The sequence below is a fragment of the Engystomops pustulosus genome, chromosome 7 (genome assembly GCF_040894005.1).
Source record: "Engystomops pustulosus chromosome 7, aEngPut4.maternal, whole genome shotgun sequence".
Lineage (NCBI taxonomy): Eukaryota > Metazoa > Chordata > Amphibia > Anura > Leptodactylidae > Engystomops > Engystomops pustulosus.
This window is the reverse complement of record NC_092417.1, coordinates 46159644-46445034: the sequence shown is the minus strand read 5'-3', so window position 1 is coordinate 46445034 and position 285391 is coordinate 46159644. Positions and strand designations below refer to the sequence as shown.

Genomic DNA, 285391 nt, shown 5'->3' with positions numbered 1-285391 from the left:
AAGACTCACTGTCACAACCTCTTTAATAGATTTTGAGTAATCAGGATGTAGTTTACTCCTTGGCCTTAATACAATCGGTGTGTGGGCCCTCCATCTAACAACCAATGGCCTCTCATGGAAGGATTTATATACGAGTACAGGTGCCATTCTAAAGTCCAACCCTGTAGAGAAATAGGATATCACTGGAGTGTGTTGGGTATCTTGGACATGGATGAATGCCGGCACAAACAGCACTCTCCCTTCACCAAAATCCATCATCAGAGCATAGGTGAGCTTTTGCACTCTTCATCTTCAAATCTTCAATCTTCAAATATGTGCCAGTATCTACCATCAAGGTGGTGGCATGATTAGATAGCCAGCAGTAATAATTTTTAGATAGGTAGTCTAGTTTCTAAATGGACCTGCTGATGAATCTCTGAAAACGCATTGAGACTTTCCGTTTCCATCAACAATAACCATCTTCCTTGTTATTTGTTTATGGGTAGGTTGGTATTTTTTCCACTTTGCTTACCTGGAGGTCATAAGATTAGAGGAAGACAGAGGTCAAATGTTTCCTTCATTCTCAACCAATTTTGCACACGGCAACAGGAAGTTTGGCCCAGTCCTCCACACAGATCTTTTTCAGATCTTTCAGGTTTCGAGACTATTTGTCAGCGCCTGTCCAGCAAACGCGCAACCACAACTAGGCGTGGTGCTAGCTGTCAGACTAGGTAAGTGGTGGCGAACTCACCCTGCGACGTCCCTGCGGGCTAAGGCCCTGTCTACAGCAGATAAACCACCCTGATAAGGGCGAACCCATTATCAAGAACCTAACTGACAGTCCCTAAGCGACCCTACAAGATGACAGGGAAAACTTACTTTGTCTGGCAGCTGCTGGATGGTGGAGCGGACAGGTAACCGGAATACAGGAATAGACCAGTGTTCACACTGGTGCACAGAATACTAACGCAGGTCTGAGACAGGGACAAACAACAGATATATACAGGTCTTCGGGTGGGAAATACACAGGTAAGACTAAAAGAATAACCAGCAAGGTCTGATGGGAATGGGCAGGTATCTAAGGCCGTTCCCGGACACACTTCCAGCAGCACACTGGGGAAACTGTCCATCAGGCTAGTAGCCCTTGCCGGACCAGGCTAAAATGCAAGGAGCAGGGTGTGGCTCAGTTAATCCAAACACAAGCAGTAAGCCACAGTTCACACACAAATGCCATCTAGTCGGCAAACTGCGGATAGTGCAACGCTTAGGCATGGACGTTACACTATTGTTGGGCAACATTGAATTTCTAAGATTTCTGATTGGATTCAGGTCTGGAGTCTGGCTAGACCACTCCAGGGCCTTGAAATGCTTCATATGGAGCCACTCCTTAGTTACCCTGTTTGTTTTGGGTCATTGTCATACTAAAAGACCCAACCATGACCCATCTTTAATGACCTTACCGAGAGAAGATGATTATCCAAAATGTTGTTATACATGGCCCCATCCAGCCTCCCTTCAATACAGTGCAGTCTTCCTGTCTCCTTTACTGAAAACCAGCCCCAAAGTATGATGTTTCCACCCCCATGCATCACGTTTTGGACAGTGTTCTTAGGGCTGTACTCATCTTTCTTCTTCCTCCAAACCCACCAAGTGGAGTTGATACTAAATAGATGCATTTTGGTCTCATCTGACCACATGACCTTCCCCCATGCCTCCTTTGGATCATTCAGACGGTCAGAGGGAGACTTTATATGGGCCTGGACGGGCCTGGACATGTGCTGGCACAACCCGGGGGACCTTACAAGCCCTGCATGATTTTAATCCATGATAGCGTAGTGCGTTAATAATGGTCATCTTTGTGTTCCCAGCTGCTTTCAGGTCACTGACCACCTGTGTAGTTCTGGGCAGGTTTCTGAGCAGGTCTAAAATTTTGTCCATGGTGTCCTCAGTTCTTAGGTCTTGCCCATGACAGGTGTCTTTTATACCGGAAACAAGTTCAAACAGGTGCAATAATACAGGTAATGAGTGCAGAGTAGGAGGAGCTTCTTAAAGAAAAACTAACAGTACTGATAGAACCAGAATTCTTGCTTGTTGGTAGGGAATCAAATACTTATTTTATGCAATAAAATGCAAATGAATGATATAAAAGTCATACAATGTGATGAGGTTTCTGGATTTTTTTTAGGTTGTCTCTCACAGTTAAAGTATACTTACATTTAAAAATTACAGACGGCTCTATTCTCTGTAGGTGGGAAAAGCTGCCAAATCGGCCAATTATTATTTCTTATTTCTCCCACTGTATATTCATACACACATACAGAATCTCTCTCTCTCATAGACATAGACATTAATGAATGTAATATTCTCATTCAATACTTTGTCCTGTAGAAAGCTGAATCTGCTGACAACAAAATCATGAATGGAAATCAAACCAAACATAGAAGCTTTCCATAGAATGACCGCAAGCAGAGATCTAGAAAACTGTAAAGAATTGATACAGAAAGTGTATTGGAAAATTGTATAATTTTTCATCATACAAACAATAACATTAATTTGGCAAAGTGGGAATACCCCTTTAACTCTTTGGCATGGAAATATTATAAATGTAGCAGAAGGCTTATTTGAAATATTTAATATTCATTTAGTATCAGACTTCTAATTGGCTCAGCTGATGGTGATCTTCTTATGGATAAATACACATTACACATCACCTTGGGGATCTGGATGATGGACTCCTAACAATAATATTAGATGGTTTTCCTGGTAGTTATAGGTTTGGTATTCAGAGCTTGTACACGGATGCAATAGCCATCACTTTCTTTCTCTTAGTCTTGTTTGAACTAGAAACAACACTTCTACAATCCCTGGAATAATAGCCACCATTATCACAGGGAAGGTAAAATGACTCAATTGGAACCAATGGAACTTTCTTAGATAAAGCAACAGGGTTTTTTCCCTACCGGTCCTGGAGAGAACCATTTTACTGAACCATTTTACTGAAAAGCCTCTAAGAAGAAAAAAAACTGCGCTGTTAAAATGATAACACTAGGAGGTAATTTGGGGACACACAAAGAAGTGAATGGCAAAAAATGTCTTTTGTGAAGGTATTATATACCTCCCTGTACTGTCCCCGGGTGTCACAAGCTTCATTTCTTATATCTTTGCATGGCCGCATTTCTGTAAAAAATAAAAAAATAAGTTTATAAGATATGGAAATTAGCCCATGGTGCTCTGCAGAGCCCTATCAGGCTCCACTGTAATATGATGCCAGCCGCAGTCTCAGAACAAGGCTAGCACTACCTCGGGTCAGGCATAAATTATTTTACCGTGGTGCCTGATGGGGCTCTGCAGAGCACCACAGGCTAATTTGCATATCTTATATGCTCATGTTTTACAGAAATGTGGCCATGCAAAGATATAATAAATGAAGCTTGGGACACACGGGGCACATTTACTTACCTGGTCCAAGGAGTTCACAGAACGATCATGCAGTGTGCCGTATTTCACTAAGATCGTGTGCCTGATATCCTGCATGTGTTGCTTCCCCGCTCAGGTCCACTGGAGTTCACCTTCTTCTTCCTGGTGTATGTAAGTGCATTGTCTTGCGACACAATTTGAAAGTTAAATCCTGCGCTCAGTCCGAATCAGTCGGATTGTCCGCCACGTAGCTGCGCCACAATCCAATTGTGTGCGACCCAATCCCCTGTTAAATGCTTGTCACAGCGGCACAAATCCAGAAAACGTCGGAAAATCAGACGAAAGTGCGGCCATGGACCCTTAGTAAATTAGCGCCAATATCTCTCATCTGTCCATACCTGTAGAGCTTTATATGTCTGTAGTTGAATATTAGCAGACAGTCCCTTAGTACAAGGAGGCAGAGCAGTGATTTGGAGAGACATGGAGCTGTCAGTCACAATAATGGGGCGTGGTTCACTGGTATCTCTGACTCTTCTCTCTCAGGCAGCCAGAGATGAGTCAGAAAAGCTTATTTGAATATCAGAAAAATGGTTGTAATTGAGGTACAGTGCTAATTTTATGGGGAGAACTTGTAACCTTTTATCAGCAGGCATGGTTAATCAGGGGGGTCAAAACCTGGTGACAGGTCCCCTTTAATACAAAAACAAGACCTGTCTAGAGTAGATAGGGTATGTATTTCTGAAGTCAATTTTATTTTCTACGTGTTTTTTTGTTGGTGGTATTTTTATATGTCACTATCTACTGTATATTTAAAAACACAAATACCGGCGGCCCCCGGGTTACGTACAAGATAGGTTCTGTAGGTTTGTTCTTAAGTTCTTGAGTTTGTATGTAAGTTGGAACTAACTGTATATTTTATCATTGTAATCCTAGACAGAATTGTTTTGGTCTCTGTAACAATTGGATTTGAAAATATGTTGGATTCTCATAAGAACCAAGATTAACAATAAAGCTTAATTGGAGACACCTTTAATAACTGTTATAGCTGTTTATTGTAGCCTAGGGCTGAAGTACAGTAAATTACCAATATCCAAAGGTCAGTTTGTAACTAGGGGTTTTCTGTAAGTCGAGTGTTCTTAAGTAGGTGACGCCTGTACTTTTCACACTGGCCATAGAAGACTTTTCCTGTTTTGTAGAGATACTTTTAGTTGTTATCATCACAGATGGATGGTAAGTGGTAATATCTACTGTATGTATATAATGATAACACGGATCTAGCATTGTGCATCTGGTTTAATGTATATCTGGTTTAGATTTCAACAATGTAACGAAAACTTAGAGCACAATTAATACCTAAAGTTTTGTATAAAATAATTGGCATCCATTGAGTTGCATTCTATACCTGTGATGTACCAGGGTAATACTGGGTCATAGAGAGGGGTCTCAGAGCGTTATAGTATTTTACACCCCAAATATTATTATCCTACCTGCTCAACGTAATAAATGAATAGCAGATACACATTCTATAACCAAGTATTTCCGGTGAAACAATTTCTCCAATTTTTAGACGTTAGGTTTTGGCAACTACACCGAAAATAATTGCAATCATGACTCCTGCTTCTATAAACATAAGAGGAATTTTTAATCCCTCCTTTATGTGACCCGTCTACATTACAACCTGCTTACCTCCCAAGGGTAGGACCAGCGCTGATTACTTTTCCTGACAATAGGACAGCTGATTCTTCTCAAATGTTTGGTGTTGTGACAGAGCATTAACAAGCCATGCCAGAATCAATCCACTGCGTAATGTCTTCTAAATTGAAGAGTTACTTTGTAAGGAGAAAATAAAGGTTGAGATTCAATGTTTGTGACTTTCTATTTATAGTTATCAAGGGATCAAAATTGCTCTGTTGTAAATGTTGAATTTCAGCTGTTTTCTGTGCCAGATGTTTCCCCTCCTTTTACATTTAATGCACTGGTTTCATAAAATGCTCCCAGCAGTTCCTTGGGGTTTTTCCATCCACCTGAATGACTTTCACTACTGGATTCAAATTGGACCTGCATTTCCTGAAGCCTTTGTGAGAGGTCTGCTTCCCAAATATTTTTACACTTGGAGTATATAAAGCTCAAGTATTAGGGGTGTCATGTTCATGTGTGTCACAGAAAATTACTAAGACAATAGTATTTTTATTTTACTCCACTAAATTCGGGGCTACATGGAGGGCTTTGTCGCTGTTTTTCACCCTTTAAGCCTATACAGTATACTGGAAATTCTCTGCAAGGAACCCCCAGATGAGACAGGTTAAGAGACACCCCCAAAGGGACAATGTGATCATAACACTACAAATGACAGGAGTCAGGGCCATCATTCAGTATATAAAAAGAGGCAAGAGTTACAGCTAGTAAAACATATGGGTAAACACCTAGAGGTCAGAAATTGGGCAATCAATTTTACCTTGTACGTCGGAGAATAAAATGGATTGGACTGAATTTCAGTGATCTAACCAGTGGAGGACTAGTGATTATTTGGAAGATGGAAGTCCCATCATTGATGCCTGCAGCCATAACAGTGTAAAAGATGCAAACATACAATGGGGCAGATTTACTTACCCGGTCCTGTCGCGATCCCGCGGTGCGTTGCCCGATGAGGATTCAGGTTTGCCGTGATTCACCGTCTTCTTCCCGGTGCATGTAAGTGCATGTATTGCGACACAATTCTAAATGTTAAATCCTGCGTGTTTTCAGAATCCGTCGGGTTGTCCGAAACCACGCCCCTGATTTCTGTCGCGTGTAAGCTGTCGATGCGCCAAAATCCGAACGCGTGTGCCAAAATTTGGGGTAATTCAGCGCAATAACGGAAATCGTCGTAAACCCCGACAAATATGCATCCGACGGACCCTTAGTAAATGCGCCCCAATGTGTGTAAGGTGGTTAAAAGTTACCAATAGAAAAAGCTTGGAATTCATTTGATTTTTTGGAATGGGTCAAAGCACTCTCTTACAAAGCACTTCATGATAAGGACCTGTCCTCCATCAGTCCATTTGTTAGACTTCACTTTTTCTAAACTCGGTGAGGTCTTCTATTCTGTACGTCCAACATTGACCTAGCTTGGCCCTGACCCAGTCTATAAGTATTCTACCTGTCATGACCGGCCATCTATCCTCTAATATGGACAGAACACCAGAATCTACCGGAGTCCTTTCTGACTAGGTAGGATTCCTGGTTACTGATTTATTACCAAGTACTGATGTCATATGGAGGTTGAAGCCCTGTGCATTGGTAACCAAGACTACTCAAAGCCATCTCGAATTGTCTTGATACCAATTATAAGTACAGGCAGTCCCCGGATTATGTGCAAGAGGTTCTGTAGATTTGTTCTTAAGTTGAATTTGTATGCAAGCCGGAACTGTATATTTTATAATTGTAACCCCAGACAGATTTTTTTTTGGTCTCTGTGACAATTGGATTTTAAAAATGTTGGATTGTCATAAGAACCAGGATTAATAATAAATCTTAATTGCAGAAACTTGTGATAACTGTTACAGCTGTTTATTGTAGCCTGGGACTAAAGTACAGTAAATTACCAACATCCAGAGGTCCGTTTGTAACTAGGGGCCATCTGTAAGTTTTTTTTCAAAATCTATCCTTAGGATATGCCATAAATGTCAGAAGAACCACATTGCGGAATACAGCAGTCTGTAATTTTATTGACATGTGTAAGACCCCAAATAATTTGGTACCTATTCTAAGATAATAACAAATAATAAAAAACAGCAGAGGGGATAAATAAACAAAATCCTGGCATTGCCTAAACAGCGGGTCCACGTCGGCTCCAATGCATCTGGTTACAGAATAATGATTATGGCTCTTTCCATTGCTATTTTTATTGCATTACCCTCCATATAAATCATTGTTTCTCCTTTAAGCGAATTAAATTCAGCTGTCATGGCTTTCACTGTCCAAATCCATTTCTCTTCAGCAGCCTTTTACTGTTTAACCCTCTTCCCACTCGTCAATCACCATAGCTTGGCACAATGGCACAGAATGCAGATATGTAAAATGAATTTTTTTTCTGTAGGATTTCTCCGTTGCGGATTTCTGGGTCATACCCTATTATCAATTCTCAAAGACAATAAACCTTCCTGCGTACTGAAGGAAATAAATCACTCTCTGTCAGCTACTATAACTGTCTAAATGAACCATTTACAACCTATAGTTTTCCCGAACCGCCAATCTAGAGGAACGCTGTCAAGCGGGTGGGTGTTATATAAAGACTTTGCTTTGAGAAGAAAAGTACGAAATCAAGAAAAAGTGGGCAACACACTAACATAACAATGGGACACCTGCTGGGAAAAGTGTATGGGGATTGTTCATTGTTCTAGAATGGGTTACTCATTCCTCATCTCCTAAAATGGAGATTACCATGACAACTGCCAACACAAGGTTTTACAGTGTGGTCAGTGGCAGCTTTACCTTTCAGCATCTTTGTATTGTTAACCCCCAGGATATTACCGATGACGCATTGTAAAACAATTTGCATTTATCTCAAGTTAAATAAAAATGACTCCTACTCTTGGAGGAAATTATGGAGGAAATTATTGATATTTTTTTTGACATTCAAAGCCAAGTCCCAGGTTCGCGAGCCCATTATTTTCCATATAGTGTAGCATTTTGTGCCATGATTGCTCATGAGCTGTTTTATTGTATTATGATCATGTCCATGTATAGTAAGACGAATACTGACTTTTCATGTTCCATGTTCACCACTCTTGAAATATATAATGGCCAGCCTCCTCTTCTTGTCATATAATGGCCAGCCTCCTCTTCTTGTCATATAATGGCCAGCCTCCTCTTCTTGTCATATAATGGCCAGCCTCCTCTTCTTACCATATAATGGCCAACCTGCTCTTCTTACCATATAATGGCCAACCTGCTCTTCTTGTCATATAATGGCCAGCCTCCTCTTCTTGTCATATAATGGCCAATCTGCTCTTCTTACCATATAATGGCCCGCCTCCTCTTCTTACCATATAATGGCCAACCTGCTCTTCTTACCATATAATGGCCAACCTGCTCTTCTTGTCATATAATGGCCAGCCTCCTCTTCTTGTCATATAATGGCCAATCTGCTCTTCTTACCATATAATGGCCCGCCTCCTCTTCTTACCATATAATGGCCAGCCTCCTCTTCTTGTCATATAATGGCCAGCCTCCTCTTCTTACCATATAATGGCCAACCTGCTCTTCTTACCATATAATGGCCAACCTGCTCTTCTTGTCATATAATGGCCAGACTGCTCTTCTTGCCATATAATGGCCAATCTGCTCTTCTTACCATATAATGGCCCGCCTCCTCTTCTTACCATATAATGGCCAACCTGCTCTTCTTGTCATATAATGGCCAGCCTCCTCTTCTTGCCATATAATGGCCAACCTCCTCTTTTTATCATATAATGGCCAGCCTGCTCTCCTTGCAATATAATGGCCAGACTGCTCTCCTTGCAATATAATGGCCAGCCTCCTTATCTTGCCATACAATGGCCAGCCTCCTCTTCTTGCCATACAATGGCCAGCCTCCTCTTCTTGCCATACAATGGCCAGCCTCCTCTTCTTGCCATATAATGGCCAGCCTTCTCTTTTTGACATATAATGGCCAGCCTCCTCTTCTTGACATATAATGGCCAGCCTGCTCTCCTTGCAATATAATGGCCAGACTGCTCTCCTTGCAATATAATGGCCAGCCTCCTCTTCTTGCCATACAATGGCCAGCCTCCTCTTCTTGCCATACAATGGCAAGCCTCCTCTTCTTGCCATACAATGGCCAGCCTCCTCTTCTTGCCATATAATGGCCAGCCTCCTCTTCTTGCCATATAATGGCCAACCTCCTCTTCTTGTCATATAATGGCCAGACTGCTCTTCTTGCCATATAATGGCCAGGATGTTCTCCTTGCAATATAATGGCCAGCCTCCTCTTTTTTATCATATAATGGCCAGCCCCCTCTTCTTACCATATAATGGCCAGCCCCCTCTTCTTACCATATAATGGCCAATCTTCTCTTTTTAACATATAATGGCCAGCCTCCTCTTCTTGCCATATAATGGCCAGCCTCCTCTTTTTGCCATATAATGGCCAGACTGCTCTCCTTGCAATATAATGGCCAGACTGCTCTCCTTGCAATATAATGGCCAGACTGCTCTCCTTGCAATATAATGGCCAGACTGCTCTCCTTGCAATATAATGGCCAGACTGCTCTCCTTGCAATATAGTGGCCAGACTGCTCTCCTTGCAATATAGTGGCCAGACTGCTCTCCTTGCAATATAATGGCCAGACTGCTCTCCTTGCAATATAATGGCCAGACTGCTCTCCTTGCAATATAATGGCCAGCCTGCTCTCCTTGCAATATAATGGCCAGCCTCCTCTTCTTGCCATATAATGGCCAGCCTCCTCTTCTTGCAATATAATGGCCAGCCTCCTCTTCTTGCCATATAATGGCCAGCCTCCTCTTCTTGTCATACAATGGCCAGCCTCCTCTTCTTGCCATACAATGGCCATCCCCCTCTTCTTGCCATAAATTGGCCAGCCTCCTCTTCTTGCCATATAATGGCCAGCCTCCTGTTCTTGCCATATAATGGCCAGACTGCTCTCCTTGCAATATAATGGCCAGACTGCTCTCCTTGCAATATAATGGCCAGACTGCTCTCCTTGCAATATAATGGCCAGACTGCTCTCCTTGCAATATAATGGCCAGCCTCCTCTTCTTGCCATATAATTGCCAGCCTCCTCTTCTTGCCATATAATGGACAGCCTCCTCTTCTTGCCATATAATGGCCAGCCTCCTCTTCTTGCCATATAATGGCCAGCCTCCTCTTCTTGCCATATAATGGCCAGCCTCCTCTTCTTGCCATATAATGGCCAGCCTCTTCTTCTTGCCATATAATGGCCAGCCTCTTCTTCTTGCCATATAATGGCCATCCCCCTCTTCTTGTCATATAATGGCCAGCCTCCTCTTCTTGCCATATAATGGCCAGCCTCCTCTTCTTGCCATATAATGGCCAGCCTCCTCTTCTTGCCATATAATGGCCAGACTGCTCTTCTTGCCATACAATGGCCAGCCTCCTCTTCTTGCCATATAATGGCCAGCCTCCTCTTCTTGCAATATAATGGCCAGCCTCCTCTTCTTGCCATATAATGGCCAGCCTCCTCTTCTTGCCATATAATGGCCAGCCTCCTCTTCTTGCCATACAATGGCCAGCCTTCTCTTTTTAACATATAATGGCCAGCCTCCTCTTCTTGCCATATAATGGCCAGACTGCTCTCCTTGCAATATAATGGCCAGACTGCTCTCCTTGCAATATAATGGCCAGACTGCTCTCCTTGCAATATAATGGCCAGACTGCTCTCCTTGCAATATAATGGCCAGACTGCTCTCCTTGCAATATAATGGCCAGACTGCTCTCCTTGCAATATAATGGCCAGACTGCTCTCCTTGCAATATAATGGCCAGACTGCTCTCCTTGCCATATAATGGCCAGCCTCCTCTTCTTGCCATATAATGGCCAGCCTCCTCTTCTTGCCATATAATGGCCAGCCTCCTCTTCTTGCCATATAATGGCCAGCCTCCTCTTCTTGCCATATAATGGCCAGCCTCCTCTTCTTGCCATATAATGGCCAGCCTCCTCTTCTTGCCATACAATGGCCAGCCTTCTCTTTTTAACATATAATGGCCAGCCTCCTCTTCTTGCCATATAATGGCCAGCCTCCTCTTCTTGCCATATAATGGCCAGACTGCTCTCCTTGCAATATAATGGCCAGACTGCTCTCCTTGCAATATAATGGCCAGCCTCCTCTTCTTGCCATATAATGGCCAGCCTCCTCTTCTTGCAATATAATGGCCAGCCTCCTCTTCTTGCCATATAATGGCCAGCCTCCTCTTCTTGTCATACAATGGCCAGCCCCCTCTTCTTGCCATATAATGGCCAGCCTCCTCTTCTTGCCATATAATGGCCAGCCTCCTCTTCTTGCCATATAATGGGCAGCCTCCTCTTCTTGCCATATAATGGCCAGCCTCCTCTTCTTGCCATATAATGGCCAGCCTCCTCTTCTTGCCATATAATGGCCAGCCTCCTCTTCTTGCCATATAATGGCCAGCCTCCTCTTCTTGCCATATAATGGCCAGCCTCCTCTTCTTGCCATATAATGGCCAGACTGCTCTCCTTGCCATATAATGACCAGCACAGTGACAAGGCTGCTGTATATTGTTGTCTATTGGGTGCCAAAACCCCATAATTAATGACTAATGACGTATTTTATGAATTTGTCATTAGAAGTTTATGGGACTGAAAAACCCCCTTTACAAAACAAGGTGTAAATATAATTATGTCTTTTTTTTACATTATTGTTGTGGTTCACGTTCTAAAAAACAGAACTCTTTTATTCTTTACAGATATTTGACATCACTAAATAAATAAATAAACACATCATTTGGGGTGTGGCTTGTTGTTAGAGGGTGGGGTTTCTGTTAGTTTGTGGGTGAGGTTTATTTTGGGTTCATGAAGTTGCTTATTCTTTGGTTGTTAGTCGGTTTTGGTTAATGCAGTGATTATTGGCAGGTGAAGATGTGGTGTTATTATTATGTTTTTTTTCTATGTATATTGTTATTGTTATTATTTTTATTTTTTAACCCCTTTCTGAATGGGCCTTAAAAAGCATTTCTAACAAATTTTCATTGTTTAAGGACCATAACTTCTTTTTATTTTGAAATACCATAAACATTTTTGCTGCATTTTATTTGTGACACATAGGGGCAGATTTACTTACCCGGTCCATTCGCGATCCAGCGGCGCGTTCTCTGCGGTGGATTCGGGTTCGGCCGGGATTCACTTAGGTAGTTCCTCTGACGTCCACCAGGTGGCGCTGCTGCGCTGAAGTTCCCCGAGGCCCGCCGGAATGCACTGAAGTTCACCGGCCTATACCTAGTGAAGGTAAGCGCGAGTCCTGCGACACTTTTTTTTAAAAAATGCGGCGGTTTTTCCGAATCCATCGGATTTTCGTTCAGCCACGCCCCCCGATTTCCATGGCGTGCATGCCAGCGCCGATGCGCCACAATCCGATCACGTGCGCCAAAATCCCGGGGCAATTCAGGGAAAATCGGCGCAAATCGGAAGTATTCGGGTAACACGTTGGGAAAACGCGATCGGACCCCCAAAGGGATAGTTAAAAATAAAAAAAGTTAAGGGACCATTTTTCATTTTTAGTTTTTTTTTAATTTGGGGGGGGGGGTGTTAATGTTATGTACAGTATTTTTCGGACTACAAGGCTCACCAGAGTATAAGGCGCACCATCAATAAATGCCTGCTAAAACGTCTAGGTTCATATATGAGGCGCACCTGATTATAAAGCACACCTGATTATAAGGATGAATGACCAGCAGGTGGCAGACCTGTGTACAGTTCAAGGCGGCTGTTGTCTGTAAGTGCGGTTCATATATAAGGCGCACTGGACTATAAGGCGCACCTTTGATTTCTGAGAAAATCAAAGGATTTTTAGTGTGCCTTATAGTCCGAAAAATACGGTATATAATGTATATTTGTTTCAGTTGTTAATAAATTAATTCCCTTCTGTGTGATGGTCATTTTGATATATATTATGTATAGCCTGGAGCAAACAGGGCGACCATGGTGATGTTTATTGTAGTGTCACATGGGATTTTTATTTTATTTTAATGGGAATATTAAGGTTTATTTTTGAATATTTATTTAAATGTAATATGTGTATGCAGGGCCAGTTGTAGACAAAGTGGGCCCTGGGCAAAACTAAAAGTGGGGCCCCAAAATAAAACTATTTTATGACCAGTCACAGTTAGTAAGAGGCTCCATTTAGTATGGTAAAACAACCTGTAATATGGGAGAATTTTATAGGAGATAGATAGATAATGATTGATGGGCAGCACAGTGGCTCAGTGGTTAGCACTACAGCCTTGCAGAGCTGGTCAACATCTGCAAAGAGTTTGTATGTTCTCTCTACATTTGCGTGGGTTTCTTACGGCTCCTCCGGTTTCCTCCCACACTCCAAAAATTACTGGTAGGGTGAATAGATTGTGAGCCCCATTGGGGACAGGGACTGATTTGGCAAGCTCTGTGCAGCGCTGCGTAATCTGTGTGCGCTACATAAATAAAGGAATTATTAATTATAATTATTATGATAGAAGATAAATATGAAAGATGATAGAGATTTCTAGATGCAGAACTATAAAGTAGATGATATATACAGTAGATGGATATTAGAGATAAATACGGTAGAAGAGAAATAGAAGATTGATTAATACATAGAGAAAAAGTGAGATATATAAATGGTCAGATTATAGGAGATACATAACTAGACAGATAGATATATAGACAGGAGATGGATGATAACCATCTTCACCCTTTCACTGCCCGGCATTTCTAGATATTTTGTCGCATCCGTGACCAGAGCAATTTTTACAATTTTAACGTTTAAAAATAAAATTACAGCAAAAATAATTAAAGTAAACCCAACAAACCACATATTTTCTGAAAGTAGACATTTGCCCCATTTTCAAAATTGCATTAAAGAGTTTATAGACATAGGCGCCTTCATGCAATTTTGATTCAAACTGAAACATTTTATAAAAAATACTTAAAATTTGACTTTGATGGCAAAAAATGTGCTCCAAACAGAAAATATTTACCTTCATATCTCCTAAATGTAATAGATGGACATGTTTAGAGTTCACAAATGTCACATATTGATATGTTCACATGAATAAATCATCATAATATCACTAAAGCTGTAATAACTAAATATCTACTTTACAGCTAGAAATTTTAAGACAGTCACAACCTTCAAAATACATCAATAAAACAGAATAGAAAGTAAAGGCCCCATAAAACCTATATAATTTTGAAAGCAAAATCAAAATTTCCTCTAAAATATGTACAAATCCAGAATATTTATATAAAGAAAATGTACTTTCCTAAAACAGTAAGATATGAGGAGATCTTATAGACCCCACATGTGTATATTCACCAAAATATGCAGCGAAGGGAACGTTAAATCCACAGGGGACACCAAACAATTTTTGCAGAAAATTGCACTGAGCGTCACATAGCTATATCATTGTTTGCTCCCTTACACAATGGTAACCCAAATAACTATGTATCCATAAACCAAGCTAATGAGATAATAAAAGTCACAATAAATAAAAGTCACAAGTCACAATAACAGAACCCTCCGCGCTTCATAAGAATGAGAGTGAGAACATCATAACATAGGTGTAAATAATGGAGGATGGTGAGAAATAAAAACTTTATTCTAGAACATGTGTGTGTTTTTGGTGTTACATATAACTTTATGGACATGTTCTGGGTTGTGGGGTTACTATATAATAGCGACATTAGGCAAAGAGGATCAAATGTTCATTGTATCAGTCAGTCTTCTTCACAGAGCTCACAGCCTGGTGAACTGACATCAGTGGGGGGAGGGAGGAGCTGTACAGGAGCACAAAGGTGGGGGCTGAGAGCTGAGCAGTCTGCAGCGAAGACAAGTCACATGCTTTTTGAAATGCATCCAAACCAAAGCCCAACCCCCCTCTGTAACCTGTCTTTAGTGAAAATGAGTTCCCTTGTGACAGGTTCCCTTTAAAGGGGTTGTCCGGAGGTTAAAAAAAATTACTGCATTCTTCAAAAAACAGAACCATACCTGATCATGGGTAGTGTGTGGTATTGCTTCTCAGCTATATAGAGATGAATGGAGCTTAGTTGCAAAACCAAGCACTACCCGTGGTCAGCAGAGCAGCTGTTTTTGAAAGAAAGCCACTATATTTTTCAACCTCCGGACCGCACCTTTAAGCTTATTTCATTATACAACTTCTTATTGTACAGATATGTTCCATGGAGACAAGTTTCAGTCCCACACTGTTCCTGTATCTAGCCAGACCTCATGCGGATGACTATAAAGATCTCCATCTTAGTCAAAGCAGCTGTCACCTGGCATTCATCCCTTCTTACGTGTCACTTCATCTCAGGGAAATCGGATCTGCACACTTGCAAAACATTTATGTCTTTACTTTAGGCACCTGCTTGGAAGTTCAAAGCAGGGCACTTGGCATCATGTGATTGGCACATTTTTACATCCTTGTAATTACTAAAAATAAATCTAGGACACAGGAACCCTGAAGCAAACATTTCTCTTTCTTTGTTACCAATTACTGGGAGCCCAAATCCTGTTAGTAGATTAAGTATTTCAGATATTGTTGAATAAATATTGTACTGTGTTTTAAGTAAGGAACACACATATGGTGTCAAGCTCCAGTGTCCGGGTCTAGAAACGTCAGATGGAAAATGTAATCTGTGCTTTATCTCCACCATCAACCCCCTGCTCACTATTATAACACAGTCACATCTCCCTACTGTATAATTCAGCATAATGCAGTATGTTTTAGAATTAATCAATTAAACAGATTAATTATATCATAATTTGCATAATTATGGACCCTATGAGAAACCAGTATCCCCAACCGAGCTGGACCTTCAACTATCAGCCTCTCCTCTGGTTAGAACAAGACTCAATTATGATGTTTTCTGCTCTCTGTTCGACTTTGCATTGCTCCAAGGTAGGGGTGGCGGACCTATGGCACGGGTGCCATAGGCGGCACTCTGAGCCCTTTCTGTGGGCACCCAGACTATCACCCCAGAATGAGGTTTACCTGACAATACTCAAGAATCTGCCTGCAGAATATTCCTACAATGATAGATGAATTTGCCCTCCCCCTTTCAACTGCATTGGTGTCCTTGGGAGGCTGAAGGATTGAAAGTTGTCAATGAACAAAGAGAAATAAATTACTGCTTAAATTTCTTTGCTGGCACTTTGCAATAAATAAGTGGCTTTTGGTTGAAGTTTGGGCACTCAGGCTCTAAAAGGTTCGCCATCACTGCTCTAAGGTCTCCTGCACACGACTGTATAGGGGTCCACACACGGCTGTACAGCCACTATAGAGGTCTATGGCACCTAGTCATGGTGCCATGATCGTGCCAGGCGGCCAATCTAATTTCTATGGAGAGGGGAGGGCTTAGGAGCGCTCACCCTTCCTCCACCAGGCCATGTGGCTCACCCGGGTTACAGTCCGGTTGAGCATACGTCTGTGTGCAAGGGGCCTTAATGCCATAAAACCTCAGTACGACATCACATCACCATTTAGAAACAGAACCATCTCTGCTAGCAGCCATCAATATTCTCCATATCTTATATATACAGGGGCAGATTTACTTACCTGGTCCCTGCGCAATCCTCGAGGTGCGTTGTCCGCCGGAATCCACTTCTGCCAGGATTCATGAAGATCGTGCGCCCGAGCTCCTACATGTGTCACTTCCCCGCTGAGGTCTACCGGAGTTCACCTTCTTCTTCCCAGTGTATGTGAGTGCATGTCTTGCGACACAAATTGCTTTGTTAAATCTCGCGCGTAGTCCTAACGCCCGACGGCCCGCTCCCGATTTGTGTCGTGTGAAAGCTGCCGCCGATGCGCCCAAATCCGAATGCGTGCGTTGTAAATGCGGCGCACATCGAAAATCGCCTGATATTCCGACGATAGTGCGGACCACGGACCCTTAGTAAATGAGCCCCACAGTCTTGGAGCTGAGCCATGAGCTCCTAATATAGAACTGTGTGAGAGGATCCTATGTAATTATCATGAGGAACTATATGTGCAGTGCTAAGGAGTTTATCATACAAGATCTGATGCCTGTAATAGATGACGCACACATCTCAATGGACACATGTATATATGTAGTGTCACCAGAGGCAGGTTCATACTGCGGCTCAGCAACCATCTCATTGTGATGTATGAAATATTATAATGGAGCAGATGGGAAACCTTGTTTTGGGTGGGATGTCTCTTTAAGACTGCTAATGCAGTAAAAAGGTAATTGTAAACCAAAAGCTCCAAAAATTAATTACATTTTTTTTGGTAGTATGTTGAGATGAGAAATAAACAATGGTTTAAACTATCTGACGTAGGGTAAGTATCTGAAGAGCTTTAGAGGGCAGGGCCTGCATGCAGATTTGATTGTTGGGAGTAACAGTCCAGCCCCTTCAATAACATATTTGTCAAGTGGGAGGACTCATCTGCCAGGCAGTAGGAGTGTGGCTTACAAAGTATGCCACTGGACGGGTAACCGTTAAAAATATTAGTATCCCATTTCTTAATCCCCATTTACACCTCTAGAGATGCTGCCCTGGTCTACAGCTATTTTATCCTGTGTTCTTCCTTCCTCTCATATAACAAGTCAACACAACATGTTACTGCTGCAGAGGCAAAAATTCCAGTCTAGCAGATGGGGCAACCAGATACCATTGACTGGATAACCCCATAAAACAAATCTCCAGAATGTGTACCCTACATATACAATCTACTGTATCTTTACTAAACCCTCTAAGTAACATTGGGGTGGCTGGAATCAGCAACATCTGAAACTGAAGATAGAAATAAAACTGCACCTTAAGTGTTTATTTGCTATAAATTATGCAAATAACACAAGTTGTTTCTAAATGTAACTTTAGACGTCCTTTTCAGGATCGATTTAGATGCTTCCTGCGATGTCCAAAATTGTCCCTCATTGTGTTTGTCCTGCATAAAAAATGAAGGCATCTATAGTGAGCAGTAATAAAATCTATTATTAAAAGATTACGTCAGCTGCTTTGCTTTTATAAACACATTTAAGTAAGGGAGGGAGGTTATATTTCCTTACTCTTTATGTCAGTTTGCATTTTCTTTTCTTGAGAGTCTGTAAGTTGGCAGCGACCTTCCTCAGGAGCCTGGTCAATGTCAATACTTTTTAAAGGAGATCTACCACCAGGATGAAGTGTTGTAAACCAAGCACACTGACATACTGGTGTGTGCCCCCTCTGGCAGGATCTGCTCTTCTTAAAGTTTCCTATGCCCTTGATTTTAAGGTTGATTATGCAAGTGAGGCTGAGGGGCTCCAGGTTTCATTAACATCTATGGAGTCTGGAGCCCCCCAGGCTCATTTACAAAATATTATAAGACTTATTTTTTGTTAAAACCAGGATATAAGAAGCTAAAAGAAGAGCAGATCCTGCCAGAGGGGGCACACGGCAGTATGTCAGTGTGCTTGGTTTACAATCCTTCATCCTGATGGTAGATGTCCTTTAATTGTGAACATGGACTTTTCTCTAACAATGGCAAGAACTGGTAGAAGACAAATGAAAAGGGATTTTGACCCCCCCCCAAAAAAAGTATGCCGAAAGCTAATGCAGAAATTGCTAACATCTATAATATGCAACTTATAATATATGTGTCTTTATATAGGGCAAATATGCAGCTGCGTCACTGATTAAATATTGAGCCTGTATATTAATAAAAACATAAAATTCTCAAAGACCTTATGGTCCATTAAGTAGATGATGTTAAGCTTTGGACCAAAGTTTCTGAAGATCTTAAAATCTGTCATTGGGATACTATGGCGTAGATTTTTCCCCTTAAGTAACTTCTACAACCAGGGCATAAGGGACAAATAGTGTGGCTCTGCCTGGAACCGGCGCAGGCTTTAGTGCACATCTACATCAGACAGGACCTGGTATAGAACTACCCTGCCATACGCCTTATGAGCCTCCTGATCAGTGTCGGACTGGCCCACCAGAGTACCAGAGGATCCTCCGGTGGGCCCTGGCTCAACCCAATACTGAACCCCAGAGGTCCTTCAGAAAACAACACAATTTGAAGGCTGCTAGAATATATTTCCTGGGGGATAATGAAGAGTGGGCCCCCAGATTGATTTTCTCTGGTGGGCATAAGGAAACCCAGTTCGACACTGCTCCTGATTCAGCGTATTGAGATATTAAGCGGGAGGGGCATGATTAATATCATAAGCTTGTGCAGCATGCACTCCCCCATATATATTGGAACAACCGGTTAAAGGAAATCAATCACATAGAAAACATAAAAAAACTATTAATATTCAGCTCTGCTCCTCATCATCTTGATCCTGGCGCTGTCTGACGCTAGTCTTGACACGCCGGGATCACCAAGAAAACAAAGTTATAAAAGAAGCATGGATCAGGGGGGCAAGTTAAGTCCGTTGTCATGGGTTGATATCACATGAGAAGCATCACTCAAGGTTAAGAGGAGCACCTCCACTCCTCTTAATGTTAATAGATTTTTTTTAATGTTTTCTATGCGGTTGATTTCCTTTAAAGGGAACCTGTCACCAGGGACCTAATTTTCACTAAAGACAGGTTGTAGAACCCATTACAGCTGCAGTGCACATACGCATTTCTGCTTTCTCTAAGCTTTTGCATTATATTATAATTGTGTATTATAACTTACTTCACATGCTGACAGAATCCTATGTGTAGTCCTAGGGGTTGGGCTTTGGTCTGGATGCATTAAAAAAACAACATGTGACTTGTCTGTACTGCAGACTCATCAGCTCTCAGTCCCACCTTTGTGCTCCTGTACAGCTCCTCCCTCTAGCACTGATTTCAGTTTACCAGGCTGTGACCTCTGCGAAGGAGCACAAAGGTGGGGGCTGAGAGCTCAGGAGGGCACAGACAAGTCACATGTTGTTTTTTTAAATGCATCCAGACCAAAGCCCATCCCCCGGGACTACACAGAGGATTTTGTCAGGGTGCAAGGTAAGGTATAACACACAACTATATTGTAATGCAAATGCTTAGAGAAAGCAGAAAGGCATTTTTGCAATGCAGGTGTAATGGGCTATTGTAACTGGTCTTTAGTGAAAATGGGGTCCCTAGTGACAGGTTCCCTTTAAGTAATTGTGACCATAATTCATAAGGAAATGATGAATAATGTAAATAAGTAATTATGACCATAATTAAGTTATTGTAGTTGTAATTGTGACATTCATTAGGAAATTATTATTTAGTAATAGTTTCATGTTAATAGTACATGAAACTGTTACTAAAGAATAATTTTGTTATGAATTATGGTCACAATTACTTAATTGAGGTGGCTGGCGGCATCACAGCTGCGTCACAGCCAAATCCTGGCCGCCCTGTTTAGTTGCACTCTTAAAATGCTGCTTATATATTAGACATCTTAGCAGCATTGATGCATTAACCTAACATTTATCCAATACATAGGGGGGAATTTCTTAACGGACTTGCGCCACAATTCTGGTGGTTCTGCGCCAAAAAAACTGTGAGAAAAGCCTTACACCACATTATTCAAGGCTATTTAGACCTATTTTTAGCCATTTTCCGACTTGTCCGACTGAGGGGGTGTGGCCTTCGGAAAAGGGCGTAATTTGCTCTAAAGGGGGCGTGCACCAAAAATTCTGACGCACTGTTTAGACTACTTAAAAGTAGGTCTAAACTGGAAACCGACAGTCTTATCCTGCACCAGATTCGTTAACACAGTGATAAATCTGGCGCAGAAAATGACTCAGGTTTTCCTCCACTAAACTGATGGAACCTGGGACACATTGATAAATCCCTCCCACAGGCTTTGTAATGAAAGAGTTGATCTCATTGCTGAGACCCCCACACATCCTAAAAATAAAGAAACTGCAGTGCTAGGTTAGTTTTCCTGCCCCTGGAACATGGCCCTACTGACTTGAGGGAGGCTAGGCTCACTGTAAATTTTAATAAATAAGGAGATGCTCTCCATACCATGTCATTTCTCTGCCAAGTGGGACATTAATAACTGCAAGGATTGTGCCCATTTACATTTTTTATTGGCACATAATTTCTAGCCTTCTGGTCAAAATGACTTATTACTGCTGACAAAGAAGAAATGTGAAAACGAATCTCAACAGTTGTATTTTGAATGTATTAATTTTTTCTAATTTGAATGCACAAGAACCATCAATAAATTAAGGGATGTAAAGTGACATGTGACATACTGCTGCCATAATGACATGCTGAAGTGTTGTGATAAATTATCTGTCATAATGGAGGAGCTTCCTTTAATTTTTTTTTAGCTTTTTAGAATTTTTGTTTTTTTATCATTCCTTGTACTGGTGTAGTCCACCTCCATGTCAAGTCGGTGGGGGGGCCTGAGGTAGGCGGGGTCAGAAAAGCCCCACGCCGGTGCATTAAAAGAAACCTACCACTTCCAATAGGGCTTCTAAGAAGCAAATGACGGGCACCAGCTCGCCGTGCCGGCGCTTATCTTCGTTATGTTCTTAAGCAGTTTTAAGGCATTTAAACACTTTATTAATCTTTATATCCGAAGTAGCTTCACCGCACCGTGGTCCGCTCTCGGCGCACCATGCGCGCAACCACTTCCTATTCCGGTGCACGCACGGTCGCGCACATGATGCGCCGAGCGCAGACCACGGTGCGGTGAAGCTACTTCGGATATAAAGATTAATAAAGCGTTTAAATGCCTTAAAACCGTTTAGGAACATAACAAAGATAAGCGCGGCACCAGCAGACCCTGAGCTGGTGCACGGTATTTGCTGCTTAGAAGCCCTATCCGAAGTGGTAGGTTTCCTTTAACAATAGTTTGCACAAGTTATTTCACAATTCTACACCAGATGGGACAATTGGACCAGATACAATGAGGGGCCAGAGCCTCGTAGTGTATTCAGTGGGACATGTAAGGCAAGGGGCTTGATGCCCCAGTTTTTGATAAATTTCCCCCTTAGAGTTGTATGAGTTAAAAAACCGACAGTGTACACGGAAGAGGTGATAACTGGTAATTTACTAGGAGACAAACTACGGTACAGGGGACTCTAGAAGCTGGAGTTTCTCTAAACATCCTTTAGCGTTGTATGTAAGGGTAGTAGTACTCCCTGGATGCTTGTGACGAAAAACATACATGCTTATATGAAGTCTGAATAATCTAACATTTGTTACTTCTACAGGTTAGTGACATATTTTTAAAGAAAATCAATTGTGGGTTATGATCCACTAAAACAATCGCCAATGCAGTTTAGCTGATAGAATACAGATCACAGATATAAATTTATTTTGTTGGTCCGACTTCTCTAATCTATATGAATCTAGCTTTTTATTATTATGCTAATTAAGCAGAATTGCTTTTCGGGGTGGTGCTAGAGCCCTTCAAGTGTCCAGCTGCATGCCCTTAACCACGCCTTCACTACACTAGTACCCCACCTGCCGCATCTTCCCCAGTGAGATGATATAAAGGAGGGGGCATCAGAGGAAGCGGAAGCAGTGCAGAAGTATTGGTTTAGGTGCTAATACTTGTGATCCTTGTTTCTGGTAAATGACTCCATGTCCATTCATCTTTTATACTGGTCCCATAAACCTTGTATGCTGCCAATTGAAAAGTCCACCTTGGAATTGCTGGTACAAGCTTTTGTTTGCTGACTTTGGAAGTCAATAAAAAATCCCATAAAATATTCATCAAATAATACAATAAAGTGTAACAAATACAGTTTAACATATTGTAGAGCAGCGGATTTTCTGGTATTATTGGTTTACGGCTCCTGACAGATGATAAAGGTTCTCACACAGAGCAGAGAGATGTCTCATTCATATTAATAGTCCGCAGGCAATTTCCACACTAGGTCTGTTTTACAGACAATAAATTGATAAAATAATAATGTGAACATCTTTTACTGCTCATTCTGGAGCTCATATGAGCATAGCCTGCACCTTGTATAGGTCATCACAATCATGACATTAGTAATAGAGGCAAAGCTCCCAGCTTTTTGAGTGGCAAAAGAGGGACAAAAGATATGGTGCATGTAGCATGTGGCAGAATTCTTTTTTACCCTATGCCATGCCTTTTGCCCAGCCCCATACTCCACCTACACACATCATTTCCACATTAGTGCCCCCCTCTCCACCTCACATTGTGTCCCCCCCCCAGATCACTGTCATGTTGGCCCACTCATATTCGGGCCCCTCTGATATTGTCTATCAAGCAGCTCCTCCTCATTCTGTGCCCTCTAACAGCAGATCCCTTTCATACAGTGTCCCCTCCTCCAGTAGCTCCCCTTCATACAGTGCCCTCTCCTCCAGCAGCTCCCATTCATACTGTGCCCCCTCCTCCAGTAGCTCCCCTTCATACTGTGCCCCCTCCCCCAGTAGCTCCCCTTCATACAGTGCCCCCTCCTCCAGCAGCTCCCATTCATACTGTGCCCCCTCCTCCAGCAGCGCCCCTTCATACTGTGCCCCCTCCTCCAGCAGCGCCCCTTCATACTGTGCCCCCTCCCCCAGTAGCTCCCCTTCATACTGTGTCCCCTCCCCCAGCAGCTCCCCTTAAAACTGTGTTCCTCATCAGCTCCCCTTCATACTGTGCCCCCTCCCCCAGCAGCTCCCCTTCATACTGTGCTCCCTCCCAAAGCAGCTCCCCTTCATACTATTTCCCCTCCTCCAGCACCCCCCTTCATACTGTGTGCCCCCTCCCCCAGCAGCTCCCCTTCATACTGTGCCCCCTCCGCCAGCAGCTCCCTCACATACTGTGCTCCCTCCCCCAGCAGCTTCCCTTCATACTGTGCCCATTCCCTAGCAGCTCCCCTTCATACTGTGCCCCCTCCCCCAGCAGCTCCCTCACATACTGTGCTCCCCCCCCCCAGCAGCTTCCCTTCATACTGTGCCCATTCCCTAGCAGCTCCCCTTCATACTGTGCTCCCTCTCCCAGCAGCTCCCCTTCATACTGTGCCCCCTCCCCCAGCAGCTCCCCTTCATACTGTGCCCCCTCCCCCAGCAGCTCCCTCACATACTGTGCTCCCTCCCCCAGCAGCTTCCCTTCATACTAAGCCCCTTCCCTAACAGCTCCCCTTCATACTGTGCCCCCTCCCCCAGCAGCTTCCTTTTATACTGTGCCCCCTCCCCCAGCAGCTCCCCTTCATACTGTGCCCCCTCCCCAAGCAGCTCCCTCATATACTGTGCTCCCTTCCCCAGCAGCTTCCCTTCATACTATGTTAACCAAAAAAAGAACCTCAAAAGAAGGAGGGGTCATCACCCAATGTACCCACTCACTCGGCTCAAGGAGCCACTACTATGCACCAAAAGAAGAGGGCGGGAGTATAATAATCATATAGACAAAATGTAAAATTTCAAATTTTTATTTGATACAATGACATAAAAAATATATGTGAATGTACGAATTACAAAAACAAATTATCGTATGGAGAAACCATATCACAGAAGAGTATGACTGGCTATAGGGTGGGTGGATGTAGAAGCTACCGCAGCGTGTGTGTGCACCTGGTAAGGGACTAATGCCAAAAAAGGCCTATGAGGACAATACCAGTTATAACATGTCCTCATAGATATACTGGTAGTATTGGCAAACACAAGGGATCTAAGTATATGATGGTACTACTAGAGGTGAAGATATAAGTGATCACCAACAAGAATAAAATACAAGGTTAACGGACTGAGAATCAGGCAGTGGAGAGAGCTACATGATAAGAGAATCTCTCCCACTATTAAATGCATTAGTCAAACCCATGTATACCTTGTGTCATCTTGCCAGGGAAAAGCACAGACACGCCGCGGTCCAAGAACCTCGACGTACGTTTCACCCTGCGGCTTCGTCAGGAGGCGTATAATGAAAATGAGGACGGAAGTATATATGCTCTAAATTGATTGACAAATGTATTATACCTGTGTTAGGACTCCGCGGCGCACTTCCGCTGTGATGTCGGGATCCCGTCACGTGACGGCGCACATGATCGGAGCTCAAGCCAGCCCCTGGATGATGTCACCAGGAGTATCCTGGCAACGATGGTGAGTGGCGCGGCCACCAGACGGGATCGCGGAGCGCGCTCATCTTATACTCAGGTAAAATGTTGTCTTAAGGCCGGTATACAACAACTTTCAAAGAATTTATAACACATTACAAAACGCAAACATAGAGAAAAATGGACCAATAACTCTCACAGAAGGAAGTAGACATTATATATACTTAAAAGATTAAACTTTTTGTTCAATATAGTATTCTGAGCAATTGAGTATAAAAAAAAGGAACAAAGAAAAAGAATTAATTAATTAAAGTGCATTGAGTGCGTAACGTGCCAGTATACATAGACCGTTGTGTATACATGTAATGGTACAGTACAATCAAAATATGTGATCAATTTGATACAGTCAGAGCAAGGTGCAATTGTGCATTTATAATAGTGCTGCATTTAAACAACCGTACATTAATTCACAAAGAATAATGGTACATACATTTATCATAAAAAATATCATATAATATATCATCATCATGTGCAAACCATAACAATTTGACTAAAGTGCATGGGTGCAAAAAGTCATAATGAAATAACTAAAGTGCAATAGTGCCATGTAAAAAAAGGGGAAAAGAAGTGACATTAGTGAAATATTACAGTTTGCATCTGCTGCTGTGCAGAGCAAAAAAGAGAATAATATATACCGAAAAGAGCTCAGCTATTGAACATAGTTATTGCTGTAAGGATTTAGTATGATGATATATATTGAGCTTCTTCCAATTGGTGCCGATGGTGTATGTATGTGTATCAATTTCCAGCCCGTTTTGGATTCAATCTAGATTAGTGCATCATTGAAATGGAATTTTTCATTATCCGGCTTGAAAAATAGACAAAAAACCACCTAAAGCAGAAGATTTAGACAACCTGCAAACAGACAAACAAAGATTGTATATACTTCCAAAAAGAACAATACATATATTACATGTTAAAAATTATTATTATAAAACATAACACTATTCAAGGAATGGAGCAATAAGGATGAGTGATCTATGACAGAAACTCACAGAAATGATCTGAAGCTCACGGATTCGTTAAGGCCCGAGGGAGAGTGTGTATTGAGAGTTACTATCCATTTAGTCTCTTTTTGTAGAAGGACCCGTTTGAGATCTCCCCCTCGACAACCCATGTACGCTCTATCAATACCCCGAACCTTGAAACCTTTTGGGTTGCAGGAATGATGTTCACGAAAGTGTCGGGGTATGGTGTCCAGCAAATCTATGCGTTCGGCCTGGGAAGCCCTCGAAATGCGACTGATGTGCTCCAACACTCTCACCTTTAGGGCTCGGGTGGTCATGCCCACATAAAGATAATTACAGGGGCATTCTGCCAAGTAAATGACACCCACCGTATTACATGTGATATTATGTACGATTTTGTATTCTTTATTCCGTGCCGAATTGGGAAAGGTGGTACATATTACGATGTTCTTACACGCTGCACAGTGTCCACATGTGTATGTCCCCCATTTTGGTCCTCGAATACCAAATATGTTTTGTTTGGGAGGTATGTAGTGACTAGCTGTTAGAATGTCACCCAGATTTTTAGATCTCCGCCAGGTCACTGAAGGAGATGGTGGTAAATGGGGGGTCAGGTCGGGATCAGTGAGTAGTACTGGCCAGTGTTTGCGCAGAATATCTTTCACCAGAGTCCTGTCTGAGCTGAATGTGGTAATGAATCTCACTTGTGTATCGTGAGTTCTGGTTGCTTGTGATGCATGCGTTTTACTTACCAGTAGGGAATTTCTTGATGTATTTTGTGCTCTTCTGAGTCCTTTTTTGATTTGTCGGGAATTATAACCCCTCTCATAAAAGCGCTGGGTCAGGTCCATAGATTGTTTTTTAAAAGATCTCTCATCGGAGCAAATACGACGTGCCCTCAGAAATTGACCAACTGGAATTGGTAGCATGCAATATGGAATTAGTGGCTGTAGTTTTCCTAAAAATGTCGGTAGAGACAAAACCAGAGGCGTCAACATTGATCAACAAATCTAAGAATTCCACCTGTAAATGGCTACATTTCCAGGTCAATTTTATATTCAAGTTGTTGCTATTTAGACGGTCTATAAATTGTTCCAAATGCGACGTGGAGCCCTGCCAGATGAATAGCACGTCATCGATATACCTGTACCATTGGAGTACGGCCTCGTGTCCTGGAGTATTAAGTACCACCTCTCTTTCCCACAGCCCGAGGAACAAGTTGGCATAGGATGGGGCACAAGTTGCCCCCATTGCTGTTCCTCGGAGCTGCAGGAAAAGACGATCCTTAAATATAAAGTAATTATGAGTGAGAGCAAATTGTAATAATGACATTACAAAGTCTATCAAATCAGGGTCTAAATTTGACATGTTTAAAAAGAATCTCAAGGCTCGTACTCCATGGTCATGTGCTATAGAGGTGTACAGGGACTCCACGTCACAAGTTACCAGTAGCATATCTTTGTCCAAATGCAGTCCGTTAAGTCGTCTTAACATATCGGTTGTATCTTTAATGTAAGACGGTAATGTTTCAACGCATTGTTGTAAGTAAAAGTCCACAAATCTGCAGATGTTAACACACAGGCCGCCTATGCCGGAGACAATAGGACGGCCTGGTGGCTTCTCTGCATGTTTGTGGACCTTAGGCAGTAAATAAAACGTGGGCTTGACAGGGAATTCAACTGTCAGGCCCTCTGCTAGTTTGGGTGAAATTATTTGTTGTGAAACTGCGTCCATGATTAGTCCGTCTAATTCAATTTTAAAACGTTGTGTTGGGTCTGAATCCAAACGTTTATAACAGTCGGACGTTCGTAATTGGCGAAAGGCCTCCTCCTCATACATGTGCACCGGCCAGATCACAATATTCCCCCCCTTGTCAGCTGGTTTTATCACGATGTCATCCAACTTTTTTAACTGTTGGATGGCTAGTTTCTGGGACCTAGTGAGGTTCGAATGAGATTTATGTTGGGGAATTAATCTCTCGAGATCATTTTTTACCAGCTTAAAGAAAACGTCCACAGAGGGACAAGCTGACAAAGGGGGGAAATACTGCGACCGCCTATACAGATGCTTGGGAATATTAGAACTAGAGGCGCCCTCCTGTTCCTCCAGAAGTGCACACAAATCAGTAAATGCCTGTCTCTCAGTAGGTGAAGTCGGTGTTAATTCATCGTTACCCTGACTGAAATGTTTCTTAAAAGGTAATTTGCGTGAAAAGAGTGCTAAATCTTTAATTGTGTTAAAGATGTCTGACTTATCCGTAGGGGAAAAGGTAAGCCCTTTTTGCAGAACCTCAATCTGGGGTTCTGTCAAGGTGTGTGTGGAAAGATTGATTACCTTTAATTCCTGCTCCTTTTGTCTCTGTCGTTCTGTCGGGTGCCTTTGCGCCTTCCCTCGCAGCTCCCCTTCATACTGTGCCCCCTCCCCCAGCAGCTTCCCTTCATACTGTGCCCCTTCCCTAGCAGCTCCCCTTCATACTGTGCCCCCTCCCCCAGCAGCTTCCCTTCATACTGTGCCCCTTCCCCAGCAGCTCCCTCACATACTGTTCCCCATCCCCCAGCAGCTCTTTTTCATATTGTTTCCCCCCAGCAGCCCCCTTTCTTACCCAACAGTCGAACTCCCATTAATCAGATTGTTATCCCTTTCCAGTGGCTCAAACTCGGAACAACTCCTTCAAACAACACCAGATTTATTTGTCTCTCATTTGGCTGCAGATGAACATTGGACTCACGGAGACCGACCTATGCGCTACAAAAATGTGCCCAAATTTTAGTTCATTTGCACAACTGTTGATACGCACCTTTCCCACAAATACACTCCCCCTTTCATTTGGCCACAACCCTTTTGATACTACACAAAATAATGGCCTAAAACCCTTGTATAATGTTTTTTGGCACAAATTCAGTCAGGGCTGTTAACAAATTGATACATCTACCCCGGAGTCTCTTGGGCAGCGTCCAAATCCAGGGCAGAACACTAAACGTAGGAAGTACACTAGTCTTCTCTTTAAAAACGCAGATACAGGCAGTCCCCGGGTTATGTACAAGATACATATACAAGAGGTTTTGTAAGTTTGTTCTTAAGTTGAATTTGTATGTTAGTAGGAGCTGTATATTCTATAATTGTAACCTCAGACAAGATTTTTTTGGTCTCTGTGACAATTGGATTTTAAAAATGTTGCATTGTCATAAGAACCAGGATTAACAATAAAGCTACATTGTAGACACCAGTGATAACTGTTATAGCTGATTATTGTAACCTAAGGCCAAAATACAGTTAATAACAAACATCCAGAGGGCCGTTTGTAACTAGTGGTTGTCTGTAAGTCGGGTGTTCTTAAGTAGGGAACGCCTGTATAGGCAAGTTTAAGAGACATGAAAACACCATTCTAAACTGCAGGCAACAGGTTTCCTTTAAGTTGTTTATGTGTTTCCCTTTAACTTGCAAATCTCTTTCCTCTAGAGTCTATAAATTATGGGTTATTGATGGTCTGCCATGAGTATGCTGGATAACTGGGAATATACTATACTAATGCAGCCCATTATACAATAAAATGTAAAGCTGCCTTTACTTTGTGTTTTGAAAAGCATAACCACAGCTGAGGGGATTTGCCTAATGAAATTGCAGTTAACGCTTGCGTTTACAAAATGCAAAGTTAGGCTACATGCACACTGCCGTTGCCCACCGCACCGTAGCACGGCGGGCACACGGCAGTGCGGGGAGAGGAGGAGGAGGTGAGCGCTGCTCAACCCCGCCCCTCTCCATAGCGATGTGTGGCCATGTCCTATCTTTTCCCGGGCTACGGAGCCGTACGTGTGCTGCACCGTACCGCTCCCGTAGGGTGCCGCGAGCCCATAGAAGTGTATGGGGGACGTATATCGGCCGCATATACGTCGGCCGTATATACGTCCCCCATACATGTGTGTGAATGCAGCCTTAACGCCACGTGTTATTACTTATTGTATTCTATAAGGGGTGGAAGAAATTGCTCATTGTATTAGCTCTAAGGGTTTACTGAGATGGTAATACAACTTCCAGCTTCCATTGCCTCCTAAAGAATATTTTGTTTGAAGGAGACGCCTTTTTCTGCGTTGAAACATGTTGCCTAAATAAAGCAGTTCCTTGATCCTATACATTAGCCTTTTTTTTCTTATCTGTCTTCATATCTTCATATCTTTTCTTATCTGTGCACATATCTTCATTAGGCTTGGCTCGCCACTATTCCTGTCTTGTAAGGTTATGTGTGTTTATGTGTTTTTTATCCTCTTGTTGGTTCTCTTACATATATACAGTAACCACACTAGGGTGCTTATTTCTACCCTGGAGAGAGCCCAGTACCTTGGCATGAAGATCATGAATGTCTCTGGGGTAGTGGCGTGGCATACTCCATGGATATGCTGTTATGAATTGTAATTTATGAGTGTGTACTTCATTATATTATATTATATTATAGGGTAAAAACTGCTTGGTAGTTTCTGGATGGAGTGGGATGAGATGAATTTCTTATAAATACATTTAGCCATGTTTAGCTTAGAGGAAATCTACCATTTGTTTTTATGCATTGTGAACCAAACATACCTTGAGAATGCTGTAGCTACACTAATGCAGAAACATATCTTGTATAATCCCTTATCCTAGTGGTTTTGCTAAAAAAACTATTATAAAATTTTGGATCTTGGGAAAGCTAGGTGCATACTGGCTGCTGTGTTTCACAGAGCTTTCTGAACTGTCCAGGCAGGACTTATCAACCAGCAGGAGCTGCATGACTCATATACAGCAGCTGGGGAATGGTGCAGCGATTGATTACTTCTGCCAGGGACAACACGGTGATAACAGCGTTCTCTGGAGCAATGCATAATTAGGGTATATTAGGGTAAGTGCCATGGCAGCCACAAGAGAAACAGAGCCTCATTATCATAATTAAATAATTGTTTTTTTCAGCATAACCATTGAAAAACAAGATATGTTTCTGCATCAGTGTAGCTACAGCATTCTCAAGGTACATTTGGTCCACAATGCATAAAAACAAATGGTAGATTTCTTTTAAGTGTGTCATAAATTGAAGCCTATGTCAGCTCAGTTAAAATGAGACTTTTTGACACCATAAAACTGATATACTCCCAAATATTATTTTTTTTTTTTACAACCAATTCCATAAATGTAAATAAAAGACCTTCCAAATGTGACAAATCTACCTCTATATCATGCATCATTGGTTAGAATATGGAACAACTATACCATTTTTTTTTACTGCCACTTTTTTTGTATTTTTAATATGGTTGTAATATGTTTGTGTAAAGGCAACCAAATGCCTTTTGTACCCCTAGTTCTCACAATCTGTGTATTATTATAGGATTATTCTAATCATCAAGAAAGTTGCAGCAAAATTGCACTCGAGAATGGCCTTGCAACTCCAAGGAGGACACATTTTTTGGGTGTACGACTTATATGAGGTTGGGCGACCCTAGACTGAAAAGTGGATAGAAGAAAAAAAGATGTTAATGGATTGTCTCACATTAGAAAATATACAAAAACAAAAAGATTCCTATGGTTATACAGGACAGCAGAACTTTAAGGCGGGCGCCACACGTAGCGCTTTGTCTGCGCTTGCAAACGCAAACAAAGTTGCGCCCACCGGGGCCCTCGGCCCGATCGCATCGGCGTTTCTATGGAAACGCCTGCGATCGGGAACGAGCCGCCGGTGTTTCGCGTTAAATTAACGCAAAACACCGGCGGCTCGTTCCCGATCGCAGGCGTTTCCATAGAAACGCTGATGCGATCGGGCCGAGGCCCGCCCCGGTGGGCGCGACTTTGTCTGCGTTTGCAAGCGCAGACAAAGCTCTACGTGTGGCGCCGGCCTTAGGGCTCTTCACGTTGGTGCTCAGCTTCAGTTGCGCATCGGTTGCATTTTGTCTCCATTGTCTCTGTTTTTCTTCCGTTTTGTCTCCGGGTCCACAAAAAAAGAAGGTGTAAAATTGCTTTGAAAACATAACACCTGGTTTTTCAGCCTGATCAGTGAAAATAAATCAGTGAAAATCAGTTTTAAGCTACATTCACACACAGGTGTGCCCGCCGTACCGTAGCACGGTGAGCACATGTCGGCGCATGGGAGAGGAAGAGGTGGTGAGAGCTTCTCACCCCGCCCCTCTCCATAGAGAGATATGGCACACAGCGTCGTAATACGGGAAAAAAAGGACATGTCCTATCTTTCCCTGGGCACGGAACGGTATGGTGCCGCACGTATGCCGCATTGTACTGCTCCGTACCGTGTTGTGCACTCATTGCTGTCTATGGGGGACATATATACATCCCCCAATGGCCGTGTGAATGTAGCTTTATTTGCGGACCCATTTGTGGACTTCTATTGCCTTCTGTGATCCCCATCCGGGAAAAAAATAGGACATTTCATAATTTTTCCCACGGACAGCGGATCAGTGAAAATACAAGCCAATGTAAAAACACCCATAGAAATCAATGGCTTTGTGAGGCATCTGTGGAAATCACTGAACCACAGATGTGAAATACAACCGAAAGTAAAGGAGCCCTAAGGTGTACAGCCAGGCCATAGCAAAGACAGTGAGATTAGTCCATATTCACTGTTTGACATAAAACAAAGGGAAAGATGCAGGGGAAATTTATCATGAGTTGCACGCCAGGACTCGTAAAAGTCGCCATCTCAGGTTGCAACTTTTTGCTTATTTTAGGGCGCTGTCACACGTTGCGTTTGCAGACGCAGACGCAGACCAAACCGCGCCCACCGGGCGGTCCGCGGTCCAATCGCATCGGCGTTTCTCTATGTTTCTATTGAAAACGCCGATGCGATTGGACCGCGGACCGCCCGGTGGGCGCGGTTTGGTCTGCGTCTGCGTTTGCAAACGCAACGTGTGACAGCGCCCTTACAACTGGGTCACCACTTTTTTCAAAGTGGACAGGAAAGAAGGCGGGCTAAATTTTCTACAGTGTGAATACTGGCGCAGGTTACAGCTGAAATCTACGCCACACCTGATTCCCGGCTATGTAAACCAGACCTGAGTGTATGTTACTAGTAGGCCTGATCTCTACAGATTTTCTGAATTTAACCTTTGTGGTGCAGAGTGTAAAATCTTTAGCAAATGAAATGCAACAAAAAAGAAAATTCTAAATCTCAGTCCTGTCAGAACGCAGCCGCAGAAAAACTATACTAATAAGATTTACAGTCCTTCCATCTTTATGTTCCACTCCTGGGTTTGGCATTCCAATACGGATCACAAATAGTGAGCAGAAGACTGCAGTCTGATTGGGGCCTTAGACAGAATTAGGGCTTATTGACATAAACCATATTTCTGCAGACTGAAAACTGGATTATGGTCCTGTTCAGCTGCTATATGACAAGTTGACAGCTCATACAGAGTAAAGTCTAAGCCTGACTTTTCTTAACACATTTAAGCATGTCATGATTTTAATACATGTACTTTACTAAGTGTATTATAAGCCATACTTGTAGTTTCATAGGATCTTCACACACCTTGGAGCGAGGCCGCAGCAGACCTTATGTATAAATGCAGGTATGTGGACACATGTCTCCAGGTTTGTAGCCATTCTTTCCTTTCTGAAATTGAATTTACCACAGGTCTTCCTGAATGATCCACTCCAGATCTTATGAAAGTTAGAATCTAGTTAATTGCTACATGGAGTAATCTCTCTGGCTTTAGTCTCACCTCAGATCACTTGGTGAATAGTTCACCTTGATTTTTACCTAGACCCAAATAGGTTATTCAGTCGGCAGTATGGTGAGCCACCGACCTCTCTTCTTCCTCCTGCTCATGCTCAGTTATGTCATGTACTTAGTCATTGGAGCCTATATTTTTTCCAACCTGGAACAACCCCAAGAGGTTAACTTGAGGGAGAAGGTGGAAAATCTGTGGAGTAAATTTTTAGCAAGTCACCGATGTCTTTCTGAGGAACTTCTGGAAGACTTCCTCCGGAGTGCTTTGTTGGTCAGGAGCTCTGGTGTGTCAGTAATGCGGAATATATCTGGTTTAGAGGTCAAGTGGGATTTTATATCTTCTCTGTTTTTCACAGGTACTACGCTGACTACTATAGGTAGGTAACAAGATAAGTAAGATATTGGAGTAGAGATATTAAAGTACCTAGGTTTTTTGACATAAATGATTTTTTGGTGCAAAAGTCACATGTGGGTATTACCAATTCACATCTCCGGAAGGTCTTCAGTTATTTCCATCAGTTATTGTGAGCTGAAACCTGGAGAGGTTGAACACACAGAAGAGGTGAAAGTCTTCTCATTGTAACTTACGTCTGTATAGTCACTGGAAATACTTAGGCCTCTTTCACACTTGCAGATCAGTTCAGTCTGATCAGAATGCCATCATTTTTCATCAGATTCCAATCAGTTTTCAGTCAGGTTGTTCAGTGTCTTAGTTTTTCACGTGCATTTTTTTAGTGTTTTCAATGCTTTTTTTCACACGCATACAACGCCCATGAAAAAGACTCAGTACTGTGGTCTATCTTTTCTATGGTAATTGATCGGTGAAAAAAGCATTTCACTTGCATGTGTCTCAGAGTGCAATGCATTTTTGATGCATCTCCATTGAGTTGCATGTGGAATTTTTCATGCATGTGACTTGCAAAAGTAGAGAAAGCTGAGATTTTAACCCCTGATTTGTTATGCATGAAAGTTGGCGCTTGCGGCAAAATCCGATCACAGTTAAATGTGCCGCAAAAAGGAAAAAGTCTGGAAACCCGACGTAAATGCGGTGTGCGGACCCTTAGATGGTAATCTAAGGGTCAGAGTGTAATGTAATTTCTGCATTTCATATACACATGCGTGAAAGGGTCCTTGCACCTGTTCTGTGTGAAGGTTTGACTCCAAATAACTGACAGAAATGACAGAGGTGTGAACTGGGCCTTAGTTGGAAAGAGGTTGCGGCTTCACAACAAATACAACTATTTGGCACAAATTACAATCCAAAAGATGGTGTAAAATTTAAGGATCTATACACATAGGGCATATTACTGTATGTGCAGATTTTCCACATGGATTTTCAGTCATGTAATACATTAGATATTTTAAAAATATCATCCACATCATATTAATTTTCTGCTGCAGATTTTATTTGGATTTTCATTAAGTCAATTACTATTTTCTGCTATTTCTACTATTTTGTGTACTTTTCTGATAGATTGTAAGGCAGTTTTTGTTACGCCACTTTCACACTGTCAGTATTTTGTATTAGTGTTTTTAAGTCAAGCTTTGAGTGGGCTCAAAACACTGAAGAAATACAGAGCTTTCCATTTCTCTTTGAAGCCAAAACCAGATGTTGAACCTATAAACACTGATCAAATGCTCACAGAAACCCAAAAGAAATTCAACAAGCATCAAACATTATCCAAAGGCAGGACTCATCGCCTAAAACGTGCCCTCCTATAATAACTTCAAAACCCACTGACAAAAGGAGTTAAGTTAGGTTCTAAAACAAAGGGTTGCCCTAAAAACAAAAAATTTATGAAAATACAATAACACTAATATATAATGGATGACCATGATGAAACCATATAACACCTCAAAAATTCAAGTCTCTACCAGTCTTTATATGTACACCAGAAATGACCCCGGCAAAAACACCTCAAATAAAGTGCAAAATGCATATATCAAGTGCCAGCGCATGAGATTATGATCCAAAGTATATATATATATCAAAAGGTACATATCTGATCCTGCCCATAGTGTGGGTGCAGGGACAGAGGAAAAGAGACAAGCTTTCCATTTCTCTTTATAGGTTCCACCTTTTGGTTTTGGCTTCAAATACTGATCAATACTGCACGGGGCCAGGGATATGGGTGCACAATTTGTGGCTGCATTACTGCATTACTGCTCCAATACCTGTCTATGGCTCCCAGTCATAGTGCTGTGAGATCCATGGCTGCACCGCAAAATATAGGACATGTACTATATTTTGCCGCTTTTACAGTGCAGCCAATCAGATTTCAATAGAGAGGGTAGGGGTGAGGAGCGCTCACACCTCCCCCCACTTGAATCTGGCTGTATGCTGCCTGGGCTACGGTCCGGGGAAGCATACGTTCATGTACTTGAGGCCTTGGTTAGTATTTTACTTTGAACAGGACTTGTAGCCCATGAAGTATAGAACCTGTAAGGATTCTTATGCAGTTGTGGCGCATATGCACTTTTGTGACTTTTTGTTGTGCCTGAAAAAAAACTCCTATCAAAGTTTGCCAAATTTTCTCTTGTGACTTTTGTTCAAAAAGTTGCAAAATCACTCAACCCCTTCAAGACAAGCTTTTTGGCATTACTGTTTTTCACTCGTCCCCTTCGACAAGCAGTAACTTTTATATATTTTTTTTTTAGCTTACAAAGCTATATGTTGACTTGTTATAGGCAAGACAAATTTTATTTTCTAATGGTACCATTTAATTTTCTGTGCCAAGTACCAGGAAGCTGGAAAAAAATGCGGCTTTATTTATACAGCTTTCAATTTGTGGTTCAGATAACACCTTTCAGTTATTCTATCGATCAGTATGATTGCAGTGACACCAAATTTATATTATTTATTAATATCAGTTTTCATTGATACCATTTTGAAAACCGCCTTTTGATCACTTTTCAGTAGAGGCAAAATGGCATAAATGTGGCAATTTAGACGCTTAGGTGGAATTGTCCATTGGGAGTTCATTGCCGGAAATAATCGTATTTCTATTTGCATGTGTATGATTTTTATTTTATTTTATTTTTAGATGTGTTCTAGGGAAAGGGGAGTGATGTTGTTTATTTATTTTTTTAAATGTCATGTTCTTTAAAGCTTATTATTATTATTTTTTTACCATTATTTCAGCCCACTAGGGTACTTGAACCATAGGGGGTCTGATCACTTATACAACTGTATTGCAGCATATAGTAGATTTACTGCTTTTATATTAGTCTGTCTCAGACAGAATGTAAAAGGGTGCTAGGGTGGTAAAACATCCGGGGCACGGGCCCCAACGTGTATACATAACACTTTCAGTAATTCCCACTCCCGTACACAACATATACAGCTACATAAAACACAGGATAAATCCCTACCTGTTACCTCCAGTGCCAGGGGGCCATAAAGCCATAAAACCTATATACAGGTGGTCCCCTACTCAAGAACACCCGACTTACAGACGACCCCTAGTTACAAAGAGACCTGGACTTTGGTAATTTAATGTACTTTAGTCCTAGGCTACAATAAACAGTTGTAACAGTTATCACGGGTATCTACAATGAAGCTTTATTGTTATTCCTGGTTCTTATGACAAGCCAATATTTTCAAAATCCATTTGCCACAGAGACCAGAAAAATTCTGTCTGGGGTTACAATTATAAAATATACAGTTCCGACTTACATACAAGTTCAACTTAAGAACAAACCTACAGAACCTATTTTGTACGTCACCCTGTATATATTTTACACATATATTCTGGTTTACACACAATAAAGCTGACAATTACTGCCCCACCACAGTATAAGGCCCCATAATTTGCATTACACCCCCTCAGTTTTCCACCTGCTTAATAATGTTCCCTAATCTTGAACTAACAAGTAAGAAGGAGCGGTCACCTTTTGCATGTTCTCCTCTACCTGGTGAACAAATTTTGTACCTTCTCTTGTGTGTTTTTTTTCTACTTGAAGGATAATGGTCTGAACGTGTTGGACTTGCTTATATTACTATTATTGTAACAAATTCATTAACCAGTTAATAGTACAATATATTTACTTGAATTACACTGTGTTCATGTTGAGGACGATGCACTTGTAGGCAGTTGCTCATTCAGACTTCCATCAGGGAGGAGGACCTGATTGAAGGCTATGTAAGATTGCTTAGTAAGTCATCTGTGATGGACAAGGAAAGATTTATTTGTACCGCATTATAATATTGCTGTACAAAAGACCTATGTGTCCTTTATTTCCAATCAATGAAACGTAAGTAACATAAAGTGCCGGTGATGAGTAAGCGGCGGGGGTTTATAAAGGCATAACTTACTCTAAATATATAGAAAATACATCACAACAAAATCAGAAATAAGACATAATCTTACAGAATAATCTCATTGTTTAGGATAAAATTGGGCACAATTACTGTTGAAAGCAATTGAGATCATCAGCCAAACATCTACATAACAATAGTAAATTTCGCTGCTTTTTATCGATGGTCAACTCTCCTTAGAAGTCACAAAATGTAGACACCAAAGTAGTCTGCTGAGGAAGAGTGAACATTATAGGACTCTAGAAAAACCAAAAAGTTGTTCTCTGTAACAGTTTATTTAATTCCATAATGATAAAAAAATGGGGTCTCTGCTCCCAAATTTATGGGGTTCTCCATCCCTGATGGCAGATGAAGATTGTAGAGTACAGTTATTAGTCCACATCTAAGTGTTTCTCGATTTGTGCTAATAGGTCGAGGAAACTTGACTGTTCATATTGCATACTCTCGTCTGGCAGTGTGGACTATGTTCTAGTGGCAGTGAATTGTAGTCACCACATCCATCTCTCTGCATCCAGGCTCTGAGCCGGCAAGAGTTATCACTATGTGACTGTAAATGCCTGCTCTACCTTACAACAGTTGTCTTCTTTAGCCAATAGACTTAAGCAATTGGGATGTATTTTGGGAAATATGCAAAGTTTTCCATAAGGAAAACCACACCTCTTTTAGCTGCCTTGTAAGGCAGCTCCCTTGACATCAAGCATGACCTACAAGAGGCCTTATGACATGATGCAGGATTAAAATCAAACCAGTATATCTATTCCAGAAGGAACAGACTCCCAACTGTAGACAGAACTGTTTCAACCTGATTAGGCCTCATCAGTACAGAGTAGGGAACCGGTTTGGCTGTGTGAGAGGCTTGTGACTAGGGTCAGGAAGTAAGAGTTCTCCTTGTAGGCGTGTGGAGTCTTATAGACGATGGGATGTATTTCATCAGTCAATTCATCAGTGGACACAGGCCCCTCATCTCATATGGTCAGTGGGAGGACCATTGGGCAAGCACTTAAAGGACATCTGCCACCAGGATGAAAGACTGTATGCAAATGAGCCTGAGGGGCTCCAGGCTCCATTAACATCCTTAGCCTCATTTGCATAGAATCCTTCATCCTAGTGGTAGATGCCCTTTAACCCACTATCCAGTGGCTATGGAATAAAGTGTGTTTGTAGACCAACCGTTTTATAGTTTTTGGATCTTGGTTTTAACAAATTCTTAAAGCTTTTTTAAAATTAAATATTAGTGGCCACTCTACTTAAAATTTTTGTTATTATATTCTCATTTATATTCTTATTTTTTCATCCTAGGTTACGGTCATCCTTTTCCCATTTCAATGAGTGGCAAGATATTTTGCCTGTTCTATTCAATCATTGGAATTCCCTTCACTTTGTCCTTCTTGACTATTGCTGCCCGGAACCTACTGTTCCTACTTCGTGACAAGCCTGTCCATGTCCTTCATCTGAAGTGTAACTTTGCTCGCAACAAGTTGGAGTGGATCCATGCTGGTGTCTTAATCTCCGTTCTTGCACTCTTGTTTTTTTTCATTCCTGCCGTTATTTTCTATTTTCTTGAAGAAAATTGGGACTATGTAGATGCTCTGTATTTTTGTTTCATTTCTTTGAGTACTATTGGCCTTGGAGATTATGTCCCTGGAGATCAAGGTGGTCAACGTATGACAGCTCTGTACAAGATTCTGGTTATTTGTAAGTATAATTTTTAGATTTATATCAAATCACTTTTTTATTCTGTTGGCATAAGAACATTGTTGAGCCCATGGACTTGTTTCAGATCTTTAAATTCTTTGTATATATTATGGTAGAGGAGGGGGGTTGGAGAGTAAAGATACAAACATACAGGCAAGGTTGGCTAAGACTGAATGAAAAACTTTTGTTTGGACACAATGGGAAAAAACTGATCCTTGGTTCTTAGGGGAATGAACCTGATGCAGAAGATGTCTAGAAGTGGTCTTTTACTATTCTAATTTGGTTGAATAACTGCATGTGTTTGTAAGAGGGTGTGGATGTTATGAACTTCATGTGAGGTCTTTGTAGGAAACACACATCTAAACACCAACATTAATTGGAAGACATTGATGAAAATACTAGAAATGTATCAGTTCAAGTAGCAAACAAAAATTAAACATTCTAGCTAACAAATATGGATATAAAGATGATGTGGCAGAGCTTCTGTGGCCAGAGGGAATTGGAGATTGAGGGAACACACTAACTAGGACCTGTACTCTACTTGATCCACCTCTGCCAGAAACGACCCTTCATTTTTGGTATACTTTCAAAAAAAAAAATATTGTATATAAATGTTGTCTAAGAAGTCACAATAAAACTTCGAAACTGTACTGGAGGCTCGGCTGGAGTCTAACATTCAAATTCTACACAAAATAGTATTTTTCTTTAGTGTAATAATGGGTACAATTTATTAAATGTAACACTAGTAAGTGCTTCAAAAGTAATGTCTATGTCTTAAATTTGGTAATGTAAATTTGCAAAAATGTTTGCAATATATCTATGGTGTTAAAGGAAGTCTACCATTTGATTTCATGCATTATGAACCAAACACACGTTGAGGATGCTGTAGCTATACTGATGCAGAAACATATATTGTTTAATCCCTCATCCGAGTGGTTTTGCTGAAAAAAACCATTATAAAATTATGATAATGAGGCTCTGATGCTCCTGTGGATACCCCGGTGCGCTTCTCCTCTTACCCTTATTACCCTTATTATACACTGCTCCAACCTTGTCCTGCCGAGCATAAGCCGAGAAAAGGTCATCACTGTGCTGTCCAGGATAGGCAGAAGTAATCAATCGCTGCACAATCGCCAAGCTGCTGTGTATGAGTCAACTAGCTCTGGTTGCTACGTCCTGTCTAGATAGTTCAGGCAGCTCCTGTGTAATGTGTTTATGTAGACACCCAGCTTTTTCAAGGTCCTAAATTTTTTAATTGTTTTTTGAGCAGAACCACCTGGTTCAGGGATTAAACAAGATATGTTTCTGCATCAGTGTAGCTACAGCATTCTCAAGGTATGTTTGGTTTACAATGAATAAAAATAAATGGTAGGTTTCCTTTAAGTAGATTAACCATACATACTTTTCCACCCACTTTACAAAAGGAGTAAATGTCATAAAATATTTCTGCAACTAATTTTGGCAAAAGCCACAAAGCTGTTTTGCTCCTTTTTATTACCTGATAGGTTGGACATTGGAGTGAATGTGAATCCTGCCTTAGCTTATTCTTTGAGACCAAATGATAAGAAATCAAGGATTATTCTGAATTTACTTTGGTTTACATACAGGAATATGGTGTCAACACTCTCTTCTTATATCTCAGAGTTAGGATTTTGCTAATGGAATTCAGAGATGGTGCATTGTATATTTTCTATTTTTAGTAAAGGTCGGCGGGATGCGATGGCAGGTTCTACAGATGGGAGGCGGTAATGGAAGGTTCTTAGGGGCTCCTGTAGTGCCATCAATATTCAATTCTTTACTGGAAGGTCATAGAATGATTATAGCCCTTGTTGCTTTCAGGTTCATACACTAGACGTTTTATTCATTTCTACAGAAGGGGCACAATGAGGAAAGGGATTAGACTAAAATGGCAAGTACTCTACAATTACCACTGAGGTACACCATAATGCATAAAAGGTCATGGTACAGCTTTCTGTTAGCGTTACGACTATACAGACAAATGCATTTAATATACATTTATCAGAGCCAGGTAGTCTTCTATACAGTTCCTGGTACGTTTTAGTTAGAGACACAATGGGGGTGTTGTATTAATCTGTCTATGCCAGAAGACAGAGGCCAGGAGGAGGCGATGGGAGGGGTGAGCGCTATTCACCCCTCCTCCCTCCATAGACAGAGGAGCGTCCACCAGACTCGGGTCACGGTGCGGTCATGCGACCAGATTACGGCCCCCAGTACGTCCATGCGAATGTGTCCCAATTGCAACATAAAATGAAACCAACTAATAGGATAGATGCAAAGTACAACGCGGCAGTGTTATACAGCATCACACACAGGGATTAATCTGGCGAAGCAGAGATCTGTCTGGTTCCATGAAACGCAACGTCTTTGACGGAACACAGTGTGGGGACCTGCACCGTAGTCACTTATGATACTGTATGTCATTGCCCACCTGCAGGACTACCCTGACATATGGAAGATAAGATAACAGTCCTGGGGAATAGTCATACAGAGGCAGTGACTCCCATCATCATACATGACTTCAGTGCTGTTTATCTGGTTCCCTGCAGGACTACTGCCCCATACTGAAGATAAGATTACAGTATAGAGGAGAAATCCTACATGGAGTCAGCGACTCCCAGCATCCTACATGACTTCAGTGCTGTGGGTCCAGTTCCCTGCAGGACTACTGTCCCATACTGAAGATAAGATTACAGTATAGAGGAGAAATCCTACATGGAGGCAGCGACTCCCAGCATCCTACATGACTTCAGTGCTGTGGGTCCAGTTCCCTGCAGGACTACTGTCCCATACTGAAGATAAGATTACAGTATAGAGGAGAAATCCTACATGGAGGCAGCGACTCCCAGCATCCTACATGACTTCAGTGCTGTGGGTCCAGTTCCCTGCAGGACTACTGTCCCATACTGAAGATAAGATTACAGTATAGAGGAGAAATCCTACATGGAGGCAGCGACTCCCAGCATCCTACATGACTTCAGTGCTGTGGGTCCAGTTCCCTGCAGGACTACTGTCCCATACTGAAGATAAGATTACAGTATAGAGTAGAAATCCTTCATGGAGGCAGTGACTCCCAGCATCATCCCAGACAGTCAGGGAAATGACATGCAGTTTGTATTCCACAAAATGACCAGGAGCATCTGAAACTGGCCTCATTGTGTTACCATTTAATGTGTATAAAACCTTGCAATTTACTTTTAATAATACTGTGTTGATAAAAGGCACAAAATCATTAAATATAATTTTAGAAATCAACTTTTATTATTTTTCTTATTCATGTTCTTGCTTTTGAAATTCATTCTGAATAAGGATAATAGAAATCTCATCCGGCAAACACTATTTTCATATAATACCAAATGGATCTCCTAGCGTGACCTCACTGACGTCTCAACTTTATTGTCCCAATCTGTCAGCTTGAATGCATAATGACCGGCGCTTTATTTCTCTCTTTTGTAGCAATTAGTATTTTCTGCTGGCGGATGCAATATGTTCTCTATACTAATTACTTTTTTAGAGTTTTGGTTGCATAAAGACTAGAGATGAGCGAACACTAAAATGCTCGGGTACTCGTTATTCGAGACGAACTTTTCCCGATGCTCGAGTGCTCGTCTCGAATAACGAACCCCATTGAAGTCAATGGGAGACTCGAGCATTTTTCAAGGGGACCAAGGCTCTGCACAGGGAAGCTTGGCCAAACACCTGGGAACCTCAGAAAAGGATGGAAACACCACGGAAATGGACAGGAAACAGCAGGGGCAGCATGCATGGATGCCTCTGAGGCTGCTTAATCGCACCATTATGCCAAAATTATGGGCAACAGCATGGCCATGACAGAGTGACAGAATGAAGCTAGATAGCATCTAAAACATCCAATAATTGACCCTGACACTATAGGGGACGGCATGCAGAGGCAGCGGCAGCAGGCTAGAGAGTGTCATGGCGACATACCCTAAATGGACTCAGGCTTCAAACCAATGGGTGGCAGAGAGGAACCAAAGGAGGTGAGCAAGAAGCGCTCAAATAATATCGGTACATGATAAAAGTTTGCCAGTATATTTTGTGGATTACACAGCAGGGTGGCGACAAAGTTAACATGGAAGCCATGAAAACAACCCAAAATTCTGCCTGACACAGCTCGTTTGATAAGGGGACCATGTATGGAGGCAGTGAACTAGTAGTAGATTAAAGGTGCTGCAGTTAAAACTATGTTAGTTGGATCTTGGCATGGAGCTGGCGCTCCGCTGCCAGGCGAGCTTTCGCCAATCCAAGCCCCTGTCTATAGGCTACTCCCCAAACAGCACTTCTAAGAACCTTTTGTATAAGATCAAGTGTAGTAGCGTTCTTATAAGTTTGGGATATGGCGGGTGAGGGGAATGTAAACAGATGCGCAAGAAGCGCTGAAATAATATCCCTAAATGGTAAAAGTTTGCAAGTATATTTTGTGGATTACACAGCAGGGTGGCGACAAAGTTAACAACTTTGATGTGGAATGCCCTGTAATAGCTCTTGGGCGGTGTGCCTTTTATCGCCTAGGCTCAGCAGTTTCAGCACCGCCTGCTGTCGCTTAGCGACGGCACTGCTGCTGTGCCTAGAGCTACCGACTGATGGCGCCATGCCCACGGATGGTAATTCGGAGGAGGAGGAGGTGGAGGAGGGGTGGGAGGAGGTATAGTAGGCCTTTGAGACCTGGACCGAGGTAGGCCCCGCAATTCTCTGCGTCGGCAGTATATGACCAGCCCCAGGGTCAGACTCGGTCCCAGCCTGCACCAAGTTAAGTGTAGTAGCGTTCTTATAAGTTTGGGATATGGCGGGTGAGGGGAATGTAAACAGATGCGCAAGAAGCGCATGATGCGCATGGAGCTGGCGTTCCGCTGCCAGGCGAGCTTTCGCCAATCCAAGCCCCTGTCTCTAGGCTACTCCCCAAACAGCACTTCTAAAAACCTTTTGTATAAGAACGCTACTACACTTGATCTTATAAGTTTAGGATATGCCGGGTGAGGGGAATGTAAACAGATGCGCAAGAAGCGCTGAAATAATATCCCTAAATGGTAAAAGTTTGCCAGTATATTTTGTGGATAACACAGCAGGGTGGCGACAAAGTTAACAACTTTGATGTGGAATCCATGAAAACAACCCAAATTTCTGCCTGACACACCTCGTTTGATAAAGGGACGATGTATGGAGGCAGCTATATGGACGACTTTTGGAGGTAGCAATGGAGACAACGTGTGGAGGCTGCTATGGAGACAATTTAATTTGGATAGTGCCTGTATGTGGCAGTCCCAAACATTTTTCAAACCAGAGGAGCAGGTAGGTGGCCCTCCAGTAAAATGGGATAGATTGAGTGCCTGTATGTGGCAGTCCCAAAAATGTTTCAAACCAGAGGAGCAGGTAGGTGGCCCTCCAGTAAAATGGAATAGATTGAGTGCCTGTATGTGGCAGTCCCAAAAATGTTTCAAACCAGAGGAGCAGGTAGGTGGCCCTCCAGTAAAATGGAATAGATTGAGTGCCTGTATGTGGCAGTCCCAAAAATTGTTCAAACCAGAGGAGCAGGTAGGTGGCCCTGCAGTAAAATGGAATAGATTGAGTGCCTGTATGTGGCAGTCCCAAAAATGTTTCAAACCAGAGGAGCAGGTAGGTGGCCCTGCAGTAAAATGGAATAGATTGAGTGCCTGTATGTGGCAGTCCCAAAAATGTTTCAAACAGAGGACCGGGTAGGTGGCCCTCCAGAAAAATGGAATAGATTGAGTGCCTGTATGTGGCACTCACAAAAATTGTTTCAAACAGAGGACCGGGTAGGTGGCCCTCCAGAAAAATTAAATGCATGAAGTACTATAGCAAGAGCCAGTGGGCCCTGTCAAAAAATAGCCATTTTCCTCTGCTTTACTGTACAAAGAGGAGGAGAAGGAGGAAAATGAGGAGGAGGAGGAGGAGTGGATCAATTATTCAGGTTGAGCTTCCTTCACCTGGTGGAGATTGGAAATTCTGAGAAATCCAGCCTTTATTCATTTTAATAAGCGTCAGCCTGTCAGCGCTGTCAGTCGACAGGCGTGTACGCTTATCGGTGATGATGCCACCAGCTGCACTGAAAACCCGCTCGGACAAGACGCTAGCGGCAGGGCAGGCAAGAACCTCCAAGGCGTACAGCGCCAGTTCGTGCCACATGTCCAGCTTTGAAACCCAGTAGTTGTAGGGAGCTGTGTGATCATTTAGGACGATGGTATGGTCAGCTACGTACTCCCTCACCATCTTTCTGTAAAGATCAGCCCTACTCTGCCGAGACTGGGGACAGGTGACAGTGTCTTGCTGGGGTGACATAAAGCTGGCAAAAGCCTTGTAAAGCGTACCCTTGCCAGTGCTGGACAAGCTGCCTGCTCGCCTACTCTCCCTCGCTACTTGTCCCGCAGAACTACGCACTCTGCCGCTAGCGCTGTCAGAAGGGAAATACTGTTTCAGCTTGTGCACCAGGGCCTGCTGGTATTCATGCATTCTCACACTCCTTTCCTCTGCAGGGATGAGAGTGGAAAGATTTTGCTTGTACCGTGGGTCCAGGAGAGTGAACACCCAGTAATCGGTGCTGGAATAAATTCTTTGAACGCGAGGGTCACGGGATAGGCAGCCTAGCATGAAATCTGCCATATGCGCCAGAGTACCAACGCGTAAGAATTCACTCCCCTCACTGGCCTGACTGTCCATTTCCTCCTCCTCCAACTCCTCCAACTCCTCTTCTTCTGCCCATACACGCTGAACAGTGAAGGACTCAACAATGGTCCCCTCTTGTGTCTCGCCAACATTCTCCTCCTCTTCCTCCTCATCCTCCTCCACCTCCACCTCCTCCGATATGCGCTGAGAAACAGACCTCAGGGTGCTTTGGCTATCAACAAGGGAATATTCTTCCCCCGTCTCTTGTGACGAGCGCAAAGCTTCCGACTTCATGCTGACCAGAGAGTTTTTCAACAGGCCAAGCAGCGGGATGGTGAGGCTGATGATGGCGGCATCGCCACTGACCATCTGTGTTGACTCCTCAAAGTTACTCAGCACCTGACAGATATCAGACATCCACGTCCACTCCTCATTGTAGACTTGAGGAAGCTGACTGACCTGACTACCAGTTCTGGTGGAAGTTGACATCTGGCAGTCTACAATCGCTCTGCGCTGCTGGTAAACTCTGGATAACATGGTCAGTGTTGAATTCCACCTCGTGGGCACGTCGCACAACAGTCGGTGAGCGGGCAGTTGGAGGCGGCGCTGCGCTGCCCTGAGAGTGGCAGCATCTGGGCTGGACTTCCTGAAATGCGCACAGATGCGGCGCACCTTCGTGAGCAAATCAGACAGATTGGGGTATGTCTTGAGGAAACGCTGCACTATCAGATTTAACACATGGGCCCGGCATGGCACATGTGTCAGTCTGCCGAGTTGCAGAGCCGCCACCAGGTTACGGCCGTTGTCACACACAACCATTCCCGGCTTGAGGTTCAGCGGTGCCAGCCACAGATCAGTCTGCGCCGTGATGCCCTGTAATAGCTCTTGGGCGGTGTGCCTTTTGTCGCCTAGGCTCAGCAGTTTGAGCACCGCCTGCTGTCGCTTAGCGACGGCACTGCTGCTGTGCCTAGAGCTACCGACTGATGGCGCCGTGCCCACGGATGGTAGTTCGGAGGAGGAGGTGGAGGAGGGGTGGGAGGAGGAGGAGGCATAGTAGGCCTGAAACACCTGGACCGAGGTAGGCCCCGCAATCCTCGGCGTCGGCAGTATATGAGCAGCCCCAGGGTCAGACTCGGTCCCAGCCTCCACCAAGTTAACCCAATGTGCCGTCAGCGATATATAGTGGCCCTGCCCGGCAGCACTCGTCCACGTGTCCGTGGTCAGGTGGACCTTGTCAGAAACGGCGTTGGTCAGGGCACGGATGATGTTGTCTGACACGTGCTGGTGCAGGGCTGGGACGGCACATCGGGAAAAGTAGTGGCGGCTGGGGACCGAATACCGAGGGGCGGCCGCCGCCATGAGGTTGCGAAAGGCCTCGGTCTCTACTAGCCTATAGGGCAGCATCTCCAGGCTAAGCAATCTGGAGATGTGCACATTAAGGGCTTGGGCGTGCGGGTGGGTTGCACTATATTTGCGTTTCCGCTCCAGCGTCTGGGGTATGGAGAGCTGAACGCTGGTGGATGCTGTGGAGGATCGTGGAGGCGACGATGGGGTTTTTGTGCCAGGGTCCTGGGCAGGGGGCTGACTAGCAGCTGACACAGGGGAAGGAGCAGTGGTGTGCACGGCCGGAGGTGAACGGGCTTGTTGCCACTGAGTGGGGTGCTTAGCATTCATATGCCTGCGCATACTGGTGGTAGTTAAGCTAGTAGTGGTGGAACCCCTGCTGAGCCTGGTTTGGCAAATGTTGCACACCACAGTCCGTCGGTCATCCGGTGTTTCCTTAAAGAACCTCCACACTTCTGAAGATCTAGCCCTCGCCGCAAGAGCCCTCACCACGGGAGCTTCACTAGTTGACAGTGGCGCTGATGCACCAGCTCTGGCCCTGCCTCTCCGTCTGGCCCCACCACTGCCTCTTCCAACCTGTTCAGGTCGAGGACTCTCCTCCGTCTCAGAAGCACTGTGTTCACCCGGCCTCTCAACCCAGCTTGGGTCTGTCACCTCATCATCCTCCGATCCCTCAGTCTGCTCCCCCCCTCGGACTTCCTGCCCTGACAACAACTTCCCCACTGTCTGACAACCGTGTCTCCTCATCGTCGGACACCTCTTTACACACTTCCACTACGTCAAGAAGGTCATCATCACCCACAGACTGTGACTGGTGGAAAACCTGGGCATCGGAAAATTGCTCAGCAGCAACCGGACAAGTGGTTTGTGACTGTGGGAAGGGTCCAGAAAACAGTTCCTCAGAGTATGCCGGTTCAAATGGCAAATTTTCCTGGGAGGGGGCAGACTGGGGGGAGGAGGCTGAGGTGCAGGAGCTGGAGGAGTGGGGATTTCGGTGACATGGGTGGACTGCGTGGAAGACTGACTGGTGGTGGACAAATTGCTCGAAGCATTGTCAGCAATCCACGACATCACCTGTTCGCACTGTTCTGGCCTCAACAGTGCTCTACCACGAGTCCCAGTAACTTCAGACATGAACCTAGGGAGTGTAGCTCTGCGGCGTTCCCCTGCTCCCTCATCAGCAGGTGGTGTCTCACCCCGCCCAGGACCACGGCCTCTGACCCCTGCAGTAGTTGGACGCCCACGTCCCCGCCCTCGTCCTCTACCCCTAGCCCTCGGGTTAAACATTTTTTAAAATGAGAGTTATAACTTTTTTTTTTTTTTTTACTTCTTTTTGTTTTTTTTTGTGTTTTTTGTTTTTTTTTGAGTTTTTAAAACCAAACAATCCTATCCTATTGCTATGGCTATTTTCTAGCCAAGTATCAAAGGAAGCACACTACTATGCCAGATGAGATGACACTGAGTTATTGCCTAATAGAAATCCAACCCCTACTGAATTTTGCCACTTCGGCCTTTGCTATGGATATGTGCGCCACTAAGCGCAGAACACAGCGGTCGCAAGTCTCACTACAAATTGCTCAGAATTGGCAAGTACATGCACTGCAGAAACTACAGCCACCAGCAGATCAACCAGAAATCAAATATATAGAACGCTACTGTAGGCTTCAAGAAGCTGTTTGTATTCTCCTATGGCTATTTTCTAGCCAAGTATCAAAGGAAGCACACTACTATGCCAGATGAGATGACACTGAGTTATTGCCTAATAGAAATCCAACCCCTACTGAATTTTCCCACTTCGGTCTTTGCTATGGATATGTGTGCCACTAAGAGCTAAACACAACGGTAGCAAGTCCCCCTGCTAATTCCTCACAAAATGGTAAAAGATGCAAATTAAAATAAAAAAAGTAGAACGTTATTGTAGCCCTAAGAAGGGCTGTTGGGTTCTTTGAGAATCACTCCTGCCTAACAGTAAGCTAATAGAACACCCTAACGCTTTCCCTGACCAGCAGCAGCTCTCTCCCTAGCGGCATCCAGAGACAGAATGATCCGAGCAGCGCGGCCAGCGGCTAGTCTATCCCAGGGTCACCTGATCTGGCCAGCCAACCACTGCTATCGACGTGTAAGGGTACCACGTCATGCTGGGTGGAGTGCAGAGTCTCCTGGCTTGTGATTGGCTCTGTTTCTGGCCGCCAAAAAGCAAAACGGCGGGAGCTGCCATTTTCTCGAGCGGGCGAAGTATTCGTCCGAGTAACGAGCAGTTTCGAGTACCCTAATGCTCGACCGAGCATCAAGCTCGGACGAGCATGTTCGCTCATCTCTAATAAAGACCATTCATGCATTTTAATTAACATTTATACATGAGTATATAGCATGAGTTCTCGCTTACACTATGGCAGCTATATTCACATACTCTTTTGTAAAAGAACACTACACTTGGGAGTGAAGGTAGTTAACTATTCACATTTCTTATAAAATGCCAATATTTTTTGCAGTGATATACCTAGAGGTTGCATAAAGAAGTTGTGCAGCATTAAAGGGCATCAACCACTAGGATGTAGGGCAGTATGCAAATGAGCCTGAGGGGCTCCAAGCTCAATAGATGTTAATGGAGCCTGGCGCGGCTCCGGCTCATTTGCATACAGTCTTTCATCCTGGTGATAGATTTCCTTTAAAATAAGTTGATAAGTAAGCATGATGGTTACCCCAGATCCTGCCTGGCGAAGAGTTGTGTGATAGTCTGCAGGTGCAGGGCACAAAGGCTCTATGTCGGTCTTAGGAGACAGCCCATTCGGAGGTAGCTCTAGCTCTAGCTAAGGAGAAATTTATTTTACAGTTTATACACTAATTTTCTAGCATACAGACTCTGAACCCCCCCCCCCCCCCCTCCAAATGGAGTCCAATAGAAAACTAACTTCTGTACGTCTCCATTTAAGAATTGGGGGCATAAAGATGAATGGTAACTTGTTGGTGCCAAGACCCAGTGTAAAATCTTGGGCTTGGAATGGTAACTGATTGGTGCCTAGCCTGAGTGTAAAGTTTTGGGCTACTATATTTACTTATATTTTGGATTTGTTCATCTAGAGAAAAGACACTTTATTGGTCCATTAAGACATTTTTTTAATGGAATTGGAATTGCTTTATCAGTGGCTTGAGGCCAGTTTGGGGAAGCTGTGATGCGAGTATGTTTCTGAAATTGGATCACAGTTCTGTAGTCATCTGAGATCAGATCATTAAATTCCTCTGCTGTACATTGGTCATACCAAACCATTCCTTCATTTAAAATTTTGTGACTTATTTTTATTAATCGAATTGTTACACCTATTCTGGTTCATAGTGTTCTAATAATGTCCGCATTGAAAGTTTACATATGCAAATAAATTTTACAACTTAATTTTTTAAGTTGAATTTGTATGTAAGTCGGAGCTGTATATTTTATCATTGTAATCCCAGCCAGAACTTTTTTGGTCTCTGTGACAATTTGATTTTAAAAATGTTGGGTTGTCATAAGAATCAATATTAACACTAAAGCTTCATTACAGACACCTGTGATAACTGTTACAGCTGATTATTGTAGCCTAGGACTAAAGCACAATAAATTACCAACATCCAAAGGTCCGTTTGTAACTAGAGGTCGTATGTAAGTTGAGTGTTCTTAAGTAGGGGGCCTGTACCAGCAGCCCTACATCTACGCAAAATGTTGCTCTCCCACTGCACTTTGTTCACACCCTTAGTAATTAAGAAAGATTATTGCACCATTGGCTAGTATGAGGTTTCATAACTTCTCAACAAGAAGATAGATGTCCCTAGGATCAGAAGTAAACTATGGTGCAAAAAGTATTGTACAATCCTCTATTCATCTGGCGTTTTAAAGGGGTTTTCCAATTATTAAGAAACTCTCTTAGGGAACAGGTTTTGTCACACACATCAAGCTGGAGTTGTTCAGGATCTAGGAAGACTTTTGTGTGTTTTGTTTTTGTTTTGTTTTTTGTTTTTTTACCTTAAACAAAATGTCATATTATATCCCCCCATTTTTAAGAGTCTCTATGAAAAAGAGGAATAATTGGTTTTGTACAAATCCAATTGTCACAGAGACCAAAAAAATTCTGGCTGGGGTTACAATTTTATAATATATACAGTTCCAACTTAAATACAAATTCAGCTTAAGAACAAACCTACAGAACCTATCCTGTACGTAGACCTGTAATCTGTTTCTAATATTAACTGTTCAAAAAAAAAAATCAACAGGATTTAAAAATGATCTAAAATAAAGCTTTATATATAAAAAAAACACTAAACGCATAAACAATCCCACCAATAAAAAAAAAAAAGACTTCTAAGCAGTTTCATTAAAAAAATGAACCCTGCACTACTTTGTGCTTTATCTTTTACCTGCATTTTTAAAAAACTCTGTAAATGAAAAGCGATTGGTTTTTTAGACATCCCTCATATCACAACGTCGGGGATCAGAAAAACAAATTGGTGCCATTTAGCCAATGTAGGTGAACACTGAAATATATGTTCCTGCTATCATTAGCAAAGTGCCTGGAGGTAAATCTATATAAATGTTTGTGTCTGGAGAATGCTTAGCTCACTCGTGGCCGGCGGCGGCCATAGAAATTGTTCAATGGCAGAAGTCATTAAATTACCTGACTCATTTATTTTTGGACCTTTTAAAACCTTTCTGTGTGTTTTTTTTTTTTCCAGGTTATTTATTAATTGGACTGGTTGCTGTGTTTCTTGGGGTTGAAATATTAAAGAGTCTTCTGAACTACAACCAATTCCTCAATCTGTTCTTATTTGGGTGTGACGACAGCCGGAGAGCTGAGGAGATGGAGTGTGATCCAACATATGACTCCGAGCTTCCCTTTGTGCCAAAACATGACGAGAAGACAAGGAGGAGGCTTCCGCATTCGGCATCTCCCACTGAGAAGTCATATGGGAGCATCAACCCATCATTTAGCTAATAATCTAATTCTAATGATTTGTTTTACAATGAAGAACATTTACTATTGGGAGAACTATGCTGAATTGCTCTTGGTTTGTATATTATGGTGTTTTCACATTGGCGGTTTTTTTCCACATCAATGATTTTTCACTGAACCCTTTTGGCTTATGGACACAAACAGATTTTTTTTTTACTTCCCTGATGGCTTTACTTCCCCAGGCTTTTTCATTGATCAGTTGTTGTAAAAAATAACAGGATCTAAACTCGCTGAAAAAAAAACTGAAGTGTGAAAAAGACCATTGCATGTAATGGTTCCATAAGACATCAGTGACAAATCACTGAAGCCAGGAAGAGAAAACCAATATGTATGTGTCCATAAGCCAAAATGGGTTCAGTGATAAATCACTAATGTGAAAAAATACCATCCTTAGACTGATGTAATAGTGAAGATTATATCATAAATTAACACATGTTGGATAGTGTATGTGTACCATACCCTATCCTATATACTACACTATAGATAATGTTTGGGTAGGTTGCCACAATTGTAATTACTACACATAGGTTGTTGCCACTATTTAAATTACTGCATATTAGAGAGGGTATGGGTAAGGTCTTCTTACTTGTTGTTATTACCCACTAGTGGGGTATGGGTTGTTGCCACTATTAAAATTAGTACACATTGCATAGGGTATAGGTAGGTTGCCATTGCTGTAATTTCTAAGTATTACAAACTCTTCGAAGTTACATTGTCACTTAAAGGGAACCTGTCATCAGTAACTGGCCTAATAAACCACTAGCTGTATACTGTCAAACTGCGTAATACCTTATAGTTTGTTTATCTTTCATGGCCCAGCGTGATGGCATCAACTAGAAGATCAACTTTGAAGTGAGATGTAAACTGGTTGTATAAAGTCAAGGAGGCGGAGATTTTAACATTGTAGTCAAAGTGAGGAGCTCTGAACGCCTCCTCTGTGGTTGACAAATGCATTGGACTTCAGGAGATCTGGTTAGTGATGTCTCTGGATGAAGGACCATTAATTACAGTGAAGAGAGCTTTATGAGAAAGAGAGAGCTTGACTTTAGTGTTATAATCCCTGTCTTGTTGTCTTTATACAACCAATTTTCGTCTCTCTTCAAAGTAGATTTTCTCAAGGATTCCACCTTACTGCTTCATGAAAGAAACACAATCTGGAAGGTGTTTAGCTGCTTGACAACATACTAGTAGTAGGTTATAAGGCCAATTTCTGCTGACAGGTTCCCTTTAATATGTGGTTCATAATATTAATATGAAGAATTTATAGATTTTAGTAACACATGGTTAAATCTACTGCATACATTGATATGTTTGTAGGAGACAAGTCACAAGTTTACTGGTTCATCCAAACACTAAAGCATTACAGAAGTTGTCTGGGATAAGGCTCTAGAAAAGATACATAGCACTCTTATGTGGCTTCCTCTATCACATTTTCTTTAACAAGCCATTTAAAGCAATTTTTTTTACATTTTCATTCATAGTCTTCTGTTATGACATTACATTACGATCATGGTGGTCTGTCCCTTCAGTGCTTTCCTTTCATGCATTGCATGCGCAGCAGTGATCATGGCCAACCGGCTGTGCAGGAAACTCATAGACATGAAAGGGGATATGCTGCAATCTCCTGGGCAAGGAAAACATGTGAAGTAGGAACATATGAATTGTCCCCGCAATTAAAAAGTGATAATATATGCAAGTGAAATACCATCTCTTTATTAGATTGGAAGAGGGCAGAGGATTGTTTATAGCACAATGTTAATGGATCTGATTTGAACCTAGGTTTGTCATTTATATGTAACATTAAAATATACCGTAATTTTGGCCATCCTGTTTTATTCTTATGTTTCGGTTTTAGTCTGTCCAAAATTCTCAATATTAGTAAATGTGCTGCTACTTAATATAAAAGATAAGGAGTACCTATTATCATACAGGTTTGGACTAGACCTATACTCAGTACTATATAACATTACATATTTTATGGAAGTTTTATATATGCCCCTGCTGCCTGAAAATATTTCCCTAATACCGAACAACCTATGTCTACTCTGTTTGCAAGGTATTAGTAGATATGTGCCAGTTACTTTATTGCTTCCATTCTCAGGTTGATGGAGGAATTTTCTGTGTAAGGGCTCATCCAGATGGCAGCACTTGAGATTATATTGCACAAATTCCAAAAACAACGCTGATGTATGTCAGTGGGGTTATGCATACTGGCATATATAAATGCACCAGTGTACAAAGCTACTGTATTTTGTGTTGATGCTACAAAAAAAAAATCACCATCTGTTCCTTGGCTTCTGATATAATGGACCATCTTCTCCCATAGAAGCTTCGGTGTGTTGCCACTCAGGGAATTATATAGGCTGTCGTTGATAATAAATTAAAAAAAAAAAAAAAAAGCCCTCTTGGCTTGAGAATGCACTAAATGGTACAAAACGGCCCGTCGCCAGGCCCCACACTGTTCCTGTACAGCATCTTTTGACTAAAGAAATTTCTTGCTTGGAACCATACAGACTGTCATTGTGGTAACTTTTGCATTCGAATCTAGATTGTATATTGTACTTTTACACAATGGGGCTGATGTATTATCGTCTCTGCGTCTAAAACATGCTGGGATCTTTCGTTTGTTTGGGCGCAGAATTGTTGCGGATCATTTATGACTTTGCACCAGAAAGAACAGATGTTTCCGACTATCCCGACTCTTCCTTCTTTTATGGACGCAAGTGGGTGTGCTCTAACTTTTCCACATTATTCATCACATTTATGTGTATTTTGTCGCCATTTTTAGGCACAATTTTTGGCGTGGTTGCGCCAGAATTAGTTAATTCCCCCCCCCCCATGTGTGTAATGATGTTTCCAGTGGTTCATGGCATAAAAAGATTCAGAGCACAAATGCTGTATATACTTATAGTTCTGCCCAGAGTAATTTTAGTGATCCTTTGACTTCAAGTAATTTAAGTATTGTGAAACCTTCAACTTTACTCTGTGCACTATACTCTTGATGGCTAGTTGAGTCCTTCCTCGAGTATATAATAAAGTAACTAAAGCTATGGAGAAATATGCAGCTGCATGGGTCACAGTATTCTCCTTTGACTCAATTCTTACTTCATGTAGCAAAGACATCACTAGTAGAGTATTTCGCCAGCTCGAGAAAATGGCATCTCCTGCCGTTGTGATTTTTGGCGGCCAGAAACAGAGCCAATCACAAGCCTGGAGACTCTGCACTCCACCCAGCATGACGTGGTACCCTTACACGTCGATAGCAGTGGTTGGCTGGCCTGATCAGGTGACCCTGGAATAGAATATCCCCTGCCTGCGCTGCTCGGATCAGTCTTTGTCTGGATGCTGCTAGGGAGAGAGCTGCTGCTGGTCAGGGAAAGCGTTAGGCTGTTCTATTAGAATAGTGTTAGGCAGGAGTGATTCTACAAGAACCCAACAGCCCTTCTTAGGGCTACAATAACGTTATATATTTACTTTTTTTTGGTTTGCTTGTGGCTGGGCTTGCTGCCACTAGTAGTGCAGCTAGTACCATATTGTGAGGAATTTGCAGGGAGACTTGCGACCGTTGTGTTTAGCTCTTAGTGACACACATATCCACCTCAAACACCGAAGTGGGACAATTTATTAGGGGTTTGATTAGAATTAGGCACAGTCTGCTGATTTTATTTTTTTTATGTATATTTACGTTTATAACTCAAAGTCATCAGGCACAGCACAAAATCCAGTTGTGTGCTGTCAGTGTAGGTTAGAAACTAGCTATAGCAGTAGGATAGCATCGTTTTGTTTAAGAAAAAAAAAATGTTTTAAAGTTTACACATTTTGAAAATGTTTAACCCGAGAGCTAGGGGTAGAGGACGAGGGCGTGGATGTGGGCGTCCAACTACTGCAGGGGTCAGAGGCCGTGGTCCTGGGCGGGGTGAGACACCACCTGCTGATGAGGGAGCAGGGGAACGCCGCAGAGCTACACTCCCTAGGTTCATCATGTCTCAAGTTACTGGGACTCGTGGTGGAGCACTGTTGAGGCCAGAACAGTGCGAAGAGGTGATGTCGTGGATTGCAGACAATGCTTCTGGCCATTTGTCCACCAGTCAGTCTTCCACGCAGTCCACCCATGTCACCGAAATCAGCACTCCTACAGCTCAGCCTCCTTCCCCCCAGCCTGCCCCCTCCCAGCAAAATTTGGCATTTGAACCAGCATACTCTGAGGAACTGTTTTCTGGACCCTACCCACAGTCACAAACCACTTGTCCGATTGCTGCTGAGCTATTTTCCGATGCCCAGGTTTTCCACCGGTCGCAGTCTGTGGGTGATGATGACATCATTGACGTAGTGGAAGAAGTGTGTAAAGAGGTGTCGGACGATGAGGAGACACGGTTGTCAGACAGTGGTGAAGTTGTTGTCAGGGCAGGAAGTCCGAGACCCAAGCTGGGTTGATAGGCCGGGTGAACACAGTGAGACGGAGGCGAGTCCTATAGCAGAACAGGTTGGAAGAGGCAGTGGTGGGGCCAGACGGAGAGGCCGGGCAGAGCTGGTGCATCAGTGCCAAATGTTTCACGTAGTCAAGCTCCCGTGGCGAGGGCTAGATTTTCAGAAGTCTGGAGGTTCTTTAAAGAAACACCGGATGACCGACAGACTGTGGTGTGCAACCTGTGCCAAACCAGGATAAGCAGGGGTTCCACCACTACTAGCTTAACTACCACCAGTATGTGCAGGCATATGAATGCTAAACACCCCACTCAATGGCACCAAGCCCATTCACCTCCAGCCGGGCACACCACTGCTCCTTCCCCTGTGTCATCTGCTAGTCAGCCCCCTGCCCAGGACCCCGGACCAAACACCTCCCGTGCGAAAACCCCATCTTCGCCTCCACAGCATCCACCAGCGTTCAGCTCTCCATACCCCAGACGCTGGAGCGCAAAAGGAAGTATAGTGCAACCCACCCACACGCCCAAGCCCTCAACGTCCACATCTCCAAACTGCTTAGGCTAAAGATGCTGCCCTATAGGCTGGTAGAGACCGAGGCCTTTCGAAACCTCATGGCGGCGGCCGCCCCTCGGTATTCGGTCCCCAGCCGCCACTACTTTTCCCGATGTGCCTTCCCAGCCCTGCACAAGCACGTGTCAAACAACATCATCCGTGTCCGGACCAACGCCGTTTCTGACAAGGTCCACCTGACCATGGACACGTGGACGAGTGCTGCCGGGCAGAGCCACTATATATCGCTGACGGCACATTGGGTTAACCTGGTGGAGGCTGGGACCGAGTCTGACCCTGGGGCTGGTCATATACTGCCGACGCCGAGGATTGCGGGGCCTACCTCGGTCCAGGTCTCAAAGGCCTACTATGCCTCCTCCTCCTCCCACCCACAGCACATCATCCCCTTATCAAACGAGCTGTGTCAGGCAGAATTTTCAGGTGTTTCACCAGATACATAGTGGAACTCGGCCCATCTGTCGCCGCCATGCTGGAGACCTGAAGTTGCAATCATAGCAGCGCAATATGGATGCCCCATACTGTCGCTCTTTATCATGGAAGTCGTCTCCATGGCTGCCTCCACATGTCGTCCCCTTATCAAAAGAGCTGTGTCAGGCTCATTTTTCGGGTGTTTCACCAGATACGTTATGGAACTTGGTCACTATGTCGCCACCATGCTGTGTTATCGAATAAATATACCGTCAACCTTTTGTTCACATAGGAAATCATTTCAGCGCTTCTTGCTCACCTCCTTTAGTGAAGCCTGAGTCCATTTAGGGTATATAATTATGCCCATAATTTTGGCATAATGATGCGATTAAGCAGCCTCAGAGGCATCCATGCATGCTGCCCCTGCTGTTTCCTGTCCATTTCCGTGGTGTTTCCATCATTTTCTGAGGTTTCTAGGAGTTTGGCCAAGCTTCCCTGTGCAGACCCTTGGTCCCCTTGAAAAATGCTTGAGTCTCCCATTGACTTCAATGGGGCTCATTATTCGAGACGAGCACTCGAGCATCGGGAAAAGTTCGTCTCGAATAACGAGCACCCGAGCATTTTAGTGCTCGCTCATCTCTAATCACTAGATATAACTGGAGAATAAGTTTACAGCTACAGCTGCTATAGCTGTGTCTAACATAAACAGAGCTGAGGTGCTATGTTTAACCGGTTCGCGACCGCCCGCCGTGTATTCACGGCGGCGGTCGCGTCGCGCTGCATGGAGAGGGCTCACGGGCTGAGCCCTCTCCATAGCCGGTAAGTCTTTGCTGCATATTGCAGCAAAGGCTTACCGGTAACATCCGCGATCGGTGCTAGCACCGATCGCGGGTGTTTTTACAGCGTGGGCTGCCGGCAAAGCTGCCGGCAGCCTCAAACAGATAGCGGCGCATGGGCGCCGCCATCTTACCTGAGATCGCCGCTCCCCGTGACGTCATCGGGGGGCGGCCATCCGTCTCCATGGTAGCCTCGGGTCTTCCGAAGACCCGAGGCTATTTCGTTTTAACCCCTTCATTACAATGTGCTGATAGCACATTGTAATGAATGAGGAAGAAAATCCCCATATACTGCCATACTGTAGTATGGCAGTATATGATAGGATCGATCTGACAACCTAGGGTTAAAGTACCCTAGGGAGTCTGAAAAATAGTATAAATAAAAATAAAAAAAAGTTTAAAAAAAAAAATTATAATAAAAAAACCTAAAATTTCAAATCACCCCCCTTTCCCTAGAACTGACATAAATATAAATAAACAGTAAAAATCATAAACACATCAGGTATCGACGCGTCCGAAAATGCCCGATCTATCAAAATATGATAACGGTTTTTCAATGCGTTTAACCCCGTAACGGAAAATAGCGCCCAAAGTCGAAAATGGCACTTTTTTGCCATTTTGAAAAATCTAAAAAAATCTATAAAAAGTGATCAAAAGGTCGTACAGTCCTAAAAATGATATCACTGAAAATATTATCAAATTTCGCAAAAAATGACACCATGCACAGCTCCGTACACCAAAGTATAAAAAAGTTATTAGCGCCAGAAGTTGGCAAAATCAAAAAAAATTTTTTTGTACAGGAGGTTTTAATTTTTGTAAATGTATGAAAACATTATAAAACCTATACAAATTTGGTATCCCCTTAATCGTACCGACCCAAAGAATAAAGTAGACATGTCATTTGGGGCGCTCAATGAAAGACGTAATATCCAAGCCCACAAGAAAATGGCGCAAATGCGTTTTTTCACCATTTTTTCATTGCATTTGGAATTTTTTTCCCGCTTCCGAGTACATGGCATGAAATATTTAATACCATCATTATGAAGTGCAATTTGTTACGCAGAAAACAAGCCGTCACACAGCTCTTTACGTGTAAAAATAAAAAAGTTATAGATTTTTGAAGGTGGGGAGTGAAAAATGGACATGAAAAAACAGGAAAGGGCCCGGTCCTTAACCGGTTAAAGACACATAGATACACAGATGTATGATTGATATGTATGCTGTTTCCAAATTAATGTAGATTTTCCAGGTGGGGCTGGATGATTTGGACCTGTGTTCCTAATATTTGCTGATACTGCATTATTGGTTCATGTCAGATACTAAAAGGTACTGCTGGCCATGTAGAAAGTTGTGTGGGTGCCTTAAAGGACATCTACCACCAGGGTGAAAGACTGTATGCAAATGCTCTATTAACACCATTATAGCCTGGAGCCCCTCAGGCTCATTTGCATACAGTCCTTCATCTTGGTGGTAGGTGTCCTTTAACCTAAACTTTTGCCTAGTACTTGTAAAGTAAGCCCCTGTAAGGATATGACTGCCTCTGTCATGCCGCCACAAAAGAGAAGCCAAATACAGTTCACCTGTGCTGATCTTTGTGGTAAAAATCGGTTATTTATGATCTTCCTCCTAATACTGAATACATATGAAGGAGGTTGGCAACGCTTGTATTATACACCATTCACTTTATTCCTAATAGATGTATTTCCTACATTATTAAGTAGCAGATGTCAGTTGATGTGGACAGATGACCTGTTTGCTTTGCTGTTAGGTCTGAAGTTATTGGGGCTTATTTACGAAGGGTCACGCTGCTCACTTTTGTCGGACTGTCCAACATTTTCAGGATTTGCGCGGCTTGGACAGGTATTTAACTGGGTTCTGCTCTGGGATTGTGTCACGCGCAATCGAATGTTGGCGCAGCTGCGCTGCTTCCATGCGACACAAATGGGGGGTGGGGGGGGGCGTTCCATCAGACGATCCGACTGATTCGGACTGAGCGTGGGATTTAACTTTCAAATTGTGTCGTCAATACTTACAAGCACCAGGATGAAGAAGGTGAACTCCGACGGACTTGAGCGGGGAAGCGACGCATGCAGGATATCGGGCGCACGATCTTAGTTCATTATTGTCGGACAATGCACTTTCTGTGAACTCCAGCGGCCGGGTAAGTGAAGGTGCCCTATTGTCTCAGCCAGCTGTGGACAATGTACCTTAGTCTTAGCTTTCTGAAAAAACAGAACTGGGAGAAGATTGAAAAAGAAACCTATCCTCTGACTTATCCAACTCTCTCTTCATTATCAGCACTGATTAGGGATGTAAAATACTGCCTAAGAACCATAGATGTTGAAACACCGTTATGTCTTTTGTTTATTGACAACTTCTGTTTGCTTCCTATAACTATCACCAATTCTGTAAGATTGTGTTGCTTTGACTGAATACTGTATTCAAAAGCATAAGACATGTAATCCATTTCCGCAACCATGATTTATGTTCTAGAATCCATGCTAAAATCTTTAATGTAGTCACGCAAGTCTAGGCTGGAAGCACATATGCCTTTATACTTGCAATTTTCGAGCCAAAGCCACAAGTGAATCCAGCAATGCAGAATTTACTTCTGGTTTTGACTTGAAAATGTGATTAAAACATTGGGGCACATTTAATTACCCGCGGAGTCCACCGAAAGTGCATTGTCCGATGATAATGCACTGTGCTGTGATCCACTTAGATTGTGCGTCCAATAACCTGCATGTGTTGCTTCCCCACTCAGGTCCAATGGGGTTCACCTTCTTCTTCCTGCTGCATGTAAGTGCATTGTCTTGTGATACAATTTGAAACTTAAATCCCGCACTCAGTCTGAATCAGTCAGATCGCACGACGGCACAACCCCCAATTTGTGTCGCATGGAAGCCAGCGTAACTGCAACAGAAAATGATTGCGTGCGACAAAATCCCATATCCGTTGAATACCTATCAAAGCTGCACATTCCCAGAAAAAGACGCACAGTCCACCGAAAGTGCGATGCATAGTAAATAAGCCCCATTGTGTGATTTTAACCATATAAAGATGTTGACTCAAGCTCCTCTAGAGGCTCCATTTAATTCTTAATTTGTGGGTTACTTTAACAATCAGAAGACCTTACTGATACATGAAGACAGAAGAAGTTAACAACATGTTACTGCATGTGACAGCGTGGGAGCCAGGGCTAGCATTGGAGCTTCTGCCCCAATACAAACTACCGGCCAACTCCTATCTTTTGAAATAACCATTTAGAATTCTAGGGTCAGCAAAATGCTTCTTTTTGAGAAGATTTCTGCAATTAGAGTGGATAAAATGTAGCAATTTCTTAAAACATGGCAACCTTGGCTACCTGATATAGTCTAGCCAAGCTGTATTGAGGCCATGATCCCCTATCATGATCTGGTTCACTGTGTCCCCATTGCATCTAAGAAGCTCGGTCCTCTTTTAGTCCCTTTTGCTCAGAGAGTTGTGCCTATCCTGACCTTATCTCTTCTTTCTCCTGTAGTTAGTTTCTCTGCTATTGGGTGGTTCCTCAACCACAACTATATATAAAAACTGAAGTGTAAAAATAATAAAAATAATTTATCCTGCAGAGGTAGTCCCAGTTCACATTTCCAATAGGTCTTCAGTTTTTTCTTTCAGTTATTCTGAGCCTTGGAAAACACGGAACAGGTGCAAGTCTTTCCAATGAGATGTAAGGTATAATGGAAAGACTTGTACAGGTGGTCCCCGACTTAAGGACACCTGTTTAACAGATGACCCCTAGTTAAAGATGGATCACTCTTCCCACTGTGACCTCTGGTGAAGTTCTCTGGATACTTTACTTTAGTAAGTAACGAAGCTTTATTGATAATCCTTGGTCCTATTATAGTAAGATTTTTTGAAAATCCAAAAGTCACAGGGACAAAAAAAATTTTGTCTGGAGCTACAATTATAAAATATACAGATCCGACTCACATACAAAATCAACTTAAGAACAAACCTAAAGAACCCATCTTGCACGTAATCCTGTACTGGTTCTGTGTTTTTCACAAGCTGTTTTTGGCTCAAAATAACTGAAGAAAATTACTAATGGAGAACTGAACCGGCCCTAAGATGAGTTTACTGTGTAATGCTGCTGTAGACAATCGGCAGTGTTTCTGGACTGTTATAAAAGGAACTTTGTATCCCATAAAACCAATCCTAGCAGCGTTTTTATATTTCATAAATCTGCTACGTTCTAAACAAAAAGTGTGGATATAGCAGGATTAATGTGTCCTCTTTATTTCCCGTTCTGTCTGAATCCACTTCTCTGCCACAAAGGCTGCAGAATTATTTCATCTTATTATATCATTTTCCTACAGACTTACACATAGGAAAAAGACTATCCAAAAAGAAAATGCAGGCAAACCCATAAAATGATTATACTTTAACCTATTTGTGTCTTTTGTGCGTTATTCCAATATTCCGGATAATATAATAGATCACCTTTCTCTTTTGGGCGCCATAATATAAATGGAAGCTTTTTAGCTCTTATGTTATTCAGACTCCATTATGTGGGAATTTATAGCGGTTATCCTTGCCCAGGGCTTATACTTCATCTACCCATTTATTAAAACTGCCCTAAATAATGTGCCTGTAGACCGGGAATGCTCAATGGTTTAGTATTTTTACTGCCGAGAGGAATACGTAATTGGTCAGGGATTCTTGGATGGATCTATAGGATGTTTTCCCATATGGCATTAAGCGTCACATTTTACCCTTGTTAATAGATTTCTGTAGATCCCTCTCCATGTAATATTTACTTTGCATTCCTATGGTGTCACTTATTAATGATAGCATAATGCCATTGCCTTTCTGTATTTTGGACTTTATTCAATGTCTTTGCAATCCATCACACTGGCAGTTTAATAAGATTGTGCTGTTGGCAGATGCTGATGGGATGTCCTTTTTCCAGTTAAAAACTGCATTACCCTTTTTCTTTGTCATCTTGCCCAAATCAACATCGTCACCACAAAAGCTGCGCAACCATTTTAATGTAGGGTCTGGATAATTGTAAGGGAAAGGTTTGTTATACATCTTATCCATGTTGTGTACAGGCAGTCCCTGGGTTACGTACAAGATAAGCTCCATAGGTTTGTTCTTAAGTTGAATTTGTAAGTAAGTCGAACTGTATATTTTATAATTGTAGTTCCAGACAAAAAACTTTTTTGCTCTAGTGACAATTGGAGTTTTAAAATTTTTTACTCCAATGGGACCAAGGATTATTAATAAAGCTTCATTATAGACACCTTACAGCTGATTATTGTAGCCTGGGACTAAAGTAAATCATCCAGGGAACTTTACCAGAGGTCACAGTGGGAAGAGGGGCTCGTCTGTAAGTTGGGTGTCCTTAAAAGGGTATTCCCATCTTGGCATTTGCATTTAATTGAATTAATTTGCCATAAATAAACATTTCTTCAATTGGATGTTATTAAAAAAAAATTTCCTGTGTTAAGATAATTTCTCATAAATGTAGTCATGTTGTCCCTTAGAAACCAGATAGCTTCCTCGGATACGACCACTTCACATTTAGGCAGCGGTGGCCAGACATGCGCTATAGAGTCCTGCCGGACTACCAGGATTCAGCAATCATTGCTACAGGACGGCTGTGGGACATGCAGTAACTCCCGGACATTTTATATACAATAACCTTTTGTTTCTTTATGCAATTCCCTCCAGCAGAGGTGGCCGTGTCCGGGGGACTATATCACTACATTTATGAGAAATTATCTTCACACAGGAGCATTTTTTTTTAATAACATCCATTTGAAGAAATGTTTATATATGGCATATAAATTCAATTAAATGTAAATGCCCAGATGGGAATACCCCTTTAAGTATAAACCTAATATAATATAAACATAAAACTAAACTTATAGTACAAAGAAATAATAGGTGTAAGGGCGGCTTTGCTTGGGTAAAACTGGTAAAAGTCACGGTTCTCATTCAGTGTTGAATGATTAATACAGAGTCAGAGGTAATTACCAACCATATTTCTAATATTTCTACATTGATATCATGGGTATCGGGTATAAGATGAAAGTTTCCATAGACTTATGCTGGCAGATGTAGGCATCCTTTTTACCTGCGTCTGCACCGTATACTTTGCATGAAAATACAGCAATCCTCTCTATATTATCCTGCTGCCAGCTGAAGAGCTCATTATACGTTCAGCGGAGGCCAAAATCGTCTATTGGGGACGGAAGCAACCGTATTGCCTCACACCTGACACATTGACACCAGCGAATCACTGGCCAGTGTTCATTTCTCTTCCCGCTTTCAAGTAGTGGGGTGGGAACTGGAGGCTGTATACCACAGTATGAGCGTACAGTGGGGTAAGTCCTAGGTCTGGCACACCTTGATTTGCAACAGAGACAAATAATAACAACTTACCCTGAACCTGTTGGATTCGTAAACCAAAAGATTAATCAAAACTGTGGAAATAATAAAAAAATGTCTCTTAGTATCTTCAACTATCAGACACTTTTAAGGGGGTACATTCATTATAGTGGGACAATTAAATGCTGGGAATTCAGCAATGAAAGAATACATGGATGGATCATGTCTCTTAAAGAAAATAGCTTTTCTTTTTAATCGCAATAAAAGGGTCTTTGTACAACCACTTTACAGATTTTTTTAATCTGGTCATTTAAATATGTAATCTAAACCAAACAAATTTACATGCTGGTGTATGCCCCCTTGAGAGATGCTCTACTTATGCCCTTGTTTTCCTAAAAAAAAAAATAGTTTTAAAATTATGCAAATTAGCCTGAGGGGCTCCAGGGGGTCATCTATTATTTACTCCTCCTATGCAGGCTTACTGCCCACTAACTTTACCCGCTAACAGCTATTCCTGTGCACACTTGGTTGTCTATGTAGTGCATAGCCAGCATTTCGCAAATCAAGCTGTGCACTGCAAATGCGACCATATGATATGCCCTAAAATGCTCTTCAGGCTGATTTGCATAATTTTTACACTTGTTTTTTAGAAGAAATAGGCCATAAAGAACTATCAGACAAAGGGGGCAAACACAAGCATGTAAGTGTATTTGGTTTCGATTTCTGGATCCTGATGGTAGATTCCTTTAAATCTACAGTTGAAACCAAAAGTTTACATACACTATATAAAGGACACATATGATGTTTTTCTAACTATCTGACATGAAATCAAAATAAACATTTCCCATTTAGGGCAATTAGGATTTCCAACAGTATTAATATTTCCCAAATGCCAGAATTATGAGACAAAGAGAATTTTATGACTTTTTCCAAAGTCAAAAGATTATATACAGATTACTATTACCTTTTAAACAATTTGTGATAGCCCACATGATGCTGTCATGTCTTAGAAATGTATTGGCAACATCTGAGTTAGAGAAACACCTGTAGATGTATGTTAAGTCACACCTGAATCACACTGCTTCTTTGTGTAGCATCATAGGAAAGTCTAAAAAAAAATCTGCCAAGATATCAGGAAGAGAAATGTGGACTTGCACAAGTCTGGTTCATCCTTGGGTGCAATTCCTGAAACCTGAAGCTACCTTTGTTAATCTGTACAAACAATTATGCATAAGTACAAACAAGATGGGAAATTTCTAACCATCATACTGCTCAGGAAGGAGACTGGTTTGTGTCCATGAGATGAATGTGCTTTGGTCCAAAAAAGTGCATATGGATCCAAGAACAAAAGCAAAGGGCCTTGTGAAGATGCTGGCAGAAGCTGGTAAGTCATCTCACCTGGGATATGCAGCCATAAACACCTGTGAATTGAGTGAGTACAAGATTCTACAGCTTCTATGGAGTGAAATATCTAACAACAGGTAAGTCCAGCTCCAAAAGCTGTCTTCATAATCAAAAAATCTAATATTTTTTTTATCTATCTCATGCATTAAAAACAAACATTTAGGAGTGATATGATATATATAAAACATAAACTTCCCCTATGTTTATGTGTATATGTATATATATTTAATTGAAAAAATGGCAGCACTCCAAGATTCAATCCAAACACGATTGTTGCAGTGGTCGTTTAAATAAAGGTACACAATCGTGTTTGGATTGAATCTTGGAGTGCTGCCATTTTTTCAAGACCTATTTAGTCTTGAAAAAATGTTTCCCGCTTTTTAGTTACCCACTTTTTTTTGTAACTTAAACCTGAAATTAAAACATGTAAACTTTGTATACATGAATTTGTGTCACAAGAAAAGCATTATTAAACCATCATGTCCCCTAAAACTCTAAATAGTGTCAATGCCTCTTCAGTACTGGTTATTTCAGGGTTAATTATAAAATTTGCTTGTGTCATAGCATGGGTGAGCACACAGCAGGGTGCAGTAGAGAGGAGGGTTGGGTGCTCCTCACTCCTCCCCTCTCCATTGAAAGCTGGACATGTCCTATAAGTTTCCATGCAGCCACCTGATGCGGTCACAGTATGTTGAGACAAGATGTGCTCACCGCACCATAACTGGTTGCCATAGATGTCTATGGGTGCCGTGATCATGGCTCCCCTTACGTTTGTCTGCATGAGGCCTAAGGGATCCAAAAGATCCAAAGTCTGATCACTGATAAACACTGCAATCCATTTGCCAAATTGCTTCTGATGGATGAAATTTCCAGGGTTGAAGTTTGCATATCTCTCTAATGATGAGCAATGAAGAGAAGCAGCTGCTGCAGCTGGAATGGGACCCTATGGTTAGGTGGCCTTAAAGGGATTGTCTGGTGGATGAAATACATGGCTGCTTTTATCCAAACAGACAATGGTTGGTTCAGGTATAGTAGGTGAACTGCAATACCACACACTGCCCATGATCAGGGGTGGAGCTGTTTTTAGAATAAAGAAGCCATTTTTTCAACCCCTTTAACTTAAGAGTCACAATGGAACCTCATACCAAATTTTAATCCAATTTGTGGAAGGAGATGATGAAGGTATCTTGTATATACAACCTTTTCATCTGTTTATTAAATCATCTTAAGTCTTATGAGAGGAAATCAGATTCTGTATTCCATTGCTCTTGCCTATAATTCAAACAATCATCCATTTATTACAATTTTTGTGATATCATTCGATGTCAGAATGTGAGATTGTAACATTTTAATATCTCTATAATATGTTTTAGTCATTATGAAGAAAATGTAAACTGGAGTTCAATATCTTGATGCAATAAATGCTGAACTAGTCCTATTCGCAGGCAATGGCTCAGTGCATGCAGTTCTCTGATTCTGCAGCAGCGCCCCCTAGTCGTCGTGTCGCACACCTGCAGGCGGTAGAAGTTGTGTGCTCCTGGATAGCACAGAGGCCGGCTTGTGCTGATGAGAAGCCGTCCTACACCTATAGCTATAACACTGCAGGAGCAGGCAGCCGCGGGGATAGCACTGACAGCAGCAGGGGCAGGCAGCCGCGGGGATAGCACTGACAGCAGCAGGGGCAGGCAGCCGCGGGGATAGCACTGACAGCAGCAGGGGCAGGCAGCCGCGGGGATAGCACTGACAGTAGCAGGGGCGCCTCAGTGATGCAGCAGAGCTGATCCTGCACGGAGCTGCCCGGGGACACATGTGAGAGGAGCCGGTGCCGCAGCTCAGCAGAGGCCGGGGACTGCCTGGCGAGCAGCTGCTAGACCGGACCCTTCTGCTCCAGCACCATAGCTAGACCGGACCCTTCTCCACCAGCACCACAGCTAGACCGGACCCTTCTGCTCCAGAACCAAAGCTGGACCGGACCCTTCTCCTCCAGCTCTATAGCTAGACCGGACCCTATCCTCCAGAACCATAGCTAGACCGGACCCTATCCTCCAGCACCATAGCTAGACCGGACCCTTCTGCTCCAGCACCACTGCTGGTCCGGACCCTTCTGCTCCAGCACCACAGCTAGACCGGACCCTTCTGCTCCAGTACCACAGCTGATCCGGACCCTTCTGCTCCAGCACCATAGCTACACCGGACCATTCTGCTTCAGCACCACAGTTTGTCCGGACCCTTCTGCTCCAGCACGGAGGAGCACGACGGTAAATGGGAGTCTGGACCGAAGTGCTACATCAACCATAGCCTGGGTTACTAGTGGACTAATTGTGGATCAGCACCTGGCACAGCAGCACTAGTGTTCAGGACACGCGTGAAGCAGCATCTAGGACAACAGCACTAGTGTGAATCAACTGTTATTTAGTATAAGAGTGGATCAGCACCATGAACTAGTCATTACATAGTTGTGGATCAGCAATACTAGGATAAGTGTGGAGAAGCTTCTTGCACAGCAGCATAAGTGTTCGGTATAAGTGTGGATCAGTACTTGGGACAGCAGAAGTGCCAGTATCAGTAGCACTGGTGCGCAGTGTAATTGTGGATCAGCACCTAAGACAGCAACCCTTTGTGTGTAACTCAGCACCTAGGACAGCAGCACTCCTGTGTGTGGATCAGTACTTCACACAGTAGCACTAGTTTGTGGACCGGTACTTTGCACAGCAGCACTAGTGTGTGGATCAGCACTCAGCATAAGTTTGGATCAACATTGTGGACAGTTGCATTAGACTTGGAATACACGGCAGCTGTTTAGTCCTAGTATTAGTGTGGACACTGCTGGATCAGCACCTTTGAAGAACCTACAATTTCCATCAGCGAAGTTTAATGCACAACAGTGAAGCATCTGTGAATTTGGGACACTAGCAGTGTTGTCAGTCATCACTGTGAGCCCTGCTACTACTACTACTACCACTACTACTACTACTCCTACTACTACTACAGTGCAGCAGACTGTGACACTAATGAGGCTTACAACAGGCTCACTATCTTAGTACCTTGCAGCACAAGTATTAGTCAAGACTCTGGGTAGCACTTGGGACTACCCCATACAAGCCTTGCAGAGCAGCAGAGACTAAAGCAGACAGAACCTTGTAAGGAACATTTCGGTCAACACATTACTCCAATTCCTTCCATCTTTATGGATGTCAAAGCAGCCCCCAACGGTGTGGCCACCATAGAAGACAGGATCTTGAGGATCACTGGATATTATGGGTATTACCCAGGTTACTCCAGCCAGAAACGTAAGATTTAGCAGATTCCTTAATGTGTGTGGCATCAGCCTTGAGCTATTGCTGTAATGCATGTGAGAAGCAAACACAAGATCTTTCTGTATTCTTTGTGTACAGGTGATATATACACTTCTGTGACATACAATCAGACATTGCATGGTACATGCTTCTTCTTGTTATATGATTAATGTGGGCAAAGTGTGATGTTTGGGCTATATAAGACCAGCTAATGTGGTTGTGTATTGTATGATGTATTACAGACAGCTCAGCATTGGAATGGATGGAGAATTGCAGCATTGCTCATAGTAAAGGTCCTTGGTTGTTCCTTATCTGGCAGGTCCATGAGCATTGCACATATTAAACAGCTTCCTGACAAATAGCAGATACAATGCTGCTCCTCACTTCAGGAAGTAGGAAGGGAATTGTGGAATTTGTAGAAGGGGAGGCCAGATTAATGTATTACTCTGTTGTTGTTGTTGTATTATTGTATATCTTATTATTTTTATAGAAGCTCTGCAGGGCCATCTATCTATAGAATGCACATTGCTCCATTATGTTTAGAGATTTATATTAAATTTTTTATACTTATATGGACAACTTTTTGGTGTTCTTTGCTCCTTCGTTAGCTCCTAATATTCATGCTTAGATCCAGAGGCTAAAGGAAATGCAGCTCAGACCTAATCATTCTTAAAGCTAATAGTTTGGTTCACTTAAATTGTAAGAAGCACAATCTGAACTCCTCACTCATACATTTACATTAGTTGGATAGGAGATTGTCTGGCTGGACTGAAGTGTAGCAAGTTGTAAAAGTTTATGAGTAATCTACGTAAAATGCTAAAAAAAATACAAGAAAACGTGACCTAACCTGTTTACGTATAAAAAAAATCTTCTCCAAAGTCATGTGAAAATGAACAAAGAAGAGTCATTTTTGCCTAAAAGGAGTCACTTTTGAAGTGACTTATAAAAATACATTTAGGGACAAGCTGGAAGGAGACTTCAGCCTCTGGATGTACTGTGTGTTTTGTACATGTAAACAAGAATGTACATATTCACTGACAGGAGATAGAGATATTGACCATAAAGAAATATAATACATTTTTTACAAGATTGTAGGGCATGTTATTAGCTGGGCCGCATAAAAATATTAAAACAAGTGCAGTAGTATTCATGGCCACAGCCCTGGTGCACCAAGAAGCCAAATTACATTATGCTAAGAATCACATTTTCTCTAAAATGACAGATCTCTGGGGAATAGGATATTTATTTCTAGTAAAAAAGACACCAACACCAGCTCTTACTTTACTAAACTATTATCTCCCTCATGTCGGCTTGGATATGTCCTCTCAAGAATTTCCTCTTTTCTGTGAAACCTGGCCTGTTTACATATAAAAAAAAATCTTCTCCAAAGTCATGTGAAAATGAGCAGAGAAGAGTCATGTTTGTCTGATATGAGTCACTTTTGGAGGCTGCAGAGGAAGTGCCACAGACGCCCTTAATTCTAGTCTGAAAATCAATGACATCTTAGATTTGGAGTTGATTTCCGTTCTTACGCGTGGGCAGCTAAGCCCCTCCCCCATCTATCGGCTGACAAATTGATGATTGTTGTGCAAAAGTGACACAATTTACTTGTTTAGGGGTTTAGGTATTTGCTGATTAGAGTTCTCCTCTGAGTCCTAATCATATTCCTCACTAATACTCTGGAAAAGGATGACTAATGAAATGATATAGTTTACTAAGGCCCAGGGCCTGAGGAGGAGTGCACTAAAGTGAAATAGGGAATGTACAATCATGTTTCATTGTTATCTATTTATAATAAACAAATAAATAACTTTTTTCTAATGTTTTTTTCTGACTGAAGAAAAATCCCCCTGCCATGTTGCTTCAGCTTCTCTGCACTTTTTACAGCATTTAGAGATGTGCTTTACAGCAGCCTCCCAGCCATGGATGATAATAGACTAGGTCTGACTCATTAAGGGCTATTATAGAGATTTCCATCCTGTACATAAGTTGAGACATTATCTTTTGTCAGTAATGATGTAATGATGGGTCAGTGTTATCTATATAGAGGTCATTGTACAGGGAGTGGGAGGAGATAAGCTGTGACATCATCTATTGTCAGTAATGAAATGATGTAATGATGGGTCAGTGCTATCTATATAGAGGTCATTGTACAGGGAGGGGGAGGAGATAAGCTGTGACATCATCTATTGTCAGTAGTGGTGTAATGATGGGTCAGTGTTATCTATATAGAGGTCATTGTACAGGGAGGGGGAGGAGATAAGCTGTGACATCATCTATTGTCAGTAGTGATGTAATGATGGGTCAGTGTTATCTATATAGATGTAATTGTACAGGGAGGGGGAGGAGATAAGCTGTGACATCATCTATTGTCAGAAGTGATGTATTGATAAGTCAGTGTTATCTATATAGATGTAATTGTACAGGGAGGAGGAGGAGATAAGCTGTGACATCATCTATTGTCAGTAGTGATGTAATGATGGGTCAGTGTTATCTATATAGAGGTCATTGTACAGGGAGGGGCAGGAGATAAGTTGTGATGTTTTCTATTGTCAGTAGTGATGTAATGATGGATCAGTGTTATCTATATAGAGGTCATTGTACAGGGAGGGGAGGAGATAAGCTGTGACATCATCTATTGTCAGTAGTGATGTAATGATGGGTCAGTGTTATCTATATAGATGTCATTGTACAGGGAGGGGGAAGTGATAAGCTGTGACATCATCTATTGCTAGTAGTGATGTAATGATGGGTCAGTGTTATCTATATAGATGTAATTGTACAGGGAGGGGAGGAGATAAGCTGTGACATCATCTATTGCCAGTAGTGATGTAATGATGGGTCAGTGTTATCTATATAGAGGTCATTGTACAGGAAAGAGGAGGAGATAAGCTGTGACATCATCTATAGTCAGTAGTGAGGTAATGATGGGTCAGTGTTATCTATAGAGAGGTCATTGTACAGGGAGGGGGAGGAGATAAGCTGTGACATCATCTATTGTCATCAGTGATGTAATGATGGGTCAGTGTTCTCTATATAGAGGTCATTGTACAGGGAGGGAAGGAGATAAGCTGTGACATCATCTATTGTCAGTAGTGATGTAATGATGGGTCAGTGTTATCTATATAGATGTAATTGTACAGGGAGGGGGAGGAGATAAGCTGTGACATCATCTATTGTCATCAGTGATGTAATGATGGGTCAGTGTTATCTATATAGATGTAATTGTACAGGGAGGGGGTGGAGATAAGCTGTGACATCATCTATTGTCAGTAGTGATGTAATGATGTGTCAGTGTTATCTATATAGAGGTCATTGTATAGGGAGGGGCAGGAGATAAGCTGTGACATCATCTATTGTCAGTAGTGATGTAATGATGGATCAGTGTTATCTATATAGAGGACATTGTACAGGGAGTGGGAGGAGATAAGCTGTGACATCATCTATTGTCAGTAGTGGTGTAATGATGGGTCAGTGTTATCTATATAGAGGTCATTGTACAGGGAGGGGCAGGAGATAAGTTGTGATGTTTTCTATTGTCAGTAGTGATGTAATGATGGATCAGTGTTATCTATATAGAGGTCATTGTACAGGGAGGGGAGGAGATAAGCTGTGACATCATCTATTGTCAGTAGTGATGTAATGATGGGTCAGTGTTATCTATATAGATGTCATTGTACAGGGAGGGGGAAGTGATAAGCTGTGACATCATCTATTGCCAGTAGTGATGTAATGATGGGTCAGTGTTATCTATATAGATGTAATTGTACAGGGAGGGGAGGAGATAAGCTGTGACATCATCTATTGCCAGTAGTGATGTAATGATGGGTCAGTGTTATCTATATAGAGGCCATTGTACAGGGAGGAGGAGGAGATAAGCTGTGACATCATCTATAGTCAGTAGTGAGGTAATGATGGGTCAGTGTTATCTATAGAGAGGTCATTGTACAGGGAGGGGGAGGAGATAAGCTGTGACATCATCTATTGTCATCAGTGATGTAATGATGGGTCAGTGTTCACTATATAGAGGTCATTGTACTGGGAGGGAAGGAGATAAGCTGTGACATCATCTATTATCAGTAGTGATGTAATGATGGGTCAGTGTTATCTATATAGATGTAATTGTACAGGGAGGAGGAGGAGATAAGCTGTGACATCATCTATTGTTAGTAGTGATGTAATGATGGGTCAGTGTTATCTATATAGAGGTCATTGTACAGGGAGGGGAGGAGATAAGCTGTGACATCATCTATTGTCAGTAGTGATGTAATGATGGGTCAGTGTTATCTATATAGATGTAATTGTACAGGGAGGAGGAGATAAGCTCTGACATCATCTATTATCATCAGTGATGTAATGATGGGTCAGTGTTATCTATATAGATGTAATTGTACAGGGAGGGGGTGGAGATAAGCTGTGACATCATCTATTGTCAGTAGTGATGTAATGATGTGTCAGTGTTGTCTATATAGAGGTCATTGTACAGGGAGGGGGAGGAGATAAGCTGTGACATCATCTATTGTCAGTAGTGATGTAATGATGTGTCAGTGTTATCTATATAGAGGTCATTGTACAGGGAGGGGGAGGAGATAAGCTGTGACATCATCTATTGTCAGTAGTGATGTAATGATGTGTCAGTGTTATCTATATAGAGGTCATTGTATAGGGAGGGGCAGGAGATAAGCTGTGACATCATCTATTGTCAGTAGTGATGTAATGATGGATCAGTGTTCTCTATATAGAGGACATTTTACAGGGAGGCGGAGGAGATAAGCTGTGACATCATCTATTGTCAGTAGTGATGTAATGATGGGTCAGTGTTATCTATATAGAGGTCATTGTACAGGGAGGGGCAGGAGATAAGCTGTGACATCATCTATTGTCAGTAGTGATGTAATGATGTGTCAGTGTTATCTATATAGAGGTCATTGTATAGGGAGGGGCAGGAGATAAGCTGTGACATCATCTATTGTCAGTAGTGATGTAATGATGGGTCAGTGTTATCTATATAGAGGTCATTGTACAGGGAGGAGGAGGAGATAAGCTGTGACATCATCTATTGTCAGTAGTGATGTAATGATGGGTCAGTGTTATCTATATAGAGGTCATTGTACAGGGAGGAGGAGGAGATAAGCTGTGACATCATCTATTGTCAGTAGTGATGTAATGATGGGTCAGTGTTATCTATATAGAGGTCATTGTACAGGGAGGAGGAGGAGACAAGCTGTGACATCATCTATTGTCAGTAGTGATGTAATGATGGGTCAGTGTTACCTATATAGAGGTCATTGTATAGGGAGGGGCAGGAGATAAGCTGTGACATCATCTATTGTCAGTAGTGATGTAATGATGGGTCAGTGTTATCTATATAGAGGTCATTGTACAGGGAGGGGGTGGAGATAAGCTGTGACATCATCTATTGTCAGTAGTGATGTAATGATGTGTCAGTGTTATCTATATAGAGGTCATTGTACAGGGAGGGGAGGAGATAAGCTGTGACATCATCTATTGTCAGTAGTGATGCAATGATGGGTCAGTGTTATCTGTATAGAGGTCATTGTACAGGGAGGGGAGGAGATAAGCTGTGACATCATCTATTGTCAGTAGTGATGTAATGATGGGTCAGTGTTATCTATATAGAGGTCATTGTACAGGGAGGGGAGGAGATAAGCTGTGACATCATCTATTGTCAGTAGTGATGTAATGATGGGTCAGTGTTACCTATATAGAGGTCATTGTATAGGGAGGGGCAGGAGATAAGTTGTGATGTTTTCTATTGTCAGTAGTGAAAGTCCCCAGTGAAAGTTTCAGGATGTTGTTTTTATTGTTATGACGTGTAGATAGTAGTGAAAAGGTCCTAAAAATAACCTAAAAGCTTGGTGACACATTCCCTTTAAGAGTCATACAGCAGTATTCGGTAGCAGTGGGTAAGTCAGACATTTCTGGGAGTTCCTGGTCTAGATAATGACACATCACAAGTATTTATAGCAGCCTCTTCCGGGGAGCACATCCTTCCTTACTTTTGCTAATTGAGATGGAAATTGTTTGCCTATCTGAACAGAGTGTCTCGGTGTATGTGAAGTATATTTAATTAATTGTGGGTTCTTGATAATTAGCAAGTCATGTCATTAAACATTTGTGCAGGTGTTAATTACTTTCTTTTAATTATCCTTATCAGTGTGTATACTGTAGATAAAGTGAAGGTTGATCCAAAGGCATAAACATTCATAAGTTGATAAATGTAGGGGCTTGTTATGAGATATTATTAATGTGGAACTAAATGGGGGCTCAATTCAGGTAAATATTTATAAATACTATAACAATGCATTGTTAAGGGGATCCTATTCAATAATGCAGCAGCTCCATCACTTCATACTATAAAAGACACTCTATAACTACAGCAAGAACCTGTACATCTTAGGCTATATTCACACGAACGTATGGGGGACGTATATACGGCCGCCGTATATACGGCCGATATACGTCCCCCATACACTCCTATGGGCGCACGGCACCCTACGGGAGCGGTACGGTGCAGCACACGTGCGGCACCGTACCGTTCCGTACCCGGGAAAAAGATAGGACATGTCCTATCTTTTCCCGTAATACGGCGCCGTGCACCATATGTTGCTATGGAGAGGGGCGGGGGTGAGCTGCGCTCACCTCCTCCTCCTCTCCCCGTACACTGCCGTTGCCCGCTACGGTACGGTACGGGCGGGCAACGGCAGTGTGAATATAGCCTTAATCTGACACATAACGCATTAAAGATAACCTTTTAGTTAAATGGAATAATTTAGGTTCATTTAACACCCAAAACTTATCACTCCGTCATATGGAGCTCATTACAAGCTTTATTTCTTGTGAAAATGCTTTTTCTTCATATGTATATCAGCCCACAAGGGCTTTAGTGGGCTTCTATGGAGCACCCCAAGGCTCCTGCTACACTGCTGTAATCAGAGTTGGACTGGTCCACCAGAATAACAGAGAATACTCTAGGGCAGTGATGGCAAACCTTTTAGAGGCCGAGTGCCCAAACTATAACCCAGGTGCCAACCAAAAATTAAAGTAGTAACTTATTGCTCCCTTTTCAACAACTTTCAATCATATTGGCCTCCTGAGGACAGCAACACAATAGAAAGATGGAACATTTTCATCATTTTAGCTTCTTTCCAGTTTCCCTCTGTACACAGATAATTCTGCCCTGTCTAATTCTCCCTCTTCCTACAGTCCCAAGTAGCAAAGTCAGTATCAAAATATGACTGAAAGCAGCATCTTTTAAGTTGCTTAGAACTGCAGGAACATTCTTTGAGTCTTGTCTGGTACGCTGGGGTGATGGCCCGGGTGCCCACAAAAAGGGCTCTGAGTGCCGCTTCTGGTACCTGTGCCATAGATTCGCCATCACTGCTCTAGGGTGTCCAGACTCTTATACAAGACACCATAGATACAGCAGAATACAAACTAATTAGGAAGACTGTCACCTAGGGAAGATTGACTGAAAGGTCTCCAACATAATTTTATCTGCCTATAATCCTTCCCAGAGTCACTTTGTCTCTCATCACTTCAAGCTCTTAACCCCTTCTCAAGCTATTCGGATGGCCTCAGCATATTGCGCATGCACAAAAGAGCACTAAACTACAATGAATTAACTGGCGCATGTGCCATGATACAAGCCATTGTGTGATCATCTACATTGTGCAAGTGCAGGCTCACAGCACATGCTCCTGAGTCCGGCTTCAGTCTCCAGTTTCCCATCTATCCCCTTCTTTCTTTAGCTTCCTCTAAAACCAATCTGGGGAACATGCTGTACAGATGTAGTGGGCACTAGACTGATGTAGAGTAGGAGGAGAGTAAGAGTTGGCGTTGAGGGGTGTGAGGGATTACAGGAAAGAAGAAAGGAGCCTTGGGGCGCTCCAGAGATGCCTCTAAAGACTTCTGGGTTAATTTGCATATGGGTACAACATTTTTTGTGGAGGAATTAAGCTGTATTAAGGGTTATGAGATGTATTAGTGGCCCTACAAGAAAGTATGATGAATTTGCAGCCGGGGGAGGTTGGCTAGGGGCATATTTCCTTTTAATTAAGGAGAACCTGTCATCAACAATACCCATAATAAACCACTAACAGAATATTGTCAAGCAGAGTAGTTTTTCAGAGTAGTTGACATCATTCATTGGACTTCAGGAGTTCTGGTTAGTGATGTCTATGTATGCAGGACCATCAATAATGGTGAAGGGGGCTTTCTGAGGAAGAGAGAGCTTGACTTTAGTGTTAAAATCTCTGCCTCCTTGACTTTATGCAACCAACTTTATACATTTCACTTCACTTTCCCTTCTGTATGATGCCACCACACTGGGTCATGAAAGAAATATGATCTGGAAGGTTTTTGGCTGATTGGCAACATATTAGGTCAGTTTCTGCTGACAGGTTCCCTTTAAAGTAGGTACATTAAAATGGTACGCATGAATTCAGTCCTGTGGATAGCAGCACCGGAGGGTAATGTATCAATAAATGGAAGCAGCTTTGTTTTGTTCTGGTTTCAAAGACAGAAAATCGTAAAAATACGTAATACATGGTAAAAAATATAATGTTCTGAACTTCTATCACTCTTTTCATTGGTTGCTGATTGCTGTTTTTTGGTAGTCTGGGATACTTCTCCTGCTCTTAGTTGTTACATTCAAGGATGGGGAGGACATTTTCAGCCTGTCGAGGCACAGTAGTCATGAAGTAGTCTGAGAAGCTGGTAACCATTTATATTAGTGTACAAGGGACTAGGAATCAAAAGAAATACATGAGGAATACTAAAATAAGGGTACCAGGTATCTTAACTTTGCATAATGGTGAGATTTTCATCATGTCAACTTCAGATACTGCTCACATCAGTAAGGGGCATCCTGTACCGAGGTGTCTATGAGTAATTCTATGCTACCCTGCTGGCAAAGAAGTCAGTGGAGACAAAGATTTGTGGCTGCCTTCCAAATGTATCACGCAGGTTATATAAACTCACTTTCTTTTTTTCTGCTGTATGTTTTTAAGGCTGTGATCTATCCTTTTTTATGTTTCCGGAGCCCTTACCAAGACGTAGTCATAGGAAAACATAAGAGAACTTTTTGGGAGCAATGGTCTTAACCAGACATGCCTATGATTAAAGGGATATTCCCACGAATGATACTCAGGGCTCTAGATACACTTGGATGCAGGATCTGATGTTGCAATTTTCTGTCTGTACCATCTGGAATATTCTTAAGTGGGTAAAATATGGTGGGGTAATATATTGTTGTCATTTATTACAAATAAATCAATGCCATTAGGAGTTATAGCACCCGCCTGGGAGCCTCCTGGCATTAGAAGGTCAAGAAGATGATGATTTATGGGTTGTATTATTAGGAATAGACCTACGCTTAATGTATGGTGTCAATACACAAAGTAGCCCCAGCTCAATACTAAATCTGCAACTCATGAATGGTTCCACTTGGATCATTATGTATTTCATTGAAAAATGTATAAAGTCACCAGAAACCACTGTGATAACGAGATTTTATAAGGTCCTTCTCCAAATGATTGATGAGACCCCCATCCTGACAGTGAGGGAGTATGTTACTATGATCACCTTAAACTTGAGCAGAAATTGATAATAATGTCATATATTACATCAGAGGTATGAGCTGATGTTCTTGAGTTATCATGGCTGTAGCTAAGGAGTTCCAGGCCCTAGTTTAAATTTCAGGTTGGGCTCCCTGCACAAGTGCTCCTCATGCCAACCAGTTGTATCTCATCTGTGCCGTTCCACAGCATAATGGCAGCATAATGGCATGTGCGTTGGTAGGGTCCTACAAATTAGGGTCACAGTAACCTTGTAATATATATGTATATATTACAGAGGGAGCAATATATATATATATATATATATATATATATATATATATATATATATATATATATACACTCACCGGCCAGTTTATTAGGTACACAATGCTAGCAATGGGTTGGACCTCCTTTTGCCTTCAGAACTGCCTCAATTCTTCGTGGCATAGATACAACAAGGCGCTGGAAGCATTCCTCAGAGATTTTGGTCCATATTGACATGATGGCATCACACAGTTGCCGCAGATTTGTCGGCTGCACATCCATGATGCGAATCTCCCGTTCCACCACATCCCAAAGATGCTCTATTGGAGTGAGATCTGGTGACTGTGGAGGCCATTTGAGTACAGTGAACTCATTGCCATGTTCAAGAAACCAGTCTGAGATGATTCCAGCTTTATGACATGGCGCATTATCCTGCTGAAAGTAGCCATCAGATGTTGGGTACATTGTGGTCATAAAGGGATGGACATGGTCAGTAACAATACTCAGGTAGGCTGTGGCGTTGCAATGATGCTCAATTGGTACCAAGGGGCCCAAAGAGTGCCAAGGAAATATTCCCCACACCATGACACCACCACCACCAGCCTGAACCGTTGATACAAGGCAGGATGGATCCATGCTTTCATGTTGTTGACGCCAAATTCTGACCCTACCATCCGAATGTCGCAGCAGAAATCGAGACTCATCAGACCAGGCAACGTTTTTCTAATCTTCTACTGTCCAATTTTGATGAGCTTGTGCAAATTGTAGCCTCAGTTTCCTGTTCTTAGCTGAAAGGAGTGGCACCCGGTGTGGTCTTCTGCTGCTGTAGCCCATCTGCCTCAAAGTTGGACGTACTGTGCGTTCAGAGATGCTCTTCTGCCTACCTTGGTTGTAACGGGTGGCGATTTGAGTCACTGTTGCCTTTCTATCAGCTCGAACCAGTCTGCCCATTCTCCTCTGACCTCTGGCATCAACAAGGCATTTCCGCCCACAGAACTGCCGCTCACTGGATGTTTTTTCTTTTTCGGACCATTCTGTGTAAACCCTAGAGATGGTTGTGCATGAAAATCCCAGTAGATCAGCAGTTTCTGAAATACTCAGACCAGCCCTTCTGGCACCAACAACCATGCCACGTTCAAAGGCATCAAATCACCTTTCTTCCCCATACTGATGCTCGGTTTGAACTGCAGGAGATTGTCTTGACCATGTGTACATGCCTAAATGCACTGAGTTGCTGCCATGTGATTGGCTGATTAGAAATTAAGTGTTAACGAGCAGTTGGACAGGTGTACCTAATAAAGTGGCCGGTGAGTGTATATATATTGCTCCCTCTGTGTAAGGAAGATACCTGTATAATGGTTTAGATAACAGTTATATGCAGTGAGATGTAATTCCATCCAGTGATGTCTTCTCTACATGGCCATAAAATCTTCTCTAAGGCTCAGCAGTCTCTTTGATAGAAGTCTCTTTTACATAGTCTCTTGCAGATACATTTAATTTAATATCCTTCCATTACTATATATTGACCTACTGCTACTAATCCCATGATAGAAGACGACATGTCTGGCAGCTTGTCTACAATGGATCTCTACAATCTCTACAATGGGTACTCCTAGCTTATGGCCCCAGTTGCAACTGCTACAACCCCAAGGCCACTGACTCCAGTGTGACATTTGTGACATTCAAACAAAAGGGCCATACCTGCGTCTATAGCATCCATAGTGGCTATGTGGGAACCTGCTGTCTTCAGTGCACCCTTTATGAGAAATTTATGAGAAATTATCTTTAAACGGGTAATTCTTTTTTTAATAGCATCCATTTGAAGAAATGTATATAATTGACAGATGAATTAAACTGCCAATACCCAGGGAAGAATAAACCTTAGATCAGGGGTCTCAAACTCGCGACCAGGGGACAATATTTTGTGGCCCCCCACCTGGTCGCGCTGCATGGAGAGGGCTCAGCCGGTAAGTGGCGTACCGATCGCGGTCGCAGGGGTCGCGACTGAGACCGGGCCCATGGTCAGTCAGAGGCCCGCACCTGACCCCTGCGCTGCGCTGATAACTCGGCGCAGCCCAGCGGGCAGATGTTTTAAATTGTGACAGCCGCGGGCCTTCCCGTTACAGCGCACGGACTGTTCTGTATCTGGTCCGTGCGCTGGATCAGGGAGGGCCCGGAGCTGTCCCAATTCAAAATAAGAACGGGCCCCCGATCCGCCCACCGTCCCACCCACCTCAGCGGCCGTTCCCACCCATCGCATCCATAGACGCCGACACGTCTGCCTGCGCCGGGTCTGCTGAGGTCCATGACCCGGCACCTGACCTGGCAGACGCGTCATCAGCCGTCGCCTGCGCCGATCTGCAGAAGAGAGAGCGCGAAGAGGAGCGGGATAACTAGGTAAGAGTTTTATTTTTTATCTTGCTTAAGTATATGGGGCCCTGTTTCTATTTGGGGGGGCATAGGTGAAAGTTAGGAAATGGCTATTTGGGGGGATATTACCTATGGGGGACATTAATCACGGCTACTGCTGGGGGGATATTAATTATGGCTACTGGAGGGGGGGGGGCATTAATCATGGCTACTGCTGGGGGGGACATTAATTATGGCTACTGGAGGGGGGACATTAATTATAGCTACTGCTGGGGGGGATATTAATTATGGCTACTGGTGGGGGGGACATTAATCACGGCTACTGCTGGGGGGATATTAATTATGGCTACTGGAGGGGGGGGGGCATTAATCATGGCTACTGCTGGGGGGGACATTAATTATGGCTACTGGAGGGGGGACATTAATTATAGCTACTGCTGGGGGGGATATTAATTATGGCTACTGGTGGGGGGGACATTAATTATGGCTACTGGTGGGGGGGACATTAATTATGGCTACTGGTGGGGGGGGGGACATTAATTATAGCTACTGCTGGGGGGGACATTAATTATGGCTACTGGTGGGGGGGACATACTGTAGTATGGCAGTATATGATAGGATCGATCAGACAACCTAGGGTTAAAGTACCCTAGGGAGTCTGAAAAATAGTATAAATAAAAATAAAAAAAAGTTAAAAAAAAAATAATAATAATAAAAAAACCTAAAATTTCAAATCACCCCCCTTTCCCTAGAACTAACATAAATATAAATAAACAGTAAAAATCATAAACATATCAGGTATCGACGCGTCCGAAAATTCCCGATCTATCAAAATATGATAACGGTTTTTCAGTGTGTTTAACCCCGTTACGGAAAATAGCGCCCAAATTCGAAAATGGCACTATTTTGCCATTTTGAAAAATATAAAAAAATGGAGTGTCCCTGACTGGGCTCAGTGCGGTAGGAGCTTGGGACCCCTCGGTACACAGGACGCATTCATAGAGAAAACACGTCTCCCAGCTTGGGGCTTTCCTTGCACTGGGAGACGCCATGACATTTGAATCTGAATAATGATATTTTGTAAGCGCATTTTGTGTGGAAAACTTGATGCGGCCCAGCCTTACCCAGAATCTACCTCCAACGGCCCCCAGGTAAATTGAGTTTGAGACCCCTGCCTTAGATGCTGGCGTTTAACCTCTTATATAGGGCGGCATGGTGGCTTATTGGTTAGCATTACAGCCTTGCAGCACTGGGCATCTGTGTTCAAGTCCCAGGGTCAACTGAGTTTGTATGTTTTCTCCATGTTTGCATGGGTTTCCTCTGGGTCCTCTGGTTTCCTCTCACACTACAAAACATACTGGTTGATTGATTAGATTGGGAGCTCCATGGGGACAGGAACTGACTAGACAAGCTCTGTGCAGTGCTGCGTAATCTGTGTGCGCTATATAAATAAAGGAACTATTATTATTAATTATTATTATATATTATAAGTACAGACAGGTCCTTTTCAAAAAATCTTTCTTCCTCTATGGCATTGCGCATTGAAGATTTGCGCTTAGTGAAGACAAACCCAAAATGGACACTTTTTAATAAGTTAAAGGGTTTGTCCCGCCAAAGCCACTAGGGAATATCAGATTGCCGAGGTTTCAACAACTGGGACCCCTGCAGAACAGGAGAACAAGGGACCATCCCTAATGGCTTTTATGTATAAGCTATTAAAAGAATGTTGATTTTAGCAATTTTGTTTCTTTAACAAAAGTAGTCAAATATCCACATATATAAATAACAACACATATCAGATGTTTACCTTCAGGCATAGGCAGCCTGAGGCTTTAGGAACAGAATTGTATCTCTCTAGAGTGCTCCATATTAACAGAACAGGCCCAAATTCTGGATGCGGAATCATTGCCGATTTGCTTTGTCAAGCTTTATTTAGAACTAGCATGTGTGGATACATATATAATTCAATTCATGAATAATTTGTTATGTGATCAAAATACTTATATTTTATGATAGCCTTACAATATTTTGTTATATGTTCAATAAACAGTTACCATATGGTTATCACAACTGAGCCTGTTACACCAGTGATTGAGAGATAGAAGAGGATTTGTCTGTCCTATCAAGAGTCATACAAAGGCCAGACACTTACCAGGTTGAATCCTCAAAAGTACCTGCAAGGAATAACAAAGGTACAGCTAGTTGTATAGGGTGTTCTTAAAACTAAACTAAAGACCACATTTCTCCACTGTAGTGGTCCGGAACTACACCCCCTGTCACTTTCAGTCTCTATTTGTACACAGAGGTGGCACCAGCAAACAATATGTAATGGCTGCAGCGCAGGGTCGGCTCCAAGTTTCCGTAGGCTCTTTGGGCCCCTTTGCAGTGAACTCCCATGGCGACATTAAAAATTAGGAAACTAAAACAGTCCATGTTCCCTAAAATATTCCTATGATAAATACCAAACAAGCCCCTTCATGGTTATCTTATAAACAGCCCGCTTATGGTTATTTTATATAAAGCTCCCCTCACCCCCTATGGATTCATTAGATACAGCTCCCCTCATTCCCATGGATTCATTATGGGCCCCCCCAGCAGCTCTGGGCCCCAGCAACTTGTGCAAGTATGCCCAAGTATGCCCAAGGGAAAAAAGTGTGGTTTTTTTTTTGAGCACTTGCCATTAGATATAAATGATCGTGAACAATCCCTTTAATTATAGAGAGGTGGTGACCGTCAGGTCAGTGCTTTACTGTTTTTAGTTTCCTGGATTCTCTCTTTTAGGGCAATGCCCTTCTATTTTAAGTGTCCACCAAATGTAAAGTTGGGAGCCCCAAATATTCATCTGTTGTCTATGGGAAAAGCCTAAAATGATTGTACAATAAATCAAAAATGCCAGAGAAAAAAACTATGGAACTTTACAGATGTTTTGGGTCCAATTAGAAAAAAAATAGTCAAAGTTAAAATTAAACGTGAGAGAATTTATTTGTTGATTATAGTCCTGGAAATGTATATATACCCCCTTCTGGTCCTGTGCAGGGGCAGGGGGTTACAAAGGTTTTGTTTTGTAAATTTTTGTAGGAATCATTTTTTAATAGGGTTAGGATTAGCATTAGGGTCAACGTTAGCAGTTCTAGTTCTAACTCTTACATTAACCTAGAGCCTAATGATAACCCTAACCACCATGAAAATATGTTTAAAAAGTTAATGAAACAAAATAGGACCTTCATATCAGTGCTTTTTGAAGACGGGAACAATATCTGTTTGCAGAGATTAGATTCAGAAGTGAATCTTTTGAAAAATGTCACTGTTTATTCTAAACTAGATGCCCCCTTAAAAGACATCTACCACCAGTATAAAGGATTGTAAACCAAGCACAGTAACATGCTGATACGTGCCCCCTCTGGCAGGATCTGCTCTTCTTTTATCTTCTTATGCCCCTTTAAAATTTATAGATGTTGATTTGGTGCAGAGTCCCTCAGGCTCATTTGCATAATTTTAAAAAACTTTTTCATAAAAAGGTATGAGAAGCTATAAGAAGTGCAGATCATGCCACATGTAGGTGTGCTTGGTCATGATCATTGGTGTTGGATTAGAGTAAATCTCTCTATATATAGTGTCGTCTGGGAAAATTCAGGCTTAGTAGTGGAAAATAATGACATTTTTCTTATATTAGTAATAATTGGTGTGTTTACAGACTTTCTTCCCAATTATAATACCTATAGTGAGACAAGTAGTCTGCCCGCTTTCACATATGACTGATCTTCAAGATTTGGCCCGTAAATGAGCGGCTTAAATTGAGTGCAATATCCACTCCTAACTTCATTGATTCTTCTAACAATGTCTCTCTTTTTTTAATCTGTGCTACTTGCGGTACATTTTCAGGCAAATTCAAGCAATGCTAGTTTGTATCTGAAGCGGCACTTGCATCTTGCTCCTTTGTTACCGCTATGTAAGATTGTAATTGATTTTTGCCTTGTTCGGTAATTGCTTCAGTAGATTCTCATTTGTAAATTATCCAGGAAACCAGTCAGGAGAATCTATTAGATGACTAATATAGTCAAGTGGTATTTGGTTAGCAGCTCTTAAGTTAATTCTAGAAAACCAATCAAGTTGGCGACCTTATTAGGGAAGAGCGAGAAATGTCGCCTGCGTAGTCAGTGCCGTAAGTCAGTCCGGAAAGGGTTAGATGCAGGGTAGGATTTATAGTACAGGCCGGATGTTTCCTCCTAACAAAAAATAAATGTACTGTAATTATAAATCTTTGGTTTGTCAGGTTGTAAAAAATTCTGTTCGTCTGTTCATACGTTGTGGACTTTCCTGGGAAATCTAGGTAACATTCAATATGTCTACGGTTACAGCTCCCGTATGGGTTGTCACTCAACTTACCCAGACATTGAAATAGGAATCCTGCCCAGTGATGCATTAACCACTCCAGCACTGCTACACAAATGCTCACATGTCACATTTGCCCCGCAACCTTGTTTGATAGCTGAGTGACCATATGTAAATAGTAGCCAAAAAGGGAGGGGACTGCTCTGTAAATGCCAAAAGATGGCAAATTAAAAAAAAAAAATCTACATTTTTGTAAATGTATGAAACATTAAAAAACCTATACAAATTTGGTATCCCCGTAATTGTACCGACCCAAAGAATAAAGTAGCATTTGGGGCGCACAGTGAAAGCCGTAAAATCCAAGCCCACAAGAAAACGGCGCAAATGCATTTTTTCACCATTTCCACTGCATTTTTATTTTTTTTCCCGCTTCCCAGTACACGGCATGGAATATTCAATACCGTCTATATGAAGTGCAATTTGTTACGCAGAAAACAAGCCGTCACACAGCTCTGTACGTGGAAAAATAAAAAAGTTATAGATTTTTGAAGGTGGGGAGTGAATAATGAAAAAACAAAAAATGGCGAGGTCCTGAAAGGGTTAAAGCACACAGTGATGTCATAATAGTTATACAATGATGTCACATTACCTAAATAATGCATACTTATTGAAAAGTAAGGCCCCACTTGGTTTGTAATGCTCACATATGTTAAGTAATGTTGACTATTGCTGCTATATAGTGAAAGTCCTATTTTATCATAGTATCATAGTTTATACGATTGAAAAAAGAGTTCAAATACATCAAGTTCAACCAAGGAAGGAAAGGGATTGGATGAGGAAGGGATTTAGGGGAAACAATTCTATACATAACCATCAATGTTATTTAGGTGTAAATAACATTTTCTAGCTAAATATATTGATATATCCCTTAGGATATATCATAAGTATCATTGGTGGGAGTCTGATATCCAGAGCCCACACAGATCACCTGTGTCAAAGAATGGAACAGTAAGCAGGCAGCTCTAGTGGCCAAGTCTAGTAATTGCAACTCATCTTCCATACAAGTGAATGGGAGCTGATCTGCAGTAACCAGTTCTGTCCACTGCACAGAGAATGGAGCAATCTGCTTCCTGATGCTTTCTCTATGCATTGACTGCTGAGAACAGCTGAATGGTGGGGGTACCAGATGTTTGCCTCAACATCTGATATTAATGATCTTTTTCATGAATATATAAAACTCCATATGATAGTTATCCATCATGAGGGACACTGATCTATGAGAGAATGTGCCTAATAATTTAAATAAAGATTGTGTAACACTTCATTTCACCTGTGGAGGCGCTGTAGGAAAACAATGCACTTGCCACCAGCTGAACCTATCTATCCTACTTGTTAACCTGTAATCCCCTTAAGCTCAATGGAGCTTTCTTACCAATTGAGATTGTTGAAAGCACATAATCCCTGTCATTTAACCCCTTAACGACTTGGCCTTTTTTAGTTTTTTCACTTCCATTTTTCACTCACCAACTTCAAAAATCTATACCTTTTTTTATTTTTCCACATAAAGAGCTGTGTTATGGCTTATTTTCTGCGTAACAAATTGCACTTCATAGTGACGGTATTTAATATTCCATGGCGTGTACTGGGAAGCGGGAAAAAAATCCAAATGCAGTGAAAATGGTGAAAAACCACATTTGTGACGTTTTCTTGTGGGCTTGGATTTTACGGATTTCATTGTGCACCCCAAATGACATGTCTACTTTATTCTTTGGGTCGGTACGATCATGTGGATACCAAATTTGTATAGGTTTTATAATGTTTTCATACATTTAAAAAAATTAAAACCTCCTGTACAAAATATTTTTTTTTTTATTTTGCCATCTTCTGGGGCCAATAACTTTTTCATACTTTGGTGTACGGAGCTGTGGATAGTGTAATTTTTTGTGAATTTTGATGGCGTTTTCATTACTATAATTTTTGGGACTGTGTGACCTTTTGATCACTTTTTATTAATTTTTTTATATTTTTCAATATGGCAAAAAAATGGCATTTTCGACTTTGGACGCTATTTTCCGTAGCGAAAAAACATTATCATATTTTGATAGACCGGCATTTTTGGACGCGGCGATACCTAATGTGTTTATGATTTTTACTGTTTATTTATTTTTATATCAGTTCTAGGGAAAGGGGGGTGATTTGAATTTTTAGGTTTTTTTATTATAATTTTTTTTTTTTAAACTTTTTTTTATTTTTACTTTTACTATTTTTCAGACTCCCTAGGGTACTCTAACCCTAGGTAGTCTGATCGATCCTATCATATACTGCCATACTACAGTATGGCAGTATATGTGGATTTTACACCCCATGCATTACAATGTGCAATTAGCACATTGTAATGCATGGGTTAAAACGAAGTAGCCTCGGGTATTCGGAACGTCATCGGGGAGCAGCGATCCACGACAAGATGGCGGCGCCCATGCGGCGCCATCTCTTTGAAGCCGCCGGCAGCATTGCCGGCGGCGATCGAGGTGAGAACACCCGCGATCGGTGCTAGCACCGATCGCGGGTGTTACCGGTAAGCAGCAAAGACTGCAGCATAGACTTACCGGCTATGGAGAGGGCTCGGCCCGCGAGCCCTCTCCATGCACCGGGACCCGGCGCGCACCGCACTAGTACGGCGCGCGTCGGGAAGGGGTTAAGGATTAGATTACAATGTAGGTGCTCAATGACATTGACTAAGAAATGATGAGACTTATGAAGTCTGTACATGGCATGCATGGTAAAAAAAAGTAAAAAGCCATGGACATAAAACAGTTAACATCAATCGACATCTAAGAAGAAACACATAAAAGAAAGTAAAAAAAGGCTGAGACATTTAAGTATGAAAGGTGACACTGACGCTAGGGACAATTATCGCTTCTGTATGTTCCAGGGATCACTCCAGTCAGTCATTGTGAGTGTGACGGACACAAGTGTCAGGTCCGGAGGGACTTGGGAGTAGGACACAACGATGAGAGTCATATAGGAAACAATCAATGTTTTATCTTTTGTTTTATCTTGTTCATGTGCAACATCCCCCACCGGGCGTTGCCTTTTCTTGGGACCTGGAGGCGGCCGGGGCCCAGAATACCAGAGTGACTGGCGGTTGCAGCCTAGAGCACGCTGATGCCACGGTGCTTGGTATGGGGACCGGAGGGCTGTCCTACAGCCTGGCATGTCTACAGCAGGTGGTATGTGCAAGAAAATGTAGAGAGGGAGAGGCTGAAGTACTGAATCTCCCTGGGGCAACCCCTTAGTGTCCGTAACATATGTCCCTGGGTAATGGATGGGGAGCCCGTGGTGGTACAGCTGTATTCAGGGACCAGACTTCTGGTTCTATTTTGGAACAACTGTAGGCAACAGGCCAAACTATTTCAGAACAGATGCCGGATTACTGGAGAGATTACGGATTACTGTAGTGGTCATGGAGAGTGATCCTCAGGAGTAGATTCACCAGCCTGGTTATAGGTGCAGGCTGGGAGGTAGCTGTGCAGCTTTATCCAGGGTGTTCTGGGTGTCTGTTCTAGTGGTGCACTGACACTGTGGGGCATATTTATCAGGACCTCTGCGCACCGCCACTGGCGCAGAGGCCCTGAAATAATCGCAAATGCTAGCTTATTGCTAGCTTTTGCGATTATTTTCCCCAATCCGCCACCTTCACGCCAGTGGGGCGTGAAGGGGCGTGAAGGGGGGGCGCGGCCGGACGAGCGGGGGGCGCGGCCGGACGGTAGTGGGCCGGCGCGGGGCGTTACTGTCCCCGCGCCTGCGCACTCGCTGCTGCCGGCGACTTTTCATACGTGAAAAGTCGCCGGGTGCGGTTTTTTCTACGCCAGGCAGGGCCTGGCGTAGGATAAACGCTGCGCAACTGGCAGCCCGATACATGAAGAGGCAAAAGTGAGTTGATCAGACTCCTCTAGAGGGATACTACAGATGGAGAGCCTTATTCACAAGAACTCCCTTGCCTACATGTTGGCAGGGGTGTTGCACATGTAAATCCTGATTTTTTTATAATATAGTCCAATCTACATGCAGAAAGTGATTGATAGCAATTAGGCCTGTAATATTCACAAAGTGTGCAATCTTGTTATGGACACATGTGCACTTATCCCTGGAAAATCTCACAAATGGCCTGCTATGTGTTGAAGCTGTCCCAGTCATCTAAATAACGGTTGCAGAAAATATCAATTTTATATTAATTATTGGCTTTGCACCAGTTCTTTTGGCGGCCGCATTTCTTTTTGTTGCTGCACCATGTGCTCCATACTTATTATGTGTCCCTACACTTTTCCTGCAATTCTAGTTTTCCGACACTTTTTTGGCACAATTTATGGCACATAATTAGACCAACAAAAAGCAAGTCTACTACTTTCTAAACCCTTCACAAATGCGGTGTGTCCTTTCTGAAGCTCTTTTGTTTTTCTTATGGTGCAACAGATACATTAAGGCCATGCGCCACTGCTAAAATTGGGCACCAAAAAACACCTTGTGCCAAAAATAATACATGCCCCCCGTTATGCTTGCTGCCAAAACTACCCAAATTTGATGAATGGAACTGATTTTCACTTGCAGAAGGTTGAGTAAGAATTCAGTCCTCCCTATGTGGGTTTTACGGTGGCTAAGACCTGGTCAATAGTATAGTCTAGGAATAATAGGCTCAGTTATTAGCAAAGATTTACAAAGATTGGGTTGTAGAGATCTTCTACAATAGGAAGCTCTGAGCACCATAAATTGACATAAAGATCCTAAAGCCTAATGCGCACAACCGTATGGTGTTTACTGTTCTGTAAATTCAGCTGTATTCTGGCCGTAAATACAGGACGTATTGCAACAGTATGGCACCGTATCCATATGAAATACGGTGGGCTGGACTGGGCTGGGCTGGACTATTGGCTGACTGACAGAATGCACCTCCCATTGATTTTGGATACTGCACATATATATAGAGCAGCATACGGTGTACAGTCATATGCATCACGTATTTAGACCCTATTTTATATGTTCCCATTGACTTCTATGGGCCGTACAGAACAGAAATACGGTGGAAAATAGGACATGCTCTATATTTTGGTACGGCTCGCTTACGGTACGGTAAGGTGGACAATACAGGCATGTACATGGATGGCCGTATTGACCACTGGAATGCATGGGGCCGTATTACGGCTGTATATACTCTATGACTTTGCAACCATTTCGTCACATCTTTTTTATTTGGCTAATAATGCAGGTCCTCCTGTTTCAGGGAGATCACTATCACTTGATAAGTATTGATATTTTGGATGAGTATTACATGGACAGTCGATTGCTTATGATGACCACTTTATGGTGATGCTGTGTATTGAAATGGAACTCTTGCTTCCAAGTTTAGAGCTATTCTCTGGAGGTTTCAGCAGCAGGACTAAGATGCATCAGAAGGAGGACCCTCCCCACTAACCAAAGCAAAAAAAAAAAAAAAGAAACACATTTCCAAAGTAAAAATAATAAACAAAATTATAATTCAATTTATTAGTAATACAAACATATCCTAGCAAAAGATCAACAAAGAAGCTACACAGGATCCATACTCGCTATGATCATCATTAAAGGGAACCTGTCATCAGCAATGGGCCTAATAAACCACTAACAGTATATAGTTGAACAGCATAATACCGTACAGTTTAGTATCTTTCATGGTACAGGGTGATGGTATCATCTAGAAAATCACCTTTGAAGTGAGTATAAATTGGTTGTATAAAGTCAAGGAGGAGGAGAGTTTAACACTGAAGTCAAGGTGAGGAGCTCTGAACACCTCGTCCTCTGTGATTGACATCATGCATAGGACTTCAGGAGATCTCGTGATGTCTCTGGATGCAGGTCCATCAATTACAGTGAATGGGCTTTCTGAGGAAGAGAGAGCTTGACGTGTCAAAATCTCTTGACTCTATACAACCAATATCTATCTCACTTCAAATTTGATTTTCTGGATGATGCCACCGCACTGGGTGATAATAAAACATGTTCCGGAAGGTGTTCAGCTGCTTGATAACATATTGGTAGTGGTTCATTAGGTCAATTGCTGCTGACAGGTTCCCTTTATGTAATATTAAAGTAAAACACCCAAATCGAGAATCTCAATATTAAAGTAAAGTAACAAAGTGTTCCGGTGACATGAGATGGCATGAAGAAGTCTTGAAGTTTAATCTGTGGAGCAAATATTTCACATCTGTAAATGGCAGCTGAAGCAATACAGCACTGTACATATATGAAACAGCAATCTGTATTACATCAAAAATGAATAATAAGCTCAGAGCTACACTGGGCTTTCTAGCACGTTTTCATCTCTGAGCTATTCATCACCTTGTACTTACACATGAGATGTAAATGTGTGTGATGAGGAGGATCGCGCTAGTAACACCTTTCTTGGTTGCAGTTCTATGAATCTGCCAAGTTTCTTCTTGTCAGCAATCAATTTCCATTTGTGAGACGGATGGCGCTGACAGAAACATTATGTTATCATGTGACTGTGCCTCCTGCTCGGTGTATGGGTACGTACACCTACCACTTGTACCTGCAGTGTTTATTAGGGACTGCACCAACATCTATAGGATTTACATCTTATTTTGCACTTATTCATTTTGTCTATATATTGTCTTATTCATTTGAAAAAACGTGTCCTCCCGGAACCACATTGGGGATGATTTATCATGTACTGGCACATGGTGCACCAGCCTCCTGATATATATGGCAGCTGATGTGTGACCGACTGGCACAGGTTTAGCAAGTGTCATCCCTTAAGTGGGCATAACAGGGGAAATGCACAAAAAAATGTACATTGTGTATAATGGACTAGCTGCCCACACCCTGATTCCTTGTGATTTATCCCCCCCCCCCCCCCTCCACAGTGTGGCTACTGAATTTTGAGGATCCTTTATCGTGACAGCACCCCTAAACATATGCTACCCAGATTGTTTCAAATAGTTTGCACAAGCCTATCTGATCTGAGCATTATAAGTTATCCCCTTGCCCTATGAGCGGTTTTTCTCTTTGTCTTGATTATAGTGACATTTTCTAGTTACTTCATTGTGTTACATTAAGTCAGCACTGCCTATGGGTTGAAAAAAATCCTTTTATACGGGGGTGTGAGGGATTTTTACATAAATACCCCAGGAGGTGAGAGAGTATGTAAATATCATATTCTCACCCCTGGTTCTGTTTATATGCATTGGATCAGCAGTGACATTGCGTTAGAACCTGTGCACCCGCTACAGCAGCAGTTGCAGTCTGTAGCGGTAACCGCCTGTCCACATTATATCACCGCTGAGGCTCTGTATACAAGATGCCTGTGGTTATGGCTGATGCTGCACTGAGAGGTGATAGGGGCCTCTGATTTTTTTTTTTATATCCGCTCCCACCAGACATTATATGTAAAAACTATTGACCCAGACTCTCAAATCATCAAACAAGAAAAAAAAAATAATAATTATATATTTATTTACATTTTCCATTTCCAATCTGTGATTCTCTAATAAAATCCACTCTTTATTGTTATGCAGATTAGATTCTTAATGCACCAGGGGTGTGGCTATATCTATAGTACTTTATTTTAGACATAAAATAGGTGCTGAAAAATACACCAGAATCCCCACCCCCTTTGCATAAAAATAAAGACAGAAAATTCTCTAAAATTACATATTGCTGGGAAACTGCAAATCTGTGTATGGAAATTTTATACTGGGCCATACCCAATGCGGCTTGTGCTTATGAGGTTATTTGAGGGCTGGAAGGTTCCCATTTATTTAGCTTATTGGTTTTTCACGTTTTGTACTGTTTAGCTGATTCTTTATACACGTTTGGATTGCAAAGTTCTAATCTGTGTAGGTGAATGCATTTTGATATTTGTGTGAGAAAACTACTTCAATGATCAGTGAAATGACCGTAATCGCATTCTGAATAAATCTGTTCATTTTAACAGGATTAAATGTATTATTTTGCACCCTGTGCAGCAGTTCTGCCACGGGTCTGTTCATAGAACATTTCCACCCCCTCAAACATTTCCAAGCAGGTTACTGTGGTCTGGCAACCATGGGGAAGGGGACATTGGCCCCATACTAAATCACCACATGGATCTTTAATGTTTTTAATTGGAAAGTTCACAGTGGGACATATTCAGCATGGTTTTTTTATATGATTAACCCGTTTTATGCCTTTTTGTATTGTTTTGCTTGCTCCTCCTTGTATCACGTGATAATGAAAGTTACTAGAATATCTTTGATAATAAATGTTCCCACAAAATACTAACATATATTTTATATTCAACTACCATACAGTGTTGTAAATTATTACAAATACACATTGTACGACTGTATTGCCTGAATAATACTGCCTTACCATGTACCACTTGATAAAGTTACTCTTTAAAGATACATCCATATCAGTACTCATCGTTCCAGTCATACTGCCCATATGACAGTATGCATATGCATGTCATGTACAGTTGTATTCATAGTGCTTCTTTGATACTGCCTATATGATCCTTAGAGTATTTATAGGCAGCATTCCCTGGAAATAGTCTTATTAGTCTTATACTGCCATTAAACTACTAGGTATGAAATGTCCTTTCAATAATTCCCTCTTTTGTGTGAAATCTTGGCCATTTAAAAATCTCCTCAAAAGGCATGTGAAAATGTGATGAAAAGAGTCATATTTTGCCTTAGATGAGTCATGAGACTGTAGCAAGAGTGTCACATCAGGCTCATCTATCTTCTGTTCTATAGTACCTGGAAACATGGTTTTAGTGTCATGTTAAAGATAATAATCTGCTTATTTGCAGACTGGAAATGTGCAATGCAGATAAAGATCCAGACAAATTTCCCACTTATTTCTTTATTTGCCTGCACCTTGGTTTCTAATGCGACCAGAAAGACAAGGTTCTTATTTTTAATCTGACACTAAAACATGTTTCTAGATGCTACAGAACTGAGGACTCTGAAGCTACATTCATTCTGCAGCCTCTGTCTTGACTCATCTCATATTGTAAATTATTATACTGGTTTTATATAGATATGTTCACATGTGGTTTTTGTACTGTTATGTCCATTTACCTTATATACTCGAGTATAAGCCTAGTTTTTCAGCACAAAAAATGTGCTGAAAAACCCTAACTCGGCTTATACTCGAGTCAAAAAAATAAATATATCTAAACTCACCTTTCCGGCAACCCCTGTATATCTTCTGTGCGATCTGTCCGGCAGTGGCGGCAGGCTATATACACTGGGGCAGGGGCTGGCAGGCTATATACACTGGGGCAGGGGCTGGCAGGCTATATACACTGGGGCAGGGGCGGGCTGGCTGGCTGGCTATATACACTGGGGCAGGGGCTGGCTGGCTATATACACTGGGGTGGCTGTGACCAATGCATTTCCCACCCTCGGCTTATACTCGAGTCAATAGGTTTTCCCAGTATTTTGTGGTAAAATTAGGGGCCTCGGCTTATACTCGGGTCGGCTTATACTCGAGTATATACGGTATGTCTTTTATGTTTTTATGTGCATTTATCTGTGCTGTTGCAAAAAATAATTCCCCACTTGTGGGATTATTAACGTTTTATTGTACTGCATTGTATTGTATCTTTGATTTTAAAGATTTTTAAGATTTTTCTGTAGGTAAAATTCTTGAAGACATTTCATATCTTAGCTGAGGGGGGTGGTGGTTTGATAGGGTAAAATCTGGTGATCTGAGTCCCTTTAAAGGGGTTATCCGGGTTTAAAATTTTTTTTATGGCCGGCTGGGGAGGGCTAGTTAAACATAATAAACATGTACTTACCTCCTCCGGCGCCGCCGATGTCCCGCGCCGCGGTCCCTTCGATCCGTGCCCCTGTTTGTTTACAGGGGCACGGAAGCCGCGCACAGGGAGCTTCCGGTCCGCGATGTGGACAGCTCCTCCCATCCGTCCCTATCTCTCAGCGTTGCAAGCGCTGGGAGATGGTGCGCATGGGAGCATCCGGCCGGCCGGAAGCTCCCTTTGCGCCCTTGTACTGAAACCGGCGCACGGAGAAGACGGGCCGCGGCGCGGGACATCGGCAGCACCGGAGGAGGTAAGTACATGTTTATTGTGTTTAAATAGCCCTCCCCAGCCCGGCCAGAAGAAATTTTTTAAACCCGGATAACCCCTTTAAGTGAATGGCTGAAATACCCTCTACCATCTGTAACTTGACAGCTAGATCAGCTTCTAGGCATTTTTTGCAGGATACTTATGGTATTCAGGATGGCTTTTTGGTATGATGAGTGGAAACAAATACTGCACATCAAGTAGTCAGTACCACTATACAATGCCCAATACCAATGGCAAATGGCACACCTCTGAAACTGCCATACCGTAGCCACATGACATTACCATATAGCGCTCAACTTATAGTGAAAAATAATAAAAATGTTACATATAATACCATAGTTGGAGTCGTGATGAAAATTTCATCTGTAAAGGTTGTGAGGTGGTAGAAACCCTATAACGGAGGGAGGCTCGGGATCATTGTCAAAGTCTCAGCAAATAGTTAACAAATTCAATGAAAAGCAAAAATCTCTGAATAATGACTAGTAAAAATCCATCCGTGCCCTAACTGCATCTGATTTCCTTTCCTTCCCCCTAACGGAGCAACATTTGCTGTAGGACTTTTACGTATACCCAGCAGTGGAGATGATCTGATCTTAGAATAATGGCACAGAAAGTACCACATTTTAAATCCTCAAAATTGAAATCTTAAAACATGTCAAAATGTTGACAGACCAGAGATAAGTTTTGTAGAAAGGAACAAGAAATGTTTTAGTGTCACTTCAGTTCTGAGATGGCACTGGCTCAGAAATGCATGGAAAATCTATTGGACCATATTTCCAGGAGACTTGTATCCAACTCCATTAAAATTCTCTACATTATTCCCGATTGTGATTGTTTTTTTTGTTCATTGTTAAAATCCGAAATTCTAAATTTTGGTAAATCTACTTTACTCTGTGTTAGAATCCTGCTCAACCCCTTTAAGTAGTGTAAATACGCCCTTAATATATATGAGGATGTTATTGTAATATAGATGGTCTTTAAGTGGACCGTGTACCGTATATATTCGAGTATAAGCCGACCCGAGTATAAGCCGAGACCCCTAATTTTACCATCAAAAACTGGGAAAACCTATTGACTCGAGTATAAGCCGAGGTAGGGAAATGCATTGGTCACAGACCCCCCCCCCCCAGTATGTAGCCAGCCTGCCCCCAGTAGTATACAGCACAGCCCCCAGTAGTATACAGCACAGCCCCCAGTAGTATACAGCTTGCCCACAGTAGTATACAGCCTGCCCAGCATTAAAAAAAAACAAAAACTTATATACTCACCCTCCAGTGGCCCTGACGTGCAGCGCTGCTCCACCGATGTCCGCGCGGGTCCTCTTCTGGCTTCCGCGCCCATCTTCTTGCTTCTCTAACTTCGTGCTGGGCGCCACCATTGCTCTCCCCCGGACAGCGCCTAGTATGACGCGCCGCTGCTGACGTCATACTAGGCGCCGCCTGGAAGAACAACATGGCGGCGCCCAGCACGAAGTTAGAGAAGCAAGAAGACGGCCGCGGAAGCCAGAAGAGGACCCGCGCGGACATCGGGGGAGCAGCGCTGCACATCGGGGCCACCGGAGGGTGAGTATATAAGTTTATTATTTTTAAAATAATTTTTAAGTATATATATTAAGTATTGACTCGTGTATAAGCCGAGGGGACGTTTTTCAGCACATTTTTTGTGCTGAAAAACTCGGCTTATACACGAGTATATACGGTAAGAATAATTGATTTATTTATACAGCGCACACAGATTACGCAGCGCTGCACAGAACTTGCCCATCCTTGTCCCCAATCAGGGTTCACAATCTAACCAACCTACCAGTATGTTTTTGGAGTGTGGGAGGAAACCGGGGGACCTGGAGGAAACCCACACAAACACAGTGTGCGGTGTCTCAGCAGAGTTCTAGCTGAACTGGTTGTTGTAGCTTTATCCAATTCCAGTAACTGTGGTCACATCTGAAGGCAGTGGCAGGACAAGAATGTTCACTATATCCATCATGGGCTCGCCGGAGGTGCCTATCCCTGGCACTCCAATATGCAGTAACAGTGTAGATGTTTGATCTATTGCTTCATTTAGCCTGGAACTGCCAGATCTTCAATTCATAATTATCATCAATGCTATTATTATACACAATTACATATTATAATCTCAATCACTGATAGAATTGTCTCTTCTTAACTACTGTTTCTTAGAAGACAAAAAGACGAGATAATTAAGTGATAAGTTATATCTAATATTCTCTTGCTAAACTATTCATCATCCTATTCAGCTGCTCATGTTGTATAACATGCTACCAATGGGACACTAGATTACATTCTGCTCAGCTTCTCCTCCTCTATGCAGCCTGCAGATAGGAAAATATGTATAATCAACTCCGCCGCCTTCTCTAAAACATAGTGGGGCACATTTACTTAACCGTCTGGAGGAGTTTCCCGAAAGTGCATTGTCTGACGATTCACTTATTGCTGCGATTCACTAAGATCATGCACCCGATATCCTGCATGTGTCGCTTCCCCGCTCAGGTCCGCTGGAGTTCACCTTCTTCTCTCGGTGCATGTAAGTGCATTGGCTTGACACAATTTAAATGTTAAAGGGAACCCGTCACCACTATTTTCACAATTACAGGTAGTGACAGGTTCCTATAGAGCTCTAGTAACTATTTGACACCCTACTTGTAGCTAAAAATTATGCCCCTGAGATTCCCATATATTCAACTTTATAGTTTTATCTGGTAACTAAGCATGGCTACATGGAGTCCAGGTGGGCGTGGCCTCCTCGGGCTGAATCCAGCAGCTCCTCCCCATCCCTATCTCTGTATGCTGCTATAATGTCATGTGACCAGGGTGACATCATCGCAGGTCCTATAGCTTTTGTAGCATTAGAAACTGTACACTAAGCATATATCTCATGAAATCACAGCATATTTTATCACATGAAATCACAGCAGCCTGCATGCAGAGGAGTAGAAGTCCATGGAGGCTGCTGTGATGGTTTTATGTGGTCAGATATGTACATGGGGTATAGTTTTCATATTAAGTAGCTCAAGGACCTTTGATGATGTCACCCTGGTCACATGACATTAGGCCACGCCCCCCCGTGGACTCGCTCCAAAGCTGCATAGATACCAGGCAAGATTATAACTCTGATTTTATGGGGATCTGAGGGGAACAATTTTTAGCTAAAAGCAGGGTGTCAGATAGTTACTAGAGCTCTATAGGAACCTGCCACTACTTGTATTTGTGAAAATAGTGGTGACGGGTTCCCTTTAAATCCCTTGCTCAGTCCCAATCAGTCGGATTGTCCAATGACACGCCCCCCGATTTCTGTCCCATGAAAGCCGGCGCAGCAAAATCCGATCGCGTGTGACACAATCCCCTTGTCACAGCCGTGCGAAACCCAAAAATGTTGGGAAGTCTGACCCGCGGACCTTTAGTAAATAAGCCCTATTGCCTGCATATAAAACACTGCTTACAATGTGTACAGCTACTCCTGCTCCTGCCTGCAGATAGGACACTATGTACAATCTGCTGAGGTCCCCCTGCTCTATAATGTGCAACCTGCAGATATGACACTGTGTACCAGCACACTTCGCCACCTGGTGCACCTCCCTTCACACCCCTCCACAACCACTTTGCGTGGAGGTGGTGTAAAGTGGGAAATAATTACAATTCCTACTTTGCAACAGGAGTCTCAATTATTTCAGTGCTTGTTTGCCACAAAAGCCCTAATAAATATCCCCCAATATGTACAATCTGTTCAGTGCCTCATTCTCTATAACACGCTGCCTGCAGAAAGGATCCTGGGGCACATTTACATAACCGGCCCTGCACGATCCCCAATCCGGAATGTCAGCCTGCATGCACATCTTCCGCAATTCGAGAAGATTGTGCGCCCGATTTCCTGCATGTGTCGCTTCCCTGATCAGATCCGCTGGAGTTCACCATCTTCCTCCCAGTGCATGTAAGTGTATTGTCCTGCGACACAAATTTAAAAGTAAAATCCCTTGCTTAGTCTGAATCTCTCGGATTGTCCTACGACCCGCCCCCCGATGTCTGTCGCATGAAAGGCGCCGCTGAGCCAAAATTCAATTGCGCGCGACACAATCGAACCCCGGTGCGAACCCAACGAAAATGTGGTAGCGGGACCCTTAGAAAATAACCCCCACTATGTTCAATCTGCTCAGTTCCTCTTGCTCTATAACATGCTGCCTGCAGATAGCACACTATGTACAATCTGCTCAGCTCCTCCTGCTCTATAACATGCTGCCTGCAGATAGGACACTATGGGCCACATGTATCACTCGTTTTTTCTGTTGTTTTTGCGCCTTTTCATTCATTGCCTTTTCATTTTTGCGCCATTTTTGCGATTAAACGCCAAACTAGCCGCGCAGCAAAAATAACCAGCTTTCCCTCATCTATCTTACCAATCCAGATGTTTTGCTGCGCCTAATGATATTCATCACTTGCTACGTTTTCATTTAGGCGCAAAAACGGGCGCAAAAACACTCCAGCCCGAAGGTGGCGTTATCTGAGAAGAAAGCACTGAGCCCCTTTGCAGAACAGCTCATTTCTAGCAGCAGAGCTCAGCCAGACACTAGAACAGTGATGGCGAACCTTTTGGGGACTGAGTGCTGAAACTACAAGAAAAAGACACACATTTTTCACAAAGTGCCAAATGCCAATTTAAAGTAACGAAACAAGTTTCAAACATATTTGCGCGCTGAGAACACCATTACAGTAGAAAGAAGGATAAATTAAGATTAATATTGTAATTTCCCTCTAAGGTCTCTCAACAGGATGAATCACAGATCCGGTGAAGGGTCTACAATGATAATCCAGCTCTGTCAGCACCTCTTTGCTCCTCCTACACTTCTAGTCACTTTCAAATAGCGCTGAACATGGCACGTACTGGGGTGCCTCTGACTGCAGGAGAAGGTATTGAGTCCTAAATGGTAACCTGGGTGATGGTCTGGGTGCCCACAGAGAGGGCTCCGAGTGCCACCTCTGGCACCCGTGCCATAGGTTCGCCACCACTGCACTAGAACATATAATAGATACATTACAGACAGGAGCTGCAGACTCTATTTACAGTTCATCACCTTCTATTTACAAAACATTCTGCAAAACGCTGAGCTCACAGCAAGAGAGAAGAGAACTTTGCACAAGTTTGCAGAAGCTTGCAGATACTACATACAAGTGTCCCCCATGTAATTCTGCACAGTATCTGAGGGGGATACTGTGCAGAATTACAGGGGTGCAGCAGGACACCAGCACTGGGGGATACCCTCCAGGAGAAGCCCCTGCTGAGGAGGTCACTGGGTGCTGGGTGTCACACACCTGGGTGCTGCTGTGAGTGTTATCTTCATTATGGGCTGTGGGAGAAGCAGAGAGGAGCTTGTAGCAGGATCACATGTAAGTGCCAAAATTGCGCCTAAACTGCGCCTAAACTGCGCCTAAACTGTGTTAAAGTTAAGTGATTAATGAGAGGCAGAAAATTAACTTATCACAGATGGTTGTAACTTGTGATAATTCTGCCAAAACAGTGCACCAGAATTTAGGCGCAAATACTACACTAAGGCGCACAAAAGTAATAAATGTGGCCCAATATATTTCTACCAGATCCACTCTATTATCAATAATTTTAATATCTAATTATCCAATTTGTAAAGAATTCCATATGAATGCAATGGTAATAGCCCATCATACGGACCAGTGAGTGCCAAGCGTCCTATAATATATTACTTTATAAATGTATACAGTGTGAAAGAGCTTGCCCATGATAACAGCCCTTTAATCTGGGTGAACACAACAATTTTCTTCATAACTTTAAAGACGCAGTCAATATATAATTCATGTTATCTAATAATAGCTTTCTTATTACTCCCAAGTACCTGTCCTCTGCCCGGCCTGAAAATTACTTTTATGTATCATCAGTCAACACGTATAAATCAGTTATATTGATAATGGGTGTATATTTAATAGAATTCTGTGTCCCTACTAGATTCTCAATAGCTTAGCTGAAATCTGTGTGGAAAAACCATAACACTATATACTATACTACTATAAGCCAGACTCAGTCTGTATAGAAGAAAAACAAATGTTGATATTCCCATGTATGGAGCAAACGTGGTAAGAACAACCAAGAAGCGTTTTGTGATTCCTCTGAAGCCAAGCTTATCTTGGAGGAATCCTACCTTTAAAATCTATTTTTACAGCGTAACTAAATCTTTGGAACAACATTTTTTTTTTTTCAGGAAATAATAACACTGGTGATAATAGTAAACTTTGTGATATACTTCATTAAGGCAAGTAGTTTCTCTGTGCCATTTTCTGCTTCTTTCTCCTGCAGTGAGCAGTGTATCTGAAAACCTGCTGAGACCTTTCTACTTCAGATAGATAAGAAGGCTAATAATTCATTCTTTCCATACATAGAGAATATATGTACAGTATTTATGTATATATGTACAGGCAGTCCCCGACTTGAGGACAGACAACCCCAGTTATGGAAGGACTTCTCTGCCCATTGTGACCTCTGGTGAAGCTACATCTGGATATTTTACTTTAGTAAAATTTTAGGGGGTACAATGATCAACTGTAAAGTTTCTGTAATGAAGCTTTATTGAGTATCAATTCTTGGGTATCAATGGCCGACCATTGGTTGGTGATCTTGGGGGGCCATCCGTCATCCGAAAAATCCCCATTTTATATGAGATCTTATTAGCCATAATATTTGTGGATCATCCAATAAGAAAAATATCTTAGTTACAGGTGATTGCCCCAGTCATCTGATTATTGCCCATTATTCTGTGCCAAAACCTGGGCCCAAAGAAGAATTCTCTGGTTCTCTGGTGCGCCAATTTATAACATTAAAGCTGAGCTCTGATTGGTTTCCATTGGCAATTAGCGCAGTTTTAGAAACTTGATGATAAATCATTCCCTGTGTATCTATGTATGATAGATAGATAGATAGATAGATAGATAGATAGATAGATATGAGATGGATAGATAGATAAATAGATAGATAGATAAATATGAGATAGATAGATATGAGATGGATATATGATAGATAGATAGATAGATAGATAGATAGATAGATAGATAGATAGATAGATAGATAGATAGATATTACATAACAGTAGCACTACCTCCTCCTTCCTATGAGTGCTCATATTGATGTTGTATGTTTTTTCCCCTTTTTTAATCGTTAGGGGAGAAAGCGCTCAGCTTTGCAGTTATAGACAAAAATGTCAGCATATTGCTGGGGCAGCCTGGCTGTGCCGCTAGTAAATCACTCTGATGTTTTTCATTGTCAGGGCAAGTTCTGCCATGGGAAACTAAAAATAAAGTGTTTACGACTCTTTACATGCAGGCAATACATCAATTTCAGTTAAATAGATGGATTAACTGTGCTGTTTAAGTATACTCAGCAGGGCCGCTGCCACATGGCCGCCTTCCTGTGTGGGGGGCCGTACACTTACTATAAAGGAGCGTGCTCAATGCTATCTGGGGATCAGACAGCAGGACAAGAGGAAAACTCCACATCAAGCTTTCTGCTGTCAGGGAGCAATGTGAAAATATAAACCTGTGCATCCATAATAATGGCTGTATCGTCCAATGGCTTGGAACATTAGATTCCTATGCGGAAAATATCAGTGTTGAGAATCTCACTACAGCTGACAGCAGACGGATAATGTATCCAGATAATTCTAAGCACCCTAAGGACAGGGGGATAGATTTTTGATTGGTGGGAGTAAGAGTGTATAACTGGAAAAGCTCGAGTCCCATAGCAAACTTATGGCTATCCCCCTCCGTCTATAACCTATACCAGCTCCCTGGGGTGTAACTACAGTGGTAGCAGCCATAGCATCTGCTATGGGGCCCGCAGTGTCAGGAGGGCATCCGATCATCCGATCTAAAGAATGGAGGATGTGCACCATTATATACATATTGGTGCACATATCTGTAATGTATATATGCAGTATCTGTGATTTGTATATACTGTAAGTGTGTAAATGGCACTGTATGTGTGTGTATATGCTCTATATTTGCGCATGAGTGTATAAATGTGTGATTGTAACTTGCATGTGTAAGTATACGGATATGTATGTTTTTTAAGTGGGAAGGGGGTCCCCATTCAGGAGTCTGCTATGGGGCTCTGCCTCTCCTTGTTACGCCCCTGCCAGCTCCCATGATGTACAGTTACCCCTTTTTTTACAATTGATTTAGGGCCCTAACACCACCCAGTAGAACACCCACATAGTATAATGCCCCACCACCTGGACCCAAACTAAGCACCACATAAATAGGTACCAGCAGGGCCGGCACCAGCACAGAGCTGCTGGGGGGGCACATAAAACTGTACATAAGGAATCCATGGGGATGAGAGGGTCTATATCTAATGAATCCATAAGTGGTGATGGGGTCTTTATATAAAATAACCATGCAGGGGCTGTGTATAAAATAACCATGAGGGGGCTGTTTGGGATGATAAACTTGGGAATATTTTATATAAATATTATTTATATCATGATAATATTAGGTCTAATGAGGGAGTATATGAGAGTGAAGAATATTATTTTTTTTTTTTCTTTAACATAAATTTTTATTGAATTTTCCACAATATAACATAGGTAAGACAAACCGAGTCAAGACCCAGTGGGCCACTATACATTCGTAACAACAAGTGAACACGATCATAATATATCTAGATATGAGAGTGAGTGAAGAATATTATTAATTGCACTAAGGTACCAATAATGAATCATTTGCTTGCAAGTCATCCCCAACTTCACGCCAATCCCCTAAAAACCTGTCCTGTTCTCCAGTGACTTCTATGGAACTTGTGGTTTGGCTTAAAGGTGATTCAATGGCAGAAGAGAAGGGCAGCCAAGGAGGCTGTGGATAGAGGATACATGTATATTGTAAAACCCCTTTAAAGATTGATGGAACTAAGTTAAGAGTTAAAAGTTATAATTTGCCATATCTGCACAACATCTCCACAAAAAAATAAATGCAGTATATTTTGAGAAAACAATACAGGACATATAATGTTCATATTTATAGGTACGTCCTGTGCCATGTGCTTGGCAAAGCCTTGAGAAAATGTACAGATAAGCAGAACATCTACTGTATAGGCCGGCTATTTCTATCTTTCCATTATTGTTAATTTTAAATAGGCTGTAGTAAGGATTTGTCAAGTGTGGCAATCTGATATTGTGTCCTGCATATTGCAGAAAACACCCACTGGTAACACCCCGATCGGGGGTGTTAACCCATTGATCGCCTCTGGTGGCGCGTGGGCACAGCCATGTTGGTTGAGATTGTTACTCCCATTGACGTCATTAGGGACCAGCAAACTGTTGCTATGGCAGCCTCGGGTCACACAAAGACCTGAGGCTGTCTCTTTCTACACAATGGGGCACATGTATCATAGTTTCAGCTAGGCAAATTGTTAAATTTGAGCGACTTTTGACGTTTTTGCACCATTTTTGCGACTTTTAATTCTGTTCTTTTTCAAGTACGCCTTGTGTCATTGTTATCCAGATGTTCCGTGCGACATTTCACTTTTTTGTGCCTTTGTGTGCCTTTTTTGGCGCAAATATGCACCTGGTCCAGGGCAGGTGCAAAGGAAGGTTTTTTTTTCATGGACCCGATTTTAACATGTAAATTGGAATTATTTCACATGCTTTAACTGTTTAACATTTTGCACAGTAACCTCTTTTGTCAAAATTCTTCTTTTTTTTTCTTTTTTTATTGGTTACTTCTAAGGGTGAGGTCACACATAGCTGTTTCATTGCATTTTTAATGCATTTTGAAACTAATTACACCAGCGGAGAAGAGGTGATTTGCCTTATTTCATTACTGTTAACATTTGCATTTACAAAACGCAATATAAACGCAGCGTTAACGCATGTGTTAACATTGTGTTTTCTATGCGTTTTGTAAATTAAAATGTTAACAGTAATATAGATAGGAAGATCAACTCTCTTCAGCTGTTGTAATTAGTTTCAAAATGCATCAAAAATGCTATACGTTAAATCCTAAATTAACAGTAGTGTCCACTCCTGCATATAACCTCCTCACGTGTCTTGTGTCCATGTGGATTTAAGACATTTGCAACAAAAAGTCTCAAAAAGAAGCCAAACTTTCTGCCTGCCAGGATAGGAAAAACTGAACATGCGTCACAAGTAAAAAGACGGTGCAAAAAAGAGCCGCCAAAAGTCTCTAAAATTCACCTCAGAGAGACCAAACTATGATGCATGTGACCCAATGTATTACAAAGCGTGATTTGCACATTGTAATACATGATGTAAAATGAAGGTGGGGAGTGAAAAATGAAAATACAAAAACCAAAAAGGGCCTGGTTGTTAAGGAGTTAAATTTTAACACTATAAAACCCTTTAAAGGATTCATACCAGCAGCATCACTGACTGTATCCACAACTATCCACTATGCATTCTAATGTAGGATCTGGCCTTGTAGAAGTTTTTAAAGAAGTTTTAACATTTTAATAAGCTGCAAGTGCTCCAAGGGGGATGTAATTGCCGTTGTAGCCAGAGCCTGGAGGACTTACCGCTCATTAGCATGTTTTTAAAACATCTTTTTTGGGAAAAGGAGACCAAAAATCTGTTACAATTGCAGATCCCAAATCAGGGTGTAAAGTGGATTCAGTCAGTGAAAGCGCTTTATATGACATACATCAGATGGTAACTTTTCTTTAAGCATCTGTATATCTGGTGAGTACCGTATATTCATATTAACGCCAATTCTGAGATGCCTCATCTCTAGTGGCAGTGATGAAGCGCTAACAGATTTTTACTAATCACCAGATGTGAAGCTGTGGAGATGCAGTAACTTTTCATTGTAACAATATTTATCCATTGAAAATAAAATATTTAGCAGATGTCACTTACTGTTAAATGGGACAATGCATGAACCTTATTTCATTCATTTGATTTGTGGTGATAGATATTCATAGATACTTCTTAGCGCGTTCAGTTATGTCTTTTCTTCATTTATTACTCCTCTGTATATCATCTCCGGTGCAGACATTCTCTTTCCCAACGTATAATCTTATCCCGTTGATTATAGAGAACATTACAAATGTGTCTGCTTTACTACCGGGCTTATTATTGTAACTGACATAGAAAATGGACAGTCTCATATGTAGATGATTGCCGGAGATTTGCCGCAGCTCATCTTCAATCATGTTTTGTTAAATCGACTGTTGTGATACAAGCCATTGATCTCACTAAGGTGTGTTTTATTTAATAGTAAATTCCTGAAAATGTGCCCATTGATTCCAATTGAATAATACTTTATGTCCCTGTGGGGGGGCTTCATGGAAATTAGATACTTTCATGCAAACTGCCCACTTATATATCAAGACTTCCTGCTTATAGTGTGGCTTAGCTTTGCGCTGAGATATATTAAGGCACACATAAAGACGCACTAGGTCTTACTATACCTTCAGGGGTGGACATATAGTTACACTAGGGCAGTGGTGGTGAACCTATGGCACGGGTGCCAGAGGTGGCACTCAGAGCCCTTTCTGCGGGCACTAATGCCATCGCCCCAGGACAGAGTTCGCGAATCTTCCTGCAGTCCCAGGCAACTCAAGAGATGCTGTTCTCTGCGCTATTTTACAGCGACACTTCATTGGATGTTTGGAACTACAGGAAAAGTGAGAAGGTGTGTACAGGGCTGCATTATCTTTGGAGGTCCTCCTGCTGGACCCACCATTTTCCCTGCACAGAGAGGCCCAGGAGAGAAGCTATAATGATAGTTTGAATTTGCCCACCTTCTGTCAACTATATTGGTGGCCTCAGGGGGCTGATACGATTGATAGATGTAGAAGAACCGGTAACAATAAGTTACTGCTTAAAATGCCATGTTGGCACTGAACGGAAAAGTGGATTTTGGTTTGCAGTTTCGCACTCTGTCTGTAAAAGGTTCGCCATCACTGCACTAGGGCCTGGATGGGAGCACGTCAATATCACAAAGTGTGTATTTGGTGTGCGTGACATGCTATTGATATGTAATGAGTATGTATTATATATGTACTGCTAAGGGTGTCCTAAGTATGTATTGGACTGTTCTAATGTACAGACTCAGCAGAAGACAACCTAATGTGGAGGCTGGTATAATCCAGGATGCTACAAATAGTTCCGACTGACCAAAAAAAAAAGTGAGGTTTACATGGCACGGACTGAAATTCTCACTTATTTTGCACTGTAGCTGCGTTTCTACATACATTCCCCTATAATCTGACTACTTCCTTTTATGCGTCTCACAACGCTACATCTTTACTAGAACTGAAGTGCAGGGGCCTAACTACAGGAGTTACAGTCATAGCAGCTTCTATGGGGCCAACAGTTACAGGGGCCCGGTATCCAGACCTGCCACACTAAAGAATGGAGGATGTGCACCATTATATACATATAACAGTGCGCAGTACATAGTTAAGCGGGCAGCTCAGATAAGAGATATCAGGTGATGGTGGGTGGGGTAAGGCAGAATGGCAAGAACTTTGTGTGTGTAATTAAGTAAATAAATGTTAATAAATGAGTGTATTGTCACGGGTGGTGCCGCGACCCATATTGTGGGTTGCGGGCTCACCCATGCTCTTATGCCCCCGCCAGCGCATTGAGCACGCACCTTACCCGTCCCGGCTCCTGTCACGATCCCGTCCCGACTTCTCTAAATTTAAAGGGCCAGCGCGTCTTTAATTCCCCCTGGTCAATTTCACAAATTCTATTTAAGCCTGCCTCTTCCTGCAAACCCTGCTGGATCTTTGTGCATCACAGCCTTAGAAAAAGCTCCCTAGCGATTCTCCTATGTTGCTGTGTTCCTGCTCCTGAGTCCTGTGTGCCGTGTTCCCGTTCCCATCTACCTGGACCTCTGTTGCTGACCCCGGTTTGGACGTTGCATCTCAGCCGCCTGCCCTGACCTTGTGCCTGAACTTGACCACAAGACTGTCTCCTGCTAAGGTACCTCGGCTGCCACCGCGGGCTAGTCGCACTTGTGGAACGACCTGGTGGCAACCCGCCACAGCAAGACTATCCCGCTTTGCGGCGGGCTCTGGTGAAGACCAGTGGCTACTTAGACTCCAGTCCCAGGTGTCAGCTAGTACCACCTCCCGGGTGGTCCAGTGGATTCACGCATCCCGAATCCTGACATTTATAAATGTGTGTCATTCTCTAAACGTGTGTGTACAAATATGTAGAGAAATTTGCTATGGGGCCCATGGTAATTTGATCTTAGTTGCTGTTTTCAAACATGTGTTCCATATTTGAACTGCTTCCATGTATGAGGGTTAGAGCGCTTTAATTTTGACTTTTGAAGCTTCCGAAACTGAATTAAAGCGTTATTACCATTATTATACCAGTATTTAACCATTATCCAGAACATAAATTGTTAAATACTTATGAATTCCCTTATAAAATTCTCCTTCATTCCATTTATCATACTAGGTATTAGCCAAGTAATAATGAATTGATGTAATGTACTGTTTTCTTGTTAAGAGGGCGTCATTTGTGACATGGGAATGTATAAAAGACAATGGCGCAGACACTTTATAAATACGTGTGCAGGAAATTTGCACTTTCTTTTCAGTGCAAAATCAGACAGAAAACTGGCGCAAACCCTTTAATAAATGTGGAGCAATCTACTTTTGCTATATGTATTGACCTGAGGAAGGTCAAATTAGCACTTTTTACTTTATCACTTTTTTATTTAATTGCTTTTATTCAAATTTTTATTTACACTTTTTAAGAAACAACATTTTTTGTTGAATATCTGTTCCCCATTATGAGGCTATAACAGCACCATCCAAATGTGGATATTTTGGGGTTGCAGACTGGACCATTCACAATATATGTGGGCATACAATTCTAACTGTCTGAACTGTCTGAAGAAGGTCTGGATTTAGGACCAAAACGTGTTATGTTTGTTGTGAAATGAATAAAATTTCTTTTGCAACTCTATGAATAGTGTGACTGGAATCCAAAGCCCCATTATGAGAAGGTGTCTTTGTGACCATCGCCCATTGTGACATCACAATAAACAATATTGACATGACAAATCCGCTTTGTGACAATGTCCAGCTTTGACATTATTATGCCCCATTGTAGCATCACTTTTCCCCTGTGTGACAATGCCCTTTTGTGACAACACAAAGCCCCATCAGGACAATGTGTCTTTGTGTCCATGTCCCATTGTGACATCACATGGATTTATTGTTATAAAGAAGCATCACAATGCTCAGATTTTTTTTAACTAGAAAATCTGCCTATATTCATGGGTTCAGCTTAGCTCCTTTGTAATGCATGTGGCAGAGTTGCAATACTACTAGCAACCTATCCACAAGTGTGGCACTGTTTTTAGAGAAAAAAAGTCATGTTTTTCCAATACTGAACACTTGTCTTAGAATTTGAGGACACAGGGGCAACCATTGGCAGAATGTTCAATATGAAATCTGGATTTCATACAGGTATATCTATACTCAAAAGGAAGACAAGATTAATAGATGTAGAATACAGAAAATGTGAATCGTCTTAATTTATTCAGTCATCAGGCTCCTATGGGACCACATATGTGTGTCATACTCTACTGCATGTGACTCAATAGACTTTAGAAGAGAGTAATTTCTTTTGATGGTCACAGAAGAATGGAAAACACGTATATGGTCCCATATGGGATGGGACGTTACTGTGGTTATAATAAGCTGCGCACCTCTCCTGTATTACAGTATATTACATGCAAGACTTGTCCCATCATGCCTTACTGCTCCTAATTATTGTAGTTTTATGTTAATTCTGGGATACATGAGATGAGCACATGTCTGAATGTTCTGGTTGCGCAGATATAAGAATTTGTTTCCTTCCCAACCCATTAACCCCTACCCAGCCACAAAAAGAAAGAGGGAAAGTCTCTAAAACCAGCAAAATATAGGAACAATTAAAATCTTAAAGGTGAATCCAATAAGTCACAATTCTTGAAATTCTGGACATTACAATGAATTTCTAAGGCCCCTTTTATGTAATCAGGATAATACTGGAATCCATTCATTAAAAACCACAGGGATATTTTATACAATTGACTTAAAGATGGATCAGGAATAGAAGAGAAGAACAATATTTTTCCATCAGTTTTTGCCCCAAGGACCTAAATAATTCTCAGATTTCTCCATAATCAGCAATAGGCTCTACTTAAGACCGCACATCAATGAGAATTTATGGAATCTTAAATCACGAAAGCAAGACAGGATGTATATAAGTGGTAACAAATCCTTTATTAAATCAAAAAATACATAAAAACACTTAAAAAGCACTAAATGTGCTGTGGTCCAGCAACCGACCCGGATCTCAATGCAAAGTGAAAAGTAAGTATGATGTACATATCAGGCCACAGGGCCTGGTTTGGCACAAGACTAGCAACAGTCAAAAAGTAAACCTAATAAGTATACAGGCATATGAATATAAGTAGCTTGGCCATGAAAGCAATAATGAGAATATTTACCTAAAGTGCATGGTGCAGTCAGGAAAGGTGCTGGAGGAGAGATGCCCCACGCGTATCGCCTGTGCAAGCAGGCTTCCTCAGGGGTACATGTGAGCAATACATAGGAAGGTATATATAGGGGAAGGACCCACCTCCAGATTAAGCCCTCATGCCGCGCGCCTCCCAGTTCTGATGTTGGCGTGCGTTCCAAGTACCGGAAGTGACGTACCCGGAAACCGGAAGTCACTGAGCGCTCATGCGCATAGAAGAAACATTAAGAGCGCGTGCGCCAAAATAGGCGCATATAATGTAGCGCGTGCGCCAAAGTTGGACGCAGATGTGTATATATGACTCGGGTTGTAAGTGTCAAATAGATGAAAATAGGGAATCTTGAAATCAGTCCTTTACTGGTTGAAAAACTGATGTTGATATAGTCCGATTTTTAGAATCTTTTACCTTGTTTTCTGCTAAAGGGGAGATTTATCAGGACTGGCGCAAATGCCACTCATAATGTAAAAGGCTCCAGTGTATTTTATGAATGAGGTGGTTTAGTGTCCCTATGACTGAGGTTGAATAATTATAAAAAAAAACCCTTTATGACTACCTAGAGCAGTGATGGAGAACCTTTTAGAGACAGAGTGCCCAAACAACAACCAAAATCCACTTATTTACCATGAAGTGCCAAAATGGCATTTTAGCAGTAACTTATTGCTACCTGTTCTTCAACATCTTTCAATTGTATCGGCCCTTGAAGCCACCAATACAGTTGAAAGAAAGGGCCAATTCAGCCCGTCATTGTAGCATCTTTCCAGGGTCTCTCTGTACAGGAAGAATTGTGGGTCCAGCAGGAGGAGCATTTCTTAAGTTGTCTGGGACTGCAGGAAGAATCTGTGGATTTGTCCTGTTTGGTAAACTCTGTCTTGGGCGACCTGGGTGCCCACACAAAGGGCTCTGAGTGCCACCTCTGGCACCCGTGCCATAGGTTCTCCACCACTGACCTAGAGGAAGCATCTCTGCTTGATCTCTGCGTTGAATGTCTTGTGTCCTGAATGAAAGTGACCGGTTCCCTTGCACCATCGTTTTTTGCAATCTGTACACAAGAATACATAAATTCTTGTAATATAAAATTCTTCCTTATAATGTATGTCTCAGCTGCAGCAGAACATCTTCAAAACGTATAATAAATTCATCTCTGCCATTAATTGTAATAACAAGTAAGTGCATACATCTGAGGAGTGTGCACAGTATCTGGATGTCCAATTATGTTTTGTAGCATCTAAGATATGTCTTATGATTATCCACAGCGTATGAGATGTGTATAATAGGGATCTGCAGTATATGAGATGTGTAGAATAGGGATCTGCAGTATATGAGATGTGTAGAATAGGGATCTGCAGTATATGAGATGTGTAGAATAGGGATCTGCAGTGTAGGAGATGTTCTGCACTACAGTATTTGTGATTTGAGCGTTAGTTGCTTCAGGCTCCATAGGTGTTAATGGAACCTGGAGCCCCCCAGTCTCATTTGCATAATGTTTAAATTCTTTTCTTCTTAAAAACAAGAGCAAAAGAAGCTTAAAGGAAACCTACCACTTGAAGTGGCAGGTTTAAGATGGAAATACCGAGCACCAGCTGAGGGTGAGCTGGTGCCGGAGCTTATTTTGTTAGTGTTTTAAACCGCTGTATCGCAGTTTAAAACACTTTTTAAACTTTATAGCCGAAGCTGCTTCGGCGCAGGGAGGTACGCGCTCGGCGCTTACTATGCGCGCGGCTACATAGGAAGTGAAGGAGAGCCGCGCGCATGGTAAGCGCCGAGCGCGTACCTCCCTGCGTCGAAGCAGCTTCGGCTATAAAGTTTAAAAAGTGTTTTAAACCGCGATACAGCGGTTTAAAACACTAACAAAAATAAGCTCTGGCACCAGCTTAAACCTGCCACTTCAAGTGGTAGGTTTCCTTTAAAGAAGAACAGATTTTGTCAGAGGGGGCAAACACCAGTATGTCAGTGTGCTTGGTTTACAATCTTTCAGTATATGACATGTGTATAATAGTGATCTACAGTATATGCTATGTGTAGAATAGGGATCTGCAGTATATGAGATGTGTATAACAGTGATCTGCTGTATATGACATGTGTAGAATAGTGATCTGCAGTATATGAGATGTGTAGAATAGGGATCTGCAGTATATGAGATGTGTATAATAGTGATCTGCAGTATATGAGATGTGTAGAATAGGGATCTGCAGTATATGGATGAGTATAATAGTGATCTGCAGTATATGGATGAGTATAATAGTGATCTGCAGTATATGAGATGTGTAGAATAGGGATCTGCAGTATATGAGATGTGTAGAATAGGGATCTGCAGTATATGAGATGTGTAGAATATGGATCTGCAGTATATGAGATGTGTATAATAGTGATCTGCAGTATATGAGATGTGTATAATAGTGATCTGCAGTATATGAGATGTGTAGAATAGGGATCTGCAGTATATGGATGAGTATAATAGTGATCTGCAGTATATGGATGAGTATAATAGTGATCTGCAGTATATGAGATGTGTAGAATAGGGATCTGCAGTACATGGATGAGTATAATAGTGATCTGCAGTATATGATATGTGTATAATAGTGATCTGCAGTATATGAGATGTGTAGAATAGGGATCTGCAGTATATGAGATGTGTAGAATAGGGATCTGCAGTATATGAGATGTGTAGAATATGGATCTGCAGTATATGAGATGTGTATAATAGTGATCTGCAGTATATGAGATGTGTATAATAGTGATCTGCAGTATATGAGATGTGTAGAATAGGGATCTGCAGTATATGGATGAGTATAATAGTGATCTGCAGTATATGAGATGTGTAGAATAGGGATCTGCAGTACATGGATGAGTATAATAGTGATCTGCAGTATATGAGATGTGTATAATAGTGATCTGCAGTATATGAGATGTGTAGAATAGGGATCTGCAGTATATGAGATGTGTAGAATAGGGATCTGCAGTATATGAGATGTGTAGAATAGGGATCTGCAGTGTAGGAGATGTTCTGCACTATTTCTGATTTGCATAATGTTTTCTGCAGTATATGATGTGATCTTTTTTAATAGATGATGCATAGATTATGTGATCCCGCACAGTAGCGGGAATATTCCTGACCGGCAATAAGCTGCTGCTGCAGGAAGATAGGCAGTGCCTCTGCCGCACCACCGGCCTCTGTCACTTTCCGGAATATCAGGAAATTATTGTTGACATGAATCAATAAATACTTCTGTAATATCTTATTCTAAATATCTCATATCTTTTGTTTCTTTACATATACTTTCTATCCTATAGTTCCCCTTTAAACACTGAGAATTGCTTCTTTAATACATTCAAATCCATAATCTCAGACAGAACATTTTGTCTTACTTTTTGCTTTGTGGTAACATTAAAAAAAATATTTTGCACTTAAGAAATCAAAATGGCCGTCCGCCAAAGACATTGAGAAAGGAACATCATAAATCATTATTTGTAGACAAACAATCTATATACAAAGGACATTGATGCTGGAGAAAATGGGGCATAAAAGGCGCTTACATGGCCACTCGTATCATCGGTAGACTATAGACTAGACACAAATTTCTTACTTCTGAGAATAGATCCGCCAGGGCTTGTTAATGGATGTGTTTGGATTAGGGACTGGCTCTGTGCCGTATAAGTGTTATGATCATGTGTAGGATCAAGATTAAGACGCAGGCTGTCAAAACACGTTGATCACTTGTATTTCTTGTGGATGTTTGTCTTGTAAATCGGGTGCTAAGTGTTACACTCTTTCTCACATAAGTGTTATGGTACATGGTAAAAACATGGGATTGCCCGACATGATACACAAAACCATCAATGAATATACAAGCGGTCCCTACTTAAGAACACCTGACTTACAGACGACGCCTAGTTACAAACGGCCCTCTGGATGTTGGTAATTTACTGTACTTTATCCCTAGGCACCAATAAACTGCTGTAACAGTTATCACAGGCATCTGTATGAAGATTTGTTATTAATCCTGGTTCTAATGACAATCCAAGATTTTTAAAATCCAATTGTCACAGGGACCAAAGAAAAATTTGGGTTACAATGATAAAGTATACAGTTCCGACTTACATACAAATTCAACTTAAGAACAAACCTACAGACCCTATCTTGTATGTAACCTGGGGACTGCCTGTATATATATATACATGCCCCTTTGTGTCAACCATCTAAGGCTTCAGCAGTTTCTATATGTTGAAAAGATGTGCATCACCCTACAACAAACACTCTCTATAGGGGAGCAGAAGTTTCCTTCAAAGTTATTAATAATAATTACACAGGTTCCTGTTGCACCGTTATGAAAAAAATGCTCACAGGTCAGCCTCCCTGACTGCCTACTTGTGGTATGGGAATATAGATATGGGAACTAATCAAAACCTCAGCTAGCAGAGGAATCATGGTGGAGTCTTTTTTGAGCAGAGGAAAGATAGCATCACAGAAAGTAAGTATAGTACGTATGAAAGAAGTAAAGAGTGTGATATACATCAGGTGGAGGACTGGGTTGGAAACTTCAGTATATCTTAGAACAGCCGGTGAACGTGCAATTCTAACGCATGCGCGATCATAACATTCACTGCGCAGCCCAGCGGGGATGTTTATGTGATGTTTAACTTACGTTTACTTTTTCATTGTAGTATTAAAAGTTATGTTGCATTATTCTTCATCACCTTGCTTATTAGTATTGTTATTCATAGGTGATAGTGTTAGGCTCTGTCCGTGAAGTACATCTGAGTATGTGCTGATTGCGTTCTTAGGTTACGTTTTGTCCTCTCAAACCTTTACAGTTTCACTCCTTTCCTGGCTTTCCTAATATATTTCCACCACACATGTCTATCTTCTGTGGATTTGCTCTTGATTGTAAACAGTTAAAGGACATCTACTACCAGGATGAAGGATTGTAAACCAAGCACATCAACAAACTGGTGTGTGTATCCTCTGACAGCATCTGCTCTTTGTTTAGCTTCTTATGTCCTGGTTTTTACAGGAAAAAAACTTTTACAATTATGCAAATGAGCGTTAGTTGCTTCAGGCTCCATAGGTGTTAATGGAACCTGGAGCCCCCCAGTCTCATTTGCATAATGTTTAAATTCTTTTCTTCTTAAAAACAAGAGCAAAAGAAGCTTAAAGGAAACCTACCACTTGAAGTGGCAGGTTTAAGATGGAAATACCGAGCACCAGCTCAGGGTGAGCTGGTGCCGGAGCTTATTTTTGTTAGTGTTTTAAACCGCTGTATCGCGGTTTAAAACACTTTTTAAACTTTATAGCCGAAGCTGCTTCGACGCAGGGAGGTACGCGCTCGGCGCTTACCATGCGCGCGGCTACATAGGAAGTGAAGGAGAGCCGCGCGCATGGTAAGCGCCGAGCGCGTACCTCCCTGCGTCGAAGCAGCTTCGGCTATAAAGTTTAAAAAGTGTTTTAAACCGCGATACAGCGGTTTAAAACACTAACAAAAATAAGCTCCGGCACCAGCTCACCCTGAGCTGGTGCTCGGTATTTCCATCTTAAACCTGCCACTTCAAGTGGTAGGTTTCCTTTAAAGAAGAACAGATTTTGTCAGAGGGGGCAAACACCAGTATGTCAGTGTGCTTGGTTTACAATCTTTCATCCTGGTGGTAAGTTGAGATGGACATATTCTTCTTTCACTCACACTTCTCCTCTGATGGATGTCAGGAAACTGATTTGATCAACCTGTGGACCGGGAGTCTGACCTGTCATAAAGGGTTTGCCTGCCATTTCACCTCTGCTTGCTGTCATTCTTATTTTGCCCTTGCTAGCATTTATCTTTACTTGTATTTTGGATCCCTTGAAGCCGTTTTGCCTATTGATTCTGTACTTAATAGTGCACTTTTTTTCTGACCCATATTTGCTTATTACTATGTTTGTGTTATCCAGTGGGGGTTATTTGAAATTGGTTTTGGCTGGTGTTTTTGGCTTAAAAAAGTTGCATCAAAGTTACTTGGGACTGGTGCTAAGAAGTCACATAGGACTATTTCCTCTACTTCATTAATCTGGCATAAACATACAATTCCTGCTAGTGCATCATCATGCAAAGCCAGATTCATGAATTTGGAATTTTGCAAAAAGTTCCATAAAAAGTCACGTGGTCACTCCAGTCCCCTGCTAGGGTATATGTGCTGAGACTTTGCATTTTGTGACTTTTTTAGGACTTTTTGAAGAAAAAAAACAGCATGAAAACATTTATTAAAGAGCCAAAGCCACTTTAATTAATCTGATGGGTAGGAGAGCTCCAATAACAGACAAGCAGCCTACCTAATGATAAATAACTCCCTCTCTGTGTTGCACTTTGGTGCAGGAAGAGAATGTTGACCAGTTGTCTCCTACTGCTTTGGGAAGGCTGGAAAATTGGGTAGGGACAGGGAAGGGGAATTATCCTAAGGTCTCACTATCTGTCTGTTCTTCCATTCCATCCAAGCCATTCTCTCACTGCATTACAGATAACTTACCTTGCTACAGCATAATTATCCCACTTGTAGAGGAACTTTAGACTAATTCCTATTATTGCACAATAACATACAACGTCCAATGATTGCAGAGTTTCTTAAAGGAACAAAGTTTGCCATTTATTTAGGACTAAGAGTCTCCCTACGTCTCTATCTATCTATCTATATATCTATCCATCCATCCATCCAAATACTACAGCCCTGCAGACTGCCAAGTGTTTGAAATCGATCAGTGTAGAAGAGATGGAAACAGGGCAGCCGTTACACCTTGGACCCAGTACGATATTTCATTGTATATATTGTATTCTTTCCCTCAGTTCCTGCCAAGTTATTCTTGGAAAAAAACATTTTGTTCCCAACCAAAACAAAACAGATCTGATACAGAGACGTCTTGTTTTTATGCTGCATTATGGTAACAACATCATAAATCTAAATAGCTATGGGGCTATAGAGAACATACAGGGGGGCTGTGTTTGGCTCCCACTTATAATGAAATCAGCACACCAAGCTCAATGATATAAATTTCATTTTATTTGCACACCAATGACACACTAAAAAAATACTTAAAGGGTATCTGTCCACCAAAATTGTGGATGTTAAGCTCTCCTCCTCTCTCCTTCAGGAGAGCCATATACTGATGTCCCTGGATACAGTGTGTTAGTTACAGTAAAGGGAGAGTTTTTGGATGAGAAAGCTTGACTTCAGCGCTCCTTGACTTTATACAATTAATTTAAATTTCATTTTAAAATTGATTTTCTGGAAGATGCCGCCAAACTAGGTCATATAGGAACACAAAGTTGAAAGTGTCAACCTGTTTTACAACATACTGGTGGTGATTTGTTAGGTCAATTTCTGCTAACAGGTTCCCTCTAAATAAACGGGAAACACATGTTATGTCTGTCTTAAAGGGAACCTGTCAGTTAAACTAACCCATAATAACTAACACATCTTTGAAAACTGCTATCATACAGCAGTACAACTATCCCTATATTGTTATTCCCCATGCCAGTCTGTTTGCAATGTTGACTCACCATCTCTGCACATTTATGTTCTTTATCCACACCTCCAGCTTCCTGCTGTGTGACTTTCTGAAGAGAATTCCCACGGGAGGGATGAAAGAGCGAGTTGATTTCTCTTCAGCAAGTCAGTCACACATACAGCCAGCGTCTCTCTGCTTCCTTAGTAGGGGGAATGATGTAGCAGAGCGTTAACTTTTCTGAATAGAGAACATACAGGGGGCTGTGTTTGGCTCCCACAAGCAGCACACCAAGCTCAATGATATAAATTTAATTTTATTTACACACCAAGGCAAGAAGGCAAGAAAAAGCAGGCCCGTTGTCAATCTCGAAGCTGGGGGTGCAGCTGAGCTAGAAGAACAATATAGGGATAGTTGTACTGCTGTATTTCAGCGGATTACAAAGAAAGGTTTAGTTAATTATCTGAAAGTTTCCCTTTACATTATTCAAAGATAATCTAGGTCACAATACTTGAAGAAACAATCCCCCTCCCAATGTAAATATTTCTTTTGTCATACATCCAAAAATCCAATGACATTTGCTCAGGACAATTAACCATGTTAAAAGGGACTGATATTTTGTAAACCTAAAAGAAGGAAGGGTATCTTAAACCTTCTTTATATTAGACTTGTCAACTTGGAAACAATTGATCTCTAAATATTAAAGTGGTCTCAAGCTAACAAGACCTGTTACATAAAATAATAAGGCAACATTTGTAAAATAGCCGTCTATGTGATGTATGGACCTGCCAGTCCGCCAAAGAGGATCCCGTTCTTACCAAATATCTCCCCATACAGGAATATAGGTGTGAGCCCAGATTTGAAATGTCCCTCTAGGATGTCCGTATGCCCTAACAGACATAAAAGACATAGCTATACAACAAGCCTTACCCGATAGATTCGGAAAAGCCGCAGAATTAAAAAAAAAAATTTGTGTCGCAAAAATAGCACTCACATACACTGAGACGGAGGACGTGAACTCCAGCGGACTTCAGTGGAGCAGCGACACCTAGTGGACATCGGGCGTACGACCTTATTGAATCCCGGCAGAACCCGAATCAGCGTCGGAGAACGCGCCGCGGGATCGCGAATGGACCGGGTAAGTAAATGTGCCCCAGTGTGTATACTATGAGCAGGCAGTGTACAAAGGAAAAGACCTGGGGGTGCAAGTTTCCTGAGCCCAGGGACCTGGGGGTGCTTACTGACCATATAGAGAGAATAGAGGTTTGGAGAAGCTGGCTGTGTAAAGAGGAGAAAGACATGGATGTGAGGAGGAGGCCATAGGTGTGCAAGCTGCATGACGAGGAGGGGAACCCACTGTTTGAAAAGGAAAGGGACATGATGGAGCTACAGACTATGGGACAAGAAGGCAGGAGGCACGGAGGTGCCGTAAATGTAGAGGATTCCTGCATTGAGCTTTGGATGTACAAATCCCCAAACTCAGATCCTGCCATTAATACAGTGGACCTGCCAGCTACTAGTGGACCCGTGTTTAGGAAACTGGCAGGTACTATAAGTGTGGCCATTAATCTATTCCTTTTAAAGTGATGATCCCTAGTGATGTTCTCATTAAAGATTCAATGGCAGGATTCGACTAAATCCCTAAACCCTAAACTATCTAATACATCTGGTGATTCCGGAATGTCAAGATTAGCAAAGACAAAACCCCCCGGGATCGGGATGAAGAGGAGTGTAGGTGAGTATGTGTAGGTGTTTTTCACTTTTTTGAACTGGTAGATTCCTGATGGTAGGTTTCCTTAAAGGGATCCTTTCAGCAGATTCCCCCTATTTGTGTAAAAGGAATGATTGACAGGTTCCTTACTATTTGTGTAAAACAAGAGACCCATCAATCATTCTAGCCTGGGTAGGGAGACGATAGAGGAAAGATTCCCTGCAGTTTTTTCTCCATGTTTGCACATGTTTTCTCTGAAACATGGTGAGTTACACAGAGTTATAATGAGTCGCTGAGCACCATGAATTAGGGGACATGTTCCCTTTAACCATTTCTCTACCAATAAAATTTAGAATTGTCTTTATGACTTCTGAGAGGGGCCTAATGTTTTCTTTATCTGCCTACAAAATTCCTTTTCCTGGCCCTGGTATTGTGTAGGGATCCCCAATCCTCTGGCTATGCTTTCTATATCGTGAAGCTTATATTTATTTCCCATATCTCTATTTACAATCACTTTTAGCACAGGAGCAGATTCAAAAGGTAAAGATGAGAAATTCTTAAATCTAAATACATGTGTATGTATTATGTATCACAGGATATATATATATATATATATATATATATATATATATATATATGTATACAAACAATACTGCAGATGAATATTATAGCCACTTATTGTAAAACCCAATACATCTGATAATCCTGCAGCCGATGATGTGTAATGTTGCTTTGGAAGCCGTGAAGTGTAGAAAGTGGAGGTTCCGGTAACCTGGAGTGAATAATTACCCGGCTTACTGATTGGACATAGATATGTTGCATAGGGGAGGACCTGGGAAGGAAGTCCGAGATGTCATTCAGGAATATGGATGATCTGCCAGGGGCTCCGGCTGCTGCAGGGAAAGAGGATTATTTGCACTATTGTCTTCTTTTTTAGTTGTTTTGCATTATTCCAGTGCAATTTCCAGTTGTTTTTTTAACCCGTAAACATCAATAAGCGAGTCAGTGTAATACACAAAATGACCTTATGTAACAAGTGCATCCTTGTAGCAGCCTATCAAACTTACAAAAAAGCCTCTGTAAACCCATTAATAGCCAAACCAACCAAAAGATGTAATATTACTTTTGTTTTCAGAAATAGCGCCACTCCCAGCTATTGACTGTGTTTGGTATTGCAGTTTGGCCCAATCCACCTAAATATTGATGATTTGCACTACCAGACATTACATTGCATTGGTAAGAATAGCAGTGTTGTGGGAAATAAAGCAGACTCTTTATTGTCAAAAATATTTAGAGTATTTTAGCTGCAGAAACCTCATTAAAGGTATTGCCCCATTTAAAGGCACAAGTCAGAGCATGATACCAAAACACATGTCCCTCACTGAGAGGCAGATATGAGCAGATTATCTATGCTGATTTGTACATTTATCAGCATGAACTTACCTTTATTAATCCTTCACTAATAAAAGCTATTTATAATAAAGTATAAATCTGCACAAGAAATATAGCTATACTATAACTATACTTACTAGTAACAATATATAGAGATAAATGCTAAAAGAAGTCTGGTTACACCTTAAAAATACACAGAGTGCAAAGAGTTAACCAGCCTGAGCGTCGCCATGTAGAGGAACTGTGAGCAATGGCTGGGAAAGTTATCATGTAAATGAATTGAGTGTTGCTGGTAGTAGTGGTGCTAATATGATTAGAGGGATCTGGGAAGTGCAAAAGATCATTAATAGAAACAAATGAGAATGGAAAGATGCAGACAGACTGCAGAACAGCGTCATCCTACAGCCTGGAGACCCTATAGGAGAAGAAATACAATAACCATCTGGTTACTGGGAACTGGACACATATGGATTGTCCGGTAATAGCAAACCAAATGGCCATCCTCTCTGACCTGGACTGTTAGGGGACTTTTTAATAATGCTCTGAAAAAATAACATCTTTATGACGTTAGTCCTCCCGTTATTGTTTTTGATATATTATACGGGATAGTAGGGACACAATCAAGGGCGTAACTAGGAGATGCAGGGCCCCATAGCAGACTACTGAATGGGGCCCCCTTCCCGCTTAAAAATAGACATATTACACTCACATATACACATAGATTTATACACCTGTATACATAAACATACAGTTCTTCCCTCATACACACTCATGTATACACTCTTACACACATCCGCACACATACAAAGCACGTACACACCACGTATACACACATATAGTGCCATACACAGATATACACCATATATACACGTATATAGTATATATACAACATACACCATATACACATAGCATATACACATCACAGATATACAGCTTATATACATCACATACACTCACCGGCCACTTTATTAGGTACACCATGCTAGTAACGGGTTGGACCCCCTTTTGCCTTCAGAACTGCCTCAATTCTTCGTGGCATACATACAACAAGGTGCTGGAAGCTCCTCAGAGATTTTGGTCCATATTGACATGATGGCATCACACAGTTGCCGCAGATTTGTCGGCTGCACATCCATGATGCGAATCTCCCGTTCCACCACTTCCCAAAGATGCTCTATTGGATTGAGATCTGGTGACTGTGGAGGCCATTTGAGTACAGTGAACTTATTGTCATGTTCAAGAAACCAGTCTGAGATGATTCCAGCTTTATGACATGGCGCATTATCCTGCTGAAAGTAGCCATCAGATGTTGGGTACATTGTGCTCATAAAGGGATGGACATGGTCAGCAACAATACTCAGGTAGGCTGTGGCGTTGCAACGATGCTCAATTGGTACCAAGGGGCCCAAAGAGTGCCAAGAAAATATTCCCCACACCATGACACCACCACCAGCCTGAACCGTTGATACAAGGCAGGATGGATCCATGCTTTCATGTTGTTGACGCCAAATTCTGACCCTACCATCCGAATGTCGCAGCAGAAATCGAGACTCATCAGACCAGGCAACGTTTTTCCAATCTTCTACTGTCCAATTTCGATGAGCTTGTGCAAATTGTAGCCTCAGTTTCCTGTTCTTAGCTGAAAGGAGTGGCACCCGGTGTGGTCTTCTGCTGCTGTAGCCCATCTGCCTCAAAGTTCGACGTACTGTGCGTTCAGAGATGCTCTTCTGCCTACCTTGGTTGTAACGGGTGGCGATTTGAGTCACTGTTGCCTTTCTATCAGCTCAAACCAGTCTGCCCATTCTCCTCTGACCTCTGGCATCAACAAGGCATTTCCGCCCACAGAACTGCCGCTCACTGGATGTTTTTTCTTTTTCGGACCATTCTCTGTAAACCCTAGAGATGGTTGTGCGTGAAAATCCCAGTAGATCAGCAGTTTCTGAAATACTCAGACCAGCCCTTCTGGCACCAACAACCATGCCACGTTCAAAGGCACTCAAATCACCTTTCTTCCCCATACTGATGCTCAGTTTGAACTGCAGGAGATTGTCTTGACCATGTCTACATACCTAAATGCACTGAGTTGCCGCCATGTGATTGGCTGATTAGAAATTAAGTGTTAACGAGCAGTTGGACAGGTGTACCTAATAAAGTGGCTGGTGAGTGTATTTGTTATGTACATATTATGCTGTACAATGTGCAGCACAATATGTATATACTGGAACACCTCTTATATTCTTTTGTGTCAGGACAGATTTTGGGGCTCCCTGCAGGCCCCACAGGAATTGCTATGGCTGCTAACACTGTAGTTACCCCCCCGGCTTCAAGTGTGTCTACAGTGTAAGGAAAATGATATGTGCTTTTACAAATCTAAAAAACAAAGTGCAATGTGCATAATACTTAGCCCCCCATGGCAGGGTCAATACTTTGTAGGGCCACCATTAACTATGACTGCTATGGCTGCTACCACTGTAGATACACCCCTGGACACAATAGAAATTGCCACACAGCCGATCTTATTAGGAGAAGCCACCTATAGTAAAATGATTCCTATGGAATATTATTGATTGGGCATGTGAGTGATGCTACAATGACGGCTATGGAAATACTTACACCCAAACCTTAATTTATACTTAGATAAGTAATGACCAACAATGGTCAAGATCTACTAATAGTGAAGAAAACTGCACGTAGTGCACCAGATCATGTAGACTGGAGCTTGGTCTTCATTAATGTGGCGCACCCTGCAGATGCCCAAAATTATTTCCAACATAAATGTGGCGGCTGGTGCAAGTGTGCACCGGAACCCCCTTTATGTGCATGGTATTGTGTTGGGGAGAATAATAAATCTGGGTCAGTGATTGAATGACTCTCCACATTCATGAAGGTCAAACAGACCTGTTTTTTTGTGGGTCTAAGGCCCCTTTCACACTTGCGTTTTTCACGCGCGTGCTTTTGACGCGCAGAACTTGCATTGCACTCTGACCCATTGTAATCAATGGATCTTTTCAGACTTGCATTTCTTTTCACGCACACACGCGCGTTTTTTTTAACGCGCGTTTAAATCTCGACATGCTCTACTTTTGCAAGTCACACGCGTGAAAAACGCACCATACAAGTCTATGGAGATGCATCAAAAACGCATTGCACTCTAAAACACTTGCAAGTGCAATGCAAGTGCAATGCGTTTTTCACGCATCAATTGCCATAGAAAAGATAGAGCTCAGTCCTGAGTCCATTTCACGCGCATTTTTTGCGCGTGAAAAACACATTGAAATTGCATCAAAAACGCACGGGAAAAACTGAGACACTGAACAAACTCTGATTGCACTTTGATGCAAAATGCGCGTTTTTCACTGACCAAACCCTGATCGCACCCTGATCAAACTCTGACGTGATCTGCAACGCAAGTGTGGAAGGGGCCTAAGTGTGCAGCACAAATTGTACCCGAAAAAGGTGTTGCAAAACTAGAAGTGCAAGAAGTGTCAGAATTTAAAAGCTGCCCAGAAATTTTAGTGATATATAAAAAAAAATGGTTGTGAGCGTCGGAAAAGAAGCCACATTATGGTGCAGACATATAATAAATGTGGTGCACATTGCGCAGGAACAAAAAAAGAACTGTGGCTGTCAAGAAACATTGATTGAAACAATGATTAAAAATATAGTGGAAATAAAGAAAAAGGTAGGAAGCAGTTATCCTCAGACGTGATGGCGAAAACAGCCACATGAAATCACTAGTGTTATAAATGTTACCTGGTTTATACAATCCAAAATATTGGGGCACTTACTAACAACAGTGCACTATATGCGGTTTACCTGTGTAGTGTGCAGGGGGCGCCAGATTCAGGATTTGTGGTCACGTTCTGTGTGAAAATGTATCTGCACTGCCCCGACAGAGTGCACCACTTTTTTTTTTTGTTGCACCTTTAACATGGGGCGTGGTCACAATTCTGTCGGACTTTAATAATAATAATTCTTTATTTATATAGCGCACACAGATTACGCAGCGCTGCACAAAGCTTGTCAAATTGGTCCCTGTCTCCATGGGGCTCACAATCTTAACAAGCTACCAGTATGTTTTGGAGTGTGGGAGGAATACCAGAGTACCTGAAGGAAACCCACGCAAACACAGAGAAAACATACAAACTCTTTGCAGATGTTGACCTTGAACCCAGGACTACAGCGCTGCAAGGCAGAAGTGCTACCCACTAAGCCACCGTGCTTTGCATGTTAAATCTGGCTCACGGTCTGACTGAGCACCGGAACACCTCCTAATTTGTGTCACAACGTGTCTGGCGCAACCGCATCACAAAGGGGTCGTCTATGACACAAATGTGGTGCAGGCACTTCTCAAATACCAGTGCAAGCAGTTTGCACCTAAAAGAATGTACAAAATCTGACAGATAACTAACACACGGCCCTTAGTAAATGTGTCCCATTCTGTACAACTTTTGCTCACTGTTATAAGTAAAATGATCCATTTTCAGGAAGACCACCTAACAATCAAATGTGCAAAGGGGTCAAGGATCGCAATGACAAATATCTGGGGAAAGACGATTGGACATGTTCTATTTCAACATGCTCAATCCTCCATCTACAAGACATTAAACACCACCTGGCAGAAGCTTATCACCCTCCACCCCATATGCTCAGTCCAGGATATATGTGTTTGGATCAGCAGAATGACCTATGCTGTGAGTGTTATCACATCTACTATTAGTGGTATCAGTTATAGATTATTCCGAAACATAGTGGATGAACTGGTTACCTAATAAACAGGAACATCACGGTAAACCACTGCTGGTCCTGTTAATCCCAAATCTTCTGTATGTTCTTCACATCCTTGCACCAAAAATTCCTGTATGTACTGATCATTTATACTCCCGGTGTTATTATCAGTTTGAGAGGATGCAGAGCCACCTAGTGGCCATTGTGTAGAATGCTCTGCAGTGTTACAGAACAGAAAGCTTTCGGATTAGCCAGAAACATTTTCCTATGAGGGACACTTTCCTCTCTTATACATACATGAACTTGGAAATGTGTAGTTCCTATAATAATAATAATAATCTTTATTTATATAACTTCATGATATTCCATAGTGCATTACAGATCATAGGGGACATATACAAATATAATATTACATTACAAAGAACAGTCACATGGAACAATAAGAGTGATGGCTCTGCTCACATGAGCTTACAGGATGAAGGGAGTAACACAAGAGGTATAAGAGTCCATTATACTATAGTTTTATTGTACTCAGTGGTATTATTTTATTATTTCTGTATGGAACACACTTCTAGAGCGCTGTATAATTAATGGCAAACACTAAATTCCATTAAAACATATGACACTGTTCTGCTGAACACATGATTCAATATGAACCACAAACCTGTGCAGTTGCTAGTTAGTATAAATACATGTTAAGTATCAAGTGAGCATAACCTTGATAAAATTGTAGGGATGTTCCCACAAAAACTTCTTATATGTGTTCAGGATAACAAAGTTACACATTCTCTAATTCACTGTTATTAACAAAAATGCACCCGGAAAAACCACGGAATTTAAAAACCAAAATGTGTCGCAAGATCAAGCACTTACATGCACCAGGAAGAAGCAGGTGAACTCGGCGCAGCAGCGACACCTACTGGATATCGGGCGCACGACCTTAGTGAATCCCGGCAGAACCCAAATCCACGTCAGACAACACACCATGGGTTCGCGTCAGGACCAGGTAAGTAAATGAGCCCCAATGACTTCCTGCTAGTAGCAGCAGCCAGTGGAGAACTAGAAGCTACAAACAGATATGTTCTTTATCTGGGGAGGCACAGCAGATTTAGTGTGTTGTGGAATAGCAGTTATGTAGTAGGAGACCTGACATTGTGTCTAATAGGCATCTCATGGATCTCATCATCTCTGATCAGTCTCATCTCTTTCTATGTGTCAGATACTAGTACAATGCTCAGAAGCTGAAAAAAAGTGTGCATAAACCTGATAATCTAACCACATTTCCAGCTCACAGAACTATATGGATCATAATGTGTCTGCTTCCACACTCTGGAATCTTACACGGACCCTCACTGAGTGATAGGAGTTAAAACAGCAATAACACTGAGTACAATTGTAAAGTAAGGGGTTAAAAAGAATATTTATTGTGTAAAAATCACTAGGGGATTGAAATTTGAGAATATTCTTTCATGGGAAAACCTCTTTAATGCACTGAAGGAAAATTCAAAATTTTGTAATAGCAAACTCAGCACTGCTACATCTATAAATGTTATTAACGCATATTGTCCAGTGCAGCACAAATGTCAGCACCCGTACAGACCTGCTAGCTGCAGCAGTTGGACATCGAAGCGTCAGTGCTCCCACTAGTAACCTTTTCCCTTGGGCATATTTGTCAGCGAACACTAAAACGAACAAATCATGTTCTCAGCTTTTGCTTGTTCTTTGTAGATCCAGATAAAGTAGATGGATAACCTTTAAAATTGCTTTAGGATAAGAATGCAGAGCTGTATATAAGGAAGACGCATTGATTGCTAGGGGTCTATAATATGGAAAGGTTTTCTCACTGCTGACACTAACATTAACAGCATAGGGTACATGTGTCAGACAGCTGAGACCGCCAGCAATCATGAGAATGGGGTCCCAGGTCACCTGTGGTAATATGGCAGCTATGCACATGCACGATCTACACTTTTCACTTCTTAAGGATTAAAAGAGGTGTCCAAATAAGCCTTCTGTCAGTCCCATGGAAGAGAACAGAGTAAAGGGAATGTACAGTGAGTTGCAAAACTACTCACAACCCCTGAACTTTTCATTTCAAATGTCACAGTCACAGACTCACGCTGAGAATTTATGTGATCGAGCAATCAAAGCATCAAGCAGGGGTTTAAGTGGGAGAGGTAGGGCTCCATAGCAGACTTCTGAATGAGGCCCCCCCTAACCCCGTCCCCCTCCGGAAAATATTCATATCTGTGTTCTTACACATTTATAGGTTTTTAGGGCTCTTTCAAATTTCAGTTGTGTTTCACGTCCGTAGTTCAGTGACAAAACATACTGGTAGGTTCATTAGTTTGCAAGCCCCATTGGGGACAAATCTACATAATCTGTGTGCGCTATATGAATAAAGGCATTATTATTTTTATTATGCCTCACAAAGCCATTGATTTGTATGGCTTGTATTTTCGCTGATCCAATGTCCGTGGAGAATTATGAAACGTCCTAATTTTTTCACGGATGTGGATCACAGAAGGCAACAGAAGTCTATGGGTCCGCTGAAAAACCAGGTGGGATGTTTTCAAAGTAATGTTACACCTGTGGTTTCTTGTGCGGAGATGGAGACAAAATGTAAGAAAAACTGAGACACAACGGAGACACATGCCCGACTGAAGGTGAGCACCAATGTCAATGTGAAAGAGCCCTTACACACATTTATACACTCACGCACACACATGTATGCACTGACATATACATTTATACACTTACACAGGTCTGTCGCAGTAGCTGCTGACTACATGGGGGAGAACACGGCAGGAATTAGAGATAAGATTGTTCTTCCGTCCCCTTCCTCTCCCCTGACATTTCAGTTGCCAATGCATACTGTGTACTGTGGGTGATGTTACTGTGTACTGTTATATACATATTATGCTGTACAACGTGCACATCCTCCATTCTCTATTGTGTGTCAGGTCAGATGCTGGGGCCCCCTGACACTGTGGGCACTGCTATGGCTGCTACCACTGTAGTTAAGCCCCTGGCATCAAGTATCTGTACAGTGTAAGGAAAATGATACACAGGTGCATTTATTATGGGTTTTGTTTGGCGCCACTTGTGAATCCACCTGGCAGTTCTGTTTTTCCGACACATTTTTTGACATTGTATGTGGCTCAAAAATAGCCCAGCTAAAAGCTGGTCTAGAGAGTTCTAAACCTGTCAGTCCATGCGCCAATGAATAGGTTAACCTGAAACTCTCATACAAGATAAGGATATGAAGACATATTGGGGCACATTTACTTACCCAGTCACTGGAGTTCACAGAAATTACATTGTCCAACTATATTGCAAATCATGAATGTTTGCTTCCCTGCTCAGGTCCGCCGGAGTTCACCTTCTTCTTTGTGGTGCATGTAAGAGCTTGGGCTTGCGACACAATTTGAAAGTTAAATACCTGCGCTCAGTCCGAAACAGTCGGTCCGTCCAACGGCACGCCCTCCTATTTGTGTTGTGGTCGGGTGGGACACAATCTCAGCGCACACACTTCTTAAATACCTGTGCAAGCTGTTTTAGCCACGAAAAAGCTGAACAGTCCGACAAAAGTGTGCGTGTGACCCTTAGTAAATGAGCCCCCATAGGTGCTCTAATTTTTCAACAACCAGAGAGTTCAAAGTAAGGGAGAAAAAAATCATACAGCCAGATATCATACAGCCATATATCATACATCCAAAAATCATATATCCATATATCATAGATCCAAAAATCATACAGCCATATATTATACATCCAAAAATCATACAGCCATATATCATACAACTAAAAATCATATAGCCATATACAGGCAGTCCCCTACTTAAGAACACTCGACTTACATACGATCCCTAGTTACAAACACACCTCTGGATATTGGTAATTTATTGTACTTTAGCCCCAGGCTACAATGATCAGTTATAACAGTTATCACAGGTATGTGTAATGAAGCTTTATTGTTAATCCTGATTCTTATGACAACCCAACATTTTTAAAATCCAATTGTCACAGAACCAAAAAAGTTCTGGCTGGGGTTACAATAATAAAATATACAGTTCCGACTTACATACAAATTCAACTTAAGAACAAACCTACAGACTAGAGATGAGCGAGCACTAAAATGCTCGGGTGCTCGTTATTCGAGACAAACTTTTCCAGATGCTCGAGTGCTCGTCTCGAATAACGAGCCCCATTGAAGTCAATGGGAGACCCGAGCATTTTTCAAAGGGACCATGGTTCAGGAATAAAATGTGTTATTTAATTGAAAAAGAATGTCTTCTGATAAGTGATCAGATGTATGCAAACATCTGCAATCTATTCTTCACTGTTCCGCGCGTATATTATCTCCCGACAAGTTATCAGATGTGAAGAACAGTGAAGAATAGAATAAAAACAGTGAACACAGGATCATTTAAGTGAAAAACGCAGTGAAAAACACAGTGAAGAATAGATTACAGATGTTCGGCACATCTGCTTACTTGTCGGGGTGATACGCTGTCCCGGGATCCGCTCCTCTTCTTCCACTGAAGTCTCCCCGTGCTGCCCGATGTCTCCCCCGTGCTGCCCGATGTCTCCCCGTGCTGCCCGATGTCTCCCCCGTGCTGGCCGATGTCTCCCCCGTGCTGGCCGATGTCTCCCCCGTGCTGCCCGATGTCTCCCCCGTGCTGCCCGATGTCTCCCCCGTGCTGCCCGATGTCTCCCCCGTGCTGGCCGATGTCTCCCCCGTGCTGCCCGATGTCTCCCCCGTGCTGCCCGATGTCTCCCCCGTGCTGCCCGATGTCTCCCCCGTGCTGCCCGATGTCTCCCCCGTGCTGCCCGATGTCTCCCCGTGCTGCTTGATGTCTCCCCCGTGCTGCCCGATGTCTCCCCCGTGCTGCCCGATGTCTCCCCGCGCTGCCCGATGTCTCCCCCGTGCTGCCCGATGTCTCCCCGCGCTGCCCGATGTCTCCCCGCGCTGCCCGATGTCTCCCCCGTGCTGCCCGATGTCTCCCCCGTGCTGCCCGATGTCTTTGTGCTTCTTTTCAACATGAGGAGTTGTCACATGTTATGTATCCATAATTATATGTATGTAGCGAAGCTGCATAGTGCCATAGTGCAATATAGTCATTACTGCGGGTTTGTGTTTTGTGGGATGGTATTTGAACATACTGGATTGTATCCCCATCCCCGTGCTGGCCGATGTCTCCCCCGTGCTGCCCGATGTCTCCCCCGTGCTGCCCGATGTCTCCCCCGTGCTGCCCGATGTCTGCCCCGTGCTGCCCGATGTCTCCCCCGTGCTGCCCGATGTCTCCCCCGTGCTGCCCGATGTCTCCCCCGTGCTGCCCGATGTCTCCCCCGTGCTGCCCGATGTCTCCCCCGTGCTGCTTGATGTCTCCTGCTGCTTGATGTCTCCCTGCTGCCGTTCCGCGTGTATCTTCCGACAGGTAAGCAGATGTGCCGAACATCTGTAATCTATTCTTCACTGTGTTCTTCACTGTCTTTTTCACTTAAATGATCCTGTGGTCACTGTGTTCACTGTTTTTATTCTATTCTTCATTGTTCTTCACTGTGTTTTTTTAATTAAATGCTCGATCTCGAGCAGGGGAAATACTCGTCCGAGCAACGAGCCGTTTCGAGTACCTTAATACTCGAACGAGCATCAAGCTCGGACGAGTATACTCGCTCATCTCTACTACAGACCCTATCTTGTATGTAACCCGGGGACTGCCTGTATCATACATCCAAAAATCATACAGCCATATATCAAGTAAAGATTGAAGTGGAAGGAAATAACAGAGTGTAGGACATTGTGTACACCGCATTTTACCAGACAATTATGCGCAATAGACAAGACAGATGGGAATCGGTGCGTAACTCCAGTAAATGCACCACCGCATGACAGCACAGTGTGCTTCCTGCCTTCACTCTGAAAGAGAAAACTATCATTTGTCTATCAGCCGGGCTCTCGGTGGATTCGGTGGTTGGTGATGAACCCGGAGCATTTCAATAGTCTTCACTTCAGACAGACTGCACCATCTGCTGCTCAGATCAGCGACTGATCCTCTCCATGTCTCCTTAAATTATTTGTGCTTCTTTTCAACATGAGGAGTTGTCACATGTTATGTATCCATAATTATATGTATGTAGCGAAGCTGCATAGTGCCATAGTGCAATATAGTCATTACTGCGGGTTTGTGTTTTGTGGGATGGTATTTGAACATGCTGGATTGTATCCCCATTGGACTAAAATGTGGTGAAAAATACTATCATGCAGAATTTTGGCATCTAATTTTAGACTATTTTCCTCAGTTGCCTAACAAAGAATGTATATTACATGAAAAAGCTAGTGGAGGGTATCAGTGCCTAATATATGAAGAGGTCTGCACCTTTCTACACGTCTCACTACAATTGACCTCAGTAGAAGATAGGAGTAAATTTCAAGTGACACGTCACGCCACAAACCTAATATGAAAAATAAAGCATGAATAACGAGGGACATTTACTCATATATACAGGTACTGTGACTGTGGTAATCTTCTTATATTTGTTATCCATGGCCTCCTTCCTTTTAAAATCAATTGGTATCATTATGCTAATTAGCCTGAATGGCTCTCTGTGTGTTTCCAGAGCCCCTCAGTGCTGTAGCTTCACAGACTATTACAATGAGCAAAGCAGGTCTCCCCTCCCCCTGTTTCTTCCTGATGTTGCTAGGGGGTTGGCTGAGGCATGTTCTGCTCATTGCAACAACCTGTGACTCTGCAGCATTGTGGAGCTCTGGTAACGTCTCCCAGAGCTGTTCTGGCTCATAATTTTAAACACAGAGGCATTCAGTTAATATGCCCATAGTCTTTCTGTCTCATTTGCATAATTGTTACACTTGTTTTTAGAAGCTAATATTTCTCTATAACCTCATGGCAAATATCCGACTGTTCTGTAGCGGCCTCTGACTTTATGCCCCTGATGACTAGCACAGACTACACAGTAATTATGTCAAGTCCTACATAACTGCATATTCCTAGAAAGCAGTTTGGGGCATGTCATGCCCATGTCTACCAATGCCATTAATCAATAATTTTAATAATACATATATAGAGTAAGTAAATATCTCTACATATTTATCTGAGTACCTGTAACATGAAGCCTTGGTCCTTAACCAATCAACGGCAATCTGTCATCAAGCGAGGCTCCATACTAACCACTGGAAGCTTTGTGCAATGCACTTTCAAACAGGGGTGCACCAGCCATGAGGCAAATTGAACCTCTTGCCTCAGACAGCAGCCCCTGCAGCAAGATGGGGGACAGCATGAGGGGCCCAGTCAACTGCTACCTAGCAGGACCTGACACCTAAAAATAGCATCTCTATAAGCTGATGTTAGCATGGGTGTGAGACACTACATGGAGAGCCTACCATTTAAAAAAAAACTTACCTGATATATTTATACTGGATGGGACAGAGGGAGAGCCATCTATAATGGGCCTCAGGGGGCACATCATTTAGGTTCACCTCTGAGTACAGAGTACATCTACCAGGGTGGCACCCACTTCTATTCTGGCTAGTGTTCCTGTGCAATTAATAGAGCTTATGGAAATGTGTTTTGGTAAGAATCTACCAATCTTATAGCTTTATAATTAAGAAGAATTAAGCAAACTGCATCTGCATGTGAGTGTGTGTATGTGAGTGAGAGCATGTGAGTGTGTGTAAGTACAGGCAGTCCCCGGGTTACATACAAGATAGGGTCTGTAGGTTTGTTCTTAAGTTGAATTTGTATGTAAGTCGGGACTGTATACTTTCTCATTGTAATCCCAGACAGAACTTTTTTGGTCTCTGTGACAATTGGATTTCAAAAATGTTGGATTGTCATAAAAACCAGGAGTAACACTAAAGCTTCATTACAGACACCTGTGATAACTGTTATAGATGTTTATTGTAGCCCAGGACTAAAGTACAATAAATTACCAACATCCAGATGTCCGTTTGTAACTAGGGGCTGTATGTAAGTCGAGTGTTCTTAAGTAGGGGACCGCCTGTATGTGAATGTGTGTATGTTAGTGCATGCATGTAAGTGTGTGCATATGAGTGTGTGTATGTGAGTGCATGCATGTAAGTGTGTGTATATGAGTGTGTATGTGAGTGCATGCATGTAAGTGTGTGTATATGAGTGTGTGTAAGTATGTGAATGTGTGTATGTGAGTGCATGCATGTAAGTGTGTGTATATGAGTGTGTGTGTATGTGAATGTGTGTATGTGAGTGTGTGCAAATGAGCGTGTGTAAGTATGTGAATGTGTGTATGTGAGTGCACGTATGTGACCTTGTGTTTTTGTGTGTGTTGCTAGTATAGGGGAAGCTTCATTGTTACCCATTGTGTCTGGGGGGGGGGATATTACATGGATGATGGGTGACATGTGGCAGTTTCTATTGACAAGAAACGAGTATACAGCCTTTGTCTGCACAGCTAAGCTTGCTGCTGCCATATGCTTCCTCTTGCGTCTGTTTCTATGTGAATTACCTGCCACTCAGGCAGCTGTCCCCTTCCTAGTAAATTAACTATCTTCCTAAAATGAAATAGATAGAATGCCCAGGAGGAATTATGTACCGATACAGGCGCTGGTAGACCATTTGGTTATTTCATATGTTAAAGGTCATTGGATCACCTTGAAATCTTTTGTTGTAATTATTTAACATATAAGATAAGTATGAGATAGCAAAAGAATCATGTTAAATTATAAATGTACTAATCTGGCAGTAAGTCAATTTCCCTAAAGCACCACCAAGACAGAAAAGTATGAATTACATTAGGCCCACCACAATGTTTGACCTGTCTCTATGACACTTGGACCTAGCATGGATAATCCTAGAGATGGATAAGCTGCTACCTACTATGGCCAATAGATAATATTTTAAGAAAAATGTGGGAATGGTAAATGACATAAATAAGTAAATGGCATAAATAAATTAAAGGGAACCTGTCAGTGGAAAGTGACCTAATAAACTACTATCAGTTAGTTGTGATGCAGCTTAGCACCTTCTAGATGATGTTTCATTCATGGCCCAGTGTGGTGGCATCATCCAGAAAGTGAGATTTAAACTGGTTGTTTAAAATACTGATGTCAAGCTCTCCCACCTCAGAATGTCCCCTTTATTAATTGACACCCTGCATTCATAGACAAAGGCAACCCGCCCTCCTGAAACTGATGCATGATGTCCATCACAGCAGAGTGGGTGATCTGAGGTGAGGAGAGCTTGACTTCCGTGCTGACGTCTCCACTTTCATGTCTTTACATCATTTACATCTGACTTCAACATTGATTTTCTGGATGAAAGAAAACACATGAAAGAAACACAATCTGGAAGGTGTTTATCAGCTGGAAGTAGTTAATTAGGTCAGTTTCTGCTGAAAGGTTCTCTTTAAAGAAGGTGTATTTACTGATCGCTCCAGAACCACCACTCCTGTTCTGTCCTCATGGTTGAACAAGGCTCCACTGAAAGAACTGGATCGACACTATAGGGTTTTTACATTAGGTGAGGTTTTTAAAAAGTTATTATGTGACTTATAAGTATTCCACTAGCTCCATTGTCAGTGTAGTGGCCAGACCAGGTTATTGCAGATTAGCTCCAGTTTATTTGGAGAGGAGCTAAGTAGCAGTAAACCAGTTTCATCACTACATAAAGAACAAAGCGGTCTAGTTGCTGTTCCATACCTTGCGTTAAAAATGGATGATTTTTGGGGGTGCTGGGTGTTGTAACCTCACTGATCTGATATTAATGATCTATTTTCAGAAAATAATATTCTTTGCCTGCCCACTGAGATGCATTATGCTCCAGAGCTGTGTCCATAACTCTGTTGGTCATCATCAGAAACAGCCAAGAAGCTTATTATTAGACACACCATGGACTCTAGACTATAATACATGTTGTATCCCTGAAATCTGTGCATGCAGAGTAATATGATGTGCTTTAATGTTAACTCAAGCGTATTAATAAGCGTCATACAAGGCAATTGTTCTTTACGAAATAAACACTTCTGAATGAGATAATTTATAAGGTGCAGTGTGGTGTTACAGCTGATATCATATGGTCTGCGCACATTCATATGACACTCATATTACTCAACAACATACAAGTATGTGAGTTAACGAGATTAATTACGGCTCAAGTGAGCGCTAAGAAGGCAGCAATTAGAAGAAGAGCCTTCTGCACTAATTCCTCTCATCATTCATGAGTTCTAAGCAAGTCTGTGCTTTGATGGAATATATAGATATTTGGCCTCCTTCACATGGCTGAGATGTGTATAGCTTTCTATGAAACTAAAGTAGAAGTAAGAACCTAAATGCAAATTATGTCTCCCTGTTCTGCTTTTGAGTTCTTACAGTGCTGGCACTTTGACTCTAATACCAGGGTCTGGATTTGTTTAAGAGATCTGTATATCACTTCTAACACAATGGGGGTCATTTACTAAGGGCCCGATTCGCGTTTTCCCGACGTGTTACCCGAATATTTCCGATTTGCGCCGATTTCCCCTCAATTGCCCCGGGATTTTGCCGCACGCGATCGGATTGTGGCGCATCGGCGTTGGCATGCACGCGACGGAAATCAGGGGGCGTGGCCGAACGAAAACCCGACTGATTCGGAAAAACCGCCGCATTTAAAACAAAAAAAATCTGTTGCGGAGCTTGCACTTACCTTCACTCAGCCCGAGCCGGTGAACTCCAGCGCGTTCCGATGCTTTTCAGCGCAGCACCGCCACCTGGTGGACGGCGGAGGAACTACCTTAATAAATCCGGGCCGGACCAGAATCCAGCGCAGAGAACGCGCCGCTGGATCGCGAATGGACCGGGTAAGTAAATCTGCCCCAATGGGATTGTGACTATGTGACTTTTATAATTGGGGTATAAGTCACATAAGATCATTAACAAAAAAAATAATGCACCCCATAGAAATGTCCGATTGCTGCACATAAGCCTTGTTGTTATGTCTCAGGCAGATATGTAAAGAATCCCGTGCCGTTGGTCGATCGATCCAACTGATTCGGACTGAACGCGGAATTTAACATTCAAATTGTGTCACAAGATCAAGCACTTACATGCATCACTAAAAAGATGGTGAACTCCTTCGGACCTGAGTGGGGAAGCGACACATGCAGGATATCAGGCGCACAACCTTAGTGCATTATCGTCAGAACAATGCACTTTCTGTGAACTCCGGGGACGGGTAAGTAAATGTGCCCCAGTATGTAATGTATACTGTGCAGACAGAGGCAAAATGGATGCCTCCATCTTCTATAATATATCTATGTATACAATCAGTGTATAGACCAGGAGCTTTTCTGGCATATACAATGAGTATATATAAAACAAGGTGTGACTGTAGCCTTAAGATGCAACCATTATGTGTCCCGCCAGCCTCCACTATCTTTGACCACAGTGGTGTCATAAATGAAAATCCTGCACTGGAATCATATTGTCAAAAGCAACAAATCCACATCATGTTCAAGAGGCCTTGTGTATGGAGACCTTGTAGTGAATGATCCAAATCTCCGCCAACCAGTAGCTTAAGGGGTCCATCACAAATGGCAGTCAGCCACCCCACGTAGTGAAATGAGGGACAGTAACAGCTCAAGTGTGGCATCTCTTATGGCAAGGCTTCCAATCAGGGGTGGGATCCAGCCGGCTCTCTCCGGCTTGTCCGAGTCGGTTGTTACATTTCCAGCTCAAAATAGTGCAGAATAGTCGTCCCTAATGAACTTTTTCTCCAAATTTCCTTTTAAATATTCTGGTGCAGAATGACTCCGAGATCTACTTCATTTCATGAAGATTAGTTTACTAAGAGAAGCACATCAGTCACGAAGCAAGAAGAAGGTTTAATAAAACTTATAAATAAAACGGACAGTTTTTTAAAAGTACAATATTTTAAATGTTTCTGTTTCATTTTTCAATTTTAAGGTTATGCTCCACCTGAAAGAGTCCTATTACCTCACACACGCTTACATGTCCATGTGTGTCTTTAAATTATGGATTCCTTCTTCTAGTAATTTCTAGTGGTGTCATTTTAGCAGAAATACGGATTTAAAAAATATGCAAATTAGCCTGAGGGGCTCCGCTGTCTTTTATTTATTCACTACTCTAGCCCACTCAATCCCCTCCTCCTCTGTACACCTAGAGAGCCAGTCACGTCAGCTGTCTCTTGGCAATTCATGCGCATGCGCGGTTGTGTACACATTGCACAATGTAGATTTGCATATTTTTAAACCTGGATTTCTGCAAAAATGACACCACCAGAAGTTATAAAAAGAGAACAGATCCATAATGAAGGCACACACGGACACGTAAGTGTGTGTATTATAAAAGAAATTTTTTGACTGGTGGTTGATTTCCTTTCAGATAAATGACAGTTTCCAGCCATTTAAAAAAAAAAACAAACAGGCGTTAACAATATGACAATGTAGAACTACTGTGTTCTAAACAAAAATTTCCCCTTATATTGTCATAGTTTCCTGTAAGATATGACTTAACAACTGTCTATTTATTACTATGTCCAGTGAACCAAAACCATGAGAGTCTGAACTAGATGAATTCTTCTTCCTCCCGAGACTCAGCTTGAAACAGATATGTGTGTAATGTTTGGATGCTCTGTCAGCTGAGGATGCCCAACCAATGCTTAATAAAGCACAAAAAGCATCTTCATCTGCAGACAAGTCATGTTATCGACACTCTTTGCTTACAGATGTAGCTATAGTAAAAAATCAAGGCTTAAAAGGAAACTTTTCAGTTGGTTTAGGCCCCTAAACTGTCAGGTTGTCTTCATGCAGGTTTAGTGCCTCACACTTTTTCTTCTAACATGTTTCTCCGGACATGTTCCTGAGATTTCAGGTGGTAAATGTGGTGGAGATCTAGTGACTTTAGGATCAGCGCATGCGCATGGTGCTTTGTGGAGCAAGGTCAGTACACTTCCCTCCACTGCGCATGCGCTGATGCAGTGGGTATCCCAGTGGTCTCAAGTCACTAGATTTACACCACCTTTTCTCCTGTAATAAACAGTAAGTAAAAAAAAATTGGAAACATGAACCTCAGCTCCAGGAAGGCATGCTGGTTGTCTAACATGGGGGACAGAAGAGGACTTGATCAGATTGGAGACAAAAAACACAAAACTAATGTCACTCATATTACTGCATGTTTAAGGCCACTGCTAAAAGTAATTTAGGGGGAGTAGTTTTGTGTCTAAATCAATTTCAGCATTGACTCTTCTGTCCCTTACATTGAGCTTGAATATTTGACCACAGCTATTTTTGTCTAAAGATGTTTTTCTGGTCTTTCTGTGATGAAAGAAACAGTAAACCTTGGAACACCAATCAGTTCAGCAACTACCGCGCATGCACTGGTAATCATACCTCTTGTGAACTTTGATAAGACATAGAAGACCTCTGTGATGGTACCAAAAGGTCCAGTAAAAGTGTAAGATTACAGCACATATGTGGGGTAAAACAAAAGACTCATAAGAAGTGATAAGCAGACCCCTTAAAATTCATGTTTGACCAAGTCAAATTTAAAAAATGTTTACATTTATTATTTAAAATGTATAAATGTATTACCAAACCAATACTCCAACCAGTAACACCAGCATTAACTGTTTAAATGCTGCTGGAAAAGTCACCAGTTGCATTTAAAGCACTTGCAGCTTAGCATGCGCCGGCACTAATCTGCTCTTATCGGGGGGGGGGGGGGGGGGGGGACAATCCACCCCAAAATGGCAGGGTCCTGCCAGCACCGATCATAGGCATTAATAGCGGGGAGATAGAGCCAAACCCGGCCTCAGACTTCTAATGAAGTTCAGATCGGGTACATGGGACCCAAAAATATAAAGTTAAGTACAAACCCGACCCATTCAACTCTACCCATGAGCTTTTCGTGTCCTGTACCCTATTACTGATAAATTGAATGATTAGGAGACAAAAACCTTTGCATGATATCTACTCAGTGAATTAACTCATTGGACTGAACTAGCTTTTTGCTACAAAATACACTAGAAAAATGCCACAAAAAGAAAACAAAAAAGGCCCTCATAGAAGTCCCCAGCACGACTTTCTTCCAATCCTGATGTCACATTTATGAACTATGAGACTGCTGAACATATCTGTATCCACAATTTTCTCTTCATGAATTTACTACCCAACAAAATTGGGAAATGTTGTTAATTTCTAATGAAATATACACCTTCCGCCAGTGAATATTGCAAACAAAAAGGGCAACTGTGAGGATAATTAGATTAGGTTTCCAAATAACTTTCTAATTTTGCATTTATATTAATGAAACGTTTTGTGGCTCTGGTGAAGACATTAGATGTGAATCCTCTCCTAAGAACTGTCTGGTAATAAAATAAATGAATCCATTAGTGCTAAGGGCTATTAGTTAACGTGGTAAAATATCTAAATGAACATTGTGGAGAAGTGCCGGAGGTAATTGTTCTCTTACCTGATCTAAAGTATTTTGGATGTGAACACCCACCAACATAGTAACATGTTGTATTACATTCTGTAAACTTGTCCACCCTAGTTCACACCTAGGTTAAAAATGGTTAAAAAAGTGGCATAAGTAGAGTCTTCTGGGCCCAGGTGAAAAATTTATAATGGGGCCACTTTTATGTAGACACCAGGAAAATGATAAAATGACTTGAGTTTATCACAGCATAATGGACTTCCCTTGTGAAAGTTTTCTGCCAAATGAACCCACTGGGAAATGCAAACTTACATTCTTTGTCTCCAATGTTTCTCTAGACTGAAATATGGTTGTGTAGGTATTGTTCAGCTCCAGCATGGTACTTCGTTAAATTCACTCTAGCTTATTTGCTGCCACAAGAAAATAATAGAAAACTATTTGAAAAAAGACCATTGGGATAAATTTACAGGCACCCACAAGCCACTTAACACTTGAGTAGCTAAAGTAAAGTAATTATAGAAATAAGCAGTACATCAAAAGATAAGACAGGAATCCAGGTGTAACATATGCCCCCATCGGAAGTGCCAGCAGGGACTGTCAAGATTCATTCAGCCTTGACTAGATAATTTAGGGGCAAGACTGGGATAACAAAAGTATTCTTTTCCCAGGTAAAAAAGAAAACCTTAGCATCCTGCACAGAAGGCCAATACCCCAGCATAGGCTTTAAAAGCATCAGTTATATATGGTAGTTAAAATGAATAGTTAAAACAATAATATGGTCAGTTCAAAGAATAAAAGCAGTCCTTCACGTGTAGAATCTTTGGTATAAAATTAAAGAATAGAGGTTCTAATATTGTGAACTCACCTATTACAGATGAGCAGTAGTTAAACATTTCAAGCAATTGTCCCGGATTATTGGTTACAAGTAATTCCTAGTAGATAGAAAATAAATTATCCTGCTTATAGAAGATCCTTCATCAACTTCATCAACTCCACCTTTCCTTGACCATCAAGGGGTTTGCTACTAGTACAAAACATAACCTGGGTAAAATAATTCCATAATAGGGTCACCCAAATCATACTTACCCTAGTTATGTTTCTGTGTAGTCGTTGGGACTCCATCTGCATACCCTTTCAATCACATATATGCAAGTGTTTTTTCATGTAGGGGGCATGCATACAGAAAAGACTGCACAGTCCCCTCGATCCATCAGACACTTAAAGGACAATGGACGTAACAGGAAGTCCTTCTGCCCAGGAGTCATGTGACCCGTTGATCTCCGTCACTACACAGAAATGTTACCAGAGTAAATATACAGGTGGTAAAGTTTTCTCTTAGTGGACAACCCCTTTAAATAGGTTCCCTTCCACTGAATTTTTTTTTTCTAGCATGGTTTGCAAGTACTTTGTGTCATTATTTTTGGATTTCTGGCAGAGTTAGGCTGTCAGCGTGTTGCCCGTGTGCTTTGATCCACCAGTGATGTTAGATTAATCTCTTCCTTAATTCAAATCTCCCACTTACATCTCCAGGACTTCTCCCGAGCTGCACCATTTCTCTGGAATGCCTTAACCCGGACTATGAGACTAATACTCAACCCCCAATACTTCAAACATGCACTTAAAACTATTTATTTAGGCAGCCTATCACACTCCCTAACTGCATGCAACTTTAACTCTTTGATTAACCAATTCTGGATACACCCCCCCGCCCCTCCCCCCCTCTGTTACCCAGAAAATGCCAGGTACCATCTACAGGCTTTTCTGCAGTGCAATTGACTTTAGACTTTGGATATAAGATGGCACTGATGGATGGTTTAAGCAGCAGCATTTTGATTAATTACATTTTTTATATTCCATTACCTTATTACCTTATAAAGAATGGCTGGACCATTCTACAAGCTCTTATACCGCTTGTGTCACCCCCTCATCCTCATAGACTGTAAGCTCTTGTGTCACCCCCTTCATCCTCATAGACTGTAAGCTCTTGTGTCACCCCCTCATCCTCATAGACTGTAAGCTCTTGTGTCACCCCTCATCCTCATAGACTGTAAACTCTTGTGTCACCCCTCATCCTCATAGTCTGTAAGCTCTTGTGTCACCCCCTCATCATCATAGACTGTAAGCTCTTGTGTCACCCCCTCATCATCATAGACTGTAAGCTCTTGTGTCACCCCCTCATCCTCATAGACTGTAAGCTCTTGTGTCACCCCCTCATCCTCATAGACTGTAAGCTCTTGTGTCACCCCCTCATCCTCGTAGACTGTAAGCTCTTGTGTCATCCCCTCATCCTCATTGACTGTAAGGTCTTGTGTCATCACCTCATCCTCATAGACTGTGAGCTCTTGCGAGCAGGGCCCTCACTTCTATTGTACCATATGACTGTTTGTTCTCTGTAACATATTATTATATTTGTATATGTCACCTATGATTGTAAAGTGCTACAGAATTTGATGGCGCTAAATAAATAAAGATTATTATTATTATTATCATGCTCCTCCCTTTAAGCCCTGCGCAATGTATAATTTAATGAATCGGCTGTGACTGGAGTTGTGTCCATCCTTTCAGTTGTGTCCACTCCATCACATCAGACCTGACAGAGGGCCTAGTTTGATACATGTCATCTCTAATACTTTAGGCTGCATTCACACACATGTATGGGGGACGTATATGCGGCCAATATATGTCCCCCATACACTTCTATGGGCTCACGGTGCCCTACGGGAGCGGTACGGTGCAGCACACGTGCGGCACCGTACCGCTCCGTAGCCCGGGAAAAGATAGGACATGTCCTATCTTTTCCCGTATTACGGCGACGCGGCCATATATGGCAGTGTGCATGTAGCCTTAATGTTATCATTTTAGTTTGATCATTCAATGAGGGACAACGCCATTCAGGAGACCCATTTTCCTGACTATAAGAAGTTATAGAGGTGATGTTTGCATTCTCTAGTGCACTTTTCTGGATTTGTTAGTCTTAGGGATTATTAGTAATTCGGGACACCAGTTACATGAGGGAGCCATGGGAACATAATACAGGTAAACAGAGGGCGAGAACCCAACACCTGCACCATGTCAGACAACCCAAACAATGATATACAATGATATCATACCTGGAAGGATTTGGTTTTGCTTAGAGAATATTGACCCATTGGTTTCTGCTCCCATGTCAACCTACACAGTAAGGCTTAGATAAAAATAAAAGAAAGCAGACATAAAGTTATTAGTTACCATAGAGTAGTCCTTCTATGTAGATACTTCAAGAAACAGAAGACATTGGCATTCTTTTTATTTTAAGGACCCCAAAAATGAAACATTTTTGCACTTTGTGCTTCAGTTTTTATCCTCTGGGGCACTGGCTTGAGATGCACTAATAGTTTTGTTTTGTGGTATAATCTATAATAAATCATAACACTGCAGAAAGTCAAAAGTTTGATGGTGTGTTCCAAAGATTGCAACTTTTTGCAAAATATGCTTGCTAGTTTTCTATTGGCAAGGCATAAAATATCATCCCCATAATTTATATAAAAGTGACAGTAATACAAAATATTATAAATATATATTCATATACCATATACTTACTAACACACATACAGTTCATTATACATACCCTGAAGTTACATCATGTCCCACATGTAGATGTTTTCATAAAGGTACATTTTAAAAACACCTGACCTGACCATTTGTAGTCTGATACACATCCTTATCATGTACTTTAATTGTTAGTACTAAAATCAAAAATTTCTTTAGCTGCCCATTCAGATATTTGCACATTGTAATGAGGTCTCCCCTTATGTCATCTTTTCTAAGCTGAATAATACAAAGTTTTGTAATCTGTCATTGCATTCTAGTCCCCACATTCCCCTCATAATCTTGGTTGCTCTCCTCTGAACCCATTCCTATTCTACTATGTCCTTTTCATATACTGGTGCCCAAAACTATACACAATATCCCATGTGTGGTCTGACCAGGGATTTGTATGTCCTTATCATGAGAATCTATTCCTCTCTTGCTACGTCTCATAATTTTGTTTGCCTTATTATCTATTTCTTGGGATTGGTCACTAAAATTAAGTTTACCATCCACTGATACCTCCAAGTCTTTTTCTGCTGCAGTTTACAAATTATTTCACTGGACTTTTTATTTCCTTGGCCAAAGTGAAGAACGTTTACCTACATTAAACATCATTACCTTCCACAAATCCCTCTATAATATTAAACATTTTGCTATCCTCCTCTGTATACAGAGCTTAGTATCATCTGCAAACATTAAAATTCTACCGTGAGGTTGTTAAATTAAATATAAGGGGGCCCAATACTTACCTCTTTGGCATCCCACTGGAAACTTCAACCCAATTTTAGGATGTGCCATTAATGACGACCCTCTATCCCTAAGCCATTTGCTAACCCAAATGCACAGATTTTCCATAGTCCCAAGAGTCTAATTTTATGTACCAACCTTTTATTGGATACTGTATCAAATGCCTTTAAAAAGTCCAGATACACAACATCCACAGCCTCCCCCAGGTCCAGTCTAGAACATACCTCCTCATAGAAGCCAATAGCTTAGCCGGACAGGACCGATCCCTTATAAACCCATGCTGATGCTTGGTTATAAGATTATTATCAGTGACATACCCCAGAATAGCATCTCTAGCCCCTTAATTATTTTCTGCACAACTGATGTTAAACTCACAGGTCTGTAGTTTCCAGGATCGTGTTCTGATCCCTTTTTAAACATCGGCTCCACATTTGCTATGCACCAGTTACGTGGAACAGAACCTACCCTAAGGAATCTTCAGATATTAAAAATAAAGGTCTCAAAACGTGGAGAATGAGAAATGGAATGGCACTCACCGCATCGGCTCCTTTGAATGACGTCTTTATTTAAGCATACTCACAACAGGAGTGTAGTGACACATGGAGGGAAGGGAGGACACAGGGACTCAACACATGGCAGAAAAGGACAGCTGTTTCGCGCTCTCGGCGCTTCGTCTAGCTTGTCTGCTAACACACATATAAAAACAAAGCAGGCCTTTTAAACCCGTTTAGCCACGCCCCCTAAAATAAGAATGGATTTCATTGGTCGTTGTCCTGTGTCAGGACCTCCCAGCTGGTGTAAATTGCCTTAACATGAATACATGAATAAATAACATACCCACAAGTCAAGTGCATAAGCCGGCTGCTGGAATGTGCCATGGTCCGCTTACACCCCGCCAGCGTCGTTACGGACGGGGCGTGCTGTGAACCGCCTGCCCGGGTGCGTGTCGGCACGGGTGCTAGGCAACCGTGTCGTGCACGTCACGGGCCAGCTGTCACATGACCCGCCCCTCCTTCGGACGTCAGCCGGGGAGGCGGAACCAAGCGACAAACAGCGCCGGTTTTGGCGCACGGCTAGAGCGAGTGGATTGTGTCGCTGTGGTAACAGCTAATATTGCGGCAATACTGATAAACCAAGGGAGTATGGTATAGAATACGTTTATAATAAATATAATAAAGGCGGGCGTTGATAGCTGGCGGGGCGAAAAGGAGACATCCTGCATAACAAGCATTTGGATCTAAGCCTCATGTATAGATATACATGGGCGTGAGAGCTAAATTTTTGCCCTTATGACCTATACGAGGTGTGGCAACAGGGCCAGAAAAATTAGCTGTGTGTACATAAACGCAGTGAAAAAGATTAAGAAGTGGCCTATTATAATTTGCACTATTTCTTCGATTATGATTCCCTTTTTAAGGGTAGGGGCATTTGGTGTGCATGTTCTATTGCTTCTCATATAAACGCTTATTGTGGGTCACATCAAATGAAGACACTCATGTCTAATTTGTCATTAAGTCCCAGGGGACCTAAGGCTCCTGTACGTAGTATCCACCTGCCTTCTTTCTGCAAGAGGAGGCGTTGTCTGTCGCCCCCTCCTCTCAGGACGGGTATTCGTTCCAAGCCTGCAAAACGCAAAGTTTTGGGATCGGAGCTATGATGTGTTCTCATGTGTTCAATTAATCTGGGTGCTCCTATACCTGTCCTCAGGGATCTGGTATGTTCATAAAACCGTCTATTCAAACTTCTAATGGTTTTCCCTACGTAGAAATAGCCACAGTCACAAAAAATCACATAAACGACATAATCTGTCTTGCATGTTATAAGATGCTTCAATTTAGCTATTTGACCTCCACAGTTTATCTCTTTCGCTTTGATAAACTGCGTGCAGTAACTGCAGTTGCCACACGGGTAGTTACCTTTTGGGGTGCTTGTTTCTAGCCAGTTGTCGGTGGTGGGGTTAAATGCACTTCTAACTAGTTCCGACTTAATAGTTTTCCCCCTTCGGAATGTTATGAGGGGGCCCTCCGCTGCTACTTGTGCAAGCTCTCTATCAGACTCTATTATATGCCAGTTCGACCTAATGACCGATTTAATCAGTTCGGCTTGAGGTGTAAAGTTAAAGGAGAACACAAATCTTTCATTATCCCTTCTATCTCTCTGTTTCTTACGGGCTGTTTTGCCACTCCGTGAACTTTCCCTGTCCTTTTTTGCTCTTTCAAACGCTTCTTCTATAATTATCTCTGGGTAGTCCCTTGCTCGCAGCCTAGTTTTTAGCTCTTGAGATTGCACCAGGAAACCTTCTTCTGTGCTATTAATACGGGACACTCGGACAATCTGGCCATACGGGACTGCTTTCTTAACATATCTGGGGTGATAACTCTGAAAATGTAAGAGGGCATTTTTAGCTGTACTCTTTCTAAATACTTCTGTTTCAAGGGTTCCATTCTTTTCTATCACCAAGACATCCAGAAATTCCAGCCGGGTGCCTCCTATATTGTATGTAAAAAGCATGTTCATATCGTTATGTGTGTTTAGATGGTGGACCATATCTTTAAATTGTTGTTCTGTTCCTCTCCATACCATAAAGACGTCGTCCACATAACGTTTGTATGTACGTATACATCTCAAGAAGGGGTTGCTCCCTGAAAATACATATTTGTCTTCGAATATGGCCAGAAAGAGGTTGGCATATGTGCAGGAGACAGGGGTCCCCATTGCCGTCCCCTCTCTCTGGCCATACCAGATGTTGTTATGTTGGAAAGCATTGTGTGTTAACACAAAGTGCAAGGCGTCACATATGAAGTCTATGTAGCTTTTATTTTTATCTGCCTGTGTTAAAATGTCTCTTATGGCTTTTATCCCCCTATCGTGGGGTATTCGGGTATACAAACTCTCCACGTCTATGGATACTAATAAATCCCCTGGTTGCCATGACAGGTCTTGTATTATATCCAAAAAATGGTTAGTATCTTTAATGTAGGAAGGTATATTACGTAGGGCTGGTCTCAACAGCCAGTCGATATACTGAGATAATGGTTCTGTTACTGAACCTATGGCTGCTACAATGGGGCGGCCGGGCGGGGCTTCTAGATTTTTATGTATTTTCGGGACAAAATACCAATTGGGTTTCTTGGGGTGTAGGGGTAGTAATCTATCTCCTGTTTTCTTTGATATGAGGCCTTTTTCTACACTCTCCCTCAAGAATGTCCTCAACTGGGATATGAATTTCTGAGTGGGATCTTTTTTGAGCCTCTCATAGGTCTGCTCATCCCCCAATAGCCTAGCGGCTTCTTGTATATAATAGTCTTTAGTCAAGAGCACTACCCCCCCCCCTTTGTCAGCCTGCTTCACTATAAGACTATCGTCATTTTTTAATGATTTAAGAGCTTTCCACTCTTCTTTGGTGAGGTTTGGATTATCTTGTTTGTATACTAAGGCCTTAATTTCTTTGGTGACCTGTTTTTTGAAAATGTCTATGGCACTACCTGGGTTAACTTGGGGATTAAATATGGAGGGTACGCCTCCTCTAAAATATGTGTCTGGTGTGGATGTAGATGTGTTTTCTTCGTCAGCCAAAAACAAGAGGCATTCCTTCTCTACGTCGGATAATTTCTGTTCTACGAAAAAACCTAAAGGGCTAATCGTGACTGGTACTTCTGCTACCTTCTGCTCTGTCTTACATTCTGTGTGTGTTCCTTGTGTAAATGTTTTCTTTAGTGCCATCTTCCTAGTACCTTTAAATAGATCAATTTCAAAGTCAACAAAGTCAAAGGTGTCGGTCAGACAGAAATTGAGACCTTTCTGTAAGACCGAATTACATGCTGTCCCAAGTTCGACCTGTGACAAATTGGTAACTAGGTCCATTTCCTGGTTCACTTCCAGGAGACTTGCTTGCGTTTGTGATTTCTCTTTTTTTCTTCTTTTTTGTCTCTTGGGTCGACCTCTTCGGGTATGCCGTTTCTTGGGGGTTTCCCTAAAGGGACTAGCGCTTGCTGGGGAGTGTCCGTTGGTGTATTGGTTGTTGGTCCCTCGTCTGAGTAACTTGATTCGGAGTCAGTTGTCCAGTAGTCCTTCTTCTCTCTATGGCCATTTCTCCTGTATCTGGGTTGGTAAGGTCTGGTCGATCTGGGTTTCTTCTTGGTATGCCAGTTGAAGATTTTGACTTTGTTGACTTTGAAATTGATCTATTTAAAGGTACTAGGAAGATGGCACTAAAGAAAACATTTACACAAGGAACACACACAGAATGTAAGACAGAGCAGAAGGTAGCAGAAGTACCAGTCACGATTAGCCCTTTAGGTTTTTTCGTAGAACAGAAATTATCCGACGTAGAGAAGGAATGCCTCTTGTTTTTGGCTGACGAAGAAAACACGTCTACATCCACACCAGACACATATTTTAGAGGAGGCGTACCCTCCATATTTAATCCCCAAGTTAACCCAGGTAGTGCCATAGACATTTTCAAAAAACAGGTCACCAAAGAAATTAAGGCCTTAGTATACAAACAAGATAATCCAAACCTCACCAAAGAAGAGTGGAAAGCTCTTAAATCATTAAAAAATGACGATAGTCTTATAGTGAAGCAGGCTGACAAAGGGGGGGGGGGGGTAGTGCTCTTGACTAAAGACTATTATATACAAGAAGCCGCTAGGCTATTGGGGGATGAGCAGACCTATGAGAGGCTCAAAAAAGATCCCACTCAGAAATTCATATCCCAGTTGAGGACATTCTTGAGGGAGAGTGTAGAAAAAGGCCTCATATCAAAGAAAACAGGAGATAGATTACTACCCCTACACCCCAAGAAACCCAATTGGTATTTTGTCCCGAAAATACATAAAAATCTAGAAGCCCCGCCCGGCCGCCCCATTGTAGCAGCCATAGGTTCAGTAACAGAACCATTATCTCAGTATATCGACTGGCTGTTGAGACCAGCCCTACGTAATATACCTTCCTACATTAAAGATACTAACCATTTTTTGGATATAATACAAGACCTGTCATGGCAACCAGGGGATTTATTAGTATCCATAGACGTGGAGAGTTTGTATACCCGAATACCCCACGATAGGGGGATAAAAGCCATAAGAGACATTTTAACACAGGCAGATAAAAATAAAAGCTACATAGACTTCATATGTGACGCCTTGCACTTTGTGTTAACACACAATGCTTTCCAACATAACAACATCTGGTATGGCCAGAGAGAGGGGACGGCAATGGGGACCCCTGTCTCCTGCACATATGCCAACCTCTTTCTGGCCATATTCGAAGACAAATATGTATTTTCAGTGAGCAACCCCTTCTTGAGATGTATACGTACATACAAACGTTATGTGGACGACGTCTTTATGGTATGGAGAGGAACAGAACAACAATTTAAAGATATGGTCCACCATCTAAACACACATAACGATATGAACATGCTTTTTACATACAATATAGGAGGCACCCGGCTGGAATTTCTGGATGTCTTGGTGATAGAAAAGAATGGAACCCTTGAAACAGAAGTATTTAGAAAGAGTACAGCTAAAAATGCCCTCTTACATTTTCAGAGTTATCACCCCAGATATGTTAAGAAAGCAGTCCCGTATGGCCAGTTTGTCCGAGTGTCCCGTATTAATAGCACAGAAGAAGGTTTCCTGGTGCAATCTCAAGAGCTAAAAACTAGGCTGCGAGCAAGGGACTACCCAGAGATAATTATAGAAGAAGCGTTTGAAAGAGCAAAAAAGGACAGGGAAAGTTCACGGAGTGGCAAAACAGCCCGTAAGAAACAGAGAGATAGAAGGGATAATGAAAGATTTGTGTTCTCCTTTAACTTTACACCTCAAGCCGAACTGATTAAATCGGTCATTAGGTCGAACTGGCATATAATAGAGTCTGATAGAGAGCTTGCACAAGTAGCAGCGGAGGGCCCCCTCATAACATTCCGAAGGGGGAAAACTATTAAGTCGGAACTAGTTAGAAGTGCATTTAACCCCACCACCGACAACTGGCTAGAAACAAGCACCCCAAAAGGTAACTACCCGTGTGGCAACTGCAGTTACTGCACGCAGTTTATCAAAGCGAAAGAGATAAACTGTGGAGGTCAAATAGCTAAATTGAAGCATCTTATAACATGCAAGACAGATTATGTCGTTTATGTGATTTTTTGTGACTGTGGCTATTTCTACGTAGGGAAAACCATTAGAAGTTTGAATAGACGGTTTTATGAACATACCAGATCCCTGAGGACAGGTATAGGAGCACCCAGATTAATTGAACACATGAGAACACATCATAGCTCCGATCCCAAAACTTTGCGTTTTGCAGGCTTGGAACGAATACCCGTCCTGAGAGGAGGGGGCGACAGACAACGCCTCCTCTTGCAGAAAGAAGGCAGGTGGATACTACGTACAGGAGCCTTAGGTCCCCTGGGACTTAATGACAAATTAGACATGAGTGTCTTCATTTGATGTGACCCACAATAAGCGTTTATATGAGAAGCAATAGAACATGCACACCAAATGCCCCTACCCTTAAAAAGGGAATCATAATCGAAGAAATAGTGCAAATTATAATAGGCCACTTCTTAATCTTTTTCACTGCGTTTATGTACACACAGCTAATTTTTCTGGCCCTGTTGCCACACCTCGTATAGGTCATAAGGGCAAAAATTTAGCTCTCACGCCCATGTATATCTATACATGAGGCTTAGATCCAAATGCTTGTTATGCAGGATGTCTCCTTTTCGCCCCGCCAGCTATCAACGCCCGCCTTTATTATATTTATTATAAACGTATTCTATACCATACTCCCTTGGTTTATCAGTATTGCCGCAATATTAGCTGTTACCACAGCGACACAATCCACTCGCTCTAGCCGTGCGCCAAAACCGGCGCTGTTTGTCGCTTGGTTCCGCCTCCCCGGCTGACGTCCGAAGGAGGGGCGGGTCATGTGACAGCTGGCCCGTGACGTGCACGACGCGGTTGCCTAGCACCCGTGCCGACACGCACCCGGGCAGGCGGTTCACAGCACGCCCCGTCCGTAACGACGCTGGCGGGGTGTAAGCGGACCATGGCACATTCCAGCAGCCGGCTTATGCACTTGACTTGTGGGTATGTTATTTATTCATGTATTCATGTTAAGGCAATTTACACCAGCTGGGAGGTCCTGACACAGGACAACGACCAATGAAATCCATTCTTATTTTAGGGGGCTTGGCTAAACGGGTTTAAAAGGCCTGCTTTGTTTTTATATGTGTGTTAGCAGACAAGCTAGACGAAGCGCCGAGAGCGCGAAACAGCTGTCCTTTTCTGCCATGTGTTGAGTCCCTGTGTCCTCCCTTCCCTCCATGTGTCACTACACTCCTGTTTTTTGTGAGTATGCTTAAATAAAGACGTCATTCAAAGGAGCCGATGCGGTGAGTGCCATTCCATTTCTCATTCTCCACGTTTTGATGTGCTTATGCTAGGAATCTAGAGCACCACCACGCTCCTATCAACATTCCGTACACCACGGTTTATACTGCCTCCATATTTTACCTCTGATGGACTTTTCAGCAATGCGTGTGATATATTCAGTAGTGCCACTTGTGCCCACAAATAAAGGTCTGTCTATCACAGTACTTAATTCCACCAGTAACAGGCCCTGTGATTTGTTTATTTTGGCATATTACCAAATTTTAAGGTGGCCGATGCAATATCTTTCTGGGTTAAACAGCTGACATAATAGAGGCGTTAGCCTGGAGCAGTGTTACAGTATTTTTCGGACTATAAGGTGCACAAAAAATCCTTTGAAATCAAAGGTGGTCCAGTGTGCGTTATCCATGATCCGTACTTATAGACAACAGCTGCCTTGAACTGTGCACAGGTCTGCCGCGTGCTGGTCATTCATCCTTATAATCAGGTGCGCCTTATAATCCGGTGCACCTTATTTATGAACCTAGACGTTTTAGCAGGCATTTATTGATGGTGTGCCTTATAATCCAGTGCGCCTTATAGTCCAGTAATTATAATTTGGTCCATTCATATTTACTACTAGTAAATATAATTATCTGACCCACATAGTATCATATTAAGACCATATAGTAAATAATCCACTTAAATGTCCCATTCCGTGGACTCAAGCGGCCTTCACATGGATGAAGGACACCTCACTGATACATTAATGGCCAATAACACTAGGCTCCATCTGTGATGGAAATCCCAGGAATACAACTTTCCGGGAGTATGGAGAGATAAGAAACTCATCATGGTAACAGGTTTTAGACCAGACACTGTACATCCCACAGGTAAATCTAATTATAAGACCCAGTGCAGAGTTGAGAATAATATATTTTATGTACCACACACATTTTCACTTGATAATTGGTTTTGATGCACAAGGGACGCGTCTGTAACTAGGTCAAGGCCAGTGAATTCTTATAAATCGTATGGCTGGGACCATGTATCACACCATAAATGCTGGTCTATAGTTTCCTGTCACAGAGTAAATGCAGAGCTGTGTAAACAATCTTAAAGGAAATCTACAAACCAGGAGCTCTTCTTACATTTGTTATCCATGGCCTCCTTCCTTCTAAAATCAACTTTTAAAATTATCCTAATGAGCCTGCTTTAATTTCACACTGTGAGAGGGGGAAGTGCTCATGCATAGTGTAACAACCTGTGAAGCTGCAGCACTTCATTAGCATATTTTTAAAAGTTAATTCTTAAGGAGTCCATTGATAACAAATATAAGAAGAAAAAGATTACCACAGTCACAGTGCCTGGATCTTCTTATATGTGTTATCCATGGCCTCCTTCCTTCTAAAATCAACTTTTAATATTATCCTAATGAGCCAAAAGGGCTCTGGGGAGGTGTTTCCAGAGCCTCTCCATGCTGTATCTTCACAGGCTGTAACCCTCTTATTTGCTCGATCGGCAACACCATCCCCCACATCTACTTTAATCTCACACTGTGGGAGGGGGAAGTGCTCCTGCACAGTGTAACAGCCTGTGAAGCTGTAGCACTTCATTAGCATACTTTTAAAAGTACATTTTTTAAGGAGTTCAACTTTTAGAAAGTTAGAAATAAACTCTGTTACTGTACATCTCCCAATGGGTTTGTCACCAGGCTTTCTCCACTTCCTGAATTGCAAATATTCAGTTCATGCCTAGTTATGCAGTGACATGGGCAGAGAATATACAGCTATAAAAACAGCCGGATTTTCTATTCAGGAAAGCGTGGAAATCCCTGTGGGAGCTGTAATGGAGGCCACTTGTTGTCACCTCTGCAGAACTCAGAGTAGAGAAAAGCATGTATGTCAGACACAGTGGGGCAGATTTACTTACCCGGTCCGTTCGCGATCCAGCGGCGCATTCTCTGCGGTGGATTCGGGTCCGGCCGGGATTCACTAAGGTAGTTCCTCCGCCGTCCACCAGGTGGCGCTGCTGCGCTGAAGTTCCCCGGAGGCGCGCTGGAATGCCCTGAAATTCACCGGCCTATTCCTGGTGAAGGTAAGTGTAATTTTCGCAACACATTTTTTGTTTTAAATGCAGTGGTTTTTCCGAATCCGTCGGGTTTTCGTTCGGCCACGCCCCCCGATTTCCATTGCGTGCATGCCTGTGCCAATGCGCCACAATCCGATCGCGTGCGCCAAAATTCCGGGGCAATTCAGGGAAAATCAGCGCAAATCGGAAATATTCGGGTAAGACGTCTGGAAAACGCGAATCGGGCCCTTAGTAAATGACCCCCAGTGTGATTACAGTCTGACAGAGGAGGCTGTGTACACACCATGTACTGGAGATTATTGGTAATAGTGACGCCCACGATGAAACCGATCTGGAGTGGAGACTAAGAGGGTCATTTATCTTTAGTCATTTGTGTGTTACAGCAAAATTTTTTGCTGTAATGGGACCAAAGACTATAAATAAAACTTCATCACCGACACCTTACAGCTGATCGCTGCATCCAGGAAGCTTTACCAGGGGTCACAGTGGGCAAAGGGGTCCGTCATTAACTAGGGGTCATCTGTAAGTCGGGTGTCCTTATATGTGTCTGGTTTTTTTCTTTTGCTCTTTTTTTTATTAAAAAAAAAAGATGTACAAAAGTTGCCAATTCTTGAACCCTATCACGAACCATGTTGAAATCAATGGGGACCTGAATTTCAACATCCAAAAATGGCTATAAAATGGGGGCAGTAAGGGCTGGAAGGCAGAAAAAGTGTGGTAATATGGCAAACCATACATTTTATCTTGTTCATTTACAAAATAATTCTCAAGCACATATCATTGTGTTATGCATGATACTAAATAATGACACATAAAGAATCCATAAAATACATTTATGTTTGTGCCTATATCATTTAAATATTATAATAAGTTCAAGTGTTTTAAATACTTTTGCAACCCAATATAGGTGCAGATGATTCCTATCTGCACAGTAGATGGCTACAGCCCATGGATGCATCGTGTAAAGTGTGTCTATTGGCTAACTGAATAGGACATGACATGCATTATTCATGGGACCACTATTGGCATTCAGTCAGGATAACATGACGTATGTGTGCTGGTCACAGAGGACCCATCCATTTGATAATTACGCTGGACTAACAGTAGAGTAATAATTTTTGTAACGACTATTAGTGCAGCAGCCTCAGTTGATGTAAGTGCATTATGTCATTCCATTAACAAACAGGTAGAGCATAGCTGCCGACTCTCCCAAAGCTTTCAAGGGGCCTTCAAAAAGAGAGACCTCCTGGTGTGTGGCAGAACTCTCTGATATATCCTGGGGTCTAAGACATAATTCTCTTTTTCTGTGCCTCATGAAAGTTTGCTGGGTGATCACTATTTACAAGGTAAATTGAGCAAAACCTCATTATGAGCGGGGCTGGATTAAGGGTGTTGGAGGGGCTGGTGGGGGCCCTTCCCACAATTTTTTCAATAAAGTAAATGTTGTTACCAGGAAATAATACTGCACCACCTGCGCCAGGATGTTGATGTCACATGTGCAACATCCCCCACCGGGGCCTAGCCTTTTCTCGGGGCCTGGAGTCAGCCGGGGCCCGCAGTACCTGAGTGGCTGACGGTTGCGGCCTAGGCACGCTAGTGTCACGGTGCTTGGTATGGGGAACCGGAGGGCTGTCCTACAGCCTGGCAGGTCTCCAGTAGGGTGGTGTTGGCAAGAAATGATGAGGGAGAGGCTGCTATAGCGGTTCTCCCTGGGGCAACCCTTTGGTGTCTAGAGTATGAGTCTCTGTGTGGTGGACAGGGTGCCTGTGATGATGGCAGCTGTAGTAGCAGGGACCAGACGGAGGCAGAGGTTGAACAGAAACAACTTACAGTTCTTTATTGGAACCGACAGGAACTGCAGCAACGTGCCTTTAACAGAATGGTGGATTGCTGAGTTGCAGTTGGAGGGAGCCACAGGAGGTAGATCGCCAGCCTGGATGCAGAGGACAGGCTGGGAGGTAGCTGTGTCCTAATAGGATGCTTCAGCTTGTCCTGGAGTGCTTCAGGTATCACCCTTAAAGGTAGGATGATACCCCTTTCCTCTCTATCTAACTCTTAGCTATTAGTTCCACTCTTCAGGCAGGGGCTAGGCTCTTCCTGCTCTGGTCTGGTATGCTAGCTGTATAGAGTTTAGACTGGAGTTACTCCAGTCTGCTTACTGCAGACTCCTAGGTCTGGCTAGAACTACTCTCTTCTCTCTCCTGAGAGAGACTGCTCTCTAGTGTCCTGCAGACCCTCTGGTCTGACTGGAACTGAACTCTAGAACATTCCTGGCCAGGGGTTTTGTAACTCCCCTGGTCAGGTGGTGGCTACTCCTCCAATTACATCTCAGCTTACAGAGAATAGAGTGTAATACATGTGATTGGATGACACATCTTACATCACATAAAACACTTAACTCCTGCCTTGCCAGGCAGGATCTACTACTGCAGTGTTCCCCTGTGTCCTATAAGGACTATGTAGTGTGATGTAGTGACATGCTGTGGGGTTGACTAGACCCTACACGGGCTGCAAGCAACATGGTGGGACGTATTCGCAACCACTCCTCTGCCTTGCATCGGCGAGGGTGTTGCACATGTGCTCCTCACCAGTTGGAGAAAAGGGAATGTATTATTCCCTTGTTCTGCCACAGACACAAAGATGGCGGGGGGGGGGGGGGGGGGGGTATCTGGTTGTTGCTCCGGGTTCAGTTCTCTGAGCCTGCTGGTGTTTTAACAGTCAGTTCAGAAGAGCCAGGGAGCCGGATTCATCTAGTGGGTCATTTGGGCGGCCATGCGATCGCCTGAATTGCCCACACTGTAATCCACCAATGGGGGCCCCCTTGCAAAAAAAGTGGTGGGGGATGACCACCGAGCCCTTCCTATAATACGGCCCTGATTATGACCCATTTATTAGGTGCACGTGTGGTGAACCAGCTGCATGTTTGATATCCAGGCCAAATGCAACTAGCAATGCAATGTCTGCAGCATGTTGAGTGGTGTTGGTTGGTCTTCTGCTGGTCCATGTCATGGTAGCTAGTAGTCTAAATGTCAGTCTCTAAGACTGAAATCCAGGGTACAGTGATAAGGTGAATACATGCATAACATTTGAACAGGAATCAGGCAGTCATGGTCAGTTTGCATCAGGCTTTACGTTTACAATCTTCCACAATTGAAGGAACACAATTTACAATACAAAGTCCTAAGTCACATGAAGTGCTACTTGGCCACTCCTGACCTTTACCTTTAGTGCCCTCAACAAATTGTGCTAACCTCAAAAAAGTACCTCCATGCATCCTTTGCCCTCTGAGATGTAGCCCTTAATATTCTCACAAAGCCTTCCTTTTTGCTCACATTGATCCTATGCTAAAAATCCTGCCCTCAAGTTGTGCCTTACTGTCAGGGTCAGAGGTAGTGGACCCACTGAACCACCGCGAGCAATGAAGCCGAGACCTGGGAGCTGAGTCTAAGTGGCATTCAGTTTTAAGCCAGAGCCTGCCGGATAAGCCAGAGCCAAAGCGGATTGGACTTGCTGCGGCGGGATACCACCAGTTAGCTCCACAGGCGCTCGTAAGGCAGAGACAGAGTCGTGGTCAGGCAGGAGGTCAGGACAGGTGGCACAGGATAAGAGTTAGGGACAAGGCAAAAGGTTAGGGCAGGCGGTAGAGAATCGTAGTCAGGAACAGGAATCAAGTTCACAATGGGAAAACGCAAAAACGCTGAAAAATCACAGAGAAGCTTTCTCTGAGGCACAAAGATCCGGCAGGGGACACAGAAAATGTCTGGCAAATTATCAGGGCCTGCCAGGGCAAATCATTGGCGTGCTGGCCCTTTAAATCTTACAGAGCCGGTGTGAGCGCCCTAGGAGGCGGGGCGCGGATGCTGGAGTACAGGGACCCCTGCTGGAGTGAGGGAGGCTGCGGGCGTGCTCCAGTGGGACAGGGTCACAAGAGGACCCCGTGACATCATTTGACAAGGTCCGTTAAGGTTGTAATGTTAAAACTCCTTTTAGGTTCTGTGGCTCTCTCCTGAACGAACCCTGAACTCTCTGGCCTAGGTTGGGGCAGGGGACAATCCTTATATGTATTAATGGCCTCCTACATTCTACAACTCTATACAACAAGTAGATAAACACCTACACCCACAGACAATGTAAGTTGAATGGTTGTGTTACTAGTTATTGAAAGTATTTTCCATTAAAGTGGCTGTCCACTTTCAGCAAATAATTGATATGAATTGTGTAAGGAATAGTTACACAATTCTCCAATATACTTTCTGTATCAACTGCTCACAGTTTTTTAGATCTCTGCTTGCTGTCATTTTATAGAAAGCTTCTATGTTTGAATAGAAATCTGTCCATGGTCGTGTGGTTTCACACAGGTGCACGGCTCGTTTTATCACAGACAGTGATCAGAGCTGTGTGATATAACAGCTTGTGCACCTGTGTGACATTACATGACCATGGACAGATTTCTATCCACTGGAAGTAAACATAGAAGCTTCCTATAGCAGGACAGAAAGCAGAGATCTGGAAAATCGTGAGGAACTGATTGTATTTGAAAATTGTAACTTTTCTTTACAAAAACCATATCAATAATTTGCTGAAAGTGAACAACCCCTTTAACTAGAATAGTTACTTAGTGTGTACCAGATGATTACCTGTACAGCTCACCTATGTATTTCTACTGATTTTCCAGTTGTTTGTCTCCTACTATTTCAAGCTGATATTTTCTTTATTTCTTCTTTATCCATTCCATTGTTAGTTCTGTTCACTTTTCCCCCAGATCTGTTAAAGGGAACCTGTCACCGCATTTTTCACAAATACAGCTAGTGGCAGGTTACCATAGAGCCGTAGTAACTAACATCCTTCTTTTAGCTAAAAATGGTTCCCCTCAGATTCCTATATATTGAACTTTATAATTTTACCTGGTAACCAAGGATGTCTAAAGCGAGTCGAGGTGAGCGTGGCCTCCTCAGGCTAAATCCAGTAGCTCATCCACATGCAACATTAATGTCATGTGACCATGGTGACATCATTGCAGGTCCTTTAGCTTTCTAACACTATCAAACTGTGTACACCAAGCATATATCTTATGAAATCCATGCAGGCAGTAGAAGTCCATGCAGGCATGCTGTGATTTTTTTAATGTGGTAAGATATGTGCATCGGGTACAGTTTGCTAATATTAAGAGGCTAAAGGACCTGTGATGATGTCACTCTGGTCACATGACACTAGGCCACACCCCTCTACTCACTATATAGATCCCTAGATACCGGCAAGTTTATAACTGATTTTATGGGAATATAAGGGAAGCAAATTTTGGCTAAAAGAAGGGCGTCAGTTACTAGGGCTCTATAGGAACCTGCCACTAGCTGATTTGTGAAAAATGTGGTGATGTGGTTAAGTGCCAGATCACTCCTTTTCAAGTCTCGTTTTGGACCAGACCTCTACATTAACATCATTAACCCAACACTTTCCATCCACCTTCCTTTTAAAACAAGTCTTTTATTAAACATCTTTCCAATAACATCGATTTGCTCCTTATAAAAGAGAGTGAGCAGAAAGAAATAGATTTCTCCGCTTTCCAACCACAAATATCCATTAAAACCGCAAGCCACAGTGTTCATAGCAATATATTACCCAAGAAAATCCTAGTTTAATATCTGTTTAAAGATTGATTTTCAGAGCGCGGCCCCCACATATCTTTTAAGTGATGATAAACTAGTCCGGATTTTAATAAGAAAATGAAAACATTTCTAGATGGATGAACAACAATGCACAATATAGTCTCAAACTCATTCTCAGTCGGTGTTCGTAAAGATAAAAATTTACAACACTAATATGTGAAGGCTGTAAAAGGCACTGGATATAGGGAATGCAGAGGTGGCAGCTGCACCTGGGCCCCAGTGCCTAAAGGGGCCCTAAAGACGCACTTAGCAATAAAAAGATTATATATAGTACATGGATATAGGGGGCCGAGTTTGCATGGGGGACCGAACATTCAATATGATCAGATGTACCATCTGAATCTCTGGCTATAGAAATCCCCCCCCCCCACCTTTCATTGCAGAGCAATTTGCTATAACTGCAGTAGCCAAACAAATTAGGAGACGTGAAATTAAAAACGTAAAAGTGGAAAATCTCTGCTGGTTTTACAGAACGCCTGTGTTTTTGCCTTGATGCACAATTTATCCATGCGTAGGGGTTGGGAACTGATTCTGGAGTCAGTCTCTAATGCTGCGTATAAAGCTCGCGCTTACTGATCAGTCATTAGGCTTAGATGGGAATGGCACAAATGAATTGGTTCTGTAAAGGGGAATAATAGACAGCCGGCGCTATCTCACACACCGCTGAGTGTATAGAGTTATTTTGCAGCTGCTGAATTCTAATTTGTTCGGTAGCAACATTTGTGACATTAGCATATTGGAGCATATGACATGACAATAGAGCTTACTCTATTATTTAGAGTGCCGCACCACGTATCTCTGGTAATACCAGAACGTTCTGCAGTGTATTGTGCACTAATATGTTCTATGCTGGAGGAAGACGGAAACGGCCCAAGGTTATGAAACGTGTGAGATGTGAGGCATTTATCAGAATGGAAATGTGGAAAATTTTCAGAATTATAGAAAAGAATGTTGAACGGTGGATATTTAGATCTTTTTTATTGCTATTTTGCATTTTAAAATGAATGTTTCAGTTCATATTTTGGCATACTTTGTGATAAAGTTGCATATACTTTTTTACATCGTTTTATTTTCTGGATTTTAAATTGATTTTCTCTACAGAAGGGACATAGAAAACATTAGTGTTGTAGAGTTGCTCTGTGACATGTATTAAGGTCATTACCTACAGAGAGAGAGGAGTGATGTTCTGTGGGAGACTGCTTAAGTCAGGCCAGCTGGGTTTCTGAGCTGGGGGAAGTCTCAGGTGCCAATTGGAGTGAGAGATGTCCAATCGATTTGTTTCCTCGGTAGGTGTACAGTCTCTCCTTACAAACCTGATAGTTTTATACCTATTTTGTACCTATTATTAACTTGCTCTTACCGCCTGACCTGCAATTCTTTTGATACTGCCGCGATTATGACTTTTTTAGCTGTACCTTGACTACTCTTTTGCCTTATCATTTTGTATCTTGGTTTTTGCCCAATTTGTTATACTTTGCCTTGTTGTTTGTCTTGTGTCTGTTGTTTGTCTTTCTGTAGTGTGCACTTATTCATGGTAGAGATCAATGCCCAGTTGTCATCTGCAATTTAACAAAGAGCCGCCAATTAGGCAGGGACAGAGGTTGTGAGAAGCTGAGGGCTCACACTTCTTACCAGGAATCAAAAGATATGGCGCACACCAAGAGTTTTTTTCTCTGTGTTTATTTATTGAACTTACATAGTTTGCAAATATAAGCTTTCACTGTACAAAAAGTACCCTACAATGAGGAACACCCATTGAAATCGAGTGGAGTACTTCAGATTGCAATTAAGTTCACACTTCTTCCCAGTCTTAACAGGGAGAAGCTGAATTGTCCTCATTACCTATTGTAAGTGGAATGATCCTGCCTGTGGTGATATGATAGGTTTAATAGTCAGTGTGAAAACTGCAAGATTTCTGTATTTTGGTTAATACATAAAACATTACAAAGATTCATAAATATAGTTAACATAAAAACCTAAAATAGCCTTTTTAGGAAGGACTGGGTGTTATGCATGTTTATATAGCTTTGATAGGGAAACTTTGTTTTATTTAAGAAGGGGAGTGGCTTAGTAGCAGAATAGGGGGGGCTTGTCCAAAATGGGATGGAGAAGATGAAATAGTGTTTGACATAACTATGCTACAATTCTTTCTAAAAGCAATCCATCGGTGGTATAACCCGAACTTATCATCATTTGCCTGGCATCAAGTTTGGTGTAGACAATCTAAAGAAGCATCAAATTTTATAATTCAGCATTGGTCCTCATAGTCTGTAAGCTTTAGGGAGCAGGGCCCTCACTCCTATTGTTCCATATGACTGTTTGTACTCTGTAACCTAGTATTGTATTTGTATACGTTCCCTATCATTTGCATAGAATATGATAGCGCTATATAAATAAAGATTATTATTATTATTAGTCATTGTATCTAGTCTAAGGTTACCTCCACATGTACGTGACCAAATCAGCTGATTTGCAATGATCAGCTGTGAGGTGTCTGCAATGAAGCTTTATTGATAGTTCTTGTTTCCATTACAGCACAAAATTTAGAAAATCCAATTGTCACTGGGCAAAACAAAATATTTGTCTGAAGATACAATTATAAAATATACCTATTTCGACTTGCATACAAATTCAACTTACTGTATATGCTCTAGTATAAACCAGGGTTTTTTTTTCTGCGTCCTCTTCTCCCCGTGGCTTGTCTTCTCCCCACATCTTCTGGTGTCCAGGCAGAGCGGGCAGAGGCAGGTCTATGCTCTTTGCCCACACGAACACACACCATGGCGCGGCGTGTTGCCACCTTGTGACTTCACGCCACATCACAGTGTAGGTGTGTGCATAGAGCATAGACATGCCTCTGCCTGCACCGCCAGGAGCAAAAAACGTTGTTCAGATCACCCAATCCAGAAGCCTATGGCCAGCAATGGCCAAGTCCATATAATTGAAAAAAGTTAAAAACACACTTTAATGAAAAAAGGTTAAACATATAATCATGGCACCATGATTATATTTTTAACCTTTTTTCATTAAAGTGTGTTTTTAACTTTTTTCAGTTATATGGACTTGGCCATTGCTGAACTTCTTCTCCTTTTCTGTTGTGAATCCCTGACTCTGACACAGCTTGTTCGTGCACAAGGCCATCATAGGCTTCTGGATTGGGTGATCTGAACAACGTTTTTTGCTCCTGGTGGTGCAGGCAGAGGCATGTCTTATATGGACTTGGCCATTGCTGGACTTCTTGTTTCTCTGCCCACACGGCCTGGATGCCAGAAGATCCCTAGAAAAGACGACACCGGAGAGAGAGCAAAAATTTGACCTTCCAATTTTGTCCAAATTTATTTCAAATAAAACTGGTAAAAAACCTCTTAAAATGTAAATAGCTCTATCTGCCATACAGAAAAACTAGTTAAACAAAGCAATACAAAAAATGTTTTTGTGCCACAGCAGATTATTTAGAGCTATTTAGCCAATAATCAACTAAACATCTCCAGAAAGAGTTTAAAAGTGCTTATTTATAGACTTACCCCTGGCTAGTGGTCATGTACAGCCTGGGAACAGCTTAACCCCTGGTGTAGTACCCAGAATCCACGAAACCTCTGATCCTTGTCACTAGTCCTACAGCATAGTAGTAGTAGTAGTAGTGCATAGTAAGGGAAGGAGATGCCAAAAAGTTAAAGACATTTACAAAATAATTAACTAGAGGCATTGGGGCTCATTTACTTACCCGGTCCATTCGCGATCCTGCGGTGCGTTGTCCAACGTGGATTCGGGTTCTGCTGGGATTCACTAAAGTTGTGCGCCCGATATCGACTAGGTGTCGCTGCTGCGCTGAAGTCCGCCGGAGTTCACCTTCTTCGTCCCGGTGTATGTGAGTGCTATTCTTGCGACACAATTTTTCTTTTAAATTCCGCTGTTTTTTACGAATCCGATCGCGTGTGCCAAAATCCCAGGGGGAATTCGCCGCAAATCGGAAATATTTGGGAAACCCGATGAAAATGCGCGATTCGGACCCTTAGTAAATGAGCCTCAATATGTCCAAAATACCCTAATAGGAAAAAACATAACTGTGGTACTTAAAGTAGTGGTACTTAAAGTAATGAAAAGTCAGTTTGCTTGCAGCAAGCAATCATCAAGGTTGTGTCCAAGGTCATTAGGGATATGATAATTAAAGTGTGCATAAACTCAACAATGTATAATTCAATAGTGCAAATGCTAATAGTTACATTTGTAATATACTTTACCAAAGAAATCTGTTGCTGAGAGATAGCTGATAAAGTGTGTAATGACTTAAAGGAAACTAGTTACCAGATTTTACCTCACTAAACTGCTAGCCCCCTTAGGTAGGGTATGAAACGTCCTTTCTCGAATCCCCTCTTTTATGTGAAATCTCACCACAGTTTTGTGAAAATGAGCAGAAGACATCCACTTTTACTCTAAACATATTAGACTCAGATTAGACTCTAATCTTATCAGAGAGCTGAATCATCACATGAAATATTATCCCTAGGTATAGAATGAGTTAATCAGTAGCCTCCTTATCTGTCTGACATGGATAGACCTCAGAAGTCTTTCCAATCAACTGGTCAAGAGCAGAATCAACTCACCTCATTAAATATATTGAAATGTTTACTGTTATCACCTGCTCTGTTCATTTCTGAAATAAATATAAAAAATAGATTAAAAGGTTTACTTTACTTTATTTCATAAACAGTAAAAGGGGTTTCCATCTTCATATTTGGTAAAGGGTCCCTTCACTTTTATGTAAACCTCTCTTGAGGGAGATGCAGTATGCAGTATTTCTGTTTCAATAGAACTGTATGGTGGGTGCACAATGGGGGACATTATTCATTTTGGAGGTAGGTGCTGATTTTTGGCACCCAATTTTAGCAGTGTTATGTACTGGGATTTTATATTGTGACACACAGCCTTAAAGGGGTATTCTCGCCTGGGCGTTCACATTCAGTTTCACTAATCTTCCATTTATAAACATTTCTTCAATTGGATGTTATTAAAAAAAATGTTGCTGTGTGAAGATAATTTCCCATAAATGTAGTCATTCTGTCCCTTAGAAACCAGATAGCTTCCTCGGTTACGACCACGTCACACTCTGGCAGCGGGGGCCAGGCATGAGCTATTGAGTCCTGTCTGACCTCCTGGATTCAGCAATCATTGCCACAGGATGGCTGTGGGTCATGTAGTAAATCCCGGACATTTCATATACAAAAACCTTTTCTTTCTTTGTGCAATCCCTCCAGCAGAGGTGGCCGTATCCGAGGAAGCCATCTCGTTTCTAAGGGACAAAATGACTACATTTATGAGAAATTATCTTCACACAGGAACATATTTTTTTAATAACATCCAATTGAAGAAATGTGTACATATGGCAGATTAATGAAACTGAATGTGACTGCCCAGACGAGAAGACCCCTTTAATGTATTTGGCACAAGAAGAACGAATGAGTGTCAGGAATGACAAACCACATTCATTAAGGGGTTTGGAAGTTGATAGACTTGGTTTTTGTTGGTCTCATTATGTGCCAAAAAAAGTGTCAGGAAACTAGAAGCGCAGGAAAAGTGTCTGGATTCAAAAGTTGCGCCCAAATTGAGCGACAACAAAAAAAAAAAACGCAGTGAGTGTTGGAAAAATGAAGAATTTTGGTGCAGACTCATAATAAATCTGGTGCATGTTATGTAGAAAGAAGAATAAAGGATGAAAAGACATGTACGACACATAGTAAATGCCCCCAATGACCACATTAGGGGGAATTGAGGTGCCTGGATTTTTTTGATTAGCTCATAGTTATTTGTGCTGCCGACACATAATAAATCTGGCGCATGTGATATAGAAAGAACAAGAGAGGATTCCGGTGTCAGACAAGACATGTACGACACACAGTAAATGCCCCCCTGAATTTTGTGACAGGTCCACTTTAAAAAATTGAAGTTTTTAGAAAGTCCATAATGCTTGAGCAACCGTATGTATAAATAAATCGTTTTTTTAATGTAACATTAGCATCTCAGGCTTGTAAATAGATGTCATATCAATGCAAAAAAAAAAGAAGAAGTATAAAAGAGCAAAGAAAAGAAAGCACAAGCTGAGTGGTCGAGCTCTGGCCGCCTCCTATGATTGCAGAAGGTGGGGTTGCACATTAACTGCTGAGCCTAACAATTGAAGGCTGCTAAGTGCTGGCATAGGTCAAGAATTGTTTGAAATGTTGCAAATGGTTTCCCTGGGTAACAGCAAATCAGGTTCTCCAGGCTCAGAGCTGCATCTCCAAAACGACAGCCAGGTATCAGCATCAGAGGCAGCAGCCACAGCAGCCAGTGTATGACTGCAAGGACAGAGAGCAATGTCTGGACTGCAGGGACCAGGGACCAGCAGCTGCCTGTAAACTTCACCCCAGCTCCACCATGAAGAAGCACTCAGCTAAGGTGGCCCCTGTGTCATCCTTCAGTGTCTCAGAACTACATGCAGCTATCATAGACGGTAATGATCTCCTTACTCCATGGCATCTCTCATAGGGAACTTCTCTGCTCCTCAAGTTCATTGCACTAGATCCTCCTCAGTGCTGGAAGGAGATGCTTGTGGATCACTTGCATGTCTGATGCTTGGAATGACATTTTGTTGCTGATATATGTTTTATATGTTATTATTAGATTGGGAGACAAAGTGTCTATTGCTAGAGATTGAGATGGAGCTATAGTGTAAAGATTTGCATAGATGGAGCTGTAGAGTTGTGGATCTGGATTTTGTCAATGCTTTATAATTCTATACTAAGTTAGGTTATATAGCTCAGTAGTTTTTACTCCTAATGGAGACACAGCAGGAGTTGTGCATTTGACAAACTCTGCTCTGCTACATTGACAAACTTGACAAACACTCTGCCTGACTCTGTATAATGGGATGGAAATAGACTGCTACTTGATATGTAAAGCCGACTTTGTTGAATTGTCACTGAGGCTGTTTTATTCTGTAAATTTTTGGATGCTGTGTAGAAATAACTCTGAGGTTATGCTTAGAAGTTCTGGTGTGAAAGTGGTGGAATTTGTTGGGTTGAGTTTGTCATTTGTAATATTATAACATGTTATTTTATATAATAAACATAATATTTCAACAATGTTACACCAAAAAAAAAGGGAACAAACTATGTCACCGCTATGTCATCCGGAGACAATAGATTGCAGGTATTTTATTAATCCTTACAATACTGCAGTCTCCTCTTCACCTTGAGACTGGAGACAAAACACAAGTAACTAGTAAGAGTTTACAGGAATCACAATGATGACCAGTAGATCCATTACCTGGAGGGGACCTGGAGTTGTCTCTTATAGGGTTTTTTTTGGTATGTTGATGCCCACTTTTCCCTCTGCGTACTATCCAGTGCGTAAAATCCTCATATTGAGGAGTCCTAATAAGAGTGTCCTTTTAACCTCTTCCTGCCCGTAGCGCAGAGTTGGATCCTTGGTGGGTCTGCGCTATGTGCTCTGTGATGCGCTATCCTGCTGCAGTCTCCACTCTCACAATATTCAAGTCTTGTCTGTGGTGACAACAACCTGACGTCAGCTCTAATGCTCAAAAGAGAGAGAGCGAGAGTGAGGGGGGGAAAGCGACTGCTAAACTGTAGCAATGATAATCCATGGCTGTCCAGATAACCTTGGCCATGCCTGAAAGGATGTGCAGGCGGAATTCAGTCTATCTGTCGCATGGTATTTTCTGTGCTGCCAAATACTTTACATTAAGACTGGTTTATTTTTATCATGGAGTTCTATAGGATTGGAGAGCAGAGGAGAAGGGGTTAAGATGGGAGTTTAGGGCACGGTGTACTAGGCATCGGTTATTTATGGATTGGTAGAAGTGGCTTGCGCTGGTATATTTAGCACAGATGAATCTATCTGTAATTGTACATTCCTTTGAGTTCTATTTAAGGAGAATATCCCCTATTTCACTTGTAAATGTAAGTCCTTGAGTTGTCCTCTTCTTTAAAAACTGTAATCTGTGCCTGGATCCTAGCGTCATGAATGGCACATGTGTCTGGATATAGTGTAAAAGCTCTGGGGGTCATTATCTTATCTCTGTTTGTTGGGTCTTGTCCGTCTGCTACTTTGATAAATTACCAATCTCACTTTTTCCTTGTGTTAAATGTTTTTTTTCAGATCTCTTTTTGATACATTTGTTACAAATGTCGCCCAAATGTCTCAAGTCATTTCTTTCCAGTTTTCCTTAAATAAGGTTTCATCTGGAGTTTTTTTGCGCCAAAATAATGTTGCAAATTTGCGACAATTTGAAATGATAAATGTCACTTGCGACATTTAGCACATCGGGAATAGAAGATAAATATGTCTCACTGACGAAAAGCAAATGTTCCCAAAAAGGCGCAAAAATTGCAATGCGCCAAAAAAAAATTAAAAAAGACAAAAAACAGGAATAGAAATAATGATAATTGACCCCCAATGTATACAGGTAGTCCCTGGTTACAAACAAGATAGTGTCTGTAGGTTTGTTTTAAAGTTGAATTTGAAGGTGAGTCGGATACTTGTAAGGGACCTTTTTTTTCCATTTGACATTTGGATTTTCAAAATTTTGGGTCTTCATGGGAACAAGGATTAGCAATAAAACTTCATTGCAGACCCATTACAGCTGATCATTGCAGCCGGGGACTAAAGTTCAGTAAATTACCAGCATCCAGAGAGATCCCCCCAGAGGTCACAGTGGGCAGAGAGGTCCGTATGTAACTAGGAGTCATCTGTAAGTCATATGTTCTTCAGAAGACTACCTGTATCTCTAGGAAATATGATTGTGAATGCGGCACACTATACTGGCAAGTCATGTTTTTTGTCGCTGAGAAGTAAAAGAGTGAATATACTGAATGACACCTTGTACTGAAACATGTCATGATATATAATAATAATAATTCCTTTATTTATAATGTGCACACAGATTACGCAGCGCTGCACAGAGCTTGCCAAATCAGTCCCTGTCCCCAATGGGGCTCACAATCTAATTAACCTACCAGTATGTCTTGGAGTGTGGGAGGAAACTGAAGGACCCGGAGTATACCCACACAAACACGGAGAGAACATACAATCTCTTTGCAGATGTTGACCCTGGGACTTGAGCCCAGGTCCCCAGCGCTGCAAAGCTATAATGATAACCACTGAGCCACTGTGCTGCCCTTATATAATATTAAAGCCACACCCAGGCATCACAATTTAAACTCAGGGGTCTTCCATGAGTATCCAATAGGAGGGGGTCAGAATTTATACAGTATTTAGAATAAATTTAGGCAGACTGAAAATGCTCTATAACATGGCTCAGGTTGTATATATATAGACTATATGATATAAATTCAGCCACTATTGATTGTTCTATTTATTCTGCCACAATTTTGGAACAAAATGTTGAATTTCAATTTCGCAATTCGTTTAAGCCACCTTAAAAAGAACTGTTGTCCCAGACATAAAAACATTATGTAAATTCAACCCTTATTTCTATAGAGTTGTAATAAAGAACCTGTTAATGTTCATAGAACTTTTACAGAAAAAATATAACCAAAAAGCTGTAATATAGGATCAATCTCAATCAATGTACCTTTAAAATTCTTTCAAGGACGACTCAAGGACGTTTATGATTATAGGCAATAGCATCTGTAAATATTTATTTAATTGATTTTATACTTTACTTTTTTTCTTATCTATAAGAGAAAATAATAAAGAAAAATAAAGAGAATAACAACATAGCACAAAACAAAACATAACTAAAGATTCAATACAGCTAAAAATAAGCATTGCAAATCCCGCACAAGTTGGTGGACGTCCAGACGTATTGTGGATGAACTATGAAGCATGAATTATCCTACGCTAACGCTCACAACAAGCATGTCATTATGTTATTAGAATAGAGACTTTCCATATAAGGACACAATGGGGGAATATTTTACCTGGAAGGATATTTTTATAAGGTGCTTAATCTCTATGGTCGGAAAGTAATATACAATTGGGAATATAAAAGGGATATTCACATAAATTACCTTAAAGAGGACCTGTCACCAGATTTTGACCACCCTGAATAGCAATTCCTGCTGAAAAAAGGGTTACATATCCATCCCAAATCACCTAAAATTAGGTGCCAGTGGGGCACTATACCTTAATTAAAGACGTTTTTCTGATATGCAAATTAGCTTTTGAGACACATCTCTGGTGTCTGTGACTCTTCTCTCTCTCAGGTTGGCAGTGAGCCACAACCCATTATTGTGACAGCTCTATGTCTCTTAAAATCACTGCTCTCCCTCCCTGTACTTAGGGACCGTCTGCTAATATTCAACTACAGCTCTTTGTACAGATGGGAAATATTGGGGCAGATTTACTTACCCGGCCCATTCGCGATCCAGCGACGCATTCTCTGCGGTGGATTCGGGTCCGGCCGGGATTCATTAAGGCAGTTACTCCGACGTCCACCAGGTGGTGCTGCTGCGCTGAAGTTCCCCTGAATGCACTCAAGTTCACTGGCCTATTCCTAGTGAAGGTAAGTGCAAGCTCCGCGACACTTTTTTTTTTAAAATGCGGTGGTTTTTCCGAATCCGCCGGTTTTTGTTCGGCCACACCCCCCCCCGATTTGCGTCGCGTGCATGTCCATGAACAATGAGGAGGAGTAGAAGTCCATGGAGGCTGCTGTGACTTCATGTGGTCAGATACATGCATGGGGTACAGTTTGCTATTATTAAGAGCATAAAGGACATGAGATGATGTCACTCTGGTCACATGACAAACTGTGACCAGCAAGAAGGCATAAGGTATGAGTAGTATTAGATGGGAGGGTCCGGATGAGCAGGACACGTCCTCTTTGATGCCAGGTGAAATAAGATAAAAGGTGATTTATGTGGATTTAAGCAAAACAATTTTTAGCTCAAAGAAGGGTGATAGTAAGTGAATAGGATTCTGTAGGAACCTGTCACTGGCTGTATATTTGCAAATGTGGTGACAGGTTCCCTTTAATCCCCTATTTTCAAGAAAGAGGAAAAATATCTTATCTTGAGGAGCACAAGTTCCCGTTACTGCTGGCATCACCTCCTAACTAAGTCAATAAAGCACAGGATATGTTTTTTTCAGGACAAAGACAACATCACAGGGCAACTAAGAGGGACTTGTGGTATCCCTTTTCTGCGGGAGGATCTTAGCAGTTGGCGCTTCCGTGATCAAATATGTTTAATGAAAAACCCCTTTGATTTTAATAGCGTAGGTATGGACAGGTCAGGGAGAAAGAGTTCTCACTACGGAGACTTTACCAATTAAGGCTACCTTGCAGGCATGTGGAGATTTATAGCCAATGATGCTCCACTAGGGGATTCTGGAAAATATGCAAATAGATTTTCCAGGATGGGATTTGCTACCTTCTAGGATTGCATTTTGCAGTAATAATAATAATAATAATAATAATATTCATTGAAACCAATCATCAGTGTGCATCACAATAAGCACAGTGCCAAATGTTAATATTATGCTGTTTTCAGGTGTTTTTGAAGAAAGGTGTAAAAACCATTAGATTTCTGTAATTGCAGGAGTCCACAGCCCACTCCTGCCTCCGGGATGTCATGAGTAACGTTCATGGCTTGCTGTGCCACTAACAGCGGTGACTGGCTCATTTCAATTTCAAAGCCTTACTTTAATAAAAATATGACCAGATTCTTAAAATAACTTGATATATTGGCCACATTTAAATATATGAAATAAAATAAGTTGTAAAATGTGGACTGGAAAGGGGACATTTATCATATGAGTGCTAGTATGATGTCCTCGCCCCTCCTGGTGTCTCCAGGACCAATATTTAAAGGGGTTGGCCACCTTGCCTCACGTTTTTGTAATGTATGTCTATGTTTTGGGGGAAGGATATTAGGTAATTTAACAATATACATCTATTAATAGTTCTGCTCCGCTTTATTGATGTGTAAAGTGAAGCCTCCTGTCTTTTACCTCATCAGCCAGACATTCCTGTCCATAAAAGGGCTGCAGATGGAGGGTCATGTGATCTTATCTATCTATGAGCAATCACCCTGCCAGGACCTCAATCTTCTATTAATTAATACTATCATATGGTCCTGGCAGGACGATTGTACATGGACAGATAGAGATCACATGACCCTCCATCTGCAGCCATTTTACGGTCAGGAATGTCTGGCTGATGAGGTAAAAGACAGGAGGCTTCGCTTTACATATCAAGAAATCAGAGCAGAACTATTAATAGATGTATATTGGTAAATTACCTAATATCCTGCCCAACCCCACACTTACACACATTACAAAAAACATGAGGTACAGTGACCCACCCCTTTAACACTTTCTGCTGTTTTTTCACTGTGAAATTCCCATTAACTGTCCAATTATCCTTGTTCTAGTGGTCTACACATTACCTTAGGATACCCCATTGTAGAATACAAATATGTCCTCTTTCTCATCAGCCAAAATAAGGTATCTCGAGGCAATCTTGTTTTTAATGTATTTAGAGCATTTTGATTCCTACCTCCAGTAGACAGGGAAGGTTATCTCCTGAACATGAATGCATTATCTTGCCTGTAAGCCGTATACATGATGACCAGCAGGTGGTATTACCAGACTTACTATGACCCTGATGGTGCCCAACAGCAACTTTCAAAGTAGAACAGAGTAGAGGTCACTGAATGCCGAAGGCGACGGTTGAATTACAACTAGATATAAAATACTTAGAAATCAATGTGAGAATCTTAAATTTGTGTTGATCTTAAGAATGACTCAATAGAGTTCCAATGAAGAAGTAAATTTAATCCAACAAATACACAGATGATTTTTTGCTTCAGCATTTAAACTGTCTCCATCCATCCCATAGAATTGACTGGAGCATTAGCTTTATTCTCAGGGGTCCCCCACAAATAAGTGCTGGAGGCGCTCAGGCTGACAAATTAAAGGACATCTATAACCAGAGTACTGGTGGTAGAGTGTCCTAAATAGACTGCTAGTTAGGGGATGGGTAGACCATCTATTACACGTTTTGTGGCTTCTTTATTGCTGAAATAATAACTTTGTAAAGGTGCCAGAGGTGCTCAGGCTGACGGTGCCCAAGTGCCTCTCGACTTCCACGAAGGCCGGGGCGTGTGCTCTCTCCTAGTTCCACGACCGGCAGCAGGAGTAGGCTTGCAGAGGGGGCGTGTATAAATTAAAGTCTGTGGAAGCAGAGTGGCACTCGGGCGCCGTCAGCCTGAGCACCTCTGGCACCTTTACAAAGTTAGCATTTCGGCAATAAAGAAGCCACAAAACTTGTAATACACTGTTGCCCCATCCCTTAAACAGAACTAGCCGTCTATTTAGGACACTTTACCACCAGTACTCTGGTTATAGATGTCCTTTAATTTGTAATGATTAGCCCGATCATGAAATAAACTAGTATTTTTCATTAAACAAAGGCAGATCTTTAGGTTAGGCAAGAACCATCATTTGGAAAAAAAATAAAAATGTTCCTTTTTTGCTGACTTTTATCTCCTGTACATTAAAAAGAAGCGGCACAGTCTAACTATGGTTGCCGCAGCTTCATTGTAAAGATTTATAGAAACCCCTCCGTTGGGACCCCCACTGATCAGTTACTGATAGCATATCTTAGCTATATGATATCACTTACTATAATTCTGTACTGTGGAAAATTCTTGTTCCACACATGCTGGGATATTGTAGATTTGCTGTATGAGTATTAACTAATGAAACCTTAGAACTCTCTCTGTCCTGCTATGAACATGCCCAATGTTATCCTGATGTGTGTCATGTGTAATTAATGCTCAGCTCTGCTGCTTTGAAGGCTGGGTATGATTTTTTTATAATCTTCATGGCAAAAATGTATATTTTTGTAATAATATCATTTGCATAAGTTATTTCATAAGCTAGTCATGCATATAATGGCTGTTGATATGTATAAATGAGTGTATTGATTCATAGCAATACCAGTTACTATATAAAACATTTGGAATGAGATAACGCCTGATTACAATAGCTATATGTACCATCTTCTATTCATAGTAAAAAAGATCCAATTTCAATTTCCGCAATATTTTTTTCCCTGCGTGTAGAACATATTTGTGAAAATAATTAAAGGACATCTCCCACCAGGATAAAGGACTGTATGCAAATGAGCCTCAGAGGCTCCAGGCTCCATTAACATAGATGGAGCCTGGAGCCCATCAAGCTCACCTGCATACACTCCTTCATCCTGGTGGTAGATGCCCTTTAAATACTGTGGGTTTTCCACCCTAAAATGGTGCTGAAAAGCCAAAGGCGTATATGTCCTGTGTGAACATATTCCTACCACCTACAATTGATAGAAAATGATTAAATGGCCTTCTAAGAGGATGGCCTAAACATGTCTAATCAAAGAAAATGGGGGTCATTTACTAAAGGCCCGATTCGCGTTTTCCCGACGTGTTACCCGAATATTTCCGATTTGCGCCGATTGTACCTGAATTGCCCCAGGATTTTGGCGCACGCGATCGGATTGTGGCGCATCGGCGCCGGCATGCGCGCGACGGAAATCGGGGGGCATGGCCTCCCCACCAATAAAGGACACTTTCCATGTCTTGGAATCGGTGAGTGCCGTCTTCTTTTGCTACACATTTTGTATGGACATACTCATATGATGTTGTTTAATTATGTGAAAATTGCATCTTAAAGCTTATCTCAAGAAAGTACTGTTGCCCAACTTGCCAATGCGAAGTCTACGCAAGCTGCATTTGGTATTCAAAGATTAGACAGTACACATCCGATTCTCCTTCCCGTCAAGATGCAGACTTCAGATTTACTGTTTCAAGATCTGCGAATAACATTCCCGAAGGCTTTCAAGCTTCCTGAGTATCAAAGTACGTAGATGGATTACTGCACCGTATGCATCCTCCAGACCCTTCAATTTTTTTTGGTGCCATGGGGGACTTCAGACGAGCTCTGGAGAATTGCGCATTATGTAGCTGGTAAAGCGGATAAAATTGGATAGTAACTCATATTGAATTAAGGAAGACGTTCAATGCAATTGAGTGATTAAGCATCACTGCTGATGCAAGGCACGTAAAAAAAAGTGACAATTTGCAATGCTGCATGTAAAATGATAAAGCCTGGTATCATGCATTTTTCATAAGCCGAAATGCGTCCCGTACTTAGCAACTGTCACACGTTTTGTGTGATTTTCCAAACTCTGTTAGAACACAAATGACTGAAATTTGACAGCGTTTATAGTCCGCTTAGTCTCAAGGTTAAACATGCGACTTCAAGGTCAATCTTGCTGACAAGGGAAAATAAATTCATTTATCTGTTTGATCACAGTGATGGCTGAGTGAACCCGTTATATTAGATTTGATGAGAATATAACTGAAGGTATTAAACAAGCATAATACATAAAAATATTACTTGATTCAGACATTGCAGATCAAAACAGTTTGGACATTCACATCTTTTGTCCATGTGTTGAATGAGATTTTAACACTTCTCTGTTCCTCTTCTCCTAGTGTTAGTTTGTGACATCACACATTCTTCATTTTACAACAATAAACCATCCTTCTCATAAGCAACTCTGTGCTCACCAACATAAGCCTACAAGTGGAGAGGTCACTGCTTCCTGCAAGATCAGCACAATCTCATCCCGCTGTAGTGATTACAACGATGTGCTTAGTACCCAAACACGAGATGGCACCACCCTTATCCTAACAGTGTACCCAGAATAATGTTTGTGGTTAGCTCCCTGCTTCTGGCACACTTACTTTGTGGCTGTATAGTAATTTCTACAATGTAATTTAATTTAATGTTTTGACACCAGGGTAAATCTAGACAGGAATCCTCAAATATCTTCCCATGGAGAAAGGTGTCATAAAAAGCCAAATACATAAGTTGTTTCGCTGGGAGCAAACTACATGCAAAAACTAGAGTGTCCATGGATACATATTTCAGTTACATATTCAATGAATCTACAGTAAAGGTTGAATAACTTTGTAAGAACTCTCATTGCAGTGAAAACAAATGCACCTAGAATGTGTTGTTGGAATCCAATAAAACTTTAGATATGTGAATGAAAGGATTATGTCAGTGTTTGCAATATTAAACATAAAAACTCTGGAAACCAGAAAACCAGTAACACAATAACAAAGGGGCCCTGGTGCCCTGTCAGGTGGCCTCTAGCCACTGGGGCTGACATTATGCGGGGGCTAGGAGTAGTTATAGGTTTGGTCTGTCTAAACACCATGGGTTGCCAGCCTGAGAAACCTCAGGAAAGGTACAGTGACGTGTTAACATAATGTAATGAAACATTAACCCGTTCAGAATACAGACATATAAACATAAAGTCAAACATGCACTGTCATGCCGTATTCCCTTCTACCTGATGGTACTGGGGTATTACTCAGCTTAACCGGGATGTGTAACTATGCTATTAAAGTGATCCTGAGTGCTATTGAGGCCCAAAACATCCAGATGCTAATGGATCGACTACAGGACATTAAACATACAGTTTTGTGTGGTATCTTGTGCACAAATTTGCAGGCAGCCATAACTGTAGTTGGTGTGTCAACAACTCCCAAAAATGTTAACAAATCTTGTGACCATGCAGGCCATGGAAGCCGTGGTGCAATAAGATTCCAGTGGGCCCTTATGCAAACTTTGGGTTGGGTAGCCATGTACCTAAACTTGGGCTTATTGACCTTATTAATACATTTCCAGCAGCAGCCTCTGCTTATTAGTATAATGTACAGCAGAAGCCTCCCGTTATTAATACAATATTCGGCAGCAGCCTCCCCTTATTAATAAATGTCCAGCAGCAACCTCCACTTATTAATAACATTTCCACCAGTAGCCCTTCATTGATAAAATGTCCATCAGCAGCCTCCCCTCATTAATAAAATGTCCAACAGCAGCTTCCCTTTAATAATTCAATGTCTAGCAGCAGTCCCATCTTTAATAAAATGTCCAGCAGCCTCCCCCACTAATTATCCAGTTGTGTCCGTGCTCCTATGCCTTCCCATGCAGAAGCTCTGACAGATGTACTCAGCCCTCACACACTGTATGAGGTTGAGGTCGCACTGTCTAATGACATCACAAAGTGTATGCAGGCTGAGGGCACAGACTTATCTTTGCCTGTGCCACTCTTGTTTTCAATTGTATGTGTGTCTTACGTGCATACAATTGATTATCTTCCCCTTTATGTACCCACAGTCTGTTGTATGCGGCAAATGTGGGTCCTGCTCCCTTTACCTCCAAACACCTAAGGTTCAAATCACCTAGATGACACGGAATTCATTTAAACGCCTTTCCAAATTCCCTTTCCAAAGATCTCAAAGTCTTCAAGTTACGAAAAAAGTCTGTGAGTGTGTCTGAGAAATAAGAAAATACATTATCCAGGATGGGACAAGGAAAACCATGCCTTTTTTGCTACCTTTTAAGGAAGCCCCCATTAGCACCAAGCAGGACTTTCAAGAAGCCTAATAACATGATGTAGGACTGAGCCAAACCATTATATCTATTCCAGTAGTAACAGACTCCCAACTGTAGACCACACTAGTTCTACCTGGTTGCATCTCTTCAGTACAGTGTAGGGAACTGGTTTAGCATTGTGATGAGTCAATAATCTCTCACTAACAGGTATACTACCCAAAAGTAGCCTCTGAGAGCCTTTTAAAGACCAGTAGGGAAAGCGCCATCATGCCCTCCTGTGGCAAGATCCAGTATCTAATAAAACCAATGCTTTATTTATCTGCCTGAGATATGGGTGTGTGCCAAATTTCGTAGCAGCTCACACATTTCTGTGTGCTTTTTTTGTTGTCAAAGGATGCATATTGCTCTGCCAGTCTTATTACGCACTGTCCTCTAACCATGTGCTGCATTTATAATTCTGTGGACTTCAGAGCTGTAATTTACCAACACTTTATCCTGTTGCTTCTTTCTGTACCTTGTATTGTGTGACTAGATGTAACCTCTCTTCCACAAGGTGACATGTTGCACGATAATGTGTGAATAACTCCATCACTTCTCTGTTAGGTCTCGGTAACAAAAGAATATATTAAACGTTTGGAGACGGCTCAGCCGCCCGGTTTGCCAGAGAGAGTGACTAACCGTATTAGTCAGTCGTCCCAAGGGGGAGTAGGTGTTTGTGTTTAGTTCTACCTATTTCACTACAAAGGGCCAAGTGGAATATAAAGCTTTGAAATATATTTGCTTTCTGCTTCTGGCAAATAATTCCCGCTGTTAGTTATGCTCCATCCCAGCTGAAAGAAAATCATTTCCACATTTCCGCTGTTCTCTTAATCCCCATTTTTGCTTCCCCAGAGCATCGCTTATTTAGTATGTAGGTGCTCAGGGTCCAGTCCTGAATAACCAGGTAGTGGACAAGGGATGACCCAGGGTTGTTATAGAGCTGCTAGGTACTCATTCACTGGTGGAGTCTACACCTAGACAAGGGCATATATTACATCCACTTTCTATTGATTCCATTATTATATTTATGGATTCTGATTCTTAACAAGACATGGGCACATTATAAGACAATGTTTGGACTAGACACCGTTGGAGGCATTTATTATTTTGGGTGGAGATGCAGGGCCCAATAGCAGAATTCTGAATGGAGCTCCCTTTCCCACTTAAAAAAAGTACATGTGTGTTACAATTAATGCACTCATGTGCACACATATATAGAGCATATACAGACACATAATGTGCCATATACAAACATACAGCATATATAGATACATACACAACATATACCATATACACATACAATTCAGCATTCACATCATACACAGCATACACAGCATACACATCACAGATACACCATATATGTTTTATACTGTATACATATTATTCTGTACAATGTGCATAACATGTATATAATGGTACACAGCCTACAGTCTTTAGTGAGTCAAGTCGGATGATGGGGCCCCCTGACACTACAGGCCTCATAGCAGCTGCTATGGCTGCTACCAATGTAGTTATGCCCCTGGGTGATGCACTGTGGTTATATATTTTGACGCATGGCCTTATAGTATTTGGAACACCATAAGCAGAAAAAAATGAGCGTTAGAAATGACACTCCCCATTCTTGAAGAGGTTTAGAAGTTGGTAGATTTGATTTTTGTTGGTATTATAATACATCGCGTAGCACCAAAAAAATGCGTTCAGAGCCAATAAAAATACCCCCCTGTATCTTGAGCTAAAACAGGAAAACAGGGATAGAAGTTTTCCTCCCTTGGAGCATTCTAGGTACTAACCTCTGTATACCTGGAAGACCTGAAAAGTCCTTTGAAGACTTGATCTTGTCTTCTAGTCAACACAATTTGACCTTGACCATAATTATTCATATCTTTACATTGGTTTGTTTCCTGTGTCCACAACTTCAACTTTAAGAATAGGGTATAAAACTAAAGCAGGTTAACTACAGACACAAGAATGCTTAGGTTTTGTAATATTTAGATAAACTATTCCTTAATATGTTTTACATTTTGCGGGAGATGTCATCAAACTATAAAGGAGGCTTCTTAGGGTAGGTCATCGATATGTGCAAAGTGCAGAAATAATATAATTTTTGGGGCGCAGTGCCTAACCTTTACTGTAAACTACATGATACCATTCATGCTTTTGCTGCTTTAATACACTCAAGTTAATGAACAAAGATATTCCACAAAGCAATAAAATCTAATTTTTATGCAAAAAACCCTGAAGGAGACGAAACATAAAGTTATTTCATTTTAAGCCATAAACACTGATTGCATAACTCCACTTCCTTCACTCATCATTCTATATTGTTGTTTCCTAATCGCTTTTATTGTTTTTATGAATTCCTTCATAATTTATGTCACGCAATTAAGTTCGCTTTCTTTATTGGATACATTATATTCTGAGACTCGCAGAGAAATAATGGAAGGTTACGTCCTCTGGTTGAAAACACAGATTAATTTGTAAAGTGAAACATAGACACCTAGGACAAGGATTGATCAGAAAAATATATCTTTTAGCTGCTGGGCTGAAAATATGATTTAACTGTAATAATTTTTTTTTAAATTGAAAAATAAAATACTGGTAATAGTATCATAAAAACATAATACGGATTCAACAGAAAGTAAGAGAATCCCAGTAGACAAGGTGTGGGTTAAGGAGTGGGGGTTGGTATGTGAAATGTATACATTGTAAAAATGTTGGATTTAATTACCTTTTTAAAAAACAATTATTTATAATCATTCAACCTTTCCAAGAAACACAACATCTTGAGTCAGAGACTTCCATCTTATTTCCCTCTCCTTAAAAATTCTTATCTACCATGATAAGACATTCTTTTGTCTAGACTGGATCCTCATTTGACAAGGTTGTAGGCACAATAGATCTCTGTATTGTCCATATTATTGTTAACAGTCATTAGATCGCTCATATGAGGGTATTTTTTTTAAACTCTATTGTGGCAAACTGTAGTGACCTCTATGCCCAAGAGAGTTAAGGCAGTTCTGGAAAATTCTTGTGGGCATCCAAAGTATAGATAATTTGGGCACTGTTTGGTCATTTTAACGCACATTTCACACTGATGCTTCTTCCCTCCATTGAAAAAGTAAGGAATAAAGGTTTAATGAAGAGCTAACAGAGTTTTAACGTATCGCTTAAAAATCCCATTGACATAAATATAAATTTTATGTCATCCGTTGTGTTCCGTTTAGGCAGGGATCCATTATCTATGAATTTTTGGACAGAAAAAATGATGGAGGCTACAGTACTTTTCTTCCATTTGGAAAAAAACCCATGGATAACGGATCCATACCAACTGACCATAAAGAATGACATAAAATTTACATTGATGTCAATGGGATTTTGAACTAATACATTCAACCTCCTTTAAACCTCCATTCTTCACTTTTTTAACCGGTGGAAGGAACGTAGGGAAGGAAAGGCAGTGCGAATTTAGGCTTAGGATGTATTCAATTTTGTTACCAATGGTTTAGACTGTAATGGCTGTGTGTTGTTATACAATGTTTGTATAATTGTATAAAAGTGCCTGTGTTTAGTGTTGTTATGAAAAGATATGATAAAATACTTCTAAAAACATGGGAGGTATAGTCAGTTTTGTGAGATACTGTAGCATGTAATATAGAGGAAAGCAAAACACAACATATTGGTCATGTGTATTTCATTTCAGTTGGTAAGGATCCAAGTTCCTCCTTGGCCCCATATAGCAGTCAAATTTCTCTTGATCAAATTAACATGATGTATCATGTTTAACCCCTTACAGACATGTGACGTACTATTACGTCACATGTCGGCTGCAGGTGTATGAGAAAGGCTCATGGGCTGAGCCTTCCAGACAAGGTCGGTGTTGCTTAACCTTGCACAGCTGCCAGAGGCATTTTAATTTCTGTCGGCGCGTTGGCACCGCCAGCTTGGATTCGATCGCAGCCTCCTGTGAGCTTGCCATGTTCCGTTTAGACAGGGATCCGTTATCTATGCATTTTTGAAGACCCGAGGCTGTCTGGTTTTAACCCATTCATTACAATGTGCGATTTGTACATTGTAATGAATGAGGAGGAAAATCCCCATATACTGCCATACTGTAGTATGGCACTCTATGGTAGGATCAATCAGACAACATAGGGTTAAAGTACCCTAGGGGTTCTGAAAAATAGTAAAAAATTTTTTAGAAAGTATTAAAAAATGATGAAAATTCTAATCTCCCCCTTTCCCTAGAACAGTAAAAATCATAAACATGTTAGGTATCACCACGTCCCAAAATGTCTAGTATTTAAAAATTCCTGGCGTTTAACCCAGTGACAGAAAATAGCGCCCAAATTCCAAAGTGGCACTTTTTTGCCATTTTGAAAAATAAAAAAAAATTCTGTAAAAAGTTAGCAAAAGGCCATACAGTCCTTAAAATGGTAGCATTGATGACATCATCAAAAGTTGCGAAAAATTACACCACCCACAGCTCCATACATCAAAATAGGGAAAAGTTATTAGCTCCAGAAGATGGCAAAATAAAGATTTTTTTTTGTACAGGAGGTTTTAATTTTTGTAAATGTATGAAAACATTATAAAACCTATACAAATGTGGTATCCCCGTGATTGTACCGACCCAAAGAATAAAGTAGACATGTCATTTGTGGCGCACAGTGAAAGGCGTAAAAACCAAGCCCACAAGAAAATGGTGCAAATGCATTTTTTTCACCATTTTTCATTGCATTCATTGAAGTGCAATTTGTTACAGAGAAAACAATCCCTCATACAGCTCTTTACACAGAAAAATAATAAAGTTTTGAAGGTGGGGAGTGAAAAATGGAAATGCAAAAACGGAAAAGAGCCTCAGCGTTAAGGGGTTAGTAATTAGTAGTTAATAATGATTACAAGCACAGTTTTGTACAGGATAGGTTCTTTGTTCTTAAGTTAAATTTCTATGCAAGTCGGAACTGTATATTTTATAATTGTAACCACAGGCAAATTTTTTTTGGTCTTCGTGACAACTGGATTGTAAAAATGTTGGCTTGTCATAAGAACCAGGATTAACATAAAGCTTAATTGGAAACACCTTTAATATCTGTTACAGCTGTTTATTGTAGCCTAGGGCTAAAGTACAGTAAATTACCAAAATCCAGAGGTCCGTTTGTAACTAGGGGTCATCTTTAAGTCGGGTATTCTTAAGTAGGGGACCGCCTGTAATGTGCTTTGTCACAAATCAAAACAACCATGGGTCCACCAGTTTGTAAATCAGAAGGCATATAAAAGATATATTAAAGAAAACTTTGAAATGTATACACCATAGTTCCCAACATATAACCTCAAGCCACTCAGGCTCTAGTGCAGTCAGAGGATATACAGGCAGTCCCCGGGTTACATACAAGATAGGGTCCGGAGGTTTGTTCTTAAGTTGAATTTGTATGTAAGTCGGAACTGTATATTTTATAATTGAAGTTCTAGACAAATTGGAGTTTCAAAATTTTTGTTGTAATTGAACCACTAATTATCAATAAAGCTTCATACAGACACATTACATCTGATCAATGCAGTCTGGGACTATAGTAAAGCATCCAGATAGCTTCATCAGAGGTCACAGTGGGCAGAGGGGTCCGTCTATAACTATGGGTTGTCTTTAAGTCCGGTGTCCTTAAGTAGGGGACCGCCTGTACATGAAACATATCCCATCATTATATAATATTTGAAGAAAGAAGACTGTGAAGAGCCACTGAACTGGTATCTGCTGTAATTTTTTTCTATCGTCATGCTCTCCACCAATGGATTCTTCTGAAACATCTTGAAGTGTGGACAATACAGTGGTCTTTGATACAGATAGCATCTGGATTTCAACCTAATATTCCGCCAAGACTAAGAAGACCAATAACTCTACCATCATGAGTAAAATGAAGTCTTTGCAAGTGTCCTGTATTCACCTTGGAAATAAAGGATGATTTGAGAAAAAAAAAACCCTACACATTATATTAGATTTTTTCAGTATAGTGAATAAAACAAAATTTCATAGAAATGCAGTATTCTTCTTGTTGGGGTTTGATGTTTTGAAGACAGTGTTTAAGAGAGACTTAAGAGTTGTCACATTGAAAAAACAGGATGTTAATCTGCTGGAAAAAATTCATTCCAACTCTTTCTTCTCAGATACTTCGCACTCATCTGTTTCACGATGTCTCTCCGGAATCACATACTCGAATTCATGTAGTAGCACAAGAAAGAAGATGTGTCATATGTCTTCAACAGAAGAATCTTCCTCTCCCATGTTTGAATTGGAAAGTAGAAGTCCCCTTCAAAGGTTTGAATGCAGCAGATCCAACTTGGTCCAGAGTGGTTCAGGTATGACTCCTCCTAACAATACAGGATTTTGACTTTTTGATTTTTGTGTTATTACAGAAGGAATTGATGCTCTCGTGCCTTCTAGTATACCCCGTTTTCAGTATTCTTCAATACTTTTATGGAATCAGAAGATGAAGATTTTATTTAAGTCTTCAAAAGAAATAGTTGTGGGACTATGAAAAGCAGCACTTGCACTTTTTTTAAGGAGCAAATTGTTCTTAAAAAAAATATTTAAGGATGGACTGTCTAAGAAAATTATGGTAACAAATTTTTGCTTTAATGCAGATTACTATTTTTTTGTACTTTAAAGGGATATTCCCACAAAGACTAGATTCTTTAATATACTCAGGATAACACAGGATTTCACAGATATAATTCCAACCTGTCTCTATCAGTCCTGGTTTATACAATTCTGGCTGCCCCAAAATACGACCGTAAATCTTCTGACTATAGTTGGATTCTTCTCATGAATAGCTTCTCCTGTCTGCACGGCTGCAGTGCTCTCTGCAGCAGTGTGCAGAGACTAACTCTACAAGCTACATATAGATAAGGTCTTTATGTGAGGGAGGCAAATAGCAGAGCTGACTCTGTGTGTGTTATAGGTGAGTAAGCAGAGCTGAGAGTGTCTTTGTGTTTTTTATCCTTCCCATGGATCTCATCAGCTCTCTGATCTCTGATCAGTCTCATCTCACTTTCATTATGTGTCCGATACTAGTGCAATGTTTACAAGCTAAATAAAAGTATACATAAACCCTGTCCCCTGATTATCTAAGCACATTGCTAGCGTACAGCATTTTTATAGCACAGGAAATCATAAAGTATCTGCTTAGAGAGTCCCCCCACACCCTGGTATCTTACACTGACCATCACTGAGTTATAGGAAAACAACAATAAAACTGTGAAATTGTACAGTAAGGGGGTTAAAAATTATCTTTATTCTGTAAACATCATTAGAGAATTAAAATTTGAGAACTTTCTTCTATGAGCAAACCTCCTTTAACCTGTTATTAGAGCTGCTAACACTGTATGAAGAGGGCTCATGGGGTGAGTCCTTGTCATACAGAGGTGGGGTATGCTGCATATTGCAGCATCCCAGTACACAGCATGGAATAATAAATAGTGTCAATGAGAAGTAAAATTTGTTTTGCAGAAAATAAGCCCTCACACAGCTCTGTACATGGAGCAAAAAATGACCGAAAAAAACACTGCAACACGAAGGGGTTTAATACAAAAAAGTTTGGTTTGTAGAACACATCAGATGATTCATTTTTGAGGGTCTTGTTCTTATCCACTTCTCATGAACATCAGCAGGGTGAAGGCTAAGCCTGCTCAGGGACTTTCGAAAATTACATCTACGAAATTCTTGAGCTACAGAGAAAGAAAAAACCGCTCTGCAAGCAGGTTTCTCTAGGGTACTTTCCTATTCAGTTTTATGTTCTGCCGAGATAAAAACACTGGAAAGGAATCTAGGAATTCTGAATATATTTAATTATCAGTAAAGAGATGAGTATCGAGCACGGTGAAGGCTTTAAATAGAACTTTGTAGGCTTCAAGTGGGTTAGATTTCCCATTTATAAATCTCACTTCTCCTTATAAAAATGATGACAGAATATGATAGGTTGCCAGAAACAAGTAGTCTAACACAGCCCAGAAGCAAATAAGCCAAGCAGCCACCAATGACCAAGATGTCTCTGCTGATGAGTAGAAGCTGGACTTTCTATAATTGTCGACCACTTTTATCAACTCAATACAAGAGCGTGTCTGTGCATCTTAACAAACCTAAATAAAACTGACTCAAGACTTGGAGTGGCCTACTAGGGTACCAGGAGATTCTCCAGTTGGCTCTGACAAAATAATAAACCCTAAAATTTTGGTAAGAGAGCACCCCATTGCAGTTCACTTTGGAGTCAACCATTGGCCACTACATCTTATACGTTTATTAACCAGTAACCCTCTATATCTCACTCTTGCTATTTCAATTGCATTGTGGGGTCTCAGTGTCATCTCCTATGGTGGGCCGAAGAAACCCAATCCACTTGAGCCACATTTAGCATAATCTTTTTTTTAGCCTATATCTTCCAATATTTATTTTTAAAAATCCTATCCCATTTGTATTGACTAAATAATGATTCATAATGCTTCTTTTTCAATGACCTTTTAGCTGTTTGATTTGGCAAGTATCAGAGGAAGAAACACAATGTTGTGATGTTTGTTTGCCTTAGTAGCAGACCTTTTTGCTGTTGATTTACATAATCCGCCAGGCAGGTTTTAAAGATCAAGTTATGAGGTTGCTAGAGGTTGTGGTTTATTAGCTAAATTATAATGTTTCTTATTTCTAGATGCATCACAAAGATCATAAGTCGCTGAATGGATAAAAGAGATGTATATGATATTTAATTTATCATTATATTTATTTTACAATTTTAGATATTTCTTTATTTTAAAATATGTCCAGAAAAGTTGTAGTTTCACCATGGCCTGGATCAAATGCAGATTTCATGACCATTGGACACCTATCTTGCCCTTGTCTTGAAAGTTATTCTTTAATATACTGGGGCTCATTTATCAATATTTCTTCACCACAAAAGTGGTGTAGAAGCCCTGAAATAATCACAAATGCTAGCATATTGCAAGCCCTTGCAATTATTTTACCCTTTCTGCCACCTCCACGCTCCCCTGGCTTGAAGGGAGGCACGGTCGGCGGGTGAGCGGGTCAGTGTGGGGTGTTCCTGTGCTTAAACCGGTGGAATTCTCAAACGTGAAAAGTTGCTGGCGGCCCGTATTTCTACGGCTGGTACATTTTTAAAAGATTTTACTTTTTTCATTTCAGTATACAAACTGGAACTTGAAATAGTGTTACAAAATTTTCGACCTACTAGCCCTACCCTTCCCACCACCCTCATCCCACCTTCTTAATATCTGGCCAAGGTAGCTCCACCATTCCCATCACCCTCATCCCCACATCCCTTCTTAATATCTGGCCAAGGTAGCTACAACCTTCCCACCACTCTCATCCCCACAGTTCTTTTTAATATCTTGCTAAGAGATCCCTACCCTTCCCACCAACCTCATCCCCATATCCCTTCTTAATATGTTGCCAGAAGAGAGGGAGGAAAAAAATAAACACCCACAAGCCGCTCCTCCTTTTAAACAACAAATACACAACAAATATCTCCCCATTTATTTACTTGGCCTTGGTTCTTGAAATAAACTTTCTCATAGTTCATCACTTAGAAACTAAGTTTATTAGCATGTGAAAAAATTCCTATCAATGCAGCTGTACATCCAAAATTGGATATTACAGCTAAAAAGATGTCTTCCTTCTAGGATATTACTCTGCAGCTCAATAGCTTTCTGTGTTTATCTAATCAGTTTCCATTTACATTTGGGCCAGGTAACAGACAACATTACCTGAAATGGGCAATGTTCTCTCAGGACTACCAATAATGCATATAGAGTGAATAAGGAGGGCAGGCAAAGAAGGAAGTCAATGTCATGAAGATTCAGGCAATTGCTGTTGAACAGGAAGTCGAGACGGTGGGGTTTGGGACGAATGCTGCAGAGCAGGAAGTTGGTGTGGTGAAGATTCAGCAATTAGCTGCAGAGCAGAATGTTGATGTGGTAAAGATTTGCCCAACAGATGCAAACCAGGAAGTGATCATAGAAAAGTTGGCAAAATTTTACCCGTATAACCCTGTAACATGCAACCAGTTGGTTACCACCTGTCATGAATGGACCAACAAACTTAGATTTAAACTATGACTATTTTTCCGCAGACCATTGCATTTGAACAATTAACTGTGAACAATGGCACAACAATTTTTGAGTGGTCCTCACAACATGGCCAGGGATATAACAGTATTGAGAGATTCCATGCTTTCTCATGCCCCTACTCCACCTGGATTCTGTACCCTCTGTGCCCAAACTATAATGTGTCAATTGAGAGTCAATACTTTTGCAACTTCAACACCGGTAAATGTCTGTATTCTTCGCATCAGTTTTAGTGTTTTACGCAGAAGTAGTAAGTCTCGATTTATCTTTGCCTTTGTTTTTCCAATGGTTATGACTCGACCAGGTCTAGGCAGGCAGCTACTATCTCGATCCCCACTAGTAACTCTTACTATAACTTAGCAGTGGCTACAATATACTCTCAGAATCTTATCAACTTGTTGTCCTACCTCACAGAGAAGAAAATATTAAAGGGAAACATAATTTTTCCATGAGTATGTGAGCAAGTCCTTTTTATAGTTCTCCTGTAATTTTCACCCTGACATATTCAGTTTATGTGTGAGGATTATGTTCAACAATGAGCTCAATAACCATTTTATTTTATAAGAAATTTTTGGTGCCAAGTGGGTGAAATATGGGAAAAATACAGACTTCAATTTGCCATTACAGTATACCGTATTTTTCGGACCATAAGGCGCACAAAAAATCCTTTAATTTTCTCAGATATCAAAGGTGCGCCTTATAGTCCAGTGCGCCTCATATATGAACCGTACTTACAGACAACAGCTGCCTTGAACTGTGCACAGGTCTGCCACCTACTGGTTATAAATCCTAATAATCAGGTGCGCCTTATACTCCGGTGCGCCTTATAGTCCATAAAATACTGTACATATATGTTTATTTCCTTTCTTTATCACAAAATATATACAAATATATTTTAAGCCTACTATTTGACTATTTTGTGTAACAACTGAGCCAATAATATTAGTTACAGTGTTGATAAACGGAGCAGGTGCTGAATTTCATGAAAGAAAATCCAACATTATTAGAATTTGTATCTTTAATGAATGATTTTACAGCAGTAAAGGGAAATCATTGCAATTTTTTCTTAACTTGGCCTTCTGCATACCCCGTGTTTGGTGTTGTATTAACAGAGAGGCCAATGGAATCTGCGATCATTGCACCTCCTATCTGTTGTAAAGTTACATTCCTGACTAGCTTGTTTTATATGCCACAAATGAGAAACAAAAAGGAAAATAGAATGTTTTTGTTGTTTCCACATTTAGTACCTCATGGGGGGAATAATTACCAAATATACTCCAGTATAAGCCTAGTTTTTCAGCACAAAAAATGTGCTGAAAACCCAGACTCGGCTTAAACTCGAGTAAAAAAACTCACCTTTCCGGCTTCCCCCGCTGCTGGCTATATACTGGGGCAGGGAGCTGGCTATATACTGGGGCAGGGGGCTGGCTATATACTGGGGGATATCGGCTGGCAAGCTGTATACTGGGTGGCAGGTGCTGGCTATATACTTTGGGGCAGGGTCTGGCAGGCTATATAAATGGGGAGGCTGTGACCAATGCATTTCCCACCCTCGGCTTATACTCGAGTCAATAGGTTTTCCTAGGTTATTGTGCTAAAATTAGGGGCCGCGGCTTATACTCTAGTATATACAGTGCATTCGTTGGATCTGGGCGCATTGGTGGGGTTTTTTTGCGTCTTTTTCACCCAGCAAAATTGGCTGTGACCAAGTATTTGATGTTCTAAAAAGTCACACCTTTTTATCAAACAAGCCCCCCCCCCCCAAAAAAAAAAAAGATAGGCAAGAATATACAGACTATAGATAAATGACCCCCGGAGCATTTATTTCTAACCTCCTCCATATATTATAGAAATAATGGCCACTCCTGGGAATTCCTGATTAGTAATCAGTCCCCCATTGATGCTTGGAACACTGTAATCAGAAAGACCATTCCATTGAACTGTGCAGAAAAATCAGGTTTGGGAATTTGTAAATCACTGGCTTCAATACTGTTTGTTAGAATTGTCTGGGGATTTTTATTTTATAAGTGTCTACCCATAAAACAGTGTAGAATTAAAAAGCTATGGGGAGTGTGGGTAAGATGGCTAAGGGCCTCAGTGACGGAATCTAGGAGTGGAGGTTACAAAAGTCAATAGTATAGATTTGTTCCTGTGGATAATTGAAAGCAGTAATAAAAATAATAGTTAACGCCGGTTGATTAATACATGTATAGAGAATATAACATGTGTATATATCTCTTGCCTTCTGATATACTGACCTTCAACAGAAGCCATAAGTCTGGCAAGTATTTTTTATTGAAGATAAAACTAGAAATAATGGGCTACTAAAAATCCCATAATTCTGGGCTGAAATGGCCTACAGTCATGGCCAAAAGTTTTGAGAATGATATAAATGTTAATTTTTACAAAGTCTACTGCATCAGGTTTTATAATGGAAATTTGCATATACTCCAGAATGTTATAAAGAGTGATCAGCTTAACAGAAATTCATTGCAAAGTCAATATTTGCCTAGAAAATGAACTTTTTCCCCAAAACACATTTCAACTTCATTGCAGGTCTGCCTTAAAAGGAGCAGCTAACATCTTTTCAGTGATTGCTCCAGTAACACAGGTGTGGGTGCTCATGAGGACAGAGCTAGAGATCAATCTGTCATGATTAAGTAAGAATCACACCACTGGACACTTTAAAAGCAGGCTGGTGCTTGGCATCATTGTTTCTCTTCTGTTAACCATGGTTATCTCTAAAGAAACATGCGCAGTCATCATTGCACTACACAAAACTGGCCTAACAGGGAAGAGTATCGCAGCTAGAAAGATTGCACTTCAGTCAACAATCTATCGCATCATCAAGGAATTCAAGGAGAGAGGTTCCATTGTTGCCAAAAAGACTCCAGGGCGCTCAAGAAGTAGCAGCTAGCGCCAGGACCATCTCTTAAAAGTATTTCAGCTTCGGGATGGGGCTACCAGCAGTGCAGAACTTGCTCAGGATGGCAGCAGGCAGGTGTGAGTGCATCTGCACGCACTGTGAGCCAGGGACTCTTGGAGCAAGGCCTGGTGTCAAGGAGGGCAGCAAAGAAGCCACTTCTCTCCAGAAAAAACATCAGGGACAGCCTGATATTCTACAAAAGGTACAGGGAGTGGACTGCTGAGGACTGGGGGAAAGTCATTTTCTCTGATGAATCCCCTTTCCGATTGTTTGAAACATCTGGAAAACAGCTTGTTGGGAGAAGACAAGGTGAGCGATACCACCAGTCTTGTCTCATGACAACTGTAAAGCATCCTGCAACCATTCATGTGTGGGGCGGCTTCTCAGCCAAGGGAATCGGCTCTCTCACAGTCTTGCCTAAAAACACATCCATGAATAAAGAATGGGACCAGAATGTCCTCCAAGAGCAACTTCTCCCACCATCCAAGAGCAGTTTAGTGATTAACAATGCCTTTTCCCGCATGATGGAGCACCTTGCCATAAAGCAAAGGTGATAACTAAATGGCTCAGGGAACAAAACATAGAGATTTTGGGTCCATGGCCTGGAAACTCCCCAGATCTTAATCCCATTGAGAACTTGTGGTCAATCATCAAGAGACGGGTGGACAAACAAAAACCAACAAATTGTGACAAAATGCAAGAAGTGTGCAAGAATGGACAGCTATCAGTCAGGATTTGGTCCAGAAGGTGATTGAGAGCTGCCAGGGAGAATTGCAGAGGTCCTGAAGAAGAAGGGTCAGCACTGCAAATATTGATTGAAATATTTGTGTCCTTCTCACACAACTCTGTACATTGAACTATGTAAAACATATTGGCATCAGATTATGGCAAAATGTATTTTTCAGCTTCCCTGTAAGATGAACAAAACATAAAATTGTGCCAATAGGAAGTGCAATTTTTTCCACAGATAATAAGACCTCATATCGCTTTGTAAATGGGAAAATAAAAAAGATATGGGTTGGAAGTAAAACATAGATATGCAAAAATGGAAAAGGGCCTGGTAAATAAAGGGTTAAAGAGACTGCATTGAATGACCACTGCACTTTGAAGGTTTTTGTATCCGATTTTATTACTGGAGAGTAGCCAAAAAAATGAAATCCAACAATAAAGTAAAGAGTTGTCACATCAGTCCCAAAACATTGTGCTGTATGTCCTTATAGATATGTCTACTTTTTGTTGACTATGTCATGTTGGAATAGTCTTTAATGACAATATGTTGCCCCTGGCACAGGGATTTCTAATGAAAGGATGGTCCATGATAAAATGCATGATATTGGCTCCGCTGAAGATGTTACAATGCACACGAGATGAACTGTGCATGAGAATTAGCCCATCTTTACAAGACTACAACAGCTGTGGTTAAGGAAAAAATAATCTGATATAATAGATGAATAATAGATGGAGCTTTCATATGACAAATTGACATCTTTAGCGTGTGACTTGAGTGCTGATTTTGTTACATGACCTTGCAGTTACTGTGTCTTTGAGACGTTGATTTTTGTTGTATTCAAGATACACTAATAGGTCATAGAATTTACAGCAAAGAGCTGAACGTAAAAGGAAATATGGAAATACAATGGTACAGCTATAAAAAGGAAACACTGGACCAATAGTGATCTTTTTATTTTTGGGAAAATATGGTCAGAAACATGCATTCATCTTCCTACTCAAGGAGTAGGCCACACAAAGGGGTTGGCCACATTACCTCATGTATTTTGTAATATGTGTGTAAATGTGGGGGGCAGGAAATTAGGTAATTGATCAATATACATCTATTATTAGTTCTGCTCCACTTTCTTCTAAAGTGAACCTCACTTCACCTCACTGCCAGGACCTCTATTGTATATTCATGAATACTATCATAAGGTCCTGGCAGGGTGATTGCTCATGGGCAGTTATAGATCACATGACCCTCCATCTGCGGCCATTTTATGGTCAGGAATCTCTGGCTGATGAGGTAAAAGACAGGAGGCTTCACTTTACAAATCATGAAAGCAAAGCAGAGCTAATAATAGATGTACTGTATATGGGTAAATTACCTAATACCCTGCCCCCACACTTACCCACACATTTCATAAAACATGAGGTAAAGTGACCAGATCCGTTAAGGGATTCATTGACAGCATCAAACACTTGTGTAAAGATGTCTTCCAACTCTTCCATCTTAGATTTATTTTCTGATTCTTTTGTATCTAATCAAAATAATTCATATTAGGAATGCTAAAGATTGCACACCATGAATTGGCTGCTTTACTTTCACTTTCCTGGGTCCCCATACACATCAAATACTTGGTGGCCAGCCGCTCAGCCTGGCCAAGAGCGGTGAGGTATACACCACTTATGGGACATGTTGATGCTTTTCACAACTTCATGGGAGAAAGGCCACATAATAATAATAATAATAATAATAATAATTCTACACTTATATAGCTCATATTCTCGAGCACTTAACAGATCATGGGGTACATGTACAATAAGACAGTGATGGCGAAAATTTTTAGAGGCCGAGTCCCCAAACTGCAACCCAAAACTCTGCTTATTTATCGCTTGGTGCCAACCAAAAATTAAAGCAGTAACTTATTACTCCCTGTTCAACAACTTTCAATCATACTGGCCTCCTGAGGACAGCAACACAGTAGGAAAATTTTCATCATTTTAGCTTCTTTCCAGTTTCCCTCTGTGCACAGAGTATTCTGCCCTGTCTAATTCTCCCTCTTCCTACATTCCCAAGTAGCGAAGTCAGTATCAAAATATGACTGAAAGCAGCATCTTTTAAGTTGCTTGGAACTGCAGGAAGATTCTTAGAGTATTGTCTGGTGCGCTGGGGTGATGGCCCGGGTGCCCACAAAAAGGGCTCTGAGTGCTGCCTCTGACACCCGTTCCATAGGTTTGCCTCCACTGCAATAAGACATTGTAGAATAAAACATTGTCATATGGAACAATAGGAGTGAGGGCCCTGCTTGCAAGAGCGTTCAGTCTATGAGAATGAAGGGGATGACATAAGAGCTTACAGTCTATGAGGATGAGGGATGACACAAGAGCTTACAGTCTATAAGGACGAGGGGGGGGACACAAGAGCTTACAGTCTATGAGGATGAGGGGGTGACACAAGAGCTTACAGTCTATGAGGACGAGGGGGTGACACAAGAGCTTACAGTCTATGAGGCCGAGGGGGTGACACAAGAGCTTACAGTCTATGAGGACGAGGGGGTGACACAAGAGCTTACAGTCTATGAGGACGAGGGGGTGACACAAGAGGTATAAGAGCTTGTATAATGGTCCCGCCATCCTTTATAAGGGATCAGATTAAAAATAATTTAGTAAATCAATAATTCTTCTGCTTGAACCATCTTATATACATAGTCCTAGGTGAATATGACTGCAAAGGAGCCGGTAGATAAGTACTTAGTGCTTGTCAGATAACAGATGGGAGGAGTACACAGGGTTGGTTAGTGAAAAGTGAAATAAAGTTAGGAAATATGGCTGCCCGAAGAGATGGGTTTTACGTGCAGGTTTGAAGCTTGGGAAGTTGTGTATTAGTCTGATAGTCAAGGGTGCAACTAAGGAGATGTCCAGGAGACGTGAGTGGGAGGTACAAATAAAATCATTATTTAATAATAATAATCTAAGATCACCAGCAGATTGTAGAGCAGGGGTTGGGCAATAGATTGGAATGAGGGAATTGAGGTAGGAGGAACAGCATGGTGTAGACACTGTAGAGCTTTGTGGATTATTAAAGGTGATTAGTTTAAATTGTATTTGGAAGGAGACGACAACCAGTGAAGTGACTGGAACAAACTGCAGGAATACTTGTAGTGTCTGTACTGAAAGATGCTGCTGCATTAAAATTGTAGATTGTAGAGGAGAGAGGAGATTCTTAGGGAGTTACAGTAGGCTAGACGAGAGTGAATAAGAGAGACAATAAGCATTGTAGAGGCTCAAATTGTGTGAAAAGGGCACATTCTGAATATTTGAGGTGCATGTGGCAGGAGCGTGTAAGTGATTGAATATACAATGCAAAGAAGAGGTCAGGGTCCAGCACAACCCCAAGACAATGGGTCTGCTGCGTCAGTGCTATAGTGATCCCACAGACTGAGAAGGAGAGGTCAGGGTTGGGGCAGTTAGTAGATGGTGGAAAGATAAGAAATTCAGTTTTGTAAAGATTGAGTTTCAAGAAAAGAGAGGACAAGATGTTAGAGACAGCAGAGAGACAATCACTAGTGTTCTGCAGTAAGGCAGGGGGGATGTTATGCAAAAGCCAAATCTGCTGATGGTTTGTCCATTGGAGGCAGTAAAGAGGGAAAAGAGAAGAGGACCTAGGACTGAGTCTGTACACATGAGATGGCCTGTCACTTCCGCTGTAATAAACAGCTTTGTGTGGCGAACATTTATAAAGAAAATTTAGTATCCAATCTGTAGTTAAACCTCAACAGATGTAGTACATGGAGATCTGACATGGAATTTTGTTGAGATTTTGCTGTGGATTCTACTGAGGATTTCTGCAGGATGGTATTCGACAACCAATTTTCTGGAAACGATCCCATGTAAAAAAAAAAAAATCTTCTGCAATTATGCCTCATGAACAGGAGCCGCTCTGTTCAAAAAATTTAGTTGACCAATTGAGTGGAATGTAAAATTCCCAGAGTTAAAGAAGTATTCCATTATCATGATTTAAAGGAAACCTACCACTTTAAAATGGTAGTTATAAGCCTCAAATACCTTGCACCAGCTCTCCGGAACTTCCTATTCAGGTGCGCGCACGGTCGCGCGCATGGTGCTCTGAGAACGTATTATGGTGCGCTGAAGGGGGGTTGAAATCTAATGAATAAAAGAGTTTTTCAAGCAATACAGCGGTTTCTGAAAATTATGAAGATATGCTCCAGCACCAGCTCACCCTGAGCTGGTGCAAGATAGTGGAGGCTTATAAATACCATTTTAAAGTGGTAGGTTTCCTTTAATTTATTTGTATAGCGAATGAGCTATTATTTACTATTCTAATATACCGTACATGTATTTAAAGTTTGATTCTACAAGTTTGCTATTGTTTTTAAAGATGAAAAGAAATGGTACCCCCTGATTCGGTCCTGTGTAGTAGGAGAACAGGTAGGACTTAACATGGCATTAGGCATGTGACACTCACAACATGTCATGTGTTGGGTTGCCACTTTTGCAAATCAAAAATACCAACCACAATGTGGACTCATAAATACTGGCCACAATGGAAATGGCCTTGAATGGAGACATTGGGGGTCATTTACTAACGGCCCGATTCGCGTTTTCCCGACGTGTTACCCGAATATTTCCGATTTGCGCCGCTTGTACATGAATTGCCCCGGGTTTTTGGCGCACGCGATCGGATTGTGGCGCATCGGGGCCGGCATGCGCGCGACAGAAATCGGGGGGCGTGGCCGAACGAAAACCCGACGTATTCGGAAAAACCGCTGCATTTAAAATCCGAAATGTGTCGCTTGGGAAGCGCTCACCTTCACCTGCTATGGGATGGTGCATTCCGGGGCGTTAAGATTATTTTCGGCGCAGCAGCGCCACCTGGTGGACGGCGGAGGAACTACCTTCTTAAATCCCAGCCGGACCCGAATCCTGTGCAGAGAACGCGCCGCTGGATCGCGAATGGGCCGGGTAAGTAAATGTGCCCCATTGTAGTGTACAGTAATGTTCATCCACACTGATACAGGCAGTCCCCGGGTTACGTACAAGAGAGGTTCCATAGGTTTGTTCTTAAGTTGAGTTTGTATGTAAGTTGAAACTGTATATTTTATAATTGTAGATCCAAGCAAAAACATTTTTTTGCCCCAGTGACAATTGGAGTTACAAATTTTTTTGCTGTAATGGGACCAAGGATTATCAATAAAGCTTCATTACAGACACCTTACAGCTGATCATTGCAGTCTGGGACTACATCCAGAGAGCTTCACCAGAGGTCACAGTGGGCAGAGGGGTCTGTCTGTAACTAGGGGTCGTCTGTAAGTCGGGTGTCCTTAAGTAGGGGACCGCCTGTATATGTAAGGTGTGTGAGGAGAATAGTAAGTTTGTATATTACAATGTAGATCTATACAATCTATTACAGTGTATATTATATGTAGATCTAAACTAGAAGATAAAGTAACATAAAAATCTGAAAGTGTTTTTTTATTCTATATTTCAGGTGGAGAAGGAGCACAAGCAAATACAGAGAATACATCTGAAAACCATGAAAAATCCCGATGTCAGTCATGTACCTCCACATTCCTAAAAATTGTCTGGGGATTTCTGATTATCCTCTCTGTGTCATCTTCTTGGGTTGGAACCACTCAGATAGTAAAAATCACATACAAGAACTTCTATTGTCCGTTCTTTATGACATGGTTCTCAACCAACTGGAACATTATGTTTTTCCCCGTGTATTATTCTGGGCACCTTGCAACAGCACAAGAGAAGCAGTCACTGCTCCAAAAAATCAGGTAGGTCCCTGTAGTATAGTGCATGTTATGTAGCATATAGTGATTTACATTCTATTGCAGCATTCAGCGCAACATGTTGGAGGTAGGAACGTTTGTGTCTTCCAAAGTATAAATTAGTGTAATTATTGTTACGCTATTATTATTACTACATATACACTCACCGGCCACTTTATTAGGTACACCTGTCCAACTGCTCGTTAACACTTAATTTCTAATCAGCCAATCACATGTCGGCAACTCAGTGCATTTAGGCATGTAGACATGGTCAAGACAATCTCCTGCAGTTCAAACCGAGCATCAGTATGGGGAAGAAAGGTGATTTGGGTGCCTTTGAACGTGGCATGGTTGTTAGTGCCAGAAGGGCTGGTCTGAGTATTTCAGAAACTGCTGATCTACTGAAATTTTCACGCACAACCATCTCTAGGGTTTACAGAGAATGGTCCGAAAAAGAAAAAACATCCAGTGAGCGGCAGTTCTGTGGGCGGAAATGCCTTGTTGATGCCAGAGGTCAGAGGAGAATGGGCAGACTGGTTCGAGCTGATAGAAAGGCAACAGTGACTCAAATCACCACCCGTTACAACCAAGGTAGGCAGAAGAGCATCTCTGAACGCACAGTACGTCGAACTTTGAGGCAGATGGGCTACAGCAGCAGAAGACCACACCGGGTGCCACTCCTTTCAGCTAAGAACAGGAAACTGAGGCTACAATTTGCACAAGCTCATCGAAATTGGACAGTAGAAGATTGGAAAAACGTTGCCTGGTCTGATGAGTCTCGATTTCTGCTGCGACATTCGGATGGTAGAGTCAGAATTTGGTGTCAACAACATGAAAGCATGGATCCATCCTGCCTTGTATCAACGGTTCAGGCTGGTGGTGGTGGTGTCATGGTGTGGGGAATATTTTCTTGGCACTCTTTGGGCCCCTTGGTACCAATTGAGCATCGTTGCAACGCCACAGCCTACCTGAGTATTGTTGCTGACCATGTCCATCCCTTTATGACCACAATATACCCAACATCTGATGGCTACTTTCAGCAGGATAATGCGCCATGTCATAAAGCTGGAATCATCTCAGACTGGTTTCTTGAACATGACAATGAGTTCACTGTACTCAAATGGCCTCCACAGTCACCAGATCTCAATCCAATAGAGCATCTTTGGGATGTGGTGGAACGGGAGATTTGCATCATGGATGTGCAGCCGACAAATCTGCGGCAACTGTGTGATGCCATCATGTCAATATGGACCAAAATCTCTGAGGAATGCTTCCAGCACCTTGTTGAATTTATGCCATGATGAATTGAGGTGGTTCTGAAGTCAAAAGGGGGTCCAACCCGTTACTAGCATGGTGTACCTAATAAAGTGGCCGGTGAGTGTATTTTCATTAAAAAAAACAAGTCACATGGATTTTCCCCCAGGATTCTATCGTTGGACATTGGTCTAGCTAACACACTGTTCATACATGTTGAATCATTGATCCTAAGGTTTAATTCCATATACAGCAATATATATATATAAATATAAATACTCAAATCATGAATGATAATGAATGCAATGAGTAAGATTCATTAATCAGTCAAAACAAATCAGACCTGACATTAATTATAGTAGACTATTTGTTATAGAAGCTATACAATATGGCCATTGATAGTACATAATATAAATAACAATACCATCGAAAGTACCTTTCATACTTGTTAAATAGGGTTTCCAGGCTTTAGGCACTTATAACCATTCCTTAGGATAGTTCATCAATATCGGATCAGTGAAAGTCAAAGATCGCCAGCAATCGGCTGATATCTGGAGCCATCTCAGAAGCTCAACATTAAAGTGCTTTACAGGAAAATTACCACTTGGGTGGTTATGATTTATGCTGTTTATACATACTGGACGGACTTTAGTTCTATTTAATGGAACATCTTTTCGTTAAGCTTTAAGTAGTGGCAAAAATATGCTAAATAGTCCCCCCGGGGCTCCTGTGCATACAGACAGCCGGGGCTTCTTCATCTAGTAATTATGCACGCCTCCATATTTTTACTCCCTCCCGCTCACCTGCCAAAGAGCTGGTAATATCAGCTGCAGCTGGATGGTAGGGGTGTCACTAATCTGTTACTGATGGATTATCGATCTTTGATGCCTGGAACTCCTTCAAACTATTGGACTATGTGAACATGGCCTTACAGTAGTTTACAAGTGAAACTATCATTGAGGTTACTTTGTATTTGGACATATCTTTTTATTCACAATGGTTGACCAAGAGCTGCCGATATCATTTTACAAATGTAGGCCATCCGCATCCAGTATTTGTAGAGCCACTCTTTATAGATCAAGTTAATGTTTGAAATGAGTACAATGCACCCTGCATGACATCCATATTTTTTGTAAAATGTATCCTGCAAAAGGGTAAAAATATTGACTCAGTGACAATGGATTCTTTACCATGTCCCATGTAGTCCAGGAAACACCATTTCCATCGACCTTGTCCATTGTCTTCAACATCAAAGAATTTTAAGGCAAAAATCTAAGTGCTCTCATTGTCGTTTCCGTTTCCATTAAGAAAGAAAGAATTTATGCTCCTTTTTTTTTTTTACAAGACTTATCTATCTGTTCTATCTATAGATTGATAGCATTTCAACAACATATGCCCCCTGATAGATGGGGGTGCTCATCAGATCAAAGATGAAATGAGGGAGTGACATGTCATGTTTTTGGACATACTGTACACTGTATATCAGCTTCATACCATGGGGCATATCCACATATGGTTACCTGAAACAGTGATTACGCTACTATTGCAGGAAAACGGGGCATGATGCGTCTTGTCCCTATGAGCAAAAAACTCTGGGAGACAGGTTAGGTTGTGGTTTGAACCCCACTTTAAATCTGTTGCCAAGAACACCATGTGAAAATTGATAGAGAGTTGATCTTCTCTGGCACAATTGTTGAGTCACACAAAATAAGCAGTTAAGTATCTGCAGATGCAAACGGTTAGGTGTTAGGTAGATGTTGCGAAAGTGTCCCCCTCCATGCTAGAAGCTGTAACATGGGAAACTTAGTAATTTCAGCTTGAAGATACTGCCTGGCAAGGCAACAGTTAACTGGTGTATGTGATTAGCCAATGGTCTGTCTTTTATTAAAGCTGGAGTGTGATTGGAGAGGTGCTACCACCTGACCAGGGGGAGTATAAAAACCCCTACTGGGTGAGAGCACATGGTTCAGTTAGGGTGAGAGACTCCATCTTGGAGTCAGACTGCAGAGGAGAGTGTGCAGCACATGCCAGTGCTGCTGCAGATACTAATACCAGGAACTTCTAGTGCCTCAGGCCTACTGCCTGACACCAGGGTCTGGAGACTGAAGCCAAGAACTGCAGCTTCTACTACTAGGACACAGTTCTCGCTGAACCAGCCCAGCCTGCATCTACTATCATGCTGTGTGCACCTTTCCTGCGGACCAACTCTCCATGACCACTCCAGCATCTGCTGTGTTATTGTGTTTGGGTGTTGCCTGCTCTTCAATAAAGAACTGTAAGTTGATTTGCACAATGTTGCCTCCGTCTGATCTCGGGATACGGCTCTTACCACCACGGGCTTCCCCATCCACTACCCATGGATTCATCCTACAGACATTCAGGGGGTGCCCCAGGAAGAAACCAGTACATCAGCCTCTCCCTTCATATTTCTTGCACCACCACCTGCTGGAGACCTGCCAGGCTGTAGGTCAGTCCTCCGGTCCCAATTCCAAGCACCCTGACCACAGCGTGACCAAGGCCACACTAGCCAGCCACTCCGGTACTCTGGGCCCGGCTGCCTCCAGGCCCCCAAGAAAAGGCCAGGCCTCGGTGGGGATGTTGCATATCTTCTATTCAGTTGTGGCCATAGATTACACAATAATAATTATTCCTTTACTTATACAGTGCTCAGAGTTTACGCAGCGCTGCACAGAGCTTGCCAGACCAGTCCCTGTCCCCAGTGGGGCTCACAATATGTTCAACCTACAAGTTTGTTTCAGATTGTGGGAAGAAACCGTAGGACCCTGAAGAAACCCACACAAACACGGAGAAAGCATACAAACTCTTAGCAGATGTTGTCCTGTGTGGGACTTGAATCCAGGACCTCAGTGCTGCAAGGCTGTAGTGCTAGTCACTAAGCCACTTGCTGCCCTAACACATCAGTTTATCAAACAACCAGCAACATTTGCACTAAATTCTGATTTTTAAAAATATTTTTGCACCAAATTCTGAACAAATATAACCTTTAGGTGACGGTAGTGTATCTGAGATCAAGTATTTTATGTATTTTGGGTGAATGCAGCACCACTCCAGCTCAACTTGTTCTTACAAGGCAAGGCTTAGGCTGTTATCTAAAAGCAACAACATCTAACAAAGGTAATATTTCTATGACACCTATGCCAGGATGACAGAGTAAATTTCCATACAGCAGAGAGATTGTTGTGTGTTAGCGGATGGTAAAGAATTCCTCTCCGTTTTACACAATGTTGATACCGAGTCAGCACCGCGTCCTGTAGGGATCTTCCTGTCAGCGTCTGTTTCCAAGCTGTAAATGTAAGATAACAGTGACAAAGCGCTGAGCTGTACGGAGATGAATCTGCTACATTTGTTTGCTGTGTCTGGGTTATTAATAATGACTTGATTGCTCTAAGGAACTTACACCTGGGGCTGAAGTGTCTCCATGTAGCGGGAAGGTCAGGCTTGACTGTGTCTTAATGATGTCATCACACCGAGAAATCTAATATTATGTATGGATTATGCACTTTAGTAAGACTTTGATTTACATTATAAACAGGAAAACTGAAGAGCTGGAACATTTCCTAGAATGTCTTTGAAATAAATAATGTAAGAGGTGCATCCATTGCCATCTAGTTATGTCCCAGTTTACATTACAATACCATTACCATTACCATTACCATGATATTTAAAATTAAGTTTCCCTTTTTTTTTCAAATTTAGAAAGTTTTGGACACCCAATGCCAGGTGAATTATGATTGTAAGAGTTAAACCGCGGTCTTATCTGCTATATCACATAGATGTTGGGTGGCGTTGGTGGCTGCTTTTATACCTGACCCTTACAGGAGGTTACTGGGGCACATTTACTTACCCGGTCCAGCCACGATACCGTGGTGCGTTGTCCGAAGCTGATTCGGGTCTTCCGGGATTCACTAAGGTCTTGCGCCCGATATCCTGCAGGTGTCGCTGCTGCGCCGAGGTCTGCCAGAGTTCATCTTCTTTGACCCGGTGCATGTAAGTACTGATCTTGCGACACAAATTCTTTTTTAAATTCCGCTGTTTTTACGAATCCGGCGGGTTGTCCGACGGCCACGCCCCCCAGGTCTGTCGCATGAAAGCCGGCGCCGATGTGACACAATCCCGGGAGGATTCGGCGCAAATCAGAAATATTCGGGAACCCAACGAAAGTGCGACGTTCGGACCCTTAGTAAATGAGCCACAATATGTCTGATTATACAAATCACTATATGCAAAATATAATTATGAAATATTTTCTTTCTGTCGGCAGGGAATGCAGTCGAATTTTTGGAGAAGATGGCTTGACACTGAAGCTCTTCCTTAAAAGGACTGCCCCTTTTTCCATTTTATGGACTTTGACAAATTACCTCTACTTACTTGCTCTTAAAAAACTCACAGCCACTGACGTGTCTGCACTATTCTGCTGCAACAAAGCCTTCATGTTCCTGCTCTCATGGATTGTCTTGAAGGACAAGTTCATGGGTGTACGGGTAAGATGGCCAACGCACCTGTTATTCTTGTTTACTCTATGGTTATGAAATTTCACTAACCAGATTCTATTTCTAGATATTCTGTAAATCTATCTCATCTTGCCTTAGTTCTGAGCTTTAATAAAGTAAAAAACACGTGTCTTTTCTGTGCTGCAGACTCCTCAGCTCTTGGACCCCATATTTGTGCTCCTGTACAGCTCCTCCCTCCTGCCTCTTCACAGAGCTCACAGCCTGATGAGCTGACATCAGTGGGGGAGCTGAGAGCTGAGGAGTTTGCAGCATAAACAATTCACATGTTGTTTTTTGAAATGCATCCAAACCAAAGCCCAACCACTGGGACTACACAGAGGATTCTGTTAGGGTGCAAGGTAAGTTATAGTACACAATTATATTTTAATGCAAATGCTTAGAGGAAGCATAAGGCAGATGTGCACTGCAGCTGTAATGGGCTTCTGTAACCTGTCTTTAGTGAAAACGAGGTCCCTGGTGATAGGTTCCCTTTAACCTTGCTCCATGTTGATGCTGATGACATGGACCATATGCCAAGGTAACCTAAGCTAATTAAGTTGGAATTTGACACTGAACTGTAGATCTCTATTCTCAATCATAATTTACATTCACATTCAGGCTTTTCTTAAGAAATATTTACATATTAAATTTGGGAAATAGCATATGCGAAGCAGGATAGGGGATTATTTGCTGATCAGCTGGATACCTATTGACCTCCATTACTGGGGTTCCCCTTTTACCTTCAGATAAACTGAGTGGCCGCTAATGAACACCCATTCAATTGCTTTCTATGAGACTGATGGAAAACGTCAAACATACAGTGTATTAATAGCAATTGCCCTACAGTGCAACCACATGCAGGGCCGGCGCCAGCACTGGACATACCTGGGCATGTGCCCGGGCCCAGAGCTGCAGGGGGGGCCCACATAAGGCTGTACACAAGAAATCCATGGGGGTGAGAGGGGCTGTATCTAATGAATCCTTAGGAAGTGAGGGGGGCTTTATATAAAATAACCAAGAGGATGCTTTATATAATATAACCATGAGGGGGCTGTTTGGTATGAAAAACTGGGGAACAGGGGATTGTTTAGTTTCTTAATTTTTAATGGTGCCACCTGAGTTCACTGCAAAGGGACCCGCTGAGGCTCTGTCGCCCAGGGGCCCACTGAAACCTGGAGCTGACCCTGACCACATGGGAAGTTAAAGGAAATCTACCACTTAGAAAAGCGCAATTTAAACCATGCACAATCACATGTGCACCGTAATGTAGGCACTTGTCTTCATTATAAAAAAAACCTTGTAAATTCATGCAAACTTATGCAAATTAGCACCAGTTGCTCCTGTGCACATCACACACGGTGTTCAGCGTTTCTCTGCTAATAATTTATGTGCAGCTCCTGCTCCACTTCTACTCTGTTCCCTATCGCAGACTCAGGCAGTGACGTCACTCGCCTCTCACACCTGCCCACAGTAGGCCCCCTCAACGAACAGCCACGCAGAGTTTGTATTGAGAAGCAAGGAACTGCGTCCGCGCATGCACAAGCGTTCCCGAGAGCCAGGAAACATCACTGCCTAACAGGAACTGCTGGATCCGAGAGAGGGGGTAGGAAAGAAGCAGAGCTGAAAGCGTGAATTAGCAGTTAACAGTAGAGCACCAAGTACCCTGTGTGGTGTGCACAAAAATGACCGCTGCTAATTTGCAAAAATAAAAATGATAAAAAGAAATGTTAAAATTTTATGGATAATGAAAAGAAGCACCTGTTAATGGTGACAGCAGCTAAATTTGAGTGTGCTTAGTTTACATTGAGCTTTTCTAAGTGGTAGATTTCCTTTAAGAAGCTTCCATAGACAAGTCAGGCAGTTTGAGAGAAAATGGGGCACGTTTTCTAACAATAGTGCAGTCTGCACTATATGCAGTTTCCCTGTGTAGTGTACAGGGGGCGCCAGATTCAGGATTTCTGGCGCACGTTCTTCATGAATCTGGCGTTCCCTGCACTGCCCCAACAGAGTGCACCACTTTTGTTTTTGGTGCACCTTTAACATGGGGAGTGCTACACAATTCTGTCGGACTTTGCATGTCAAATCTGGAGCACGATCCGACTGAGCACCAACACCCCCACCCTAATTTATGTTGCATGATGCCTAGTACAGCCAAGCCACAGAAGGGTCCCATGCAACACAAATGTGGCGCGGACATTTCTTAAATACCTGTGTAATCAGTTTGCACTAGAAACAATGTGCAAAGTTCTCCAGAAAACAGGCGCACGGCCCTTAGTAAATGTGCCCCATTGTCTTGGTGACTTTTCATTAATCTGACCAAGAACTGACAGTCCTAGACGTGTTTTGTTTCCCTATTGACTGTCTGCCATTCTATATGCAAACCAAATATATCTTATAATTTAACCAGGGCTCAAGTAGATTGATTGCAGAAAAGCGAGAGCCTCTGAATAGAGAGAGTTACAGCATGTCAGTGGTTTACTGATCCATCCTACGTAGCCGGCGCTTCTCATTTCCCTGCCAGCTTATTCTGTGGGTTCACAGCAGATAAGCGCTCTCCCTTTATAATGCCGCAACAAATGGAAATGCATCACAGCTCCTTACCCGCCATGTAGACAGATTCTCAACTCAACAATGAAGTCTGCATTCTAGTGAATTTACGGACAGAATAAACGTTCAAAATATTTTTATTACTGCAATAAGTTACAAAAGCAAAATGTAATTTTTAACTCAAAACAGGATATAAAGCTCAGCAGGATATAAAGCTATGCTAATAAACCATTGAGCTCCACTATTTTCCCCAACATTTGTGATATCCTAGACCTAAATTTGACCAATATTTAAAGTATCTGATCTGTGTCTAAGAAACTTGGGTACTGGAGGGAAAGATGAACGGGACTGGTGCACACTGCTGTGCCCAGGATGAACAGGTAGAATGGGGTTAATCTTCTCACATTCACAATGGGGGGGAAATTTATTAAAGGGAACCCGTCATCAGAAATTGGCCTTATAAACCACTACCAGTATGTTGTTAAGCAGCAGAACAGCTTCTAGATCATGTTTCTTTCCTGGTCCAATGTGGTGGCATCATCCAGAAAATTAACTTCGAAATGATATGTAAAAATTGGTTTAATGAAGTCAATGAGGCGGAGAATTTAACACTGAAGTCAAGCTTTCCCTGCCTCAGAAAGCTCCATTTACTGTAAGTGATGGTCCTGTAAGTGATGTTCCTGTAAGTGATGGTCCTGAATCAAGGGACATCATTGACCAGATCTCCTGAAGTCGGGCGTATGATGTCAATCACATAAGAGGAGGCGTATAGAGGCAAGGAGAGCTTGATTTTGGTATTAAACTCTCCGCCTCTCTACCTTTATACAACCAATTAATATCTCACTTCAAAGTTGTTTTTTGGATGATGCTACCAACCTGGGCCATAAAATAAATAAGATCTAGAAGATGTTAAAGAAAATCTACCATTTGATTTCATGCGTTATGAACCAAACATACCTTGAGACTGCTGTAGCCACACTGCCCCTCCCTCCCCTTGTAGACACACTGCCCCTCCCTCCCCTTGTAGACACACTGCCCCCCCCCCCTGTACACACACTGCCCCCCCCCCTCCCCCTGTACACACACTGCTCCCTCCCCTGTAGACACACTGCTCCCCCCTCCGGGAAAGGAAAATAAATCACCTTTCCTCGTTCCCCCCGGAACAGCGCCTGCAGCCACCTTCTTTCTGCGGCATGTGCCCGCGGTACACGTTCGGGGGAATGAGGAAAGGTGAGTTTTGGATTCTGCTTCTATTCTACTCTCCCGAAATGTGGGATAAAAGCAATTGAAAAAAAAATTAAACCCTGAGGTATGAATCCTACGCAGACCAGACTGTGATTTGTAAACCAGCAACATGCAGGCTGCTGACAGAGTGCAATTGGCAGTATTAACCCCTTCCCGCCGCAGCCCTTTTTCATTTTTGCGTTTTCATTTTGCACTCCCCACCTTCAAAAATCTATAATCTATCCTTTTTATTTTTCCATGTACAGAGCTCTGTGACGGCTTTTTTTCTGCTTAACAAATTGCACTTCAAAATGTTGGTATTTTATATTCCATGCCGTGTACTGGGAAGCGGGGAAAAAATTCCAAATGCAGAGAAATTGGTGAAAAAACACATTTGCACCGTTTTCTTGTGGGCTTGGATTTTACGGATATCACTGCATGCCCCAAATGACATGTCTACTTTATTCTTCGGGTCGGTACGACTACAGGGATAACAAATTTGTATAGGTTTTATAATGTTTTCATACATTTACAAAAATTAAAACCTGTATAAAATATTTTTTTTTTGCTATCTTCTTGCGCTAATAACTTTTTAATACTTTGGTGTACGGAGCTGTGGGTGGTGTCATTTTTTGAGACTTTTGATGACGTTTTTAATGCTATTAATTTTAGGACTGTGCAACCTTTTGGGCACTTTTTATAGAATTTTTTATATTTTTTTAAAATGGCAAATAAATGCCATTTTACACTTACTGGGTTAAACACAGGAAAAAGTTATTATATTTTGATTGTTGGACATGGGTTTATGATTTTTACTGTTTATTTATATTTATATCTATGGAAAGAAGGTGATTTTTAAGTTTTTTTATTATAATTTTTTTAAAACTTTTTTTTAATTTTTACTATTTTTCAGACTCCATAGGGTACTTTAACCCTCGGTTGTCTGATTGATCCTATCATATACTTCCATACCACAATATGGCAGTATATGGGGATTTTTCTTACAATGTGCTGATGGCACATTGTAATGAAAGGGTTAAAAGACCCGAGGCTGTCATGGCGACCCAATCATGATGATCCTCTGCAAGCTTTGCCGGTGCTAGCACCGACTGCGGGTGTTACCGGCAAGCCTTTGCTGCAATATGCATATGATGTATCCAGTGTTGCACGGATATATGCCACGGTGGTGTATTTTTTCAGACCTTGTGTGACTTTAGAGTTGTGCTTTTTTCCCCTAAAAAAATCGCAAAAACAATGCCTGTGTAACAATTTGCAAAAGTTATACGACAAGAAGCTACATACAGCTAGTGATAAGTATACAAGGTGGTCAAGGAGGAGTAAAAAGTATAACCCATATTGTACAACATATAAGATATATTTCGTCTTACATAAACATCAGCACTAAATTGGGCAGGAAAAGGCGACTTTCTTATTAAATAAAAAATGCATTGGATTTGCTCGATATTGTAGCTAAGTATAACCTGCAATACTGTACACAATGGGGGTCATTTACTAAGGGCACGAATCGCGTTTTTACGGCTGGATACACGAATGTTCCCGTTTTGCGCCGATTTTCCCTGAATTGCCCCGGGATTTTGGCGCAAACGATCGGATTGTGGCGCATCTGCGACGGCATGCACGGGACAGAAATCGGAGGCTTGGACGTTGGAAAACCCGTCAGATTCGGAGAAACGGCCGTATTTAAAAAAAATAAATGTGTCGCTTGACAAGCGCTTACCTGCACCCGGCCTGGCTTGGTGAACTTCAGTGAACTCTGACGGAATTCAGCGCAGCAGCGACACCTAGTGGACATCGGGGGAACTACCTTAGTGAATCGCCGGAAGACACGAATCCTCCGCAGAGAACGCGACCAGGTAAGTAAATCTGCCCCATTATATTAATATGAGTGGTTCAGTTTGGTGGGAAAGGGCTTAGCTGAAGCTCAGTTTCCATATTGTGAGTTACATTAATAAGCTAATGTAAATTTCATTTACCTTATCTGCTTAATGGTAGGAGATAATTCACTTATACTGACATAACTAAAGAAAATCTGGAAAACACAACTTGGATTACTGTCAAAGCGTAAAACGTAGAGTTTAGGATTCTACCGCAGATGAAAAGCCTTTTAGGATGCTCAGCATTTTTCTAGCCACATCAGCATATCTTCTTGTGCTGTGACATAGGGAGAAGACTTAAATATCAAGACAGTAAATACACGTAAAAGTCGCTGTATCTGCCTTCTGAAATATATCCAGTCACAAATGAATTTATATATTAGGACTGTACATGGCGCTGCTTGAAGTGTGCATATTTTGTTGGTGCTGTAGAGGGGAACGGACGGAGACACACGGAGACAGTGGACTTAAAGAGACTTAAAGAGAACCTGTCATCAGAAATTGGCCTTATAAACCACTACCAATATGTTGTCAAGTAGTTGAACAGTTTCTAGATCATGTTTCTTTCAGATTGGCGGCATTATCCAGAAAATCAACTTTGAAGTTAGATGTATAAAGTCAAGGAGGCTGAGAATTTTACACTGAAGTCAAGCTCTCTCTGCCTCTGAACACCTCTTCCCATGTGATTGACATTATGCGATGGACTTCAGGAGATCTGATCAATAATATCCCTGGACGCAGGACCATCAATTACAGTGAAGGGGGCATTTTACGGCAGGGAAAGTTTGACTTCAGTGTTAAATTCTCCGCCTCCTTGACTACATACAACCAGTTTACATCTCACTTGAAAGCTGATTTTCTGGATGATGCCACCACTCAGGGCCATGAAAGAAACATCATCCAGAAGGTGCTCAGCTGCTTGACAACATACCGGTAGTGGTTTATTATGCCAATTTCTGGTGACAGGTTCCCTTTAACACCCTTCCCAGCTGTCCCTGTCTGATTGCCTCATTTACCCTCAGATTCCCTGATGGCAGATGATTACTACTCAATTCCCTGTCCCGTCCGCCTTTGCTGTAATCTTCCTTCAGTTTATCTTAGAACGAATTTAGTAGAAAAATTGGTTTTTAACAGTTTTCTACAATCACCTGCTATATATTCGTTTCTAAAATTCTGAAATTTACTTTTTATGACCAGGGACCAGCTCCACGGCACATTTTTTTCCATGGACCGATGTGGTTGCGTTCATTCCCCCTATGGCACCTGAAAAAAAGCTTTCCTAACTCCAACCTTTATTATGCCCCCTTTCCACAGCTCCACCTCTTATAATGTCCTGTTCCCAGCAACTGACCCCCTATCATGCAGCTGACCCCCTAGTTTTGCCCACTTTCTTGCTACCCTTTTATAGTGCCCTCTTTTCTGTAGCCCCCTCCTCATACTTCCCCTTTTGTGTAGCCCCCTCCTTAAAGTACCTCTTTATCTGTAGCCCCCTCCCTATAATGCTGTTTTTACTGCACTTACCTTCTGCAAGCCACAGAAGGAGCCATTATTAGGAGGGGGCTACAGATAAAGAGGTGTTTACCCCCTCCAACCACACTTGATGTGAATAAAGAACTACCATATACTTACCTTTCCCCGCTCCCACGAAGCTCCAGCAATGCTTTTCTCTTTGTGGCGGCTGTACGCAGCTCTGAATCCAGCAGACGTGTTTTGATCACATCATCTCAGCTGACGACTTCAATCCAGTTTACATCGGCCTGAACAAGGAGAAGAGATAAGACTGCTGCTGCTTTGTGGGAGTGGGGAAAGGTAAGTATATGATTATTGTGTTCTTTGACCGCAAACTAAGACCAGGTCCTCCATGGTCTTGGGCCTTGCCCCAGGGGTTTGGACCGCTGATGTTTGTAAAAAAAAAAACTGTGCATTTTATAAGATTTAAGATAATTTACAATGGAATTCTACAATCCAAAAAAAATTACAAATCTGCATTCTTTCAAAAACAGCGCCACATCTGTGTATAGGTTGTGTCTGGAATTGCATTGTAAGAATTGGCTGGAGCTGAACTACTATACTAGATACAGTCTGTACTCATGTGTGTCTTTTGGAAAGAAGCCATGGTTTCTTCAGGACTACTTTTAGGGTACCAAAATATGTGTCTTTATATTCTCCACATATTTGTATACAAGTATGATTAATATTTTAAATTAAAAAAAACAACTATTACATAGAGCATGGGACCAGCGGTTTATATTTATATAAATTATGAATAACATTTCATTAAAAACTCTGTAGTGCGGTTATGAATAGTGCATGTGGGGGTATAAATGTATACTGCTCTTCGTTCATTACTGTTATGTTAAATTATTAATATTTTAGGCAATGCATTAAACTCCTTCCTTAACATTGGAATTTTTTTAACCTCTTCACGCCTTTTTTCAAATAAATTACTATTATCTGTCCAAAACAATGGCCAAAATATGTATTGTAACAGATATAAGAATGTAAGGGTGAAGTAGGGGAGTGTTCTCTTGGTCTTTTGATAGTTTAAATTTATGAGGTCTTAGTGGAATAGTGTTACCACCCCTCTGAGGGTTATTCCCTCCTCTGTTGCACGGCTGTACACAGTGGGGGTCATTTACTAAGGGCCCGATTCGCAGTTTCCCAATGTGTTACCCGAATATTTCCGATTTGCGCCGTTTTTTCCCTGTATTGCCCCGGGATTTTGGCGCACGGGATCAGATTGTGGCGCATCGGCGCCGGCATGCACGCGACGGAAATCAGGGGGCGTGGCCGAACGAAAACCCGACGGATTCGGAGAAACCGCCGCATTTTTTGGGGGCATTTTGAGGCAAGGAGAGCTTGACTTCTGTGTTCAAGTCTCTGTCTCCGTGACTTTATACAACCAATTTACATGTCACTTCAAAGATGATTTTATGGATGTTACCGCCAACCTGGACTGTGAAAGAAACAAGGTCTGGAATGTGTTTAGCTGCTTGAAAACATCCTGGTAGTGGTTTATTAGGTCAATTTCTCCTGACAGGTTCCCTTTAATGGGTTTTGTTCATTACAATTACAAACCAGTTTATATATTTTTTTCCATACCACACTCTTCCTGTGCATATGGCACCCACATTTTCAGTAGCCAGTATACTATATGGGCTGTCTACTGTCACATTGTCGGTCCTATACTGGAGCAGATAGTCTGGAACAGCCTACCAGGCATTAGAGAGTGCTAAACTTGTTAAATGTATATGCATCTTAAACACACGTGCTCATTTGATTATTCCATTAGAGGGCAGAATGAAAAAGATAGGTCAGTACAAGACTAACCATATGGGTTACATCGCTATTGTGCCCCATGATGTAACAGGGAGTACCCCTGTGGCCAGAGGTTCAACGTACCTCATGTCAGACACGCTCCCCGGTGAAAAGTCTTTTGACATAAATTGGTTGACCCCATTATAGTCAATGGGATCTTTATTGTTATTACCATGGCGTCATATTAGGTTTTCATAAGCTGTAGGATGAAAACCAATACGACGTTTCTCTTGAGGACCTCTTGCAATGTAGCTTTATTTCTGATTCACAGATGGTGCTGTGCCACCTCCAGTATTGGTAATTAGCTAATATGTGCCATACTTTCCAGGGCTTATACTCCAGCTTGCTCAGTGATGTGAACATTCTTCTCATGAGAGGAAATAAAGATGTGTTTACTCCTTTTTTTTTGGCACAGATAGTTGCTACAATAATGGCAATAACAGGGATTGTCATGATGGCGTATGCAGATGGTTTCCATGGCGACTCGATTATTGGAGTGGCTCTCGCTGTTGGATCTGCTTCGGCATCTGCACTATATAAGGTAAAGAGCCATTGCATCATCTAGACGTTGTCATATATGGCTGTTACTGAGTGCAAAGGATTATTCTGTATGTTCTATATGTTAGCATAGAGAACCATCCTTATGTATTAGCAAATTTTAAACAATTTATAAACTCATTTACATACAGTTTACTAGTCAGTAAGAAGCTAGATTAAAATGTCCCATAACAAAAGAAGATATGTCTTTCATAGAAGCCTGTAGACAGTTTTCAGGACCAAAGCCCTACCCCCAACCCACCACTAGCATATCCACAAAGTGGCCCCCACACTGTGTTTGCCCCCTTAGTTGCCTCCATATAGTAAAATACCTCCGTCATAGGACACTACACAGGGTGTAATGTGATGGACCAACAAATTATATATTAGAATATGCCCTCTCTTTATAATGCCCCAATTTCTTTAGTCCCCTCCTCAAAATGCACCTGGCTCTATAGCATTCCCATTGACTTATAAGGTTTTCCCTTTTTTGTAGTCCTTTGACATACAATAATCCGACCCATAGTGTAGCCCCATCTTTTCCTTTTTGCTATCAAATACCTTCCTCTCCTGGATCCTCCACATCAGTATCTGCCGCTGCAGTGTGGAGTGACAGAAGCACAATCGTCTTCAACTCTTCAACAATGAGGCTTCAACAATGTCCATAAGATGGAAGTATAGTTGAAGCCCGGGTTATACCTTCAGCCAGGGTCAGTGTCAGCAATGGACATACCTGGGCAAGTGCCGGGGCCAAGAGCAGCTGGGGGCCCACATAAGGCTGTACATAATGAATCCAAAGGGTGCTTTATATAAATTAATGATGAGGGGGTTGTTTGGGATGATAAACTAGGGAATATGAGACTGTTTCAGCTTCTGAATTTGTAATGCCCCCAAGTAAGTTCACTGTAAAGGGGCCCACTGTGGCTCTGTCGCCGAGGGCCTAATGAAAACTGGAGCCGACCCTGCCTTCAGCCAACTGGGACATCGGGACAGACCCCAAAATTTGGGATTATCCTTCTGAATGTAGGAGAGTTGGGAAGTATGCTAGTGTTGCTGTTGTCCCTCTTACTGACAGGATCCCCAACTGCTGTAGAGGTTCCTCCAATGCTCCTGATATGTAATTATCCATAAGCTACATTCATTTGGAAGGAATGGGTACTAAAATCACAATGCAATAAGTGATATTGGGGCAGATTTATCAAGCTGTCTGAAGTCAGAATATTTCTAGTTGCCCATGGCAACCAATCACAGCTCCCCTTTAAGTTTAGGTCTAGAGCTATGCTTCTCAACCTTCCTAATGCTGCAACCCTTTAATAAATTTCCTCATGTTGTTGTGGCTCCCAACCATAAAATTATTTTTGATGCTACTTCATAATTGTAATTATGAAATGAAATCATTGTCACAGTGATCCCACCAGTAGTCTCAGTGCCTACCCCAGTAGCTACAGTGATGACCCCAGTGGTCATATTGATGCCCACAGTAGAAAATAGTGAGTGATGCCCCCAGTATTCACCATGCCTGCCCCTAGTAGCCAGTATTCACAGTGCTTCCCTTAGTAGCCAGTATTCACAGTGCTGCCCCCCAAAAGCCAGCAGTCACAGTAATACCCCCAGTAGCCAGCAATCACAGCGGTGCCCCCAGAAGCCAGCAGTCACAGTGATAACAGTTAAACAAAAGAAAAGAGAAGGGGCAGAGAGGAACCAGGTAAATATGTTTTATTTATTTTTTTCCATATGGAAAAAAATAAATAAAGCATATTTACCTGGTTCCTTTCTGCCCCTTCTCTTGTCTTTTAACTGTTTGTCTGCTCATTCTCTTTGCTCTTGCTGTCTTTTTCACTCCCATGCCAGAGCTGCAACATGGCACTTGATGACATCATAAGTCAGCCTGCATTGGGTCTTCTCTTCCATAGGACTCTGCAGATTTTCACCTGCCACAGGCAGACACGACATCACACATTGGCTGTGATGCATCTACGCCTGTGCCGCATGGACCATGCTCCGCTGCTCTCCTTCTATCACACACACCTCAAGTGCTCCCATGCTCCACTGCCACATGTGGGAGTTGGGCGCGGGCACTCTCCCCTGCGGAGTCTCGGTTCCTAAGACTGAAAAAACTCATATTTTCCATGGTGTTAGGTTGTGGGAACCACGAGGGATCGCAACTCAAAGGTTGAGAACATCTGGTCTAGACAGAGCATATGTCTCTGATGGTTCACAGTGGTGTCAAACAGATCTTATAATGTTGGCATACATATGCCGAAATTCTTGCTTATAGCAATTGAAAACTCATTATCAAATGTATGAGGCTTAGCTTCAATATTAGACCCAGTCTATGAGAAAAAGTGCCGAAGTTTCTAATATAAAAATAAAATGTTTCTAAATTTGAGACAACCCCTTCAAAAGTTTAGGCTAACTAAGTGATATTTATAACAAGTGATATTCTTATTGTTACAGGTTTTATTTAAGATGTTTCTTGGAACGGCTAACTTTGGCGAGGCTGCACATTTTTTTTCTACTTTAGGATTTTTCAATTTAATCTTTATCTCATGTACACCCATCATCCTTTATTTTACCAAAGTAGAGCACTGGTCATCCTTCTCAGCCTTACCATGGGGGTACCTGTGTGGAGTTGCCGGTCTCTGGCTAGGTGAGTAGAAACATGTCTTCCTAAAAATGCAGTACTTATTTAAGATCATTTTTATTGTTTTTTTTTTTTACATTGCACTGTATAACTTCAATGTAAAGATTACTTCTCGTTGACTGAATAATGATAGACTGGAATTCCCGCTATCTAACACCCAATAGTTTTAGATCACCCAATAGGCTTAGGGTAAAGCACAAAAAGTAACATCCAGTTTGGGGGCATTTGTGGTCTTGGGACATTGTCAAGTCAGTGTTAACCTAAAGATGCATCAAAGGTATAAACTGTTTGATAAATTTTGCAGTATTAAGATCTTACATTATTTTCTACAACACGTCCCAAACTGGAGTGAGATTACAACAAATTTTGCTACTTAAAATGTCTCATTTGATAAATCTGGCTTAGGCCGCATTCACGTGACCGTATGTGGGAAGTGTGTAAGGCTGCAAGCTTGCGGCAGTACATACGTCCCCCATAGCCGGAAATGGCCACCGTACCGCTCTGTTCACGGGAAAAAGATAGGCCATGTCCTGTCTTTCCCCGTGTGCACGGCCATTCGCAATGCACCTCTATGGAGAGGGTAGGTGTCATCCCTCCTCCTCTTATGGCCCTAATATGGCCCGGCCAGCATACGTTCCTGTAAATGTAGCCTTAGGCTAACTAAACCCATTTTTGTACAACTGAGCCCCAATAAATATTACTGCAGGATCATAGAGTTGTTGTGTGTTATATGTGTATATGTGTGCCAATTTTATTAAGTAAGATTAGAAAAAAATGGTAGCCAAAGTGGACATATAATTACATCTCATATACATGTCCCTTAGATTATCTATTTTTGATTATCATTTTAAAACTGTGTCAGATTTACTATTGTGCAACTTGACCTGAGTGTAAAATGCACAAAAAGGCAACACAATTTTGGCACATTTTAGCAAAACTAGTTTAAAGGGGTATTCTCGTCTGGGCATTCAGATTCATTAATCTTTCATATATAAATATTTCTTCAATTAGATGTCATTAAAAAAAAAATTGACGTGGGTAAAGATAATTTCTCATAAATGTAGTCATATGGTCTCTTAGAAACAAGGCTATGTGCCAGGATACGGCCACCTCTGCTGGAGTGATTGCACAAAGAAGCAAAAGGTTTTTGTATATGAAATGTCCGGGAGTTACTGCAGGTCGCAAAGCCGTCCTGTGGTAATGATTACTGAACCCAGGTGGTCAGACAGGACTCCATAGCGCATGTCTGGCCACCGCTGCCAAAATGTGAGGAGGTCGTATCCGAGGAAGCTATCTCGTTTCTAAGGGACAAAACTGCTACATTTATGAGAAATTATCTTCACACAGGAACATTTTTTTAATAACATCCAATTGAAGAAATGTTTACATATGGCAAATGAATTCAATTAAATTTAAATTCCCAGACGGGAATACCCCTTTAAGTCACAATATTGCCATAGTTTCACTGGGGCATGTTTATGGTAAAAATGTCCCAAAATATGCTAGTAGTATCAATTCAATTACACAGTCTAAAAATGCTCCAGATATTTTCCATTTGTCTGTACATACTGACAGAAAATTATCAAGACCGGCATTTGTCACATTGGTCTTGATAGCCGTTTTCCCTGTGCAGTGTGTGCCTAATATATAGGACAGTGGCTCCACTTTTCACACCCCAGTCACTCCCCCTTTTCGGGAAATGGCAACAGTGGGCAAAAGACTCAATTTGCTCAAACATTTTGCTCAAATGGAGTAGAAATAGAAGCAAAAAATGGTTTACTCCTTTTTTAAGTCAAAAAGGTGTTAATAAATGACCCCCCCCCCCCCACTGATAAATCATGTAATTTTGTCTGTAGTCAAATTCTTTTTCTGATGCAAACCCAGAATTCTGCAAAGCCAAACAATTATTGTATTGTATTTTGAAGGCCATGAAGAATAATGTTTCCTTCTTTCGGGTGTCTACATTGAAAAATAAAGTAAAACCAAATATTGTCTTGATTAAAATATTTTTACTATTTTGTATGCAGACAGACATGTAGTCTGATCTCTCTAAAAACAGGCTGCGATTCTGACTAAATATGGGCATAGTAGTAGAAAAGTATTACCAGATTATTTAAAATGTATGCATATTGATAATTCTTTGCATATCATTTGTCAATTTATTTTTATATTTTCATTTCACTTTCTTGCAGCTTTTAATATCTTAGTGAATGTTGGTGTTGTCCTTACTTATCCCATTCTAATTTCAATTGGTACTGTCCTCAGTGTCCCAGGTAACGCCGGTAAGTGCATTAGAACCAAGTAAATGTAAAATATAAGCCTGGTTATATTTGTATAATCATTTAATTCCAACCCCCACCGTACTATTACACCGTAGAATCCTGCTTAAATCGCTCTATGCTGTAATACTCTGTGGAGCCAATGTCTGTATCGGCGCTGAACCAGCATCAGTAACACGGGTTGTCAGTGGTGTAAATGCTCCGGTTAACACGACCGCATGATTTAGATTATAGCAGTCCTGGGGTCTGAGCTAAGACCCCAGAGCTGGCCATAGTAAATGCCTGGCTAATGCATGGCCGTCCTTCCCTTGTGTGCCTCCCTGTACGCCCATACAATAAGAAACATCCACATGTGGGGGGGTCTCTGTACTCGGGAGAAATTGCATAACAATTTTGAAGATGAGTAATCTTTTTTTTATTTTTTATGAAAGTTTTCATTTAGCCCTAAAATGTAATCAATCTGTCTGAAAACAAGATCATTTCACTTTTTTTTTCCAAAAAATTAATTTTTTATATATTTTTTCTAAATCAGCACAAAACTTATCGGCCAAAATTTACGACTAAAATGAAGACAACGGGGCACATTTACTTACCCGGGCCATTCGCGTTCCAGCGGCGGCTTCTCCGACGAGCGGTCGGGTCTTCCGGCGATTCATGAAGGTCCTGCGCCCGATGTCCACCAGGTGGCGCTGCTGCGCCGAAGTCCGCCGAGGTGCCCCGGAGTTCATCGTCTTCATCATGGTGCATGTGAGTATGGCCCGTGCGACCAATTTTTTTTTTTTTTAAATGCTGCGGTTTTTCCGAATCCTTCGGGTTTTCGTTCGGCCACGCTGCCCGATTTCCGTCGCGTGCATGCCAACCGCCGATGCGCCACAAATCCGATCGCGTGCGCCAAAATCCCGGGGCAATACAGGGAAAATCGGCGCAAATCGGAATTATTCGGGTAACACGTCAGGAAAACGCGAATCGGGCCCTTAGTAAATGACCCCCACTATATCTTGAAAAAACTGTCTCCAATTTGGTTTGGTAACTTAAAGTGCTCAAAAGTTATAACCATATAAAGTGACCCATGTCAGATTAGAAATTCCAATTCCAGATTAGTGGGTGGTAACCCTGCTGGCTAGCTTTTTAAAGAGTTGAAGAGGTTGATCAAGAAACACACACTGATTTGACATTGATGATATTGATCAGCAATAAGTAATATAACAAGACACTCACTTATGTAGAGGTATTGTACATCCATAGGATCAAATACACTAACTGGGTAAACTGCCCATCTATACTCTTTGTATACTAATTATGTTGTATATTACCTACTGCTGGAATTGTATAACTATTTTACTGGATATAAACTTCATTAACTAAGAAATATACTTTTTTTTTCGTTTTTTGTCCATTCAGTAATTGACCTCCTCAAGCATGAAGTCATTTTCAGCGTTGTCAGACTAGGGGCTACTATTATCATCTGCATTGGGTTTCTGCTTATGCTGCTCCCTGAAGAATGGGATGAGATTACCCTGCGATTCATCAACAGCCTAAAAGAGAAGAAGACAGAGGAGCATGCAGAGGACGTGGCAGACGCTGGAGTCCACACGAGGAGCAGGAGCAGGGCTAACGGCACAGTGTCTATACCACTGTCTTAAAACCACCATCATTTGAATGCACGTGAATGTATATTCTGTGAATATAATTTAATGATTTCGCTAACTGTAATGTAATATCATAGTATTTATCTGCAAATGATTCTAAGTTTTAAGGCATAATGTTTACATTTATACACCTACGTGTAAATAACACAATAAAGTTTTTTATGCAAGGTCTTCTGCTGTGTTTTCAAACGTTAAAATCTAATGACAAATCATTGGAAATGCAGATGAGTTACACTGGTCCAATAAAGTACCAAAGCAATGGGTCCAAAATCCAAAATATAATGTAAAAAAAAATAAAGGGATTTAAAAACTGAACATTTTTAACGTTCAGTTTCTAAATCCCTTTGCATTTATGTTGAAAATTGAGTTGAAAATGATTCTATTCACTTGCAGTCACCACTTGAGCTTATTGTATATTTAAATAAATTGGGAGAATTTAATAAGATTGTGGCCTCTTAGTAGATTGGGCGCAAACTTAGTAGATTGGGCACCGGTTTGGACCTGGGGGACATTAATCAAAGTCTGTTAGACTGTTTGGAGCGTCTTTTAGCGCTAAAATCTGGCGCATCTCGTTAATTAGGCGCATTTATGCGCCATTTTCTGGCGCACTGCAAAGTTCGGCACTTAGTGGCTTTGAGTCCCTGCGCCTTATCTGACATAGTGGGGCAGATTTACTTACCCGGCCCATTCGCGATCCAGCGGCGCGTTCTCTGCTCTGGATTCGGGTTCGGCCGGGATTCATGAAGGCAGTTCCTCCGCCGTCCACCAGGTGGCGCTGCTGCGCTGAAAATCATCTCAACGCGCCGGAATGCACCACCTCGGACCAGGTGAAGGTAAGCGCTCCCCAAGCGACACTTTTTCGGTTTTTAAATGCGGCGGTTTTTCCGAATACGTCGGGTTTTCGTTTGGCCACGCCCCCCGATTTCCGTCGCGCACATGCCAGCGCCGATGCACCACAATCCGATCGCGTGCACCACAATCCCGGGGCAATTCAGGTACAATCGGCGCAAATCGGAAATATTCGGGTAACACGTCGGGAAAACGCAAATCGGGCCCTTAGTAAATGACCCCCAGTGAGTGCGTCCTATACAGATGTTTGCACGGGATCTATCACAAAATTGCACCTAAAAAGGCGCAAAAAAAGGCGCAAAAATGCACCTCCTCTGAGCAGGTGCACTTCCAAAAAACTTCCCTTTTCATTACTAAAAACATACATTTTAGTGATTATTGTCTTATTGTACAGATCTGAGAATATTATCAGACGCCATTTTATGTAAATTACAATAAAAAAGGAAAAGACTCATTTCAGCAAGAATTTTTATTTTTTTTTTACATCTCTGTAACTTTTAGTCCTTGCAGTTACATCATAATGATAGTTTTTTTGTGCAGAGATGAAGCCCTGAACGTTCTGTCACATTTTCTCAGTCTCTTTTCATTATTGCTCACAAATGAGATCAAATTAGGCGCAAATTTAGGCGCAAATGAATCGGACATGCGACAATTCCAAAGTGCATTTACTAAGGCAGAACTAGATCCATCAAAGATCAGGAGCCAAAAAGAAGAGCAAAACAGGCGCAAAAACAGGCGAACCTGAGACCCCCTATGATTAATGTCCCCCAAAGTCTGATCTGGTGGAGGTTTCTGCTATAGTCTCTGCATAGACTATAGTAAATCTAGCGGGTTGGGCATTCATGCCCATCACTGCTCCCGACATGCCCAAAGTGGCATTCACTTTGTAGAAGCAAGGAAACTAGCGCGGAGGAGGAGATTTATGTACCTTATCCATCAGAAGACCTAATGAATCTCCCCCCTGAACCAAAAAAATAAATGTGTGCAGTAACTTCTAAACTTATACAGTCACTGAAATGGCAGCTGCAGAGAAATAAACAATTTCCATCTATCTATTCCTATGTTTTATTCCTAAGTTTTTTTTTTAAAATCAGAACTGTCAGGATAAAGGATGATGGGCCGATCTCTGGACGTCTCAGGAAGGGGACCTCTACTATTACTGAAGATCCAATTTATTACCGGCTATAACTGTTCCTTAACCAATCTTGATACGCTTTGATTCTTCTCTCTAGTCCTCACCTTTACAAAGTAGTCATGAGCTAATTTATCTCTACGCTGTCAGGTAGGTGGTGCCATGCAGTCTACTCCAACAAAGCACCACCCATCTGACAGTATAATTAGCATATTTAGTGCTAAAATTGGTTGCGTTGATTGCTCAGGAGAAGGGGTGGGGTGCAGTGGAGAACCATATAAAGGAGACAAAGAAATGGGGTTGGTGGAGGCAGTGAAATGTCCTGTTCAAATTGAGGTTTCTTAGGCTGCAAGTACATGGACAGCCCAATGCAGATAGATAGAAATGTGTGATCCACCTGATCCCATATAGGTATTGATGTGACATTGGTGTTTGTAGAAGCTGAAATATTGTCTTCAAACAGTAGTGGATTAAAATACAGGTGGTTTGGGGAGTACCCCGAGGCTGAAGCCTTTTAAAAGGTCCATGGCCACCCAAACTACCCACCAATTTTATACTGGACCTTCATCCATGAAATCCTTGTACATCTACCTTTACATCCTTTAAAGGTCCACCAAAAGTCCTGAAACTGCAGATTGAAAGAAGGCAGATGGGATGCATCCTCCATTCCTTAAGAATCTTGATTCTAGTATCATTTGTAGGAAGTGATTCCAGACTGGTAGGTGCTATAATACTCATACAGCCCAGGGCCCCTGGCAGTCTTAAACCACCCCTGTCTACAAAATGTAGACAAACTTAATTTGACAACTCACAAAACCCTTATTTTATTGAACCAGTGGTACAGTGAGACAAGCCAAATATATATATTTATAGGAAGAGAGATGGATATATAGGGCTGCACGGAAACTACATAACTAGAAGTCATGGCAGATTGACACCCAACAACCTGCTCCAGGCTCTAGTAGGACACAATTGTGTCACACTTAATAAACCAACAGAAAAACAATTCTATTAATACATTTTACACAGATAAGTAATTTGTTTTCATGGCATCCAACAAGCCCTGGAGGTTGGTGTGTGTGTGCTGTATCAGCCATTGGATGCTCAGTCCAATCCCTTTGATTGTAGAAGTTTTGTAGCCGGGAGGATGAAATCCCAGCTGGTTTCTTGTTTCAACATAAAATGCCTTTGGTGTTCTCAGCCGACGCTGCCAGCCTCTGTGATTAAGTAGAAATACTACACGCTTGTATAAATGCTACGCGCACTGATTCCTATAAATACAAGACGCTTTCACTTCAGTATTAATTGTGTTGGGTGAGAATAGCTTGGCCAAGTAACAATAGGCTCACATCATAGGGAGGCCGCACAGGCATAATGATAGAATAAGGTTGGATATTTCATAATACTAATTTTGTATTTTAATTTTTAGTTTTATTTTTCAAATACAACAAACTGTTTAATAAAAAAATATAAGATTTTGTTATAAAGTAGCCTTTTTGAACTTTTACTTTTTCATTTTTCCCCAGTAATAGGTCTGTGTCCTCTGTTAATCCTGAGAATTTAATTTAGTACTTCTGTCATTGTTATATAAAATTCAGAACTGGGGGCCATTGATGGTAATGTAACTGTCATGGCAGCCCATTGTCACCTATAATGGTATTACAGTGACTGTTGTTGGCAACACAGAGTACAGCCATGTTTTGTCTAAACATTCAGATGCTGATCTCAATCTCAAAGTCTCAGAATCCATCCTTCTTCCCTCTCTTGCACAGACGGCATATCATTATCATTACCATGTGCTGGGAGGAGGCGCATGCATAGTACATGTTAGAAGCTACACTTCAGTTGATACATTATCAGAAGTCTCTTAGAGCAAAACGCTTCTAGTTCCCTATGGCAACCAATCTGAGCTCAGCTTTCATTTCCCCACAGCTGTTTATAAATTTAAAGTGAGCTCTGATTGGTTCCCATGGGCTACTAAACACTTATTACAATTCTCCCCCGCATGTGTATGTATGTTTTAGAAAGAGACAGGGGGAGATTTATCACAAGTGTACAAGGTAAAGTTGTTCTAGTTGCTCATGGCAACCAATCAGAGCTCAGCTTTAATTTTCTAAACAGCTGTGGGAAAATGAAATTTGGGTGAGGGAAGAGGGACCGGTTTTACACTGGAGACACCCAGTGGAGCCATGATTCAGCTACCCACCTCCTTTACTTTATGTTAGCACCAGTTAAGAGTAGATTTTTGACATTTTTAACAGTAATTTGAGGCTGGATTGGAAATAGCTGAAAAGTTGTGTTTTTATAAGCTGATGGGGACCTATAGAGCCTAATGTATGTACATTGCAAAACATTATTATTTTTTAGCACCAAAACAACTGAACAGAGTACAGGCAGTCCCAGGGTTACATACAAGATAGGTGCTTGAGGTTGGTACTTAAGTTGAATTTGTATAAGTCGGAGAAGGTATTTTTATAATTGTAACTCCAGACAAAATGTTTTTTTTGTCCCTATGACAATTTAATTTTCAGAATTTTGTGCTGTCATAGGAACAATGATTAGCAATAAAACGTCATTACAGGCAGCTTACAGCTGATTATTGCAGCCTGAGAGTAAAGTAACATCCAGAGAGCTTCACCAGAGGTCACAGTGGGCAGAGAGGTCCATCTGTAACTAGGGGTCATCTGTATTTCGGGTGTCCTTAAGTTGGGGACCACCTGTATTAGGAATGTATGTTATGTGGCAACCAGGATTATTAGGGGAATGGGGGGATTAGAATACACTGACAGATTAAAAAATTTGGGATTATTCAGTTTAGAAAAAAGACGACTGAGGGGAGACCTCATTACAATGTACAAATACCTGAACGGACAGTACAAGGATCTCTCCAAAGATCTTTTTATACCTCGACCTGTGACCAGGACAAGGGGGCATCCTCTGCGCCTAGAGGAGAGGCGATTCTACCATCAACATAGACAAAGGTTCTTTACTGTACGAGCAGTGAGACTGTGGAACTCTCTGCCGCAGGAGGTTGTTATGGCAGACTCTATGTACATGTTCCAGAGAGGCCTGGATAACTTTCTGGAGAGAAAAAATATCACGGGTTATGGGGATAAAACATTTATTTAATTCTTAAAGGTTGGACTTGATGGACTTGCGTCTCCTTCCAGCCTTATATACTATGATACTATGATGTGTTTACCAACTTTGTAGGGGAAGTTGTAAGCATCTTGCATAACCTTCCCCCTTACAAAAGGCCAATTGTTAAAAGGGGTGGATACAAGAATTTACATGACAAACCATATAGTAATTCAATTTTATGTAACTAATATTTAATGATGAAGAACTCAGGCAGATATATCAATATGAGAACATTTTGACTGATAATGCCACTTTAAAAACAATTAGCTTTGAAGAGAAATGGAAAAATTGGGTAATATACTAAAAAAATACCGATTTACCCTTATCACAGCCAAGTGAGTTAATGCCCATTTGTTTTGTGTTTTTCTTTCTTTTGTTGTTTCTTGTTTTCCTTTTCTTTTTTGAAAAAGGAACATATACATACACAGGGAACAGACATACTTTTGTTTCCAAAGATGTATATGAGGCATATAATGCAAATTTTGTATGAGATACAAGATACATATAGTTTGATACCGTATAATGTTATTTCTTTAAAACCTCAATAAAAATTAAAAAAAAAAAAATTAATTAATGATGGTCTGGTCATCCAGAACATCAGTTCCTGTAGATTGAAGATTTATTTTAAAAAACTGTAAATTTATGTTATCTTTTTAGATAAATAAGCGAAATATTTTCCAAAGAAAGTTATATAAAACATCTCGCCATATTGTCATCTTTCAAAGTTCATTGAATGTGAACATGTAACAATGTTCTGCTCCGAATGAGATGACAAGAACCAATATTAATGTCAGATGTTCTCTTCTAACCCCTATCTTTTCTGGGTCTGTGAAGACTCATCTATCCAGCAGCCAGTGGATGGCACTTGAGACACAATGAGACGTCAGATAGAAGGGAGTAATACACCAAACTACAATTCTGTATCATTAACAGTAGGTGTGACACCACTAAGCCATTCTGGCTGAACTCTGCCAAACTAACCTCCAGGTCAAGGGCCCAAGCTTAGGTCCAGTTGCGGATTAAGGGTACATTCACATGGCGGTATCGGGGGATGTATATGTGGCCGCATATATGCCCCCATAGACGGCATTGGCGGTCAGGCATGCTCTTTCTTTCCCGGAGTGTGCGGCTGTGTCCGCACTTTTCTCTATGGAGGGGTCACCTCCTCCTCCTCTCCACGCACAATGGCTGCGGCCGGGCATGTGACTGTATGAATGTACCCTAAGACTACCATGGGCCCCGGGCTGCAGAGAGATTCCGGACCCCCTAGCAGTCTGCAGTTTTTAAATACACAGATGCAGCCTGCTACCTCTAACCCTACATCATACCCGCCAATTTTACCAGGCAAAACCTAAAAAGGACCGACGCCCTAACCAAAAAATACTAACTAACACCACCCTCACAAATCGCCCACAGGTCGTATTTGGAAGGAAGACTTTCACTGACACAACACTGACAAAAATATATAACCCTCTTGATTAATAATAAACACAGCACCCTCAGCCTGCAAAGCTGTAATGCTAACCACTAAGCTACCCTGCTGCCCCCTATACAGCTCCAATCCCCCAATATAATGCCAGCCTCCATTATATAGCTCCAAGCCCCTAGTATATAGCTCCAGACCCCAGTATATAGCTCCAGCCCTCCAGTATATAGCTCCAGCCCCCAAGTATATGCTATATCCACCTCCAGTATAAAGCTCCACCCCCAGTATATATCTACAGCCCCCAGTATATAGCTCTAGCCCCCCAGTATATAGTTCCAGTCCCACAGTATATAGCACCAGCTCCCTAGAATATACAGTAGCTCCAGCCCCCCAGTATAAAGCTCAAGCCACCTAGTATATAGCTCCAATCCCCCAGTATAGTGCCACCCCCCATTATATAGCTCCAAGCCCCTAGTATATATCTCCAGTCCCCAGTATATAGCTCCAGGCCCCCTGTATATATATCCACCACAAGTATATATCTCCAGCCCCCCAGTATATACTATATCCAGCCCTCCAGTATATAGCTTGGGCCCCCCAATATATAGCTCCAAACCCCCAGTATATATCTACAGCCCCCAGTATACATCTCTAGCCTCCCAGTATATAGCTCCAGACCCACAATATATAGCTCCAGCTCCCTAGAATATACAGTAGCTCCAGCCCCCCCTGTATAAAGCTCAAGCCACCTAGTATATAGCTCCAATCCTTCAGTATAATGACAGCCCCCATTATATAGCTCCAAGCCCCTAGTTTATAGCTCCTGCTCCCAGTATATAGCTCCATGCCCTTAATATATATCTTCAGTGCGCCAATAATAAAAAAAATAAAACTGTACTTACCTTCCCACGCTCTCCTGCCCGCTGTGCAGCCTCCTGCTCTTCCATCATTTAGATGTCTAGCTCACGTTACACAGACTCTTACGTCACTGTACCGACTCGGGGTGTTCCAATCTATGGCAGAGCAGGAAGTGTATTACTCCCTAGCTTTCGCATAGACTGCAGTGTGTAATGCACTGCACCGGCTACCGCCCGGTTCTCTGTCCCCTTTATATAGTAATATTGCAAGTCCTCCTATGCTACTAGTCATCTGTATGTCACTGTAAACAAACAGGTCTGGCAGTGACATATGGCACCATGGGTGAAAGGGAGCACTGGAGTAGGTGAGTATAAGATGTTTTGTTTTTCATCACAGCTTTTTTGAAAATACTGAGCAACCCCTTTAAGTCTCTCCTGTCCTCAATCACCATTTTCACATTGGCCTGCAGTATTCTTCCTCTCCTACACACAAAGTAGAGTTAACCTGTGTTGATGGTAGCATTTATAGTATTGTTAATGACCTGCCCCTTTCTGACCTGGGACCTACGTTCCCTTGCTGCGCGTCTGGCCACTGCGCCCTCACTCTTTTCATCCCTAAAAGAAAAACTGCTGGGGACTGGCACAAAACCGTATTGGGATGACCAACAAGTTGATAGGGATACCCTATAAATTATAGTTCAAGTAAGATATTCTTAGTCAGCATTTAAGACATCATTAGGTAACAGACCTTCAAACTTACAAAGGAATCAAAGGTGTCTTTGCATAAAGTGTATTATGAAACAGCACAAACACTAGTTTGCAATCTTAATCTTAAAAAGTATCTAGCAACCTACCTGTGTCAACATAAGGGGGGATATTTTAGAATGACTAAATATTCCTGATGCAATGTGTAACAACACACTGAAAAGTAAACTAACATCTTTCAGGGAAGATTAGTTCAGTGCATACCATTGTTAAGACTACGTGTGGTATAAGCCTAATCTAATGTGTATAAAAGACAGCTATCTGTTCAAATAAAGTGTGCTTTTTGCTCAGACTAACTTTGAGTCTGTGTTGAATTGAATGCTGCTTGTGAGCTCCAAGAACTATTTAATAATTCGGCTTACATCACTGCACTGGTAGACTTGAGACTAGACCCAAAGTAAAAGACCAGTGATAGCACAAAACCACACATATGGGGGCAGATTTACTTACCCGGTCCATTCGCGATCCAGCGGCGCATTCTCTGTGGTGGATTTGGGTCTTCGGTGATTCACTAAGGCAGTTCCTCCGATGTCCACTAGGTGTCACTGCTGCGCTGAAGTTCACCGAGGTCCACCGTAGTTCACGATCCGTTGCTGGGTGTTCAGCGACACTTTTTTTTTTAAAATGCGGCAGATTATCCGAATCTGTCGGGTTTCCATTCGGCCACGCACCCCGATTTCTGATCGTGTGCACCAAAAACCCGGGGCAATTCAGGGAAAATCGTCGCAAATCTGAAATATTCGGGTAACCTGCCATAAAAACGTGATTTGGGCCCTCATGGTATTTAAAGGGAAAACAACACAGACAATGAGGCTCAAAACATACCTGGAAGAGAGCCGGTGTGAGTATATTCTGCATTTGTAATATTGGGGGAGATTTACTAAGCAAAATATGCCACAATTTTGGTTAATTTGTGTAAAATTACAAACTGTCTAATATGCCATATCCCACAAGTGTTTGACACTGTGAAGAATTATACTACAAGGTTGTCGCTTCGTAGGTTAAGAGGTTTTCCACTTATGGAAACTTTAATAGGGTATGTATAAGACCCTAATAGGGTCACCAATATTATACTTATCATGTTTTCCATTTGCCGTGGGGAGCAGTGAGTTACGTGATCCCTGCGGGCTACAGGACTCAGAACTTCCTGTGACATCCCATGCTGCCTTCTGGCATCATTACTATCAGCACCCCCCCCCCCCCTTTCATCATAACCACATTATACCTTCAACTAGTTAATTATATAAAGATAGAGTATCCAGATTTTCAGAATATTTAACACCTACAATTATAATCATAATCATTTCAGATATCTCCATGTCCAAAAATTCCTATATATGAAACATAAAAATGATCATCCTATGCCGTAAAAGCCATAATGGAAAAATGTTCACTGCCTTTTCACCATTTTGCCACCTATAAAATGTTAATAGAAGGTAATCAAATATGTATCGATGAAAACATCAGCTCTTCTTTCTATAAATCACACCTTACTCTGTATACTGAAATATAGAAAAAGTTACAGCTGTTAGAATCTAGTAATGCACAAACATTTTTTACTATACTTTTTGTATTGTTTTTAAAGCTTCCCAATACATTGCATGGAATATTACATGGGGAAAATGGCTTTTTAATGCAGGAAGTGAAAAAATGGGAACAAAACCACTGAAGATTATGTCTTGAAATGGTGCATTCACACAAATTCAAAATGTCCATTTAGCGTTTTGCTGACCCTTTTTGATCATTCAATAAACTAGAGGTACATCTAGTGGAAGGTCAAAGGTCACATAAAATTCTGACCTTCCGTTATAAGGTTAGGAATGGCAACAATCACATAAGCTTTGAATCTTTTAAAATATAGAATCTAGTATCAGAGGTCACTGAAGAAATCAATAGGTCAAGAAATGAACCTAAGGTTAAATGAGTCCTTGAGATTATCACTGATGATACAAAGTATCTGCAGATTGGAAACGTTTATCTAATTCTTTAAAGACACAAATTATAGAATGGACACTTGCATAAATTTAACAGAAGGGGTGAAATAGCAGAGGTCATACAGAATTTACTACCTGCTGCCCCTATAGCAAGGGGAGTCATGGTGCCAACCAGGGCTGTGCCCCATAGAAGAGCTAGCAGTGTGCATAAAAGCTTGTACATGGATGTGCTCAAATAATGGATATCTGGATGGATATCAACAATCAGAATTAAAACCCAGTATATGATAGCCATATGTGAACCAAGGAGCTCCTGAAATTATCATGTCCTACATTGTAAAATATTGGGGCAGATTTCCTTACCCGGCCCATTCGCGATCCAGCAGCGCGTTCTCTGCGGTGGATTCGGGTCCGGCCGGGATTCATTAAGGTAGTTCCTCTGACGCTGAAGTTCCCCGGAATGCACTGGAATACACCGAGCCGGGCTGAGTGAAGGTAAGTGCAAGCTCCGCAACACATTTTTTTTTTTTAAATGCGTCGGTTTTTCCGAATCCGTCGGGTTTTCGTTCGGCCGTGCCCCCCGATTTCCATCGTGTGCATGCCAGCGTCGATGCGGCACAATCCGATCGCGTGTGCCAAAATCCCTGGGCAATTCAGGGCAAATCGGAAATATTCGGGTAACACGTCAGGAAAACGTGAATCCGGCCCTTAGTAAATGACCCCCATTATTGCTCCGGTCTAGTTACTCCAGTCCATGTGATGCACCAGTTTCAGTACAGATAATTCATATACAGGCAGTCCCCGGGTTACGTACAAGATAGGGTCCGGAGATTTGTTCTTAAGTTGAATTTGTATGTAAGTCGAAACTGTATATTTTATAATTGAAGTTCTAGACAAATTTATTTCTTTTGTCCCAGCGACAATTGGAGTTTCAAAATTTTTGCTGTAATTGGACCAAAGATTATCAATAAAGCTTCAGTACAGACACCTTACAGCTGATCATTGCAGATTGGGACTATAATAATGTAGCCAGAGAGCTTCACCAGAGGTCACAGTAGGCAGAGGGGTCCGTCTGTAACTATGGGTTGTCTGTAAGTCGGGTGTTCTTAAGTAGGGGACCGCCTGTAGTTGTAGATAAAGTCATACTGCTCCATATTGAGTCTATACATCTCGATGTCTATTCCATTAACAATGCAGCCCTATTTTGTTAAAGAGCTGTTGAGGAACCCCATGATAGAATTCCATTTACGGCCTATGGACTTCATAGAGGAGGTGTACTATGTGTTACCCTGTTTCCACAAAAATAAGACACCCCCTGACATTAAGATGTAGGAAATTTTTTTCAAGCTTAAAAATATAAGGTCTCTACTGAAAACCAGACCTATCGGCAGTCATTGCTACAGCTCCCCCCACGCCATACATTAGTAGTATTATTTACTGCAAGAGGGACATGTGAAGAATTCATGGGATAAAATCACTGATTGTTGCGCTGCAAATGCGCCAAGCAGATACCCAGTTGAGAAGGGCTCATGTTGGGGCCAATTATTGTAATAGAAATGGAGTCACAAGAAATTCAGAATTTGGAGAGTTATAAATTGTTGACTTGATGGTCTTTAAATAAAAAATCTTTTTTTTACTGTTTGTTAAGGAGATCCCACTGGTTTTGGATGCCATCTTGACTACTGTCCACCATTTTAAGTATTAGCCGGGGGTCACGCCAGGGGTCAAGCACTGTCCAGTTAATTTCATGATTCAAACTTCATTTTTTTTGTTATCCAGGTCGTTAGAGGGTTTCTCCTTGACACCTGTTATAGATAATTGTTCTCCTTCTTATCTTGTTCTCTAGCATTGCCTATCCCTTGTTTTGGTTAGTAAGAAGCTTGACGTGTGTCTTGGTTTATGTTCAAGTTCTGGTACTGGGATAACCATGAAAGGGTTAATTTGAAAGTCACTGTACAACATGAAGGGCGCTTAAGCCCTAGATAAAAATCTCTAACACTGTTATACATGGAAATAAAGTCATAATAATTTATTGATGGAAATCAGATGTTTATGCTGATGTCTGTGATGACACGACTACAGTATATTAATACATGTTGATTTTTTTGTTCAACAATTATTGTGAATTCTGGTTCATGAAAAAATAAGACATCCCCTGAAAATAAGACCTAGCGCCTCTTCAGTGACACATTCCCCTGAAAATAAGACCTAGCGCCTCTTCAGGGACACATTCCCCTGAAAATAAGACCTAGCGCCTCTTCAGTGACACATTCCCCTGAAAATAAGACCTAGCGCCTCTTCAGTGACACATTTTCTGTTGGACTTTCTAGAGAAAACTGCTTGCAGAGATATATAAGAAGTGTCTGCACCACTTTTGTGTTGCACGCGACCCTTTTGTGGAGCAGCTGCACTAGGCATCATGTGGCACAAATTAGGGGGCGTTCCGGTGCTCAGTCGGACCGTGCACCAGATTTATCATGCAAAGTCTGTTGCACACCATGGGGGGGATTTATTAATTGTGACGCAAGCACGCCTGTCGGCATCGGAGTTCAGTCTCTGCAAAGCACAGCCCGATGTATTTAAATGGGGCAAGGCTGTTAGTAATTAATGGGTAGACGGAACTTATCAGTCGAGCGCCATAAAAATGCCGACATCCATGAGACATACGCCAAAATCTTACATGGACTGCGCCTTAATTTTGCTATCTGACCATTTTTTTCCTAGTCCATCGTGCGCCAAAAATTGCGCCTAAAAATGCAGACAAAATACACTTAAATGTGGAGGATAATGTGGGAAAATTAGGCCACGGCCACTTGCACCAAAAATAGACGGAGGAGTTGGGATAGTCGGAAACATCTGTTCTTTCTGGTGCAAACTCATTATAAATGATCCGCAACAGTTCTGCGCCAAAAAACCCCATTAAAATCCCGGCATTTTTTGGGCGCAGATGCGATAATACATGTGCCCCCATATGTTAAAGGTGCAACACAAAAAATTTGGTGAACTCTGTGGGGCCAGTGCAGGGAAATGCCAGATTCATGATTTCTGGTACACGTTCTTAATGAATCTGGCGCACGAGCATTATATACGGGCAGAGAACTTTTAGTGCAGTTTCCTACATTCTTAGTAAATGTGCCCTATTGTCTTATTTTCGGGGAAGCACAGTACTACTCCCAGCATCTTGTAACAAGTAGACCGACCCAATGCAATCCTAAACACCCAACTGATTGTGCTTTAGAAGCACCTTCCAGGCCGGCATGTAGTTTAATATTAAGTTTTGTACAGTCTCCTCTCACTGAGTTACTATGTCAAGTAAATGTTTAACTCTACAAGAGAGAAAACTCTAGGAAGTAACCTGGTTATTCAGACATCAGGGAAAATCTTATCAGAGGAGTCAAAAACACAACTTATTCTACCATGGAAATATAACTGCCCATGACTGGATTTTTCTCTAAAATGGGGGTGAACCAATCAAAACTGAACCACAAAGTGAGAAAAGTGGCTCCTCTGGAAAGCAGGGATGTGTATGTATCACCAACCACCTCGGGAGTTCATGGACTTAACAGCGCGTCCTCTTTTGGTTACAAAGCTACAACATCTGAGCTCCCTCCGTTGAAAGAGACCCTTTATGGAAAAGGCTCAGTAGGTAAAGTATGGAGATTTTATGGCATTTTTGTACATTGAAGCTTGTGACCTGTTGAAATGAGTTCCATTTTCTAACTGCTACACAGGACATTATGGTCACTAGTGGGGAACCGCTGAATAATTGTTTCAGTTCAGGAAATCCTACTTTAATTCTTACATTTTTCTGAGTGAGTGCCCCAGGGTATACTCACCTCTCTTTGGTGCCCAACATCAGCAATATGTGCCAGCTACAGCGCCTAAAATCTGTTGGCTATCTCTCCACCTCTGGATCCCTCTTGATACCGGCTGAGGATGGTCACTACTGCAGCCAATGAGGGACTTGTGTGGTCCATGATGGACCAGGAAATAGTGGCTTATGGGAGTCGAAGAAGCAGGGGAGCAGAGGCAGAGGGGAATGATAAAATGAGTTTAACTTGTTTTATAGTTTTACACCTTAGCCTTTTCTTTTTAGTCAAAGGGAACCACATTTTCACAAATACAGATAGTGACAGGTTGCCATAGGGGGCTATTAACTAGTGGACACCCTTCTTTTTACTAAGAATTTTACCCCTCACATCCCCATAAATTTACTTCATATTATATTACCTGGTATCAGAGGGTACGTGACCTGCTCAACCGGCCTCTTCCATCGTCCATCTCCTCTCTATGTCCCATGTCTTTTCTCAGCATTCAACACTTAATGTCATGTGATCAGAGTGATGTCATCTGAGGTCCTTTACCCAGTTACATTTGCAACGTCTACTCCATGAATGTATCTGATCACATGAAATCATAGCAGCCTCCATGGAGGATGGGGAAGAGTAGAAGTCCGTGGAGGCATCACCCTTGTCACATGACATGAAGTAGCCAATCATATAACAGAGATCTCTCTCAATGTTCCACACAGCAGCATGTCCTAGCAATGAGATCTGTCAGTCAGGAACAAGTAAAGTAAAATTTACAATGCAGGACTGACTTAGTGTCATTGGACACTAAGTTTACAAACTGATTTTTTTTAATATTGCAGCCATGGAAATTAACCATTTAGGGGTAAGGGCAATGCTTGTTAACCCCTTAAGGACGCAGCCATTTTGTAGCTTAAGGCTCAGCCCGATTTTTTGGATTCTGACCTGCGTCGCTTTATACGGTTATAACTTTTGAACACTGTTACTTATCAAAGCGATTCTGAGATTGTTTTTTCCCCACATGTTGTACTTCATTTTAGTGGTAAATTTTGGCTGATAAGTTTTGCGTTTATTTACAAAAAAAAAGAAAATATGATACATTTTTGGAAAAATTTGCCATTTTCGAAATTCAAAATCATTGCGTTTTCAGGCAGATCGATTTACCACCTAAATAAGTTGCTGAATAACATTTCCCACTTGTCTACTTTACATTTTCATAATTTCTGAAATGTTTGGATAATTTATTTTGATGTCACGCGGCTTACAAAAAGAATATCGCTTTTCCGGATTTTCAGAATTGACTATTTTGGGGATAAATACAGTTTGGAATGAAATTTTACATATTTAGCATCAAAACCCCCCTATATAACCAACCCATTTTCAAATCTGCACCCCTCAAGCTATCAGAAACAGCTTTTACGAAGATTGTTAACCCCTTGAGATCTTCATAGTAATTGAATCAAAATGGAGGTGAAATTTAGAATGGTCATATTGTTCCCTTATACGTTCATTTAGCCCTAAAATTTACACATTTCCAAAAGATAAAAAGAGAAAACCCACCATACAATTTGTTCTGCAATTTCTCCTGAGTACAAAGACCCCCCACATGTGGCTGTGACTTGTTTTATGGGGGCACAGCGAGGCGCAGAAGGGAAGGAGGGCGCTGCAGCTGCCAGGATTTTAGTTTCCTCATTGGCCCCTTTTGAAGGCTATAGAATTTTTGCTTTTTCGTTATTGGGGCCATGTGATGCCATTTTTTTTGCGGGATGAGATGCTTTTTCCAATGTTACCATTTTGGGGTTTGTATCACCTATTGTTGAAAATTTAGGAACTTTTTTTGAGGACAGGAGTAGAAAAGCATCAATTCTGTACTGGATTTTTTACTTCTTTTTTTTTTGGTGTTCACCGTATAGACTAATAATCATGTTATCTTTATTCTATGGGTTGATACGATTACGGGGATACCAGACATGAATATATTTTCTTACGTTTTACTAAATTTGTCAAACAAAACCCTAATGTGGGGAAAAATCTATCATTTATGTATTGCCGTCTTCCAAGTGGCATAACTTTGTTACTTTTTTGGCTACGGAGCTGGTTGATGGCTTGTTTTTTGCGGGACATGTTGTACTTTGCACCAGTATCATGTCGCAGTACATATGGTTTTTTGATCACATTTTATAGCATTTTTTGTGGGATTGAAAAGGTAAAAATCATAATTTTTGGAGGGTTTATAACAGTTTTTTTTTACGGCGTTTATCGTGCGGGTTCAATAATGATTTACTTTTATTCTACGGGTTGTTACGGACGCGGTGATACTATATATGTGGGGTTTGTCTTATGATTTAGACTTTTTTTTTGAGTTATATGTCTCTTTATATGTTTTGGGGGTTTGGGGCATTTTTAGTGATTTATGACTTTATTTTTTTATTGAATAACTTTTTTTTTTACTTTTTCACTTTTATACCATGGGACATGAAGAAGCAATCATCTGATTGCTTCTTCATGCTAATATTCTGCAATACTGATGTATTGCAGAGTATTATCAGTGTCAGCCTATACACTTGCATAGGCTGGCACTGTGCCAGTAAGATGACGTCACAGACGCCATCTTACTGGCAATTCTTGCAGGTAACTCTGGGGTCCAGATCGGACCCCAGAGTTACTATAGCAACGATCGGCGAACCCCGAAAACGGTTCGGGGGGGCCGATCGTGGGGGAAAGAACCCCCAGCTGCATGTTAGATGCCGCGGTCGCGCTGACCGCGGCATTTAACGGGTTAAGCACCCGCGATCGGAGACAACTCCGATCGCGGGTGTTACACTGGGGTGTCGGCTATCAGTCACAGCCGGCACCCCGTCTTTCCCGATGCCGGTTCGGCTCAGATCTTGAGCTGAACCGGCATCAGCTCAGCGTCCGATATATCGGACGCTGAGCGCTAAGTCACTGCGCTCAGCGTCCGATATATCGGACGCTGAGCGTTAAGAGGTTAATCAGTTTTTCATGAAGTATTTATTTATTTATTTTGGGTGGGTTAATTTAAATGGCAGGTTCTCTGTAATCAGTGGAAACTGTCAGTAATTTTTTTTTGTCAGAAGCCAATTACTTGGCTTTGCATAGTGGTATTTGACTACATCAATAATACAGTTCTGGATCAGGAGTTTGAGCTCATACCCACTACAAGTTATGTAACTCAACTCAACTACATCTATATGCAAACACGACCATATGATTTAAAGGGGAGTTCACTTCCGGTCAACCTCTATTCATATTCCAATTCAGGGCATATGGACATTATAGGGGAGAATCCCTGATTCGGACCCTCCTTCTATGGCTAGAAGCAGAATTCTCTGTCACTAACAATAAACAGTTATTTTATGGTAACCAATTCATGTGCATGGGGGCTGTTTACTAATTCTACAAAATTTAGGAGCATCTGGACATATCTCTTCAATACATGGACAGCCCTTCTAACTTCAGCCGGGTGTAAAGCTTCATTTCTCCTGCAGTGGAGGTAGAGAGATAAATTGGGATTGTCCAGAGCAGATATCCCCTTTAAGTTTTATTAATAATAAGATCTTATATCATCAGATATAAAATATAGAAACAAAAGACAAATTACCACCTGGGTATTTCTCACATACCATTCCAGTCCTAGTTAAATCATTTACTACAATTAATCACAATGTTTCCTAGTAAGACATGGAGAGAGATGTGGTCCGGTCATATGATGCGGCGGTCTATGAACACAGGGGCATGGTTAATATTTAACATTGAGAGGTTAATAATTACGTCTTGGAACAATTGCACATTTCATCATATTTGACTTTGTACAAAAATATCCAAATAAAATATTTATTTATTGTTCCCCTCTGCCAAAGCAGAAAAAAAATGATGGGGCATGCCAGATGAGTATCATAGACAGGAAAATTGGCAACTATCAGACGATATTAGGACGATGCGCCAAGCGAAAAAATGTGTGAACATGACGGGTTATCTGGAGGAGAGCCAAACCAGCCATGCTGGCAGGGATTGAACATAATTGAGAATAAAATATATTAGAAAAACACATGAGGTGCCAGCCAGGATATAAAATGGTGCTAAAGTTAATACTGTCTTACAGTCATAATAATTAGGGGGATGCAAATGTAAAGCAGTTAGGTAAAACTACATGGGGGCATATCAGACAGGGGCCCCCACAACAACAACAACTAGGTATTGGCTAGAGTGTGAATGCAACCATACACTCCATATAGTTACTTTCCTTACCATAGAGCCATTAATGGATGGGTTATGCCACTTACTTGTATGGAGAAGAGACACATTATAGGGTCTCTGAGGCTCCTAGACCCTGGTGCCACTGCACCCTCCCAATGACCAAGTTTTTGCCATGGGTACCAAATAACAATTTCTGAGCCTCCAGGTCTCTCCATGTGAAGAGCCGGAGCAGCAGCCGGAGTAGGACTCTGGGAATGCAGGAGAGATCGGTTTTAAGGGGCACTTTATGTATCTAGGGGGGCATATGTATAAAAAAATAATAGGGGCACTGTTTATATGTAAATACATTTGGGATACTATATCTGTGTATTTCATGGCACTGATGCTGATTCTTATCTGGATTTTGTAATAAAGTAAGCAGGGTGTTGGGAAACTGATAATGAGTTAAGTTAGGGTACAAAATATCTTAATATTTTTTAATGAATTTAAAATGGGGGTTGCACTATATCTTACTGCAGTCAGAGTGATTAGAGATGAGCGAACACTAAAATGCTCGGGTACTCGTTATTCGAGACGAACTTTTCCCGATGCTCGAGTGCTCGTCTCGAATAACGAACCCCATTGAAGTCAATGGGAGACTCGAGCATTTTTCAAGGGGACCAAGGCTCTGCACAGGGAAGCTTGGCCAAACACCTGGGAACCTCAGAAAAGGATGGAAACACCACGGAAATGGACAGGAAACAGCAGGGGCAGCATGCATGGATGCCTCTGAGGCTGCCTAATCGCACCATTATGCCAAAATTATGGGCAACAGCATGGCCATGACAGAGTGACAGAATGAAGCTAGATAGCATCTAAAACATCCAATAATTGACCCTGACACTATAGGGGACGGCATGCAGAGGCAGCGGCAGCAGCGGCAGGCTAGAGAGTGGCATGGCGACATACCCTAAATGGACTCAGGCTTCAAACCAATGGGTGGCAGAGAGGAACCAAAGGAGGTGAGCAAGAAGCGCTCAAATAATATCGCTACATGATAAAAGTTTGCCAGTATATTTTGTGGATTACACAGCAGGGTGGCGACAAAGTTAACATGGAAGCCATGAAAACAACCCCAAATTCTGCCTGACACAGCTCGTTTGATAAGGGGACCATGTATGCTTACAGTTCATGCCAGTCGCTGCACTTGCTGCCAGTCTCCTTTCGAATAGTTTAAAATAATAATAACCCTCATCCATAAAGCTCTGTATAATGCTGCACCCCCCTACCTCTCCTCTCTTATCTCAGTCTATCGCCCAACCCGTGCTCTTAGATCCGCCAGTGATCTTAGATTAACCTCTACCCTAGTGCGGACCTCCCACTCGCGTCTCCAAGACTTCTCTAGAGCTGCACCAATTCTATGGAATGCTCTGCCCCGGACTATCAGACTAATACCTAACCTCCAAAGTTTCAAACGTGCTCTTAAAACCCATTTCTTTAGGCAAGCCTATAACACTCATTAACTGCATGAAGTTTTAACTCTTCTACTAACCCGTCCTGTGTCGTCCTCCCATCTGTTATCCAGCAACCAACAGGCACCAGACTTCTCTGCAGTCCCATTCACCCTGGACCTGGTATATAAGATGACGGCTGAGTGTTTCAAGCGACAGCAATTCCATTTATTATATTTTTTTCTATTCCCTAAGAAGAATGGCTTGACCATTAAATATTCTTTTACCTCGTGTTACCCCATCATCTTCATAAACCGTAAGCTCTGGCGAGCAGGGACCTCACTCCTGTTGTTCCATACAAATGTTGTGCTCTGTTACATTACATTTGTATTTGTTTCCTATGATTTGTAAAGCGCTGCAGAATATGATGACGCTATATAAATAAAGATTATTATTATTATGGAGGCAGTGAACTAGTAGTAGATTAAAGGTGCTGCAACTATGTTAGTTGGATCTTGTGATGGAGCTGGCGCTCTGCAGCCAGGCGAGCTTTCGCCAATCCAAGCCCCTGTTTCTAGGCTACTCCCCAAACAGCACTTCTAAGAACCTTTTGTATAAGATCAAGTGTAGTAGCGTTCTTATAAGTTTAGGATATGCCGGGTGAGGGGAATGTAAACAGATGCGCAAGAAGCGCTGAAATAATATCCCTAAATGGTAAAAGTTTGCCAGTATATTTTGTGGATAACACAGCAGGGTGGCGACAAAGTTAACAACTTTGATGTGGAATCCATGAAAACAACCCAAATTTCTGCCTGACACACCTCGTTTGATAAAGGGACGATGTATGGAGGCAGCTATATGGACGACTTTTGGAGGTAGCAATGGAGACAACGTGTGGAGGCTGCTATGGAGACAATTTAATTTGGATAGTGCCTGTATGTGGCAGTCCCAAACATTTTTCAAACCAGAGGAGCAGGTAGGTGGCCCTCCAGTAAAATGGAATAGATTGAGTGCCTGTATGTGGCAGTCCCAAAAATGTTTCAAACCAGAGGAGCAGGTAGGTGGCCCTCCAGTAAAATGGAATAGATTGAGTGCCTGTATGTGGCAGTCCCAAAAATTCTTCAAACCAGAGGAGCAGGTAGGTGGCCCTCCAGTAAAATGGAATAGATTGAGTGCCTGTATGTGGCAGTCCCAAAAATTCTTCAAACCAGAGGAGCAAGTAGGTGGCCCTGCAGTAAAATGGAATAGATTGAGTGCCTGTATGTGGCAGTCCCAAAAATGTTTCAAACCAGAGGAGCAGGTAGGTGGCCCTCCAGTAAAATGGAATAGATTGAGTGCCTGTATGTGGCAGTCCCAAAAATTGTTCAAACCAGAGGAGCAGGTAGGTGGCCCTGCAGTAAAATGGAATAGATTGAGTGCCTGTATGTGGCAGTCCCAAAAATGTTTCAAACCAGAGGAGCAGGTAGGTGGCCCTCCAGTAAAATGGAATAGATTGAGTGCCTGTATGTGGCAGTCCCAAAAATTGTTCAAACCAGAGCAGCAGGTAGGTGGCCCTGCAGTAAAATGGAATAGATTGAGTGCCTGTATGTGGCAGTCCCAAAAATGTTTCAAACCAGAGGAGCAGGTAGGTGGCCCTCCAGTAAAATGGAATAGATTGAGTGCCTGTATGTGGCAGTCCCAAAAATTCTTCAAACCAGAGGAGCAGGTAGGTGGCCCTGCAGTAAAATGGAATAGATTGAGTGCCTGTATGTGGCAGTCCCAAAAATGTTTCAAACCAGAGGAGCAGGTAGGTGGCCCTCCAGTAAAATGGAATAGATTGAGTGCCTGTATGTGGCAGTCCCAAAAATTGTTCAAACCAGAGCAGCAGGTAGGTGGCCCTGCAGTAAAATGGAATAGATTGAGTGCCTGTATGTGGCAGTCCCAAAAATGTTTCAAACCAGAGGAGCAGGTAGGTGGCCCTCCAGTAAAATGGAATAGATTGAGTGCCTGTATGTGGCAGTCCCAAAAATTTTTTAAAACAGAGGACCGGGTAGGTGGCCCTCCAGAAAAATGGAATAGATTGAGTGCCTGTATGTGGCACTCACAAAAATTGTTTCAAACAGAGGACCGGGTAGGTGGCCCTCCAGAAAAATTAAATGCATGAAGTACTATAGCAAGAGCCAGTGGGCCCTGTCAAAAAATAGCCATTTTCCTCTGCTTTACTGTACAAAGAGGAGGAGAAGGAGGAAAATGAGGAGGAGGAGGAGGAGTGGATCAATTATTCAGGTTGAGCTTCCTTCACCTGGTGGAGATTGGAAATTCTGAGAAATCCAGCCTTTATTCATTTTAATAAGCGTCAGCCTGTCAGCGCTGTCAGTCGACAGGCGTGTACGCTTATCGGTGATGATGCCACCAGCTGCACTGAAAACCTGCTCGGACAAGACGCTAGCGGCAGGGCAGGCAAGAACCTCCAAGGCGTACAGCGCCAGTTCGTGCCACATGTCCAGCTTTGAAACCCAGTAGTTGTAGGGAGCTGTGTGATCATTTAGGACGATGGTATGGTCAGCTACGTACTCCCTCACCATCTTTCTGTAAAGATCAGCCCTACTCTGCCGAGACTGGGGACAGGTGACAGTGTCTTGCTGGGGTGACATAAAGCTGGCAAAAGCCTTGTAAAGCGTACCCTTGCCAGTGCTGGACAAGCTGCCTGCTCGCCTACTCTCCCTCGCTACTTGTCCCGCAGAACTACGCACTCTGCCGCTAGCGCTGTCAGAAGGGAAATACTGTTTCAGCTTGTGCACCAGGGCCTGCTGGTATTCATGCATTCTCACACTCCTTTCCTCTGCAGGGATGAGAGTGGGAAGATTTTGCTTGTACCGTGGGTCCAGGAGAGTGAACACCCAGTAATCGGTGCTGGAATAAATTCTTTGAACGCGAGGGTCACGGGATAGGCAGCCTAGCATGAAATCTGCCATATGCGCCAGAGTACCAACGCGTAAGAATTCACTCCCCTCACTGGCCTGACTGTCCATTTCCTCCTCCTCCAACTCCTCCAACTCCTCTTCTTCTGCCCATACACGCTGAACAGTGAAGGACTCAACAATGGTCCCCTCTTGTGTCTCGCCAACATTCTCCTCCTCTTCCTCCTCATCCTCCTCCACCTCCACCTCCTCCGATATGCGCTGAGAAACAGACCTCAGGGTGCTTTGGCTATCAACAAGGGAATATTCTTCCCCCGTCTCTTGTGACGAGCGCAAAGCTTCCGACTTCATGCTGACCAGAGAGTTTTTCAACAGGCCAAGCAGCGGGATGGTGAGGCTGATGATGGCGGCATCGCCACTGACCATCTGTGTTGACTCCTCAAAGTTACTCAGCACATGACAGATATCAGACATCCACGTCCACTCCTCATTGTAGACTTGAGGAAGCTGACTGACCTGACTACCAGTTCTGGTGGAAGTTGACATCTGGCAGTCTACAATCGCTCTGCGCTGCTGGTAAACTCTGGATAACATGGTCAGTGTTGAATTCCACCTCGTGGGCACGTCGCACAACAGTCGGTGAGCGGGCAGTTGGAGGCGGCGCTGCGCTGCCCTGAGAGTGGCAGCATCTGGGCTGGACTTCCTGAAATGCGCACAGATGCGGCGCACCTTCGTGAGCAAATCAGACAGATTGGGGTATGTCTTGAGGAAACGCTGCACTATCAGATTTAACACATGGGCCAGGCATGGCACATGTGTCAGTCTGCCGAGTTGCAGAGCCGCCACCAGGTTACGGCCGTTGTCACACACAACCATTCCCGGGTTGAGGTTCAGCGGTGCCAGCCACAGATCAGTCTGCGCCGTGATGCCCTGTAATAGCTCTTGGGCGGTGTGCCTTTTGTCGCCTAGGCTCAGCAGTTTGAGCACCGCCTGCTGTCGCTTAGCGACGGCACTGCTGCTGTGCCTAGAGCTACCGACTGATGGCGCCGTGCCCACGGATGGTAGTTCGGAGGAGGAGGTGGAGGAGGGGTGGGAGGAGGAGGAGGCATAGTAGGCCTGAAACACCTGGACCGAGGTAGGCCCCGCAATCCTCGGCGTCGGCAGTATATGAGCAGCCCCAGGGTCAGACTCGCTCCCAGCCTCCACCAAGTTAACCCAATGTGCCGTCAGCGATATATAGTGGCCCTGCCCAGCAGCACTCGTCCACGTGTCCGTGGTCAGGTGGACCTTGTCAGAAACGGCGTTGGTCAGGGCACGGATGATGTTGTCTGACACGTGCTGGTGCAGGGCTGGGACGGCACATCGGGAAAAGTAGTGGCGGCTGGGGACCGAATACCGAGGGGCGGCCGCCGCCATGAGGTTGCGAAAGGCCTCGGTCTCTACTAGCCTATAGGGCAGCATCTCCAGGCTAAGCAATCTGGAGATGTGCACATTAAGGGCTTGGGCGTGCGGGTGGCTTGCACTATATTTGCGTTTCCGCTCCAGCGTCTGGGGTATGGAGAGCTGAACGCTGGTGGATGCTGTGGAGGATCGTGGAGGCGACGATGGGGTTTTTGTGCCAGGGTCCTGGGCAGGGGGCTGACTAGCAGCTGACACAGGGGAAGGAGCAGTGGTGTGCACGGCCGGAGGTGAACGGGCTTGTTGCCACTGAGTGGGGTGCTTAGCATTCATATGCCTGCGCATACTGGTGGTAGTTAAGCTAGTAGTGGTGGAACCCCTGCTGAGCCTGGTTTGGCAAATGTTGCACACCACAGTCCGTCGGTCATCCGGTGTTTCCTTAAAGAACCTCCACACTTCTGAAGATCTAGCCCTCGCCGCAAGAGCCCTCACCACGGGAGCTTCACTAGTTGACAGTGGCGCTGATGCACCAGCTCTGGCCCTGCCTCTCCGTCTGGCCCCACCACTGCCTCTTCCAACCTGTTCAGGTCGAGGACTCTCCTCCGTCTCAGAAGCACTGTGTTCACCCGGCCTCTCAACCCAGCTTGGGTCTGTCACCTCATCATCCTCCGATCCCTCAGTCTGCTCCCCCCTCGGACTTCCTGCCCTGACAACAACTTCCCCACTGTCTGACAACCGTGTCTCCTCATCGTCGGACACCTCTTTACACACTTCCACTACGTCAAGAAGGTCATCATCACCCACAGACTGTGACTGGTGGAAAACCTGGGCATCGGAAAATTGCTCAGCAGCAACCGGACAAGTGGTTTGTGACTGTGGGAAGGGTCCAGAAAACAGTTCCTCAGAGTATGCCGGTTCAAATGGCAAATTTTCCTGGGAGGGGGCAGACTGGGGGGGAGGAGGCTGAGGTGCAGGAGCTGGAGGAGTGGGGATTTCGGTGACATGGGTGGACTGCGTGGAAGACTGACTGGTGGTGGACAAATTGCTCGAAGCATTGTCAGCAATCCACGACATCACCTGTTCGCACTGTTCTGGCCTCAACAGTGCTCTACCACGAGTCCCAGTAACTTCAGACATGAACCTAGGGAGTGTAGCTCTGCGGCGTTCCCCTGCTCCCTCATCAGCAGGTGGTGTCTCACCCCGCCCAGGACCACGGCCTCTGACCCCTGCAGTAGTTGGACGCCCACGTCCCCGCCCTCGTCCTCTACCCCTAGCCCTCGGGTTAAACATTTTTAAAATGAGAGTTATAACTTTTTTTTTTTTTTACTTCTTTTTGTTTTTTTTTGTGTTTTTTTGTGTTTTTTTTTTTTTTTGAGTTTTTAAAACCAAACAATCCTATCCTATTGCTATGGCTATTTTCTAGCCAAGTATCAAAGGAAGCACACTACTATGCCAGATGAGATGACACTGAGTTATTGCCTAATAGAAATCCAACCCCTACTGAATTTTGCCACTTCGGCCTTTGCTATGGATATGTGCGCCACTAAGCGCAGAACACAGCGGTCGCAAGTCTCACTACAAATTGCTCAGAATTGGCAAGTACATGCACTGCAGAAACTACAGCCACCAGCAGATCAACCAGAAATCAAATATATAGAACGCTACTGTAGGCTTCAAGAAGCTGTTTGTATTCTCCTATGGCTATTTTCTAGCCAAGTATCAAAGGAAGCACACTACTATGCCAGATGAGATGACACTGAGTTATTGCCTAATAGAAATCCAACCCCTACTGAATTTTGCCACTTCGGCCTTTGCTATGGATATGTGCGCCACTAAGCGCAGAACACAGCGGTCGCAAGTCTCACTACAAATTGCTCAGAATTGGCAAGTACATGCACTGCAGAAACTACAGCCACCAGCAGATCAACCAGAAATCAAATATATAGAACGCTACTGTAGGCTTCAAGAAGCTGTTTGTATTCTCCTATGGCTATTTTCTAGCCAAGTATCAAAGGAAGCACACTACTATGCCAGATGAGATGACACTGAGTTATTGCCTAATAGAAATCCAACCCCTACTGAATTTTCCCACTTCGGCCTTTGCTATGGATATGTGCGCCACTAAGCGCAGAACACAGCGGTCGCAAGTCTCACTACAAATTGCTCAGAATTGGCAAGTACATGCACTGCAGAAACTACAGCCACCAGCAGATCAACCAGAAATCAAATATATAGAACGCTACTGTAGGCTTCAAGAAGCTGTTTGTATTCTCCTATGGCTATTTTCTAGCCAAGTATCAAAGGAAGCACACTACTATGCCAGATGAGATGACACTGAGTTATTGCCTAATAGAAATCCAACCCCTACTGAATTTTCCCACTTCGGTCTTTGCTATGGATATGTGTGCCACTAAGAGCTAAACACAACGGTAGCAAGTCCCCCTGCTAATTCCTCACAAAATGGTAATAGATGCAAATTAAAATAAAAAAAGTAGAACGTTATTGTAGCCCTAAGAAGGGCTGTTGGGTTCTTTGAGAATCACTCCTGCCTAACAGTAAGCTAATAGAACACCCTAACGCTTTCCCTGACCAGCAGCAGCTCTCTCCCTAGCGGCATCCAGAGACAGAATGATCCGAGCAGCGCGGCCAGCGGCTAGTCTATCCCAGGGTCACCTGATCTGGCCAGCCAACCACTGCTATCGACGTGTAAGGGTACCACGTCATGCTGGGTGGAGTGCAGAGTCTCCTGGCTTGTGATTGGCTCTGTTTCTGGCCGCCAAAAAGCAAAACGGCGGGAGCTGCCATTTTCTCGAGCGGGCGAAGTATTCGTCCGAGTAACGAGCAGTTTCGAGTACCCTAATGCTCGACCGAGCATCAAGCTCGGACGAGCATGTTCGCTCATCTCTAAGAGTGATCATTTGAAATCTTTTAGGGCACTGTATATATTTTAAATAGTAGGGCAGACACTGTACACAGAAAGATTATATATTTTAACTCAAGGGGATGTAGCTGCATACACTTTATTTCAATCATGATCTATTACGTAATCTATTGGGCTGCACTTTTATATTACCATAAGTGTTAAAGGTTTCTAGTACTGTTCTGCTGAGATTTTAGGGCAGTGTGATCCGCGACCCTTAGTAAATAAGCCCCCATATGTACATGTTCTTTGCTTACACAGGACTGCTGATGCTCCCACCATGTCAAGTAGACAAATCAATCTCACTTACACATGACTCTTTACACAGGACTGCCTGTTATCTATAGAGGGAGAGGGAGCAGTCCTATCTAAATTACTGAGGGAATGATCAGATGATGGTGACAATGATATAACAGCTTGGAGCTTTTTATGGGGTCAAGGATTGGAGGAATTTATCTCAAATACTAAAATCCACCTCAGTACTTACAGTGCCTTGCAAAAGTATTTGTCCCCCTTGTATTGTATTTTTTGGTGAAGAATCAACATCAAGTTGGACATAAATTTGTGAAGTGGAACGAAATTTATTGAGTATTATATTATATATTAAATAGTAGTAACAAGCGGCCTGCCCAAGGAACAGAGTTCTCATGCATGAGCGGGACTTGCAGGCAGCCGGCTGACATCACCAGTGTCTGCAAAGAGAGGGTGTGGGAGAGGCTGAATAATAAGTGGTGGGGGAGTGAATAATTACTGGATGGCGGAGCCATGAGGCACTTAGGTGACGTACGCCTGGGCGCCTCAGGAAAATTTACATATTTTTATAAACTTTCTTTTTTTTCCCCAACATCTCCTAAGTGAAAAAGAATGTCGGCAACCCCCTAAGGTAACGAGAATGATTATGTGGACAGCCTACCACCAGTGATCCGGTGGCAAATGTCCTTTAAAGTTTGTGAAATCTTTTTGTTTCCAAATCCGGCTTTAAACTTCTCCACCACAGTATCACGGACAAGCCTGGTGTGTTCCTGGGTCTTCATGATGCAGAACCCTGAGACTATCACAGAGCAGGTGCATTAATATGGATATTACACTCAGGTGGATTATATTTATCATTATCAGTCATTCAGGACGACATTGGATCATTCAGAGACTGAACTTATGGAGGGAGTTTGCTGCACTGAAAGTAAAGGGGGCTGGCTGCATAACTTTTCAGTTTTATTATTTTTACAAAAGTTTAAAATACCCAATAAATTTTATTCCACCTCACAATTGTGTCCCACCTGTTGATTCTTCACAAAAAAAAATATATACAATTTTATATCTTTATGTTTGAAGCCTGAAATGTGACAATAGGAAGAAAACTTCATGGGGGACAAATACTTTTGCAAGACACTGTACATACAGTGCCTCCAAATGAAATAGATGTAGGCCATGCACAACTGATATGACAAACTTAATACTTATTCTACACAAATTCTGAAATAAATAACAAAGATGGAGAGGGTAGGATTGAACAGGATTATCACCTTTACATTGATTTTTATAAATAACTTCCTATCTTTTTTCTTCTTTTTTCTTCTTTTAAAGTACACAGACCAATTACTTTTGATGTGCCTCTGCAGAATGGAGACACTTCTAGCATTATTAAGAAGCACCCTCCACGAAGACTGCAAGTAAGATGAATTTACCAGACATTCTATGGATTTTCTGGGATTTCATGGTAACAGCATAGTTGATAATGTACACATATGTTAATCCCTGGGTAATGTGGAATTATGTCATAATAAGAGAAATACATTTTACCGTCTTGGGTTAAAACCACTTTTCCAGAAATTAAAAATCCAAAGCTGGCGGTGCGGAATATGATAAAATAACCTCTTCCAGAGCTGATGCTCTAGTGGTCCCTGGAAGTTCTGAGATCAATTTACAAATATACAGAAGGTCCCAATATCTGCGGTTTTCTATATTGTAGGTAGGGGCTGTGGTAAGATAAAAATATAAAATGTACTTTTAAATATATTATTTTTGTCTGGTAGAAAACTCATTTTGCTCATATTTTTACTTCTATGTTTTATTTGTAGTTATTTGAATATCATTCTTAAAGGAAATCTTCCATCGGGATTCCCCATCCCTGCAGCAACTACATCCAATTTTTCCCTAATTCTCTGTATATGTGCAAATTTATCTCAGATCTCAGACAGCTTTGGGGGCATAGGCTACTCCATGCCCCCTGTTGCCCCTGCATACCCGCCTAGTGGCTGGTTGCCTCTCCAGAACCATGCGAGTTCTGCACAAGTGCTGTACAGGCGCTCCCCGGGTTATGTACAAGATAGGGTCCATCGGTTTGTTCTTAAGTTGAATTTGTATGTAAGTCAGAACTGTATATTTTATAATACTAGCTCCAGACAAAAAAAATTTTTCCCCAGTTACAATTAGATTTTTCATATTTTAGCTGCAATGGGACCAAGGATTATATAAAAAACTTCATTACAGACACCTTACAGCTGAACATTACAGTCTGGGACTATAGTAATAGCATCCAGAGAGCTTCACCAGAGGTCACAGTGGGCATAGGGGTCCATCTTTAACTAGAAAGTCGGGTGTCAGCCTATAGCTCCTAATCATCTGTCTGAAAGTGCCGGCAGCAGGAATGCCTCCTGCAGCGCTCTTGTGGTGCCGGCAAAACGGATGTGACGAGCGACTGGGGTTGTGGAATAGCCTTCGCCACCGGAGCTGTCTGAGGCTTCTCCACTACCCAGTGGAGTGTGAAATAAATTTGCATATACACTGGTTAAAGTTAATTCCAGTTTATCCCAGAAGTAGGAAAGAAATGGGATGCAGCTGCTGCAGGGAGGTGGAATTTACCATGCAATCTTTCAGAAAGTAGATTCCACATGGTAGATTTCCTTTAACATTTTTTACCATGTTTCTGTGATGATACCTACTGCCATCTGGTGGCCATATCCACATTATGCATCTGTCCTGTTCTTGGTATCTAAAATAATTTAAAAGTCGGGTATTGTTATTTATCTAGAGATGCCTTATTTCAAAGGGTTGTTCAGCATATAGTTGATATTGCTTATGTAAAGAAAAGTTCTACAGTTTTATAATATACTTTCTGTATCACTTCCTATTAGTTTTCTAGATCTCTGCTTGCTGTAATTCTATAGAAAGCTTAATTGATCACTTCTTATGGATTATAACAGTCCCTGGCCATGTGATCTCACATAGGCGCATAACACTATATATTACATACAGGGCCGGCTCCAGGTTTCAGTGGGCCCCTGGCCGATAGAGCCTCAGTGGGCCCCTTAACAGTGAACTTATGTAGCGACATTAAAAAACAGACATTAAAAATACCAAAACACATACACACAGATATACAGCATATATACACCATACACACCATATATACACACGCATCCAGTATATACAACACATACACACAGCTACACAGCATATATACACACCCATCCAGTATATACATCATACACACAGATATACAGCATATATACACACGCATCCAGTATATACAACACATACACACAGCTACACAGCATATATACACACCCATCCAGTATATACATCATACACACAGATATACAGCATATATACACACGCATACAGTATATACAACACATACGCACAGACATACAGCATATATACACACACATCCAGTATATACAACACGTACGCACAGATATACAACATATATACAACCAGGGCCGCATCTGCCATGAGGCGAGATGAAAATCTCGCCTCAGGCGGCAGAATGCGGGTCCCTGTAAAGGGCGGCGAAATTTGCCGCTCTAAAGTGGGCGATTCGGGCGTCCATTAACGCCCGAATCGCCCACCAGCTAAATAAATCGCGCCTGTCTCTTTAAGACACAGGCGCGATTTATATGCGGAGCGACGCAGCGCCTTTCCGGCAGCTGCGCGCTCCGTCCTAAGCAGTGACACAGGCGTCATGACGTCATGCGCCTGTGTCACTGCGGAGCCGCGGCTCACAGGAAGACCGGAGTGAAGGCCGCTTGAAGACCGGAGCCGCGCCGAGGGAGCAGCTGCCTGCAGGTGAGTATGATTTTATTATTTTTCAAGTACTTTAATTAAATGTAGCTAATAATTAATACTGGGGGGGGGGGGGCGCTATATAGGGCTAGAAAACGTTTAATACTGGGGGAGGGGGGGACGCTATAGATATCATATGGGGCCATAATTATTTTATACTAGGGGGGGGGGGTGCTATATGTATTATTTGGGGCCATAATTATTTTATACTAGGGGGAGGGGATGCTATATTTTATTTGGGGATTTGGGGTTATAATTATTTTATACTGGGGGGATGCTATATGTATTATATGGGGCCATAATTATTTTATACTGGGGGGGGATGCTATATATTATATATCACTAAGCTGGGGGCTGTATATGGGATATATGGGTATATGGGATACAGTATATTACTGTATATGGGGGGCTGTATATGGGGTACAGTATATTACTAAGCTGGGGGATGTATATGGGATACAGTATATTACTAAGCTGGGGAGCTGTATATGGGATACAGTATATTACTAAGCTGGGGGGCTGTATATGGGATACAGTATATTACTAAGCTGGGGGCCTGTATATGGGATACAGTATATTACTAAGCTGGGGGATGTATATGGGGTACAGTATATTACTAAGCTGGGGGGATGTATATGGGATACAGTATATTACTAAGCTGGGGGGATGTATATGGGGTACAGTATATTACTAAGCTGGGGGGCTGTATATGGGGTACAGTATATTACTAAGCTGGGGCTGTATATGGGATACAGTATATTACTAAGCTGGGAGGCTGTATATGGGATACAGTATATTACTAAGCTGGGGGGCTGTATATGGGATACAGTATATTACTAAGCTGGGGGGGGGATGTATATGGGATACAGTATATTACTAAGCTGGGGGATGTATATGGGGTACAGTATATTACCAAGCTGGGAGATGTATATGGGGTACAGTATATTACTAAGCTGGGAGATGTATATGGGATACAGTATATTACTAAGCTGGGGGGGCTGTATATGGGGTACAGTATATTACTAAGCTGGGGCTGTATATGGGATACAGTATATTACTAAGCTGGGAGGCTGTATATGGGATACAGTATATTACTAAGCTGGGGGGCTGTATATGGGATACAGTATATTACTAAGCTGGGGGGGGATGTATATGGGATACAGTATATTACTAAGCTGGGGGATGTATATGGGGTACAGTATATTACCAAGCTGGGAGATGTATATGGGGTACAGTATATTACTAAGCTGGGAGATGTATATGGGATACAGTATATTACTAAGCTGGGGGGCTGTATATGTGGGGCAAGATTTTATTTAAGCTGTAGGGGATCTGTATATGGGAGCTGTATATAATTTAATTGGGTGGTGAATAACGAGGCCTTTAAATATATGAGAGCAGGGATAATGAAGGGATGTTTTATATGTGTGGAGAGTGCGGTCAGTTGTGTTGTGAGGGGTATATACTTCATACTGTAAGTGACTGTGGTATTTTTAGGGATGCCGGGTGGAGATGCTGCACGGAGCTGAAGATATCTGGCTGTGAATTCACCTTTGATACGTCATGGATTGGAGAACCCGGAATAAAGTCCTCCTGATGGAAGAGATTGTCATCTATAAGGTACTAGATGTCACTAATGCCTCTCAGATCATGTAGTCAGTCACACAGTGTCAGGGAGCTGTCTGTAGGGTTGTTAATTGTTAGTAAAGTTTTCCGCATTTACTTAACAGGGAGCGGGGGGGGGGGGGGGCAGCAATTTAATATTCGCCTCAGGCAGCAAAAATGCTAGAATCGGCCCTGTATACAACACATACTCACAGATATACAGCATATATACACTATACACAGCATACATACACACAACCAGTATATACAGCATACATACACACACACACATATACATGCATTTACATATGTACAATCATACTCACCCCAGCTGGATGTCACTCGGTCAGGACAGGGTGACAGGTGAAGTGGACCGCATAGGAGAGGGCGGCCGGGCTGGACATTCGGCGCGCAGGACATTCGGCGCGCAGGCCGGGCTGGACATTCGGCGCGCAGGCCGGGCTGGACATTCGGCGCGCAGGCCGGGCTGGACATTCGGCGCGCAGGCCGGGCTGGACATTCGGCGCGCAGGCCGGGCTGGACATTCGACGCGCAGGCCGGGCTGGACATTCGGCGCGCAGGCCGGGCTGGACATTCGGCGCGCAGGTCGAGCTGGACATTCGGCGCGCAGGCCGGGCTGGACATTCGGCGCGCAGGCCGGGCTGGACATTCGGCGCGCAGGCCGGGCTGGACATTTGGCGCGCAGGCCGGGCTGGACATCCGGCGAGCAGGCCGGGCTGGACATCCGGCCCGCAGGCCGGGCTGGACATCCGGCGCGCACGCCGGACGCGAGCCGCTCGGCCGGAAGGCGCGCGGGCCGAGACGCAGGTGAAGAGGGCGGGCCAGGGAGCGCAGGGCGGGCCAGGAGCGATGGGTGTGCCGGGGAGCGGAGGGCTGGGCAGCAACATGTGTGGTGGGTAGGGCAGGGCGGGGCTGCTACGGTTCTTCAGTAGCCGATCCCACTACCTCTCCGCCCACCTCCTATGCGGCCTGCAATCAGCGGCGAACCTGGGCCCTGTAATACGGTGCCACATCGTCGTGGTGGGCCCCTTTGGAGCTGTGGGGCCCCGGCACTTGCCCAGGTCAGCCGGGTGCTGACGCCGGGCCTGATTACATAGTTCTTAGTACTTTCCGTGATATAATGAGCCTTGAACCTGCGTGACATTGCTTTGGATTGCACACTTAAACCTGTGTGCCACACAGAATGTATTGATTCTTCTGCTCCAAATCAGATAAATATAGATATAACCAGGAACCACAGGAACCAGGCGTCTATCCACAGGAAGTAAACAATAAAGCTTCCTGTTGAGTGTCAGCAAGCAGAGATCTAGAAAACCATGTGAAATTGATATATAAAGTATATTTGAAAACTTTTCATTATAACTTTACATTAATCACTGAAAGTGGACAAACCCTTTAAGGTAGCATAAAAACATATTCCAAAATATATTCCTTACCTAAAACAACCTGGTTAGTTGCTGTGCTGTCAGATTTACCATCACTGATTTAAAGGGGTTGGCCACTTTACCTCATGTTGTTTGCAATGTGTGTAAGTGTGGGGGCAGGGTATTAGGTAATTTACCAATATACATATAATAATAGTTCTTCTCCGCTTTATTGATATGTAAAGTGAAGCCTCCTGTCTTTTCCCTCATCAGCCAAAGATTCCTGTCCATAAAATGGCTGCAGATGGAGGTTCATGTGATCTCTTACTGTCCATGAGCAATCGCCCTGTCAAGACATTGATCTTATTAATTCATGAATACTATGATAAGATCCTGGCAGGCTCATGGGCAGATAGAGATCACATGACCCTCCATCTGCAGCCATTTTATGGTCAGGAATGTCTGGCTGATGAGATATAAGACAGGAGGCTTCTCTTTACACATCAAGAAAGCAAAGAAGGACTATTAATACATGTATATTGGTAAATTACCTAATATCCTGCCCCCTACACTTACATACACATTACAAAAGAATAGTGGCCAACCCCTTTAATGGCCCATCGGGACCTATCAGGATCTATAAGATACCTGCAGTGTAGTGTCCTGGGTTTTTTATTCTCATGATAAGCAAAGTGGTTGTGTTTATGTCACCCACACAGACCTGGAACATTAAATGTGTCATTATCTGTGACGACTAGATAGGGTTACAGATCATTGAAGATCCATGCTTGGCGCTGGTTGTAATAAAGACTAAGGCTCAAATTATTTGAGTCAATTAAATGAAAGATTCTATTTGGCACCAGAACAACTGCACAAAGACTCCCTAATCGAACTCAATTCTGTCTAATATATAGTATAGGGAATTGCATAATAGAAATCCAGACTACAGAGGTCTCTTCCGAGAGAAAATCATTTACAAACAGATGGCATCTTTCCACTTCAAAGTAAGAGGCATCATTTATGTTACTGAGTCCTGTGCAGGGTTTTGACATTGCTGATTGTATGAGAAATAAATGTAAATTGGTTGTTACATTCACATAAAACTTCAAAGAGCTTTATTAGTTTCTATTGTATATGCCTAGGATTCAATAAAAACTCCACAGCGCCACTCTGGTCCATAGGCTGTGTTTGATATTACACCTCAGCTGAATTTTCATTAATGGGGATTAGCTGCAAAACTTTCCTTTTTCTGATCTATCCCTTCAGCCAGTGGACAATGTACTCTACAAGGTTCACTGCAGACCATTCAAAAACTACCCAAACATGGAAAGTCCCCTAAGCTACTAGCCCCCTCATGTAGGTTTTTTGTAGAATTCCCTCTTTTATGTTAAATGAAATCTACCATTTGATTTGATGCATTATGAAGCAAACATACCTTGAGAATGCTGTAGCTACACTGATGCAGGATCATATCTTGGTTAATCCCTGTGCTGAGTGGTTTTGCTGAAAAAAACAATTATAACATTCAGGACCTTGGGAAAGCTGGGTCAACATGACCTCGATGAACACTGAGCTTTAAATGCAAATGGAAGTAGGTCAAGCATGACTAAGCATGACTAATCAACCTACCTGGATTATTCGTACAAAGCAGCTGGAGGATGGTGCAGCAATTGATTATTCTGTCTGGCATCAAGAACAGTGATTGCATCATCTTCTCCTGCATAGAAAAACTCTCCTGCTAGGAGAAGTGCGGAAGCAAGCGCTGAAGGAGCCATAGAAGGGACAGAGCTTCATTATCATAATGTTATATCTGTTTTATCAGCAAAACCACTCAAAACAGGGATTAACCAAGATATGATCCTGCATCAGTGTAGCTACAGCATTCTCAAGGTATGTTTGTGTCATACTGCACCAAATCAAATGGTAAGTATCCCTTAAGCTTCTTTATTTACCTGTAACAATTATTCTCCAAAGCCATATGTAAATGAGCTAAGAACAGTCACTTTGTGAATGAGCTGAGCCTGAGAGGCTGCATGGAACTGGAGATACAGGCAGGTAAGGACACAGTTAGTAATACAAGCTTGCTATGTCTTTAAAGGGAACCTGTCACCGAGGGGCATTTCTCACTCATGACAGGTTCCTATAGACACTTGGTGACTTTGTTAGAGAAATATGCAATATTAAACTTAACCTGGCTCCCTGCCAGCACCCGCAGCTAAGTCCCGAGGGTTGTGCATTTCAAATAGTAACGTCCACCTGATCATTTGAATGAGTGATGCCCTGTGCTCTGCGCTCGGCATTATGCAGCTAAACCCCCTCCCGCATCATCTCTGTCTTCTCCCTCCTCCTAATGACGTTGACTCATCGCGCCTTGCTGCTCATTGCGCATACATCACTTCCTTGTGCATTGTTAGTACACAGTGAGGTAACAGAGATACACAAACTTCTCCTCGCTGCCAGGGATACAAGACTCACTGCTTGTGCCTTGTGCGGTGAGCAGATGTCATTAGGAGCAGGGGGAAGACAGGGATGATTAGGGAGGGGGTTTGGCTGCATATTGACAAGATTGACTGCAGGATCAATTATGCAAATGATCAGGCAAATTTTACTATTTAAAATGCAGGCAGCTGATCAGGATGATCGGGCGGATGATCAGGCAGATGTTACTATTTGAGATGCACAACCCTCAGGACTTGGGTGCGGGTCCTGGAAGGGAGCCAGGTAAAGTTTAATATTGCATATTTCTCTAGCAAAGACACACCGAAATTTGATAAAAAAACATCATTGTTTTCTACTGTACATTGTCTATAGAAACCTTTTACCCAAAAATACCCCTCTAGTGACAGACTCACTTTTAATTAATAGCATGTTTTTCAGGTCCTATAGCACATGCGACCAGAATCTTGATATAATTTCAAAGACAAGATTCTATATGATACAAAAGGATGTTTTTTGGTACTAACGATCCCAAGAATATGAAGAGATATTCCCCCACCAGCATCTATAAGTGACTAATTTCAGTCAAAGGGTGACTCTTTTTGTTTCATTTGCCTATGACTTTGGAGACTAGGTGAGTTTTTTCACAAAATGGGAAATCTTTTATACCCTACCGGAGGGTGGATTAAAGTCTGGTGATGTGTTTGCTTAAAGGGTGCATTCAAGTGATGTTAAACGCATGCATTCCAAAACGCAGTGGATCGGCTGAACAGAGATGTTTGCTAGTAGGCTCAGCAGGGACATATACATGTATACACAGCGAAACCTCTTCTGAAGACCATTACTTTGAGATGACCCCCTCCCTTAAAGACTATTATATTCTATGGAAGGTGCCCCCCTATGAGCAGACCACCCCTTTAAAACCATGTTCTGTGCAAAATCTGATTAAAAAGATTTCACTGTAGTTATTTTACATTTTCTCAATGACTAACCTGCAGAAACTGGAACCAGCTGTCCTGCCATCACTGCTGACTGCTGACAGGATTATGACTAAGCAAGAAGCTGCTGCTGCAAGGAAAGAGCAGGTGGGTATTGTCCATTAATTTTAATGTGGCTTTACTTTGTGCCTGGGCCCTGTGCAACGACACTTGAAGTACATACTACAGTCCAAGCTACATAATATTTTTCGGACTATAAGGCGCAAAAAAAAATCCTTTGATTTTCTCAGAAATCAAAGGTGCACCTTATAGTCCAGTGCGCCTTATATATGAACCGTACTGACAGACAACAGCTGCCTTGAACTGTGCACAGGTCTGCCACCTGCTGGTCATTCATCTTTATAATCAGGTGTGCCTTATAATCCAGTGCGCCTTATATATGAACCGTACTGACAGACAACAGCTGCCTTGAACTGGCACAGGACTGCCACCTGCTGGTCATTCCTTATAATCAGGTGCGCCTTGTTATATCTGCTTCTGGAAAATCTATGGCAGTCTGTATGTCCAATAGAAAAGTTTCTGCATAGAATTGTAGCCCTTATGTTGGATGGTTTCCTCCTCTATTTTGACATTCCCTACTATAATATGATTTACTTAATAATCACACAAAACATTGTTATGAAGGTGTCAAAAGGGATGGCCCCCAAATAATATTGCCATATGTTGACCAAATAATTCTTCCATAGTTGGCTAAACATTATTGACTTCTCCAATGTAATTTACTGTACTTTATCCCCAAGCTACAATAATCAACTGTAAGAGTAATCAAAACTGTCTGCAATGAAACTTTATTGTTAAAGGAAATCTACTACAAGGATGAAGGACTGTACACCAAGCACAATGACATACTGGTGTGTGCCGGCTCTGACAGGATCTGCTCTTCCTGTATCTTCCTATGCCCTAGATTTTACAAAAAAAAGGCTTTAAAAATCATGCCGTTCAGCATCATTTGCATAATTTTTAAAGCCTTTTTTTGTAAAAACTAGGGCATAAGAAGTTAAAAGAAGAGCAGATCATGCCAGAGGGTAAACCAAGTATACTTGGTTTACAGTCCTTGATACTGATGGTAGATTTCCTTTAATCCCAAATTTTTGAAAATCCAATTATCACAGCAACAAAAAAAAATTCTCTGGAGATCCACTTACAAAATATACTTGTTCCAACTTACATACAATTTCACCTTACAATCAAACCCACAGAACGTGTCCTGTACGTAAGGATATACATACACATATAAATATATTATATACACCAAGCTATCACCACTAAACATTCCAATATACTATCAAAGATATTTATTTCATATTAATCATGAAAATTTTAGAAAACAAAAAAAAGCAAAAAAAAAAAAAAAAAATTCTTCCTTAGCATCAACTTTTTCTTAGCTCTCCATTTTTAAAAAGATACCAGATTTTTAACCACTATTTTCCATTGTTGAACCTCGGCTGTATATATAGAGATCCGTCCACTTACAATGTAATATTAGGACACACAATAAAATGTAAAGTTACATTTTAGCCTGCACTCCTTTATCTACAAACTCTGCTAGCCCTAAGACAGGCCTCTCCATTTTTGCACAGTCCAGCACATTTTGTCAATACCATTTTAATCTAAAAATCAGATATCAAATTTGCTTTGTTTTTTTCTACATTTAGGGTGTTTTCTCTATTCAATTTTTTTCAGAAATTTTGATGTAGGTTTTTTTTTCATATGTACCTCCCTGCTGGTCTATGTTTGCATAGTCGACAACCTCTGGCTTACTTCTCCAAAATACATTCCTTAGCAATTATTTAATAAATGTAACATTCTTTTTTACACATCACTTCAGTAGTGTAAGATTCCAATAAATCCAATATATAATAGTTATATATAACTCCAATTAAAAATATTTAAAAAATGTGATAAATAATAATTAAAATCATTGACCCTCTAATTTACTCAATAAATTTGAAATTGCAAGATAATAAAGCCTGAAATGTTTAGGTTAGAACTAGAGATGAGCGAACATGCTCGTCCGAGCTTGATGCTCGGTCGAGCATTAGGGTACTCGAAACTGCTCGTTACTCGGACGAATACTTCGCCCGCTCGAGAAAATGGCAGCTCCCGCCGTTTTGCTTTTTGGCGGCCAGAAACAGAGCCAATCACAAGCCAGGAGACTCTGCACTCCACCCAGCATGACGTGGTACCCTTACACGTCGATAGCAGTGGTTGGCTGGCCAGATCAGGTGACCCTGGGATAGACTAGCCGCTGGCCGCGCTGCTCGGATCATTCTGTCTCTGGATGCCGCTAGGGAGAGAGCTGCTGCTGGTCAGGGACAGCGTTAGGGTGCTAGTAGATTACTGTTAGGCAGGAGTGATTGATACTTGGCTAGAAAATAGCCATAGGAGAATACAAATAGCTTCTTGAAGCCTACAGTAGCGTTCTATATATTTGATTTCTGGTTGATCTGCTGGTGGCTGTAGTTTCTGCAGTGCATGTACTTGCCAATTCTGAGCAATTTGTAGTGAGACTTGCGACCGCTGTGTTCTGCGCTTAGTGGCGCACATATCCATAGCAAAGGCTGAAGTGGGAAAATTCAGTAGGGGTTGGATTTCTATTAGGCACTAACTCAGTGTCATCTCATCTGGCATAGTAGTGTGCTTCCTTTGATACTTGGCTAGAAAATAGCCATAGGAGAATACAAATAGCTTCTTGAAGCCTACAGTAGCGTTCTATATATTTGATTTCTGGTTGATCTGCTGGTGGCTGTAGTTTCTGCAGTGCATGTACTTGCCAATTCTGAGCAATTTGTAGTGAGACTTGCGACCGCTGTGTTCTGCGCTTAGTGGCGCACATATCCATAGCAAAGGCTGAAGTGGGAAAATTCAGTAGGGGTTGGATTTCTATTAGGCACTAACTCAGTGTCATCTCATCTGGCATAGTAGTGTGCTTCCTTTGATACTTGGCTAGAAAATAGCCATAGGAGAATACAAATAGCTTCTTGAAGCCTACAGTAGCGTTCTATATATTTGATTTCTGGTTGATCTGCTGGTGGCTGTAGTTTCTGCAGTGCATGTACTTGCCAATTCTGAGCAATTTGTAGTGAGACTTGCGACCGCTGTGTTCTGCGCTTAGTGGCGCACATATCCATAGCAAAGGCTGAAGTGGGAAAATTCAGTAGGGGTTGGATTTCTATTAGGCACTAACTCAGTGTCATCTCATCTGGCATAGTAGTGTGCTTCCTTTGATACTTGGCTAGAAAATAGCCATAGGAGAATACAAATAGCTTCTTGAAGCCTACAGTAGCGTTCTATATATTTGATTTCTGGTTGATCTGCTGGTGGCTGTAGTTTCTGCAGTGCATGTACTTGCCAATTCTGAGCAATTTGTAGTGAGACTTGCGACCGCTGTGTTCTGCGCTTAGTGGCGCACATATCCATAGCAAAGGCCGAAGTGGGAAAATTCAGTAGGGGTTGGATTTCTATTAGGCACTAACTCAGTGTCATCTCATCTGGCATAGTAGTGTGCTTCCTTTGATACTTGGCTAGAAAATAGCCATAGGAGAATACAAATAGCTTCTTGAAGCCTACAGTAGCGTTCTATATATTTGATTTCTGGTTGATCTGCTGGTGGCTGTAGTTTCTGCAGTGCATGTACTTGCCAATTCTGAGCAATTTGTAGTGAGACTTGCGACCGCTGTGTTCTGCGCTTAGTGGCGCACATATCCATAGCAAAGGCCGAAGTGGGAAAATTCAGTAGGGGTTGGATTTCTATTAGGCACTAACTCAGTGTCATCTCATCTGGCATAGTAGTGTGCTTCCTTTGATACTTGGCTAGAAAATAGCCATAGGAGAATACAAACAGCTTCTTGAAGCCTACAGTAGCGTTCTATATATTTGATTTCTGGTTGATCTGCTGGTGGCTGTAGTTTCTGCAGTGCATGTACTTGCCAATTCTGAGCAATTTGTAGTGAGACTTGCGACCGCTGTGTTCTGCGCTTAGTGGCGCACATATCCATAGCAAAGGCTGAAGTGGGAAAATTCAGTAGGGGTTGGATTTCTATTAGGCACTAACTCAGTGTCATCTCATCTGGCATAGTAGTGTGCTTCCTTTGATACTTGGCTAGAAAATAGCCATAGCAATAGGATAGGATTGTTTGGTTCTAAAAACTCAAAAAAAAACAAAAAACACAAAAAAAAACAAAAAACACAAAAAAACACAAAAAAAAACAAAAAAAAGTAAAAAAAAAAAAAAAGTTATAACTCTCATTTTAAAAATGTTTAACCCCAGGGCTAGGGGTAGAGGACGAGGGCGGGGACGTGGGCGTCCAACTACTGCAGGGGTCAGAGGCCGTGGTCCTGGGCGGGGTGAGACACCACCTGCTGATGAGGGAGCAGGGGAACGCCGCAGAGCTACACTCCCTAGGTTCATGTCTGAAGTTACTGGGACTCGTGGTAGAGCACTGTTGAGGCCAGAACAGTGCGAACAGGTGATGTCGTGGATTGCTGACAATGCTTCGAGCAATTTGTCCACCACCAGTCAGTCTTCCACGCAGTCCACCCATGTCACCGAAATCCCCACTCCTCCAGCTCCTGCACCTCAGCCTCCTCCCCCCCAGTCTGCCCCCTCCCAGGAAAATTTGCCATTTGAACCGGCATACTCTGAGGAACTGTTTTCTGGACCCTTCCCACAGTCACAAACCACTTGTCCGGTTGCTGCTGAGCAATTTTCCGATGCCCAGGTTTTCCACCAGTCACAGTCTGTGGGTGATGATGACCTTCTTGACGTAGTGGAAGTGTGTAAAGAGGTGTCCGACGATGAGGAGACACGGTTGTCAGACAGTGGGGAAGTTGTTGTCAGGGCAGGAAGTCCGAGGGGGGAGCAGACTGAGGGATCGGAGGATGATGAGGTGACAGACCCAAGCTGGGTTGAGAGGCCGGGTGAACACAGTGCTTCTGAGACGGAGGAGAGTCCTCGACCTGAACAGGTTGGAAGAGGCAGTGGTGGGGCCAGACGGAGAGGCAGGGCCAGAGCTGGTGCATCAGCGCCACTGTCAACTAGTGAAGCTCCCGTGGTGAGGGCTCTTGCGGCGAGGGCTAGATCTTCAGAAGTGTGGAGGTTCTTTAAGGAAACACCGGATGACCGACGGACTGTGGTGTGCAACATTTGCCAAACCAGGCTCAGCAGGGGTTCCACCACTACTAGCTTAACTACCACCAGTATGCGCAGGCATATGAATGCTAAGCACCCCACTCAGTGGCAACAAGCCCGTTCACCTCCGGCCGTGCACACCACTGCTCCTTCCCCTGTGTCAGCTGCTAGTCAGCCCCCTGCCCAGGACCCTGCCACAAAAACCCCATCGTCGCCTCCACGATCCTCCACAGCATCCACCAGCGTTCAGCTCTCCATACCCCAGACGCTGGAGCGGAAACGCAAATATAGTGCAAGCCACCCGCACGCCCAAGCCCTTAATGTGCACATCTCCAGATTGCTTAGCCTGGAGATGCTGCCCTATAGGCTAGTAGAGACCGAGGCCTTTCGCAACCTCATGGCGGCGGCCGCCCCTCGGTATTCGGTCCCCAGCCGCCACTACTTTTCCCGATGTGCCGTCCCAGCCCTGCACCAGCACGTGTCAGACAACATCATCCGTGCCCTGACCAACGCCGTTTCTGACAAGGTCCACCTGACCACGGACACGTGGACGAGTGCTGCCGGGCAGGGCCACTATATATCGCTGACGGCACATTGGGTTAACTTGGTGGAGGCTGGGACCGAGTCTGACCCTGGGGCTGCTCATATACTGCCGACGCCGAGGATTGCGGGGCCTACCTCGGTCCAGGTGTTTCAGGCCTACTATGCCTCCTCCTCCTCCCACCCCTCCTCCACCTCCTCCTCCGAACTACCATCCGTGGGCACGGCGCCATCAGTCGGTAGCTCTAGGCACAGCAGCAGTGCCGTCGCTAAGCGACAGCAGGCGGTGCTCAAACTGCTGAGCCTAGGCGACAAAAGGCACACCGCCCAAGAGCTATTACAGGGCATCACGGCGCAGACTGATCTGTGGCTGGCACCGCTGAACCTCAAGCCGGGAATGGTTGTGTGTGACAACGGCCGTAACCTGGTGGCGGCTCTGCAACTCGGCAGACTGACACATGTGCCATGCCTGGCCCATGTGTTAAATCTGATAGTGCAGCGTTTCCTCAAGACATACCCCAATCTGTCTGATTTGCTCACGAAGGTGCGCCGCATCTGTGCGCATTTCAGGAAGTCCAGCCCAGATGCTGCCACTCTCAGGGCAGCGCAGCGCCGCCTCCAACTGCCCGCTCACCGACTGTTGTGCGACGTGCCCACGAGGTGGAATTCAACACTGACCATGTTATCCAGAGTTTACCAGCAGCGCAGAGCGATTGTAGACTGCCAGATGTCAACTTCCACCAGAACTGGTAGTCAGGTCAGTCAGCTTCCTCAAGTCTACAATGAGGAGTGGACGTGGATGTCTGATATCTGTCAGGTGCTGAGTAACTTTGAGGAGTCAACACAGATGGTCAGTGGCGATGCCGCCATCATCAGCCTCACCATCCCGCTGCTTGGCCTGTTGAAAAACTCTCTGGTCAGCATGAAGTCGGAAGCTTTGCGCTCGTCACAAGAGACGGGGGAAGAATATTCCCTTGTTGATAGCCAAAGCACCCTGAGGTCTGTTTCTCAGCGCATATCGGAGGAGGTGGAGGTGGAGGAGGATGAGGAGGAAGAGGAGGAGAATGTTGGCGAGACACAAGAGGGGACCATTGTTGAGTCCTTCACTGTTCAGCGTGTATGGGCAGAAGAAGAGGAGTTGGAGGAGTTGGAGGAGGAGGAAATGGACAGTCAGGCCAGTGAGGGGAGTGAATTCTTACGCGTTGGTACTCTGGCGCATATGGCAGATTTCATGCTAGGCTGCCTATCCCGTGACCCTCGCATTCAAAGAATTTATTCCAGCACCGATTACTGGGTGTTCACTCTCCTGGACCCACGGTACAAGCAAAATCTTCCCACTCTCATCCCTGCAGAGGAAAGGAGTGTGAGAATGCATGAATACCAGCAGGCCCTGGTGCACAAGCTGAAACAGTATTTCCCTTCTGACAGCGCTAGCGGCAGAGTGCGTAGTTCTGCGGGACAAGTAGCGAGGGAGAGTAGGCGAGCAGGCAGCTTGTCCAGCACTGGCAAGGGTACGCTTTACAAGGCTTTTGCCAGCTTTATGTCACCCCAGCAAGACACTGTCACCTGTCCCCAGTCTCGGCAGAGTAGGGCTGATCTTTACAGAAAGATGGTGAGGGAGTACGTAGCTGACCATACCATCGTCCTAAATGATCACACAGCTCCCTACAACTACTGGGTTTCAAAGCTGGACATGTGGCACGAACTGGCGCTGTACGCCTTGGAGGTTCTTGCCTGCCCTGCCGCTAGCGTCTTGTCCGAGCGGGTTTTCAGTGCAGCTGGTGGCATCATCACCGATAAGCGTACACGCCTGTCGACTGACAGCGCTGACAGGCTGACGCTTATTAAAATGAATAAAGCCTGGATTTCTCATAATTTCCAATCTCCACCAGGTGAAGGAAGCTCAACCTGAATAATTGATCCACTCCTCCTCCTCCTCCTCATTTTCCTCCTTCTCCTCCTCTTTGTACAGTAAAGCAGAGGAAAATGGCTATTTTTTGACAGGGCCCACTGGCTCTTGCTATAGTACTTCATGCATTTAATTTTTCTGGAGGGCCACCTACCCGGTCCTCTGTTTGAAACAATTTTTGTGAGTGCCACATACAGGCACTCAATCTATTCCATTTTTCTGGAGGGCCACCTACCCGGTCCTCTGTTTTAAAAAATTTTTGGGACTGCCACATACAGGCACTCAATCTATTCCATTTTACTGGAGGGCCACCTACCTGCTCCTCTGGTTTGAAGAATTTTTGGGACTGCCACATACAGGCACTCAATCTATTCCATTTTACTGGAGGGCCACCTACCTGCTCCTCTGGTTTGAAACATTTTTGGGACTGCCACATACAGGCACTCAATCTATTCCATTTTACTGGAGGGCCACCTACCTGCTCCTCTGGTTTGAAACATTTTTGGGACTGCCACATACAGGCACTCAATCTATTCCATTTTACTGCAGGGCCATCTACCTGCTCCTCTGGTTTGAACAATTTTTGGGACTGCCACATACAGGCACTCAATCTATTCCATTTTACTGGAGGGCCACCTACCTGCTCCTCTGGTTTGAAACATTTTTGGGACTGCCACATACAGGCACTCAATCTATTCCATTTTACTGGAGGGCCACCTACCTGCTCCTCTGGTTTGAAACATTTTTGGGACTGCCACATACAGGCACTCAATCTATTCCATTTTACTGCAGGGCCACCTACCTGCTCCTCTGGTTTGAACAATTTTTGGGACTGCCACATACAGGCACTCAATCTATTCCATTTTACTGGAGGGCCACCTACCTGCTCCTCTGGTTTGAAACATTTTTGGGACTGCCACATACAGGCACTCAATCTATTCCATTTTACTGCAGGGCCACCTACCTGCTCCTCTGGTTTGAACAATTTTTGGGACTGCCACATACAGGCACTCAATCTATTCCATTTTACTGGAGGGCCACCTACCTGCTCCTCTGGTTTGAAACATTTTTGGGACTGCCACATACAGGCACTCAATCTATTCCATTTTACTGCAGGGCCACCTACCTGCTCCTCTGGTTTGAACAATTTTTGGGACTGCCACATACAGGCACTCAATCTATTCCATTTTACTGGAGGGCCACCTACCTGCTCCTCTGGTTTGAAACATTTTTGGGACTGCCACATACAGGCACTCAATCTATTCCATTTTACTGGAGGGCCACCTACCTGCTCCTCTGGTTTGAACAATTTTTGGGACTGCCACATACAGGCACTCAATCTATTCCATTTTACTGGAGGGCCACCTACCTGCTCCTCTGGTTTGAAACATTTTTGGGACTGCCACATACAGGCACTCAATCTATTCCATTTTACTGCAGGGCCACCTACCTGCTCCTCTGGTTTGAAGAATTTTTGGGACTGCCACATACAGGCACTCAATCTATTCCATTTTACTGGAGGGCCACCTACCTGCTCCTCTGGTTTGAAACATTTTTGGGACTGCCACATACAGGCACTCAATCTATTCCATTTTACTGGAGGGCCACCTACCTGCTCCTCTGGTTTGAAAAATGTTTGGGACTGCCACATACAGGCACTATCCAAATTAAATTGTCTCCATAGCAGCCTCCACACGTTGTCTCCATTGCTACCTCCAAAAGTCGTCCATATAGCTGCCTCCATACATCGTCCCTTTATCAAACGAGGTGTGTCAGGCAGAAATTTGGGTTGTTTTCATGGATTCCACATCAAAGTTGTTAACTTTGTCGCCACCCTGCTGTGTTATCCACAAAATATACTGGCAAACTTTTATCATGTAGCGATATTATTTGAGCGCTTCTTGCTCACCTCCTTTGGTTCCTCTCTGCCACCCATTGGTTTGAAGCCTGAGTCCATTTAGGGTATGTCGCCATGCCACTCTCTAGCCTGCCGCTGCTGCCGCTGCCTCTGCATGCCGTCCCCTATAGTGTCAGGGTCAATTATTGGATGTTTTAGATGCTATCTAGCTTCATTCTGTCACTCTGTCATGGCCATGCTGTTGCCCATAATTTTGGCATAATGGTGCGATTAGGCAGCCTCAGAGGCATCCATGCATGCTGCCCCTGCTGTTTCCTGTCCATTTCCGTGGTGTTTCCATCCTTTTCTGAGGTTCCCAGGTGTTTGGCCAAGCTTCCCTGTGCAGAGCCTTGGTCCCCTTGAAAAATGCTCGAGTCTCCCATTGACTTCAATGGGGTTCGTTATTCGAGACGAGCACTCGAGCATCGGGAAAAGTTCGTCTCGAATAACGAGTACCCGAGCATTTTAGTGTTCGCTCATCTCTAGTTAGAACCCCTTGTTTGTCCTGTAGTTGGAGTGATCTCCATGTTATTCTCATCTCTCACTTGGTCTCTCGTTGCACTCAGGGTGAAATCAGGTTTCTTCTTCATAAACCTTCTCTCTGCAATAAATTTCAATCAGTGGGGCACATTTACTTACCCGGTCCTGTCGTGATTCCCAAGTTGCGTTGTCCGATGAGGATGAAGTCTGGCGCGATACACTAAGATCTTGCGCCCGATATCCTGCATGTGTCGCTTCCCTGCTGAGGTCCGCCGGAGTTCACCATCTTCTTCCCGATTATGTGAGTGCATTGTCTTGCGACACAATTTGCAATGTTAAATCCTGCGCTTAGTCCGAATCAGTCGGGTTGTCCGACGGCCACGCCCCCTATTTTGCATCGCATGAAAAACCGGTCACGTGCACCAAACACCCCTGTTAAATGCGGCGCAAATCGACAATAGTCGGGACACCCGGCGGAAATGTGGTCCGCGGACCCTTAGTAAATGTGCCCCACTGTGTAAAGGAGTGAGACTATATGGCTGGGTAGCAGAGAAAGAAGAGAGAAGGTACACTAGTAGAGCATTATCATTGTAATGACAGATCATTACGAAATAATAAAATAATAATAATAATGTTTATTTGTATAGCGCCATCATAATCCATAGCATATTACAAATCAAAGGGAACATATAGAAATGAAATAAGACATTACAGAGTAATAACATACACATGGAAAAATAGGAGTGAGGGCCCTGATTGTAAGAGCTTATAGTCTATGAGGATGAGGGGGTGACACAAGAGCTTACAGTCTATGAGGATGAGGGGGTGACACAAGAGCTTACAGTCTATGAGGATGAGAGGGTGACACAAGAGCTTATAGTCTATGAGGATGAGGGGGTGACACAAGAGCTTACAGTCTATGAGGATGAGGGGATGACACAAGAGCTTACAGTCTATGAGGATGAGGGGGTGACACAAGAGCTTACAGTCTATGAGGATGAGGGGTGACACAAGAGCTTACAGTCTATGAGGATGAGGGGGTGACACAAGAGCTTACAGTCTATGAGGATGAAGGGATGACACAAGAGCTTACAGTCTATGAGGATGAGGGGATGACACAAGAGCTTACAGTCTATGAGGATGAAGGGATGACACAAGAGCTTACAGTCTATGAGGATGAGGGGATGACACAAGAGCTTACAGTCTATGAGGATGAGGGAGATGACACAAGAGCTTACAGTCTATGAGTATGAGGGGGTGACACAAGCGCTTACAGTCTATGAGGATGAGGGGGTGACACAAGAGCTTACAGTCTATGAGGATGAGGGGTGACACAAGAGCTTACAGTCTATGAGGATGAAGGGGTGACACAAGATCTTACAGTCTATGAGGATGATGGGGTGACACAAGAGCTTATGTCTAGGAGGATGAGGGGTGACACGAGCTTGAGGATGAGAGGGTGACACAAGAGCTTACATTATATGAGGATGAGGGGGGACACAAGAGCTTACAGTCTATGAGGATGAGGGGGTGACACAAGAGCTTACAGTCTATGAGGATGAGGGGGTGACACAAGAGCTTACAGTCTATGAGGATGAGGGGTTGACACAAGAGCTTACAGTTTATGAGGATGAGTGGGTGACACAAGAGCTTACAGTCTATGAGGATGAGGGGATGACACAAGAGCTTACAGTCTATGAGGATGAGGGGATGACACAAGAGCTTACAGTCTATGAGGATGAGGGAAATGACACAAGAGCTTACAGTCTATGAGGATGAGGGGTTGACACAAGAGCTTACAGTTTATGAGGATGAGTGGGTGACACAAGAGCTTACAGTCTATGAGGATGAGGGGTTGACACAATAGCTTACAGTTTATGAGGATGAAGGGGTGACACAAGAGCTTACAGTCTATGAGGATGAGGGGATGACACAAGAGCTTACAGTCTATGAGGATGAGGGGATGACACAAGAGCTTACAGTCTATGAGGATGAGGGAGATGACACAAGAGCTTACAGTCTATGAGGATGAGGGGTTGACACAAGAGCTTACAGTTTATGAGGATGAGTGGGTGACACAAGAGCTTACAGTCTATGAGGATGAGGGGTGACACAAGAGCTTACAGTCTATGAGGATGAAGGGGTGACACAAGATCTTACAGTCTATGAGGATGATGGGGTGACACAAGAGCTTACGTCTAGGAGGATGAGGGGTGACACGAGCTTGAGGATGAGAGGGTGACACAAGAGCTTACATTATATGAGGATGAGGGGGGACACAAGAGCTTACAGTCTATGAGGATGAAGGGGTGACACAAGAGCTTACAGTCTATGAGGATGAGGGGGGTGACACAAGAGCTTACAGTCTATGAGGATGAGGGGTGACACAAGAGCTTACAGTCTATGAGGATGAAGGGGGTATCACAAGACCTTGCAGTCTATGAGGATGAAGGGGGTATCACAAGAGCTTACAGTCTATGAGGATGAGGGGGTGACACAAGAGCTTACAATCCATGAGGATGAGGGGGTGATACAAGAGCTTACAGTCTATGAGGATTAGGGGGAGACACAAGAGCTTACAGTCTATGAGGATGAGAGGGTGACACAAGAGCTTACAGTCTATGAGGATGAAGGGGTGACACAAGGGCTTACAGTTTATGAGGATGAAGGGGGTGACACAAGAGCTTACAGTCTTTGAGGATGAGGGGGTGACACAAGAGCTTACAGTCTTTGAGGATGAAGGGGGTGACACAAGAGCTTACAGTCTTTGAGGATGAGGGGGTGACACAAGAGCTTACAGTCTATGAAGATGCGGGGGTGACACAAGAGCTTACAGTCTTTGAGGATGAGGGGGGTGACACAAGAGCTTACAGTCTATGAGGATGAGGGGGTGACACAAGAGCTTACAGTCTATGAGGATGAGGCGGTGACACAAGAGCTTACAGTCTTTGAGGATGAGGGGGGTGACACAAGAGCTTACAGTCTATGAGGATGAGGGGGTGACACAAGAGCTTACAGCCTATGAGGATGAAAGGGTGACACAAGAGCTTACAGTATATGAGGATGAGGGGGTGACAGAAGAGCTTACAGTCTATGAGGGGGAAGGGGGTGACACAAAAGGGATAAGAGCTTGTATAATGGTCTAGCTATTCTTTATAAAGAAATATTATAAAAATAATATAATAAATAAAAATGCTGTCGCTTGAACCACTTATCAGCTGCCATCTTATATACAAAGTCCAAGATGAATGGGACTGCAGAGAAACCTTGGTACCTGGTTTTTACCGCATAACAGCAGGAGGAGGGTACAGGGTCACTTACTTAAAAGAGAGATGAAAGTACATGCAGTTAGGGAATGTGATAGGTTTGTCAAAAGAGATGGGTTATAAGCTTTGGAGGTTGGGTATTAGCCTGATAGTCCGGGGAAAGGCATTCCAGAGAATTGGTGCAGCCCTGGAGAAGTTGTGGAGCCGAGTGGGGGGCTTGCATTGAGGAAGAGAATAATCGGACATTTGGGCGCCATTTCCTGCCTTGGAGGTCGCCGCCGGCCGTAACAGTTTTTATATTTTGATAGATCGGGCATTTTGGGACGCGGCAATACCTAATATGTTTGTGATTTTTACTGTTTATTATGTTTTATATCAGTTCTAGGGAAAGGGGGGTGATTTGAATTTTTAATATTTTATTAATTTTTTTTATTTTTTAAACTTTTTTTTTTTCTTTTTTTTTCCCACTATTTCTTAGACCATCTAGGGTACATTAACCCTAGATGGTCAGATCGTTCCTACCATATACTGCAATACTTCTGTATTGCAATATATGGCATCTTTGCAGGTCATTCATTACAATGAGCCACTGGCTCATTGTAATGAATCTGCAGAAGCCATGTAGCCTCGTGTCAAAAGAAGACCCGAGGCTACCATGGCAACCGATCGCCGCCCCCCGATGACGTTTGGGGTTGCGGCGATCGTAAAAAAGGTGCAAGCACTGACCGCGGTTATTAGCGGTGGGGGTTTTCTGCAAAATGCAAAAACCCCCACCTTTGTATGAAGAGGACTCAGCCCGTGAGCCCTCTTCACACACTCCTTATACCTCTGCGCCGTAGAGCTACGGCGCAGAGCGTTAAGGGGTTAAGGAGATGGACTGGACTGGCACCAGAACCGGCAGTTGGACAATTTTCCGATCGGATCGGATTGTGGAGCTTGCATGCAACACAAATCGGGGGGGGGGGGGCATCGGACAACCCGACTGATTCGGACAAACCACGGAATTTAAAGACAAAATTGTGTTGCAAGATCAAGCACTTACATGCACCGGGAAGAAGAAGGTGAACTTTGGTGGACCTGAGCGGGGAAAGCGACACATGAAGGAAACTGGACGCACAATGTTAGTGAATTGCGGCAGCTCCGAATCCTCGTCGGACAACGCACAGCGGGGATCACGACAGGACGGGTAAGTAAATCTGCCCCAATCAGTGCCTCCTTTGATGAAGTCGACCAAAATATTACATATATATTACAAAATAAAAATGCATCTAACAAACCTAATTCTGGTTATTTTAGGTTATAACTTGCCTATTGCTGGGGTTTTGCATTCTATGAGTCCTCAAAATGTTTAGACTGGTAACACTGGGAATCCCACACTAAGGAATGTATTCTTTATTTTGTGAATAATAGACATCCTGGAGTTATCCGAACAACCTATTAAATGCATGTGCATGTTCCACAAAGCCACCAGCACAGAAAGACTTTTAGTTGTTCCTTTCATTTTTTCGTTTCTGTTACACTCTCGTAAAATAGAGATGCAGGTATGGGCCTCAGATTAGAGGTAAGTTAAGGTATAGCATTACAGGGAACCTGTCACCAGGGAGTTCATTTTCACTGAAAACAGGTTGCAGAAGCCCATTACAGCAGTGCATATATGCCTCTCTGCCTTTTCTAAGCATTTGCATTACAATCTAATTGTGTGTTATAACTTACCTTGCACCCTGCCAGAATCCACTGTGTAGTCCCAGGGGTTGGGCTTTGGTTTGGATGCATTTCAAAAAAACAACACGAGGCAGTGTAGGTGGGAGGTAAGGGATCATTGTTCACCATCTCTGTGATTGTGGAGTAAATGTCATAATAAATATAATTTTCTCTATTTCCTTGAAAACAGGAACTGGATAAAAAAATTGTGACGGTCAAAAATTCTTTTGCAAGACGGCAACATATTCACAAGATGCAGATGCAAGAGATAAACCGCAAAAGAGAACAGGTAAGGTAGTCCTGGTAAAGATTCCCTAATTGGATATTTAGAACTTTGAGCCTAAGGTCCATTCTAAAAGTTTAGATACAACTCTTGCCTATGTCTATTATTTTTATTGTGGTCCGAGGTCTGGTTGACCGCTAACACTTGAATTGTTTTAGGGGAGGCATGACAGGCACCAGAATAGTGAATTTTCATGATAGAACTGAAGAAGATTTTTGTTGGACCCAAAATAACAGCTGCATACATTCATCATTTAAGCCAAATGGTCCCTTTCAGGAGCTGATGACACCAATGTCCTCTTGGCCACCTGATAGAGTAGAGCTACTTGGCTTGTTTTGTAAAGTCTGCTTATATGTGTCTAGTCATTCAGGCCCAAACCGAATGTTATTAAGTCACACCATTAAGACCACCCTAGACCCCAGAATTATGAATTCTTCAGATCTTGCCAAAGTACACCCATCTAATGAGATGACGATCATGAAGGGATGATGCTTGCCCACTTTGCAGCACCCAATGATGCTATATCCTGTGATTTTTCTATTCTTATCGGGAGCCCTATAGCAGAAAAATTGTTTGCAACAATAGTACATATGTTCTTGCCTCATAGTCCAACAAAATTGTAACAAAATACTGCAATGGCTGATGAGAATTCCTTTAGTTAAAGGGAATCTGTCACCAGGAACCTAATTTTCACTGAAGACAGGTTGCAGAAGTCCATTACAGCTGCAGGGCAAATACATCTTTCTGCTTTCTCTAAGCATTTGCATTACAATATAATTATGTGTTATAATATAATTATGTGTTATAACTTACCTTACACCCTAACAGAATCCTCTGTGTAGTCAAAGGGGTTGGGCTTTGGTTTGGATTAATTTCAATAAACATGTGACTTGTCTGTGCTACAAACTGCATAGCTCTCAGTCCCCACCTTTGTGCTCCCGTACAGCCCTTCCCTGTCACAAGGCTGTGAGCTATGTGAAGCAACAGGAGGAAGGAGCTGTACAGGAGCACAAAGGTGGGGGCCAAGAGCTGAGGAGTGAGTAACACATACAAATCACATGTTGTTTTTTGAAATGCATCCATACCAAAGCCCAACCCCTGGGAATATACAGAGGATTCTGTCAGTGTGCAAGGTAAGTTATAACACACAATTACACTCACCGGCCACTTTATTAGGTACACCATGCTAGTAACGGGTTGGACCCCCTTTTACCTTCAGAACTGCCTCAATTCTTCATGGCATAGATTCAACAAGGTGCTGGAAGCATTCCTCAGAGATTTTGGTCCATATTGACATGATGGCATCACACAGTTGCCGCAGATTTGTCGGCTGCACATCCATGATGCGAATCTCCCGTTCCACCACATCCCAAAGATGCTCTATTGCATTGAGATCTGGTGACTGTGGAGGCCATTTGAGTACAGTGAACTCATTGTCATGTTCAAGAAACCAGTCTGAGATGATTCCAGCTTTATGACATGGCGCATTATCCTGCTGAAAGTAGCCATCAGATGTTGGGTACATTGTGGTCATAAAGGGGTGGACATGGTCAGCAACAATACTCAGGTAGGCTGTGGCGTTGCAACGGTGCTCAATTGGTACCAAGGGGCCCAAAGAGTGCCAAGAAAATATTCCCCACACCATGACACCACCACCACCAGCCTGAACCGTTGATACAAGGCAGGATGGATCCATGCTTTCATGTTGTTGACGCCAAATTCTGACCCTACCATCCGAATGTCGCAGCAGAAATCGAGACTCATCAGACCAGGCAACGTTTTTCCAATCTTCTACTGTCCAATTTCGATGAGCTTGTGCAAATTGTAGCCTCAGTTTCCTGTTCTTAGCTGAAAGGAGTGGCACCCGGTGTGGTCTTCTGCTGCTGTAGCCCATCTGCCTCAAAGTTCGACGTACTGTGCGTTCAGAGATGCTCTTCTGCCTACCTTGGTTGTAACGGGTGGCGATTTGAGTCACTGTTGCCTTTCTATCAGCTTGAACCAGTCTGCCCATTCTCCTCTGACCTCTGGCATCAACAAGGCATTTCCGCCCACAGAACTGCTGCTCACTGGATGTTTTTTCTTCTTCGGACCATTCTCTGTAAACCCTTGAGATGGTTGTGCGTTAAAATCCCAGTAGATCAGCAGTTTCTGAAATACTCAGACCAGCCCTTCTGGCACCAACAACCATGCCACGTTCAAAGGCACTCAAATCACCTTTCTTCCCCATACTGATGCTCGGTTTGAACAGCAGGAGATTGTCTTGAACATGTCTACATGCCTAAATGCACTGAGTTGCCGCCATGTGATTGGCTGATTAGAAATTAAGTGTTAACGAGCAGTTGGACAGGTGTACCTAATAAAGAGGCCGGTGAGTGTATATTGTAATGCTTAGAGAAAGCAGAATTTGCAATGCAGCTGTAATGGGGGTTCTGTAGCCTGTCTTTAGTAAAAATTAGGTCCCTGTTAACAGGTTCCCTTTAAAGAAGTATTTGAGTTTTCTATATGTTAGGTCATTAATAGTGAGTCATTGGGGATGGGGTTGGAGCTGGAATATAGTAATAAATACAGTTGCATCCATGGTACCTTAGTGCTCTGGCCACTAATGAGAGTTGCACAGTAGTGGGCCAGATGGCAAAAACACTATTGCCTGCTTTCGACTGCAACCATAGAGTAGTGGCAGTGGCTGAGATGAGTGGACTCAAACTTTAAGTTTGGGTCTAGAGTTCAAGTGTTCAAGTCTCGTGAAACCTGGGCATATGCCCCTAGCTCCTAGCCGGCTGTGATTGGCCAGGGTTGTCAAGTGCCATGGATCTCAATTTGTACGGGTCTCTTGGGACTCATCCAAACCCCAAACTTAAAGTTGGAGTCCGCTCATCTGTGGCATTAAACTGCTCAATACCAATGACACATTGGAATAATGCCTTCAGTGCTCTATCCTGTAGTTGATCTCCTCTCCTGATCAAATCCTATGTTTTGTATTGTGCGCAAAGATGAATCATTTGCAGTCACAGGCTGAAGTGAAAAGGAATATCCACAGGGAAGCCAAGATCAATAAACACAAAATGAAGGAAATGAAGGCGAGAGAAAATGCAATGAAGTGTCGTAAAGATGAAGATCTTCTTCCTGTGGAACACGATGAAACTTTTAATGTGGATCATGGTAAGATTTACAATCCACATACTGCATAGTAATGCACCGCCCAGTGCTACGGATACAGGAGAAAGATACAGATTTATTCATCTCTCCTCTGTCTTTTATTATTTCAGGCAGCTCATGGCACTGGAATATTCGAGAATCCAGTCCTACTATAGATTATCGGGGGAAAGGCAAATTAGAGTTGTGGTTCCAGCCTCACCATGACGGAAGTGAACTGAATTCCGACAGTTCAAGCATGGATTCACTAGACAGCTGGATAAAAGATGATGCTCGGAGTCACAGACGGCCGGCCACTCTATTCCGCACACGGACTGAAAAAATTCCCACGTTGGATGAGTTCTATGATTGTGATTTTTAAAACCCTGGTAGAAAACAGAAATATCTACCCTATTTTTTGGACTCTAAGGCGCACCGGATTATAAGGCGCACCATGAATAAATGCCTGCTAAAACCTTTAGGTTCATATATAAGGCGCACCGGATTATAAGGCGCACCTGATTATTAGGATGAATGACCAGCAGGTGCCAGACCTGTGCACAGTTTAAGGCAGCTGTTGTCTGTAAGTAGGGTTCATATAGGGTTCAAAGGCGCACTTTTGATTTCTGAGAAAATCAAAGGATTTTTTGTGCGTCTTATAGTCTGAAAAATATGGTACTTACTTCCCTTATCCATAATGGTTCATGGCGTGTAACCACTGTTTTTGACTGTATGTATTTGGATTTTCAACTTCGTTCTTCAGGGATCATAACCCCCTTTTAACCATAAAGGCACAAAGGGAATATGGATCCTGAATGCGATTGTTACATTTGCAACTCTGACTAAGGAAAGGATCTTCCTGCGTCTCCTTTTTTTAATAGTTGCTCCATCTATGGCAATAATATTTCAAATAAGAATAAAATGTTCTATGTTTGCTGTTTAATGGTGAGGTTTACATTTATGAGAAATTATCATCACATAGGTACATTTTTTAAGAATAACATCCAATTGAAGAAATGTATTTATATATACAGGCGGTCCCCTACTTAAGGACACCCGACTTACAGACAACCCATAGTTACAGACGGACCCCTCTGCCCACTGTGACCTCTGGTGAAGCTCTCTGGATGCTTTACTATAGTCCCAGACTGCAATGATCAGCTGTAAGATGCCTGTAATGAAGCTTTATTGATAATTCTTGGTCCAATTACACCAAAAATTTTGAAACTCCAATTGTCACTGGGGCAAAAAAAAAAAATTGTCTTGAACTTCCATTATAAAATATACAGTTTCGACTTACATACAAATTCAACTTAAGAACAAACCTCCAGACCCTATCTTGTATGTAACCCGGGGACTGCCTGTATATGGCACATAAATTACATTAAAAGGGTATTCGCACAAAGACAAGTTTCTTAAATATACTCAGGATAACACATAAGTAACACATTCTTTAATTCACTGTTATTAACAAAAATACAGCATTTAACAGATAAAATTCTTACCTGTCTCTATAAGTCCTGGTGTACACAATTTCAGTTGTCCCTGGTTTCCAATCCTGTAACATCTGACTTTAGGGTCAGCAGAAATCTTGCCGGAAGCTGTGGAAAACTGAGTTTCTCTCTCCCTCCGCTCCCTGCAGCAGCCCCTGCCCTCTGCATTCCAGGAGGAGCTCACACTGATACACACTGACTTCCTGCCGGCAAACAACAGCAGCGAGAGGAGAGCTACAAGCTACAGGCAGATAAGTTCTTTATCTGGGGAGGGGGATAGTGTGATAGAGCAGTAATGTAGCAGAGCTGACTGTGTTATTGTGTGTAATATGCACCTCATTGATCTCATTATCTCATCTCTAATTTGTCCCATCTCTCTTTCTATGTATCAAATACTAGTTCAATGTTCAGAAGCTAAATGAAAGTGTAAGGGTACAGGTTTATGTACCCTGATAATCTAAGCATAAGCACATTGTAGCACACTGTATCTCACAGCACTAGATTAATCATAAAGTCCCTGCCCTCATTCTGGAATATTCCACTGACCATCACTGAGTGATAGGAGCTAAAACAGCAATACAACTGAGTACAATTGTAAAGTAAGGAGTTCTTTATTGATCTTTATTGTGTAAATATAACTTCTTTAAATGTTTCTGCCCCATTGGGAATACCCCTTTAATAACTAAAATGAATTCCTTGAACTTGCTACCTTGCCCCCTGCCACATACTACACTCACCGGCCACTTTATTAGGTACACCATGCTAGTAACGGGTTGGACCCCCTTTTGCCTTCAGAACTGCCTCAATACTTTGTGGCATAGATTCAACAAGGTGCTGGAAGCATTCCTCTGAGATTTTGGTCCATATCGACATGATGGCATCACACAGTTGCCGCAGATTTGTTGGCTGCACATCCATGATGTGAATCTCCCGTTCCACCACATCCCAAAGATGCTCTATTGGATTGAGATCTGGTGACTGTGGAGGCCATTTGAGTACAGTGACCTCATTGTCATGTTCAAGAAACCAGTCTGAGATGATTCCAGCTTTATGACATGGCGCATTATCCTGCTGAAAGTAGCCATCAGATGTTGGGTACATTGTGGTCATAAAGGGATGGACATGGTCAGCAACAATACTCAGGTAGGCTGTGGCGTTGCAACGATGCTCAATTGGTACCAAGGGGCCCAAAGAGTGCCAAGAAAATATTCCCCACACCATGACACCACCACCACCAGCCTGAACCGTTGATACAAGGCAGGATGGATCCATGCTTTCATGTTGTTGACGCCAAATTCTGACCCTACCATCCGAATGTCGCAGCAGAAATCGAGACTCATCAGACCAGGCAACGTTTTTCCAATCTTCTACTGTCCAATTTCGATGAGCTTGTGCAAATTGTAGCCTCAGTTTCCTGTTCTTAGCTGAAAGGAGTGGCACCTGGTGTGGTCTTCTGCTGCTGTAGCCCATCTGCCTCAAAGTTCAACGTACTGTGCATTCAGAGATGCTCTTCTGCCTACCTTAGTTGTAACGGGTGGTGATTTGAGTCACTGTTGCCTTTCTATTAGCTCGAACCAGTCTGCCCATTCTCCTCTGACCTCTGGCATCAACAAGGCATTTCCACCCACAGAACTGCCGCTCACTGGATGTTTTTTCTTTTTCGGACCATTCTCTGTAAACCCTAGAGATGGTTGTGCGTGAAAATCCCAGTAGATCAGCAGTTTCTGAAATACTCAGACCAGCCCTTCTGGCACCAACAACCATGCCACGTTCAAAGGCACTCAAATCACCTTTCTTCCCCATACTGATGCTCGGTTTGAACTGCAGGAGATTGTCTTGACCATGTCTACATGCCTAAATGCACTGAGTTGCCGCCATGTGATTGGCTGATTAGAAATTAAGTGTTAACGAGCAGTTGGACAGGTGTACCTAATAAAGTGGCCGGTGAGTGTATAAAGGTACATAAATTAGTTTGGGTTCAACCATTCCTTAGGGGGTGTCCAGTGTCTCCTTCCTATGTGGACACTGATATACACTATATCCATTAACAATAGTTGCTGAACAGAACGTCCCTTCATACCTGGTTTCAACATAGGTTGGAGATGCCACAACCTGCTAGATATACTTCATATATTACTCTACAGTACGTTGGGGCACCTTTCTATAGTTTAGCCCTTGCTGTAGAGAGGCTAGAGAATAATTGATTGGGAATTTCCCATAGAAAAGATGGCCATAAGTTGGACCCCTACGAACCAGTGTGTTATTCTCTGTCTTATTATGGGCTACCAATTTAAATATCCATTAATTTCCTGACATATTACTACTTCGCTATACCTTGTGATGGGCAAAGAGGTGCAAGACTGACCAGCGAACTTTTATATTCACTGTAGAACTAAAATTATTATACAATAAACAGCATTTTTTGCCTTTATATCTTACAGTGTTATACCACAGCCTGCACGACACTATTATACGTCTCTTCAGAGAGGAACCAGAAGCACAAACAAGAAATCCATTAACATCCTCATTGCCTGAGTATTAATCTTTATATGTACAGGAGTATATTAAGTACTGCCTGGAGCTGCACAAAATGTGAAAAAATGCATTTATTTTGTTCTCATCTACTGAATATAATACCCATTAGGATTTGAGGGAAGTAAAGTCTAATACATCTCCACTGGTCCCATCAATGTGTGAACATTACTAGAACAAATGCCTAGAGCTCAGATAATGTAATCACAGAATCCCTTCCATTCTGCAGAAATGATCCGACTGTAGGGAGCACTTCTCAATTATTGGGAAGACTATTTGCCACTGATTACATTTGCCCAACAGAAAAAAATTGGAGGATTTTCTAACGCTATATTCTGTGATCTGAAAAGAATAAAAATTCAGATTTAAATACCTTCCCAGTACTTTATAATTGGGATAGCCTGTGCACTTGCTCTGGGGCGAAAAGGCATCTGCTCTGTTACTCCATCCACCTACATATGACTGGAGAGAGATTGAACAGAGCCCTATGACTCACACAGGAATACACAAGGCTTCTAGAAGGCCCATGGTCACCCAAACCACCCACCAAATTCTATACTGAGAAGGACCTTCACCCATTAAATACTTGTACATATGTTCCTGCTCTCATTACACATGTAGACAAGAGCTATTTTAGGGCCTTTGAAGGTCCTCCAAAGGTCCTGAAACCACAGATTGAAATCAGGCAGAAGGGACACATACTCCATTCCCTAAGAAGCTTATTCTAGTACCATAAGTAGGGGCTCTAAAATTCTTGTAGGGGCTCTAAAATTCATACAGAACAGGGACAGTCTTATTCACACATACAGTAAGCATGAGGAAGATAACTACAGATCAGCACAACACGGGCAGCGAATGTAAATGAGGAGTAACAATATGTGATCTGTAATTTTCCAGCAGCTCTTCACTCTGATGTCTGCTGTGGATTTTCAATCCTCTCTGAGTTGGTGGTTGGTTCCCCACTATTTCCGATTTACGCCACATTTAGTAGGGGTTTTTGACGCACGTGATCGGATTCTGGCGCAATCACGACGACTTTCATTTGACACAAATCGGGGGTGTGACCGCCGGACAACGCGACTGATTCGGACAAAGTGCGGGATTTAAAATTCAAATTGTGTCGCAAGACATGCACTCACATACACCGGGAAGAAGAAGGTGAACTCCGGCGGACCTGAGCGGGGAAGCGGCACATGCAGGATATCGGGCGCACGATCTTAGTGAATCGTGCCGGACTTCATCCTCATCGGACAACGCACCTAGGGGATCGCGACAGCACACAGTTAAAAGCAGATATCGGAGGGGGATATTGGAGGAGGAGGAGGGGCATTTAATTATTAGTTTCTGACCATTTTAAGTGCATCTTATACTTTCAATTTTGGGGTTTAGATTCTAAATCTAATACCCTCTTCTGCGGATTTAAGGTAAGTGTCATACATTGGAAATCCCTTTCAGATAAAAGCTCCTTATAAGAGCTGTGCAGCATGAGAAAACATCACCAAAGCAAACACAAGTTGTCCACAGTAAATCTACATGTACAGCATGTGGATTCACCACAGATTTCGGTCTGGATTTTCTGGATTTCAGGTCAGATGTAGAGATATTCATTTATTTCCAGTTGCCTATATGACAGCACAGACCAATTATTGTGATCCCGTTTAATTGGTCTTAGACTTTTTTCTAACCTATGAAATGTAGCTTAGCTTAAAGTAGGAAAGAAATATGTTGCTTCCCATAGCAACATATTGTAATAGGTTGGGCCAGAATGCCAGTTAAAATTCAAAAATTTACCATAAAAACGTCCCAAAATGTTCTGTAACATCTGTGCCAGTGTCATCCTCTGGCTTTGTGATTTTTTTGGCTCCTGTTCTAACCATTCTCTGCTATTACGATTTTGTACTGTGTTTTTTCTATTGGTTCTGGTTGGACCTGGCTCTGCTTACTTCCATTTTTGAAGTGTGACTAAATGAATAGTTCAGATTATAATAGTTAACTATGTAATATCTGTTCCGGTGTCCTTCATTTTCCTCTACCTTTCTTCCCTATTTATGCACTGCTACTGCTCACTACAGGAGAAAGAAGGAGCAGAAAAAAGGCATTTGGTGTCCAAATTCTTCAGTCCATTATTATAGTTGGTATCCATTATATACATAATACAAATTAAAAAGATTGTGTATTATGCATGATATCCCCATGTTCAATGCCACTGTCAAAGTGACAGTCAAATTTCATTAGCTTAAGGACCATCTATTAGCTGTGTAAATACTTGTCCTCTAGATAAATCCTTGAAAAGAAAAAAAAAAACAGAAACCTAATTAGTGTTCGGAGTTGTTTCCATAGACCTTGGATTTAAGTTGCTTCTTTACTCAGAGCAATTACCAAGGGCACCATACAGAAAATTGATTATCTCACTGTACAGCGGCAAATAATTATAACTAATGAGTGCGGGCATAATTTACCCAGGACCTATGAGCGTCCCCTGAAATGGAAATGGTGGAGTAAATGATTTCATACACAGATATATAGGATTTACTACGCTGTACCGAACGAATATTTAATATCTGGGAATTACAGAGTAAATAATGATGTAATATTCCGCCATATATATGTATATATATATATATAAGTATAATTGCTTTTAATAACCACCGATACCTGGAATTTAAGACATTCATCAGACAGTAAGACTAATCTACAAAAGACAATGTCATTCCTAAATTAATGTGTTTCTTAGGGAAAAAAAAGAAAAAAGGAGCAGATAACTAATTACTTTTATAGCTACCTAAAGCCCTGAGCTGCATTTACTATAGAATAAATGTTCTTGTATTTCCGCCACTAAACTGGAAGGTATGATGAAGAAATAACAGATCCATTAAATAAGCTATGCTTTGGTTTTCACTACTATATACACTGGGCCAATTCGAAGCCTTTTTGCTGCCTGAGGTGGAAACTTAAGGGAAGTCTACCATCAGGATGAAGGATTGTAAACCAAGCACAAACAGATATGTGCTCCCTCTGCCAGGATCTGCTCTTTAAGCTTTTTGTGCCCTTGTTTGTATTAAAATAAATATGAAGATGAGCCTGAGGGGCTCCAGACTCCATAGCTGTTAATGGAGCATGGAGGCCCTCAGGCTAATTTGCATAATTTTTAAAGACTTGTTTTGTAAAAACCAGGGCTCAAAAAGCTAAATAATCTATCAATGATTTTTATTGTAGTTTTAAATGATATGAGAGATCTCAGATTGCGGATCTTTGACGGAGGAAATTCTACTGAATTACACTGTAAAGAACCCCCGAAACAGCCTTCTGAGCCTTATTTTGCTATTAACGGACATGAATTTCCTTTTTGACTTGAATTCACAATGTGTATGACTTATGATGTACCCAGTAAGGGCCCAAAACGCGTCTCTGTAAACTATTTTCTGAACAAGGGAATGTTTGAGTCCATGAACTCATCCCCCACTTTTAAAGTTTTAACATTTTTTATAATAATAAATTGGAACTTACCTCAGTGTGCACCTCAAGTGGGCCTGAAGGGATTTTTTTTCGAGATGCTTTTAATTCTATTAGTCTCGATACCCACAATACTAGGACTGACACGGATGCTATGGGACCTACAATCAGATAGCCCCAAGTATGCTACAAGTGTGGTTGTGACAAAATAAAGATATTTTTGCCTACATATTCTCTGATATTTGATCAAACTAAGGCTACATTCACACACATGTATGGGGGACATATATACGGCCGACGTATATACGTCCGATATACGTCCCCCATACACTCCTATGGGCTCACGGCCCTGTACGGGAGCGTTACGGTGCAGCACACGTGCGGCACCATACCGCTCCGTAGCACGGGAAAAGATAGGACCTGTCCTATCTTTTCCTGTGATACGGCGCCGTGCGCTGTATCTCTCTATGGAGAGGGGCGGGGGTGAGCAGCGCTCATCCCCTGCTCCTCTCCGCAGCGCTGATGTATGCCCGCCGTACTATGGTACGGTGGGCATACATCGTGTGAATGTAGCCTAATACACAGTCTATCTCTTTCACATTGTACAGACAATAAAATAATTTTTTTTTGGTAATGCGAACATATGAAGGCTTATTATTTGCAGGATGCGGTAATTCATTTTATTAATTTTGGTCTATTTTTTGTGAATGAGTTGTTGTTTTCAGTGGTATCAGTTTGAGGCACATAACTTTTTTTGATCAATTTTTTGAATGTTTTTTGTGGGGGTATTTGATGAATTATATACTAAGGGAAGTTTTTTGTGTTTTGTTTAAAGCCGCTCGCTGTGCGAGTTCAATATTGCTTTAGATTTATTGTACAGATTGTTATGGACACGGTGATTGCGAATATGTAGGTTTTTATACTTTATTTGATTTTTATATGTAGATGTGGTGTATTTGGAACTTTTTATTTATTTATTATAAAAATTTATTTTACTTTTATTTTAAATTTTTAAATTTCTTCAGACTTGGTGTTCGTCTGATCACTTGTTCAAGCCCTTACACACTGCAATACAAATATATTGCAGTGTGTGATGTAAGTAACTGAGCATGTTGCTGCATGCTCTATTAGTTACAGCCAGGTCCTGCCAGGAGGCAGAACCCAGCATGCAGGGAAGCCGCCAGCCTCAGGGCATACACCAGAACCCGGGGCTGCCACAGTATGGATCGTGGTCTGATCCAGGGGGAATCCACTTACATGCTGCAGTCATGCTTGCCACTTCAAGTGAGGGGTTAAAACCCAGATCAAAACTTTTCTGATCCCAGATGTTAGTGCCAGGTCTGGGCTTTACACCAGCACTTGCAGGACACTAGGTCCGCCAATCTTCTTCTGACACACCATCATGGAAAGAAGAAGTACCCTTAATGAACAATGCAAAAAAATGATTCAGCGGCCATTAGGGATTCATATATGCATTGTTTATTGAAAACAAGTGTGAACACACAAGCAAAATAAATCACCTAAAACATATCATATAGGGGGCGTGGCTAGCTAATGGCGGGATAGGACGCACAGTTGCAGTGCTCCGCTCCGAGACCCGTTATACCGACGCAGCAGGCATCCAGAGGCACAGACCGGGGACATGATGGTGGGCAAGGAAGGCAGGAGCACCGGGAGAGCCCGGTCTTGAAAGGAAAATGGGGTCGTGGCCACCTTCTTTGAGCCGGTCGGCTCAACGTTACAAGCAAGCACGCACCAGCCAAGATGGCCGCCGGCACAGCTAATCCCAGCGCTTCTGCTCTGTCAATGCAGGGGAGCAGAACACACACACAGCCCGCAGCTGCAGCAGCCATAAACATGTGGGGCACAGGGTCCTGGAGTTGGAGGATCAACAGGAAGGACTGCGTGATGTTATTCATTCTCATAAAGAGGTTATCGCACAACACAC

The 285391-nt window shown here is 42.2% G+C and overlaps 3 protein-coding genes across 6 annotated transcripts; all 3 read left to right on the top strand.

The window, feature by feature from the left end:
• Positions 1-33701: 33701 nt before the first annotated feature.
• LOC140069724 (potassium channel subfamily K member 1-like) lies at positions 33702-54611 on the top strand. Its single transcript, XM_072115763.1, has 3 exons — positions 33702-34164; positions 39405-39800; positions 52509-54611. The coding sequence occupies exons 1-3, from the start codon at positions 33849-33851 to the stop codon at positions 52766-52768; spliced, it is 972 nt and encodes a 323-aa protein (XP_071971864.1). The 5' UTR covers positions 33702-33848; the 3' UTR covers positions 52769-54611.
• A 13725-nt stretch (positions 54612-68336) lies between these two features.
• On the top strand, positions 68337-220599 carry SLC35F4 (solute carrier family 35 member F4). 4 transcript variants are annotated; one of them, XM_072115758.1, is made up of 8 exons: positions 68337-70094; positions 185100-185291; positions 198212-198506; positions 204037-204256; positions 213665-213790; positions 216244-216436; positions 218623-218712; positions 220111-220599. In XM_072115758.1, the coding sequence occupies exons 1-8, from the start codon at positions 69992-69994 to the stop codon at positions 220350-220352; spliced, it is 1461 nt and encodes a 486-aa protein (XP_071971859.1). In that variant the 5' UTR covers positions 68337-69991; the 3' UTR covers positions 220353-220599. The 4 variants fall into 4 exon arrangements, with proteins under 4 accessions (XP_071971859.1, XP_071971861.1, XP_071971860.1 ...); XM_072115759.1 differs by lacking the exon at positions 68337-70094 and adding an exon at positions 167646-167967 and having other exon boundaries at positions 220111-220598; XM_072115760.1 differs by lacking the exon at positions 185100-185291 and having other exon boundaries at positions 220111-220592.
• A 13217-nt stretch (positions 220600-233816) lies between these two features.
• On the top strand, positions 233817-276891 carry CCDC198 (coiled-coil domain containing 198). Its single transcript, XM_072114161.1, has 6 exons — positions 233817-234108; positions 248722-248807; positions 257627-257713; positions 272741-272839; positions 275824-275992; positions 276100-276891. The coding sequence occupies exons 1-6, from the start codon at positions 233898-233900 to the stop codon at positions 276345-276347; spliced, it is 900 nt and encodes a 299-aa protein (XP_071970262.1). The 5' UTR covers positions 233817-233897; the 3' UTR covers positions 276348-276891.
• The last annotated feature ends 8500 nt before the right edge of the window (positions 276892-285391 follow it).

Coding starts and splice junctions, on each gene's coding strand:
- CCDC198 (XM_072114161.1), top strand. CDS start 233,898: ATGACTGGATTTTTCTCTAAAATGGGGGTGAACCAATCAAAACTGAAC. Junction 272,840..275,823: donor TAAACCGCAAAAGAGAACAG/GTAAGGTAGTCC, acceptor TTGTGCGCAAAG/ATGAATCATTTGCAGTCACA. Junction 275,993..276,099: donor AACTTTTAATGTGGATCATG/GTAAGATTTACA, acceptor TTATTATTTCAG/GCAGCTCATGGCACTGGAAT.
- LOC140069724 (XM_072115763.1), top strand. CDS start 33,849: ATGGTGAGCCACCGACCTCTCTTCTTCCTCCTGCTCATGCTCAGTTAT. Junction 34,165..39,404: donor TACTACGCTGACTACTATAG/GTAGGTAACAAG, acceptor TTTTCATCCTAG/GTTACGGTCATCCTTTTCCC. Junction 39,801..52,508: donor GTACAAGATTCTGGTTATTT/GTAAGTATAATT, acceptor TTTTTTTTCCAG/GTTATTTATTAATTGGACTG.
- SLC35F4 (XM_072115758.1), top strand. CDS start 69,992: ATGGATGTCAAAGCAGCCCCCAACGGTGTGGCCACCATAGAAGACAGG. Junction 185,292..198,211: donor CTTGGTCCAGAGTGGTTCAG/GTATGACTCCTC, acceptor TCTATATTTCAG/GTGGAGAAGGAGCACAAGCA. Junction 218,713..220,110: donor CAGTGTCCCAGGTAACGCCG/GTAAGTGCATTA, acceptor TTGTCCATTCAG/TAATTGACCTCCTCAAGCAT.